Source organism: Cervus elaphus, chromosome 15 (assembly GCF_910594005.1).
Source record: "Cervus elaphus chromosome 15, mCerEla1.1, whole genome shotgun sequence".
Lineage (NCBI taxonomy): Eukaryota > Metazoa > Chordata > Mammalia > Artiodactyla > Cervidae > Cervus > Cervus elaphus.
In genome coordinates, this window is record NC_057829.1 from 58110704 (window position 1) to 58315844 (window position 205141).

At 41.7% G+C, this 205141-nt stretch overlaps 5 protein-coding genes, 2 long non-coding RNA genes and 1 pseudogene across 14 annotated transcripts; 4 read left to right on the forward strand and 4 right to left on the reverse strand.

Annotated features, from left to right (window-relative positions):
- Nucleotides 1-354: 354 nt before the first annotated feature.
- Nucleotides 355-22859, forward strand: CEP55 (centrosomal protein 55). Of its 2 annotated transcripts, none has more exons than XM_043926564.1 (9): nucleotides 355-646; nucleotides 2323-2531; nucleotides 4562-4837; nucleotides 7655-7723; nucleotides 15996-16146; nucleotides 17400-17713; nucleotides 19030-19101; nucleotides 19764-19889; nucleotides 21745-22859. In XM_043926564.1, the coding sequence occupies exons 2-9, from the start codon at nucleotides 2349-2351 to the stop codon at nucleotides 21943-21945; spliced, it is 1392 nt and encodes a 463-aa protein (XP_043782499.1). In that variant the 5' UTR covers nucleotides 355-646; nucleotides 2323-2348; the 3' UTR covers nucleotides 21946-22859. The 2 variants fall into 2 exon arrangements, with proteins under 2 accessions (XP_043782499.1, XP_043782498.1); XM_043926563.1 differs by having other exon boundaries at nucleotides 2337-2531.
- A 17755-nt stretch (nucleotides 22860-40614) lies between these two features.
- On the forward strand, nucleotides 40615-62911 carry FFAR4 (free fatty acid receptor 4). Its single transcript, XM_043926367.1, has 3 exons — nucleotides 40615-41306; nucleotides 49414-49542; nucleotides 60497-62911. The coding sequence occupies exons 1-3, from the start codon at nucleotides 40740-40742 to the stop codon at nucleotides 60884-60886; spliced, it is 1086 nt and encodes a 361-aa protein (XP_043782302.1). The 5' UTR covers nucleotides 40615-40739; the 3' UTR covers nucleotides 60887-62911.
- Nucleotides 62912-63998: 1087 nt separating this feature from the next.
- Nucleotides 63999-70282, reverse strand: RBP4 (retinol binding protein 4). The gene is made up of 6 exons (XM_043926368.1): nucleotides 70125-70282; nucleotides 69789-69917; nucleotides 69557-69693; nucleotides 69276-69382; nucleotides 65854-66066; nucleotides 63999-64326 (listed from the first exon to the last, which is right to left on the reverse strand). Exons 2-6 carry the CDS (start codon nucleotides 69897-69899, stop codon nucleotides 64289-64291), a joined length of 606 nt encoding a protein of 201 aa, XP_043782303.1. The 5' UTR covers nucleotides 69900-69917; nucleotides 70125-70282; the 3' UTR covers nucleotides 63999-64288.
- Nucleotides 70283-79210: 8928 nt separating this feature from the next.
- Nucleotides 79211-85023, reverse strand: LOC122709051. 3 transcript variants are annotated; one of them, XR_006345398.1, is made up of 3 exons: nucleotides 84764-85023; nucleotides 82626-82838; nucleotides 79211-79378 (listed from the first exon to the last, which is right to left on the reverse strand). It is a non-coding gene; the product is annotated as an uncharacterized LOC122709051 (long non-coding RNA). The 3 variants fall into 3 exon arrangements; XR_006345397.1 differs by lacking the exon at nucleotides 79211-79378 and adding an exon at nucleotides 82158-82290; XR_006345399.1 differs by lacking the exons at nucleotides 79211-79378; nucleotides 84764-85023 and adding exons at nucleotides 82158-82290; nucleotides 83303-83498.
- On the forward strand, nucleotides 79515-130340 carry PDE6C (phosphodiesterase 6C). The gene is made up of 24 exons (XM_043926110.1): nucleotides 79515-79533; nucleotides 80236-80435; nucleotides 81455-82315; nucleotides 89047-89199; nucleotides 89304-89393; nucleotides 90333-90473; nucleotides 91155-91229; nucleotides 92220-92284; nucleotides 92387-92453; nucleotides 98148-98195; nucleotides 102857-103006; nucleotides 103588-103731; nucleotides 105013-105081; nucleotides 110596-110742; nucleotides 110987-111094; nucleotides 111626-111735; nucleotides 113375-113462; nucleotides 123183-123283; nucleotides 124951-125058; nucleotides 125143-125206; nucleotides 127409-127483; nucleotides 127599-127682; nucleotides 128061-128214; nucleotides 130204-130340. The coding sequence occupies exons 3-24, from the start codon at nucleotides 81851-81853 to the stop codon at nucleotides 130263-130265; spliced, it is 2568 nt and encodes an 855-aa protein (XP_043782045.1). The 5' UTR covers nucleotides 79515-79533; nucleotides 80236-80435; nucleotides 81455-81850; the 3' UTR covers nucleotides 130266-130340.
- On the reverse strand, nucleotides 111026-130227 carry LOC122709050. The gene is made up of 5 exons (XR_006345396.1): nucleotides 128399-130227; nucleotides 119703-119752; nucleotides 117347-117510; nucleotides 115850-116109; nucleotides 111026-111149 (listed from the first exon to the last, which is right to left on the reverse strand). It is a non-coding gene; the product is annotated as an uncharacterized LOC122709050 (long non-coding RNA).
- A 3900-nt stretch (nucleotides 130341-134240) lies between the features above and the next one.
- LOC122709048 (protein FRA10AC1) lies at nucleotides 134241-168876 on the reverse strand. 5 transcript variants are annotated; one of them, XM_043926115.1, is made up of 15 exons: nucleotides 168853-168876; nucleotides 168478-168547; nucleotides 166656-166732; nucleotides 165236-165331; nucleotides 165083-165128; nucleotides 161978-162054; nucleotides 160853-160936; nucleotides 160187-160271; nucleotides 155314-155359; nucleotides 153230-153343; nucleotides 151412-151454; nucleotides 149055-149173; nucleotides 144185-144223; nucleotides 136583-136661; nucleotides 134241-134422 (listed from the first exon to the last, which is right to left on the reverse strand). In XM_043926115.1, exons 3-15 carry the CDS (start codon nucleotides 166730-166732, stop codon nucleotides 134380-134382), a joined length of 948 nt encoding a protein of 315 aa, XP_043782050.1. In that variant the 5' UTR covers nucleotides 168478-168547; nucleotides 168853-168876; the 3' UTR covers nucleotides 134241-134379. The 5 variants fall into 5 exon arrangements, with proteins under 5 accessions (XP_043782050.1, XP_043782049.1, XP_043782048.1 ...); XM_043926114.1 differs by having other exon boundaries at nucleotides 168746-168869; XM_043926113.1 differs by having other exon boundaries at nucleotides 168663-168853.
- A 19469-nt stretch (nucleotides 168877-188345) lies between these two features.
- LOC122709727 lies at nucleotides 188346-188445 on the forward strand (annotated as a pseudogene).
- The last annotated feature ends 16696 nt before the right edge of the window (nucleotides 188446-205141 follow it).

Sequence of the window (205141 nt, forward strand, 5' to 3'; positions counted from 1 at the left end):
AACGAGTTAGTCCCAGTTCTCAGTCACTGGATTTATCTCTCTCAGCATTCTAATTTGCTTCAGCCCCAAAGCAGATAAACACAAATCAGTTCTTCACAAAGAAACCTTGAGTTGAAGTCTGAGACCTCAGAAAAGCGTTGACAAAGTCCCAGAAAACGTTGCGGATCCGGGAGACGCCTTCCCGGCCTGGGGACCGTCCTCTCCCCTTCAGCCCCACCCCTCCACCCGCAGCCCAGCTACATCCCGCACTCCTTTCTCACTCAGGTTCCAGGCCCCGCCCCGGAGGTCGCAGCCAATCGGAGAGCCTCGCCCCCGCCGGCAGTGACGTGCCCCCCGCAGCCGCGGGATTCAAACTCCCGGAAGCAGCTCCCGCGCCAAAGGGTGTGACTGGGCCGACGCGAGCGCGGCGCTTCGCCTCAGGTGCTGGCTGGCTGCGGGGAGGCGACCGCGGAGGGTGGCGGAGGCGGCCAGGACCCGCAGCCTTGAGGCCGGGTGTGACCGCGGGGGAGGCGGGGTCAGTGGGAGATCGCGCTGGCTGGGATTCAATCTCTGCCTACCTTGGAGCCAGTGGCCGTTCCCTGGCACTCACTTTGTGCCTGTCCCCGGAAGACCGTCGCCGATTGGATCCCCGCTTTCAGCTCTGCCCGTGAGTATTACCATCCTCTTTCAGACAAGCGCAGGGCGTTCTGGTGACTTGGCCACGTCCTTTCCTTAGTACAGAAATTTGCGGATTAGCAAGCACTTTCATGTCTATTCTACAAACATCTTCACCTCAGAGGTGAGAAAAAGGGTGCCTGTTTTTGCAGTTTTCTTTGCCTGTCTTCCCACAGGAGATCTTATGTGAAGGTGTTTGTAGATTTGCCTCCACTTGTAGAAGACGTGGCCTGTAGTAGATGCTTTGTGCCCTTTGCTAGGTATCTTAATCTTTCACCTTAGAATGGACAAAAATCCAGGGCTAACCTTTTCTGGTGGCTTAGTGGTAAAGAATTCGCCTACCAATGCAGGAGACGAGGTTCGATCCCTGGGATGGGGAGATCCCCTGGAGAAGGAAATGGCAACCCACTCCAATATTCTTGCCTGGGAAATTCTTCATGGACAGAGGAGCATGGTGGGCTACAGTCCATGGGGTCGCAAAAGTGGCACGGGACTTAGCGACTAAACAACCATAACATACAGGGTGACCCTAAAGGTCATTTTCATAGAGAAGCCTTCCCCACCTCAGCGTCTAAGTAAGTCTCCCTTACTTTTACTTGTATCATTTATCACTGTACTTTTCTTTTACTGGATAACATTTGTTTTCCAGTTTGAGGATCTATATTTGTTTCCTTGTTATTGCCTGCCTCCTCTGCTAGATTGAAAGTTCTGTCATGTAAGGGACATGTCTCTCTTTCATTCTTGTTTTCAGCCAGTTTTTACCCAGCACCTATTATGCTGCCTGGTAAATTAGGTTCTCCAATATTTTTTGAATGCATGAATAGTATATTCCTCTGGCTTCCTTAGTTACATTATTATTATTTTATTTTGGGATCCATAGGTGGGAAAATGCTTTTTAACCTCCCTAATTAAAGCTACTTTTATTATGTGCTCAGTATAGACTTGGGTTCGATCTTTGGGTCGGGAAGAACCCCTGGAGAAGGAAATGGCAACCCACTCCAGTATTCTCGCCTGGGAAATCCCCTGCACAGAGGAGTTTGGGCAGGCTATTAGTCCATGGGGTCAGAAAAGAGTCAGACATGACAGCAACAAAACTTTTCCTTACTTCTTGTTCTTAATTCCTGCCATTCCTGAATTCTTTGAATATTGGGTCTCCTTTTCCTATAAATGCCTCATACTGAATTCTTCTCACTTCTGCCCACTGTGCTCTCTGAACATTACAGTTAAGATAGAACTGAACTAGGCATATCTTCTAAAACAGAGGATGCACCATTATGTCAGGTAATGTTGTTTCAATGTCCAGATATTCAGAATTATATTATTTGTCATTGGCTTTTTATTCTGGAGTAAAGTTTGTCTTTGTGATCTAACTTTCAGGTTTCATTTAATGGCTTAATTATTGGTTATCCCTCTATTTTTTTTTTTTAATGAAACGTTTCTATTGAAGTATGACACACATAAGAATCCTGCACAAACACAGATGTACAGGTTGACATATTGAATACCTCCATGCATCTACCACCCAGATTTAAAATATATATATATTGTTGTTAGCAAGCGAGAAGCCATACCCCACTGTATCACTTCTATTTACATAGAAAGGTTCTTCTGCTTAGTAAATAGGTTATTAGATCTTTTCAAACCTGAGATTTGACTTTGTAAACTCAGATTTCTTTTTACAGGCACTTTAAGAGATGTCTTCCAGAAATCCCAAAGATTTAATTAAAAGTAAATGGGGACCAAAGCCTAGTAACTCCAAATCAGAAACTGCATTAGAAAAATTTAGGGGAGAAATTGAAGCTTTAAAAACATCAGTGGATGAAATAACAAGTGGAAAAGGAAAGCTGATTGATAAAGACAGACACAAACTTTTGGAGGTAAGACCTTTTAAACTGTAATAAGCCTTACTATGGTAGATGAGAAAGTATATGATATAATCTAGTTTTTATGTTCACTAAATGTAAACAACAAATCTAATCATGTCACCTTTGGGATTTAGATTTTAGCATGAAGGTTTAAAAACCCATTTAATCATGTATTTTGGCTACTTTACAAGTAATTTTTGTTTTTTTTTTTTTAAGGTAAAATCATTACAGATATCAGCATTTTGTATTCTGTTAAACTATATTTCCCTAATTTACAATTTGTTATGACATAGTCTGAAAAGGAGTTAGAAATATTAGAACTGGAGGGATTTAAAATTTAATCAGTTCAATTTATTTTGCAAGAGTACTTTTATTTTTCATAGTTAGAAAACAAATGATCCGTACTAAATAATATCATTGGATTTCTTTAAATTTTACTTTATAAGGCACATCATAAAACCAAATGATTTATTATTTTTTTAAATACATATTGAGGTGAATTCTTATTCAAGCATGGAGAAATGATCTATCACCAATTCTTAGACATAAGGATTATTTTGTAATCTGGTGAAAGAATCTAGTAGCTTTCCTGAGAGCTCTCTTTCCTATTCATTTTACTTCTGACAAGCAATGGCTGTCAAAATCCCTTTATAATCAATTGAAATTAAACTACCTATAACTTCTACTAGTTTGTTCTAGCTATGTCCATTAAAGCTACACAGAACAAATCTTTTTTTTTTTTTAATCCAATTGAGAGCTTTTCAGGTGTCCAAGGCTTCCCAGATGGCGCCAGTGGTAAAGAACCCACCTGCCAATGCAGGAGATTTAAGAGACGGGGTTTCAATCCCTGGGTTGGGAAGATCCCCTGTAGAAGGGCATGGAAAGATATTCCAGTGTTCTTGCCTGGAGAATCCCATGGACAAAGGAGCCGGATGGGCTACAGTCCATAGGGTTGCCAAGAGTTGGACATGACTGAAGTGACTTAGCATGCATACATGAGCAGATATACAAGGAAATCTTGCTTCCTCTTACATATCTATAGGCCAGCCCCATATTCTTCAGCTTTACTGGCTTTTTCTCATCCTTGTCACTTTCCTGAACACTTTTCTGGTGTTCATGTCCCTCTTGAATTAATGCTTCCAGATTGCACACAGTCACAAACACAGATTGAAACAGTACTATTATTTCCCCTAATCTGGATGCTGTACTCTATGAAATCTTAGAATTGTATTGGCTTCTTTGGTAACTGTGTCATAATACTGTCTTATCTTAAGCCGGTAGGCAACTAAAAATCCCCTCATCATTTTCACACAACCATCCAACTCTATGTCCCCGTCTTTATTTGAACAACTGTTTTTCCCGCCTACCCTCAAATGTGAGTTTTTAGTTTTAAGTTTTTTTCCTTTGTCAGCATGTAAAGCCATTTTACTTACTTTTTATATCATCTCTATATTAGTGCTTTCTCCCTTTTGTCAGCAAGAGTTTAACTAACATGCCTTCTTTAACTTTCCAATCCTTGAAAATGTTGAACACTCCCTTGAAGATCACCTTCTAGATTTGATACCAAATCTTTTTTTTTTCCAAATTGTTTATTAACAAAAAGCAAGTTTATGAATGTGCTTTTATACAGCTATAACATTCTGTAATATCTGAATTCTGTTGCTTCAAGTTCATCAGTGAGCATGTATCTGTTTGTGTGACTCAACTTTTAGCCATTAAAATGACTAGAATTGGCATGATGGGAGAATGACTAGCAGATACTCAGGTGAGAGCCAGCTTTTCTTTAGCTTTCTAAGTGGTCTCTCCTTTCTGTGTCCATGTCCCGTTCATTTTATATATATCTTAACCACAGCATTTATCATACTGCATAAACGTATTGGTCTAACTCTCTATGAGCTCTCTGATCATTTTTTTGGTCCTGGTATCTGGTATAATGCTGACTTGATACATAATAAATACTTCCTACACACTTGTTGTAATGTACTGTTTATTTTTGTGTTTGACCTGGCCTTGTTCTAAGATTCTTCTTAGTTTATATCTAGAAAATTCGAGTCCTTGAGGCTGAGAGAGAGAAGAATGTTTATCGCCTCACAGAAAAGGACAAAGAAATACAGCGACTCAGAGACCAGCTAAAAGCCAAGCACAGCACTACTGCATTGCTTGAACAGCTGGAAGAGAAAACGAAGGAAGTTGAAAGAAGAGAACAGCTGTTGAAATCCTTGTCTGAAGAGACAGATGTGTTGAAGAAACAGTTGTCTGCTACAACTGCAAGGCTTGCTGAACTTGAAGGCAAGGCCAATACACTTCATTTATCACAGGTACTAATTTCTTTAAAACCTGTTTTTTTTCTTTTTTTTTTTGGTCTTTTCTGATACAGTTTGTAATTCTTAGGAGGAATGGGTTTGTTAAAACATCCTTGTCAAATGGTGAAACAGTATAGTATACTAACAGGTTTACTTTTTTTTTTTTTTATCATAGTCTGGTTCTTCTCTATAAGCAAAAATAGGTAATATGGCTCCCTCCACTGACCATACCATTGTTTTGCCCAAGGGAGTATTCAGAATACAGACACTGCTGTGTATCTACAATAGCCAGGAAGTATTTATTGAATTCTTTTTTTCTTTAGTTTGTATTGTGAGAACAATGGCTTCATTTTTGGGTTACTTTTCATATTTGAGATACCCAATTAAAATAGCAAGTATGCTTTTCTCCTGTCTTGTGTTTTAGAGTCATTAGTGTAGTAGAAAGAGCAGGGATTTATGGGTCGGCAGCTCTGAATTCAGATTCCACTTGCTAGCTGTGTGAGTCTAAACAAATTTCTTAACCTTTCTAGCCTTAGAAACAATGCTAGAATTCATTAGACCCCTCTCCTAAATCTGTTTCCACATCAGTAAAATGAGGATACGAGTACTGGAGATTAAATGTTACAATATATGTGAATAACCTAGCAGAGTGCCTGCCATGTGAAGTGAAAGTCGCTCAGTTGTGTCTGACTCTTTGTGATTCCATGGACTGTAGCCCTCCAGGCTCCTCTGTCCATGGGATTCTCCAGGCAAGAATACTGGAGTGGCTTGCCATTTCCTTCTCCAGGGGATCTTCCCAACCCAGGGATCGAACCCAAGTCATTGCAGGCAGACGCTTTACCATCTGAGCCACCATAGTGCTAAATAGTTTCTTATTGATCAGAACTTTGATTCTCTTGAAAATTTGGACATGTGAATAATACTAATACTACGGCTCTTAACACTACCTACAGAAGAAAGGGCACTTCTCTGGTAGCTTAGATGGTAAAGAATCTGCCTACAATGCAGGATACCTGGGTTTGATTCCTGGGTCAGGAAGATCCCCTGGAGATGGGAATGGCAACCCGCTCCAGTATTCTTGCCTGGAGAATCCCACGGACAGAGGAGCCTGGTGGCTATAGTCCATGGGGTTGCAAAAAGTCGGACACCACTGAGTGACCAAAACTTACTTACTTACAGAAGAAAATCTATTGCTTTCAAATAAATGCTTCAGTGATGTTAAGGGTCTTTGTACTTTATCTCCCCTTTAGAGCGGGGCTTCCTACTCTAAGAGAATTTGCCTGCCAATGCAAAAGATGTGGGCTTGAGCCTTGTGTCGGGAGGCTAGAGGAAGAAATGGCAACCCACTTCACTATTGCCTGGAAAATCCCATGGAACGGAGGAGCCTGGCAGGCTACAGTCCATATGGTTGCAAAGAGTTGGACACGACTGAACGACTTCACTTTCACTTTAACTTAAAGCTCAAGAATTAGTTTCTCTACTTTTGAAGATGGAAATATAAATCTTGGTAGAAATGATAATTTTTAAAATGTATTCATATAATTACTGTGGGATACTCACTGTTAATTTCTGTATTAGTCAGTGTATCTAATCACCTGACAACCCACCTCCAAATCTCAGAGTCTTATACAAGTGATTATCTTTCCGCTCATGTCACAGCTTATTTTAGGTTGGAGTGGAGGAGGCTTTGCTCCACAGAATCATTCAGAGATCCAGGTTCCTTCCTTCTAGTGGCTTCCCCATCTCTCAGAGTGTAGTCCTCCACCAGATCCTTTATACACAGCTGTGGGCTAGACAGCATGTGAAGAACTGGGTTAGCCTGTGGGGTCTAGGCCTAGGATTGACATATCTCATTTCTGCTTACATTCCATTGGACATAATTCAGTCTCATGACCTTACTAACCACAGGAAAGGCTGGGAAAGGTGGTTTGCAGTGTGCCCAGGATAAAAGGAAAGAAATGTGATGAACTATCTCTGTCATGGTTTCCACCTGAAGGACTAAATTGAGAGGGGGAAAGAGCACCTCTAGAGAAAAGAATATATATTTTGAGCTTTCTTGCCATCCTTAACACAAGTCTCTTTACTCAGAGCTGTTAAGAGCTTTTTATGAGCTTTGTTGGCTAGCTTTGGTACCTTACCACCTGGAAAATGAAAGTGTTGTCACTCAGTCGTGTTCGACTCTTTGCGACCCCATGGACTGTAACCTGCCAGGCTCCTCCATCCATGGAATTCTCCAGGTAAGAATACTGGAGGGGGTCTTCCCAACTCAGAGATCAAATCTGGTCAAACTGGATCTCCTGCAGGTGGATTCTTGACCGTCTGAGCCACCAACTTACTGTCTAGTTCCCCTCTTTTATTGCCTCTGAAAAAATGAAGAAAAAAGAGGAGACAAATTATATTTTGAGTTCTATATGAATGAATACTAATTAATACTATTGCTAATGTTGAATATAAATATGATTCTAGAAAACAAAATTTATCTTTTATTTGACAATTTAATATTTTTCAGATTTCATTTAAATAGGCCAGTTGCTTGGTTTTGTTTCCTGGTGAAAATCAGGGCTGTTCATATCCACTGAGGGCTAGTCTGGTGATTCTGGGGTCCAGATGACCTCAGATATCAAATTAGATATGAAATCTCAGGGTGTCCAATCTGCTTAGGAGGCCTCCAGGACTCCAGGACTAATTCTGCACTGCTACTCATCACCTGGCATGTACCAGTTCTGGGTTTTGGGATGTATGTGAAATATACTGTCTTGTTATGAAGTTAAGTATAATGAGGAAGCTTATGTTCTTAAATTATCATGTTAACTACTATTGATTTACTTACAGACTGTGGCTACAAGTTGCTTAAATTCATCAATGAGTAATGTTCATGAAATGGAAGTACAGCTGAAAGATGTAAGTTCGTTTTTATTTTATTAAGTTATGGCTAAAGAGGACTAATTCCTTTATTATTAAATTTCATGGAAATTGACAACAGTAATGCTGTAGCTTGAAAAAAATCTTTTGAGGAGACGAAGAAATGAATGGTTTCAGATCATCTCTCTGGGTTACCACATTTAAGTCTCTTTCCAGACTTTTAAGAGGGTCAGTTCCTCTAAGTATGGTCTCTTTAGGCTAGAAAACCTTGGAAATCATCCATTTCTACCAAATAACTCAAGAATGTCCTGTTTTCACTTAAATCTAATTTGCTCAACTATTTTATTATAATAATGTAATTTAATATGTATTGTTTTTTCTTTTTGTTTACCCATGCTAGATGTCCTCTTTAATTTGAAATTTTTCCCTTGAAACAGTATTTGCTTTCCTAGTTTGAAAAGGAAATACATTCTTTGTGTATTCAATATTTCTTTTTCCTAGAATTGGATATGAGGTTAGCTGTATTATTCCAAACTTATATCTTAAATGGATTGGTGGGTTGCATTGAAAATTAAATAAATTGGGGACATAGGACTAGTGGTCACAGTGTGTTTTTTCAAATTTTAAGATTAGATATGCGAAGTATGAAATTCTTGATTTAATTATTGGGTCAATAGGTAGATACTGTGTTTCCAGAAGTATTACTGGCATGTCTACCCTGATCTAAGTATGCTCTTAAGAGTCCTGTTTTAAAAAAAAAAGAGTCCTGTTTTATCTCACGTAGCAGGCATACCTTGAGGCCTATTTGATTTTCAAGAAAAGAATTTAAATCCGTTAGTGTCTGTATAACTGGGTTCTAGAGTACCCTTATCAAAGTAATTTACCTAGAGGTAACTAAAATAAAAAAGAAACACAATTCTTAAAGAACTATCAAAATAAGTTTTTTTGTTTGTCATATATTATCCCCAGCATTTAGATAATTGGAAAGAATGACTAGATGGAATCTGGTGAAGTTTCTTGAATTTTATAGTGTCTCTTTTAGCAAAGTGCCTGAAAATAGATGCTGTTTTCTTAAATCCATGTGTAATTTTTAGGCTTCTCAGTGCTAACTGCTTCAAATATCAACTAAAGTTATTTTTATGTAATGACGATTAGTCTGGGGTAGAACCTGAGAGTCTTCATTTCCAATAAGTTTCAGGTGCTGCTGCTACTGTTGGTGGTCTGAGGACCACCATGTGAGAACCATTAACTTACACTTGAGGAGTGAGAGGTGGCCAAGCTCTGGTTATCCCTTTGGGATCTCAGCAAATCTTTCAGACCAGGGGGAGAATTATAGTTGGAAGACTGAGGAGCAGGGAAAGAGAAATCTCACTCCTAAGTCTACAGGACTCAGCCATTCTAGTCCTATACCCTCTACAGAGCTCCTACAAAACTTCCTGTAGAAGTTTGCCCACCTGTTTTAAGAATCAGTGTTTGTTAGGCTAAAATAAGTCCTAAAAATCTGTTTTACTTCTCTTAGGGCCAAGCCATATCATTCCTCAGCTATCATTTAGGTCTGGCTCATATTTTGAAACAATTACATCGTGTTAATGCTGTAATCGCCTTCCTGATAGCTCAGTTGATAAAGAATCCACCTGCAATGCAGGAGACCCTGGTTGGATTCCTGGGTTGGAAAGATCCCCTGAAGAAGGGATAGGCTACCCACTCCAGTTTTCTTGGGCTTCCTTGTGGCTCAGCTGGTAAAGAATCTGCCCGCAATGCAGGAGACCAGGGTTCAATCCCTGGGTTGGGAAGATCCCCTGGAAAAGGGAAAGGCTACCTACTCCAGTATTCTGGCCTGGAGAATTGCATGGCAGTCCATGGGGTCACAAAGAGTAGGACACGACTGAGCGACATTCACTTTCAATGCTGTAATCATTATCCAGTGTCAGTAACTTTAAAACCAAATAGCTAAATGTCAGTTTTAATAGGCATTTCTTGCTCTTGATTTTAAAAATCTGATTTTTAGGGAATTCCCTGGTGGTCCAGTGGTTAGGACTCTAGGCTTCCACTGCAGGGGGTATGGTTTTGATCCACCGTCGGGGAACTATGATCCATAAAGCCACATGGTACAGCCAAAAAAAAAAAAAAAATCTGACTTTTAAACATAGAAGTACTGAAGATAAATAATAGTTATTTTTAATTTGGAAAAAAATCAAATTTACAGAAAAGTTATAAGAATGGAAAATAGTACACACATAAGTTCACATACTCTTTACCAAAATTGAACTCATTAGCATTTTATCCCATGTTATACTTTCTCTTTCAGTTCCCGCCCCTATCCACACACATACACATACACACACAAACATAATATTTTTTCTGAACCATGAAATAGTTGCATATATCTACAGCCTTTTCAGCCTGTATATTCCTAAGAATGAGGACACTGTTACATGACCACCATACAGATATCACCTTTAATAAGTTTAACATGGGCATAATACTTCTGTGTAATCTACCATCCGTATTCCAGTTTTGTCAATTGACGCACATTTTTTCTTCCTTCAATATAGGCTAACATTTCAATCTATGTTAGAGTTTTTGCCCAAGGAAATATTTAATGGATCCCTGCCAAAGCAGGAGAAAGAGCTTTCATGGCATTCCCCATGGCTTCACTTTACCTGTTTCTGTGTTTTTATTGATAACTTGGGTGAATATGATAAATGCATGTCTAACAAATGTGTAGAGACACAAAGCTGGAAGAGATAACTAATGTGAGGAGGACTCTAAAGATGCAAAACTCATAATGTCAACATCCACTGAAAGCTATCAAATCTACTTTTTGTTGATTCTATAAAGAAATGAAAGTAGATACAGTCAGTGAGATCAGGAGTAAAGAAATGTTTATTACTTTATTGAAGTAACATCGCCATCATGTGGCCCTTTAGAATAATGTCTCATCCTCGCTTTGGCAGCACGTATACTAAAATCAGGCTTCCCTGGTGGATCATATAGTAAAGAATCTGCAGTGTGGGAGACCTGGTTCTATCCCTGGGTTGGGAAGATCCCCTGGAGAAGGGAATGGCAACCCACTCCAGTATTTTTGTCTGGAGAATTCCATGGACAGAGGAGCCTGTCAGGCTACATACAGTCCATGGGGTTGCAAAGAGTTGGACACAACTGAGCAACTAACACACACACACACACACACATATATTTTACTTCAGTTGAGTTACACCAGGCAGCTTTTTTGTTAAGAACTTTGTGTTTGTGCCATCTCTTTTCTGGCAGCCCTAAAGGATAAAAAGTCATACCTCCTGGCTGCCACACTTTAATCATTGATAATAATTAATTCCCCCAGGTCAAGGATGAATTATGACACAAAGGATACATATTATACACTTGTAATACTACAGAAATAGTTATGGTAGTTCTATGACAAAATATTTTGATTACATTTTCATGCATTACTTCATTAATTAGTAATAGATTTTTGAAAGTGTTTTATTCTTTTTGAATCACTAAATGTATTGTTCTACTGTGCGTAAGGAACTTCTAGATCCCTTCCTGCCCTCTCGTCCCTCCTCTGAACACTCTCGAACTCCTGTCTAGGTCTACAAGGCTTTCTGGTTCTTGAAGGCATTTTCTCCACCCCATGTTGTCAACATCATTCACAAACATTCATCAGGCAGCTTCCAGGTACAGAAGCACAAATAAGGAACTGTGAAATAAAATATCTAAACAAGCCTGTGCCCAGCTGTCAGAGGGCTCAGGGTATAGTTAAGATAAGAAGTATCATCAGGAAGCAATCAAGAGTTCATGAGTATAAGATGCCAGGTAGACAATGGACACAAAAATCACTAGTTGCTTATGAAGGAGGGAAGTTTGATGAGGAGAGTTACGGTGAGGAGCCTTGAAAGATAAGCCTGGGCTCACTGGAACTTGCTGTAATGTGGAATTTAAGTGGGCAGATAACATAGGAAGGGATTGTAGAGCACTCTGCAAGAAGGGAAGAGGCACAGAGGGTGTGCATTATTTTGTAGACAACAAGGAAGCAGTGAAGGGGAAAGGTCAGGCTGTGATTTGAAGGGATGGGAATTGGCAGATTGTGGACAATTTTAATGTCAGCCTAAAGGACATGGAACAACAGACTGATTCCAAATAGGAAAGGGAGTACGTCAAGGCTGTATATTGTCACCCTGCTTATTTAACTTATATGCAGAGTACATCATGAGAAACGTTGGGCTGGAAGAAGCAGAGGCTGGAATCAAGATTGCCGGGAGAAATATCAATAACTTCAGATATGTCATGACAGATGACACCACCCTTATGGCAGAAAAGTGAAGAGGAACTAAAAAGCCTCTTGATGAAAATGAAAGAGGAGAGTGAAAAAGTTGGCTTAAAGCCTAACATTCAGAAAACTAAGATCATGGCATCTGGTCCCATCACTTCATGGAAAGTAGATGGGGAAACAGTGGAAACAGTGTCAGACTTTATTTTTTGGGGTTCCAAAATTTGGAAGGAAAGTTATGACCAACCTAGAGAGCATATTAAAAAGCAGAGACATTACTTTGTCAACAAAGGTCCGTCTAGTCAAGGCTATGGTTTTTCCAGTGGTCATGTATGGATGTGAGAGTTGGACTGTGAAGAAAGCTGAGCACCAAAGAATTGATGCTTTTGAACTGTGGTGTTGGAGAAGACTCTTGAGAATCCCTTGGACTGCAAGGAGATCCAACCAGTCCATCCTAAAGGAGATCAGTCCTGGGTGTTCATTGGAAGGACTGATGCTGAAGCTGAAACTCCAGTACTTTGGCCACCTCATGTGAAGAGTTGACTCATTGGAAAAGACTCTGATGCTGGGAGGGATTGAGGGCAGGAGGAGCAGGGGACGACAGAAGATGAGATGGCTGTATGACATCACCGACTCGATGGGCATGAGTTTGAGTAAACTCCGGGAGTTGGTGATGAACAGGGAGGCCTGGCGTGCTGCGATTCATGGGGTCGCAAAGAGTCGAACACGACTGAGCGACTGAACTGAATTGAAAAGAACCTAGCTTCAGTTTCAGCGAGTGTTTTCCTGAAGCTTTAAAATATTGTTATTAATATAATTAAAACAACTTAGCACTTCAGGGGATCGAGGAAGAGGTTGAATTGAACTTATTAGCTGTAGCTATTTTGCCTCAAAATATTCAGCGATCATTATATTAATTGACCTAAAGCTATGGGTCATGGCCTGTGTCTCGTCTCACTGTTCTTGATGAGGAAATCAGCCCCCAAGTGAGGACTTATAAATCCCCAAATTACCAAGATCCAACAGTGAACCACTGCTCAAGCAGGTATTTCTGTGGGGGTAGATAAGTCTTGGGCTTCCCTGGTGGCTCAGATGGTAAAGAATCCGCCTGCAATGTGGGAGACCTGGGTTCGATCCCTGGTTGGGAAGATCCCCTGGAGAAGGGAACATCTACCCACTCCAGTATTCTTGCCTGGAGAATTCCATGGACAGAGGAGCCTGGCAGGCTACAATCCATGGGGTCACAAGGAGTCAGATACGACTGAGCGAGTTTCACTTTCATGTAAGTCTTGGCTTCTCTGGGGCCTCAGATGGTAAAGAGTCTGCCTGCAGTGTGGAAAAACTGGGTTCAATCCCTGGATCAGGAAGATAGATCCCCTGGAGGAGGCAATGGCAACCCACTCCAGTATTCTTGCCTGGGGAATCCCATGGACAGAGGAGCCTGGTGGGCTACAGTCCACCGGGTCGCAGAATTGGACATGAAAAGAGTGACTCACACTTTCATGTTAAGCAAGTCAGCACAAGTGGCACAGGCAGAGGGCTCAGTACCAATGAGCTTGGCCATTGGTGAAGGGGTTTTAGCATCAGTGTGTGTACCTCCTTCTGGGGCCCTTAACATTTTACACCTGTGACCTTAGATTTAGCTGTGCATGTTCTCTTTACACAAGTAGTTGTTGAGACTTACTTCCTCAGCCTTCCAGAAACATAGAACAAAAAGGGGGCAGTCCCTGATAGCTCAGTTGGTAAAGAATCCGCCTGCAATGCAGGAGACCTCTGTTTGATTGCTGGGTCAGGAAGATCCTCTGGAGAAGGGATAGGCTACCCACTCCAGTACTCTTGGGCTTCCCTGTGGCTCAGCTGGTAAAGAATCCACCTGCAATGTGGGAGACCTGGGTTCGATCCCTGGGTTGGGAAGATCCCCTGGAGAAGGGAAAGGCTACCCACTCCAGTTTTCTGGCCAGGAGAATTCCATGGACTATATATATAGTCCCTGGGGTCACAAAGAGTCAGACATGACTGAGCGACTTTCACTTCACTTTCCATGCACTTGGATAGAAGACCTAGATTGGAAAGGAGAGAAGAGTTGTAATCTCATTGCATTTTGGTGCTAAAGTATAAGCATTTCAAGACTTTGTTTTCCCTCTACTACTCACAGGCGAATCTTCTTTGCTAGCTTTCAACTTGAATTTCTGTCCTGCTGCTACTGACAAAACAGGGGGTATGGGTGAACGGGGGGTGTTTATACAGTTGTGTACAGCCCTGGCAGGCTCCTTTGGCTTTGCCTTTGACTGAATTTCCAAGGATCCAACGGTTAAGACCAGTGAGAGTTAGAATCAGAGTAGATATCAATTTGTCCCAGTTAAAAATAAAAATATCAATAGAATTTTTCACTAAAAAATTTCATAAATCTTTGGGCTTCCCTGGTGGCCCAGGGGTTAAGAATCCACCTTGCAATGCAAGGGACATGGGTTTGATCCCTGGTCCGGGAAGATACCACATGCTGCAGACCATCTAAGCCTGTGATCCTCAACTACTAATGCCTGAGAGCGTAGAGCCCATGCTCCACAACAAAAGATGCCACTGCAGTGAGAAGCCCACACTCCACAACTAGAGAGTAGGCCCCACTCTCTGCAAGTAGAGAAAGCCCATGCACAACAATGATGACCCAGTGCAGCCAAAAATAAATAAATAAAATAAATATTACCTTTCATAAACCTATACACCCCTGTCCATATATGCTACCTTGATTTATCCACTGAAGTTAACGTAGCTTCTTCTGTGAATATTTGCTAATATCTTGCCACAGATCAGGTGGAATGAGCCACAGAAAATGTAGATGAGATTTTATAAAATTTTCCAACTTTTGCTAGGTGGCTGGTAAAGCATGGCTAGGTTCTTGTAGGAAAGATGTAACTGAAATGAAAAATTAACATGAGCAGTAATGGTAAAGTAAACCACTTTCCCTGTTACCAGCTAACTTAAATAGACATAGTTTATTTTATTAATATTGCCCATCATTCAAATAATTTCTCAACTATACATTGTATGCAAAAGCTGGGAGTCCTTTTGGAAGAGCATGGTCTGCCACTTCAAGGAACTTAATATAAAGAATCTGTCTGCAGTGCAGGAGACATAGGAGATAACAGATTCAATCCCTGGGTGAGGAAGAGCCCCTGGAGTAGGAAATGGCAACCTACTCCAGTATTCTTGCCTGGAAAATTCCATGGACAGATAAGCCTGGCGGGCTGTAGTCCATGGGGTCATGAAGAGTAGGACTCAACTGAGTGACTAAGCATGCATAATCTATTTGAAACGGCAAACACAGAAAAAAGCTAATGAGGGTTGGTAAAATAAGTTTTTAAAATATGTAGATATGTGTTTATAACAACTGAGTTCCTAAACCCCTATACAAACTAGATGAAAGTTTCCATTTGGTGATTTTTGAGCTCTAAAAGATGAAAACTGGTGATAAAGAAAGGGGGTGGTGTTTGAGTTGGTTCTCCGGGAGGCAGACGCAAGATGGAGTAGTCAGCAGCGCAGTTTATTGGGGAGCCACATCTGTGAAAGGAAGAGGAAGGCCCAGGATTGAGGCGGGGTGGGGAGGTGGCACTGTCAGAGCAGGATGCACGCCTGACAGAGCCTCTGTCCACCCCTTGGAGAGCCCCCAGGCAGAGCCCTCGGGTGGGTGGAAATACCTCTCAAAGAGTACTGAGCACTGCATCTCCACCTCTGCCACAAAGACATTCTATTAACAGGGAATGATGTGGATACCAACACGAGGCAAACTGTATAGGAGACAGCGGACAGATGAACGTAACCCTGTGTGGACATGACTTGGCCATGTTATTTGGAATTCTGAAGGTGTATGGCCTTGGAACATGTCTCTGTGTCGGAAGCTTTACAGTGATGCCTGGAATCATTCTGTGATATGAGCCATCAAGTATTTATATGCTGGAAAAGACTGCATACCATGTGGTCCCTTGTCCATTTGAAGGGTTTGGGTTTTGATTATTGATTTGCTTTCATTTTCACTTTGAGGCTCTGGAGAAAAATCAGCAGTGGCTTGTGTATGATCAGCAGCGAGAGGTCTACGTGAAAGGACTTCTAGCAAAGATCTTTGAGTTGGAACAGAAAGTGGAAACAGCCCCTCAGACACTCCCGCAGCAGACAAAAAAGACTGAATCAGAAGGTACTGGTATAAAAATGTTCTTCTGGGTTGTCCTGCCTGACATTTTCCAAAAAGAGAGATGCATCAAATTTAGATTCTTATAGATCTGTGTTATAAAGTAAAACAAGAGCAGATCTGCTAGGCCTGAAGTAAGAAATCCCATTTTAGCCAATCTTCTGAATTCATCTCCCATTGTTTTCTGACACCAGAGGGTGAGAGGCACAGGGTAAAGGGATCTTGCAGCTCTGCAGGCACGTTAGGTTTTTTCCACCTTGCAAGTCCTTTCCCTCCTTCAAAGTCCTGCTCCAGCTTCATTTCCCCTGGTGCTAGCCTTGTCAGTGACTATCTTGTTATTCTACTTCCCTTTAGCAGTTATTCATATCAACTCTAGGAGAAAGATTACATTTTTATACATGATGCTTCAATCATTTGAATCTCACCCTAGAACTGAGATTAAGTTCTTATCAGTGATGCTGTCTGTTTGCCAAAGGCTTTGCAGCTTCTTTGATCTCCATTGAGTTTCACAAGAGCCTAAGAGCAAGGGCAGAAAGAATCATTATTCTCATTTTACAAATAGATTCAGCAGTTCCAGGTGATGAGCCAGGAAAAGAAAAACCTCTGTGCAAGGCACTCATTTAAATGACTGACAGCCCTACTGGTTCTGGAGCCTTGAATTACAGAAAGAGAAGGCTCATAATCCCAGAGCTTCACATTTGAATATTTAAAATGAAGCTAATGCTAAAACAGTACGAAAGGAATGTCTCTAGAGATAATTCAAAGCTGTTTATCCCTCAGGGGACAAAGTTACTACTGTACTGCCATTATAAATTTGCTACACGTGAAAGTAGGTTTTTAATTATGGGTGAAGTGTAGCTTTTTCCTTTGGTAATATGATTTTTCTTTTCTCTCTCCCTCTCTTATTTTCTCTCTCTTACTTTCTCTCTCTCTCTGTGTTTTATCAAAGTGGTATACGCGTTAATGTCTCTATTTGTTTTTTTGTTTTCTTTAGACATTACTGACATGCCCACCCCCGGAATAATTATATTACTGTTTCTGGCTCTTCTGTCTATTCATTTTGTAACTTCAAGTAGTATACCTGAACTTCTGTTTCTTGTTCTGTCAAACATCAACCATGATCCCTGTGTCTCTTGAGTCTTCGTTTTTGAGGATGAGGAAATAATGTGATCATGGATACAGAAACATAGTTACATTCATTTCTTCAGGAAAATTACCTATTTTGTAAAGTGAGTTGTGCCATGATATATTTGTCACAGGTTATCTTCAAGAAGAAAAGCAAAAATATTACAACCATCTCTTGGCAAATGCAAAAAAAGATCTTGAAGTGGAACGACAAACCATAACTCAGCTGAATTTTGAACTGAGTGAATTTCGAAGAAAATATGAAGAAACCCAAAAAGAAGTGCAAGATTTAAATCAACTGTTGTGTTCCCAAAGAAAGGCAGATGTACAACATCTGGAAGATGACAGGCAGAAAACAGAGAAAATACAGAGGCTCAAGGAAGAGAATGATCTTGCCAGAGAAAAACTTGACGAAGAGAAGAAGAGATCTGAAGAGCTGTTATCTCAGGTGAGTCTAACCAGCATGGTTTTCCATGGTTCGTAAGCCAGAATTTCTATGGTACTTACTAAGTGTCAGGGGCTATTTTAACTACTTAGGAACCAGCATGGAACAACACAAGTTCCTACCCCCTCATAGGAGTTCATGCTAAGAAGGGAGACAGACCATAAGCAAGTACCTAAATAAAACAGGGTAGTATGATCGAGAGAAATTGAGGCCAGTGAAGGCCTCAGTGAGGAGATGGTATTTGGACAAAGCTGATGGTGAGAAGGCACCAGCGAGGTGAGTGACTGGGAATTCCCTCCTGGTGAAGGGATCACAGACATAAAGGTTCTGAGTGAGGAAGAGGTAGGCATGTGTAAGAAGCTGAAAGGGGAGAGTGAGGAGGAGGTAGGTATGTGTGGGAAGCTGAAAGAAGGGGATCCAGGTTGATTCCTAGGCTGGCACTGTGAGCTGTTCTCAAGTTAATTCACTGTATACCTTCCATGTTCTCACTATACTCATAGCCAGATCTGGAATGTCTGTCTCAGTAATGTTGGCATTACTATGTTAGATTTATTACAATTGAGTGCTATTTCAACAGAAACTTATTAAATTTTCCCCCACAGTGTGAAATAATGGAAAACACATAATTTGGGGTCCATCCCAGGTCTCTCATTGAGGATGTGTAGCCTGAGGAAAATCAGCTAACTTCTTTGACTGACAGGTTATTTGTGTGTCAAATTAATAATAATAAATCTTATAACCTCTTCTCACCTCATAGGACTTTTGTGAAGGTCAGCTGAGAGAAGGTGAAAGCACTTTGTAAATTAAAGGACTAGGTAAATGTTAGTTACTGCTACTCTTAGAATAGTGATTTCGAAAATCCTCCAAAATTTGAGAGAGAGGGAAAAAATGGCTTATAACATTTGCCTTCTCAGTCTTTACCATGCTCACTTCTGCCTAGAGGTGTGAGCAGTGATATTTACAAAAGATTAAGCAGAAATGATTGAAAATTTGGCTCCAACTCTGTGGCTGAGAAGGCCAAGCTCTGCCAGCTTTGTTATTCTACTCAGAAATATCAGTGAATGTTAAGACCTGCTTGTCTACTTTGACTTAGCGCTTTCTGTCTACATTCAGTCTGTGCCTCAGGGAACTCGGCCCGGGTGGTACTGCTCAGCTGCTTGCATAGATAGCTGTCCAACCACAGCTGGAAGGGCTCGCCCAGAAGAGCAGGTGTTGCCCTGGTTAAAGATGTGACATTTGCGAGCCTTTCATGCATCCTGGGTCAAGGTCAAGCTATAAAAAGTTGATGTGACAGTGTTGGTTCTATTTACATCCTACAGGTCCAGTTTCTTTACACATCTTTGTTGAAGCAGGAGGAGGAACAAACAAGGGTAGCTCTGTTGGAACAACAGGTACTCATGAGGGTTTCTTCTAAATTCAGTTTAACTTTTGAGAAAATGGAATTTTTCCTCATGTTTACACTGTTGTATGAAGAACCATTTGTAAGTTCTATAAAATGTTTTTTTAAAAAACTTTTAACAAAAGTATTGAAAGTGACGACTTACGCCAGCCATATGTTCCCATTACTATCTTTAGGCTAAACCAAATTCTCTAAGGTGACATGGCAATTTTCTTGACAGATAGATGTTTGCCTTAGCAAACTTTCTTCTTCCCTAAATGGCTGGTAGTCTGACAGGATGTTCCTAATAGAACTACTTGATAACTTCAAGTAGAACTCAAAGAGAGACCAGTTACTCTCAGAGACTAGAGATTTTTAGTATATTCGAAACCAGGGAACAGCCATCTCCTTCCCTTCCCCACAAAAAGGAGGATGAGGAGGACAGATTCTAACCAGCAACTTCTTAAGCTGTTCCTCACTCACTTAGACCTCACGCTTTGGCTTTGTTCCTTGGACAGAGTTTCTTCATTTATCAACATCTACCTGTGCTCAGAGGAGTTCTTACTCTGATGGCACAACACGTTTTTTTCTTGTGATCCTAAAGAAACATCCAGTCAGGAAAACTAGACAGTATACAGTAGCTGTCATTGTCTTATCTTGGGCACTTTTTTCCAGATGCAGGCATGTACTTTAGACTTTGAAAATGAAAAACTTGACCGTCAAAATATGCAACATCAATTGCATGTAATTCTTAAGGAGCTCCGCAAAGCAAGAAATCAAATAACACAGTTGGAATCCTTGGTGAGTCTGGAATGGTTAAACAAAAACTTATTTCATCTTTCTTTTTCTGCCATCTTTCTATTTATATGTCAAAGCAGTTCCCAAAATAGGAGGATACAGTTTAAGAATAGCTGTTTCTTAAATCAGTCAAATCAAATCCCTTTGCCTCATTTGAAGCATCTGCCCTTTGAGCATCAGTTCAAAGTACTAGACAGAGGGACATTACCAGCCTCTTGGTAATGATAACATTACCAGTGCCTGGGATCACCCCCACCCACTCTGGGCTCTGTGATTCTAGAGGCACTGAACAGAGCTTGGCCTGGGGGACAAAGGGAGCAAGGCAGGGCAGTTTTAGATCCTGAACTGAAGTTGTGCTTTTCTCTTAAAAAAAAAAAAAAAGAAAAAATTGTTGCTTTTAGGGCTAATGGACTTTTACTGTTAATACACTCTTGTAGGCATACTGATATAAGCATATTCTGTGGATTACCTTGAATACATAACCTTTTAAAACATTAACCTTTTTAATAACATTGCTTCTATGAGGAAATGGTTTTGATTTACCTATTATCATTCTACTAATAAGCTTTGAGGGACTTCCCTGATGGCTCAGTAATAAAGAATACACCTGCCAATGCAGGAGATCATTTGATTCCTGGGTGGGGAAGATCCCCTGGAGAAGGAAATGGCAACCCACTCTAGTATTCTTGCTTGGGAAATCCTATGGACAGAGGAGTCTCGTGGGCTACAGCCCATGGAGCTGCGAAAGAGTCAGACACAAATTAGAAGCTAAAGAACCACACAGCAAGCTCTGGACCAAACCTGTTAGGGTCTGTTCCATTAGCCCATATTTTGTATATGATCCTTGTATGGCAGAATATTTGCACAGGGTGAAAGGTCACAAATAGAATTTCTCAGTTTTCGAAAGAGAACAAAGCAGTTTTTAAAATCATTTGCAATTTCTTTATGAATAAAAGACAGAAAATAATTTTTTAGCTCTGTTTATGTCATTGATTTTTACCATAATATTTAAAATTGAAATTTAGAATCCATTCTTATTTATGACTGTTTATCAAAGAACAGGAAGCCAAACAGTGTACAAATGAATCCATAATTTTCCTGTATTTTTCTTTGTTTTCCTGCCATTCATTTTCACAGTATGCTGTAAAATGTTCATTTTTAGCTTTACTGACTGTTCTAAATTTCTCAGGGAAAAAAACATGAAAATGAGATATCACAAATGAATTATACAGTATCTTAGTCGTTCCTGTGTATAATCTGTTTGACCTGCTAAGATTTTTTGCTGCTCTTAATTCCATACAGTTCTTTATTGCTGAAGTTGCCCGTCTTTAACCTAGCAATCTTTGTCAGCATTGCCCATAGTCCTACCTTTACATGAGACTCTAAGCATTTTAATAAAACCTGCTACGTAAACGCCTGATCCTAGTACTTCCTGGGTAATTTCAGTGATTTATAACAACCTCATAAGGCTTCCCAGGTGATGCTAGTGGTAAAGAATCCACCTGCCAATGCAGGAGACATAAGAGATGTGGGTTTGATCTCTGGGTAGGGAAGATCCTCTTTAGAAGGGCATGGCAACCCACTCCAGTATTCTTGGCCTGGAGAAGAATTCCATAGACAGAGAATCCTGGTAGGCTACAGTCCGTAGGGTCACAAAGAGTTGGACACAACTCAAGGGACTTAGCATGCATGCGTAACCACTTTGTGGTAAGTTACCAGTGTAATACCAGTGACTGGAGAGATTCAGAAGAAAATCTAGCTAGAGGGCTGAAGCAACTGGAGTATCTATGGAGCAGTTACAGCTGCTGAATGGTAGACCATCTATACAAACCATGTTCATTTGACACTTATTTTTCAGAAGCAGATTCGCGAATTTGCCTTCACAGAGCCATTAGTCACTTTCCAAAAGGAGACTGAAAACAGAGGAAAAGTTGCCTCACCAAAAAGTCCCACTGCTGCATTAAATGAAAGCCTGGTGGAATGTCCTAAGTGCAATATCCAATATCCAGCCACTGAACACCGAGATCTACTCGTCCACGTTGAATACTGTTCCAAGTAGCAATGTGATTATTCTTTGTTTTTGTGTCAAAAGATTCAATACTGTATCTTATGTTAGCTAGTGGACATTTTGAATTGCTTATTTCACCTCACATCAGAAACTGCCTGTCTACCTTTAAGACGCTAGCATAGCAGTGAATCATTGTGTTTTGTTTTTGTTTTTGTTTTTTTGCCTGCTTTGCATTTCCGAGCATTGAATGCTGAGACCACCAACATTTTGCACTGTTAAACTACTTGATGAAGAAAACATAGTTCAGGTTATTGCTTGTAGGTCAAATCTATTACACCAACAAGCAAATATTTTCTGTTTTTTGGATTTTTAAAAAATCAAAAGCAATTAACCAGGGATCTTTATTGTTATTATTTTTTAATCCAAGCACTTCGTAAGCCTGCCATTCTGACTTTGATGTCCTTTGTGAAGAGATGGTGATGCTTTTTTCTTTTCATTTATATTTCCTTTCTATGATAGAGCAGTTATTAGAAAGGTTGGGCATTTTCTTCATCTTTATTGCTGCTTACTGTTGAAACTGTAGACCTAGCTGTGTTTGAAGCACAAAGCAGATTCTGTTTAAGGAATACTCCTTACTCACCACATGGTGTTTTCTGTGATGTTAACTGGCTATACCTTTAACTTGAATTTCATCAGCACATGTTAGTTAGCTAAAATTGTTAAAATGAATTTTAACAAAACCACTGAGCCCTCTCTTTTGATATGCAAATGTTTTATTTATTTATTTTTGGCACTCTTAAAAGCTGGGTGATGTAATGAGCAGATATTTGCTTATCTGAATATTTTTATACATGTGTGCATAAACCAACTTTTTTTTTTTTATTTCTTCAGGTTTTCTAAAGTGCTTAACACTGGGCTACTGTTGGTAATGTAAAGGAGAAAAGAATAAAGAGTTATTTAATAAATTTTGCTATGAGGAGAGTATATGTATATAGACAGGTATTTTAAGATTTCTGTCCCGAGAAGGGTGCCAGAGAGTTACAGATAAACATACAGTGTGAAATGATTTCCTTTAGGATTGGTTTGTTTGATCTTGCAGTCCAAGGGACCCTAAAGTCTTCTTCAACACCACAGTTCGAAAACGTCAATTCTTTGGTGCTCAGCCTTCTTTGTGGTCCAAATCATGGTTTCTGGGGGGTGGGAACCATGAAATGTACTTTATCAATGAGTTCTCTAGATGCATTTTGGTGTATCACTGAAGACAGAACTACTGAACTAGCCCAACCTTGACTCCCTGATGAAACAGAGCCCCAGAGAGGGGTGTGACTTAGCCAGGTCACTTAGCAGGTTTGTAGGAACATGAGGGAGGCCCAGACTCCCAGTGGGAGTGGTTGTTAGAGCCACTACCATTTTGGCTTGTATGAAATGATTCCTGCAAAATTACTCTTTCCAAGATCCCAGTGCTCTGCCTTCTAAGGCAAATCCAGTATTTATTGGTCTGTTTCTCTTTATTTGCCTTATTGTTTGTGCTGTGCTCTCTGCTGTGAACCTAACATCTTTTGGCTTTGGGTGGTTGAGTGGGAAACAAGAGTAAGACACTGAAGAATACAATCTATTGCGTGCTGTGCTGTACTTGGTTGCTCAGTCGTGTCTGACTCTTTGTGACCCCATGGACTATAGCCCACCAGTCTCCCCTGTCTATCAGGATTCTCCAGGCAAGAATACTGAAGTGGGTTGCCATGTCCTCCTCCAGGGGATCTTCCCAACCCAGGGATTGAACCCAGGTCTCCTGCATTGCAGGTGGATTCTTTACAAGCTGAGCTACCAGGGAAACCCCCAATCTAGTGGTGACACCCAAGGTAAAAGGTAGGTTCACCAAAGGTAAAAGGTAGGTTCAAGCTAGGGTTTTGCCCAGGATCTGAAGAGATAATGGAGAAAGGGGCAGGGAAGGCTGAACCCTAGGGTGCATCCTATGGTCCACAAGTAGACAGGAGCACTCAGATTCAGATTAAAGTTGTGTCTCTCAAACCAAGCAACAGAAAAAGGAATGACATGCCCCTGTATGACAATGAATTAACACCTGACAATAACCTTCACTTTCTTGCTTGCCAGACACACTGTATTGATTTAACCCAAGAACCAACAAATCTTCCACTATGACAGTTTAACAAATATTACAGATAAGTGTGTGTGCATGTTAGTCGCTCAGTCATGCCCGACTCTTTGCGACCCCATGGACTGTAGAATGCCAGGCTTCTCTGTCCATGGAATTCTCCAGGCAAGAATACTGGAGTTGCCATTTCCTTCTAGGAGATCTTCCTGATTGAGGGATTGAACCCCAGTCTCCTGCATTGCAGGCAGATTCTTTACTGTCTGAGCCACGAGGGAAGCCCAAAAATTGCCCTAAGGTTGTTATTTAATTGCTGAGTCATGGCCAACTCTTTGCAACCCCATGGACTATATAGCCTGTGAAGTTCCTCTGTCCATGGGATTTCCCAGGCAAGAATATTGGGGTGGGTTCCCATTTCCTCCTCCAGGGCATCCTCCCAACCCAGGGATCCAACCTGCATCTCCTGCATTGGCAGGCAGATACCGGGGAAGCCCTTGAAGGAGTCTCACCTCTTTTAGGGGATATACCAAGCACAGGTTTCCTCACTTGGTTCAGCAAATATTTAACCCATCTGCAATGGACAAGGTGTGGTGCCAGGCACTAGAGGTGGAGAGAGGGTACAGCAGGAACCACCTTAGAAGAGCCAAGACAGGTGGACATCAAGACTGACCAATGAATGATAGCACAAGTGAGGTCAGTGCCTCATTAGAGGTCACCCACGGGTGAGAGAGGAGAGGCTTTATGAAAGCGGCGATGACTAAGCCAGGTTCTAGGAAACATAATATTCAAGTTTTACCAGTGTTTATTCCTAGACTTATGTTGAGAGTGAATCATTCAACATTGCTTAAAGGAAAACATGACCTGTGATAGAGTGGTCACTTTCTGATGACAAAGAGCAGAGGTGTGGATCCAGATTGTAATAAGGTGAAAGGTGTTCCTTTGTATCTTATTAACTTGATGTTGAAAGGCATGTTGTGACAAAGATACAGAAAGTAAACTGTTTTGAATGTTAAATATCAGCGGAGATAATAAATAAAGGTTTTAATGAAGGAGAAAGAAAAAAGTCAGCTTTGCTGTGTGATTTACAGATTTTGCAGAATAGTACTTATGCCACCTTGCGTAGATTAGGAAGATGTGTATTTTCACTCAATCTTTATAAAGTGGAGATAGATGGTGGTGGGGTGGAACTGAGACGAGAGGATTAAGAAAAACCTTGAGGGCTTCCCTGGTGGCTCAGTGGTAAAGAATCCAACTGCCATGCAGGAGACGCAGGTTCGATCCCACAGGCTGTGTGGCAACTAAGCCCCTATGCCACAATTATTGAAGCCTGAGTGCCCTAGAGCCTGTGTCCTGAAACGAGAAGTCACCACAAGGAGAAGGCTGCACACCACAACAAACAGTAGCTCCCACTCACTGCAAATAAAAAGCCCATGCATGAATGAGGGCCCGGCACAGCCAAAGAGAAATAAATTAAAAAAAAAAAAGAAAAAACTTTTTGAGTATGTTATTTCCAGTACAAACTTAAAATTTTCTCACATTTGCACATAATACAGTAATAACTACAGTAATAACTCTCTTCTAAAGAAAATGATTCTGTTTATTGGAGATCAAAAAGGAAGCAGCTCAGAATTTAGATTTTATTTTGTATTGCTTCTTTGCAATTTCCAGGAGGCGCTAGTGGTAAATAATCCACCTGCCAATGTAGGAGACGCAAGAGACAGGTTCAGTCCTTGGGTCAGGAAGATCCCCTGGAGTGCGAAATGGCAACTCATTCCATTTCTGGAAAAATTCCATGGACTGAGGAGCTTGGCATGCTATAGTCCATGGGGCCACAAAGAATCAGACACGACAGCATATTTGGCAGTTTCAAGGAAACATGTTACTATGGCAAGAGCCCTGAAATGGGAATCACTGGACTTGGGATGAAAATCTGTTTCTGAACTTGAGCAAGGTTTCATTTCATTTCAACTCTTAAGACTCAGCTTCCTCCACTGTAAAATGAGAATGTTCGTGTGTGCCCCATCCATCTTTCTAGGCTATCATACAAATCAAAATCCAACCTATTTTAGGGAATCCTGTATATTAAGCATTTTTAGTGTCCCACACAATATGCTTATAAACTTCCTGTGTCGTGTCATTTTCTCCTCGCAGTGACACTACCTGTGAGTTTCCAGAACTGTTCCATCATATAGATGAGGAAACCATGGTTTAGGGAGTTTGTCGGTTGTCCAAGGTCACATATCAAAAAGACTGACAGAGCTAGTATCTGAACCCAAGTTTGTGTGCCTATAGAGACAGAACTGTTATCTCCTACATTATGCTGCCACTTGTATATCACATATGAGCCAGAAAATACACGTGAAAGCACATCACAGGCAAGGAAATACTGTCCAGGACTATTTTTATCTTTCAGCAATGATTATACTGTGAATGAGGTTGAAGACAAGAGATGGCAGTGACATTACCTACCCCCACAAACAACTGTTCATTTTATTCATCCATTATAACCACACTTCTCATTCTCTTTGTAACAAGTATGAGGGCAGGTGCATTCAGATACAAATAACAGAAAAGCCTGACACCATCAGGGCACTTATTGTTTGTTAAAAAAAGAAGTCTGGAATCAAACAATCCTAGTTTAGACCAGCAATTTCACAACCTTAAGGCTCTGTGTAACCCTCTGTTCCCTACTCATGCTCACATAATGGATATTGCAATTACCAGCATCACAATCTAATGAGACTCATTTTTTTTTTTTTTCCCCCTGCAAAACTGAGAAACCGACAGCTGGCCAGGGCAATGAATGAGTGCTCCTCATATGTTTCTCTCCTTTTCTGCAATGAAAAGAAATGTGTTGCAAGCGGAAATAGCCATGGACAGTACACTTCCCTTGGATCTCACTGACTAGAATTGGATTTCAATGTATCAGGATGAGCCAGGCTAGGATCCGGTACCAAGGAAGCCCCGAAATCTCAGTGGCTTAACAGTACAGGTTTCTTTCTTGCTCATCTCACAATTTAGGAGGGCCGGGGACCCTCCTTCATTTTATAGTTACAGTACCTGGAACACGAGGCCTCCCATGTCAAAGAAGCAGGGTAAGAGTGATGAAAGCTACCACACTATCTCATAACTGTGCCAGACCGGAAGTGACGCACTCTGCTCACATTCCTATTGGTCAGATCTTGGTTCCACTGCCCCTCCTCCTGCAAGGTGTCTGCCAAGAATGGTCCCAGCAAAGCAGATGTGAAGAACAGGTTAGAATTGTGTGCCCCTTGTGGGCCTCCCAGGTGGTTCAGTGGTGAAGAATACACCTGCCAATGCAGGAGATGCAGGAAATGCAAGTTTAATCCCTGAGTGGGGAAGATACTGTGGAGAAGGAAATGGCAACCTGCTCCAGTATTCTTACCTGGAGAATCCCATGGACAGAGGAGCCTGGCAGGCTACAGTCCATGGGGTTGCAAAGAGTTGAACACGACTGAGTGGCTGAGCACACACACAAATGTGGTGAAACTGCACACCTCCAACGGGACTTGAACCCGCAGCCTTCCAATTGAAACTATGCAACTAGTCTCAGGACTTACTGAAGCTCAGGTTCTTTATGTCTCCACATGGGAAGGAATTCAGCGAGGCAAGGTGATAGGTAAGAAGTAGCCTTGTTAATATCCTCTGTAAAGAGGTTACAGGAAAATGTGGCTGGAGAGGACGGTCATGTCTCAGGTCTTGGGTGAGTTTCTGGGACAGGTGCCAAGTGAGAGTCTTTGGTTTGGTAGAGGACAGAATTCACAAGTGAGCCAGAGTAACGGAAAAGCAGGCTGACGGAGATAAACGTTCCACAGGCAGAATGCGGCCCTCTCAGGAGGGAAGAGGGGCCCTGGGGGAACACCCGTCGTGGAGTGCAGGCCACCTGGGGGGGTGAGAGTGTGGGGGTGGGGGCTGGAGGGTGGTGGGTACTGGGGGTGGTTAGTTTTTATGTGTTGCTTAATTTCATAGGCTAATGAGTGGGAAGTTTATTCCAATTATCTTGGAGAAGGGGCAGGAATTTCCCAGAATTGGGCCACTGCCCACTTTTTCGCCTTTTCTGGTTGGCCTGGGACCTGTCATGGCACCTGTGGTACTGTTATTAGCAGATGCCAGTGTATTACAATATGCATATAATGAGGCTTAAGGGTTGTTGGAAGCCACGTCTTCTTCCATCTTGGGCCTGATTGGTTTTAACCAGTTTATGTCGTGTCCTCAATGGCTGTGTCATTTTTTTTAAAGGTTGTGCTCTGCCCCCTTCCCTCTTGTCTTACTGGCCACCCCTAGATTTTGGAGAAGAAGTGGCTGGGGAATAGCACCTGGGTGGCAGCCTGTCACTCCCTCTCACCCACCGTCTCATGCCCTCACCAGGCCAGCAACCCTGGTTAAAGATAAGGTAGGAAATGTTCTCTGAGCTTCCATGATTCCTACATCACCCTCTTCCACAGTCTTTTCCTCTCAATATTATAATAATTTTCCCTTTGCCTGTCACTCTCTCCCTTCATCCATGCCACCGCCCAATAGACTACAAGCTTCTTAAGATCCAAAGATTGTCTTCACTTTTCATCTCTGGTGCCTAGGCAGGGTCTGGCACAAAGCAGGTGCTCAACAGATGTTTTTAGAGCGATTGAATGAGGGTCCATTTGAAACAGTGATTTCAGTCATATGACTGTCTTTAAGAAATACCTGGCTCTTTAGAATTTTTAGTAGAGTCATTGAGGAACAAGAAGTATGATTCACCCTTTAAATAAACATGGGTGCAAAAAGAGACCATATAGCAAACTTCAAGAATGTGACCATAAATCAAGTAAATATTTGATCAGTGACATCAATGTGTATAAAACATTTCTTTAAGGAAACTCACTTTTGGAAATCCACTTAGAATATCTTAAGTCTGGCTTTGGCATTTTAACCAAAACTACATCTCCAAGACTGGGCATCTCCATGTCCAGAGGAGGTGTCACAGTGATAATGAATGAGGCAGGAGGTAAAAAAATTTAGGGTAGTTTGATGTATAGTTTTTAAGAACTTTAATTAAAGGAGCCAAATAAATGAGGCACTTAATCAGCAGGTATTATCAGAAAAGATTTTTCTGAGTTTGCAGGAAGTAGGCAAGAGCCACTGTGACTTCTATGCTCCCACGAGTGGATGAGCTGCCTGAAACAGAGCCAGTTCAGAGAAGAGAGTCAGGAGGCTGACAGACACCCAAATAAGTTGTTTGGGTCCCTGGATCCTGTGTGCCTAAAGCTGGATCCACCTACTGGCCTTTCTGCTTACCTGAATCAGAACGTGGCTTTTCCCTTTTCTTCCCCACCCCACGTTTAGCCTTCTTTTCCTCCTCCTTCTCTTTGTTTGTTTAATTTTGAGTTGAATTTCCAACCAAGACTCCTGACAGTATATTCTCTGGTCTCAATTCTCTTTTCTTTAAAAAATTTTTTCAATGTATTGACTTATTTTTGGCTGTGTTGGGTGGTCTTTGCTGTGTGTGGGCTTTCTCTAGTGGTGATTCATGAGTTTCTCATTGCAGTGCCTTTTCTTGTTGCAGTAGTTGCGGTACATGGGCTTAGCTGTTCCGTGGCATGTGGGATCTTTCTGGAGCAGGGATCAAACCTGTGTCCCCTGCACTGGCAGGTGGGTTCTCAACCCCTGGGCCACCGGGGAAGTCCCGGTCTCAGTTTTCTTAGCTATAAGATGGGGACACAAACAGTAAAGTGCTGCTCACCTCCCACAAGGGATTTTCTGAGATTTACATGAGTCAATCATATCAAGTGCTTGTCAGTAAAAGCTATGATTTTTTAACAATTTAGAAAAGACTGAATTCAGAAATCTCAGCTCCTCACCACCATCCCCAAAAGAAGGAAAGAGACTGCTCCATGCATAAAAGTATAGAGAATAGATTCCTAAGTTGTGAGAAAAGAGGACGCACTGTGTCAGCAACTTCAACCAGGAGCTGCTCTTTCTTAATTCTTTGGTAGCAGGCCCCACCCCCACTTCCCTCCTCATGCACTCACACACACCCTACTCCCTTCAATGCTAGGTGACACCAGGCCCTGGGAAAACTTTCTGTTGGCAATTGTTAGAAATAGCAGAAGTTTCAAGAGAGTTTCAAGAGAGGAAGAAAAAGTGGAGGTGACATGGTTGGCAGGACAGAACTGGCTGATTTTGCAACACAACTTGGAGAGGGAAAGGAAACTAGGAGAAAGTTGGCAAGGCCTTACAGCCTTGTTCTTGCAGTGGTTGTAGAAAGGAAGGACTTGGGGCCTGCACTCAGCCAATGCTCAGGTAAGGCTGAGCATTCTCCCAGAGAGCTGGGACTCTGATGAGTCCAGGTCAGAGCCAGGTCAGAGAGCTCTGAGATTAAGGAATAAACCTTAGTACAGGAGGAGCAAAATTCACATACAAACCTACTCTGTTGGATTAAACAGAAAAGGCATTAATGTAGCTCATGAGATCTCTGAAGTGGGTCCAGAGAATTGGTTTTGGAGACTGACTTCCCAGTCCAGACAGATGTCATGCTCAGCTCCCACTATTGGTGCTGGTCACTGGGTGTTGGAACCCCCACCACAGTGCCCTAAACCCTCACTCCAGAATGAATTCTCTGCAGCCTCAGTGTCCTCATGTCCTGTCCTAGAGGCCAAGTCAGTCATGGGGTGTCTGATTGGGCTCAACCTAGGATACAGTCATACTGCAAGGGAGCTGAGAAATCTGGTATCAGCCTCTGACCTTGGGGAGGCAGGACCCACAATGCAGGAAGTTTTCCAATTACAGGATGGGGTTCAAAAGGGCAGCCATCAGGTAGGTATATATCCCCCAACAGCATTTCCGTACTGTGTGTGTATATGTGCACATGCATATACATGTGTGAAATAGACATAAGTCTGTCTCATGGTCTCTTTTCCACAGTGTCTTCATCCTTAAAAATCCAAAGAACCATCATTCAAGCCCCTGCCCACAGCAGAAGCCCAGTCTCCTCATTTGACTGAATTCAGACCACAGCTGGAAGTACTGCTTGATCCCCACTTCTCCTTGTGGTTCTGTTCCTTCAGGTCGTTATTGCCCCCCATCCCCACCTCAGATGTGGACCCAGAGCTCTCTATTCCCCCCACTCTCTGAAATGAAGAGCTGATATGCTCCTCAGAGACACACCAGGCCCCTGGGGACGGCACTTTCTCCTAATGCATCTCCTGTATCATCACTGGGCTATGATTTGTCATATCCTCTCTCCTCAGGACTCAGCTCTGGTTTCCCTCTGCAGAAGCAAGGGTCCATTAAAGCAGCCTCAGAGATAAATTCAGCTACCAAAACTAAGCTGCAAAGACGGAAGTCATTATTTTAAGCATTGGATCTTATGCCAGATGGAACCCTGTTCCGGGGGAGAGAGTTGAGGAACTGCTCTAGTGAGTTTCTCCTTTAGAAAAGCCCAGAAAGCAAACTAAGGTCAACACCCCAGATCAGTCCCTGCTCCACACTCCAGGTGACCGAGTCTGTTAGGAACCCACAGTTCTGGACAAAGGGAGGTGAAATCCTGGGTGGGGACTGATTCGCATGTTCCTTGACTCTTCCGTGTCTACCTTCCCCCTTCAGTGACATTTATGTAGTTGCCTCACCCTCCACCCCAATTCATTTCTGTCCTCAGTGCTTGTCTGTTGAATGACCAATCAGCTCCTGTGTGCATGCATACTGCTTGAGTCTCTTGGGAGTGCCTGCTACTAGCCCCACCTGTCTCCATGACATTCACCCAGGGATTGGTCCCATATTTATCTATGTTTTGTGAATTCCCCACAGACTTAAGACAGGGACTGTATATCATTTGCTATGGCATCCTCAATGACTGGCAGAGTGCCTGTTATTATTTTTGAATGGAAAGAAGAAAAGATGGATTGATGGATGGATGGACACCTGAGCTTTGAGGGACCATAGTCAGATGCCATGAGGGGGCAGTGTGGAGCAGCTTTAAAAATATTCCCCAGCTCTGCCACCAGACCCTCGCTGGCAGCTAGGTTTCTAGAACTTATTTTGTTTAATATTTTCATTTGTGAGACAAGAAGCTGAGGCTATGGAAGGTGATGGCTGTGCCCGAGGGCAGGCAGCTCCTGAACTGGGCTCTTGGGTGGGTCCAGCACTTTGTCCGTTATCAGTTCAGTTGCTCAGTCATGTCCAACTGTTTGCGACCCCATGAATCACAGCACGCCAGGCCTCCCTGTCCATCACAAACTCCCGGAGTTTACTCAAACTCATGCCCATCGAGTCGGTGATGCCATCCAGCCATCTCATCCTTTGTTGTCCCCTTCTCTTCCTGCCCCCAATCCCTCCCAGCATCAGGGTCTTTTCCAATGAGTCACCTCTTCTCATGAGGAGGCCAAAGTATTGGAGTTTCAGCTTTAGCATCAGTCCTTCCAATGAACACCCAGGACTGATCTCCTTCAGGATGGACTGGTTGGATCTCCTTGCAGTCCAAGGGATATATCCGTATAGTATGCCCCATAAACCAGCTCCCTAGGCTCTGGGGAGCCCTTTTCATTACCCCCTGGAGCCCTTCCTGAAAGGCTACCCATCAGCCTCAGAACCAGCATCCAGCCTGGGAGGCTGCCACCTGTATGACCAGGCATTTCCTGACAACCTTCATTACTGGGCTTTCGGCTGCTTGTGCCTAGATTCCCCAGAGTCTGCACCTCCCCAGGAGTGGGAGAAACCCCCAGGCCTGGGTTTCTGGCCACTTAAGTGGGTTGTAACTTCGTGGTTCCTGGAGAGGAATTCCAGAAGATTGCATCAAGTTCGATACAGCAACTGCCTATCTCTACTCTGAGTGGGACCTGGTGTCACCTCAAAACTGCCATGGCTCCAAGAAGAGCCCGTCTAAGAACCCATCCAAGGTCACTGGGATGGCAGTCAGGAACCTGGGTCTGCTCTATTGGGCCTATACAACCATGGAAGCTGGACCCTCTCCCCTTGCCCTGCTGGGCCCTGGCACTGCCTCATGTGAAGAATGAGAGACTACACTAGCTGCCCTGGATAACTGTCCTTAGGAGATCAGAGCATGAACACGAGAGGGTCTTTAATGTGGAGGTCTTTTCTTGTATAAATTCATGCATCCTTATTATTGTCATGGTCTGGACTGCTGAGCCTGGACTGAGTTTTCCTGGAGGCCTGGAGCAGGAGTTCCTGGTGTTGGGACCTCACAGTCAGGATAATATTTTCTATTATAAATCTTAACCAGTCTCATAGGTTTTTTTTTTTTTTTCTCTAAAGGAAGAAGTAAGTGATTTAAAATATTTAGTCCATTTAAAAAATGTATTTATTTATGTATTTTGACTGTGCTGGGTCTTCACTGCTGTGTGCAAGCTTTCTCTAGTTGTGGTGAGTGGGGGCTACTCTAGTTGCTGTGTGCAGGCTTCATGTTGCAGTGGCTTCTCTTGTCCTGGGGCCCTGTCGGCCTCTGGAGTGTGGGCTCCATAGTTGTGGTACACAGACTTAGTTGTCCTGAGGCATGTGGAATCTTCCCCAACCAGGGCTCGAGCCCGTCGTGTCCCCTGCATAGGCAGGAGGATTCTTAACCGCTGGACCATCAGGGAAGTCCTCATAGGATTTTTACATAAGTCAATCTTTTTACATAGGATTGTTTCTTCTAAAGATGCTTTGTCCTAAAAGAAAAAGAAGCTTAGCATAAAAGTGAGCAGAACATAATTTTACAATTAAAAGTGGACATATTTAGCTTTGAGAAAAACTTGTTTAGTTGCTAAGTCGTGTCTGGCTCTTTTGCAACCCTATGGACTATAGCCTGCTAGGCTCCTCTGTCTATGGGATTTACCAGGCAAGAATACTAGAAGGGGTTGCCATTTCTTTCTCCAGGGGATTTTCCCAACCCAGGGATCGAACCTGAGTCTTCTGCATTGGCAGGTGGATTCTTTACCATTGAGCTACTAGGGAAACCCCCGATGAAAAACTACGTGGCCTATATTTTTCTTGTTTCACTTTAGACCAGTGGAAAGGGAAGCAAGGAGGGATACCTGAGAGCCATTGCTGGAGGGTATGTGTGGTTGGGTGTGTCCCCCACCTGCAGCCAAGCTCTAGGCAGGAAGAGGTGTGTCATGGGGCAGCCATGTGCATTGGGGGAACTGAAGTACAAAGCAGGAAAATAATGTTCCAGGAAATTTTAAAAATGCATATTACAAATTCATGGATGTACCCTGACCCCCAATTTGTAAAGTACTGTATGCCTACAGTCAGCCTCAGATGCACAGAAAAAACACTGGAAATCTACACAGCAAAATTTCGCAGGGTTATCTCTGTTATCTCTGAGTTATTTCTTATATTTGTTTATGTTTATTTTCTCTGAATTATTCTTATATTTTCCAGATCTTACTGTTTTATTATCAGAAACATAGAAGGAATAAAGAAGTTTTTTGTTTTTTTTTTTTAAAGTGATGCAAGAGGAATCTTGCAATATACTGTGTAAGACCTTGGCCAACAGTCTCCTTGGGATACACAGAATTTCAATAAAGCCACATCTTGGATTGCAGAAGGCTCTTTTGGGATGGTGATGGTATCATCCACCCCTCATCTTCACATTTCTAGAGCCTGGTCTGGTGCCTGGCATGTGGTAAGGATGGAACCATCAGTGTGTGTTAAGTGGAGCAGTTTCCTTCCTAGACTGGCCAGTGTGGCTCCTCAGGGAGAGGGGGCCACAGAGAAAAGCTGCCACTTATGTAGAAATGGACCTTATCTGAATTGCTTTCGTTTCTGAGTACAAAAATTTGTAGTTGTGGCTTTTCCTTGGAAGAATAGAGCCAGGTGATCACCAAATCCCTTTTGTGAGTTTAAGGTCCTATCTTAGAGGCAATCTGGTTGCCATTAAAATAAAGACCACCTTTAAACAACAAGGTTTGGGGAGAACAGATCTTCCAAGGTTAGCCGTCTTGGCGACAGCACTAAGAATTAATTTTGGCCAATTCAAGCAGGAAAGAAATGTATTGAAAAGGCTCCTGGTAACTCCCAGTTCGGACAGGAGGACTATAGCCAGCTGATAAAATGCGCAGGACCAGGAGCAGTCAATGGAGGAACCACTGCTGAGGCCACTGGGCCCCGCCTCCTGGGCAAGCTTCTGTTTTCTAGTGGTTTCAAGTCTTGGCAGGTTCACCGCAGGGTGCAGAACATGGAATCTGGAGCCAGACGGGCTGGTTTCAGACCGCACTTATGAGGACCTTAGGCAAATTCCGTTACTTCTCTAGGCTTCTGTTTCCACATCTGTAAAATGGGCTTTTAAAAGTTCCCACTTGCATGCATTATCTTTGCCATAATATGAAACAATTTTTTCCCAAAGTTAGTGGCTTCAAACAACAATGAACATGTATTATCTCTCAGTTTCTGTGGTTCATGGATTCAGTAGCAGCTTATCTGGGTAACTCCGCCACAAGGCTTCTCTAGAGCTTTGGTCAGATATGGGCCAGGGCCACAGTGACCCGAAGGCTCAGCTGGGGCTGGAAGCACTGTTTCCAAAGTGACTCTCTCACCTGGCTGACACGGTGATGCTGGATGTGGGCTGCACTTTATCCCTCAGTGGGCTGCTTGATGTCCTTACAACATGGTGGTTGCTTTCCCCCCAGAGTAAGTGATGCCAGAGAGAGAGCAAGACAGAGGTCATATGCTTTTAATGACCTCACTGGTGAAGTAGTATCACTTCTGCTACATCCATTCATTAGGCAAAAAGTTAGTCCAACTCACATGCAAGGGGAGAAAAATTAGGTTCCACTTTTTGAAGGGAGGAGTGTCAAAAAATTTGCAGCCATATTTTATAAACACCACACTACCTCACAGGGTTGTTATGAAGATTAAATGGCTTAATACAAATAAGTGCTTAAAACAGTGCCTGGGTCATGGTAGTTACCATGTGTACATATGTGTTGATTGCTCTTAATATCGTTACTGCTTCTGTTATTATTATTCTCCCCGGTCCTCCCCCGACCCCCAGCTCCGCCCCGTGCTCCTCACTGTCCTTTCTCCTCAAAGTCACCTCAGAGGTGAGGCTGACCCCTCCTGGAGTTGTTGGCTCCTAAGACGCCCTCAGGAAGCAGTGGCTTCCTCAGGACTGGCCTCACCCTCTTCGTTTGCCTCAGGAAACCACGTGTCGTCACACTAGGTCTCCAACAACAGAGGTCAGGCCGGCGCCAGCCCCTCGTTATCCGTCTCAGTCCTCACAGTTGCTACAAGGCTGGCCCCTACTCTCCTCTCTTCCTCTGCTCAGGCGAGATTCCTGCAACCGGTGAGCTCGAGCACAGCCCCCAGGCAAGTGGTGGGCTTGATGGGACACACTCTTGTCCAGTCAGCGCCCCCAGTGTGATAGGTGTGGGGGGGCAGCTCTGAGGGCCGAAGCAGAGATCACCAACAAGTGGAAGAGTCAGGGAGAAGAGCCCTTGCAGCACAAGCCCGCAAACCACAGGCTGTTCCCTGCCGAGGACACCCCCCGAGGGGTATATATGGTGGCCGAAACCCAGCCAGGCCCTCCTCCCCGAGCTCCCAGCCTTGGCTGCATCCACCTTGCCTCTTCCTAGTGTCTGCTCACTTTTCTAATTTTGCTACAGCATGGCATGCATTAGTTGTGGTTGGGCCACCAGGTCTGGTTGACAGATGCCTGCCCTGGGCCTTTAGTATGCAAATACTTCATGACCAGGTGCCGATCACTTGTCTCACTTGGACTTAGCTTTTTGTCTTCCACGTTCTACTTGGGTTTCTCTGTTTTGGCCAATAGGTATGACATGGACAGGGGTGATTACAGGCCCGAGGCATGTGAAAGCTCTTGATATATACTTGGAATGGTGTGGCTGTCACGTCCTCCACTTTGCATGTACCCAAAGGCCACTTGATGCCCTGTCTGCTTGGGAACTCATGGGCCTCCTTGAAGAAGGAGCATGAGGTGGCCTTCCCTGCACCCTACCTGCCTGGCTGGGGTGGTTACTCAGCTATGAACGCTCAGGGCAATGGGGCCTGCAGTCTAAACACCTTGGTAAGATGGGAGGAGCAGAGGCAGGAGGTAGACTTTAAATCTCTACACAGGAATAAGTGCCCTTTGCCTTCTGCTCCAGAATAGATCCTAATTGTGTAAGGAGATATTCTGGACTTTGCAAGAACTTATGTTTCAAACCTGATAGACATAGGTCTATAGATAAAGAGATGATACACAGACTGGCTACGGAGAAGTTTGGGGAGGAAACTGCAGCCAGAAAGCATTTTCATACAAACCTTATAAAGTTTTTCCAGAGGAAAATTAAGAAAACCCCCACACATAAAAAGTCCCCTCCTCTTGTCTGGTTAAAAATATAAATAGGCACAGGAGTTACCCCTCAATTTGACCTTCCATTTATTTCAGAAACTAGACCACCCATATTTATATTTGGTGGATCCTCATCTCCATTTCTACCATTTTATCTAAGAGAGGAAGAGGGAAAGAAACACGATGCTAACAGTGACCCTGAGCAGTGAATACAGCTGTCACAACCAGGGCTCACCTCTGTGGTTTCCTACCGTCTTGTCTGTGAGGAACAGGTGATGTCAGTGCACCAGGGGGACTCTGTACCTGGCCCCCCGGAACAAGGGGGTTTTGCAGCTGTGGACACCTGGGGCCATAGCACGAAGTTGAGCCTCACCAGTGGGTGGGTGAAAGGGGTTACAGAGTTCATGATGAAGCTCCTACCAGGAAAAGAATCACATTTCTGGCTTTTGCCGCAAGGTGGGATTTCACAACGGAAGCCAACAGTAAGCAGTAGAGTGTGCCATGGCTTCAAGAGGACGCAGCCGCTGGCCCAGGGTTTCTCAGCCTCAGCGCCGTCGGTACTTGGGGCTAGACAGGTCTTTGCTGCAGGGCTGTCCTGTGCCCTGCAGGATGTTTGGCAGCAGCCCTGGCCTCTCCCCTACCCACTAGACGCCACAACAACCCCCTAGGGTGACAAGCAAAAAATGTCTCCAGACGTTACCAAATGTCTCTGTGGCCATGTGCTTGCACGCACATAAAACCTACCTCCCGCCCTCGCCCCAGTTAAGAAGCACTGCTCTAGTGGTTAAGAGCAGGGGCCCTGGAACCAGACAACCAGACTGCTTAGATTCAAATACCAGTGCCTGGAACCCGTAGGAGCACTAAATGAGTTAAAAAATGTAACAGTGGGCTGCCACATAATCTTACAAATCAGAGCAATTTGATATTGGAAGAGGGTTCTAATAATAATCTCATGACCCGAGGCTGTCCCAGCAAACAGGGATGTGTGGTCAGCCCATAAGTCCACACACAGTGTTGAGCAGAGCCTGACCCAGTGTCCCCTGAACATCCACTGTGCTAAGTGCATTACAGGTGGGAACTGCACTTGATTCCCCCAAAACTTATAAGATGGTACTTTTATTCTGCCCTTTGGAATAAAGCTAAAATAATTTGCCCAAGGTCACACAGTGAGTAGTAGAGTCAGGATTCTGGTTCCAGCAAGCAAGTTTTCAAGCCTGTGTTCTTAACCACTGCCCATGTGTGCTTGGGGAGTCCCGGAAACACAGTAATACTCAACATTCACTGAACTCCACATGGACTGCTCCCCTGGGTTATTCAGTTTCAACAAACTCATGGACAAATCTGGGTCTTCAGGGATTACTGTGATGGAAAGCAGATAGATTCAGATCAATGTGGAGCAGGAGATGGGAGTGGCAGCCTTCCATCTGATTCCCAGCTTTATAGAACTCAATAGGGTCACCCATTCTGTTAGGAAGTCATTATTTGAGAAAGAAAAGAAAACTTTTATTTTTTTAATTCATGTTTATTATTTTCCCAGACAGCTACTAAGTTGTTAGGACATAAAGTCTTATTAATTCACTTGGACCCAGCTCCTTAATAAACGAAACTGTTGGGTTTTTCTTTTGGCCAATGAATGCCGTGAAGATGATGTGAAAGTCTGGGAACCTCTGTGCTGGCAAGATGCATTTTGCCACTGAAAGAACTCAGGAGGGTAAAAGATGGAGAAGGCTTACTAGTGCAGAGACTGCACTCTAGTTGGCCACTCTGGGAAAATCTCTTCCTGTCTCCATGCTGTGCGTTGAGAATGTGCTCACACACACACACACACACACAGAGTTCTCCTTTCCCTTCCACAGAAACTAATACACTGTGGCCCCAATCAGACAGTTACCAAATCCCACTCGAGTTCCCTTTACTTCAATCTCTTGCCCTTTTTGGTCTGTGTCAGAAAGCAAACTGCTTCCCTTTTACTACCTGAATTTAGTCCAGGTTCAAGTTGAACATTCCCACTGACATGCAATCTGCCCTTCAGTTCAGAGGCCACATTGTCAACTCAGACCCCAAATGCCACAGTGATAAGCAAACACAGATATGACCACCCTCTCCCCCTCCTCCCCACCAGAGAGCACTTTATGCTAGTGTACCAAATACTTAATAAATACACAGATGATTACAAGATGGATGGGCCTGGTAGTATGGCAAAGGGGAAGACAGTGAGGATGTGGGTGGTGGGACGGTGTCTGGCAGGGAAGTGGTCACTGGGTCTAGGGCCACAAGCACACTTTCATTCTCTGTCTAATTTACTATAACAGAAAACTAGACAACAGGGGTGTGACAGAAACATCTGGGTCAGGGGCTTTATTACTAACCAGGCGCCACTCTGGACAAGTCACTTTTTTTTTTGGTGGCTGCACCACATGGCCTGTAGGATCTTAGTTCCCCAACCAGGGATTGAACCTGTGCCCCCTGCTTTAGGAGCTCGGGGTCTTAACAACTAGACCACTGGGGAAGTCCCTGGACAAGTCACTTTGTGCTGTTCCTCAGTTTCTTCATCTGTAAGGAGACTGGTTTGTTCAGTGTTTGTCAAATTGGGGTGCTAGAGGCACATTCACCACCTGTATGTGCACTTGGAGTGACTGTCTTTCCTGGGAGCCAAGTTTATTCAATATATTTTTGGGCCCCACTCTTTTTACATGAAAGTATTTTATCTCTTTGTTCAGAATGCAGAACTTACCTGGATTTTAATTATGGGAATTGATAATTGATAATGTTTCAGGAGCAATTACTGTGTGCCAAGTATAAATCTCTTTCTATGATACTCACAATTACCTAATGGGATATTATTATCTCCATTTGTAGATTTTAAAAAACTAAGGCAGAGAGATGAACTAATCTACCCAGTCACATGTTACTTAGCAATGATAAATGACTCCTCCTCACCCCCACAAAAAGATCTGGACTCATTGCAAGCTGCTTTGGGATTTATTCCCAGACCCGTGAGACTTCTCTGGCGAAGCCTGAAAAGCACAGGACAGAATGGTCTCCAGAGTCCAGCTCAAGCACTCCTAAATCAATTTTAACTAGATCAGTAGATTAAGGTTGTCCTCCGAGTGCCCCTGGCGGATAAAAGGGGGCTTTGTGGGGTTTCTGGGGGGTTCACTAGGTGGGGCTTCCGGACCACTCAGGTGCTCCTACTTCGGCCGAGGGCGTCCTCTACCTAGACTCCCGCCTCCCTCACAGCCTGGTATTTCCAGCCGGCGTCGCTGGCACTTCCTCGTTCCCGCGCGCCCCAGGCTTAGCTTGCAACGCCCAGCTCCGGCGCTGCTCAGGCGGGAGGGGGCCAGAGGGGAGATGTCGCAACTCTCTCCCTCCCTCTTTCCCCGCCTTGGCATTCAGTCACCTCCCAGATGAGCCCGCTCGCAGAAGGCTGCGGGCCGCGGGGTGCCCGGCATGTCCCCTGAGTGCGCGCAGGCGGCGGGCACTGCGCCCGTGCGCAGTCTGGAGCGGGCCAACCGCACCCGTTTCCCGTTCTTCTCCGATGTCAAGGGCGACCACCGGCTAGTGCTGAACGCCGTGGAGACCGTGGTGCTGGCACTCATCTTTGTGGTGTCGCTGCTGGGCAACGTGAGCGCCTTGGTGCCGGTAGCGCGCCGACGGCGCCGCGGCACCACCGCCAGCCTGGTGCTCAATCTTTTCTGCGCGGACCTGCTCTTCACCAGCTCCATCCCGCTCGTGCTGGTGGTGCGCTGGACGGAGGCCTGGCTCCTGGGCCCGGCTGCCTGCCACCTGCTCTTTTACATGATGACCCTGAGCGGCAGCGTCACCATCTTCACGCTGGCGGCAGTCAGCTTGGAGCGCGTGGTGTGCATCCTGCGCGTGCAGCGCGGCGCGCGGGGCCCGGGGTGGCGGGCGCGGGCCGCGCTGCTTGCTTTGATCTGGGGCTACTCGGCGATCGCGGCGCTGCCCCTCTGCATCTTCTTCCGCGTCCTCCCGCAGCGGTTACCCGGCGCTGACCAGGTGAGCGCCGCGGTGTGCGTGCCGGGCAGGTGTCCTGGGAGGGCTGGCAGGCGGGATGCCACGGAGACGGTGATGTGGGATGATCATTAACAAAAACAACAAAACAATAACAGGCCATTTGTTGCATTTAATAGTTGTGTCACCGTGCTCGGTACTGTTGAGTTTTATCTGTTAAATTTCACTATGACCCTACGGTGTAAATTACATTAAACGCCCTCCAAAACGTTGTGAGTGGAGTCCCCAAAATGCTTGTAAAGTGCACTATTGCAAGGTTAATTGGAGTAACGGGGGCTTAACGGTTAGACAGGCGGAACTTGGGAGACCTGGAATGACTGATCACGTTATAGTAAATTCTGCTTTCTCTCAGTACTTATTATCACACGTAATTACAGATGAGGAAGCCAAGGTACGCAGAGAGTGAATTGCTCATAGTATCTCACCCTTAGTGCGAGGAGGAGCTGAGATCGTGCTCAGCAGATTCCGTGCGAGGTGAATGAGGGTCTTGCTTTGAGAATCGCGGGCATGTGTGTGTGGATGGGCCAGAGAGAAAGGGCCTTGGAGACCCAGAGACCCCAGACCTACTGCTGCCTTTACAGGGGTTGTCACTTCCGCTCTGAAGCCTCACTTTTTCTAACTGCAAGACGGAAGGCTTCAACTAGACCGTGGGATCTTACCCTGGGAGCTTTGGATGAAGAGAGACTTCAGAGTATTCTGGGCGTCCGAAATATTCCGAAGATTCTCGAGGCTGAGCTCCTGAGCTTTCCTCTGGGCCGTGCACCCAGAGATGCCATTAGGATCTTTGTGGGATCGAACAAAGCTTTTGCTTTGTTCACGACATTGGCTCGAACCTGCTCCAGTCCCACGGTCCGGAATTGCGGGCGCAGGTCTGTTCTCCTTGCTGTCCTGCGGCGCGACGGCAGGCAGGGCTTGCGCGCGCGGAGATTTCAGCCGGGACACCAGACCTGGACAGAGGCCCGCGATTCTGGCTGTTATCCCGGTGTTAGTTTCTGTGCGCCTCTCGGGGAGGGCCAGGGACAGAGGTCTGTGAGCCCCACGGGAAGGTGCCTGGGGGGCGGGGGTGGAGGGGGAGTACTATTTCAGGTACACTCCTACTTGACCGGCAAATGACACTAAAAAACGAGGCACTTGTCACCTCCCAACCAGCAACCCAGACTAAAGCTGCTTGCTGACCTGGACACAGGGGTTGTTTGAGTCAGAAGGCCTTCACACAGAAGCAGGACCTTCCGTGCCTTGCCAGTCTGTATTTTACCCCAGGTATGGCACCTGTGGAGGCTGGACCCTCCACAACCCTTCTGGAATGGCGGGGGTTTTACCATAAGATGCCTCTGTGGAGATTCGTGTTGGGGTGACCTTCCTTCAGTCCCTTTTGGGGCTGGGCACACAGACCCCTCTTATTATTTTAATGCGGAAACACCACTTTGGTCTTAATAGCCTGGAGAGGGAGAGAGTGGGCCAGGTTCCCCAAGGTGGAACTTGTGGAACTTGTGATGAAAACCTGAGACAGTCCTTTCCAGCCCTCCATCCTCTGTTGTTTTCCCTACCTACTCCACACCCCAGCACACACATACCCACACCTCCCAACAAACGGAAAACTCCTAGTTCCTCAAGGGCTATGACCTGAACATGTAGGAAACGTCTTTTTTTATAGGTGGGTCGACTGAGGCTCTGCAGTTAAAGGAATAAGTTGAGAAGAATGAGAATTGGGGTGGGGTGGAGGGAGGGGGGCAGTTAAAAAAAAAGAGACAGAGAAGGATCTAGTCTAGACTGAACTGAGACTCAAATTTAAAATTAGCAAAGACTTGTTTTCTCAATCCTTTACTCCCAACTTCCTGGCTCTGCCTGCCCGCCCCCCCCCCCCCCACTTGGACACTAAATATGGAGGTTTTGGATGGGGGACATTTTCCTACCCAAACCACCAGCTTAGAAAACTAACTAAACCCAGGCGCAGACTGGCTCCCTCCCCTCCAGGAGAACAGGCCAGGGAGACAGTGTCTCTCAGAGTTTTCTGCTTATCTGAGCTCCACCCCTGGTCAAACCCACTCCCAAGGAACCTCTGTCCATTTGGGCAGTGGGTGCCCAGCAGTCAAGGTGATTAGACTCTCGCAAATGGTAGACATTCTAGAAAATGATAGATAATTTGGTATTAGGAATGCAGATTTTAGAGTCAGATGATCTGAGTTTGAATCCCATCCCTGCCGTTCAGGAGCTGCGAGACAGAGGCAAGTGGTCTCATCTCTCTTATACCTCACTTTCCTCATTTGCAAAATGGGCACAGTAGCAATATTACCCTTATTAACATTGTGGGGACTATGTTTAGTAAATGAACTAACGCTTGGCACACACACACAGTTAAGCGCTCAAGAGTTGCCAGCTATTATTAGTTTCCTTATCTTTGGTTATAAATATTTTAAACATTTTTCAAACAGTATAATTCTTCTGATTGCTATAAAATAAAAGACTGACATTTAAAAAACAAAAAAAGAAAAAACACTGCCATTTTAGGAGAGTGGACACATCCTAGCAACTTAGCCATCTCAGCCAGGTCATCCCAGCCTATTCCAATAGGATTCTGTATGTGCTATGGTCCCAGTGGGGCATGACCTTCATTGGCAGGTAGGGAGGACTGTCCACCCTGGTCAGAGTGTGCTGCCCATTTATTCTGCAAACATTTACTGAGCACCCCTCCCTCCTGCCCCCACCATGAGTCACATGACCAAGACACTGTCCTTCTCTTCAAGGAGGTGCATGTAGGTCACCCAGCTTCTGGTCTCAGACCCTGGCACAGTTCAGTAACCTCACAGTAACCCCACGAGTTGGTGTTCTCATGTTTATTTTCTGAGGGAGAAGATGCCTAAAGTCACTGGATGAACAAAGGATGGAACTGGAAGTTAGCTGGGGTCTGTCTGTCCCTCCAGGACCCTCTCCCATGAGTTCATGCTTCTGGAGGAGTGCTTGGTCGCACTGCTCTCTGCCCTGTCCCGATTTCATTTCAGGCCAATAATGCTATTGTGTCTCTACTGCGTGTGGATTGACTGGGGAGACAAGTTTGCTTACGTTTGCTAATATTAAAGGATACTTTTAAGATACAGGAAAGTAAGTCCATTTCTTGCATGGGTATGTTCTTTCTTAGCTGGGAAGCTGAGAGGAGTGGAGATATATAACTAGGATGCCTAGTTTCTTAAAACAATCTTGAGGTCTTCCATCTTGTTTGACGAGGTGGGGCAGGGAGAATTATTTCCAAAGGGGTCCCCAAGGGTGTTCCAGGAAGAGTCATTAGAGAGGCTGACAGGAAACAGCTGCAATCAGGTGGCCTTTGCAGATGACTCAGCTGGTGGGGGGAGGGGTCGGCGCTTGAGACGTGCTTGTAGATAGATGTCCCCCACTCTCAGGGGAGTCTTCCTGGAAAGCCATGAGTTGACGCAGGGGACTGGAGGGACTGAAGGGGTGTTATAGGCAGAAGAAACATCCCGCATGTTTGCATGAGATGGAGCTGGAAAGGTTGGTGGAAGCCAACTAGAGAAGGGCCAGGTACACACCCTTTAGGGCATTGGGACTTACAAGGTGAGAGATGACTGTGTCTTGGGGGACAGTGAGAAAGAGCTTGTGGTGAGTTGGATAGCTGTTAAGGCAGAACCTAAGAGTTCCCTCTGAGTGGAGAGAGAAGAAGGTGGAAGGGCAGCTCTCAGGTATCTGACAGCTTGGAAAATGGAGGCTCTGTGCCTGGGGTCTATGAGGCAGGAGGTGGAATCGTTGGGGTGTGACACTGGATGCTAGGTGTGCCTGTGAAGCATCCTATAGAGATGCTCTTGGGGTGGGGAGGCCAGTCTGGGGTTCAGCAGAAGACTGGGCTGGAAAGAGTAGATGGCAGCAGCATCTGCAAAAAGCCACCATGGAAGTGGATGAGACTGCCAGGGGGAAATGGAGATTGGGATGGCAATACAGGTCACCCCCAAGCAGACTTCACACCATTGTACCTGGCCTCCCATCTACATCCTTTCTGGTTGGGACATGGAGCTCCAGCCTCCTCGTTCTCTTGGCCAATGCCCCATCCTCACAGGCCCAGTTGACACTACCCTTCCCGGATGCCGCTTTCTCGGTCACGCCACAATCCCATCACCTGTAGCTCTCTGGGTACTTCTAGTTCACTGCTCTGTACTGAAGTTTCCTGGTGCTTTTCTCCCTCCCTGCCTGCACTGCAGCCTCCTGGCCCATTCCCACTGTGGCCTCGCAGTGGCTCAGACACGGTGGCTTGAGTCAGTGAGTGGTTGGACAAATAGATTCCAGGACACTGTCACCAGCTGAGCCAGCTTTGCTTGTGTAGCTCAGTAGGAAAGTAGACCTAGCGCTTTTTTTTTTTTCAAATTTCCTTCTTAAAATCAGAAAACATTTTAAATGTACAGAAAAATTACAGAGAATATTCTAATACTCACACCCCAACCTTCCAGATTTGACTGACTGCCAAACTCCTTCTACAAGTTACAGCCTATGAGAATACCTAGAAGCAAAATGACTTATGTCAAATGGACTTTCCCACAGAAACAAACTTATAACACCATGTTAGGTCTTGGACTGTGGGCCTGGTGCCTGTTCTTTTTTTTTTTTTTGAAATGATGATAAATACTGCATTTAACCAATGATACCATATAGAGCTTTCTAGAGAACATGTAATTAGTCATTTAGTTCATGCAAGCCACCCTCACTGTCTCTTAAGTCATGGATGAGGGTGCCTGGCAGAGTTCTTATCTTACTTCCTTACACACTCCTATCTGGAGTGAGAGCCACAAATCAAAAAGTCAAAGAGCATCTTCATCAGTGTCATGGAATTTGAGTCTTCCTGGCTTCACTGTGTTTGTTGAAAAAAATAGCTGTTTAGGTTTCTCAACTATCATGGTAATTTTTATTTCATATTTGCTCATCATTTCCCTTAAAAATAAACTTTTACTGCCATTTTTTTCCCTCTTATAAGAGTCACATAAACATATTATAGAAAATTTAGAAAATTCACGTAAGTCAAAAGAGTAAATATAACTTGAGTCCCACCTAGAAATAGACACTGTTAATTTTCTGGAGTGTATCTTTCCAGTCTTTTTTTTTTTTCCCCTACATGCTTTTTTTAATGAGCACAAGAAAATGACAGAAGCATCATTGTGCTACAAATGCCCACTGAGTCACTCAGTGATGGGAAGCCTTTATCTGTCTTTTCTGAGCATTTCTTAAGATCTTTCACCTTCTAATCACTGAGCATCATTATTAGCAAAATATTAAAATTTACCTGGTACTCATTTGTGCAAGAAAATTTCTCAATATTTAGAATCATGGGGCTTTACATACTTGACATATACCAGACCTGTATCAAGTGTCTGTGTACTTGGCTTTTTTTGGTTTTTTTTTTATTTTTAATTGGATTTCCAGTCTTTTCTATGCTTCTTTGTGTGGGCGTGTGGGTAGATACCTGTACATTCACACCTATACGTTTTCCTCAACAACATGAGGCTGATACAGGCATATTATTTAAAGATCTATATTTTCCCCCTAATTTAGAGGGAACACCTTGTTCTATCATTACACATTTTTCTACAAAATCTTTTTAAGCCTGGAGAAAGTAGGGCAGACATTCTGGAGAGGGTTACTGGAAAGAGTTTGGGGTCTCTTGGGGGTTTTAAGAAATGGTTCTGGGGTCATCTGTTTCTCTGTACGTTTTCCCATCACAAGCATAAGAGTTAAAGATTAAGTCCCACTCGGGGTTGTAATCTGTTTCTCCTGATTGCCGCTTCAACATATGTGATATGTTGATATGTGTTGATATGTGTTGCCCACCAATGTACCCGGGATGTGGGGTCCCTGGTGGGTGGAGGTCTGAGTACAAGCAAAAGCTGTGTGGATTTCCCAAAGAACCATGGTCACTGCACTGCCAATATTCAGAAGATCCGTGAGAGATACAGATTTCTTTCCAACTACCAAAATGTAGACAGCTCTAATAAACTTTCTTCCATCAGGTGTGCACAGTGGGGTGAGGATAGAATAACAAGTTTCTAGAATATCCAGTGCATTTGCGAGCCATCTGAATCAAATAGGAAAAGGAAGCAACATTCTCACCCCAAATGCACCCCCATCTCAAGGTACGAATTGCTAGTCACTCAGTCATGTCTGACTATTTGCAACCCCATGGACTGTAGCCCTCCAGGCTCCTCTGTCCATGGGATTTCCCAGGCAAGAATATTGGAGTAAGTTGCCATTTCCTTCTCCAGGGGATCTTCCCAACCCAGGTGTCAAACCCTGGTCTCCTGCATGGCAGGCAGATTCTTTACCATCTGAGCCACCAGGGAAGCCCACCTTAAGGCATAAATATAACTAAATCATTCTTCCCTGCCTGACTTGCCTTAGAGTTTTCTTGGTAGATCCTTATAACCACCCAGCTCTTTGGAGATGATTAAAAAGGACTATATCTTTAGTGTTTTAGACTAATATTTTAGGAGAATGTTTCTAAGCCTTAGTTCCCTCCTCTGTTTGGGGAAAATAACTATGCACTTCAAAAAAGGCTGTATTGAACATTTAATAAGATAATGTGTGTAAAGTGTTTCCTGGCCAAGAATAAATGCTCAGTGAATTTCAGATGTTACTATTTTTTGTGAATATCGAACAGGAAAAGGGGTGATTATTTGATTGTATTTTGAGTTCAACCACTCAATTTTTATACACATTAGAAAATGATAAAAATTCTGTGCCTTAGTTTAGTCTTCGTTGTTGCTCCTTAGTCACTAAATCATGTCTAACTCTTTGTGATCCCTTAGACTGTAGCCTTCCAGGCTCCTCTGTCCATGGGATTTCCCAGGCAAGAACACTGGAGTGGGCTGCCATTTCCTTCTTCAGGGGATCTTCCTGACTCGAGGACCAGTGTCTCCTGCATTGCAGGCAGCTTCTTTACCACCGAGCCACCAGGGAAACCCTTTTCTTAGAATAGCATTCAATTAATATTGGTCAAATGAGTGAATGATGGTGTGGTTGATGATACTGCTTTTGGACAGTGGTTAAGATGCCCTGTCCACCAAAAATCAATAATGTGGTCTTTTTACAGAGAATGTGTTCTTCAAAATCTGTTCTATGTGTTTGAAAGTGTGTAGGGCTCTTGTTTTCTAAATAGTTTTGTCCTATAGTCAAGCAGATGCTGGAGATTTGTGTTTGGGAGGATAGATAGATAGAAGTCTTTTCCTTAACCTATTTATTTGTTGGAAGAAATTATTGTAGCAGCTCTTAGTAACTATCCAGTGAGTTCCCAACAGGTTTTGGGGTTTGTAATTAGTGTCAAACATTTGAATTCAACACAACATAGTGATAGCAATAGCAGTGAGGTCACAAACACTCTTCCGTCCCATCTCAGTGGTTTTACGTCTTTAACTGATGGCTGCAGCTGCACCTTCGCTGTAAGCCTGTTGGGTGCTTCCCTGCAGAGTTCCCGAGTCTGGGCTCCAGCACTGTTCTGGAGTAAACCATGGCTGCCTTGATGCAGCTTGACACAGTTCGGACATTTGAACACCCCCCAAACGAACACTTAATGCCCTAATGGAGACCGTGTTGCCTTCAGCAGTGTGACTATTCTGAAACCTCACTCCTGGTTTTATATGTTTGCGTGTAGCACATCTCTTTCAATCTATGTGAACTTTCAGGGGTCAGATTTTTCTCCTGTAAAATGAAGGATTTGGAAGAAAAGCCTCAATGGCTCTTTGCAACTCAGTCCAAGGAAGTAGAAAGAGCACTGAATCCGGGATCATGCCTTTGGACATGATGCGTGTGATGGAGCCATGATCCAAAATCATGCCTAGGTCTCCCCAGCTTTTGGACCCTGAGGCCCATGTGCCTCCACTGGAGAATGGGAATAATAATCATGGTGATTCTGAGGGTTTGAGGCAAATGACTTGTAAGTGGGGTTGTGTGGGCAGTGGAAGGGATTCTAGGGTTTCTTGTCACACCAGTTGTGTGCCATCAAAACACAACAGTGTAGCAGTGCCAGATAACCTCAACTGGGCTTGAGCTAAAGGCCAAATAAGAATCCCTCGTTAAGTGACCTTCTCTTCCTTTTTGTATGTAGGAAATTCCGATTTGCACACTGGTTTGGCCCAGTATTGGCGGAGAAATCACCTGGGATGTGTCATTTGCTATTTTCAACTTCTTGGTACCAGGACTGCTTATTGTGATCAGTTACTCCAAAATTTTACAGGTACGTTTGCTTCAAGCCCAGTGGCTGAACTTCATTTGGGTTCAGATGGAATCTTAGCATTTCCAGGTCAGAAGTTACCTTAGAATTCACACCAGCCCAATCCTGGTTCACTCCCCAGATCCGTCCCTTTAAGGGACAAAAGTTTGGTATTTTTAAAAAGTTTTATCTTTGTGATTGTTATAATTATTGTTTTTGCTGATCACTAAGGTAATATAACTCATTATAAAAAATTAAAGACATAGAAGTATGTAACATAGATACTAAAAATCTTGTCTACCCCCTTTGTTGGCAGTTTAAAAATATTTTTTTCAGGTTATATTTTATACATTTATATATATACATACTTATCTGCAATTTGAATATGTGTATGTACATGTATGTACATATAAACATACACACACATATATATGTGTGTGTATATATATATATATATATACTGAACCATATAAAATGGTCAGCTATTAAGTATCAACTATTTCCATGGTTCAACCATTTTATTTTCCAATTTGAGATAATACTTTCTACTTTGTAACTTCCTTTTTTTGATTAGGACTATATCGTGACATCTTTCTGTATCAGTTCCTGTATCTCTGCCTCATTATTTGCAATGACTTCATGGTCCTCCATCATACAGATGTGACATAATTTGTTTTATGAGCTTTTGGGTTGGGTTGGGTTGTGTCCATTGTTTCCCCATCACAAACAGCGATGTGGCAATAAAGAATGTACACTTTTTAAAACTTTTATTGAAGTACAATATAAATACAGAAAGCATACACAGACAGCTCACAAGCTGACCACACTCCCAGAAGCAGCTCCCAGAAGCGGAACATCACCAGAAACCCCTCCTGTCTCCGTCCATTGCTACCCCCTCACTCCCAGGGCTTGTGCCTTTCATAAGTGCTCTGAAACAGGAAATGATCTTCTCCTTCAAGTGTGACTGTGCACAGGAACATAAAAAAGACCTGCCAGCCTGCTTCTTTCTTACCCCTTAAGGCAGCATATTTGCATATGAGATGCTGGCCCAGGCAAAGGCGGCATCTGCCTGTGTTCACGCTCGCTTTAGAAGGTTTAATACAAAACCTTTGAGTCCTCTCCAATGTTTACAGTTGCTGAATCTTGGTTTTATAGCATATAGTGGGTCTTATGGTAAACGAGCATATTGAAGTGGGGCCCTTAGGTCCTGCTTGCTGTCTGGCCACTTTTACGGCCCTTTCTTTGTAGCTAAAGATCTGTGACCTGCTTAGAAGTTTAGAACCCCAAACCAAGCCATCCTCCATCTGAATCTTGTAGTCCTTGGATTCTGTGTGAGATGACCACCATGTTCATCCCAAGGCTCTTCACCACCAGGTGACTTGTGACCCATTTAAGTGACGCCCCACCTGCGGCTTGCTCAAGGGTGTGAGGCAGATTCAAGCCTGGCATTGAGGTCTATAACGTGCTTACAGTGGGAGTCTGGCATGTGTAAATGCTCTGTAAGCTTTAGTTACTATCATTATGTTAAAAGAAAAAAGCGAGGGAAAAAAGAGAAATGTAGGTTGAAGTTTTTTTTAAAGATTTATTTATTTACTTATTTTTGGCTGCTCTGGGTCTTTGTTGCTGCGCTCCGACTTTCTCTAGTTATGGTGAGTGGGGGCTACTCTTCGTTGTGGTGTGTGGGCGTCTCACGGAGGCAGCTTCTCTTGTTACAAAGCATGGGCTCTAGGCTTGTGGCTCCATAGTTGTGGAGCTTGGGCTTAGTTGCTCTATGGCACGTTGAATCTTCTGGGTCCAGGGGTCAAACTTGTGTCCCCTGCATTGGCAGGTGGACTCTTAACCACTAGACCACCAGGGAAGCAGTGTAGAATGAATTTATTTTAAAAAAAATGTTTTTTAACAAGTGGTGTTTACATGTGTCAGGAACTCATCTAGTCCTAACAGGAATTACTGATGAGGAAACGTAAGCACAGAGAAGTTAAGCAATTTATGAAAGCTCACACAGCTCATAAGCAGCCGTGTCATGACATAAACCTAGGCAGTCTGGTTCCAGAGTTCCAACACTTTAATTCTTCAGACATTTGTCAAGAATCTGCTGTGTGAAGTGTTGGTGGAGGGGTAGAGATTGGTCAAGAGCAGGTCACAATCTAGAAGGAGCTTTAACACAAGAAAAGGAAGGGGGAGACACAAGAAAAGGTGTGTCCCCCTTTTCACTGCTATTCAATGCAGTGAAACCCATGGTGAGGCTTTGTGTGAAAACACTTTGCCAATTGTTAAAAGAGAAAAAACAGGGGGAAAAAAAGGAGAAAAGCAAAGGGCTATAAAAGACAAAAGGATGTAAAAGAAGGAGACCTGAAAGTGTTGTTTTAGTAACCAGTCCTGAATGTGTCCCTTACTTGCTGTGTGATCTCAGCAAGTTACTTACCTTCTCCAAACCTCAGTTCCCTCGTCTGCAAAATAATGGTCAAAAGCCCAATAGTTTAAGATTTTTGTGAGATACATAGGAGTTACTCACGGTGCAACTGTGGTGGTGTCACACCTGCCTGTAGCAGGGGATGAAGGAATTAATGCTGCTGTTAATTGTTAGGCAGGGCTGCTCCTCTCATCCTCTCACAGCATGCTGGGAGGAGGTACTGCTGAGATTTTTGAGAGAATGAACAGCAGAGCCCAGATTTGGGGCAAGGCAGGAACTAGGATCTGGCTCTGGAGCAGGGCTGGTTGGTTGGCTAGGGGAGGGCTGGGCAGACGCTGGCAGGGGCATCCACGTCTCCTGCTTGGGCGGTCCCACCCCTGAGCCCCGAAGAGGGTGAGAGGGCTCCAATCTGCCTCTTTTCACTTGTGCCTCACACTTCTCAGCCGCCTTCTGCAGAAGGATGACTTCTTCTCTGGAAAGGTTTCCCACCCCCTCCATCGTCTCCTCATGCCAGGGCTCACCTGGAAACATCCTTGAGCCCTGAGGAGTTGGGGGAGGGGTCCTGTTATCCATCCACATGTAACTGCAATTCCAGACATTGTGTGTAGAAACCCATGGCCGGCCTTCCGTTCTTCCCATCACAGATCCCAGGACGGCTCCTGGATGAATCAGATTGCCCGGTGTGACTCACAGTTATGAAACAGAGTCCCGAGCAATGAGTCAAAGATGTGATTTAGATCCCATAGCTTCCTTCACATACGCTGGAAAAGCTAAAACTCTCTGCTCAAGGCCCTTTGTGATCTGGCCCTTGCCTGCCCCTCTCACCTGTCTTCTCCCCCCATCTCCCTTGTGTCCTTAGGGCTGTTCCTCACATATGCCAACACACTCTGCCTCAGGGCCTTTGCACCTGCCATTTCCTCTCCTGGATCTCTATCCCCAGGCTTCTGTATGGGCCACTCTCCTACTTCATTTAGGTTTCTGCTCAAGAGATTCTTCTCCAGAAAGTCCCCATCATTCTCTAATCCCTCACCCTGTTTCTTTTCAAAGCACTTCCAACCATGTCATATTCCATATGTGCATTTTTACTTGCTTGTCATCTGTCTTGCCCACTAGAATGCAAGCTCTCCAAAGGCAGAGACTTCATTTTGTTTACTGCCATAGTCCTGTGCTTAAAACAGAGCCTGGAAAAAAAATAAAAAAACAGAGCCTGGATTATTCATTGTAGGGGATCAATAAACCCTTACTGAATGAATAAGAAACAAACTTGGATCACCCTGAAAGGGTCAACAGCACCTTCTTCTTTGGGGCAGTGGGAAAACCACAGGACAAAGAGTCATAAGATACCGATTCTAGTCCAAGTTTTGTTACTGCGTGACCTTAGAAAAGTCACTTGATGAATGTGGGCCTCAGTTTCCTCTGGAGCCAAATGGGTCCCAGTGCATTGTTTAACACAATAAAATGAGAGTGCAGATATTATATTTTGAATAGACTGCTAGACTTTAATATGAAAGAGGTAAAATGTGGTTTTGAAAATCACAAATGCAAATATAAGACTTTCAGAAAATTACTTTCCACTCCACTGGTAAAACTGACTATTGCCCCTTTCCCAGGAGGACTGTGACATTTGTCCTCATTTTGCACCTGTGGGTAACTTGGAAGCAGGTGAGCTTCCAGGTGGAGAACCTAGACAGAGCCTCCTAGCTTGCATCTCTCTCCCTCTGAAGATATTCATAACTCAGAGACACTGAATCAGCCTTTTTGCCGAGCTTTTTCTGTCAAGAGTGTAACTCTGTAAAATCATTTGAACATCAATGTTAATTAGCTATATTTAAGAGACACAATTAGCATGTCATTTGGAGTGACAGGACAGGTAACTTTCCCAGCAGCCCCACCTCACACCTGTCACTGCTTCTAATTCTTAACTCTAACTCAAGCACCGTCTCGAGCCTGAGAGGTGTTGCTCTTTTTTTTTTTAAATTAATTAATTTGGTTGTGCTGGTCTTCATTGCTGTGTGGGCCTTTCTCGAGTTTCAGACAGTGGGGGCTATTCTCCAGTTGCAGTGCACAGGCTTCTCATTATGGTGGCTTCTCTTGTTGTGAGTTCTAGGATGTGTGGGCTTCAGTAGTTGTGGCTCCCAGGTTCTAGAGCAGAGGCTCAATAGCTGCAGCACATCGGCTTGGTTGCTCTGCAGCATGGGGCATCTTCCTGGATCAGGATTGCATCTCCTGCATTGGCAAGCGGATTCTTCCCCAGTGAGCCACCAAGGAAGCCCAAGGTGTCTTTCAAATCACCCTGACTTCTATTCCTCACAAGCAGTGAGAAGTGTTCTAAAATGTTCTCTAGAACTCCATGCGATGTTAAATGTTAGAAAGGATTCCATGATCTTAGAAAATGCTAGATTAATCAAGGTTAAGTGGGCTACTTTGCTGCAGGCCTTTTCAGAGCCTTTATTATGCTAACAAACTTTGAGAATCTCCAACTCCAGACCAGAGTAGGCAGCACTGCTGAATCTGACTGCAGACCGCCTTTTCCCCACAGAGCTCCCTCTGGGCTGGTGCTCCCCAGACTCTCTTTTGAGAACAGCTGCTTTCAAGTCCTGCCTTGGGTTGCTGGCTTGCCCTGGCTGAGCGTTGAGAGCAAGCTTCATCCAGGTTCTTCCTTTCCGGGGCTGCTCGCACTGCTCGGGGCAATGGCCTTTTCCACCCTCTGCCTCCCTAGATTCCTCTTTCCTCCTGACTCAGGCGTGCTCTACACCTCCAGTGGCTTTTTCCAATCCACAGTTTCCCAGGGTAATAGTCTCCAGGCCACTCCCCAGTGCCTTTGATCAAGCTGACCTTGCTCACGGGTGGGGCTTGGTTTATACCGTCACCCAGTAACCATCACCATGGCAAGATGAGACACTTCCAGGATTTGTGGGACAGCTTGTAGGTTTGTTGGTCCCCCTCCCTTCCCTCCTACACTCGTTTCACCGAACACTAGAGTGGAAGTGCAGAATGGGCCGGGCTCCCTTGCTCCTTCTGTGCATCCAGCACCTATAAGAGGGCTGGCCACAGAGTAGGGGCTTAATAAAATATATGTTGAAGAGAGAGTGAGTGTCTGGCCTGAAGTTGGAAAACCTTTACCTAGGTCAGGGCTTAGAAGAGAAAGGAAATCCCTTGCAGCTACAGGTGAAGGTGTTAGGTAGTGAGCACACGGCCCTTCCTTTCCCCATGCCTGGCCCTCCTTCCCTAGCTGGGGGGCGCCTGCTGGCCTGTGATGGAAGAAGAGGTGGGCCCTCTGGAAAGATGGAGTCTGTTGTCTAATGATCAGAAGGGTGTGGTTTGACCAAGCAACCCTCAGAGGAGACCCAATGGACTGGAGCTGGGTCATTGGGAGTGACCGCCCCCACACTCACCTGTCTGCAGCCGTGGTCTGGTGGGGAGAAGCTTCGCTCACTCATGGCCTTCAGATGCTCAGTGAATGCGAAGGCAGCAAGTTTCAGACAATTTAAAAGTGACTCTTCAAAGGACTGGGGGAAAACCCCAAGCCTCTTGTCCTAGATGTGTAGTTCTCATATTTTAGAGATGGAGAAGCACCTGGGGAGTTAATGAACAATGCGCATTCCTGAGGCCACTCAGACCCACAGAATCAGTGTCTGAAGGGGGGCCCATGTATGTGCATTGTATTAAGCGCCAGTGACCCTGATGGGGGCGGCTGTGGGTCAGGTTCCTGGGAGCTCTGTCCTCTGTTCTGGAAGCTGCAGGGTGTCCCGGGCAATGAAGAGCATCCCCCTGAGGTGTGCTTCTCCACCTTGACCGTGAGGCCCTGAGCAAGTCACTTCACCTCTCAGAGTCCTGTCTGTCTCCCCAAAATAACAGAACATACATGATAGGCTTGTTTTAAGTATTAAAGTTAATCCTCAGAAGTTAATAGAGCATTTAATTTGATCTAAAAGTACATCAGGCATTTAGTGCATGCCAGAGACACTTTAAACCCTGAATGAAAGTTGGTTAGTCATGTCACCTAAGTAGGGAAGGGAGCGGGGGAGGAGCCACATTTGTTTATAATGGGCCCATTTTTCTTCTCGCTCCCTCAAAGCTGTGGGAACTGTGGATGGAAGGAAATGGGAGCATCAGTCGGTGCTAAAAAAAGAGCCAACCACATATTCACTTGGCTCATGACTCAGTCTGTTTCGCTGTCTGCTCATAGTCATTGTCAGGCCCTTGCCAGAGCCCTGGACCACAGAAGCCACAGGGCTACCCAACCCCCAGGGAGCTGCAGCCTGTGGGACTCAGAGGTAAGAACGATACTTCAACATCTACCTGAGAGTATGTGGCAAGTGCCACGTGAGCACCTGAAACAAAGCGCTGCAGGGTGCCAACGGGAGGTGAACCAGGATGTCCCCAGCATTAGAGCTTGGAGTTACAGGCTGGACAAAAGGAGTGCTACTGTTGGAGATATTAGAGGGTGGGAAGGAATTAGTTTAAGCATGGACAGACTGCCAAGGTTTGAAGTCCAGCTCTGCAGCTGCTTAGCTGGGTACTGTTGGGCAATCTCCTTAACCTCTTTGAGCCTCAGTTTCCTCCTCTGTAAAATGGGGATCATCAAAGTACATAAGTCACAGAATCATTGGGAGAATTTAAAGAGATAAGCCAAGTGATATGCACAGAGGCTTGGCGCATAAGAAGTGCTCAATAAAGATGAACTTTCATTTACATCATTCACTCAAAAAACTTTTAGGGAATTCCCTGCTGGTCCAGTGGTTCCTCTGTGCTTTCACTGCCAAGGGCCCGGGTTCAATCCCTGGTCAGGGAACTAAGATCCCACAAGCCACGTGGTTTGGCAAAAAAAAAAAAAAAGAAATCTAAAAGCCACTGTACCAAGGACTCCATCCTACTTGGCAGAGCAATGTGGACAGCACTAGCAATGAGGCTGCTGCTGGAATCATCCGTGTGTGCCCACCAGGCTGCACTTAGGCTATTCAGAAGTGGTACCATTTTGCCTGCAGCCCTTCCACCTGCCCTTGGGCAGCTGTTACCCTCCCAGGTCTACCATCCAGGATCTCAGATTACCCAGCTTTCACCTGAACACATATTCTAATTTTGATTCTACACAGCACCTTCCAGCTTGGATGTGCCATCATGACTTCTAGCATGTGGGTCTGAGATGGTGGGTCACATCTCCTGAGCAACAGCCCCACTGAGCACAAGAGCCAGGAGGAAGCAGCCCCGTTGGAGCCATTTATGATATCACTAATGATATCGCTAATCTTCAGGTCACCTGAGCTGGATTTTCCCAGATGGTGGCTTTAGCCATTTAGCATCAGTGGAGTGAACTTCAACAAGCTACTCAAATTTCTTGAGATTCAGTTTCCTCATCTCTGAAGATAATAATAATAGTAGTACAAATCCAAAGAGAAGTTGTGAAGATGAAATGTGATAATTTATAACATAAATGCATAGTATCTACCTGGCACACAGGGGGCCTTCCATAAAGCTTGGTGATTACAATTCCTGTTATTCATGGTGGGAAGGAAGGGGTTCTATCCATTCAGTGTCTGTTACCCAGACCAAAACTACTGCACAGAAGCAATTGCATGTAACCATAAGACAATTAAAATGGCTATCCTTTAGCTGAGGAGGGCGCCACAATCCACTCCACTGTTCTTGCCTAGAGAATCCCATGGACAGAGGAGACTGGCGGGCTATAGTCCACAGTGTTTCACAGAGTCAGACACGACCTAAGTGACTTAGCATGGCACAGCATGTCCTTCAGCTAGTTAGAAGCATTCTAAAGAGACTTCTTAAAGCCATTCAGATCTTAGAGTTAATCTGGCCCCAAATTTGAATGAATCTAATTACTTTCTAATTGTTTTACTTCTTGAGAGTCACGAATCTTAGGGCAATGGTCCTAGGAAGGCCAGGGCAGAGCTAACGATAAGACTTTTGGCTATTAAAATGTCCAGACATGTAAGCACTCTTTGTGCGGCCAGAAGACGGCTCCTGCAGGAAAAGCAGAAGGACACAGGGCCAGACTAAGCAAAGGAAAGTTAGCAAGCACCACAAATGTGGTAAGACATTCAGGGTTGGATCTCTTCCCTAGGACAGAGGTCGTAGGCTAGAACAGAGCATGTCAGGCTAGTAGGTCCAGGGCTCCACTGGGCTGACTGTGTACCAGCCTACCCCTCACTCCCACCCCCAGCCTCTGTTCTCAACCCCCACCTCTTGGCACCCCTAAAGCTGAGCAAGTGATAGGGGAGGGCAGGCCTCCTGCTTTCTGGCTGTACTTAGAGGACAACTAGAAGTAGGTGGAGGGGCAGGACACTGTGAGTATGCCCAGGGCAGCCTGAGCCAGAGCACTGGGCTCTTTAGAACCTCTGGGGAGGTCAGGCCAGCCCACCACCCTGTGCCTGGAAGACACAGTTAAACAGCGGCCCCACCTCCTCTCTCAGGGACTCGGCTTCTGTAGGGTTTTTGCTTCCTGACATGAATACTTCCACAGCTCCTGTTTTCAAAGTACTTTGGCTAAATCCTCTCCCTGGGGGCCTGTTGCCCCACCTGTAGAAAGAAGGGTTGGGTAGGCCTTGGCTACTCAGAGTGTGGTCCTTGCAAAGTCAGAATCTACATTTAACATAGTAGTGCTGAAGGCCTCACAGGCAGAGTGAAGTCTGAGCAGTGCTACTCCAACTTTGCACAGGCCCATCTAGCTCCAATACTCTGGTTCTGAGATGTTATGAAACATTTGTCTGTTCCAAAAATACTACTTTTACATGGGACAGTGGGGTGAAAAGACATGCAGGGCTTTATTTTAATATGGTCAGCTTGCCTTAGTTGATGGACCATTTCCACATGCAAGGCTGCTCACTGTCAACCAGTAACCAGCCTCTCTGACCGACACTGAAGCAAAACCCTCTAACTGAACAGAAAAGACTGGACAGAAAACCCAGACAGCAGTGCCTGCAAGGGCTCATGACAGAAGAGTCCAGAGCGCCCTTCTGAACCCATATCACCGGAGTAGCCTGCTTGCCTGCAATCCCTCTGCTCTAAAGCTGACCCTGCCCGTTAGTACAAAATATTAGAGATCCTTGCAGTTCCACTCTTGGGAATTTATTCTACTGATATGTGCATCTAGGTGTGCAAAGATATGTACAAAGATATTAATCCTACCTGTTGTCATCTCTCACCTGGGGGTACAAACAGGAAATGGTTTCAGTTTTTCAACACATGTCACTAGCAGTGATCTGACCAGTTCCTCTTTCTTACTGGGAGCAGGAATCTTTAAGGACACCTCAATCTGACTTCAGATCTTTCTAGTCACTTTTTTGGATATGCCTGCTTATTTCAAACAATGTATCTGAGGGCCAGTTTAAAGCTTCCCCATCTCTAGAGCACAGAACGGGAATTGGGGGCTGGGTGTATGGAAGGGGAAAGGAAGGGCTGTTCTCTCAGTGACTCCCATCTCCCTCACAGACAAGGAACCTGCCTGCTTGCCCGTGTGAGGGGATTGTCTCTCTCTGCTGGCGGTTTCCTCTAGTCTCCATATAGCTGCTGGTGGTGCCAACAGACCTTCATGATTGGGAGATGGTTCCCAAACAACTTGTACCTTTGGGTACATACTGATTTTATATAATCAATTATTTAACACTTTCAAAAAAAGAAATAACGGGAGAGATGTTTATCTTTATCTGTTTGGGCTGACATAACAAAATACCACAGACTGGGTGGCTTATAAACAATACCCCCCAAACCCCCCACCAAACGTATTTCTCCATTTCTGGAGGTTGGAAGTCCAAGATCAGGATCCAACATGGTGGGATCCTGATGATAGCACTCTTCTGGGTTCCAGACTGAGTTCTCTCTGTCTTCACAGGGTTGAAGGGCCAAAGGAGCACTCTGGGGCCTCTCATAAGGTCACTAATCCCCTTGATGAGGGCTTCTTCCCTTAACCTAATTGGGGCAGCTCCTAATAACAGCTCCTCAAAACATATCCTTGGGGGTTAGGTTTCAACACATGGACTCGGTGGGGACACATTCAGACCACAGTAGTGTGCTTTTGTTTCACACATCTCTCTTCCAGACCCTCCCATTCTGGCTTTCCTAGGTGAGGCTAGTGGTGAAGAACCTGCTTGCCAGTGCAGGAGATGTAAAAGACATAGGTTTCATCCCTGGATTGGAAAATTCCCTGGAGAAGGGCATGGCAACCCACTCCAGTATTCTTGCCTGGAGAATCTCCGTGGACAGAGGAGCCTGGCGGGCTATAGTCCACGGGGTCGCAAAGTGTCGGACATGACAGAAGCGATTTAGCACAGCTCACACAGTACATCAACACTATTTAAAACATGGATTTAGTTCGGCCTTATTCTCAGGAGGCCAGCTGCCCCATTTCTCCAGTGCATCCTTAGTGTGGGAGGAGAGTCAGGCCTCTGAGGAGGGAGCCCTCTGTGCACAAAGCTCCAAAGCCAAACAGTCCCAATGCAGCAAGGATGGCAGATTCCAGCTCCTGGGGCTTCTCTGGTCCTCCTAGAGCAACACCCGCTGATGTCCTGCCATAAACCGTGGCTCTGGCTCTGTTTTGTGTTCCTGCAGATCACGAAGGCATCCAGGAAGAGGCTAACGATGAGCCTGGCTTACTCAGAGAGCCACCAGCTGCGCGTGTCCCAGCAGGACGTCCGGCTCTTCCGCACCCTCTTCCTGCTCATGATATCCTTCTTCATCATGTGGAGCCCTATCATCATCACCATCCTCCTCATCCTGATCCAGAACTTCAAGCAGAACCTGGTCATCTGGCCGTCCCTCTTCTTCTGGGTGATGGCCTTCACCTTTGCCAACGCGGCCGTCAACCCCATTCTCTACAACATGTCCCTGTTTAGGAACGAGTGGAGGAGGTTTTTCCACTGCTGCTTCTTGTCGGAAAAGGGAGCCATGTTGACAGACACGTCTGTCAGGAGAAATGATCTGTCTGTTATTTCCAGCTAGTTCATTTTTCTCTACAGGCATCTATGTGATCCCCCTCTGGCCAGCCATGGTGTGTTTTCAAACGGAGATCGTTTCCATGACCCTCGGCACCAGGGTACCTGCTCTCAGAAAATGTAACCTATGCCCATTTTCAGCACTGATAAATTAAGAGGTGATCATTCAGTATAACAGTTTTATCCTGTATAGAAGGATTTGCTGTGGGTTCCTTTTCAATGTGAACTTCGGTGTGGAATATAATTAATTGTACTAATTTTTGTTTGTGACTATTCAGCAATCTCATCTCCTATATGTAAAGCCGCGCTATGCAGATTTCTGAAGTGAGGCTTGGATTCATGACTCAGTCTTCTCCTCCAAAGAGTCACAGCCACCCTTGCTCCCCACCCTGGACTTGCAAGGCTGCAGGGTCATTCATCAGTGTGAAGAGTGCTTGAGGAATTTCCAAGGAACAAGAATTTAATTTCCGAGGACTTAAAGGTGACTTTGTTCATCACTGATAATAGGAGAAGCTTTGTCATAAAGTCACAGAGGAGGTCGGATGACCTCAAACATTCGAAAGTCAGAGCAGGAGTGACTCCCTTCCTTGATCCACCTGTCAGATGCCTCTTAAGCACGTGCTGAGGCTTAAGCCTGACCAATGACGTGGTCAGTGTTCTTGGTGGTGGGAATACAGCAGTGAACCAGACATCCATGGACCGTGTCCTCAAGGAGCTCACTTACCTTCCAGACGGGGCAGAGAAACACCAAACATGTCAATAGATCTTATAGTGTTTCAGAGTGAATTAACATTGTGAAGAAAATGGGACAGTGATGACAATTTAGATGGAGTGTTGAAGGGCCTGGGAAGACCTTTCTGAGGGTTGATATTTGACCCAAAAGGGCAAACCACAAGAAGGAACCAGTCATGTGAGTCCGGGGAATGAGGCTTTGCAGATGGAGCAGACCCTGGTGCTGGTGCAAAGAGGCTTGTGTGCTTGTGGGACAGAAAGACCGGCGTGAACAAAGCGAACTATTGGCTGAGCCTCCTCTAGGCCAGGCCCTGTCCTTGAAACCAGAACAGAGGGATGCTCTGCTGGAGGCCATCAATGGAGATGAGAGGGGTTACAGAGCTGGCTTATACCGGGCTAGGGAGGTTACTATCGGAATTTGTTCTGTGTTCAGTGGGCAGCCACTAGAGATTTGCATTTGGATGCGGATATGACCTGCTATTTGTTTTTAAATATTACTGTGGTTGCCCTGTTCAGGAACTGCTTTGTGGAGCAAGAATGAAAATGGACACCAGTTAGGCAGCTGCCAAAGTAAAGAAGGAAGATGGGGAAGTTGGAGGCGGATGACATCGCTGTTGTTTAGTCATGTTCAACTCTGCACGACCCCATGGACTACAGCATACCAGGCTACCCTGTCCCTCACCATCTTCCAGACATCAGTGGGGGATTGTGAGAAATGATCTTGGGCATACTTTGGGAAGGCAGAGCAAACATGATTTATTGATTGACAAGATACAGAATGTGAGGGAAAGAGAGGATTCAACAGAGACTCCTGACAGCCATAGGATGGAGGGCAGGCAGCAAAAATGGAGAAGGCTAGGAGGATGAGAGGTAGAAGAACCAAGAGTTTCATTTGGGGCATCTGCATGTGAAACCCCAGTGAGAACCAAATGGAGAGCCGGTAGGTGGATGCAGGGCTGTGGGATACAGGCCTGAAGAGCAGTGTTGGGAGTCATCAGACAGTGTTTGCAGATCTATGGTTTTATGAAATAAAGAGAGAAGAAACCAGAGCCAGAGAGAACCCAGGGACACGCCAGCACCTGGAAGCTGGGAGAATGGCTGGAACAGTAGCTCAGGGCCTGGTGCATAGTACAAGCGCAACCAATCTTTGCACCGAGGAAGCTGGAGCCAGTAGCTGTCTCTGTTGGTGGAATTTCTTGAGCAGCTCACTTTCGAAGTAAGATTTATCACAGGCTTGAGGACAAGAGGACAGGGATCCTTTGTTCATCTTTAGTTAATAAATTTGGTCAATTAAAGTTGCCTTTTGAAGCGATGTGCGACTGTCTTACAGGTCTCTGGGGTGACAGCCACTGCTGAAGAGTCTAGCTCTGGCAGCCCCTTTCTGATGAATGACAGGCAGAGCTCTCCTGTGTGTGTTCCCCCGCCTCCTCCCCCTTTGGTGGAAGAACAAAGAACAGTGATTCAGGGCCCTGGGAACCTCATGGCCCCTTGAAATGGCAGCACCCCGGCAGAGGTCTCTGCACACATGGGAGGCTCCCTGCCTCCGGACACACCTCATCGACGTCAGCCTGGCACCCGCCAGTGTTTGCACAGCTCCTAAGTGCTCTAACTGAACCCTCACTGCAGCCCAGCAGGTGGACACTGCTTCCCCATATTTCACAAGAGGAGAGGGAGGCTCAGAGAAATCATACAATCAGCCCCCAGTCATACAGCTAATTATAGCTGAGCTGGATTTTGATGCAAAACCAAGACTCTGGTACCAAAGCCTTGATGCCTTTTCAAGATGATAAAAGGCTCCTAGGAGCTCCTGGGAAATTGAGGCATACGACTTTGCACGCAGTTATATTATAGATTAGTGTTTACAAGTGCTGCTGATGGTATTAGACACTGGTGTCCTTCGCCAGGCCTGGCTACTTCCACCCCCATCACCCGGACACTCCAGGTAGGGGGTGCCATGATCTTCCAACACACCTGGTTTCAGAGTCCCATCTCTTAATTCCCCCAGGGAAGCAGGTGCTGGACAATAAGGCCTGGGGACCTTTCCTAGAGCTCCCCCAGACCCAGGCCTCTCAGACCAGCTGAGGCTGAGCCACCATCCACCCACTTCACGGGCCTCGGGCTGACTGAGGCTGGGGCTGCTGGCCTGGCCCACATTCACCTCTTTAGGCCTCAATCATCAAGGCTGTCCTGGGTTAATGGGGAAATCCCTTTTTCAGGAAGCTGAGTGAAGACATGGTCATTAATAATGGAGATTAGGTGCTAGAACAGGCCAAAGGTCAGAGCTGGAAGAGAGGAACCCCTCCCAGTACATAAAAGCACGCCTACCCCACCACCAGCAGGACTTTTCACTCTTACACAGACGTGGACACAAATAAAAACCCAAATCATTGGAAATGGGTAACTATACATATTTTAATAAGTCAAAGTCTGGAATCCTAAACCTCAAACGATTCCTTAGAAAACTCCAGAGAAGACATACATTTGAGTACAAGCAGATTCACTGATCCCCATGTATGTTTTTTACGTATACTGAAGGGGTTTTTCTTGTTTACAGAGGGGAGGGGAAGGGTGGGAGGGGTAGGTAAGGGAGGTGCAGCAAACTAAACTCCTAAGGTAGAGTTGGAGGCTGAATAAGGTTAATGGGAAGTTTCCTAATGAAAGGACACTTTCCATGTTGCTACAAAGTGTTTCTTTCTGACTTGCCATCACAGTAACCTGAAATATAGAAAACAAAGCTATTAATGACAGAAAGATGGACCCCGTATTCAATATAGATAGTCGATGTTAGGATGGCCGTAGGACTTGGCATTGTTCAAATGCCTCTTGTCAGGGGACAGCTAGATATAGTTGTAATACATAAACATCTTCGAGGTTTTCTGAAACCCTGATTTCTCTGGGGGCGATGGGGTACGGGCTGAGAGCAAAGGATCTGCCGTATAAAGTAGTGTTCTTTCTGTCTTAAATTTGCCTCATTGCATTTCAAAGAGATGAGGGTACCTCCTCCTGATTCAGGAAGTGAGGGCTACTCTTTTAGCAGTTTTATAGAATGTTCACTGTGCCCTGTCATATGTCACCAGGTGGTTACACAAGGGGCTTCAGAGTCACACAACAACCTTGGCTTGCATCCGACTCAGTTATCTACTAAATATCTTGGGCAACCTTCGTAATTTTTTCTTAGCCTCTGTTTTCTTATCTGTAGAAGGCGGATCATGAGAAAACCTACTTCATAAGGTATATCCAGGATTAGGTGAGATGAGGCAGGCAAAGGACTTGGTGGGGAGCCCAGCTGGAGTGCAATCCTTTGCCTGCCCTATATTTAGGCTACCCCCAGGTGAAGCATCAAAATCTTATTTATGTGTTTGGTCTGGGTTCTTATCTGTTTGGTGTAGCGTGGGTTAGCTAGTTAGATGACCAACAGAGAAGTTCAGTTTTGTTCTCTGTTTTCTCTTACAATTATTCTATTTGGATTCTGAAATGCAGATTCCCATGGGAATGTCTATTCAAAATAAAATGTGCAGTCTCCTCCAGAATGCTACTGGTTTTTAAATCAAGATTGGCCAAGGGTGATATTCATAAAAAGATTCAATGGGGCTTCCCTGGTGGCTCAGACAATAAAGAATCATCTAGCAATGCAGGAGACATCGGTTCGATCCCTGGGTTGGGAAGATCCCATGGAAAAGGGAACAGCTACCCACTCTGGTATTCTTGCCTGGAGAATCCCATGGACAGTGGAGCCTGGTAGGCACAGTCCATGGGGTCGCAAAGAGTCAGACATCACTGAGCCACTAACGCTCTGGTCTGGTCAGGGAATCTCAAAAAACATGAGAAAACCAGCTAGTCAACTTGCCTCTCTTTAAGTGTTTACACCAATGGCCACATTCGATGCCCAGCTCTTCACTGGGGCCACTCAATCCCCAAACAATATTAATTTGGTCAAAATGGTTTTTTGGGCAGCGTAGCCAGGAGCAAAATCATGTGACTACACAGTGGGCCTGAGGTAGCAGATAAAAAAGGAAAAGACTGTCCCCTTTACTTAACTAAAAGGGCCAGGGTTTGGATTAAAAGGTTTTTGCCCACTCCTTCTGCATCAGCCTCATGAAAAGGCCAGTGAAAGACCTGGTTATGAAGGACGAAGACTTGGACTCAGATGGGCACCCAGGCTCCCCTGTTTTCTTCTGCATGCAGATGTAACGCATCTCAGGGCCTGCAGACCCAGGGAACCTGCTCCCACCCGCCACTCACCGTTGTGAGGGATCAGCCGGTACTGCCTGGCCAGGCACAGCTCCTCCTGCCTCTGCCGCACGATTTTCTGCACTTCCGGGGAAAAGCCGCTGGGGTCTCGGGCGAACACGAAAGAGTAGCTGTCAGCGCAGGTGCCATCGAGGTTCAGGAGGCGGCAGGAGTACTGCAAGGCATAGGTCTCATAGTCCGTGTCAATGATCCAGTGGTCATCGTCTGCAGGGCAGAAAGCCACGGGGCCTCTGTATCTCCTTCAGACACTCAGATGCCAGGGAAACTTAGCTCCGGGCCCCAGAAACCAGCCACTTCCCCAAACTGGGTTCAGAAGTTAGAAAGCAGGAGACCACAGGGAATTCTGACGGCAATTAGAAAATTGGGACCATGAGAGAGGAGCTTGGCCTTCACAGGAAAAAATCCCCTCCCTGGCAGGGGCGGGAGGGACCACATTTGCTTTAATGACTGTTTCTCTCCCTGATGATAAATGTGATGGTATCTTTCATAAGAAGAGCCGAGAATGTGGACCCATCAAAACCAGTCTAGACCTGGCTACTGTTGTCTTCTCCATCTACCCTCTGACAGCATCTCGTGCCTCTGTGGCTGACGTTGATGGCCACCAACATGTGCTATCCGCAACATAAGCATGCGTCCGTTGCACTGATCTGTATCAGCCAGTTCCCAGCCCTCTCGCTACCCACACGGCCCTCCTGCCTCAGTCCACTGGGTGATCTGGTTCATGGCCTTTCTGGCTCCATCCTAATTCTGGCTCGGTGACCTGACTCACTTCTCTCTCCAGGCTGGCAAGAGGGTAGAATCTGCCTTAGGGGCATAAGATGCCCACCTTTTGACATCAGATATTCTTCTTAGAGAACTGCTCAGAGCTCTCTTGACAGAGGCAGAGTTGAGCCCTTGAAGAATTTAGATTATATTTCTTCCTAAGACTGGGATGTAAGCCATGCAGAGTAAGTGTAAACAAAAGTGGTAATAAGGTCAACAAAGGCAGGATGGGAAACCACGTTCATAAGAATGCAGGTGAGAGGTTTGCCATGGAGAAAAACAATGGGGATAACACCTTTGTTATCCAAACACCTCACATTTGGTAAAACGTGTCACATCTCTACTTAACATTCTTGTTGATATATAACCATGACCAGGATTTTCTGAGCACTTAGTGTCAGCTACCATGCTTTCTCAATTATTTTTCACGGCTACTGAAAGTGCACTCTATCATCCTCATTTTCCAGATAAGAAAACTGAGGCACAGAAAAACTAAATAATTCACCCAGGGTCACAAAGAGCAGGACAGAATTGAGCTCCGATCTGACTCTGGAGCCCCCATGCCTAACCTCTACAGCACACTGTCTCCAGGCATTAAGTAAACTGGGGGCCACAGGGGATAAGAAACAGGAGACGCTAAGCCTCTGTGTCTTCATTCCACACCCAGGTCATGAAGCAAGTGATGATCTCTGCTCTATTTCATGTCCTGTGCTGGAGGAATGCAGAGGAACCCTCAGCTCCCAGCACTGAGGGTGTAAGGGAGATCTCTAATGCTTGCCTAAGTCACTTCTGGGTGTGCCTCTTGGCTCTGAAAACCCCAGGAGTCCCTGCCAAGGAGGGGCTCAGCCTGAGACCAGGCCTTGCAGGAGAGCTGCACCAGAGTGGGTGGTGAACCCTCTTTTCATCTCACTGCAGACCCTCCAGGAGGAGGACTGAGCCACTCCTGAATCCCCCACGCTTTCCCACAGGGCGGGTGTCAGAGGCTGTGGTGGGAAGGGCCAGACATGACCACTCAGGGGTGGCCACGTTCATCTGTTTGATAAGATGCAGATTCTAAAAATTACTAATCTTGTGCCCAGCCTGGTATCGATTTTTATAGTCCATTATCAGAAGTTTATCTTTTATCCTAAATAGATCACTTTAGGAAGTTTTGCTGAGTTATTTGAAAAAACTTTTATTATCTCTAAGGATAAAAGCTTTCCCCCTTGTTGAATAGTAAGTCCTTTTATATAGTGTACATCAATACTGGATGAGCAGTTTGATAAAAGATAAAATTTCATCTAACACAACTGTAGGGGAAGTCGAGGAGTGTGTGCCCTGAGTACATGGGCTACATGAAAGGACATTTTGCCCTGGCTCACCAAGCTAAGCGTCCCCCTGAACAGGCCCTGGGGCCTATTTCCCAGGAGAGCTCCAACAATATTTTGTAAAATTGTAAAAGTTGATTGTATTAGGGCCCTGCTGTTCAGGACCACCTAATTTTGACCCGGGAGCTAGAACCTCCGGCTTCTGACACTGTCTCTCACAAACTTGTTTACATGACCTTGGACAAAGCACTATCTTTTCCCCTCTCCCCACCCCCTTTTTTTTGGTCACGAGGCACGTGATATGCACGTGATATCTTAGTTCCTGGGCCAGGGATCAAATCTTCACCCCCCTGCAGTGGAAGTGAGGAGTTTTAACCACTGGATCACCAGGGAAGTCCTACCACTGCATTCTCTTGATTTCAATTTATTCATCTGCATGTTGAACCCCCTTTAGAGTGGTAACTCTCCATCTTTAAGATTCCATGATGGAACTTCCCTGGTGTCTTCGGGGGGAATTAAACAAATTAAACCCTCAGGTTTAATCCCTGCTGGGTGATCTAAGATCTCGTGTGCCATGTAGCATGGTCAAAAAAAAAGAAGTAAGATTCCATGATATGCCCCTCTGTCCTGCATTATTCTCTAGATACCAAGTAGACTCTGGATTTGAAGCTTAGGAGAAATGAGTAGAAAGAGCATGTACATGCATGTTCCCATAAATTTGTATCAGGTTAAATTTTAGGATGCTCTTCTGAGAGCCCTTAACACTCTGCTCCCCATATGAGTTTCAGGGCTTGGGAGAAAGGGAAGAGGTCACTGTCACCCAGAACACTGTGCCTGGCTCAGACTCTCAGCACCCAGCATGGGCAGGTAGGTACCTGGGAGTGAGCCAACCTTGTGTCCTTTGATGAGAGTCTCTGAGCCTCTGCTGGGGCGTCTAGCATTCAAGCTGTTTCAGGGATTCAGCCCAAAGAAATGGAGGAAATGCAGCAGCCGCAGCACCAGGCTGAGCGGTGATGTGAGCTGGGTCTTGAGGAGGTGGGAGGTCTAAGCAAGGGGAAGGCCACACACGCTGGCGGGATGGGTAATCGGCAGGAGGTGGTCAGGTGACAAACCCAAGGTCCTTTTGAGCTTGGGCCAGGTTTCTGAGCTGGGAGAGGGGAATGGGAGGTGGTGAAGGGGCCTAGCTACTTCCAGCCTCACCCCTCCAGCCTCCAGCCGAGCTGAGAGTTCTGGCTACTTACAGACCATTCTTCCCTAAGGTGCCCCTGGAGAAGAAACCCAGCCAATTGGCTATGTATGTCTTCGATCCCCCCTCAAGACAGTCCTACCGAACTGACTACTCACTTCCTTTCTGGAGAAAGGACGCTACGCCCCAGTACTTCATCTTGAACTTGGCAGGGTCCTCAGTGTCTGTGAAGGTGCCCACCATGTCTGCACACACGTCCCAGTTACTGCAAAAGCCAAGGGGATTCTGAGCCAGGCCGGGCAAAGGGCTTCCTCCCCCCATCCCACCCCAGGCGCTCCCTTCCCGCCCCAGTCGGGGTTTGGCGCTCAGCCTGTGGACCCTGCCGCGCAAAGAGCGCAGCCTCCGCCCTCCCCCACCCCCGCCCCCAGAGGTCACTGACTTTAAAAGACGGACTCGGCCCTTGGCCGTGGCGCTCATGTGGCCATTCTCGTCCACGGAGAACTCGGCGACGATGTTGTCTTGCAGAAAGAGGCCCTCGGGGTCCTTCTTGGCCATGGCGTACCAGGTGCCGGCGAACTGGGGAAGAGAGGAGAGCCGGGTTCGGTGTCCGGGAGCGCATGGCGGGCGTCTGGGAAAGGGGAACGCGGGGCACCCGGGACACCGGTACCTACGCGAGCCTTGTCGAAGTTCTCCTTGACTCGGAAGCTGCTCACTCGGCAGTCGCGCTCCGCCCGGGCGCTGCCCAGCGCCGCCAGTAGCACTAGCGCCCACACCCACTCCATCTCGCTCGGGAGTCCGCCCTGCGGGAACCGCGCGCCCTGAGAGCCTGGCGGCTGGACCACTTGGCCCTCCACCACCGGTCCCCAGGCTCCATCTTGCCCGCGAGGGGCCCTCCTCCCGCCAGCCCCCCGGGTTCCCATCCCGCCCGCCCCCAGACCCTCATCACACCCATCCCGGGCCCCCATCCCTCCCGCGCCGGCCCCCCATCCCGCCGGGCCGCCGCTCACAGTCGGGAGCTGCGCGCAAGCCTGGCCGCGGGTCCGAGCGCGCGTGGAGCCAGCAAGGCTAGCGCGCCGCGGGGGCCGCCGGGCGGCTTTATAGCTCCGGGGGGAGGGGGTCGCGCTTTCGTAACGGCGCAGGGTGAAAGACCGAGGGGGAGGCGCCGGGGCCGGCGGGCCAGCACTTGCATAACGCGCCCTGACTCACCGCCGCCCGGGCGCAGGGAGGGCGTCCTGGGGCGAGAGCCTCCCCTCCAGCGCCGCCCGGGGCTGGAGCAGCTGCCGCGCGGGGTGGCCTCGGCGGAGCCTCCGGCGGCGGCGAGCCGCGGGCACCAGCCCTGGCCTAGTTACCCGGCGCCCGTGCCAGCGGCCGCCAGCTGCGGCCTGGGGTGGCCTCGGGGCCCTGTTGCTCTGGCTGGAGGCTCGGGTAGGTCTGGCGGGAAGACCAGACCGTGGCCTCCCAGAACGAGGGACATCTGCGATGCTGCCCGGGCGCGTTAGTGCTCGGGCCTGACCGTGCCAAATTGGCCCCTCGGTCTTCTGAGGACTAGCTATGCAGGAGTTTGGGACTGTTTCCGCCACATAGTTTTTCATTTTATAAAGGATGTCTTTTACTCTCTTTCAGGGGAGTTGTGGTGCCCTTGGATCAATATTTGTTCTTTAGTTTCAACATCTTTAGAAGTATGCAAACCCTCCCTGTTAAATATTCTCCAGAAACGCAACCCTGGTCAGGACAGGAAATATTTTAGCAACCTCGGTGGTCGCCTACTTAGTCTGTGGCACTTCGCTCAAACCACTTTGAAACACACCTACCAATTGTTTATTCTGCAATCTGATTTCAAAGCCAGAGTGGCATCTTGTTTTGTTTCCAAACCAGCTAAGGTGGATTGACTGTGAGCGGAGGAGAGGGGGAGGGGAACAAACGTCTGTGACGTCAATGGTCAATTAAGTCGAAATGCTGTGACTGGTTGTGTGATTTTGCCCAGTGGCACAATTCAGGGCCATGTTTTTCTCTTTCCATTCAGAGTTCAGTTCAGTTCAGTTCAGTCGCTCAGTCTGTCGGACTCTGCGACCCCATGAATCGCAGCACGCCAGGCCTCCCTGTCCATCACCAGCTCCCAGAGTTTACTCAAACTCATGCCCATCAGAGTTAGAGCTCCTCTAATCTGATCCAAGCAGTCAGAAGACGCAGCTTTGGACTGAAAGAGAATTAGGGATAGGGCAAGGAGGTATCACCTTTTTGTAAGATCCTTTCCATCAGTTGTGTCCCAAATTGAAAAAGACCAAGATGAATTTGGTCCATTTTGCTACTGCCAGACCTGAAATAAGAGAGGGTGGAGGTGCAGGAGGGTGGCAGCCATACAGAGAAATAAAGAGTTGATGGTCTTTACAGGGCACGGCACTGGGATTACTTCTGAGCCTCCTGAAAAAAAAAAAAATACCTGTGGCTCCTGCCACCTTCCTGTGACCCCTTGGGCCTCTCCCTGTCTGATGTCTGCTTTCATTTTCCACCTTCCCCTCCACTCCTGTTCTCCATTTGAGTCTGGAGGTGTCTCTGGAGTGCCAACCTTGATGCAATTAACTCCTTGCTGCCTCCTCCTTTCTGCTAAGAAAGCCCTGTTTCAGGCCTACCAGCTAACTAGCTCTTCTGGTGAGGTCAGTTTTATCACAGGATGTATAATCCCAAACAGAACTGCACATGGAACAACGGACTGGTTCAAAATTGGGAGATGAGTATGTCAAGGCTGTGTATTGTCACCCTGCTTATTTAACTTATATGCAGAGTACATCATGAGAACTGCTAGGCTGGATGAAGCACAAGCTGGAATCAAGATTGCCAGGAGAAATACCAATAACCTCAGATATGCAGATGACACCACCCTTATGGCAGAAAGTGAAGAGGAACTAAAGAGCCTCTTGATGAAGGTGAAAGAGGAGAGTGAAAAAGCTGGCTTAAAACTCAACATTCAGAAAATTAACATCACAGCATCCGGTCCCATCACTTCATGGCAAATAGATGGGGAAACAATGGAAACAGTGACAGACTTTATTTTTCTTGGGCTCCAAAATCACTGTAGACAGTGACTGTAGCCATGAAATTACAAGATGCTTGCTCCTTGGAAGAAAAGCTATGACAAATCTAGACAGTATATTAAAAAGCAGAGGCATTACTTTGCCAGCAAAGGTCTGTGTAGTCAAAGCTTTGGTTTTTCCAGTAGTCATGTATGGATGTGAGAGTTGAACCATAAAGAAGGCTGAGTGCCGAAGAATTGATGCTTTTGAACTGTGGTGCTGGGGAAGACTTGAGAGTCCCTTGGACTGCAAGGAGATCCAACCAGTCCATCATAAAGGAAATCAACTCTGAATATTCATTGAAAGGACTGATGCTGAAGCAGAAGCTATAATACTTTGGCTACCTGATGCAAAGAGTGACTCATTGGAAAAGACCTTGATGCTGGGAACCGTAGAAGGTAGGAGGAGAAGGGGACAAAAGAGGACGAGATGGTTGAATGGCATCACTGACTCAATGGACATGAGTTTGAGCAAGCTGTGGGAGATAGTGAAGGACAGGAAAACCTGGCGTGCTGCAGTCCATGGGGCTGCAAAGAGTCGGACATGACTGAGCAACTGAACAACAACAACAGCAACGTAATCCCAAACAGCTCCAATAAGGTCTGCTTCAGAGCCACTCCTGCAGGGACGCTGTGTGTGGCCACACATGTAGTCATTACTTATGCTCCCTAGTTATAGGTAGGGTCCTTTTCTATCTCCTGTCCAAAGTGTGGTTCCCCTCCTTGACATCCCAAAATAGAGGTCTATCCACCTCTCCTCCAGTACCTCCAGTGATGGAGAGCTCCTGGCTGAGCCAAGTTGCCTTTGGACTGTTAGGACTGCCAGAAAAGTTCTCCTAATACTCCCAGCCCTTGACAACTGTTTCTCCCAGAATGATTCTTGTGATTCTTGCTTATGCTTATGAAAAATAAATGTAGGGGATTTCAATGCATTTTTACAGAGATTTTTTTGCATGTTTTAATGTATTTGTTAAATGCTTAAAAGTTGATATAACTGTTCTTCCTCCCCCACCTCTCTCTCTTTTAATGATATATTGTAACCCTCGGTGTCCCAGATACCAGCAAAGAAAAACAGTTTATTTTGGCATTCTGTCTCAAATTTCTTCATGATTACAAACATGTGAGTAGAGGTCAACTGGTGTTTTTTAACTTTGGTGCTTTGAAAGCTCTCCTCATAAAATATTTTTTTTCAAATATGCTTATATGTGTGTATAATATCCACAGGAAAACTGTTCATAGTGATTACATGTGTGATAGGATTAGGGATATTTGAAAATTTATTGTTGATTTCTACCTTTTTAAAAACTTTCCAAATTTTCTTACAGTGAAAATATTTAATCAAACAAATACTCTGCAGACTTTTTTCTTCTAGAAGTAAAATTATGGTCTAAATTACATCTTGTGGACTGTATATAATATACACAAAAGTTCATTTCCTTGTCTACATCATGGAAGGACAAATCATATTTCCCTCACCTTGGTATGCATCTCACTCCCAGCTTTTCCACAGGATTTATCAAGAGACTTACACAGAGTAGATGCTTGATCAGTAGATATTGACTTAATTTGTTTTACTTAAATCAGTCACTTTAAGTAAGCTTTATAAAATATTTATTTAAAAAGACCCAGTCAAAAAAAATAAATAAATAAAAATAAAAATAAAAAGACCCAGTCATAGGTCAGTCTTTCTAAAAAATAATTTCCAGGATTTATTAATTGTAGCAGGGAGGGCTAGCTGTCCTTTCACCAAGAAAGTTTTCACTCCCCTTCCGTGAGGGCTGGAGTTGTTGCAAAGAGACCACCCTGCTAGAAGACAACCTCCACACCCCACCACCACCCAACTTCCTACAGTTCTATAAGGCCACATGCCTATGTTCTGGTCGGTGGAATATAGATGAAAGTGCTGTGAGTCATTCCCAGATGGGGCTTTTAAAAGCTGCCTGTCTAATAATTAGTCTTTGATGTCTGTCTTCCTTCATCTGCAGTCTGGTGAAGCCTCTCTCAGCCTGGGGACCCCACCCATGATTAACTTTATGTGAATGAGAAATAAACTTCCATTCGATTTAAGCTGCTGAAATTGGGAGTTACTGTAATAGGAGCTGGTGTTACCTTAACTAATACAGCAGCAAGTCATTAGCTCCTAGGAAATATTGAAAATCTTTTGCTGTAGTTGAAAAAAAGGATGAATGTGAGAAATTTGTGTCCTTAGCCTCATAAGAATTAAGCATGTCCAACCAGCTCCATTTTGTGCAAACTAATGTTTACATCCACATCTTGACAGAGAAGCCAAGAGAAGTTACAAACAAGGAAGTCAGGTAGCATTTATCTTCTGACTGCATTTAAAATATTCCAAAATAATTGGTGGGAAAAAGGAAAGATTAGTTATTCAGCCAATGTTTTCAGGTACAAAGAGTCAAACTAATTTTTTTTAATAAGGACTTTTCCCCGGTGGTTACAAAGCCATCAGTCAGTTTCATCAATTTAGTTGAAAGTAACATGGATTCCATCATATAAATTATCTGTGAGATACCTGATCATACCCATCAATTAGGTGCAGGCAGAAACTGTCATGAGAGCAAATGTGCCAGGTGAAAGGGCCCTTTGCAGGTTGACTACTGGGATGTGCCTGAAATCACTGCTAGTAGGGGGTGTCTTTGAGTGATGAATAATGGCAGGAGTAGGGAATCTGGCTAAAGTGGAGCTGAAGAGTGGGTCCAGTATAATCATTCAAAATGCACTTGGTTAATCCAGCATATTATTGTTAGTTTTATGACAGTGCTTCAACATTATATGCATGTTATTAATATTTTGGCTGTTAAATAAGCGTTACCTCCTGCAGAAATGGTTAAGTGTAGTGGAAAATTTTAGCGATGATGCAATTAAATATTGCATGTGTTCGTGAATGTAGTATACTATTGAAAAATGTAAATTTGTTAAGTGGAATTTTCATTTAATTCTTGTATTGGTGTTTAACATTTTATGATATAGGTATGATATAGGTCTAGATTTTAAATTCCTTAAAGAATAAGTCTTGTGTATTCCCCTATAGCAGCTATGGTACACTTCATGGGTGCATTTTAAAATTCATTCCTATTTGAATTCTTAGTTTGGGGTAGGTCACCATCACTAGCTATGTGAACTTGAGCAACTTTATTTCTTTATGCTTCAATTTGTCACCTGTAAAATATTATAATAATAGTATCCTCTTCATAAGATTATTGTTGTGAAGATATCCTCTTCATAAGGTTATTCTCTGCATAAGGCTATTGTTATCCTCTTCATAAGATTATTGTTAGAATGAAATGAGATATGAATATAAGGGTCTTAGAAAGGTATCTGGCACAGATTATTTATTATAGTGTTAGTTATTTTTATGGTCACTTTCTTATTATTACCTGTGGCTTATCTTTCTAAAAATATTCTGTGTAAATGGAATAGAGTTTCCATACCAACCTAGTTACTGTGTCAGAGATGCTTTATTTAAACACATAATTGTCAATGTCTGTACTGTCTCAGATATTGGCCTTTTTTCCTTCATTCTTCCCACCAGTTAATGTTCTAGTTTTTTTTTAAACTTATGTTTTAAACAAACTGGAAATAGTGACACAAATGGTGAAGTTTAACAAAATCGGCAATTACTTTGTAACATTAAAAATTTATTCTAAGTGCTCTGCTTGGTCATTTAAAACTATTACATTTTCTTAAATTTTATTTTTTTGGTGCCTAGGACAGATACTCAAAAGTCTTGTCAGCACAGGCCAGAGACTATATAGGGACCAGCCCCAGAAAAAGAGCAGCAGTAATGACAGGATTCAGTCAAGGACATGGAGGAGGAGAAGGATATTTGTGTGTCTACTAAAAGGTCAGCTTCCAATATTTCCTTAAAAAAAACTTTATCAAATGTCATCCACTACTCAAAGTAGTCAGCAGGGATCCCTCTTTCTCACTTGCCTTTTCTAACTAACCCATTCCCTCATCCTGTCAATTGTTGCCTGAAATTGTCTCACATTTGTCCTTTCCTTCATTCCCAAGCACCCTCACCTGTAGCCTGTGAGAATAGCCTTAAAAGCTTTGTTTATGAATGAATTAATTTCTTTAATATCATTGTAGATACTTTAGAAAAATCAGGTAAGCAAAAGAGAAGAAAAAAAAATATTATATTGAATTCCACCACTTTGGAATAATTACTGTTAACATTTCTTATGTACACCTCCATATATTTTTATGTGTATGTGGAATCATACTGCAATAGGATCTTGCAATTTACTGCGCATCATAAATATCTGTCCATATCAGTAAATAGAGCTTTACAATAGGATTACTCATTAATGTATGGTTTCCTATTTTATGACTATAATGCCATTTATTTACTCAACCTCATATTACTGAATATCTAAGCTATTTCTAATCTTTTCCTTTTATAATTGTGCTTTTGGTGAACGCCCCTATAACTACATTAATCGTATACATCCCTAATTACTTTTGTAAGATAAATTCATAAAAGCTGAATTGCAGGGTCAAAGCTTGTACACATTTTTAGGTTACTTGATAATGAGCAAATGCAGTATAGCTTCTTAATCTGTATCCTAATGTCCAGTATTCCTTTTCTCCAATTCACCTTTTTCAGTCCAGTTCAGTCGCTCAGTTGTGTCTGACTCTTTGTGACCCCATGGACTGCAGCATGCCAGGCTTCCCTGTCCATCACAAACACCTGGCACTTACTCAGACTCATGTCCATCAAGTCAGTGATGCCATCCAACCATCTCATCCTCTGTCATCCCTTTCTCCTCCTGCCCTCAATCTTTCCCAGCATCAGGGTCTTTTCCAATGAGTCAGTTCTTGGCATCAGGTGGCCAAAGTATTGAAGTTTCAGCTTCAGCATCAGTCCTTCCAATGAATATTCAGGACTGATTTCCTTTAGGATGGACTGGTTGGATCTCCTTGCAGTCCAAGGGACTCTCAAGAGTCTTCTCCAACACCACAGTTCAAAAGCATCAATTCTTCGGCACTCAGCTTTCTTTATAGTCTAACTCTCATATCCATACATAACTACTGGAAAAACCATAGCTTTGACTAGATGGACCTTTGTTGGCAAAGTAATGTCTCTGATTTTTAATATGCTGTCTAGGTTTGTCATAGCTTTTCTTCCAAGGAGCAAGCATCTTTTAATTTCATGGCTGCAGTCACTATCTGCAGTGATTATGGAGCCCCCCAAAATAAAATCTGTCACTGTTTCCATTGTTTCCCCATCTATTTGCCATGAAGTGATGGGACCAGATGCCATGACCTTAGTTTTCTGAATGTTGAGTTTTAAGCCAACTTTTTCACTCTCGTCTTTCACTTTCATCAAGAGGCTCTTAATTCTTCACTTTCTGCCATAAGGGTGGTGTCATCTGCATATCTGAGGTTATTGGTATTTTTCCCAGCAATCTTGATTCCAGCTTGTGCTTCATCCAGCCTAGCAGTTCTCATGATGTACTCTGCATATAAGTTAAATAAGCAGGGTGACAATATACAGCCTTGACATACTCTTTTCCCGATTTGGAACCAGTCTGTTGTTCCATGTCCAGTTCTAACAGTTGCTTCTTGACCTGCATACAGATTTCTTAGGAGGCAGGTCAGGTGGTCTGGTATTCCCATCTCTTTAAGAATTTTCCACAGTTTTTTGTGACCCACACAGTCAAAGGCTTTGGCATAGTCAATAAAGCAGAAGTAGATTTTTTTCTGGAATTCTCTTGCTTTTACGATAATCCAATGGGGGTTGGCAATTTGATCTCTGGTTCCTCTGCCTTTTCTAAATCCAGCTTGAACATCTGGAAGTTCACGGTTTACATATTGTTAAGCCTGGCTTGGAGAATTTTGAGCGTTACTTTGCTAGCGTGTGAGATGAGTGCAATTGTGTGGTAGTTTGAACATTCTTTGGCATTGCCTTTCTTAGGGACTGGAATGAAAACTGACCTTTTCCAGTCCTGTGGCCACTGCTGAGTTTTCCAAATTTGCTGGCATGTTGAGTGCAGCACTTTCACAGCATCACCTTTTAGGATTTGAAATAGCTCAACTGGAATTCCATCACCTCCACTAGCTTTGTTCATAGTGATGCTTCATAAGGCCCACTTGACTTTGCATTCCAGGATGTCTGGCTCTGGGTGAGTGATCACACCATCATGGTTATCTGGGTCATGAATACCTGGGTCAAGAACTTTTTTGTATAGTTGTTCTGTATATTCTTGCTACCTCTTCTTAATATCTTCTGCTTCTGTTAGGTTCATACCATTTCTGTTCTTTATTGTGCTCATCTTTGCATGAAATGTTCCCTTGGTATCTCTAATTTTCTTGAAGAGATCTTGTAGAGATTAACTTTAATGTCATTTCTTACCACTAAGAGTTTCCAGGGTTCAGAATCCCCAGCTAGACTTTGAGGCCCCAGTAATCTGGGCCCACTCATACCTTTCTAGTTTCTCTCTCATTAGTCCCCCTGTTACTCTGCACTATATGCTATTACTGCTTCTGCCATTACCACCCCTGGCTCACACTTGGATTTCTTCTCTATTTCCATCTACTCTAAATATGATTCCATATCCATATCACATAAAGTCTCATAGTCATATGTATGTACTTCACTTCTGGCTTTTAATTCTATTATGCTCTGTGCTTCATGGTTTTCTTAAAAAATTTATTTCGTTGCACCAGGTCTTAGTTTGGGCACAAGGCATCTTTGTTGCTGCATATGGAATCCTTGTTGTGGCATGCAGAATCATTTTTAGTTGTGGTATGCGGGGGGTCTAGTTTCCTGACCAGGGGTCGAACCTGGGCCCCCTGCATCAGGAGCCACTGGACCACTAGGAAAGTCCCACATCATAACTTTTTATGTTCTAGTTTTATCTCCTTTACTGCACCACAAGTTCTTGTAAAACTGGAACCAAGGCTTATTTATCCCCTATATTCCCTGACGTAGAAGTGTAACAGGATTGATTCGGTTATGCCGTGGTAACAAACAACATTCACGTCTCAAAGGCTGAACACAAGAAAGATTTATTTCTCACTCATGCTACATGTCCATCTCAGGTCAGCAGGGGGCTCTGTTCCATGACATCCTCACTGGGATCCATGAGGCCCCTCCAGCTGGAACTGGAAGGGAGCAGGGAGAAGCGGGAGCTCCTGAGCCTCACTGTGGCAATTGATTGCTCCTGCCTGGAAGAGAGGTTTAAGCTCACAACCCATAGGCCAAAATTAGTCACATGGCTCTACTGGGGGTGGAGGGCAAAGAGGAATAATCTTCCCATACAACTAGCAGGGGAGAAGAATCAGAAAAAGAGGAACATGGAGTCTCTACCACAGGAGCTAGTGTATGTCTTGCTTATAATGGGCCACCAATAGACATGTGTTGGAAGAATAAGCAAATGAATGAACCTAGATGTAGTCATCAAAACATAAGAATGCTGACTGTGATAGAATATGCTTCATTTTAAATTCATTTTCATTTTTTACAAGTAGGGCAATGTAAACATATGTGAGCATTTTGTTTTTCCCATACACAGATTTATGCCTCTGAAGTATAAATCTGTTTATGGGATATGGATATGTGTTTTCTCTGTGTGTGCATGTAAAGAGGGAAGGATGGTATCAGGGAATTGTAAGCACACACATGCTTTCAAGAGAAGTAGGAACTGCACAGTCATCTCATGGAACAACCAGGGAGAAAGAGTGCCCTCACCTGTGTTAGAGGAAAATGGATGGTAGTCCCATAGGAGTGACTCAGCTGACCCAACTCCTTTCTCTTAGGAAATAAACCTCTGCATTATTCTCTTTTTTAAAAAGTATATATATATGTGTGTGTGTGTGTATATATATATATATCTCTCTTACAAAAATTTTTTGGCCTCACTGTGTAGCATGCGGAATCTTAGTTCCCCAACCAGGGATTGAACCCATGCTCCTTGCATTGGGAGCTCAGAGTCTTAACCATTGGACCACCAGGGGATTCCTCTATGTTGCTCTAATTATAATGAGATGCTAATAGGATATTATGAAATAAATAATATTTTTAGGAGGACCATCCTGAGACTGGACTTGGGCCTGATGGAGGGAGATGCAAGAAAGTGCTTGACAAGACCCGTTGAGGGAGCAAGTGGACTCAACCACAGGAAGTGACATGGCTCAACAAATGCCAGTGTGGATTCTGTTTGCCTGAGAAAACCATGTTCCCATCAACAGTCTCTCAGTTCATGACCTAGAAACTGCAGCCTCGGTGAATCTCTTCTTCTTTTCTATCTAATATGACCATTATCACCCTAGCAAGGTAAACTTTAAGTCTAGAAAAATAAATGAAACCCATAGCCGTGCTGTTTTTGAAGTGGATTTAAATGTGGGTGTAACTAACTTTTAGAGTCACTGTAACTCTTAGATATGTTTTCATTCAAGAGAATTCTCCATATAAAGTTTGCAGTGTTATTGAAATGCTTAAAAGACCTTTGACTAAATTTGAAGTCAGCCTGTAGATAGCCAAGGAAACTGGTTCATGAAATGTGTAGTTTGGCTTATTAGTTGCATAATAGTATTTAAATATTTGGGAAAATGTGCTTAATCAATGTAAAAGCTTAGTAACCTGAACATTAAACAAAAGTAAGTAGTGGTTAAGTGTTTTTTCTATGCCAAAAGGCCCTGAGGTGTGAAAGATCCTAGCAACAGACAAGACATGTATTATCCAGTAGATTTAACTGACTGTACCTTGGAGCAAAAAGGCATGAGATCTGGTTATTACTATTGAAAACAAAATCCAAACTAATATGCTTAGCAGGAAAACCCAGTTGGCAGCTGCAGGGGTTGCCTTTTATGATCGTGTCTTTTGACAAGGATTATTGTATTAATATAAGTTGTGGCTTGATCAGGCTTAAATTGTGGGCAAATATTTTTCCATGTTCACTTCTCTAGAATAAGCCCAAGGTCTGTTCCCATAAACCATTTCTGAGGTCAGGTTTTTAAATGAGGGGAACAGAGAGGTGAGGATTTTTAGAAAAAGAGTAGGCCAAGCAAGCTGGCTGAGTACAGGACTTTTAGGGAAAGGAAAGATTAACATTTGATTTTATGTTGTGTTATGCTAAACTCTTCGATCTCCCCTAAATGTTCCTTAACGTTGCCATATAAACAAACAGACATTTCTAAGGTCTAAACAGTTTCATTTCATAGAGCTATCATGAAAGAACAAGTATTGTCGATGCCTATGTAATGTAATTAATGGATATCCCCCATTCTTCTTATTGCCAACAGCCACCAAGGTTCAGCTATTTTCTGGAATAGTCAGTTTGACTTGTCACTTGGCTGGCTGATCTAAGATGCTCTGCGGATTCTCTGAGGACTTATGAGCTAATAATGCTTAGGGATTTCGTGTCCTGAAGAACTCTTTAATCCCGTGCTTCCTGAATCCCACTCTAATCCAGGGCCTTCTGTCACATCTCAAGAGTTACAGGCCAGTTTGAAAGCTCTGCTAAACAACCTTTCTCCTCGGCCTCTGGGGAGGAGGGGGGGAGGGGTGTCCTGCGAGGTGCCCCTCAGGGCTTTCCTGGTTTCTTTGGCCAGGATGTATCTCCTTCTTGGCACTCTGCCTCTGGTGGTGTTCTGAGGGTCTCTTCCTTTCTAGACCAGAGCAGCACAGCACGCCACGCCATGGGTGAGATCAGCCAAGAGACAGTGGAGAAATACCTGGAGGACAACCCTCAGTTCGCCAAGGAGTATTTCAACAGGAAGTTGCAGGCGGAGGCGCCCAGCGGCGGGGCACAGGCCCCAGCCAGCGCCTCCTTCCCCGGCCGGACGCTGGCGGAGGAGGCGGCCCTGTACCTGGAGCTACTGGAGGTCTTGCTGGAGGAGGCGGGCAGCGTGGAGCTGGCGGTGCACAGGGCCCTGGGGAGGCTGGCGCAGCTGCTGCAGGCCGACCGCTGCAGCATGTTCTTGTGTCGGGCCCGCAATGGTACGCCGGAGGTGGCCTCCAAGCTGCTTGACGTCACCCCCACCTCCAAGTTTGAGGACAACCTGGTGGTCCCCGACAGAGAAGCTGTGTTTCCGTTGGACGTCGGGATAGTGGGTTGGGTTGCTCATACGAAGAAAACCTTTAATGTTCCAGATGTGAAAAAGGTGAGTGGTCTGATGGTGACCGTAGAGTGGAGAGGAGGTCTTGGTGGCCTCAGGGAGGAACATGGGAAAGAGGGGGGTGAGAGGGTGGAGGTGGGTCCAGGGGCCATCCTTGTGGCTGTGGTTTGGCTATAACCTGGGGAGTGGGTGGTGGAGAAGAGGAACCCCCAGGCCAAGAGTGGCTAGATTTAACAAATAAAATGACTAGATGCCCAGTTCAATCTGAATTTCAGATAAACAGTGGATAACAGTAGATAATAGTAGATAATAACAGTTTTAGCGTTATGTCTCCTGTAATGTCGGGCAAGCTTACCTGGGCGTGGGGCGGTCCACACCTACTCCCTCATACCTCTTCTGTCCTCTGGACACTGTCCTGACCAACAGGGCAAAGCAGGCCACTCACTGGGGAGATCAGCCAACAGGCCAGATGCCAAGGCCCCTGAACTGCTCCCCACGTCTATCACCCACAATCCTTTGAAGACTGTCAGCTCTTTGGGGTGAACTGGCTCAGGAATGATTCTCTCACCTATAGATCAAGTGTGAAAAAAGAAAAATGACATGAAATTTCAAATGTTCCCATCTGGATCATAAAAAATACATGAATTTAGATGATGATTAAATGCAGTTGGCCATCTCAACCCCTCCTAATTCAGATCTACCAAGAATTTCCAATCCTGTAAATGGGACATTTGAACCCTCCCGAAGACCAGTTGAACACTACATAAATTATTGTGTTTTAAAAAGAATGTTCTCCTTCCAACTAAATTGCTTGTTCATCTAAGAAAAATTAGAACATACAAATAAAGAGGGAGGAAATGTGAATCACCCATAATCCCTGCACTCAGTAGTACCATAGGTCCCAGCCTGGAGTTTCTCCTGCCAGCCCTTTTCCTACACATGCGTCCTGTCATTTTGCTTTGCTATTAACAAAGGGGAAAGCTAGCAGATGATGGAACAGAACTGACTGGGAGCAGCCCCTGAAACGCTTACTGTGTAGAGGTTTACTTATGGAGAGGGCAGCTGGCGGCTGGAGGATAATCCCCTGCCGTGCCTCCCGAAGCTGATTACAGGAGGGGGACTGTGCGGATCCACAGGAGGTGCAGAGGTTTTCAAACATTAGCAACACTCAGCAAATAGCCCCAGGGGCAAGGGTTGCTGTTAGGCACCCGAGGGTCCTCCGTCTTTACCACCCCTCCCTGCAGTGCATTCCGTCTGGTTTCAGTTGGATTCTGGGTCTGCTGCAGCTGCTTCTAGTGTATCAAAGGCCTTAAGGCAAAGTTCTTGGACCCCAGGGAGGAGGCTCTGCCTGTACATCCTGAAGTTTTCTCATGGGAATACGCTTCCTGCAAGTCTCTGACTGAGGCCATTTCCAAAATGACACGGACAGCAAACTTAAGAAAGTGACATGCGAGACTTTTTTTCAGAAGAACTTTTTTTTTTTTAAAGGAGAGATGGATGAAATGACTTCTGGTGTGTGTGTGTTTGTGTGAGCGTGTGTGTGTGCTCAGTCTTGTCCAACTCTTTGAGACCCCCTGGACTGTAGCTCGCCAGGCTCCTCGGTCCATGGAATTTTCCAGGCAAGAATACTGGAGGGGTTGCCATGTCCTCCTCCAGGGGCTGCACTGGCAGGCAGATGCTTTACCACTGCGCCACCTGGCAAGCCCTAATTTCTGCTGTGCTCCTTTATTACTGAGCCCAGTCCTGTTGAGGACAGAATGATAGAAAGGAGCTGCTTAAGAGATCAGGTGGCCTGGGTCTGCTGCTGTCCATGCTGGGCACCCCATAGTGGTCATAAAGTGGGGGCAGGGTCACTGTGTTCTCCCTTTTACTGAGTATGTGTGAAGACAGATGCCCTCCTGCCCTCCTGAGCTCCCTCCTGAAAAGGGACAAAGACCTCATTTGCCCTCCATTTCTACTGTTTCTGAGCATTTTTTCCCTCCGAGAATGGTGCTTTTCAACTCTGGAAGCACATTAAAATCAAACTGGGAGCTCTTTTAAAAATACAGATGTGTGAGACTCTCACTAGACCAATTACATCAGGCTCTCAGAGACTGGGATGCAGCCAGGAGTATGGTTTAAAAGCTACCGTGGTGATTCTAATAGGCAGCCAACATTGAGAACCACTGGTCTTTTGGGTGAAGAGATGCAAGAGGAGGAACTGCATTTCAAATCAACTGTAAAAGATTAGATGGAAGGGCTCCTGGACTTGTTAGTTTAAGTCTTCCCTTGAGCAGACAGGAAGTTGAGTCGTGGGGGTTGTGTCTCTCCCGGGGTCCAGAGTCTGATCGGTGATGAGAGGGTCTGGAGCAGATGCAGCCTCCTTGCTATGTTCCCACCCTCATCCCACCCTGCAGCCCTGCAGGCTCACCACACTTAAGTTGCTGTGGTAAAATCTGCAGAGAAAGGAGTTAGAAACCCCTGTTTTAAGTGACACTTCTATCACCACTTCACCTTTTCATTGCACTTGACTCTTGATGAAGATTCCTCTTGTTCTTGATCTCACTTGATTCTGGCAAAGACCTTGTGCAGAAGGCCAGGACTGTATTTTTATTTCCATCCCGTGCATGTGAGAATCTTCTCCAGGTCAGTTAGGCACAATGTGGTGGATCTAGGCTCATAATCTGGGTCTTGCAAGGCCGCCCTTTTTCTCTGCCACAGCCCTGACCACACACAACTCCTGCCTGGTGGGCAGTGTGGGCACAGGGAGGGAAGGACTACCTGCACACAGACGGAGAGGCAGAACTGGATACTCCCAGCCTTGGCGGCAGAGAAGCCACATGGTGCCAGGTGAGAGCTTTGGCATCAGATGACCTGGGTACAGATCCAGGCCTGAGACTAGGTCACTGCATGAGGGACTGTGTTTCTCCACGGAGAGAAACAGAGGAAACCAAATCATAAAGTGCCTGACTCCCAGGAGGTGCTCAATAAATGACAGCTATGATCATATCATATCAATGTCCGAAGAGTTTGGGGGCTGGATGTAGGTGGCCAAAACTGGGTCAGTGATCACTGCCTGTTTTTAAAACAGGTTAAAGGCAGGGAAACTTAACAGGAAACTCTGACATATCCTCATCAAGTTAATCATTTCCTATTCTATTGGGAAAGCTGATGATTAACTGTATGGGTGGTTCTCCTGGCAGTGGTTTAAAAGAAAGCCATGTGAGAATCCTAAGTTTTCAATAATTAACAGGGTGCTTATAGCTTGCACTTATAGCTTTCCATCCTTGTCTCCTTCTGACTCTGGATCTCCAGATGTTTGATCAGAATTTAACAGGACTAAGATTGGATGAGGATCCAGGCAGCCCTCTGCTCTAAACATTCCCAGTTGCCTTCATTGACTTCTTTGAAGAAAAATCATTGAGGGGAGTTTGTGAATCCAAAAGATACAGAATTTACTCAAAGAAACTTTACCAAGGATTGTTTGAAGCAATGAAAACACAAAACTAGAAAACTTCACCTTACCTACCCTGAAATTTGATGGATGGTTTTATCCAAGATTTTCAGATATGATGATAAGCAAGTATTAAGTTTTGAAACCTGTAAGTCATTTTTTCAAAACATTCAGTTGAATGTAAGAACATCTTCTTGTGTTTAGAATCTAAAATAAAATGGCATCAAGTTTTGAAGCTGCAGAGTAAAATGTGTTAGCCAAGAAATGCTGCCCAACTCCATCCCATGGTGCATGTTTTGGGCATTTTGGTTGTTCCTTCAGTGCCCAGCATCACTGTGTAAATGAAAGTGATCACCTTCTATAATGGATAATAGGTTAGGAGGAAAATGGACAGCAAGCCAGCCTGGGCTATAGCAGTGGATTAAGAGAAAGAAGCTTTCAAAGTCTGGAGGTGTTCCAGACTGAGTGAAGACGCTGCATGAGGCAGAGAAAGTCACAGATACAGCAGTTAGGAAAAAACATGCCTCTTGTTGGCATAGGGCAGAGAGCTAGCCCTCAGGAGCAAGCATGCTTCTAGGCATAGGAGGCCTGCATCAGCTAAGAGCATCTAATTTCTTCAGTGATTGGCATTGATTAGAAAAGCTAGAAGTAGAAGCCAAATGATGGGGCTTTCCTGGTAGCTCAGACGGTAAAGAATCTGCCTACAATGCAGGAGACCCGAGTTTGATCTCTGGGTCAGTGAAGAACCCCTGGAGAAGGGAATGGCAACCCATTCCAGTGTTCTTGCCTGGAGAATTCCATGGACAGAGGAACCTGGTGGGCTGCTAGTCCGTGAAGTCACAAAGAGTCAGACACAACTGAGCAACTAACATCACATCATCATCGGAAGCCAAATGGTAATGCAAAACCTGAAGGACTTCTCATCCAGTGAAAGTAAAAGAAATGAAAGTGAAAGTCACTTAGTCATGTCTGATTCTTTGTGACCTCATGGACTATACAGTTCATGGAATTCTCTAGGCCAGAATACTGGAGCCTTTCCCTTCTCCAGGCGATCTTCCCAACCCAGGGATTGAACCCGGATCTCCCGCATTGCGGGTGGATTCTTTACCAGCTGAGCCACAAGGGAAGCCCTGTCATCCAGAGAGGCCCCCAGAGTCCCAGGTTTGGCTTCCTAGTATTTATTGAGCACCTACTATGTGTCAGACTCTTTTCTAAGTGCTCTACCCACACTATATTATACTCTTTTCACATCAGGTATGATAGACAGTAGATAATATCCATTGTTCCCATTTTCAGGTTAAAAAATGAGGTTGCAGAGGGTAAGTAGCATGCCCAGGGGCTCACAGCTAGTGAATCCGGAGCTGGTTTCAGCCAAGGACATCTGACTCGAGAATCTTCTTCACCATTATGCGATGCTGCCTCCTACATAAGTAGCTGGTTTCAGGGGTTCCACTTTGGGAGGGTATAGAAGAAGTCTGGGGTCAAGGGCTGCATCTGACTTCCTTAGCATCTCACATTTCTAAGGATCCTCTATGGAATCAATTCATCCACTAAAAGTGTAGATTCCTGGGGAAGACGGTTTCTACTTTAGGAGATTAGAATTTAGTAGGTCTGCCATGAGGTCTGCAAATCTGCATCAGTCTGCAGGTCTTTCTGAGGTTCAGCCCAGGTCTCCTGCTCTGAGCAGGGCTGTGATTCTGTTGCCCAAGCAATCATTGTGCCCTGGTGGAGATTCTGGCCCCAAAGTCACACACCAGTGGACTCTTCCATTTTTACTTTGGGAAACTGAACAGTTTATAGAAGTGTGTTATAGAAGTCGAGATACTTATAGAAGCACCATCCACATGGGGAAATGGACATAATACAACTTGTGAAAGGAAGACCACATTGATTTTTGGCCATTGAATCTCAAAGTAAGGTGGAAATTTCAGTTGAAGTTTCAAATGAAGAAGACTTAAAGAGGAGCTAGTCATGACCCCAGAGCGAGCAGAGTCTATACCCGACCACAGTTACTCTCAATTACAGCTAATAAGATAACTGCCATCCTTGACCTTCTTCCCAAGCCCTTTCATTTGTGTGCCTCTCCAAACTCATCACTCTGCCCTCTACATGGTTAGTGTATTAGAGTCGTCCCTCGCGTCTTCTACTTGAAGCTTGTATCTAGGATGATCCATTTCATTTTCCCCAAGGAAAGAAATAAAAATTACAAATCAGAGATATTGACTTGATAGAAAATGCCTTCCCTAGCGGTTCAGTGGTTAGGACTCTGCACTTCCACTGCAGGAGGCACAGTTTCGATCCCTGGTCTGGGAACTAAGATCCACATGCCATGCAGTGAGACCTACCTAAATAAATAAAATAAAAATACTTAAAAAAAAAAAAGAAAGAAAATGACTTTGAAAAACTGTTAAATATCTGGTGCTGTCAAGAGGGTGGTAAGAATTTCAACATTTTGTAAAAGTAGCTGGTGTAAATTAAAACTTCATGTACCTGTTGATACTGCAAAAGACATTTCCATTTGAGGACGCCATCACATAAAAATGAAAGCAAGGGTGATTAGTGCAGTATTGTTTGCAATGGGGAAAACTCTAAACAGACTAAATCAGTAGATATTGGTTGAGCAGAACTGGAGCCCCCACACTGTGGAATAGCATGCAAGAATCTGGAAAACTAGTTCACATCCATATGCACCAGTCTGGAGGGAAGTCCATAAGATAGTGTTAAGTGATGAATTGCATAAAATTAGGAGAGAAAATTTTATTAAAAAATAAGAAGATGCTTCATACAAGCATAGAGAAAGGAATAGAAGGAGACACACTAAGCATTGTAATACAGATTTCTTCAGGTAGGTGAGATTAGGAGGAGTTTGGGGCAGTTAATAATTTTTTCCTTATGTTATGATGGTTGTGAGATTTCAAGGGCAAATTTTACTTTTGCAATTAAAAAGAAGAGCCCAATGGAATCCCAGCTGTGCTCTCCTTCGAGCACACACTTCCTCCCTGTTATAATCCTGCATCCTTCCCTCCCTTCCCCTTAGAACCTTGCTTTCCACTTGGTCACAACATCACCTCTTTCCTCCCGGCCCAACCCTAGCCTAACCCGGATAGGCCACACCTCAGGTGGGAAAGCTCATTTGGAAATGGGCCATTTCATTCTATGCTTCATTCATTCTGTCTGCTGCAGATGGTGGGGTGGGTGGGGAATGTTGGCTTGGGACCATTGTCCTGCAGCCCTGGTCATCTGTTGGTAGGACTTGAACTAGAGAGGATGATCTGTTGCCTTTCCTAGACCTACACTCCATGGTTTTGTGCTGCTTTGGCAAATGTGTGAATGTATCTTTCAGAACAGCCATTTTTCTGACTTCATGGACAAACAAACCGGGTATGTCACTAGGAACCTGCTGGCAACCCCCATCGTGATGGGCAAGGAGGTTCTTGCTGTGTTTATGGCAGTTAACAAAGTAGATGCATCTGAATTTTCCAAACAGGATGAAGAGGTAATGCTAACCCTGGGCATCCCTTCAGAGGCTCAGGAAATTTATTTGTTGTGTAACTGAAAGAAAGATGTCACACCTAATTTGTTTTTCTCCATCATCTATAGGTCTTTTCCAAATACCTCAACTTTGTCTCTATCATCCTAAAGTTTCATCATACCAACTACCTGTACAATATTGAATCCCGAAGAAGTCAGGTAAAGAGAAGGTGACAGTGGCTACTTCAGGCTGACTTATTTGACAAAGGGACCCCCCAGAGGCAACAAGTGCAGATCCTTCCTAACCACGCCCCCTGGGTCAGATCCCCAAGCTTCCATTCCCAGTGTCCTCTTATGGTCCCCTCCCCTGTCACCTTCCTGCCCCTCTATCTGTAGGTACTACTGGCTTGCTTTCTTCAGTCTCTGTCTTGGATAGCTGTGGTTTCTTCCTCTTTGAGGTGGCGATGATAATTACAGTACTTACCCCACCTGGTTGCTCTGACTATTAAATGGTCATTAGGTGAATTCGTTCACATAAAGCTCTTAGCAGAGCTGCGTATTCCTGGTACGTAGTAAAGATGCTACATTGAGAAGCAAATCGCTCCTCTGTTGCCTCCTTGAGCCAGAGGGATAAAGAACAACTTTGGTAGCCAGGATACCTGAGTTGAACTACTCTGTGGACCTCGGTTTCTTCATCAGTACAATGGTGGGAGGGTGGTTGGGATAGAAGACTGCCAAGGCCCTGTCCCATAACTGTCCAGGGCAGGTAACCTTTGACTAGCTCAAGATACATGGAAGGAGTCAGCTGGCTTTCTTCCCACAAGGGCCAGCAGTAACCAGTGGGCCCCCAATGCTGGACCCTCTGCCCAGGAACTGTCTCTGCATTTGTGTTAGATTACTTGCTCTTTGGAGCCAAAACATTTTGGACATGGGGATCAGTCATGGCTTTCAAAAACACATGGCTTTGCAAAAGGTCTGCTCATCATCCCACTCTGAGACTCTCAGTAGTTCGTTAGACACGTACATATGCAAAAATGGAATTGCATTGTGTGCTGACACGTGTTCCTTTTATTTGATGCACCCCGTTTTCTTCTGACTAATGCTCCTCTTCATGCTGTATTTTGTTCTGATTGTTTTCTTTGTAATACCTACTTTCAGATTCTTATGTGGTCAGCCAACAAAATATTTGAAGAGCTCACAGATGTTGAGCGACAGTTTCACAAAGCGCTCTACACTGTTAGAACATACCTGAACTGCGAACGATACTCCATTGGGCTGCTGGACATGACCAAGGAGAAGGTCACTCTTCCGTACATTTTGTCTCCCCTACCACCACCTATAAGATGCACATCACATGAAATGCAATCCATTAGAAAATGGCTACACTATGTGAACTACCAGTCATGATAGATCATAAGAATCAGTGCCAAGAAAGTATGGTACTTTCATCTTTTATATAAAGTCAACTTAAAAATCATCAGTTACAGTTTACATGGAAAAGAAGAAGGGAAAGTGTACTTTTTGGAGTAAAAAATATCTAGACTTGGTTTTTCCACTTCCTAGCTATATGTGTCTTCAACAAGTCTTTTTTCTTTTTAAAAAATTAATTAATAGACCATATTCTTTTAGAGTATTTTTAGGTTTATAGAAAAAAATGAGTGGGAAGAGCAGAGTTCCCATACATGTTCTTTTCCTTCCTCTTGCCCTCCCTCCTTCTATGTGTCAGGGTAGGTGCTCTGTAATATTCATTTAATCCACATAATGACTCTGTAATATGCATTTTGTTATTGTCTCCGTTTTACAGATTAAAAAGATTGGCTTGTTTACAGTCACAAGTTCATAAACAGCATTACTGAAAAAGAGCTTTAAAATTCCAGAATTATAAATTAACATAAAATATGCAAACCAATGGCACTCATGTAAGATATGGTAGGTAACAGGACAGTTTGCTTAATAGTGTTTAAATATATTTGCCTCCAGGAATTCTATGATGAGTGGCCAGTCAAGCTTGGAGAAGTCGAGCCTTACAAAGGGCCAAAGACGCCAGATGGCAGAGTGAGTGCAGACATCTTTGCTGATGATATCTGTGCCTGGTTTTAGCTACCAGGAGCTAAAACCAGAGGAGGCTGTGTGTAAAGGAAAGAGCGTTGGCCCAAGAAGGACTGGGCTCTAGTCCTGGGACTTCCTGGAGGACCTTGGAGAAGTAGAAAGCATTGGACAAGGAGTTTGAGGTTCAAGTTTCAGCTCTGCCCCAAACCAGCCGGGTTGCCCTTGTCTTCACTCGTTTAACTTCTCAGTTGTCTTTTCTGTGAAGCTAGGGTTTGGTGGATCAGTGCTTCTTCATAAGGAGGGAGCATTAGAGCCTCCTGCATAGTTTTTAAAACACACTCTGCCCAGGCCCTTCTTCTGACATTCTGGACTGGGATCTCCAGGCAAAGGTTGGCTTAGATTTACTTTCCCCCTTGATAGGTTTCATAGGAAGTTTCATAGGAAGCTTGTTCCACCACCGTATCCCCAGCATACAGGAAAGGGAAGGCAGGGGATGGAATTTGGTTCTTCATTTGCCCACAGAAGCAGAGAGACTAGTTCTCAAGTCCCTTCCAGCTTTGACAACGTATTCACCGAATCCTGCTTCTTAGGCACCCATTCAGAGTGCTGGAAGGGGTAAGTGCACTGTACAGCTGGGTAGGGAAAACATTGACTGAGGTTGAGAAATTCCATGATTTGTTCTATGGAAGTAAGCAGTCAGATATGTCTGGACAATAGAAATGAAAAGAAAACCGAAGATTCTCCTAGAAGTTATTAGGGTGTATTCAACTTTCTAAGATTAGTTCCGCAGTCTTGTTCATATGATAAGTGGCCAATGATATTTCTAGTTTTATCACAAGCTTGTAAATTAGGACATGAGTAGTTTGGTAATTTACGTTATGTGAAGAAATGTGATTGGCAAATAAAATATTTAAGTCTCAAAATAAAAGTTCATTAAGGAAAAATGTTTTCTCTGGGAGGTGAGATTTTTCTCATATTCTCTCTCTTTCCTCTTAGGAAGTCATCTTTTATAAAATCATCGATTACATTTTACATGGAAAAGAAGAGATCAAAGTCATTCCGTGAGTATTGCCATGAAGCAGCTGCGGGAGTTGCCCTTTTATATTTGTATCCAGTGCATTTCTTTGCATAGCAATGATTTTTTTCTTCTCATCTTCCTCAAGGACACCTCCCACGGACCACTGGACCCTCGTTAGTGGGTTGCCAACATACGTTGCTGAAAATGGATTTGTAAGTTATTGAACAAATTTGAATCTTAAATAATATTGGATGAAACTCTCATTAGCTAAGAGATAGGAACAATTGTGAAGGCAAGAATGCACCAGGTAGGGGTGAGATGGCTGCTTTGGCACAGGACACAGGAAAGAAGAATCTTGGCAGTCGGAATGTATGTGAACTAGAAACTCCTTGACTCCACAAGAAAGACAGATCCATCTCCCAGTCTCTTATTCTGCAGCCACACAAATTTCAGACATCCTGGTAGTTCATGACTATGATTCGTGCTGGGTTTAATTTGACCTTAAATATAGTTCCCCTTGGTCACGACTTTTGAAACTCGGAAAATTACTGACAAAAAGAAAAAATATATAAGGAAAAGACTTTGCCATTGATTGCAATGCAAAATGCATTGAATTGATAGTGGAAGTGAAGATTTTTGCCCTAGTCTCTCATGTGGGGCGGGGGTGTGGTGGGAGGGTAGGCCAGGTTTGGCTGAGAAAGGTCAGGGGTAGGAAGACAACAAACAAGAGGTCTCTGGTGGGTCCCATAGGCCTTAAGGCCCACGGACCAGTAGCTTTCCCACTTGACCTTAACCATACTCTCCTTCCTTTTCATGGCTGACTTCTCTCCCTAGTTGGGCTTCTCCACCATCTGTGTCATTTTTTTTGGCCTCAAGATACCTCCCTGCAAGAATGTTCCCTGTTTTTTACATTTCTTTATGTTGGCATCTTTCCTTTTCTCCCTTCAAACTCAAGTTTCCAAAAAAATATTTTTATAGCATGTATTTGCATAGTTGTTTTTTCTTTAGTGTTGTCATTGTGTTCATGCATCTTCATTATTTAGTAAATGAGCATGTGAATTACAGTGACTCAGGGCTCACAGGGGAAGTAAAACAAAATTTAGATTGTTTAATGTTTTTTTTTTTTTACTGTCACAAATTTGCCTCTGCTTAGTGTGAATATTTCTGGATTCGGAATGGTGACAGAGTAAGGAAAATTCTGTTGTGACTGCAAGGTAATCTTTCTATGTAGTGATACTTTACCCTAGGGTTTCAGGGAGGATGCCTAACTCTGGGCTTAGTTGGTTACAGGACAAAGTGGCCTCACCAAGTGACATGATCTCTTAGTGTAGAGACATTCAAAGGGGAAGAAAAGAAAAAGGAGAGACAGTCTTATGTCTTTTAAGAGTAAACAGCGATATATACTAACAAATGTTACGAAATAATTGAAATTTTTTTTTTTTTGCCAAACCACACAGCTTGCCTGGATCTTAGTTCCTGACCATAAACTGAACCTGATCCAAAACAGTGAAAGTGTGGAGTCCTAATCACTGGACCTCCAGGGAATTCCCTTTTTTTTATTATATAATTGAAATATTTTTAAATGTCATTCCTGACCTGGTGGTATTGACCAAACTATTCCAATTCATTCCTAACTGAATCCACAGATACCACAATTTTTCAGCCTCACTGAAATAGCCAAGTAGCTTGGCCCTTGGCCTCTGTCCTTTGGTTTCCTGGCAGCCCATCTATCAAACTCCATTTAGGGTTTTTATCAAGTTTGGTACTCCCAAAGTTGCCACAGCTGGTTTAAAGGAATTTATGCACCACTTAAAATTTTTTTTATTGGCGTATAATTGATTTACAATGTCTCTGCCAGACAGCAAAATGAATCAGTTATACTTGTACATACATCCATTCTTTTTTGGATTCTTTTCCCATATAGGTCATTACAGAGTACTTGAGTAGCATTCTCTGTGCTATATAGAGGGTCCCTGTTACCTGTTTTATGTATGTGTGCTCAGTTGCTGTGTCGTGTCTGACTCTTTGCCATCCCATAGACTGTAGCCAGCCAGGCTCCTCTGTCCATGGAATTTTCCAGGCAAGAATACTAGGATGGGTTGCCATCCCTCCTCCAGGGGATCTTCCCAATCCAGGGATGGGACCCATATCTCTTGCAATTCCTGCATTAGTAGGCATTCTTTACCACAGTGCCACCCAGAAAGCCCTATTTTATACATCGTAGAGTGTATATGTTAATCCCAACCCATCAATTTACCTCCACCCTGTAACCATAAGTTTGTGTTCTACATCTGTGACTCTCTTTCTATTTTGTAAATAAGTTCATTTGTACCATTTAGATTCCACATATCAGCAGTATCATATGATATTTGTCTTTCTCTCTCTTATTTCACTTAGTATTATAATTTCCTGGTCCATCCATGTTGCTGCAAATGGCACTTTTATTTTGCCCCACTTTTTAAACATCTCTTCTCTCCTAGATGTTTCCCAGGTAAAGATTTTATTGTCCAAAAATCAATTTGCAGGAAACTAATGCACCAAAAATCAATTCATTGAATGGTTCCTTTGCCAAATCATCAGTTTGCCATGTAACCAACTTGCCAGAATCGATTCCCAAAGCTGCGGAGGATTTTTCCCTCCAGATTTTGTTTCTATCACAGATTCACTGCATTTGCTTTCCTGCTCCCTTTCACCTCTCAGCTCCTGCCCTCGGCCCCACCCCTGATATTATCCTTTCTGCTGGCAGCCCAAGACTGACGGCAAAATGGAGTAAATCTAGTGTAAGGCATTTCTCATCAAGTCCCTCATTAGACAAGTTAGCATTCCCAAAATGATTTTCAGAGAACTGACCTTGAGCCATTTTGGGAGACTCCAGAATTGGAGTGAACATACATCCTAGTTTGTATGGGACAACCTCCCTTTACACTGCTGTCCTTGTGAGTTTTTAAGTCTTCCCTTTCACTCCCAGATGTCGCCCTGTACTATATATTTCAAAAGGCAGGATCTGTTAAAAGTATAATTTCTATGTATAGAACAGGATTTCTCAAACTTGTGGACTCTACTGACATTGTGGGCTAGTTCTTTGTAGTGAGGAGCTGTCCTCTGCATTGTAGGGTTTTTAGCAGCCTCCCTGCCCTCTACCCGTTAGATGCTAGAAGCACCACTCTACTTGTGAGAATCCAGACGTCTCAGAAGTTGCTAAATGTCCTCAGGAGGATAATATACCCCTGACTGAGAAGCACTGATCTAGAGGATGATATCAAACATTTCAGCAGACCCAGCCAGAGCAGTGCTATTCCTGAGGGCCTCCTGTGATATGCTGGTGGGTTCTAGTAAAGAGAGCAAACAGCCATGACTCAGGATCCCTGAATGCCATGACTCAGTCCTGCTTTGGGCAAATCCCATGGCAAATCCTTGACCTTGGGCAAATCCCTTGACCTGTCTGGGTCTTAACATCATCATCTGTAAAATGAGATTATTGACTTATTTAAAAAATGAAATACTGAAAAATCTTTCAATTCTATTTTCTGGATAATAAAATAAAAATGATCTGGAGTTTTAATTGTAATTATGATGTTCCTCCAAATTGCTTGAAACTTTCCCATTTAGCTTTTCAAACTTTTCCTTTGATATTTTTTCACAAACCCCGTGTAATAAAGGCAGGCTTTTGGATGAGCTGTCCCAGAGGCCCGTCTGTTGGACCTCGCTGAATTTAGGGAACACGTGCCCAGAGGTCTCATTAAACCAGTAAATCCCAGCTCTGAATGAGAAACATTAGACTTCATTTGAGTGACTTTTTAGAGTTAAAAACATTAGAAAATGAAAATTAGTTTCTAGAATTAACATTTGTAGAATTAAAGCAAGAAATGCAGGATCAAACCAAGCTAGAATCAAAATGATCTGTAAACTTAGAGAAATGGGGAGGGTAGAGAAGATTTTTGAATGTTTGAATACTGAGTTAAAAAAAAGCTTGGCCTCAAGGGCCTTGATCCATCTATAGATATTCTCTAAAGGCCGAAAAGCCTGGACCAAAATAGATACTGCTGATGGTAAGCTCAGAAAAGAGAATTAAGCTGCTTTTTGTCTCTTTGACACACACCTGAAGGATGCTCAGCCAATCAATTCATGTTTTTTATTCAGATTGGATCATAAAATTAATGGATAGTGATTCCTCAAATTCTTAGGCTGATATACTAACAAAAGCTTTGAAAGATGGTCACATTTGCTTTGCAAGAGTCGTCGGGTAAAGAATCCTCCTGCAATGCAGGAGACACAGGAGATGAAGGTTCAGTCCTTGGGTCGGGAAGGTTCCCTGGAGAAGGAAATGACAGCCTAGTATTCTTGCCTGGAAGATTCTATGGACAGAAGAGGTTGGAGGACTACAGTCCATGGAGTCGCAGAGTTGGACATGACTGAGTGACTAAGCACAGCACATTAGCTTTTTAAGAGTAAGGGGGAAAAATGGTTGACATGGCTCAGTCACTCCCAGACAGCACTTACTTCCCTTAGGCAGAGGGGCCGGTAGAGTTAGTACCATAGATGGAGAAGCTGGCTCCTACTTTCCATTTTCAGGAATTTGGTGAGCAACCTGTTAATCCCAGGTCAGTTTGAAACCTCCCATGGTGGGTGTATTTACAACATGGAAATTGGTGAATGATACAAATTAGGGCTCCCCACCCCCAACACCAGGAGAGGTAATTCCAACAGCACCCTCACTGGAAAGCTCAGTTCTCCTGTTATCCCATTAAAAAAAATCACTTAACCTCTTTGGGCTTCTGTTTCCCACCTTTGGAAAGAAAAGCTTCAACAATTATTAAAGTGCCTTCTAACTTTAAAATGCTATGATTTAAAGTATCTAATTTAATTTTGGTGAGAAGAAAGATGCTGTGTTTTATTAAGACCCATTTGTGGGTCTGACCTGATAGAAGAATAATTCAAAATGAACAAAAATGGAATGACTCCTTGTCCTTATGGATATGAGCAATCGTCTCTGAATTTAGTACTTAAAGCCATGTCTCATAGTGAATATTTACTCTGGTGTACCTAAAAGGCTGTCTGGTTTTTTCCTCCAGCCCTTAACCACCACCTTCCAACCTGGATCCCACATCAGAAAAGAAAAAAAAAAAAAGGAAAGAAAATAGAGTCTTCCCAGAATTGCTGCCACACCTGCCAGGCCTTTCTGCTTAGCTTCCTCCTCTCCTTGGTCTGAACAGCTAGTCGCTTTGAATTTGGAAGTAGATTCCTTAGAGGCAGAAAGAGTAGGGAGGGTCAGAGATGGGGCTAAACATCATCCAATGGCTTACTTAGTAGAAGAGGAGCCAAGGGTTACCCACCCAGGTCCTCCGGCTCTTTAATCAATCGCAGTTGGTCAGAGGCCAGAGGAGGACTTCAGGCAAGGCTTTATTGGCACTCTTACTGCGGGCAGGAGGGAGCAAAAACAAGAAACAGGTTGCTCCCTGGGTGGGGCGAGCTGGTGCCTTAACTGGGGAGAGGTTGGGGGCAGGTTGGTGGGGTGGGCCAGCGGGTCCGCATGCCCCCTTGGTTGTGCTGTATGCCCAGGTCAGTGCTTTTGCTCCCCACACCTCAGAAATGGCCACTGGTTTGTGACGTTTTTTTGTATCTTATTGTTTACATTTTGCCCCATCTGGGTGTGCATGCAGTTATTTTTAGTCCCTTAGAGTTTCTCTGTATCCTGTTGCTGGAGGAGACGTTTTCTCAGACGTAAGCACTCTGGTTAAGGGCCGGTGCCCATCTGTCTCAACTTCAGTGTGTTGTTAGCTCACTTAGTCTCGCCAGGCCCAGAGTGAATAATGTGCTTGCGAGCGCTGGAGGCCTAGGGAGGAATCTCTTGCTCCCACGTCCTTTCTCCTTCTGGTCTGGGTTTAATGGCTCTGTTTGCTTTCCAGATCTGCAACATGCTGAACGCCCCGGCCGATGAATACTTCACGTTTCAGGTAACCGCCCTTTGCTGCGCCTCTCCCCACCCCCGTCAGTGCAGGGAGCTGGGGTGGCCCTGCCCCCCACCCCCGCCCCAGAGTCTGCCTGGTGCTCAGGGGGGACCAAGAAGCACGCACAGGGCTTATGTCCTGCTCACCCTGGCTGGCCACCACGTAGCCCATTCCTCAGGTGAAAAAGAAGAAGGGGGAGAAGAGAAAGGGGGATGAGAGAAGCAGGTAGGGTGTTTGTCACTCTGGCATTGGCGGGGGGCTGGGGTGGGGGGAATGTCACGTCTCGGTTCTCTCCCATCCCTGGTCATCTCGTGCCTAAAACAGTCTGGGCACAACACAGGCGCTCAGTCAATGGTCTCTGCCTGAGTGATTGGCTGAAAACATCGTACCACCTGGATTCAGCCTTCCACAGGTTTCTTAGACCCTTTCCAGCGGCTTATCACGGCTGTTAGGGGGAAAAGAAGCTTCCTGTTGGGTTCTTGGGGGCTCCCCATGCTATCAGACTCTTGGTTTTAATTTTTCCTCCTTCAGCATCCAGAGATGCCCATCCCTACCTGTCCCCTCTCTCACCCCCTCCCCACCTGACCATTGGGACAACCTGGCTTTTGGCCCTGCAGCCTCTCCTATTCTGTCTTTTAGCCCCTGCTGTTCTGTGTCCTGTTTTAACAAGCGTGTCTGATTGGAGACCTGTCTAGTCAGGAATAGAGACAGCCTTCCCAGTGGGGACCACTAGCGGCTGCCTTCCTATCTACACAGACATGCCCACAGAGCCCCCTCTCTGCCCACACCAGGGTGAAGGTGGCCTGGGGTGGAGGGCAGAGGGTGAGGGGTGTTTCCTCAGCAGCAGAAGTGTCTAGGCCAGAAGAACCTGCGGCCACTTGCTCAGTTTCAGGGCAGGTTTCCCTCTGTTCTCCCCACTCGTTCTTTTGCTTGATGACATGGAAACACACAGACACCGTACGCAGGCCACCATGCAGCTGTGAAAGAGTTAACAGGGCCGAAGAGGATTCCTAGGACCCATGGTGCTGGTTGGAGGAGTCTGGCGCCTCCCAGGAACTGGCCTGTGTTAGCATCCCAGGGCCAGAAATGGAGTCTCCGGCCTAACAGTGGATTTCTGAGCCCAGCAGCCATTGGACGATTATCCTTCCCACAATCAGAGGCCTGAGAAGTGTGTTTTTACAGGCACTCCACTGATGTTTCTTGTGGAAGCTGGGAAATTCCTATGGGCTGGAGGTTTACCCTAGGTGAGTGCCCAGCCTCCTCTGAACCATCAGAGCCCTTGTTCCAGCTCCTTCCTCCTTGTAGTTGAAGGCCTGAGTGTGACCACACCGTGCCCACCCCTGGCCCCTCTTATGGTAATTGCATGCCAGGAAAGGGTGCACAGGCAGGAAGAAGGGGACATGGACTCTGTAAGGCACCTGAACCTTAAGCAGTCTTTGTCTGGACAGGGAGGGCAGGAGCTGGCCCAGAAGAACCAAGCTGCACTCTGAGGTTTGAGGGCCTGTGCTTTCTGGTGGGCCTCATGTGGCTTCCATGGGAGCAGCCATGCAAGGGCTTGGATGGTTCAGAGGAAGTTGGGCACTCACCTGGGGTAAACCTCCAGCCCATAGGAATTTCCCAGCTTCCACAAGAAACATCTCAGGCCTTTGACTGTGGGAAGGATGACCGTCCAATGGCTGCTGGGCTCAGAAATCCACTGTTAGGCCGGAGGCTCCACTTCCAGGCCCTGGGATACTAACACAGGCCAGTTCTGGGAGACACCAGAGTTCTCCGACCAGCACCATGGGTCCTAGGAATCCCCTTCAGCCCTGCAAACTCTTTCAGAACTGCACTGTGGCCTAAGACACCCCCGCCCAGCCCTCCATCCATCCCTCTGTCCTTGGACTGGGATCAGAACTACATCTTGGAGGGCTCTCAACCTCCCTCTCCATTTCCCCATTTTTGGATCATCCCAAAGGGCAGACTCAGGATAGGGTGCCCCTCCTCCCCAAGCCTCCACCCAGCCCGGCCTCCCCTTCTCTCTCCATCTGCTCACACCCACCTCCATTCTCAGTGGTCCCTCTTGCACCTGAGAAGTGTAATGGAAAAACCAATGATTCAGAGTGAACTATGGTCAGAGCAAACCTGCAAATGCAGTGGTTCTCAAACTATGTTCGTTGGTGGCATGAGGTTAATACCTGTTGCTGCCATAACAATGACTGCTCAGTGACTTAAAGTGACGCAACTGAGTTATCTTACAGTTCTGGAGTCAGAGGTCTAATATGGGTCACACTGGGCAAAATTCAAGGTATTGTCAGGAATGACTTCCTTTCTAAGGATGCGGGGGAGAACCTGCCTCCTTGTCTTTCCCAGCTGCTAGAGGCAGCCTTGGAGAAGGAAATGGCAACCCACTGCAATATTCTTGCCTGGAGAGTTCCGTAGACGGAGGAGCCTGGTGGGCTGCTGTCTATGGGGTCGCACAGAGTCGGACACGACTGAAGGGACTTAGCAGCAGAGGCAGTCTTGGCCCCGTGGTGTCCTTCCACCTTTAAAACCAGCATCGCATTGCCCTGACCTTGCTTGCCACTACTGTCATATGTCCTTCTCTGATTTTTGACCCTGACTCTCTTTTCTACTTGTAAGGATCCTTGTGATTACATTGTGTCCATTTTGTATCCTGGAAAATCCAGGATAATTTCCCTGTTTTAAGATCAGCTGACTAATAACCTTAATTCCATCTGCTAGTTTAATACTCCTTCCACATAAAGTAACTTGTTCACAGATTCCAGGCATTGGCAAGTAGACATCTTTGAGGTGTTCCTTGAAGTGAAGTAGGGGCTTCTTCCTTTAACATCAATTAAAGTGATCCCAATTCATAGAAGAAAAAGTACATAGAATTTTCTCAGTCTTAAGTTTTTGTCCTACTTTTCTCAAGTGTTAAGTTCCTCCAATCACTTTTCTGTGAACAAGCTCTAACTTAATAGCAAAACACATGAACGTGAACAGGTAATGAATAAGTACTGAAAAACAGAGGCAGTCAGTAAAGCTTATTTTGGAAGCTTTTCAAAATATATGTACACCCAGGTGCTTATGGTTGTGAGGTTATTTTGTACACAGGTAATACTCTCTGTTATTGATTTTGTCTCTCATCCATGTGAAGGTATAAGTATATAAATGTTTCATAGTATTTTCCAAAACTTAGGACTTTGAGAATGACAGTGCACTACTTTTTTCCCCCAGAACTTCGACCATTAGGAAGCATCAATTGAGGCTTGGTTTCTTTGCTTTTCATTCCAAGTATAAGAGGAGCTCTTCAACTAATAAGCAGTTGTTTGTTGAGCATCCCTTATATGCCTAGCACTGTCCCATTACTTAGGTAAAATTCAACAGTTTATGAAACTGCTGTTTGGTAAGATTAGAAAACAGCCTCAGAGACAAAAACCAACAGTTCAAAGCATTTGGAAAGTACCTACATTGTATGATCCAGGCTACAGGTGCTGATGGAATTCTGAAAAAGGAAAGTTCCACGTGGGTGAAAAGCTAGAGAAGCCTTTCTGGGAGAGGCGAGACTTAACCTGCATCTCCGAGGATGAGTAAAGAAGCTGAGAGCAGGCAGAAGAAGGAGCAGTGTGGTGTGTTGGGGACTTGGCTGTCTTTGCCTTGTTGCGTACTGTGCAGGTGCCACACGATGGTTTTCAGATTTTGGAGGACTTCAGGATCACCTGGGGAGCTTATTTAAGACATGCTCCAGGAGATTTATGAAACAGGCTAAAAAAGAAAAGTCTGTTGCCCTTGATTCTTGGCCGACACTTTGAGCAGCACTCCTGAACTTCTGTGTGTGTGCATCCCCTACCAAACTGTTATCTCGAGGTTGGCAACTGTGACTTCTTCTTCTCTGCACCTCAGCAGCTAACCCAGGTCCTGAAACATCACGGGACTTGACAGACGTTTACTAAATGGAACCACACTACAGAACAAAGGATGATCTTGGTGGATCAGTCAGGAAAACAGAAACCACATTAGCTGTTTCAACAGAATTTAAGGAATTAGCTAGATAGGTATTGGAGGACAGAAAAAGTGAACAGGGAACACTGAGGTAATAGAGGTAAATGCTTCCCATCCTAGGGCTGGGAAGGGGATCAAAGAGAAGAGGGTAGGGTTGTTATAATACAGACATTTGGTTCTAGGATACTTAGTCAAATGTACAAGAGTGCTTTTATGACTGTATACTTCTAGCCATGTTCTGTCACAGCATAGGAATTGTGCATCTAACACCCCCAAATTATTCTTTGTCTAAATTGAAGGCAACCTAAGTGGGGGATAGCAAGGGTATGGCTATAATGGGGTAGCGCAAGTGATCCCAGTAATGATGGATTAATTCTCTCAGTTCCAGGGATGTTGTACATAGCTACATATGTGATGAATTTGCATAAAAACAGTCCTCCACACCCCCACACATGCACAAATGCATATAAATCTAGTTAAACCTGAATAAGCTCCATTTATCATACCAATATGTATTCCCTGGTTTTTCTAGTGTACCTTAGTGACACAAGATGATACCATGAAGAAAACTGGGTAAAGGGCACATGGGATTTCTCTGTACATTTCTCTTTCTACATCCTGTGGATATATAGTAATTTAAAAATAAAAAGTTGAAAAATAACCTGTGTCTTTTTTATTTGTAGAAAGGACCTGTAGATGAAACTGGTTGGGTCATTAAAAATGTCTTGTCCCTGCCTATTGTCAACAAAAAAGAAGACATCGTGGGTGTAGCTACATTTTACAACAGGAAGGATGGAAAGCCTTTTGATGAATATGATGAGCACATCGCTGAGGTGAGTGCAATTATAAAATAATGGATGGAGATGAAATTCATGAATAGAGGATGCATAATTGTTATTCTGGAAAGATGTTTCCAAAGGGTAATTAAGACGTGAGTCACACACGGTTGCTGTTAATATGTTGTTATTGTGTCATTTCTGTTTCCTGATTTCCATAAAACTGCACTGTTTTCTACCAAAGTGTGAATGTTTGACTTAATCAAAATTCTTTCCAGTACTAGGAAATTGGGGAAAAGGTTTCTCTCTCTTTTTCTCCACTCCCCCCTTCCCCCCCCCCTCTCCTCCTTGCTGTCACCCCCAGCCCTCTCTGATTCAAGTCATGCTTTATCTGATTGGATATTGGTCATCCCCTCCTCTAATAAAGTATTCATGGTGCTTGAAGCACTTTGAAAACAAGGGCTTAGCCAATTTTATTGTCTGGGGCTGACTATTAGTATTTTTTTTTCTTAGATTAAAACAGCTGGGTTTTTTTATGGGGGAAGAGAGATCGATGGATAGGAAAGCATGCAGACTGTTGCCTCCAAATCAATTTTCCTTTAATTTTAGAGAATTGAATCATGTTTTATCAATTTCAGACTCTCACACAGTTTCTTGGATGGTCTCTTTTAAATACTGACACCTATGAGAAAATGAATAAGCTGGAGAACAGAAAGGACATAGCCCAGGAAATGCTCATGAACCACACCAAGGCTACGCCTGATGAAATCAAGTCTATTTTGGTAAGTGAGGAATTCAGTCCTATGGGCATTAGATACTGTTTAACCATGGCTTCTGGAATTCACCTAAGTACCCAGAGGTCTGACAAAGGAGAATAAGTTTAGTCCTGGACTGAGGACGGTGATTCAGAGAAGGAGGGGTCAGGGAGAATTTGGGTGGTTCACAGTACACAGACCCTTACTGAATGTCCAGGCTGCTTGGTTGGAACAGCTCTTTGTTAAAAATAACTCTGTAGGAGCTGAAATAGTTAGGTCTAGATTGGAATATTAGCACAGAAAAAAATATTTCCAGGGAGGGAAATGTCAGCTGTTGGCCATGTAATACTGTGTAACAACCATAGCCTCTCAGCTGTATATGACAATAAGCGTCTATTTCTCATGCATTTGTGGGTTGACCAGGCTTCAAATGATCTTGGTTGGGCTGTAAGCTGTGCATTTGATTGGCTCTCTGCATCTGTCATCCTTGATCAGCAGCTACCTGATAGATGTTCTTCTCATGGTGATGACAAGTGCCAGACTGCAAGCCCAGCTGTGCAAGCTCATTTCAAGTCTTCCCTCATATCACACTCACTAAAATTTTCAGTGTACAAACATGACCAAATCAACATCATGGATGATTGGGGAACCAGTAGATACTTGCTGCTGCTGCTAAGTCGCTTCAGTCGTGTCCGACTCTGTGCGACCCCATAGATGGCAGCCCACCAGGCTCCGCCATCCCTGGGATTCTCCGGGCAAGAACACTGGAGTGGGTTGCCATTTCCTTCTCCAAGATACTTGCTAGAAGTGTACTAATCACCACCAAACGAAGGGGAAATATCACACACCCATGATCTCCATTCCTTTATTTCCCTAGCTTTCAGAGTATGTGTGGTATAGATTTCCTGGGGTGTTTTTGTTTGTTTTTGCTGGGTTGTTTGAGATGTAAAAGAAATTTGATTTGAGAATTCGATATGTTGAAGATGAAAATGTCTGGGGAAATACAGAGAAATTGCTATAAACTAATAGAAAAGCAGATGTAAGCCACTCATTTTTCTCATCTACGTGTGAACTATCAATGTCTCCCTCCCTCTCTCTCTTTGAGACAGCTTCTATTACATTTTGGAGGATAAGAAACATTGTTTTTTAGAGAAAATTCTACATAATCAAGTGCCATAGACCTTTGTATGGCACTTTGTCATGGAACTCATTACAGCATGCTTTATTTTAACTGATTTTAAGAGTAAAGTAATCACATAGACATCGACTTTATAGGAATTTCACACTTCCTTTGCTTTTACATTTTAGAAATTTAAAGAGAAGTTAAATATAGATGTAATTGAAGACTGTGAAGAAAAACAGCTTGTCACAATTTTGGTAAGTGTTTTACTTCTATCCTTAATGCCTTTTAAATAAAATATGGTTCCCTGCTTTTCTTCCTCTTTGTCCCCCACAGTGCAATCCACAAAGGTAAATTAGAATCACAGCTAATCTAGACCACACTGCACAAGAGAGTTCAGGCACAGACTCTAGGGAATAGCACGGCCTGGTTTATTTTAATAGCTTTGGATTACACCGTGGCCATCCTTGAAGACATGGCAGAATTACAGATAGACCCTTAAAGGCACCATTATTATTTCTGCCATCTTGAGCTTCTCTTCTGGATCCTGGAGGAATTATTTCTTTCCTATTGTTGCCATTGGGTCACCCCTATTATATCTAGTTGAAAAACTTCTCTTCCAGTCACTAATCCTGTATTTTGTATCTACTATTTAAACTCACCCAAATTTTCTTCAGTCAACTGTTAAACCCATGAGGTTAAGTTTTTAATTTCAGAGCTTCTCTTGTTCAGTTCTAGGATGTATATTTAACTTTTTTTTTTTTTTAAAGATTTCAACTCTATGCTGAAACTTTGTCATTTTATCTACTTTCTCTCTCTTTTCATCAATCTTCTTAAATTTATTCATCATAGTGATTTTAAATTCTCAATACCTGAATCACCTATATATCTGGTTCTATTGTCTATTTTTACTCTTGAGTTTTCAGTTCAGTCACTCAGTCGTGCCCGACTCTTTGCAACCCCATGAACCGCAGCACGCCAGGCCTCCCTGTCCATCACCAACTCCCGGAATTTACTCAGACTCATGTCCATTGAGTCGGTGATGCCATCCAGCCATCTCATCCTCTGTCATCCCCTTCTCCTCCTGCCCTCAATCTTTCCCAGCATCAGGGTCTTTTCAAGTGAGTCAGCTCTTCGCATCAGGTGACCAAAGTATTGGAGTTTCAGCTTCAACATCAGTCCTTCCAATGAACACCCAGGAGTGATCTCCTTTAGGATGGACTGGTTGGATCTCCTTGCAGTCCAAGGGACTCTCAAGAGTCTTCTCCAACACCACAGTTCAAAACCATCAATTCTTCAGCACTGAGCTTTCTTTATAGTCCAACTCTCACATCCATACATGATTACTGGAAAAACCATAGCCTTGAGTTTTAGTCATTTGATCATTTTAAGGCATACTTCATAATTTTTTCATTGAGAACCAGACATTGTGGATAAAAACTTGGAGGGGCCCTGGGTGATGTTATCTTTCTCTTCAGAGGGTTAAGTTTTCTTCTGGCAGGTAAAAGAGCTGGCTTTAGAGTTTGTTAGGGATGGTCTGTCTTAGGTTTGCCCTTGCTACTCGGGTAGAATCTATATTTCTAGAGAGTGGCCCTCTGGGATCCCAACTAAAAGCCTGGGATATTTACCAAGGCCCCTATACCTTTGAATTTCAGAGGCTTGAATACAATCTTTTTGAAACTGAAGTAATGTCACATTTGTTTGCTTCCCTAACTACCCTTTCCTGTTTTCCACGGCCCCTTTCTGATCTGTGTTCTTTTTTTCTGAGCTAAGATAAACTGAATATCTCGCCTTCCCCATCTCCATCTTTTATGAGCTCTGTCTTCCCATCCTGGCCCTTGGCTGTACCAGCACAGAGCCAGTGGCCTTTGACCTCTATGTTTTGACACCTTGCATATTTTCGTGTCACCTGAGGCTCTTCCTCCTTCTCTCACTCTCTTTGACTTAACTTCTGAGCACTTTCCTCTCACATGTAGTCCAGAAGATGACCTTTCCTTCTGCTGACAAAACTCATCTTCTTTGTAAAACAAAGCCTTAATTGATATTCATGACATGTTAGAAATTTTCTAGTTCTCTGTTTAGAGGAGGGAAGGGCCTTATGATGGAAAAGCAATAAAATGGGCAAAGAATCAATAGCTTTACAACAAAATGGCTTATTTTGAATATAAGATATGTTCTAAGGCTCATCCTAAATCATTGCTGCCTATAACAAGAAACAAACACATATTTCAGAGGGATTCTCTGAAACTATCTTGGCATACTTTCCAAGTGGCATAAATATATATATATATGTATCTTTGCGACCCCATGGACTATATAGTCCATGGAATTCTCCAGGCCAGAATATTGGATTGGGTAGCCTTTCCCTTCTCCAGGGTATCCTCTCAACCCAGGGATCAAAACCAGGTCTCCCGCATTGCAGGCAGATTCTTTACCAGCTGAGCCACAAGGGAAGCCCAAAGAATACTGGAGTGGGTATCCTATCCCTTCTCCAGCAGATCCTCCCAACCCAGGAATTTATCTGGGGTCTCCTGCATTGCAGGTGGATTCTTTACCTGCTGAACTATCAGGGAAGCCCCACTTGAGAAACAAACATGTATTTCAGAGGGGTACTCTGAAACTATCTTGGCATAATTTCCAAGCGGCATAAATATATATGCATCTTCACTTACCATGATTTTCTCCAGGGATGCACTTTAATTCTTGGTTCAGGGAAGGCGTGGCCCTCTTTTATAGGTGTAACAGCAGGTGCGTGTGCCTGTGCTGGTGACTGAGGAAGCAGCAGTGCTACTTGGGCAGAAGAAGTGGGGAAAGTTGTCCCCCTTCTTCCCCCTGCTTCCTGAGACTTTTCAGGTCACTCACAGCTGCCCTGCTGCTCCTGTTTACCAGACCGTAGAAGATGTAGAGAGAACATCCCACTTCATTGAGGTTTTTTTTTTTTCATTCATTCACTAATTATTGAGATGCACTATGATACAAGAAACTGTTAAGTCCCAGGGCAAAAGATAATGTGGTCTGGTTCCTACCTGGCTCAAGAAACCCCTTGTTTATTAGAGAGACAAAAAGTACAAGCAATGGCACTGCCTTGAATGGACGGGTTCACAGGGCGTGAGCACCAAGGGCCCTGGGGAGGCCAAGGGCCTGATTCTCCTCACGGAAGATGATAGAGTGTGAGATGAAGGCCATGGCGTGCAGGCCTGAAGGGGAAGCGGGAGCGGCTGGGCAGAGAGTGATGATGGCGGCTTGGAGATGAGAAGGGAAAGCGGCACAGTCCAGGCCAGGGTAGGGGGACACAGCACATTAGGGAGACCAAAGCCAGCTGGTATGGCCAGAGCCCCAGCGAGTGGAGAGGGGAGCAGCCCGTGAGGCCTGGCAGGGAGATGGGGCAAGACCACGCAAGGCAGCCTGGCACACTGGGACCCGGGACGTGGCCCGATCAGGTGGTCAGGGGTCTCTCTGGAGCAGAGGGAGCAAGCTAGCCTGGATGCAGGAGGCCGGCGGGGCCGTGTTACACACATACAGTTACAGAGAGGGTGGCTTCCCTCAGTCTCTTGTGCTCTCTGCCTCTCATGCTCAATCTCAGCTGTGGGTTCCATCAAAGAGGAGAAAACCAGCCTTTGGTGCTTGAGGTCCTACTTCTCAGACTAAGCAAAAGCCTTTATTTCTATCAACCTCTCTGTATCACTGTTGTATGACTGCTGTTCTTCAAACCCTGTGATTTCTGTATTATAGTATTATTATATTGGTTTGCCTATAACTGCAAATTGGGCCTGGGAGTCATAATTCTGAGAATGTCTTTGTTTCCTGCTAAAAATGCACACTTACACGTTAGTGTGACTGACCCTGTAATGCTTTAAAAAATGTTTTCACATTTTATCTTTACATAATACTCAGAACAGCAGGGCAGAGGTGACATCCAGCAGGGAGGTTCTGTGGCATGGGGCACCCCTCACCGCACCCCATAATGGTCTGATTTTTACGTGTACTTATTTTCCATTTCTCCCCACAAGAATGTGCATTTCAGTGAGTAGTGACATTGTTTTATCTGTAATGCCTACAACACAAATAGGAACCAATAAATGTCTGTTGAATGATTAAAAATGAACAAAAGGCATAAAGAGCCTCCATGGGCAAGGAATCTGGGAGTTCTGGACGGAGAGAAAGTGATGAGAAGAAGGAACAGTGGAGGACGTGAGAAGCCCTGTGAGGAAGGAGCTTTGGGAAGTGTTACTAGGGGCTTCCCTTGTGGCTCAGCTGGTAAAGAATCTGCTTGCAATGCAGGAGACCTGGGTTCAATCCCTGGGTTGGGAAGATCCCCTTGCGAAGGGAAAGGCTACCCACTCCAGTATTCTGGCCTGGAGAATTCCATGGACTATATAGTCCATGGGCTCACTAAGAGTCAGACATGACTGAGCGACTTTCACTTTCCTTAGGGGTCCTGTGATGAATCCCCTCTAATTGTCTTTGACACATGAGAATAAAATTGGTACTGCTTTTTCATTAAAACAGCAGACAAAAATGTTACTATTGTTATCCGCATTTCACAGATGAGAACACTGGTGTAGCTAACCCCAACCCAGAACTGAACACTAGTTTCCTGGCTCAAAACCATTGTTTTGCAGGAGAGAGATCTCTGCCCAAAGTGACCACCTAAGAGTGGCCTTGGGGAGAGGGGGTTCTTCTTCCTTGAGAATCAGGAAGATCCTGCAAAGAAAGGGTGTGAGGGCCAGCTCTGACTTGGGGGTTAGGTGAACAGATACCATAATTGTATTTAAAAGAGCCATATTCCATTATGTGTTGAAATTTGTACAAATAGAACATGACTCATCCTCTGGCCAAACCTGAACTTTCTGAGGGATGTGACCTTAGCACAGTATTAAGGGTTTACTATGGGCTCAGTGAACACACTGAACTGAACTGCTCCTGCATGTCTGTCTGCTGGGCCACACAGCTGATTGTGTGATGCTTGCTTGCTTTCTTCTTTCCTCGCCTGCTTCTTTCTTCCTGTGGGGTTGTCTCTGCCCTGCCGTCTATCACATCAGCCCTCCAGAATCTCACCTTTCACTGTCTGTATTTTTAACCATTTCAACAAGTTAAGTCCTTAAAGGCAAGATCCACATTTTTGTTTCCCAAGCCATGTCCATGTGACTAGTTCAACTGTTTTTTCACCTAGACCTAAATCCTGACAAGGAGTGGGTTAAATGAGATGTCTGCGTGTGTACCAGGACACTGGGGGGCATTCATTCATTCATTCAATGAACATTAACCAAGCACTTCTGTGGGACAAGCTCTCAGGTTCTGTTACCACAGCAGGTAACAGACCATGATTCCATCCTTAGGGAACCCGCAGACTAGTGGGAAAGCATCACTGAACAGGTAAAGAAAATACGATAGAACTGAGTCAAGCCATCATTTACTGTTTACCAAATATTTCTAGAAGAGGAAAAAAGAGAAGTTGGGTATTGAAAATGGGTTAGGCTGCTGTAATTCAACATTTTATTTTGCATCGGAGAAAGAAAGTAGCCTCTGGGGTCTGCTTTGGAATTGAATGCCGTCACTTAGAAAGCTTCTCAGGATAACTGAGCCTCAGTTTAACCATCTGGAAACTGAGGGTCATTGTGCAGGTTTGTTGTGAGGATAATAGGGGCATAACTCAGTACTGGGTATGTAGAGGCTCAGGGGAGTGCATGTGGCATTGCGTTGTAATTTTGTGTATGACTAAAGGGATAAAAAAGAATATAAACTGGAACCTTTGGTCCCTGTTTCAACAGAAAGAGGACCTGCCGGACCCACGGACCGCAGACCTGTATGAATTCCGCTTCAGCGACTTGCCCATCACAGAGCACGAACTGATTAAGTGTGGACTTCGGCTGTTTTTTGAAATAAACGTGGTGGAGAAATTCAAAGTACCCGTGGAGGTTAGATGGTATTTCATTTAAAATATGGTGTGATTCTGTGGCAGTTCTCCACTGCGTAAAATTACCTGTGGTTCAAAAAGATTCCCTGCAGTGTGGATCTTAAATTATCATTAACTTTGTCAATATATCCGCTTAAACCCTGTAAACAAGGCCATCCTATCTTTTCAGATAAGGTTGTCACAGACCTTCTAACCTTTAGAATTCTGTTCCAAAGTCTGAGTGGTGTTGTCTTCTTTGGTGGCAGGTTCTCACCAGATGGATGTACACGGTGAGGAAGGGGTACCGGGCCGTCACGTACCACAACTGGAGACATGGGTTTAATGTGGGGCAGACCATGTTCACTTTGCTGATGGTAGGTATGGAGCGCAGCAATTGGTGAAAACCTGCGTGCCTCCCTCCTGAACGTGCTGAGAATAGATACAGGCTATCACTTTAGATCTGTAATTTTGTAATTCATGGATACAATCCCATAAATCCCCAAATCCTCTAGAGATGATGCTAGGGCATGTGGGTATCCCTGGGCCCTTGACTGGATTATAACTCTGACACTCACGTACTTAGGTCTTTAAAGGAAAAAAATTCAGTTCCCTGCTAGGTTTGTAACTGCCCAGAATGAGCTACAAGAAATAAAACCAGTTTGGGACTTCCCTGGTGGTTCAGTGGTAAAGACTCCATGCTTCCAATGCAAAGGGTCAAGGTTTGATCCCTGATCAGGGAACTAAGATCCCATATGCCATGTGGTGTGACCAAAAAGGAAAGAAAGTCAGCTTGCTCTAAAAACACAGCAGACCCCCTTCTCCATCAGAGGCAAGCCTCACTGCACATGCTGCATAATGTATTAATGTAAGTGTATTAATGTAAGTGAATATATGTCTTCTTTTAGACAGGAAGACTGAAGAAATACTACACAGACCTTGAAGCCTTTGCCATGCTTGCTGCTGCCTTCTGCCATGACATTGACCACAGAGGCACCAATAATTTGTATCAGATGAAGTAAGTGAACATATGCTGCCACATCGATAGTTCTGGTGCCCCTGCCTTATTTGTAAATGCCTTCACTCTTTTTTCAACTTCTTTTCATCAAAGTATTGAATTCATACCTTTAGGTGCATTGATCTTCGATTGCAGTTGTACGCCCTTGGGTGACACCCCCAACTCAAGCTAGAGAACATTTCTTCCTGGGTTCGCTACCTCTCATGTCCCTCGTCCTTGTGCCTCCACCAGCTGACCTTGCATCTTAACATCATCACCACCTTCCCCTCTTGGCTAAGAAAAGCAGTGCAGCCTTTCAGCTCAGACAGATTTGTATTCACTGAGTTCACAAATTATTTAAACTTTCTGAGCTTTGAGTTCCTCATTGGGAAAATAAGAATTGTAATAATGCTACCTAACACTTAAGGTCATTGTGAAGATTAAATAAGGCTATGCATACAAAGCAGTCAGCTCACGGTTGGTGCTTGGTGGTTAATAATTATCAGGTATTATTATTATTACTGTTATTATGTCATTGGCACTTTGAAAATTTGTCAGCAGTGCCATGGCCAACCTAGCTCCTTGATAGGACATTTAAGAAGCTCTACCTGCCTTGGCCACACTATATCCTCATCTACACATAACCCACTACCCTACAAGGTACCAGAGGAAGTGAGACATTTTAGAGAGAATGAGCTTTGGGATCTGGGTTTGTGGGATCCAAACACTTCCTGGTTGAGTGATCTTGGGTAAATCACTTAATGTATTTGAGATTCACTTTCTTAACTGTTAAATGGGTACAATTTTGACCTCTCAAAGACTGCTGTGAGAATCACGTGAAATTGTATGTCTGAAATTACATAGTAGATGCTCAAGAAATTTACTCAATGAAGTAAACAGGGACTTTTCACCTTCAGCAACTCTACCAATCAGGCTTTGCTCTGAAGAGGGGATTCCCAGTCTGCGTTCAGGCAAGCCACATCTTCCTCTAAGAGCTCCAGCCCGTGCTGGCTGTTCCGCATTCCTGAATGGAGGTTTCCTGACAATGACTGAGCTCTCTTCCGCTCAGTTTCAAAGGAATGAATGTTTATTGAGCACTTGCGTACTGGGAGACCCGCTGAGAACTTGATACCTATGGCCTTTTTGAATCCTTATAGCCCTCCCACGTGGGAGGTACTATTGTTCCCCTCTTTTACTGATGAAGAAACAAGTCCCAAACAGTCAAATCTAACTTGCCCTAGATGAAAAGAGAGTAGCCAAATGGGATGTGGCATCTCGTCTCTGGTTTGCAGAAAACATGAGACCACATCCCAGACTTCTGCTTTGGCCTGGTGTTGGGAGTCTGGTTGAGTCCCATCAGCGATGGGCGAGCTGACCTTCTTCCTTTTCTGTGAGAGAAACTTTGTAGTTCAAGCAATTAAATCATTTTATGCATTTTACAAATTAGGGTTTTTCTTAAAAAAGATTTTTTTTTAAAGAGCATATTTTTCTGTTCTAAATCTAAAAATTCTTTTCCAATATGTTAGTTTCAACTGTTTCACAGTCATTAGGGGAGAGGGAAGACATGAAAAAAAAAAAAAATCCTCAGATTGCAAAGATTCTGTATTGTGTGATCTTATGTGTCATCTTTAAATAGCTGAAATGACCCCTTTCCTCCTAGGTCCACTTCTCCGCTAGCAAGGCTTCACGGCTCTTCCATCTTGGAGAGGCACCACCTGGAGTACAGTAAGACGCTGCTGCAGGATGAGGTACATGGGTCTCTCTCTAGGGCAGCTCACAAGCTCTGGATCAAAGCGCTAACCCACAGAGAATGCTTAGAAAGAGGATGATCCTGAATGCTGGTGGCTGACAGTGTATATACCCTTATTGAAGTCAACTGATAGAAATTGATATATTGCGATAGTTTTTGAACAATCAAAATGGAAGTAGCTGAGATAGAGGAGGAAAGAGCTATGAAAAGTCACAGAATCTCTGTGGGTCTGTAGAGTAAGAAGAAAAAGTTTATGATGAATATGAGAGGGCTCTGTGTACCTTCGGTATGTATGAATGTAAAAAGAGGAGGCTACACAGCCGCTGCTTTTCTTATTCATAGGGTATGTAGTGTTAAGGTATTGTCTGTATCTTTGAGAGAGTCAGGTGTTGGTAGTTTGGGGGTAGGCATGAAAATTAGGCTGTAAGATCAGACAGCTGCCATCAGAGGCACTGAGTGAATGAGGGACTTGTCCCATTCAGGAGTGGGTGGGCATAGGAGAGAAGAGGGGTGGGATCAGGGAACTTTTCACAGGAAGTGGCTTAAGCTTGGTCCTGAATTCATTGTGATTTATACAATATCATGTACTACTAACTTTCAATAAAAAGATTTTTCTTTTTATCGATTTTATTTAAAGAGTATATAGGCTTGTTGGGAAAGTTTTGAATATAACCTAGTTATGCTTGAGAACAAATCTGAGAAGATTCTAACCCAGAATGAATCATTGTTAGATAGAAGGGAACATTCTTCTGTCTGCACAGAGAAATTGTCTAGAATTACACAAACTCATTAGGATAAATAAGCCCTCGGGAGAGTGGAGCTTTTTTCACTTTTGATAATAATCATTTATTAAAGGCTCAGGGGAAGGGGTACAAGGAAACATGTCCAAGTTTCGAGATAATATTACATTCTTCTAGGTAATCAAAAGCCAAGTGGGAAAATTTGTAAGGGCAATTAGGCAGAAAAGTAGAAAAAGAAAACGGACATATGATTTAAATGTTTTTAATAGCCTGTGATTGATGCAGCATCCAGACAGGGAGACACAGACCAACTGCACTGAATTATCGATTTCACAGGGCAGAGGTGGGCAGGCGGTTAAAAACACATCCTGGGCTTCATCTCCCACTTACCAGGCTCCCTGGGGATTGGACCTAGGAATCTGATTTTTAATAAGAATTTTCATAACTCTCATGTGTAGCTAGGACCTGTTCCTGCAGTAGTATCATAAAAAGAATGAAGATATCTATTCTATGAGAGTTGGAAAAAATAGAATTGAAAGTAGTTCATGAATATAATAGTGACTTGTTACCCACCCAATTTGTTAAGGGTCTTGCTTTACTGGTTGGGATGGTTTTATATTTTTGAGTAAGGATCTTCCATATATCCAGCTGATTACATATACCACAGGCAGGTAGTATCAAAAATAATTTATTTAATTTTACATTTACCTACTAATGCAAAATATATTCTAAAACCTTTATAGCCAAATGTTTAAATGCTTAAGTTTGGAAGGGCTCCTAGTAGCTCATATGCTTTTACTTTCTGGGATTTGAGAGTTTAAAATAGAGTTGTTGTTTCCCATCTTAATTTTTTAATGTTATTTACTCTGCAGTCTGAACTGGTTTTCATGGCTAGATAAAGGCTTATTCTTTTTAAAAAGTAATAGTGCATCCTAGTAATCCATGCCACCTTGGCAAGGACCTATCTACAATGCTATTTGACCTGCTAATTGCAGACTTTTAGGGTTGTAAATAGAGTCACTAGGCAATAAATGCAATCACAGAGCTTTTTATGAGCAGGCAAACTGAATGCTGAAAAAATGAAATTTTAACATCAGATGTTGTTTTCACATTTTTGAAAGACAGTACAGTTCTTCTATTTATTTATTGTATGGAGGAAATATTTATATTTAAAACTTTAATTTTTTTACATAAGGCAAATCCTTATCTAGCAATTTTGCCATGTTGTAGGCATTACTCATTGTGTTTTGTATATTATCAAGTTTTATGTCCAGTAGAGTTGGATTCCCTGCTTTGAGGACAGAACTGTCTGTATTCTAAACTAGTCAGAAATCCACCCTTTAACATAATGAATAGGGGTTAAAACCCTTGTTAGCCAAATTTCTCAGAATATAAACTTTAATACAACAATGTACTATCAGAATGACAAAATGCATTATTTAGCATAAATAACAGAATACTTTCATTATTCAGAACTTCTTCATAAAATTTATAACTTTATGCTTTTTCATACTGACTTCATGTTATACAAAGAAGGAATGAAGAAGAAATTAAGTGTCTTGTGTATGATCACCAGCCAGCCACAAACATGTTGCAGTCTTCCCTTTTGGGTGTAACATGTACCACATTGAAGACTAGAACTCACCTCCCTGAGAGTCCTCATCAGGATGAATTGGAGCCGTTTCTATTTTGGTGTGCTACACCAAATTTAGACGTGTAGTGCCATTTTCATAGCAATAAGAGAACAAAAATGGCCTGTTAATGGTAGAGAGCAACGTTAAACTCTATGGGCAGGTGAGCCCTGCTGAACAGGTGGGGGCCCAGTTGGAGTGGGGCTGGCTGGGATGGAGGCCTCCTCTCTTGTTCTGTGTGCCTGTCTCTATATCACGTTTCCAGCACAATTCCCTGGAAGCACAAATGGAATATTATAGACTCATCTATAGATATCTTAAATTAATGACAGTAGTGGTTGTAAAAATTACATGCATATACCTGCTATGAAAATTCAAGCAATAGGAAACATTCTAAAGATAAATATTTAAAAATTGCTTAAATCCTACCACTCAGAAATAGGACATTTCATTAACATTTAATGAACTTCATTGTAGCCCATTGTGACTATATATAGGCAAGATGGTTAAAAACAATGTTAGAAAAATGGGATCTCACTATCCGAACTATTTTTGTTGTTGTTGTTAGAGTTATCTATTTAATTGAGTTTATTGAAGTGTAATGTTTGAACAATAAGCAGCATCCCTTTAATGTGTTATTCATACAAATTCTATGAATTCTATCCCTACACTTGGATAGATTTTACCCCACCACACTCAGGATACACAACACTTCAGTCATCTCCTTTGGGATGACAAAGGAGACTGCTCCCTGGTAGTCTATCACTGGATACAGAACACTTCAGTTCTGTAGTAGTCTATGCTAGCAGTCCCCCAGTAGTCTATGCCTCTCTCCCCTCCCAGCCCAAAGCAAGCAAAGAAATGTTTTTAGTCACTACAGATTAGTTTGAACCTTTTAGAATTTTATATAAATGCAGTCATCCAATAATTACTCTTTTGTGACGATGACTTTCATTCAGAACAATAATTTTGTGATTTGTTCCTTTTGAGCGAATGAGTCAGCAGTGATTCATTACTTTTCACTGCTGAGTGGCCTTGCATTTGTCTTAAATGAAGATTTTAATTTTACTTCAGTTTAATGGAAGAAACATTTTTTAAGGGAAGGAATTACAGAACTTCAGAGAACTGTGTCCTTAATCACAAGAAATATTAGTTCTTAGAGAACACTAAAATCAATAACCAGTGGTTATGTGTTACCTTTTCACCATCTCTGAACTCCCTGATATAAAACATGAGAAATTTGAATACTTACACTGCTTCCCACATCTCTACTTCTGTTTTGTAAGCTATTTATTTTCAGTATTTTTTTTATTGTTATCAGGATTTATACAATTAACTTATAATTTCCTTAAGTGTCTATATTTTTTTTAAACCAGAGCATTTATTGCATGACTAATGGTCGAAATCCTTAAGATGAACTGGATGCTGCCCCAGCGGCTCTCTTGGGTTAGGTGTTCTCCCAGAATCCACACCTGAATCTTCAGTATACCATTTGTAGGTGCCTCACTCACCTGGCCTAGGTGGTGTTCCATCTGTAGCCTTGGCAACTCCAGTCACATTTCCTCTTCTGCCTGGCGGTGTTGCCACAGTGGTCATAGGTCTGCTTCTGAAGGTCAGAGGCCTTGGAACCACAGTCTTACTTCCAGATGACAGTGTTCCCTTTGTCATCTCTCTTCTGTGGTTGAGACCAAAGAGGCATAATTATTTACTCCAACTTCTACTTTTCTATGGGCCTGATACGTAGCCTCAGACTTTTTATCTTGGCTTGTCCATTTCTGTGTATTTTATTTTGACTCATATCTTGATTAGTTAGATTTTTGTCATCTGGTAGTTTTTCACAGTCTCTAAGCTAAGTGCACACCTACGAAGATCTGTTTGTTACATTTTTGAAAGTCACTTTGGAAGAATATAAAAGTTGTTGGGTCATTACTTTCTCCTCAGAAACTGGAGGACATTGCCTCAGTGTTTTTTGGTGTTAAAGAAGTATAAATGGCTGATTTGATTTTCTCCCTTGCAGGTGACTTTGTTTTTCTGCATAGATGTTCATATAATTCTTAATTCTTCATATTTTAGTAACTTTGAATGTCTGGGTGATTCTGCATCTATTTTTTCCTTGATATAGGTTACACATATCCACAGAATCCATTTTTTTTTTTTTTAAATTTCAGGAAAGCTTTTTTTCCATTGTATCTTTGAACACTTTTCTAATACATTGGGAATACCAATTATGTGTATGTCGAATCTCTTTGTCATTTATATTATGTTCTTTATATTTTTAATAGATTTATTCTTTTTCCTTTTTGCTTTAATTTCCTCAAGACTGTGGACTGTCCCTTGCTTATTCTATTTGAGTAGCTTTACTGTGGATTATATTGCTTTTATATTCAATTCCATTCTTCTCATTCTACTACTAGTTTTGCTAGTTTATTTTTAATTTTACTGTTGTCTTACAATCTCCTTTGAATTCTTATGGTTTTCAAACTATAGATATTATTAGCATGAAGTTTTCATGTTCCATTGGGTATTTCCTTTGATGTATTTTTCATTTGCCTTTTGTGTTCCTTTCTTCCATTGTTATTTTCTTAGTTCGGTGTGTACGCATGTGCAGTCACGCACTGTATTTACATATTCAGTCAACTACTACAAGACCTTTGTGTGACTTCTGATTCAGAGTTGTTACATGTGGTGTGCTGTGACTCTCTAGTGCGTCTTTTTGTGAACACATGGGTGTATTTCTGTTTGGTATGTACCTGGAAATAGAATTGCTTGGCCGTAGGGTGAGCATATGCTCAACCTCAGTGGATGCTGACAAGCTGTTTTCCAAAATAGTTGTATTAATATACATTTTCACCAACAGTTCCAGTGGCTCTCCATCATCTCCAACACTTGACACTTTCCATCTTTCTCATTTTAGTCACTTGGGGGATGCACTGATTTGTGTCAAATTAAATAGCATCGATTAACACACATAAACTACAATTTTTTATATTAACCTTTTGAAATTCTGTTTTGGGACTACCTTTGTTCTCAACTTGATTTGTAGGAATTCTTTATTCTGGTTTATGTATCTTTCATCAGAAATATGTATTACAAATATTTTCTCCCTGTGAATTGCCTTTTTATTCTCAGTATTGGATTTGGGTGAAAATAAGCTCTTAATTTTAATGTAGTCCATTTGATCAATTTTTTAAAGATTAATTCTTTAGTTGTATAGTATTGTCTTTTGCCTATTCAAGGTTATGAAGGTATTTTATTGTTATACGTTTCTCATTTAGATCCACAATCATTTTACAACTTACCTTTATATATGGTTTGATGTAGAGATCAAGATACTTTTTCTGTCCATGTGAAAATCCAGTTGACTCAGCACCACTTATTGACCCACTTCATTTCAGTGATACCTTGGTCCTAAACCAGGTAACTGATTATAATGGACTGGTTCTGCATTCTCTATTCTATTCCACTAGTCAGTTTGTGTCTCTTTTGTCAATATGTCATCTTAGTTACTATAGTTTTGTAATAAAGTCTTCCTTCCAGTATAAATTCTCCAGTTTTGTTCTATTTGAAGACTGCTTTGGCTTTTATTAAGCCTTTGTATTTTCATAGAAATTTTGTCAAATTTACATACACACATCCACAAACTTGGTATTTTGGTTAGAATCGCATTGAATCCATAGGCTATTTTGTGTTCTTGTGGTCTTTATGCAGAGGTTTTACACTTGTTTTCCTCTGAAAACGATTCATTCCTTAGTGGAACTTGCCATCTGCTGTGAGGGGAGGGGCAGGAATGCACTGAGGACAGCCTCAGCTTTCTATTTATTCAAACTCTGTCTCACCAATTCTATCTCTTTGGTCTGGAGAACTCACCTCTTTGATTTGGGTTTTCCAGAAGTTGAGAAGGCTTATGTTAAGCAAGCCTGTGAAGATACAGGGTCTGTGTTAGGATCTGATCATTGCTGCCAACCTCCCTGCCTTCACTCCTTTTTACCCAAAGCATTCTCTTTGGCACAGATGACTAATAGAAGTCAGTGCAAATGTATGTCAGAATAGTTTCCCCTCAGCAGTTCATCCTCTGCTGCTGTTGTGTGTGTCAGATTGGATTTTTGAGGGACATCCTTCCTTCTTCTGTGCCCTGTCTACATTCTACGACCTCTTGCTCCAATTAAAAGATTACTGGCTCTGTCTTTGCTTACTTAAAAACAACTACATGCATGTATATATGTTTAATCCTCAACTTGTTCCAAAAAGTTTTTAATGGAGCTCCCCAAAATACATGTAACATTAAAGAAAAAATGAAGGCTAATGGGAAGATAAAAATAAGACGAAGTATGGGACAGGCCCACAATGTGTACAGTGGGAGGTATAAATATTTATTAGACATGGGCCACAGATTTGGTCAAGGGATTTCTAGTAACTAACATAAAACAGAAACAGGATCTTTTATGTGAATCTATATCCATGGCTGAAAAAGAAACTACTTAGAAGCTCTTCTTTTAAGAACATTTGCTAGGAGAGAAGGAAAGGAGAAAATAAAAAAATGATACTGAATTAAGAAAGGGTTTTTCAATTAGAGACTTGTACAGTAAAAATGAGGGAAAAAAGGTGAAAATCAGGAATATTGTGCTATCAACAAAGGAAGCAGTACTGGATAGTCGAATGTACACCCTTTTTTCTTAAGTATACTAATTTTAAAAGTGTGTCATCTTTTTAAAAAATGCAACACTGATTTACTTTGTGAAGTCAAAGAATGTTTGCCATTCTGTCTGCTTTAATAGAGCTGTTTTATTGTTCTGGGTTAGAAAAAGGTATGACTTAAATGGAGTACAGCAGTATTATTTTCCTCTATATATACAGCTTTTTTCTCACACACATATATTTAGCAAATAGCAAAGTATCCAGGTTTAAAAATAAAATCAACATGTATTAAAAGTAATTGGTGCATAAAAAATATTGATAATTTTGGTTGATGGTTGTGTCGTCTGTACAGTCTGGCACTTGGTAGAGACAAAGACTATCGTAAGGGATTGTTTATTTCAATTTGGCAGCCTGCCTTGTGTGTCCCCTCTCCCCATTCTATGTTTTTATTTGGCTGTTTTTTTCTGACTTTTTTAGTTTAAAAAAATTACATGTTTAATGTGTACATGATGTTTTGATGTATGGATATACAGTAAAATCATTACTACAGTCAAGTGAATCAACATAGTATCTTCTTGTGTGTGGTGAGAACACCTGAGATCCACTATTTTAGCAGATTTTTTCAGTATGTAATAAGGATTAAAATGACTTATATAAAGTGATTAAAGTGTGCTACTAATAATTTGCCTAAAAACTTGGGGCATTTCCACACATGATCCCCTTTTTTCTCCTGAGTACAGCAGTCAAGAATGACTTTAAGTGCTACTGGATCTACAAAGTATGGGTTGGAATTACATACTACACGTTACTTTGGGAAACATATAACATGTATCAGTGAACAGATAAGGGCAATGACTCTGATGTAAATATGCCACAGGGTCACCACCAATCCAAAGGCAGGCCACCAGTGTACCCAAATCAGGGAAGGTTAAGTGGGATTTAAATGCCAAATGGCCCACTTACTTTGCCCTCTTCCTGGTCAATCCAGACCAGTTAAAAATAACCTATATCCCGAAGATTTGGAGCAGAGATTACGCCCAAGGTGCTGCTGAGGACTTTCTCTTTCAAGCAAGACATGGATTTTTATCTAGATAAGTTTTCTTTTATTATAGTTTGTAGTAGTCAATTGCCATGTCTTCTATCAATTTAAAGTCTAGCTGTAGTTGCTATTATGAACTCATTATTACTGCTGTGTAAAATGCCATTTTTCTTGACTTGGAAGTTATAAAAAGATAACCTAAGTGGAGGCTGTATTATGCACACATAATTCTAGTCCATTTCTTGCTTTCTAGTATTTCAGTCTCCTGGAATGACAGAGCTATATTTGGTCTTGGGTTTTGCAATTCTATTTTAAACTGGGGATAACCTCAAAACTTACCAGTAATAATGATATAGCAATAATTAAATTCTGTAGCAATTTACTGTTCTTAAATGCATTCCCAGTTATCTAATCTGCATCAACATTCCACAAATATTTACTGATCACAGGTTGAGTGCCAGGCAGTTAGCAGGGCAGCTGATAGTATCCCCATTTGAGAAAACAAATACTTAGAGATGTTAAATGAGGTGTCCAGGACACTGCAACTACCACGTGGGGAAGCTGGGAACTGAACCCGGGCTGCTTACTGAGCCGGTGTACTGCCCTGCTGTCCTGGCTCTACTGTGTGCTAGCTGTTGACCCTTGAGCAAGTTTCCTAACCTCTATATGCTGTCGTTTGTTGCGAGACTAAGAGTCTTCATAGAGCACTTAGGACAGTGCCTGGGGAGTGGGAGGCATTAGGTGTCTGCTGTTGTTATTTGGTGCTTGACCCAGTGTTCTTTTCTACATTATGCTGCCTCTGTCTCTATACAGGTGAACAGACTATTTCCTCCTTTCCAGTGGGATTTTCCTGTATTTAACTGTTGACTTCATTTGTCACTGCACATCTGTCTTTGGCCTGTATTACTAAAAATGTTCTTTTTGGAATATCTTATCTTTTAAAAACCACTCCCAGATTTACACTCTTGTTTTCTGGAACACTAAAAATTGAGGGTGATCCATGTATGAGGGGACTGTTAGCGGGAAACTCTTTGAAGAAAGGTAGAAATAAGTCATTGTAAAATAGAATTGCAAGACTTCATTTTAAAAACAACTTGGAAGATTTACTTTTTTCTATGTGTGAGTACTGTTGTAATCTGCAGCTTCTGAAAGCTCTCCCATAGTTTCTATAATCACTCTGAAATTATCTGGTAAGTAATTCAACATGTCTAACAATTGGACAAATGCCAGATATTCTTTTATTTTTTGTGGCTTGGAGAATAAATTTTATTTATTTATTTTTATTAGTTGGGGAATACATGTAAATCCATGGCTGATTCATGTCAATGTATGGCAAAAACCACTACAAAAACCAGATATTCTTTATTAAACTTTCTCAATTACTACAGAAAAATTTAAATCTATTGTTTTTATTGAAGTGGTCCTGGAAGAAAACTTATATTGATTACATGAATATTTGCTAATAATCTATTTTAAGAGTTTAAATTATCTTACTCAAAGTATAAGTAGAGAGGTAACTTAACTCTAGAGAGAAAACTGAAAGCAAGAAAAGTAAGACTTAGTTTATCTTCTTTCTATAATAAGATGCTCTTATTAAGCATCATAGGGTGGTTTGTTTGTTGAATCAAAGGCAAATTAATGACGGCACTTTATTTTGAATTTTCATCTTACAGAGTTTAAACATCTTCCAGAACCTAAATAAACGCCAGTATGAAACAGTTATTCATTTGTTTGAAGTTGCAATAATAGCAACTGACCTGGCTTTATATTTCAAGTAAGTACAGAACTCCCTTATACTCAGTGTGGTGCTGCCTTCCATGGTCCACTGCCTTAAAGTTAAAAGACATTTATTTAGAGACACATTTCTTCATTTTCTTTTTGGATTACCAATAAATACCCTTAAGATGCCTGATGGTGGATTTACTGGACATTTGGAACATATTTTAAAAAGCTAAGCCCCTAATATTAGTTTGTTATCTGAAGAAATTGCATCAAGGTAGATGACTGCCACAACAGTGATGCTATAAAACCTTACATGGTGCCTTTTGATCTGGGGAATTCATCATAGTTCACAGTCTGGTATTTAGGGTTGCAGGCTCAGACATTTGATTCTGCCAGAGTCCGAGAGCTGAAAAATCTTAGTGATACTGATGCACATTAACAAACTAAAAAAATTTCTGAGTTACATACAGCAGAGGCATTAGCCTATTTATAATGATGATGATTACCTAGGAGACCAGATACTCCAAGCTTCTGTACATTTTCCTGTCAGTGAACTATAAAGTTTAAAATGCATTAGGACAAAGTGAACTAGTTACAGGGTCTAAATAGTTAACAACTTGGGCAGTATTAAATTGTGCCTCTCCAATCCTTCATTGAAAATTCAGTTATTAAATAGTTCAAACGTGAAAGCAGATACTTAAGAGTGATATCCAAATAGCGATGGCCCAGATTCAACAAATGCTAAGATTTTCTTAGATCTCTTTTTTCAAGCAAAGTGGTATAATCGAGGCATTCTGTACTCACTCCATCATGAACGCCACCCCCCCACCCCACTTCTCCTTCACAAATACCAGTGTCTTGGTATTGTTATGTATTCATCCTTACCATTCATGTTTTCTATGGCATTATTGTTTAAAAATTTTCCATAAATGGTTATCATACTGTATATACCTTTCTGCAACTTGTTTTCAAACAATACTTTGAAGATTTAGCTTGGTGGTAAATTGAGATCCAGGTCATTCTTTTTAAATGTATATTCAACTGTGTAATTTTTATCATAATTAATTTAGCCATTCTTCTATTCATGGACATTTAGATTATTTCCAATTTTTCATCACTGCCAACATTGTATATGTTTGTGTATATAAGTTTCTGTAAAGTACATATGGGAATTGCTGGAAGGTTTGCATATCTTCAATTTTATACCACATGGCAAAACTCCTACACTCCTTAGTAGGTACGCCAATTTAAACTCCTCCCAGCAGTGTTACAAGAGTTCCTATTATTCCATATCTGTTCTCTTCTTGATCTGGGCATATTTAAATATATTTGTTAGAGCGTGAGACAGATTATTATTATTCACACTTATAATTTTATACCTTTTCATATATTTTAGGTTCTAATATTTGGTTAGTTTTATACTTTACAATGTCTCATCATAGCCTGTGGCCTTTGTTATGATCTCTTTTTGTCACATATAGCTCTTAGTTTTAATGTATTTGAATTTACTAATTTTTTTTTCCTTTCTGACTTGTGATATTTCTGTCTTAAACCCTTTCTGTATCAAGGTTACACAGCCATTCCCTGTTCTCCTCCCTAGGTCCACAATGTGGACAACTGATGCAAAGTGGAAACATGAAACCTGAAAGGACATATTAAAGACACTTTAAACCTCTGGTCTTATATGCTAAAATTGTTGCACAGTTGTCTCTTTTTTAGGAAGAGAACCATGTTTCAAAAAATTGTTGATGCCTGTGAAAAAATGGAAACTGAAGAAGAGGCCATCAAATATGTGACCATTGATCCAACCAAAAAAGAGATTATCATGTGAGAAATCAAATTTTATTTTGCTTTTGGCAAAAATAACTTGTTTTATATTTCTATTTAAACATGTTTTGTTTTCTTTCACAGGGCGATGATGATGACTGCATGTGATCTGTCAGCTATAACCAAGCCCTGGGAGGTACAAAGTCAGGTGAGTGGTTCCCATTTTCTGTCAGGCCCTCGGGCTTTGCCTAGGCGCCATGAGACAGTGAATGTGAAGGTATCTGGCAACCTCAGAATTTAATTATAACCAATTATATGACTCTATATTTTAAAAGCAATTACCTTCATTACCCTGGACCTGTCCTCTGAGACCATCAGTTTATAATTTACAAAGAAGAAAAAGGAAGTTAAGAAGTTAAGACAAAAAAGTACAATGTTCCCTGTTGGGTTTCTGTTAGAGAAGAAAAGCAAACAGCTTTCAAGAGCTCACAAATGTCAGTAGGTCATCTGGTTAGGCCCAGGACAAGGGAAACAGAAGGAACCTAGAAAGAAAATGCTTTCTGGAAGGAATTCCTGTTATCACTGGACAGGCTGTAAGAAGTTTACATAAAATTATTCATGGAGTGTCTGGGTTTTTAGTAGAGGAGATAAAGCATGATAGGCAAGGATGAATCACTAGTGCCTTCATCCCTCAAGGGTGGTTTTGCTCCTAGTCTCTTCGGTGTGCTGTCAGTCATGAGACAGCACCATCTGCAGGTTCAGTTTAAGGGCGTCTTCTAAGGAAGGTCTTCCTCACCCTTGGGGAGTGTGGGGAATGAGTGGGGGCCATCTGCTTACCACTTGGTTTCTTACTAATCGATGAAAGAATTCTCCCTCAGTTAATTCATAGGGAAAACCCTAAGCAGAAGAGGCCAGAATTCCCTGGGTTCAACTGTAAATGTGGATTGTATCTGTTAAGATAGAATAGCTGGGCTTCAAACCAGATACCTGTGCTCCCTCCTCACCGACTGCCTGCTCTTCCTCCTCAATTCTTTTATCTACATAGTCACCCAAGCCAAAAACCTGGGCTCATGCTTGAGTCCATCTCCCTCATTTCAAAACCATTTCTGTCCATCACTCTTGCCACCCTCTTAGTTCTTACTTCCCTCTGTCATCAGAACTATGGTGGCAGCCTCCTAAGTGATCCTCTCTTAGGATGAACTCTCCAACTTTTCTCTGAGTTGCTGCTGGAATGGTTATAAATAGAGCTCTGCTTCGCTACTGCTTTGCTTAAGAAGCCTTCTAAACTCCCCACTGCTGGAGATTTTCAACCTTTTTTTAAAGAAAAAAGCAATGTCTATTTTCCTTGCACAAAAAGTTGTACATAGATCACTTTTTATAAAAGGAAAAAGCAAAGTTACTGTACTTTATAATCTCTCTTGGCATCCACTTTTGTACCACTTGTGCACTTTGGAGGGACCGTACGGCTTAAAGAAAAAGAACTACTGGCCCAGAGAATCAAGTTAAACTTCCCAGTGAAGCATACATGGTTTGTTGCTACCTGTCCTTAACTCACACTCCCCAATTTATTTCTCTTATTTCCCATGTTACTGCCTCACACTCTTAAGCTCCTACTCACACAAGCCCTAAACATTCAACTTTATCTGCACAAAGTCTTCCCTTTCTTCTTTACTGGTAAACTACTAGTCTTCTTTGATGATACAGCATAAATGCAACCTCCCTTATCTTTCTCCTTGATCCACAGCAGTTGATAGTGTTGATATGATAGAACTTTCCACATTCTTTACATGACTGACTTCATTAGACTGTAAGCATCTTAAAGATCAAGGTCACATCTTAACTCCTCTTGGTAAGCCTGGATCATGTCAATGTAAGGCAGCTAGAAGGTGTTCAACAAACTTGATAAATATGGTTTTTAAAAAACCATATAAATTAACTCTCAATATCCCCACAACATAATCAGGTGAAGTCGTGTTCTAAGCTGTGCATGTATGTGCATAAACACACAGGCAGATACACGCTAGATGCTGGCAGATGATAAGCAGGACAAGAGGAGGATCTGGGAAGCTTTGGAGCTTGAATCATAATGAAATGGAATTAGACATCCTCCCTTCTCCCCTTTTTATTGTTGAGAGGTGGTGACAATAGCAGCTAGGAGATTGGCACACCCAGAATGAGTCTATCACACTGAAGTAGGAAGAGAAATCCCCCTTGCACATTTCAATATAATCTGTAAATAATATCATTTTAAAGCCAAAGAACATATGGTATGACAATATCTCAAGCATTAATTATAAATTCTGTTCTTAAATGTTACTCATTTAAGGATAAAATGTTATGATAAAATGCAAATTCTCTGTTAATAAGTCTGAACCATGACTTTCATGAATCATGTCCTCCTTCTTTGCAGGTAGCACTCCTGGTTGCAAATGAATTTTGGGAACAAGGAGATCTGGAGAGAACAGTGCTGCAGCAACAACCCATTGTAAAACCCTTGACATAAAAATGCACTACTGATTAAAAATTATCGATACAAATCAGTCTGTTTTGTCCACTGGATCTTAGAAAATTATCTTTAAAGAATTTATTTCTCTTTCTAGCCTATGATGGACAGAAACAAAAAAGATGAACTACCTAAACTTCAAGTTGGATTTATTGACTTTGTCTGTACTTTTGTATATAAGGTAAGTAAATAGATTACTTGAGTGAAATATATCATTTTCTGGATGAGAATTTTTCTTTCAAACTGTAACTAAAATCAAAGTCACTCTCATCCCTCATGGAAAGTCACTAAGGGTGTCGTCATTTCTCCAAGGTAGTTTGAGGTATTACCCTTATCTTTCCTTCAAGGATGCAATGAAAGGTGAGAGAACTAAGAATAAACTTACTTAGGTGAGCAGGAAAGACAAGAGCTACATTTCCCACTTTCAAGGTACTGAATTAATCTCATCCTAACAGCTCTGAGCACTGTAATAATTCCTTAGGGCTCCTTCTCTGCATATGAAAGGTACTGAAAATGAACCAAATGATTTAAGTAGTTTCTGACCCAAATTTCTCCCTAGGAGTTCTCACGGTTTCACAAAGAAATCACACCTATGCTGAATGGTCTTCAAAACAACAGAGTGGAATGGAAATCCCTAGCTGATGAGTATGATGAAAAGATGAAGGTAATTGAAGAGATGAAAAAGCAGGAAGAAGGAAATATGACTGAAAAAGGTTAGATGGAATCTGTTTTGGCTTCTTCTAAAGTAGCTGTAAGTCCAGCAGAGCTTAATCTCACATGACAAAAGCATAAAAAGTAAATGCAAACAGGAAATTTGCTTTACTGCCCACAGACTGAGAATTATTAGAAGCTGATTAGTGGTTTTCAGGGTTTTTATCCCCTTGAACAAGATCTTACTTTATAATTCCCAGTGGAATTGCTTGGTCCAGTTGAAGTTGGGGTTAGGACTAGGTTTCTTCATCCACTCAATAAAGTGGCTCCTGAGGTACCTCTGCAGAATACTGAATTTTAAGAAATAATATGAAAACCATAGGATTAGTTTGATCAATCAGGTTTAGGTGAGAAAATAATTTTAGTCCTAACATTCTGTATTAGCTGTAAGACTTTGGGCATCTTGCTTAGCCTCTCTGAGCTTAATGTCCCTCTCCTTATAATGAGAAAGCTTTACAGATCTCCAGCCTCATTTCCAGATCTAAGGAAGCCCTAGAAGTAAAGCTGGCCAGCAGAGTGGGGTGACTTGAAGGTACCCTAAGACTCTGTGCCTCAGATGTTTCTCTGTAGTGCTGTTTATCCTGATGAAATTTCTACTCCTGAAGTCACTCAGTTAGGTTTAACATAATCTTCAGAAAGCCTCTGTTAAGATGCTTACATCACCTATTAGTTCATCAGATGACTCAAATGTCATCTTGAAAGTGGAATATTAATGTCATCATTTCGTATTTTGTCTCAAGAGCTCCAGACTTAAAAGGTTTTCTAAGAAATTCTTATTGTTTAATAAACCATCTCTGTCTGGAAAGGCCTTGTTAAAAGAAAAAAAAGCAACATTCTTTTTAGATGGTTCGTGCGTTTAGTGATATTTTAAAGAATTCAGAGGGAGAAAGCATTTTGCTTAAAGGGTTAAGGATATCCTTCAACAGAATAAAAACAGGAGTTCCTGACTCTGGGATATACATTCACTTAAATGTTTAGTGGCTGTGTATTCTGTACAAGGCCCTGTGTTAGGCAGGCCCTGGGGAAAGATGGGGTCCTTATCTCATAGAGCTTACCACCTGGTAGGGGAGCACCAAGTGAAAAATCGATTATTTAACTATAATTATCAGAAGCAGCATACCTGGGGCATCAGGGAAGTCGTTCCTGAAGGATGTTTATGCTACACTGAAGACAGGCTTTTTCTAAGCAAAGAAAGGAGGAAGAGTTTTAAAGGAAAGGAGAGGAAAGAATAGAATATGCACAAAGGCCGTAAAGTGGAAATAAGCTTGGTGCACTTGAAGAACTTGAAAACTGGTGTAGCTGGAGTCTAGAGAGCAAACAGAGTAAAATACCAGATGAAGCCAGGAATGCAGGCAGCTCTGCCAGATGGGTGTGTTACCCTGAAGGCCTCCTTATGGATCTGTCCTCTAGACAGCAACAGGAAGTCCTTAGAGGGATGGATTTCAACATGAAAGCAGTAAGATCTGAGCTGAGCTTCAAAAAGATAACAAAAATGGTTATTTTTACTGAGCAAGTGAAAAGCAAAAAGTTATTTCTCAGTACAGTTAATCTTTATCCCAATTTTACAATGAGCAGTATATCATTCCTGACTTTTTTTTAGATTTAGTATTTGGTATATTGGATATGCATCTCTATACTTTATTTGCATAAAAAATTACTTCTGAATTTTCTTCCTACTACACTGAGAAGTCTCTGTAAACTAAGAATATTACTTTATCTCCAGGCAACACAAAGCAACAACTCAGATTCCCAGACTGGATAGTTCAGTGGTTCTTTTGAGAACTGAGACATTAACTGGTTAGTCATTTATTAGATTTAATTTTCTAAATGGACTAATTCTGAATATGAAGTCAAGTTTTAAAATGGTCAAACTCTTAGTACTTGATATAGGTTAAAACTATGAATTAGGCTACATAGTTATTCTAATATTAGGAAAAAACTACTATATATCCACTGACTCCCAATAATATTGCTTTTCTCCTTTTTACTAGCTGTAGAAGATTCAGGAGGTGGTGGTGATGACAAGAAGTCCAAAACATGTCTAATGTTGTAAGACAATCCAACTGGTCTAAATTACAAATATTGTTTCTACATTTGAAGAAAACATTAAAAAAGAACATCAGCAAATTTCATTCATCAAACCATCAAGTAACAGAGACTCTTCAGGAAAGCTATCCTGTGACTAGCATAAGAAAATACACTGCTAGCCTGAAAGCCATGAGGGTATAATAAAGTTCAAAAAAAGTGCAAAATAAGACAAAGATAAGTGCATTTTTGGTGCCAATTTGTTTGAAATTAAAAATAATATAATCCTGAAACTAGTCACCAATTCTTTTTTTAAAAGTTCTTATTAATTGTATTCATTTACTAGGGTTACTATAACAAAAAACCTTCCCCATACTGGGTGTCTTAAACAAAAGAAATTTATTCTCTTGCAGTTCTGGAGACCAGAAGGCCAAGATTAAGGTGTTGGCAGGGCTGGTTTCTCGAGAGGCCTCTCTCCTTGACTTGTCAATGGCCGTCTTCACCTGGTCTTCCATCTTCTCTCTTATGTGTCTGTGTCCTTTTCTCCTCTTTTAAAGACACCAGTCATACTGGATTAGGACCTACTCATATGACCTCATTTTACCTTATTAGCTTCAGATACAGCCACATTCCAAGGTACTGGGAATCGGGATTTCAACAGGAATTCAGGTGAGACACAATTCAACCCATAACATGATTCATACCTCACATCCTTTTCTGAACCAGAAATCTTTCCTCAACATGTCTTAATGTAAGAGCAAATACAGTACAGAATGTATAATGTATGTAAGTACTATATAAGAAACAAAGAAAAAGGATATTAAATGTCATTCCACCTGAAATGCTTATCTCTTTCCTCCACTTTTTACTCTTGATAATGGAACAGTAAAGACCACTTCACTTTCAGCAGCTTAAAAGTATGTCATCCTATGCCCATCCTTTCTCCCAAGTCTGAAATCAATTATTTTATGTGTAACTAATATATTATTACATTCAGAACTATTCTTTTCATTGATAGAATTATCACTTTATAAGACATGACCTATATAAATCCTAATGAAAGTTAAATCAGCTAATAAATGTTATCCATTATTAAGCAGCATGTGATTTGACTATATAAAAGCTTTACTATGAAAAACAGTTTAAAGGGACTTCAACAGAGGTGACTTTAAAAAAAGTGATTACTAGAAGTATCTATTAGGCATTCTAAATATTGATTGTCAAGAAAACTAAACAGAACTTCCCTGGTGGTCCAGTAATAAAGAATCTGCCTTGCAATGCAGGGGATGTGGGTTCAATCCCTGGTCAGGGAACTAAGATCCCACATGTTTTGGAGCAACTAAGCCTGTGCCACAACTACTGAACCTGCATGCTCTGGAGCCTGTGCTCCACAACTAGAGAGTCTGCACCACATACAAAGATCCCACATGCCACAGCTAGGACCCAATGCAGTCAAATAAATTTTTAAAAAAAAGAAACTAAAGACAATCAACTACTTCTACCACATGTACACACCTGTACATAAGGGAAGATTTCTTTCTTATCTATAATGACATACCAAATTATAAAATAGACCAAATATTAATCATACCATTGACTTTTTTTGGTAAAACATCTAAATTATAATGAATTGCTCTGTCAACCTCAAATGTTCTGTTATAAAGCAGATAATGTTAAATTTTAAGCGGCTGAGATATCACCATTTGTTATATTTTTACAAGTTAGGTACTTAGAATCATAAGACTCTTCCTCTCACATTAGAATGTAAGGTCCATGAGAGGAAATATTTTTGTCTATTTTGTTTGCAGCTCTGCTCACACTTAGAGAAGTGCTTGACACAAGGCAGGCACTCAGTAAACATGAATGAATGATATTTTGCATAAATATCATGACAAACAGGTATAAATGAACAGTGCCTGGAAGTTAATATTTTTACGGAGAAAAAAATATATATATACCCAAATGAGTGTTGTCTATATTAAGTCATGTTGGGTGATAGATGTACATCTTATTTTCACTGCTTAAAATAATCCTGAAACTCCATTTAGGATTATTTTAGAAACTGTGTAAGAAACCCTCTTCCTTTAGCCTTATAAAATATCAGTCAGCTCAAACTATTTCCTCATTCACTAGAAACTCAGGCACAGAGATGAGCCACCACTGAAGGTCTGCAAAAACAGGCACTTTGCTTAAGATCAAGCATAAGAAAGCACAATTTATCTCAAGCCAATGGTGTGCTGAACTCCCCTGACTATATACTACAGCAAAGTTTAAAATAGGTCTGTTGGAGAATTATCTTTAAAATCTAGATAATAGATAATCAATAAGGACCTACTGTATAACACAAAGAAATCTACTTAATATTTTGTAACAACCTATATGTGAAAAGCATCTGATAAAAGAGTGGATATATTATAACTGAATCATTTAGCTGTATACCTGAAACTAACAATGCTATAAATCAACTATGCTCCAATAAAAGATAAAAATTCAATTAAAAAAATTTAAAACATCATCTTGAGGCCTTCTCAAAGACTCCTTTAAATATGACTCCAATTATCTGTCACTGTGTATGAATGGATTAAACACCATGATTACATTTAATGATTTAAATTTATAAATGAACTTGATGTCCATAAACCATACTTGCAATACCAAATATATGAATCCATTTTAAAAGGGCCTTTGAATATTCTTCCCAGTCATTGTTTAGTTTTGCAGGAGTTTTATATTCTGATGACTACTAATTTTTATCATAAAAATGTTTTGGCTTCATATATTCTATTAATAACATCAGTTTTCCTGCTGGATATTTCAATACTTTTTCCTCCAAAATCAAGATTCTTTTTCACTAAAAGTAGTGTGAAGAAAAAGACACAACAAACTATTTATTTGTTGGTTATCAACACTGATTTACTGTTTTCTGATGCTTTAGAAATGACCACTTCCTAGCTACTTCCTTGGTAGCAAAGTCTAGCACAGTGTCTCATGTATAACACCTATCTAATAATGAATAATAACTTTAATAAAAGGAAAATCTGATACTATTTAAAAATAAGATACTATAATTACCTGTTGTATAGTTTAATGCCAATAATTCCATGTTTAAATGTCATTTAATTTTCAACAAAATACCTATTTTCTATAGGTCCTCTCTTACTCACCAAATCAGGCATCTTTTCCACTCTTCACCTCTTTGCTGTTTATAAAAATGGGTCTGACCTTTCGGAAAAAAATCAATAAATCCTTTTGAAAATTTGATGAAATCTATGGATCCTTTCCTCTTAAAACACACACAATCACGAAAGTTTGCACATCGATTGTAGGCGTGTTTAGATCTCTGGAAGCACATCCATTGACTCCTGGGCATATGAACCCCAAATTAAGTTACATTTTATAATATATCTCTGCATATATCCATTATGTATGACTGTATCTGAGACAAGCTCTATGCACACAGCATTGTTCAGTTAAATTATATTACTGCATAATCTTTACTAGAGAGTCAACTTTCATGAACACATATGCTGCTTTAGACTACTGGGATCTCATTTGGCCTCCTGTGCTATTAATTTATTTTATAATAAATTACCCATACACTGGGGAATTAAATCAGATTATAACAAACTCCCTTATGTGGCAGAGGCAAGAAGGAAGAGAAATGTAAGGAAAAAAAGAAAAGGTAGCTAATGAAAAAACAGGTTCAGAAGAGGGGTGCCTGTGTGTCAAAGGAAAGTAAAGAAGTTGAAGACATAATAATCTACCTTATAATTTTGTAAGACCCCAATAACCCTAAAAGTTTAAATAAACTAATTGAGGCAAGGGAAAATAAATGTGAAATCAGTGGGGAAGAAATAAAAACCCATAAAAATAGGAACAATGGATCTCTGTGAAGTGTACTAGGTCCATCCTTGAGCTACAGATGGAACACAGCTGTAAGTAAGAAACTGAAAAAATATATGAGATAGGGAAAAGTATCTCCAAAAGAACTGAAAATACTTCCAAAGCATCTGACAATCCATCCTAGATGGATTTTTTATTTCCAAAGACAAACCACTGAAGTTGCAACTTGTAGACAAAACTTTTGTGAAGAATTTCAAAGTACACTTTGCATTAAGGAATGTAGGCATCCCTCTTTCATCTCACAAAAATAAATCTTGAAAATATTCATCAAATTCTTCTTCCCTATTTAAAAGAAAAAGTATACATATTGATTAAAATCAACAGAGAAAAAAATTACTAGGTGACACATTATATGAAATTAAGGTAATTCAAACCAGCATACTTGCTGGTTCTTTTATATATATATATATATATATTTCATGATTCAGCTATCAAGTAATTCTTGGCTTCTAAAATAATCGTGACTATGCTCAGACTGATTAAAGTGTTGTATATGGTGGCATGTATCCCTACACATATTTATACTTAAGATTTTACTCTGAAGTACTTCGTATTACATCATTGCCTCTCTTTATGTTTTTGGTTGACTTTATTACTCTGTTCTTGGTTGACTTTATTACTCTGTTCATTCTCATTTCAAATTAATGAAAAAACTATTTTAAGGAAAAATACAAGTCCTAAGAATAGGGACGATCTGCTTAGGCTGCAGGTTTTATTACTCTGAGAAGAGTAAGTATGTATTTGTAGCAGTGAAGATTATATCTAAAAGAATAGAACTCTGAAAGGAGATACTAAACTATAATATATTAAAATATGAAAATTAAAGTACTAAATAAATATTAGTGGTAAGAGCCCAGAGCAGTACAATGAAAATAGCACAGGTTTTCGAGTCAAGACGGTATTTAAGTCCTAGCTCTGTCAGCTACTAGCTAGGTAAGCAAGTTATTTAACTTCTCTGGGCTCAGTTTCTTTATCTATATAATAAAGAACATTACATTTCCTCAAAGAGCTGTTGTGAAGATTAAGTGTATGTACAGTTGCTTTTCTTCCTTCTGGGAACAGAGAATCAAGCTACACAAATTCTGCCTACCAATCTCTTTAGAAAATGTTCTTTTAGATTAGAAATTCACAATGAGACTCCATCATTTTAAGTGACTGTGATGGGGGGGAGAAAAAAAAAGTGACTGTGATGGATAAAACCCCCACAACCATGTTCAAATTTAAAAAAAAATTAACTACAGAATCAGATACAGTTGATTTAAGAATTACCTACAAGTTGGTATTCTCCATACTACTGTCCCTTTTCCCAAGCATGACAGCAAAATGCAGCTGAATTTTTAAAACTGTAATAAGAACTTAGACGTATGAAATTAGCTGAACCTCTGTGTGTACTCAGATGTTAGTACATGATGTCAAGTTTTTATAAGGTCACAAAGAGCTCTGGATTATGGAACCCCTCTTAGGCTTTACTTATGGATCTTTACTGCCATAAAGGTGAGTGGACTCTGAGACCTATTCTTTCATTTTCAGCTCTTCAAGGGGAAATTCTATGGTCAAAAGTTCAGTTAATAGTTTGACTAGGATAGCAATACCTTTTTAGTAATCTGATCTATAATGACCACTCATATTGGAATTCTTATTTGGCAAGAAAGAAAAAAAGATCATAGAAAACAATCTTTTTTTTTTAAAAAGGCCTCTTTCCAACATACTTGAATTCTATTACACTGAGAACATATTATACAATTAGCAAGATGTTTTATCATCAACTTAAGTTTGCGAATTATGATTGATTCAAATCTCTTATTATGAACTAATAAGACTGGATTAACAAAATGGGACTAAAATTTATTGAGCACTTATTATATTCACAGGTATTGTACCAGGTGCTTTATATTCTTAATTATATTAGATTTTCACAATAAACTATGTAGTCGGTATTATTTTATCCTCTTTCAACAGATAAAGCTCAAGTGGTGAACATCCCAGTATATATGAGCTGATAATATTCCAGCCTATATTCCAACAGCTCTTCCAACCAATAACAGAGAACAATGTATGTGTTGAGTTGTCTGTCTTTGGGGGCAAGAAAACTCTGACACCTGTATATATCTTTGAGGAATTCTCCTGTACAGGTTTATGATAATCAGAACATCATGGATAGGCTCTAGAAGCTAGTAAACAGAACCTAAGCGAAGTCTAGGGGGTCATCTGTTAAGGGGAAATGAGGAAAGAATTACTCACCAAGAGGGAGCTGGGTAAGTTGGCTATATGTGGCCATAAACAATCACTGGGAATAAACTCTGATCTCATGGTCCTTGGCTTTAAATCAACATTCATGATGCTAAATTTTTCATTAAGTTATCAAAAATGGCAGTGGTCATAACCTTCTAGACTGATTGTAGAAGGTATGCAATATTGTTTTCTATTAACATCAGGACTTACTGTGATTTTTCATCTGTCTCTGGTAGTGGGCCCTTCCAAAGTTCAGACTCTGAAGCACTTTCTTCCTCATCAGAGTTTCCTGTTTATTTAAAAGAGATTTTTAAAAAATGTGCATATGAAATTTAAAACACATTTTGAACTATCCACCAATAATGCAATTAACTTTGGATTTAACTGTGGTTTAGCTTCAATTTTTACGGCTCTCTGAAAATTTAATTCACTTTTCCAGAGTAATAAATTCTTTTGAAAAAGAGTAAGCTGAGATATACCAAAGAGCCTCAGCAAATAGACCAAGGATTTAAAGTCTCATGGGAAACTTCTCTAAGTTATAGTGAGTTAAAGTAACAATTCCAATATTAACTCTATGTTGTAAAGGGATATAGAGTTAAGTTATATTACCTCTTGCACATCAGTTGTCTTTAAGTTAGTTTTTTCCTTTTCTTAATCATACAAAAGACATACAGGTTAAGATTTTTGTAGAGATATATTTACATTAGGATCAAGACCTCAAGAACTGAACTAGTAGTATACAGGACTAGCTAGTAAAATTATGAAAAAAAAATTTGTCAGATTTAAAAAAAATTACTGCTGATTACATTAACTAGAAGTCCAATTCAATGAAGAAACAGATGTTCTCATACACTGTTAGGAGTAAATATCCTTTCCTTGAAGAAAATCTGGAAATATAGATCACTTTAAACCCTTGACTGGCAATGCTGCTTTAAGAAATTTATTAGAATAAACAAGCTCCTCAAAAAAATATATATGTATATATGAAGATGTTCACTGTATAACAGCAACAACAAAAGACAACAACTTAAATCCCCACCAATTAGAGATTATGGATTTGGTTAAATAAATACTATAAGGCTGTTTAAAAAAAAAAAACCCTTAAAAAAACCCAAAACCATTAGCATATCTGTGATAGAGCAATATGTATGTTATATCAAAATTTGTAAGTTATAGAAAGCATGTATAGTATAATACAATATGTATTAAAACATTATATCTACATACATATATATATTATATATATAATATAATATATATAAATAATAAGTTTGTAAGGAATAACCAAACTTAACAGTGATTATACTACATGTGGACCTGGGATATTTTTACTCTCTAGGCACTTCCAAATTTTTTTATTATTATTTTAAACAATAACCATGTATTACCTTTAAAGATCAGTAAAAACAATAAAGATACTTGTATTTTTTAAATACAAAACAGATGTTTCAAATGAACCACCCTATACTAATCAACTAAAAATTATCAAATACTGCAACACATATCATGAGACAATAAAATTATATGCCACAAAGTAATTATGCTAGTAAATAATTCCTCTCCAATAATGACCATGAGTCTGGAAAAGAACTGACACCAATTTGTCTTGTCAAGATACAATGTCCCTTAGTTAAACTCAACACAAAAATAAAGCAACATTGATTTGCCATGGTGATTCTAGCCCTTTACCTGTTAGACTTTGATCCTTGAATCAACATGTGTGTCTGAACTTTGGTCCTAACTGATTCTAGCACAAATTCTAACAAAAACAGGGGGAAAAAAAAAAAGGTAGGGGGAGGGGTCATACTTCTAATGATCTACACACAAAGATGATAAAATTATAAAGCTTTGGGAGTAACCTTTGTCATTTCCTACTCCAGGAGATCTTCCCGACCCAGGGATCGAACCCTAGTCTCTGGCTTCTCCTGCACTGGCAGGAGGATTCTTTACCACTAGGTGCAATCTATTAGTTAGATATTATAGATTCATGTCTCTTGCATTGGCAGGCAGTTTCTTTAACACTAGCACCACCAACTCAATGACAGCCAGCACTGGAACTGCCAATGTCCCAAAACAATATTTGAAAAAGACAAAAGTCTCCAGCTCTTTATTTTTACGAAAATTCACTAACTGAACTAACAAAAAAGATCTTCACAACCCAGATAATCACGATGGTGTGATCACTCACCTAGAGCCAGACATCCTGGAATGTGAAGTCAAGTGGGCCTTAGAAAGCATCACTACAAACAAAGCTAGTGGAGGTGATGGAATTCCAGTTGAGCTATTTCAAACCCTAAAAGATGATTCTGTGAAAGTGCTGCACTCAATATGCCAGCAAATTTGGAAAACTCAGCAGTGGCCACAGGACTGGAAAAGGTAAATTTTCATTCCATTCCCAAAGAAAGGCAATGCCAAAGAATGCTCAAACTACCGCACATTTGCACTCATCTCACACGCTAGTAAAGTGATGCTTAAAATTCACCAAGCCAGGCTTCAGTAATACGTGAACCGAGAACTTCCAGATGTTCAAGCTGGTTTCAGAAAAGGCAGAGGAACCAGAGATCAAAGTGCCAACATCCGCTGGATCATCGAAAAAGCAAGAGAGTTCCAGAAAAACATCTGCTTTATTGACTATGCCAAAGCCTTTGACTGTGTGGATCACAATAAACTGTGGAAAATTCTGAAAGAGATGGGAATACCAGACCACCTGACCTGCCTCTTGAGAAACCTGCATGCAGGTCAGGAAGCAACAGTTAGAACTGGACATGGAACAACAGACTGGTTCCAAATAGGAAAAGGAGTACGTCGAGGCTCTATTGTCACCCAGCTTATTTAACTTATATGCAGAGTACATCATGAGAAACGCTGAGCTGGAGGAAGCACAAGCTGGAATCAAGATTGCCGAGAGAAATATCAATAACCTCAGCCTTATGGCAGAAAGAAAAGAAGAACTAAAGAGCCTCTTGATGAAAGTGAAAGAGCGTGAAAAAGTTGGCTTACAGCTCAATATTCAGAAAACGAAGATCATGGCATCCAGTCCCATCACTTCATGGCAAATAGATGGGGAAATAGTGGAAACAGTGACTGACTTTATTTTTCTAGGCTCCAAAATCTCTGCAGATGGTGACTGTAGCCATGAAATTAAAAGACACTTACTCCTTGGAAGGAAACTTATGACCAACCTAGACAGCATATTAAAAAGCAGAGACATTACTTTGTCAACAAAGGTCCATCTAGTCAAGGCTATGGTTTTTCCAGTGGTCATGTACAGATATGAGAGTTGGACTATAAAGAAAGCTGAGCATCGAAGACTTGATGCTTCTGAACTGTGGTATTGGAGAAGACTCTTGAGAGTCCCTTGGACTGCAAGGAGATCCAACCAGTCCATCCTAAAGGAGATCACTTCTGGGTGTACACTGGAAGGACTGATGTTGAAGCTGAAACTCCAATACTTTGGCCACTTGATGCGAAGAGCTGACTCATTTGAAAAGACCTTGATGCTGGGAAAGATTGAGGGCAGGAGGAGAAGGGGACGACAGAGGATAAGATGGCTGGATGGCATCACCAACTCAATGGACATGGGTTTGGATGGACTCTGGGAGTTGGTGATGGACGGGGAGGCCTGGCGTGCTGCGGTTCATGGGGTCGCAGATAGTCGGACATGACTGAGCAATTGAACTGAAACTGAAACTGAGCTAACAAAAGCACAGAAAAACTAATTGGGTTATCACCATGGTGTTATCCTGTTAATGATGTCAGAGAACAAACCTACCAGGCTTTTGAAAGTGGACAGCTAATTTCAAAAGGCCTTACCACCAGCTGTTCTCTTGTTTCCTCTTAAGGGTACTTATCATATGCAAGCTTTCCTACACTTGCTTTCTGCTATCAGACAATCCAGTTTTACTAAAAAAATACAATCGGTTTAGAATAACATTATAAAATAACTCCCTTTGATAGAGGACATGCTGAAAAGTGATCTAAGAAATATTCTTAGAGAATCAAATTCTACAAGACTGACGGTCCCTTTTAGCCCTATGAGCGCTTCCCAGGTGGTGCTAGTGGTAAAGAAACTGCCTGCCAATGCAGGAAACATACGAATCTATAATAATCTAACTGCTAGGTTGCGCTAGTGGTAAAGAATCCTCCTGCCAGTGCAGGAGAAGCAAAAGACTCGGGTTTGATCCCTGGGTCAGGAAGATACCCTCGAGTAGGAAATGGCAACCGACTCCAGTATTTTTGCCTAGAAAATTCCAGGGACAGAGGAACCTTGAGGGCTACAGCCCATGGGGTTGCAAAGAGTTGGACATGATTGAGCACGTGTGCATGTACACACACACACACACACACACACACACACACACACATGAATCTAAAATACCTAGTTCCCTGAGGGTGACAGAAACTACAAATCACTTCTTTGATAACTGCTACAACCTGCCAGAGGTGGGAATGATATTGATAAGGAAATAACAATTAGAAGACTGGGCAACATAAAACATATGCTTGCATTTGCATCAGCATCAAATCTACACAGTAATTATTGGCAACTGGCGATCAGAATTTAAGTCACTGATTCTGTGTTGGAAGGGGAGCTTGGAGGTCCACCTCTTAACCAATGAATGAACATCTTACTGTAATGACTGCAGTAACAGGTGGCTGTTTAATCTACACTTAAACACCTCACTGCTTCCTGATGCAGCCCATTCCTCCATTCTTCAGATAATTCTAATTGACAAGTTTTTCCTTAAATTAAGGCAAAAATCTGTCCATAGGCTATTTTTATCCAGACTCTAGTTCTGCCAAGCAGCCACCAAAAATAAGTCTCCTACATAGTAGCAGTCTTGCAAATATCTACAGTTTCTATGTCTACCTCCTTACCCCTTTCCTCTTCACTTTTTTCTAAGCTAAACATCTAAGGCTCCTTCAACCTTCTTCCGATAAAAACATTTCAAGTTCTGGCAACACTGGTTGTTCTATTCTTGACCTGCTTTAAGTTTTCAATGTTCCTTTTAGAATGTAATGTAAACTGCATATAATTTTCCCTACATGCTTTGAATAATAAAAGCAGGTCTATCATCTTGGTTTTTCTGGATATTATATGATACCTAAATAACTTAGCCTACTGAAGAAGTGTCAAGTCTCTAACTATGAAAACAATAGACAGGTCAGACTTTTTACAGACTTTTGATCCAACCTATTGCAGAAAACAAACACAAAATCTAATGCCCAGTATTTTCTTTTTCTCTGATATAACAATAACTACAAGTTATCAAAGACTTACTTCATATTAGAACATGCTTTACATGTCTATTATTTCACTTGACTCTGATAATAATCCAGTGACATCAAGCTTCTTTACATCCATTTTACAGACAGAACTGAGACACAGACCAAATCTTTTAATGTGAATTTGTATAATATATGTGTCAAAACTGGGTATAAAGAGTGGACTTACTTCACTGATGAAAGTTACTGATGATATAGCTAAAAGGACATACACTTTGGTGTTACAAACCTGTGTTTAATCATAGCTCTGCCATTAATCAGCTATCTGACCTTAGGCAATTTATGTAAATTCTCTGGGTCTTGCTTTTATCTACAAAATGGGATATTATGTGTCCATTACTAAAATTAAATGTGGTACACAACTAAACTACTTGTGATTAAGACAATTAACAAAAGCAAGTTAAAATTCTTTTTCCCCATAGAAACTGGGCTTTTCTTTTTAGACTTGGTTTTAACAATCAATATGTTACAAGGGGATAAAAGGGTAACTGAATATTACCCAAATGGAAATGAAATACAGAAACAGCAAAATTTGAGTTCTAAAATTGACAAGACCACCTAAGACAGGTCACTGACAACCTGAGAAGATATCTGGGTTTGACAAACCCTAACAAGGTAACTGTCTCCTACTTGAAATGGTACTACTTCAAGAACCAAGATAATGCAGATATTGTTCAGATTGACTACAGTATTCTCCCCTCCTTACAACAGAAATCTGACCTAGCTAAGGAGAGTTAACAGACTTATGGCTATTCCTGGGAAATGAGGGAGGATTGAGAGAGCTGGGCAGCAGGGGGAGGACAGTGGGAGGGAGAAGGAATTAAGACAAAGTGAAAGAATGAATATAAATGGCAAGTAAAGACCTTTCCCCCAAAGATTATTTTAATAATGAAAAACTGGAATTGGAAAAGGACAATCTTTTTTTCTACATTAAATTGGACTTCACACCTCTAACTGCAATGTATAGTTGGAAATAGGCAAAAACTATAAATTTTCCCATTTTAACTTGTTATGCTTTCTAAAAATATATATACTTACTACTCCATCCTCAGATAGCTTAACATGCCTGGTTATGTTCTGTACATTGTCAGGAAACTTAACCTAATTTAGAAGAAGCAGCTATTGATACGTTAGGATTGACATGAGAAGGGAAGTATCATTGCTTTATGACACTTCAAAAATGTTGAAAACAAAATGGTGTGAGGAAAATAATTTATAAAGAATATGTTGTATTCCTAAACTAGAGCAATGCCTCCACTGATATCTCCCTCTTCAGTAAATTTTTAAACAATGAATATCTTAAAAATTTTATTTTAAAAAAATTTCTGATTACTGAACACTTAAAAATTCCCATTAAGAATTATATACTAAAATGCTAATACTTAATTTGAAAGGTGGGATTTAGAGTAATTACTTCCTGAGTTTGCCACATAGACATATTCCTTGAAAATGAGAAAAAAAAATTCTTAAGTTTAAAAATTTACAAGTAAGCTGAGAAGTCTCAAATCTCTGAATTTCTATACGTCTAGATACTATCAAATAGATTAAATATTCTATTAAAGTACATTTTACTTTTAGACCCTAAGCCTATTTACTGTAAGGTCTTAAAGAAATTTGAGATTGTATTACTGTTGAGATGCAAGATTACTGTTTGTTTTATCACAAATGGATGCCCCCCTTTTATGAACCCATAGGAGATTCTGCTCTCAAAACTGCCTGGAAAAAGCTGAACACCCTGTGAGTTCTCTTTAATATTTTATGGGTACAATTAATCATTGTACTGTCCTTTCTTTGGTTTGGTTGTTAGGAAGAACAGTGACAAATTTGTGATCTACCTTTGCAATTATGCAAGACTTTTTGGTAAACACTTCTCTGTATTAAATTTACCTCTAGCTTTACTTTCCTACGCTACCTTATTTTCCCATTATTTTGATTTCACCTTTAAAAAAAATCTTATTTTATTGTAAACCATTGTGAATACTTTTTGGAATGCTGCAGGGAAAAAAACAATAATAAGATTTGTAGCAAATATTCAATGAAATCCAATCTGGTGAAAACTGTAGGACTCATTAAAAAGTTGACCAGTAATAACCAGTTGCTAACATTCTGCTTTCTATGCACAAAACAGAGATATTTAATTTGATTAATCAAAATCACCAAATGACAGATCACTCATTCTTGTACAATATAAGCAACATTTCTTAAATGTGAATCCATCTCCCCAATTCTTTTTCTATCCCAATCTTATCCCTTTGGTTCTCTTCCTTCACACTCTATAATGTGAAATCAAAATGTGTATCCATCCACTCTACTTACTGAAAAAAAAAAAATTGTGCTCTTCTATACTTGAAATCAGAAACTTTTAAATGCTCTAATTTGGGGAAGAAATACACTTTTGTTTTTTTTCCTATGATTTTTCTCACACAGTAGAAAAAAAATTACAGGACAAGTCACAATTTATGGGAAACACAAATTGCAAATAACTTGAATCTATATATTTTTATTAAATAAAAACCTGATACTTACTGTTGACAGAACTTTCTGATTTCACTGAGGATGAATGCGCTGGGGAAAACAAAAAATGAATGTGATTAAAACAAAAAAAAAAAACAGCACTGTTTCGTCAAGAATCACTGTGCAGTGGTATAACAGCCATAGCTATAACCAGAATTCTTCCAAGTAGTCTAGTTTACTTTCTAGTCAACTTTATAGTCTAGTAAACTTTACTTTATATCTTGCAGGAAAGCACTTCAAAGTCTTCTAATCTTCCCTGTTCCTTTGACTTATCTCCCTAATTAAAATGTTAGGTCCTTTTAGGCAGGGGTATTTTATGCTCTTGTACAGGCTGGAATACCTAGCACAAAACTTAAAAAATAATAAACACCTATAAAAAATATCTCATGCTGCTAGCGGGGAAAAAAGCTCATAGATTACCTACAACATAACCAACATTTTATCTACAGATTTTCAACATTCAAGAGCAGTTTACAAATAAATAGTTTTTCTTAATACTTTTTTGAAGATCATATACAGGTAAGAATTCACAGTAACTGAAAATCACAGAAAAAATTATGTCATAAAACATTTGAGTTCCACAATGGTTACCCAGTGAGAGAAACAGAAAAGTACTGAAGACGTATTACTTAAAAAAAAAAATTATTATATATACAGTGTCCTGCTGGAAGACCTCAGGGGAAATATTTCTGAAGCCTGCTAAGTCAGAAAAGAACATAACAGATGAAGTACCAGTTCCTCCAACCTCTCTGGATGAAAGTGAAAGTCATTCAGCCGTGTCTGATTCTTTGCAACCCCATGTCCTATACAGTCCATGGAATTCTTCAGGCCAGAATATTGGAGGGGGTAATCTTTCCCTTCTCCAGGGGATCTTCCCATCCCAGGGATCGAACCCAGGTCTCCTGCATTGAGGGTGCATTCTTTACCAGCTGACCCACAAGGGAAGCCCAAGAATACTGGAGTGGGTAGTCCATCCCTTCTCCAGCAGATCTTCCTGACTGAGGAATTGAACTGGGGTCTCCTGAATTGCAGGTGGATTCTTTATCAACTGAGCTTTCAGGGAAGCCCACCTCTCTGGGTAGATCTCATAATTAGTCCAAGTTGTCACACGAATGATCCCTTAAGGCCAGACAAGAGGGTGTGAGAGGCACAGGATAAAGATTCCAAAGAAAAGCAAGACCTGGACTGCCACCAAGTGCTTTATGTTATTGTTTCTTTACTCCTACTTATTTCCCAGCCATCAGAGAGCAAATAAAACATGGTTAGCCCTCCTGTAGCAAAAGAAACATGCTCTTCTCTGTCATGTAAGGAACATGATACCTGCTTCCAAGTGTCTATTATCTTAAAAAAGGCACACAGTTGTAACTAAAAGGAAGAAGTTGTAGGTTTGGATTAAATATTAAGAAAAACCTGCTAGCAATTACAACTATCTGAAATGTAAAGGAATATTTTGGATAATGGGTTCTTTTTCTCTGGAGGTGTTAAAGCTAAGGCAGAACAAGTACATGATAAAGAGCAGAGCATCTCAGACTTTATTGTGCATATGAGTCATCCTGGGAACCTGAAGTCAACTGTAATTCAGGAGATCTGCAAGGGTCTGAGGTTATACATTTCTAACAAGCTCCCAAGTGATGATAATGCAGAGGACCATATTTTGAAAGGCTAAACCATAGAATATCTTTTCAATCATGATTTCCAGGGCTCATTTCTGATGTTCCTTGCAACACAGAAATTGGCTGACTTCACTGACTCACTCACCTAAGATTTACTGAATACTTACTATTGGGAGCAAGCACTGTGCTTACGAACTGGGGATAAAGAATTAAACAAGTCACACAGTCCTTTCCTTAACAGAAAATAAATTATTCCAAGAGTGGTATGTATTTCTAAAGTAGAGTGCAGGGTGCTATCAGAATGTGCTAACAGGGAACTAGCCTTGCCTGGAAAAGTAGAGTGAAAGGAATTAGACAAGGCCTATTCAAGGAGCTGATCTTGGGGGCAGGATGGAGGTGGAGAAATAAGATCTTGAACTTTCTGCCAAGACAGTTTACCTAAATATCCCTTTGTGTTCATACCTGCCAAAGGAGACTGGTCCCCAAGTCCAGTTATTGATCTTTCTTACATTTTCTCTATCTGTTGGTTCAGCTATCTAGCCATCCAATTATCTACCCATCTACCTATTTAACATTCTGTATAATGGTAACCTGAGTGATGGGAGTTGACAGGATCACACAGGGAGAACAGAGAGAAAAAAGGTCTGTAAGAGCCCTGAGCAATTCCAACACCTAAGGGTAAGACTGAGGAGAAACTATAGTCTAAAACGGCTGGGGAGAGATCAAAAAGATAGGAAGAAAAGTCAAGAAAGTAGGTTGCTTTGAGGAATGTCAGCAGTCCAAAGGCAGCTGAGATATTAAGCATTTATTAATTACTATTCAAGTTTGGGACACATTAAGGTGGCCCGGCAGGAAAGTATCACATCAAGATGAACCTAGTTACAGATGATCAATCACAAATATCAATAAAAAGATATTAAACAGGTTTATATGGTCCTCCTAAAGTCTGATAAAATGTTGTCATTTTCTGCTTCATACCAAAGCTGAAAAAGAAAGAACTATATCTGATACTCTCTACCAAAGATACTCCAAATAAAGAGTAAATAAGAAAGATGTCTCAATTCCACTTTGCTTGGGTTTTCTGTCTCTGAAATTTTCTTATTCTTTATTATTTATGCCTAACATGTGCTAGTGGGGTGCTGGGGACAGAGCAATGAACACAGCAGACAGAACTCCTGCTCTCTTTGTGCTTTTATGTAACTGTCATATGTGTAATGAGGGAAAAGTTCTAGAGTTGTGACAGCATTATAAACGGGAGTCCTAATTTAGATTCGTGGTCAGAGAAGGATCCCTGAGGAAGTGACATTTAAGCTTAGAACTGAAGGATCAGTTAGGATGGGCCTGGAGGTTTTAGAGAGAGAAAGCAGCATCTATGCAGTCCTTAAATGTACAGAAGTTTGGCATTTTCTAGAAATTGAAAGGCTATGTGGGTGGAGTGTGAAAGTAACATGAAGAGTAGTGAGAAACAAGCCTTGTATGCTGGATCATTTAGACCCTTTGGGCTTTGTCCAGACATTGGTTACATATTAAGAACAACAGGAAATCACTGCTAGATGGAGAATGGATTAAGAGAAGGGAGGTGGGATGACAAGACAGTGGTGGAAACACTAAGGATAATATAGTAGTAGCCTAGATGAGAACACATAGTTAGTTTGAACGAGAGCAGAAAAAACTTGAGAAATACATAACCCGGGATAAAACTGATGGGATTTACATAAACATGGAAAGAGGAGTCTGGCAGGCTAGAGTCTGTGGGGTCGCAAATAGTTGGACACAACTGAGCAACTGACACACACAAGGATAATTTCCAGACTTCTGATGTTAGCTTTTAGGCTGACAGACGTATCAGCTACTGAAATACAGAACACTAAAGGAAAAACATCTTCTAAGGAAGATCACATGAATATATAACTTGAGGGATGCAACCTCATCCTTAGTCACGAGTATCCAGCTACCTAATTACCTATTTTGGAGGTCCTGTATAAACTTTACATTGTAGGGATTAACTCTTTAATTTGGAATATGCAATGACTAACATGATGTCATATTATGACATAAATATGTAACGGTGAATGTTACAAAATCTTCAAATACAATACATTAAATATTTTACTGGCACATGAGAATAAAAAACTTTTAAATCTCAAATGAGATTCTCACATTTATTAATTAAAATTTATTTTGAAGTTTAGAACATGATTTATAGACAAAAAAGACATTCTGTTTCAATACCATTTCTCAATAAACAGTAAAATACCAGTATTTTTCTTCTCATTATCTATCAATTTTACCAAGTCTAAAACTTGGCAATACTGTATGTTTGAATGTATCATGACATGCTGGAAGGAAAAAATGTACATAATATAACATGTCTAATGATCATAGCTGGAGCAAGGGAGCCCTCTCCTGTTCAAGTATTATGTTAACACTAGCCAGAATCTAATTCAATCTACCATTACCTACCTAATTTAGTCCAATTCACTCTAAGTTACAGTTAATTTGACTCTAATACGGACTGAAAAAAACAACCCACAGCAACCTTCATTAAAACTATGTACCAAGTACTATGCAAATGGCTTACATACATTATCTGAGCTAAGGTACAATTATCATGACCACTGTCTAAACTAAGGCACAGCTTAAGGACTGCTGAGGAACAAGTAAGCAGTTGACCTGGATTTGAATTTAACAATTACTTGCTAACTGTATGTGCACAATACCATGTTAGGTTCTGAGGATACATACATATCAATCTCTATCATTTCAAGAAGCCCATTAGCTAGGGAGAAAAATCAAACAGACCATGATCATTGAAATCACAATGCTATAATTTTATACTGACTTATAGATTATGTACTGACGTACAGTGTTCAAAGTGCCTTTCACGTTCTTATTTGATTCTCCACCATAAGCACCAGCAATACAGAAACCAGGTAGTCACGTCATTACTGTGTAGGTGTATGGGGAAAGTAAAACTCAAGAAATTCAGTGACTTGCTTAATGTAACATGTCTATAACAAACAAATCCAGAAATCAGAGTGCTGTTACAATACTACACCATTTGCAAAAATGAATCAAAACTGACCTTGTTCTTGAAACTTCTATAAGTTACTATAAATTTGTCTCTAAATTCTCCAGTTTCCTTTCAAATACTATAGAACAGAATTGTAAATGCATTTACTAATTAAACTCTTAAATTTGAGACATATGGCAGACTATCCTTTATGTTCAGAAATATGAGTAAATATTATATTTTAATTCCCATTTACCTTTATCCTTTTTCTTAGAGGTCTCTTTTACAGAAGATAATTTGGGTTTTTTATGTGTTGACTCTTCAGAATCTTTTTTGGCTTTATCCTTTCTTTTTTTTGACTTGACTTCTTTTCTCCTTTATGTTGAACAATATAAAATTAAAAATAACTTTTTCAACTAAGCTTTACAAAAAATAAAAATCAATGGGCAAAAAAAGTTAAATTAGTTGAAGTATTCATTTAAAACGTAATTACATAACAAGAAATGCTTAAATGAGTGTAAATATTGCAGGTTAGTATATTACTTTAGCCACTTCTATAAGATTACAAAGTCTGAGACAAAAGTAAGGTAATTAGCACTTGGAGACAAAATTATTTTTTGTAAGTTTTATATAAAACCTTAGTAAATGTAATCATTGTTTTACTCATTTCCTTTTTAGATTCTATCATTTTGTTGTTGTTCAGTCACCCAGTCGTGTCTGACTCTGTGACCCTATCATTTAGCCATTCTAAAAAATTACAAAAACAAATCTCATTTCCCTCCACATAATTCATTATCTATCTACACTTTGAAAAAACACATAGAACAAAAGAAGCCACTGTACAGCTCTAAACCAGTAAATAGAAAATCATTCTCTTAATAATAAAGGAGAATAAAATAGAGGTATAATGGAATGAGAATGGAAGGGCTTATTGTTAACTCACACGTCTACTTTATACCACTTATCTTTTCACTGCTACAGCTTTACCTTTTGTTGTTGTTGTTCACTAAGTTGTGTCCCACTCTTTTGTGACTTCATGGGCTGTAGCCTACCAGGCTCCTTGGTCCATGAGATTTCCCAGGCAAGAATACCGGAGTGGGTTGCCATTTCTCACTCCAGAGGATCTTCCAGACCCAGGGATCAACCCCGTGTCTCCTGCACTGGAAGGTGGGTTCTTGACCACTGAACCACCTTGGAAACCCCTTATTTTTTTTAGGCCAGGTTTATAAGGCTGTCAGTACCATAGTTGGCAAGTGATTGATTTTAATTGCGCGGATAAGGCAGTTGGATGGCATCACCGACTCAAAGGATGTGAGTTTGAGCAAACACTGGGAGATGGTGAATGACAGGGAAGCCTGGCGTGCTGCAGTCCACGGGGTCACAAAGAATTGGACATGACTGAGAGACTGAACAACAAAGAAAAGAAACATGAAATAGGAAAAGGTGATAAGGCTGAAACTGAGACTGGGAAAAAGGATGAAGAGACAACAGAGAGGATTACTTTCAAGAAAGCTGTTATCAAAACTTTCAAATTAAGATACTTATACGAAGTACTACAATACTGTTTAAGACAGTAATAACTTTTTGTCTCTTATAAGAATAATTCAATTTTGAAATAAAGTTCAAAACTCAAGGTCAAAAGTACATCTTTGGTATCTTTCAGAATCATTGATGGAGAAGAGAAATCATGTAATCTGAAAAAAACTGCTAATTTTAAGAATTTAAAAAATTTTAATTATTTTTAATAGCTAAATATTAGATAAGGGTCATTCACAACACAGCTGATTATAAATATATATACATTTTATAAAGTTGTAGAATCTTATGTTAAGACTTTCAAGCATTATTCAGAACATGAAACCCAACTGCCACAATCATGCCAGGTCATACAGATTTTGCTTGAGCATCTTCAATGCCTGGGATTTCATTAGGCTCTGTTTACCATATGCCAGACACTGTGTCAAGCATTTTATATGCATTTTCATTTAATCCCCACAATAAGCTTAGTATCCTCATTTTTAGAAATAATAAATTTGAGTCTTATAAAGGTTAAGTAGTTTGCCCAAGGATATGACTAGGAAGTGGAGCAGCTGAGAGGAATATACAGGGGTGTGATTTCAAAGCCCATGATCTATATATGCTGCACGTTGCAGAGCACTGATTCTCCTCCCCTACTCAATATGGCAGACGATCTAGCTCATTCAGTAGGAGCCTGACTTTAAAAACTGAAATGATTATAGAGGTATAATCCTTTTTAAGAATGATAAACTCTAAAACACTGTTTAAAGGAGATGTAGGAATCACATTATAAAGACCTGATTTACAATATAGTTTCTAAGAGTATTTCAGTATCTGAACACCGATTTCAAAACAAAAGCTCTAGCATCTGCCTGCTACTCTGCATAGGCCTTCACATTTAACACTGCTTGGCTAGAGTTAGGTATGACGAACATTCAGTACCCTGGTTTATGTGGTCATATGGCAATGCTGGATGGTGTATGCACTCAAGTAATGAACATCAACCACTCAAGTTTACTTTAGACAGCTAGTGCAGGGAATGACTACATCCAAGACTACTAAAATTAACAACCACATTTTAAAAGATCATATTACCTGTGATGAAAATTTAACTTAAAGGAACATTCTTGGCATAATCCTAAAAAAAAAGGAAAAAAAAGTAACACCACTGGACTGCTAAATTTTTTATCACTGCACTGCTACTTTACTTTTAATATCATAAACTGTCATGTTTCTTTACATTCTTTCATTGTAACGGGAAAAAAATAAACTGAAGAAAACAATCTGATTCTCTTCCACCTCAAAAAAAAAAAAAAAATATATATATATAAAATAAAAACTGTATTAGGATGCTTGAGAAATTGAAAATATTCTGCCACTGCTTTAGAAAACTATGCCATCAATTTATTCTAAAAGCAAACTGTTGTGCTCGCTTCGGCAGCACATATACTAAAAGCAAACTATTTCATTCATAGGCAGCATTAATGTGTATCTCAAATCAAAGACATCCAGTAACAGTAGTGTGGGTATAGTCGTCTCCTCTGAAGTACTCTAAGAGTTTTCAAATGGAAAAGAGCTTTTGAAAAAGTTCCACAATTGTTGTTTCTTTTTTACTTTAATCTCAATTCATACTAGGTGACTCTTCCTCATAAAACAGGAGGAACTCGGAAACCAGTCTTCATTGGAGTGTACTAAGTAGCATATGAAATTAAAAGATACTTAACTCCTTGGAAGGAAAGTTATGACCAACTTAGACAGCATATATAAAAAGCAGAGACGTACTTTGCCAACAAAAGTCCGTCTAGTCAAGGCTATGGTTTTTCCAGTAGTCATGTATGGATGTGAGAGTTGGACTATAAAGAAAGCTCAGCACCGAAGAATTGATGCTTTTGAACTGTGGTGTTGGAGAAGACTCTTGAGAGTCCCTTGGACTGCAAGGAGATCCAACCAGTCCATCCTAAAGGAGATCAGTCCTGAACATTCATTGGAAGGACTGATGCTGAAGCTGAATTCCAATACTCTGGCCACCTGATGAGGAGAACTGACTCATTTGAAAAGACCCTGATGCTGGGAAAGATTGAAGGTGGGAGGAGAAGGGAACGACAGACGATGAGATGGTTGGATGGCACCACCGACTCAATGGGCATGAGTTTGGGTAAACTCTGGAAGTTGGTGATGGACAGGGAGGGAGGCCTGCCTGGCGTGCTGCAGTCCATGGGGTCACAAAGTCGGACACGACTGAGTGACTGAACTGAACTGAAGTAGCATATGGGGAAAACCTTGATCTCTACCTGGAGGGAGCAGAACACTCTTATAGCACATTTATTTAGGAACCAGAGAAAGTTGTTAACATGATGCAGAGAAGACGCTGACACAAAAGACTAGCTCAGGAAAAAAAAAAGGATGAACAACAGAGTCTAAAATATGCATGTTAAGAGAAAATGCTGTATTCTGGGTTATAATCTTAAGCATTTAAGACAGATATTGAGAACAATTTGCCCTCTTAAATTTTTTTCTTTATTGCCACAAAGAGAGCAGATTTATTATCTACACCATAACAATATGGCTATTAACTAATGTGAGATTTTACAGTGCCTTTTCTGATATCACTCTGACTCCCACTTGGCATCTCAGTCTACACTGACATTCTCAAATTAACAGACAGAGGTCTTCACTTTACAAATTACTGGTTTACATTTGGCATTAGAACTATTTCATCTAAATGTCACAGAAATGCTGAGAAAAAAGTTTCAGGCTCAAAAGTTCTTTGCAACTTTAGCAAGCTCTGAGAAAAAGAGTTTCCAAGAAGATACCTTAAGCATTTTAAATTGAATATTAAATTGCTTATATACTTTCAAACTAAATTACTAAACTTTGAAGGAATCAATCACAACCCATCTGAAGTCAACTTACTTAATTTAACAAGTGCATTTCTTTTTTCACCATGCTCAGTATAACCAAAATTAACTTCCCAACTCTTTAAGCCTTCTTTTTCATCACAACATTTATTTCCACAGCAAAACTGGCCTGCAAATAAAGGAAGGAATATTAGCTATGGTGGTTGGTGACAATATTTATTTACAATCAGGCATTATCTCTGAAATTCACTCAACATACATAACATACACAACATAAATTCTTAGTTTATAAAGTCAGCGTCAAAAAACGGACCACAATAATTACGGTATGTTCAACAATCAAATCAAGTTGCTGAATGCACTGTTTAAAAAAAAAAATCAGTTCTGAATTCTTACTTGATAAATAGTTTACTATCAAGCTGACTGTTTACATTTAAATACAGAGTCTTAGTGACTCCGAGTGAAGGAATCTTACACTTTGGAAAATGGAAGCACTAAAAAAGTGTACTCACTAATACCTTAAAAGAAAAAAATGTCTTTTCCAAAGTACATGCACTACACCTGGGGCAACCTTTTTCAATATTATTAAAATTGATACTTTAAGGTATTAACATATGGTACTTTAAGCACCAGCATAAAATGACATTTAAAGCACATTTTAAAGTGCTATAGCATTTTGAGATTAAGTAGAATAAGTAATCAAACTCGATGTTCTAAACTTTAGAATCACGTGACACTAAAATCAACATTATCATACTCACTGTATATTAAAAGATCTGTAAAAAAGGACTAGTATTGATGATCCAAGAGGGAAAAAAAAAAAAACTACTCAATAATTATTGACTTTTTAACAGAAAAAGACAAGATCAAACTTATTTGTACAACCTGAAAAAAAAGCACTTATATCTTAATAAATTATACCAATAGGAACAAGTGTGAACTTTTCATAAAGAGATTAACAAAATGAATTTTGAAAATTATCAGTTCAAAGGCTGATAACTTTTCTAAACTGGCATTGTCTTACTCATTCCAAATGAATACTTCATTAAATCTGTATCATTCCAAATGAATACTTCATTAAATCTGTACACGTTGAGCAACTAGTCTATCGTTAAAACACAAGATTATAACTTCATGAATCACAGCAAATGGCTTTCTTTACCATTCTCAATTAAAACTTTTTTCAATTATATGAATTTAGAGAATGTCCATCAATTTTTTTTAAAAGGCAGCATTACTTACCATCATTTAAAAATTCCACTTAATAAAACTACAAAAATTTAAAATTGTGATAGACATTTCAATTAGGTAAAAGCACAAACTAAAATGTAATGCTAAGAAAAGTTAAAAAATAGCTTTAAAATTATTCTTTTTCCTTCTCCTCTAGAGTACCTTTCGGGCTGATTATAATTTATGGGAAATGTATATAAACCACACTGATGGCATAAATGTTTATCATTTAAAAATGAAACGTTTATTTTCAGTTTAAGAGATTTTAAAGTTACTAGCTTATTTTCTTAATCAATGTTCCTATATAGTTTTCAGAAGCATTAACAGTTAAAATGCAATGCCCAATAAAGACTTAATTTTATAACATGAGACAGTATAGAGATACTACATTTTCAGAAAAATTTCATGAATAGATTACAAGGCATAGAAAATGTTACTGATTGTCTACAAAATGTTTGTTCTTTTGTTCTAAGACTAAATATTTAGACTCAAATTCAGTGACTCCTCAAAATAAACTAGCCTGTCTAAAAATTCTATAAGGGTCAAAGTAATATTTAATTTCTACTTGCGAAATATAGATTTGACTAGAATACAGTAATACCAACTCATTACTCCAAAAATTAATAAAGATGTTCATCTATTGACACTTTCCTTGCTATGAAGCTTTTAACTTTTAAACATTTTCTACTTATCTGCAACTTAATATCCTAAAAGCAAAAATTCTAAAGGTAAAAACCACTAAAGGATTATATTTTGACCTTTGTCAGCAATATATCTTTAATACACCTTCTCTACTTTTACTTTGTATTTTGCAGACAATCACATTAGGAATAACCTTACCCAATGACTTCGATTCAGTAACAAAATAACTGTATCCTATTAAAAACTGAAATTTTAAAAAAAAATTACCTTTTCCTGAAATTACTTCTTTTTCTATTCGCCACCTAAATCCAAACTGATGAGGAAAAAAAAAATACATGTATGCTAGAGTAAACTTAAACATTGTTTAAACCACATGTAAATCTTAACGTGGAGCCAACAACTGACAATATTTTACTTAGTAATCTAAAAACTAAACCTAATTCCCATCACAATAGTTTTTTCTTTCCTTATAGGATTCCAGGTACTTAAAAATACATCTGAATAATTATCAACCTGTTAAGAAACAATCTTCTTTACTTTTAAACTTCCCATTGAAAGTTATAGGTGCTAGGCACAAGGTATGTAAATGAATAAAAAATAGATACTGTTTTATAACACTGATAGGAAAAAAAGAATTACAGTACAATAAAGAAACAGTATACTAAAATACAAGAGAGTACAGTCTTTGGAGTCAGATTGTTTGGGTTTCTGTCTTAGTTCTACCACTTGGGATTCCCTTGTGGCTCAGAGGATAAAGAGTCTGCCCACAATGCGGGAGACCTGAGTCCCTGGGTCAGGAAGATCCCAAGGGGAAGAAAATGGTAGCCCACTCCAGTATTCTTGCCTGGAAAATCCCATGGATGGAGAAGCCTGGCAGGCTACAGTCCATAGAGTCACAAAGAGTTGGACATGACTCAGTGACTTCATTTTCTTTTCTTTCTTTCTTTCTACCACTTGGACTCGATTTGGCTGTTTGGAGAAGCCTGAAGGGCCTGGAGTGTGACCCAGGCCAAAACTGGGGGTGTGCACATAAAAGAGCATGGTTCTGCCATGATTACATGCAGGGACTTCCCTGGTGGTCCAGAGGTTAAGAATTCACGTTCCAGTAGAGGAGACATGGGCTTGATCCCTGGTCTGGGAAGATTCCACATGCCACAGGGCAACTTAGGCCTGTGCATCACAACTTCTGAGTCTGTGTACCAAAGCCCATAAGCTGCAACTGCTGAGCTCATGCCCAACTCCTGAAGCCCATGTACCCTAGAGCCCATGCTGTGCAATAAGACAGGTCACTGCAATTAAGAAGCCCATGCACTCCAACCAGAAAAGCCACTGAAATGAGAAGCCTGGGCACAACTAGAGAAAGCCTGTGTGTACAACAAAAGACCCATCAGAATCAAGATTAAAATGAATAAATTAAAAAACGCCTGCAGTGTAATTTTAAAAAAATGATTACATGGAGACTAAACAACATGCTACTAAAAACCAATGGATCAACAACGAAATTAAAGAGGAAATTAAAAAAATATTGAGATTAACAACAATGAAAATATAGCCATACAAAATCTATGGGATGCAACAAAGGCAATTCTTAGAGGGAAGTTCACAGTGATACAGACTTTCCTCAAAAAACAAGAAAAATTTCAATTTTTTTTTTTTTTGAAATCTCTATTTTTTAAAAATTATTTTCTTCCTAAAGTCAGCAGAAGGAAGGAAATAATAAAGATCAGAGAGGAAATAAAATAGAGATTAAAAAACAGCAGGAAAAATCAGGAAAACCAAGACCTGGTTTTTGAAAGGATAAACAATATCGACAAACCTCTGGCCAGGCTCACCAAGAAGACAGAGGACCCAGATAAATAAAATAAGAAATGAAAAAGGAGAAATAATAACTGATACCATAGAAATAAAGAAAAATCAAGTAAGATATAATGAACAACTACATACAAACAAAATGGACTTCCTAGAAGAAATGGACAAGTTTCTAGAAATAGACTGCAAAAACTGAATCAAGAAGAAATAGGCCAATCACTACAAGTGAAATATAATCTGTAATTTAAAAAACTCTTTGCAAACAAAAGTCCAGGACTGGATGGCTTCTTTGGGGAATTTCACCAAACATATAGAGAAGAACTTAAACCAATCCTTCTCAAACTCTTCCAAAAGACTGAAGAGGTGGGAATGCTCCCAAAGCCATCCTATGAAGCCACCGTCACCCTGACACCAAAACCAGACAAAGACACTAACAAAAAAGAAAATTACAGGACAGTATCTTTTATGAGCATATATATATGTATGTGCAAAATTCCTCAACAAAGTATTAGCAAACTGAATCCAACTACACATAAAAAGGATCATGCACCATAATCAAGTTGGATTCATTTCAGGGTCACAAGGACAGTTCAACATATGTGAACTGATCAAGCTGATACATCAACAAAAAAGACAAAAACCACATGATCATCTCAACAGATGCAAAAAAAGTATCTGATACAGTTTAACATCAATTCATGATAAAAATTCACCAAAGTGGGTATAGTGGGAAGATACAGCAACATAATAAAAGTCATTTGTGACAAACCCACAGCCAATGTAATACTAAATGGTGAAAAGCTGAAAGCTTTATTGCTAAAGCTGGAACAAGACAAGGATGTACACACTCATCACTTCTACTGAACACAGAACTGGAACTCCTAGTCACAGCAATCAGACAAGGAAAAGAAATAAAACATATCCAAATCAGAAGGGAAGAGGTAAAATTGTCATTCTGTGCAGATAACATGATACTCTATACAGAAAACCCTAGACTATACAAAAACTATTAAAACTGATATATGAATTCAACAAGGCAGCAGGATACAAGATTAACATACATAATTCTGCTGTATTTCTTCATACGAATAATGAAATAACAGAAACAGAAAGTAAAAAACAATTTCACTTAAAATCACATCCAAAAACAAACTATGAATAAACAATCAAGAAAGTGAACAGATTTATATGCTGAGAACTATACATTAACAAAAAAAATAGAAGATGATTCAATAAAAATGGAAAAATATCCCCCACTTTTGGATTGGAAGAATTAATATAGATAAAATGGCCATACTAACCAAAGCAACATACAGATTAATGCAGTGCCTATCAAATTACCCACATTTTTCACAGAACTACAACAAATAATCCTAAATCTTATATGGAATCACAAAAGACTCAGAATTGACAAAGTAATCCTGAGAAAACAAACCCACACACCTGTGGTCAATTAATCTTTGACAAAGGAGGCAAGAATATACAATGGAGAAAAGACAGTCTCTTCAGCAAAAAGTATTGGGAAAACTGGATAGCTGCATGTAAATCAATGAGGGTAGAACAGTCCTTCATACCACCCACAAAAACCAAATTCAAAATGGCTTAAAGACTTAAATACAGACGATATACCAAAAAAATTCCTAGAAGAGAACATAGGCAAAACATTCTTTGAAATTAATTGTAACAAATTTTTCTTAGGTTAGTCTTACAAGGAAAAAGAAAAACAAAAATAAACAAATGAAACCTAATTAAACTTAAAAATTTTACAAAGTAAAGGAATCCATAATCAAATGAAAAGACAATCTACGGAATGGGAGAAAATATTTGCAACGATGACACCAACAAGAGCTTAAGTTCCAAAACATACAAACAGCTCATATAGCTCAGTAACAAAAACTAAAAAACCCAATCAAAAAATTGGCAGAAGACCTAAACAGACACTTCTCCAAAGATATACAGATGGCCAGCAGGCACATGAATCAACATCACTAATTATCAGAGAAATGCAAATCAAAACTACAATTAGGTATCACTTCACATCAGTCAGGAAGGCTATAATCAAAAAATATACAAATTATAAATGCTGGAGAGGCTGCGGAGAAAGGGGAACTCTCCTACACTGTTGGCAGGAATGCCAATTGGTGCAGTCACTATGGAAAAAATACAGAAGTTCCTTAAAAATCTAAAAATTGAGCTACTACATGATCCAGCAATCTCACTCGGGCATTATCCAGAAAAAACAAAAACTCTAATTCAAAAAAATACATGCACCCCAATGTTCGTAGCAGCACTATTTACAACAGCTAAGACACGGAAGCAACGTAAGTGTCAACAATTGAATGGATAAAAAAGATGTGGTGTGTACACATACACATACACACACAGAATGGAATACTAGTCAGCCATTAAAAGAATGAAGAAATGTCATTTGCAGCAACAGAGATGGATACTATCCAACTATTAACCTAGATATTATCATACTAAGTAAAATAGACAAATATATCATTTTCATGTGAAATCTAAAAAATAGTACACATGAATTTATTTACAATACAGAAACAGACTCATACAGAAGAACAAATTTATGGTTACCAAAGGGGAATGTGGGGAAGGGATAGATTAGTAGTATAAAATTATAGATACACACCATCATATATAAAATAAACAAAGATTTATTGTATAGCACAGGGAACTATATTCAATATATTATAATAACCTATCACACAAAAGAATTAAAATATATATATATAACCAAGTCAATTTGCTATATATCAGAAATACAGTATTGTAGATCAAATGTACTTCAATTTTTAAAAAACTACTTTAATATTAAACTAAAATAAAATATAAAGCAGGAAGGGCAATTTGTCATTACTGACAATGATGAGAGCTAGTTTTACTAGAATAGACAAAGACATGTTAATATAAAAGAATATGTGCTTCTGCTGCTTTATAAATGGTGATCAGTTTGAAAAATAAAGCCTACCAATTTCAAACATCATTTGTGAAACAAGACAATACTGTGCACTGTCAAATCATTCATTATAATCACTAAAGGCTCTGGATTAGAGTCAGGATAAAACAAGATCCAGTAGCCACTTGTGTTTAATTTTAGACTTTTCATGTTTCAGCTCACACAGAGGCGCCCTTGACTTAGAGGCCCTTTGTAAATTCCATAGGTATACAGGTTAAATGGTCCAACTGATATTTCATAGACGCAGAACAACCTAGACTTGAATTAGCATCTTAAAATAAGAATATGGGGCATAACAGTATATTAAAAAATAATACTGTATATGAATAAAAACCGATAAATACGTGGAAGGCATACCTTATTTTCTTTGTATCTGCTGAGATCTGCTATGCAGTATTCCTTGAATAATTTATCATAGTATTTCTTTGCAAGTCTCTTCTCCCTAGATTCATTAAAAAAATATAAATCTTATATATTTAGAAATTCAACCACTGCTCACTACTTGGAAGCAATGTCAAAAAAGGCATATGATAAAAACATTAATGTCTTAAAAGAGGTCTATATTTACATGTGCATAGAGTATCTGAATATTAACTATTAGTAGTGAGTCACTAGGGAGGGCAACTGGAAGGCTGATAGTCAAAGATGAAAAGGAAACTTAATCTTTATTTTTTTATCCTCTGTAATGTTTGAATTTTTAAAACCATTTTTAGGTTTTACAGTTTCCCAAAATATTTTTAAAATTTTAAAAGAAGCATATTACAACAAATAATATTGTACAAGTGTTATAAATTACTTTTTAAATACAAAGTCAAGCAATGAGAAGCTAAAATTGTTAACAATTACCCAAACAATCAAACCAAATTCAATAACTGGAGTCATGGTTTTATGTCCTCGATTCAAAACTGTTCCATTCAGGGGCCAAATGTTTTGCACAGGTGGACAAAGTAAGAAAACACTCAGGGAGCAGGAGAGACAGGACTATAGCATTTGATGTATTATGTCTCACATGGCTACAATTACCAATTCATGTCCATTTCATCCTCCTCATTCCATAGGAATCTATGATTTTCTCGTATAACATCCATGTCTGTCTTGTCATTTTCCCTGAAAAACCAATTTCAATGTGAACACAAAATTAGTCAAATTTAAGTTAAACAGTTGTGTAAAGTTTTGAGCACCTGAGTAAAAATAAGATACATAAAGATAGTTTTATATGAAGCATATATATGTATATATTTACTAAAAGTATTTCAGTATTTTCAAAAGGCAGTTATAAAAAATGTGCTGCTACACAAACAACTTGAATGGATAAGGAACCCACCCATTTCGAGTGCTGGTTCAATTATACGAAGGGTGGTAAATTACCAAAGCTAGAATGAAAAATCTGAATAAACACTAAATGGACAAGGAAAATGAATGAAAATTTAAGTTTCAAAATCTGAAATCAGTCAGCAACACCATCCTATTGGGATCTAATGTTTAAAATACATGAAGAACTTTGGCACACCTCATTTTACTACAGCTTCTAAGAAAGACTGAGTAAAGAAGGAAGAGATCTGAAGATGATTTTTTAAGATGACAGCAGTTTAGGGGTAGCAAAAGGGACTGCTGGAGAACATAGCCTAAATTGAGAGAAAAGTTTGGGATAGATGAGATGGTATTGGAGTTTTTTAGGGCTTTACCAACTCAGAAAATCATTAAACCAAGAGAGTAAAATCCACACAAAACTAAGTGGCTCTGATAGAAGAGCCTCAGATATAAGAAGGAATTTCATGTGTAGGAAATATAAGAGTGAGGTCTCTTGTTTGCCTTACCTTTTAAAAAGCAATCCAAGCCTGAGGTTTAAAAAGTTCGTTATTTCAAAAATCCTTGCGGAAAACAAAAACCACTGAAAATCAGGCACATGAGTATTCCTCACATGCTGTTATTGCCCGATCAGATCTGGCTCAGCAGGCCAGACCTGGCCCAAGGCCTGTTGCCAGAGAAATTAGTTCTCACGGAGCTGGTTGGCTAGAAGCTACGTACGGCCTCTCCACTGATGATATAACAACAAAACCAGAATGGAAAGCAGGAGAAAATGAGAAGACACAGCAGCTGAGTCTTCATACCCATCTCCCATTGTAAAATACACTTCATGACACTTACCCCAATCGTCTGAAGTCTTCTTTTTTGCCACCATAATATAAAATATAGTCATTTACAAACTTTGTATGCCTTTGATACTGAAATGCAAAAAATTAAGGATTTTATTTGCTCAAGAGTAGTTCTGTGTCAATGACATATTAGTGAGTAGGGGGAAAAAGCATAATGAGTCCACTTAGTTTTTTTAAAATATGCATACTATAGATGGTTATAAATAAAAAAATCTAAAAGGGTAAATATTAAATTGCTAAGAGTGAACACTAGAGTAGAGGGACTTTCACTTTCTATTGAATACTCTTTATATTGCTTTGAACGTTTTCAGGCAATAACTCTAGGGAGGAGGACAGTTTCCTGTTCTATTGCTGAACTGCATACAGCCTCACACCACCATTCATTTTAATCATCATGATATGAAAAATAAATTATAGTTTCTAAAGTTAAAGGCCAAGGAGTAGAATTTAACTTCCATTATTATAAAATATAATTTAGCTATTTTGGTAACAATAAAGACTCCAAAATAGAAAATATAACTTTTATAATATTAAGTCCTGAGGCTTTCAAAAAGAATATAAGAAATTAGATGTTATTTTTTATGCTCTCTTTTAATATCCAATAAGCTACAGTCATGTTTGTTTTCAATGCAATATAATAAGATATATGAGCATTTTACTTCTTGTTTTAAAAAGCTCAATGGTATTCTCTCTAGAGCTGAACACACACACAACAGAACTGACATAATATTGTCTGTGACTACATCCTATTATGTTTGCTTTCCTAGTAGCTCAGCAGTAAAGAATCCACCTGTATTGCAGGAGATGTGGGTTCCATCCCTGGATCAGGAAGATCCCCTGGAGAAGGAAATGGCAACTCATTCCAGTATTCTTGTTTGGGAAATTCCAGGGACAGAGGGCCCTGGCAGGCTACAGTCCATGGGGTCACGAAAGAATAAGGTGAGTGAGTGACTGAGTGACTAACATTTTCACTTTCACACCCAATTATACTAAAGATAAACAGTGATTTAACTGATCACAATGTGTTCTAATAGAATAGCGAATCAAAACGTAATTCCAAAATGGGCAACAAAGCAATTAACATTTCAGAAGAGAAAAAAAGAAAAACCAGATACCCAGAGATCTGGGTTCTAGTTCTCAGTTTAATCACTAACTGGTCATGTGACACTGGCAAGTCACTAAATCATTCAGGACTCGGGTCAGCAAACTTTTTCTGTAAATAGTAAAATATGCAGGCCATATGGTCTCTTGTCAAAACTACTCAGCTCTGCCATTTTAGCATGAAAGCAAGCACAGATAATATCTAAATGAATGAACATAGCTGTGTTCCAAAAAAAATTTTATTTACAAGAACAAGTGGTAGGTGGGATTTTGCTTCCAGGAAGATGGAGCAAAGATGTATAATTAACCCTTAAACAGGACAGATAGAGGTATCTACCTCTGCTAGGTCCGAAATCTGCATATAATGTACAGCCAGCCTTCTGCATTTGTAGATTCAACTAACTGCAGATGGTTAGTATCACAGTAAAATAAATACCCTTACTTACACAAGTAACACAGTAAAACAAAAATCCTTATACAAGTGGACCCACACAGTTCAAACCCTGTGTTGTTCAAGGGTAATTGCACTTCTTCCTATTCCTCTGAGAACTAAATACCTTGGAAATTATATATAAAACAAACATAAGAAGACTCTGAAAGGTAAAGAGAAGGCAGACCAGCTAAGAATCTCAGGATTCATGGTATGACATGGTAGTGAGTTCCCCAGGTTTTCTTTTGGCTTAGTAAATCCTAGACCTGGAGGCAAAGAAGCTGGCAACACGGAAATAGCAAAAAAAAAAAAGAAAAGAAAAAAAAATTCCAACAAAAGGCTGTTGCCTCTAACAAAATAACCAGGAGAGAGGCAGCCTAACAAGATAATTTGTAGGCAATAACTACTCTACTCTAGCAAACATTTCAGAAAATGTATAACCCCCAACCTCCACCTACTCCAAAAAAGGGGATCTGGACTTTCACACTATCAGACAGTAACTAGATGCCCCAACACCTCCAACTGAATGGTGTGTAATAGAAGGCACAGCAGATGTTGAAAGTTAAAGGAACAAGGGGCAGATGGCATCCATGGGAAAGCTAACTTACTGGGTTAGGAGATAAGTGGAATAAATAAATTGGTGACAAGAACTTCTATAACTTAAACAATCAGGAAAAATAAAGTGAAACTGGTTATCTACAGAATAGCAAGTATATCTAATTGCCACCTTCTCCTTATCTCTATGCTGACCATAGTTATAAATACCCCCAAATATTTTCATTCTCTAATATTTCCAAAGGTAATATGGATGTCTAGTGGTAGAAGCTAGTGTAACTAAGCCCACAGCCTTACCAAAAAGTTAGGCTAAGACATGGCTATAACAGGGAAACAAGGTATAGCTTAAAGACAGCCCTAAGTTATGCCTGAAACTTGAGGCCACAACAGGCCTGAGATAGTTCACAAACAGATCTATTTTTAAATACCAGTTTTATAAGAACTTAAAGAGCTAAGAACCAGGTCAGAAAAGAGTAACAGTTAAGATGAGACTAAAGATAATAGTAAAAAAAGAGAAATGTCGATAGCTTGGCAAAAACAGGTTGGAAAAATATACGCAAATTCATGGACTTTGTAAACCTATTTATAGGAAATTAGTAATATATTTGATTATTTTTTGTTTCTAAATCTTTTTTACATATTAGTAAAAAGAGAACTGTACTCAAAAGTATAAAAGGCAAAATTCCACATCAATAAACACTTATCTTATAAAATTTACATCTAACTTCACAAGATTTTATGAAATAAGTGAAGTATTAGGTGCTCAGTCATGTCCAACTCTTTGCAACCCTGTGGGCTGTAGCCCGAAAGGCTTCTCTGTCCAAGAGATCCTTCAGGCAAGAATACTGGAGTGGGCAGCCATTTCCTTCTCCAGAGGATCTTCCTGACCCAGCGATCGAACCCAGGTCTCTCCTACATTGCAGGCAGATTCTTTACCATCTGAGACACCTGGAAGGCAGCAGACTTTAAAAACTGTATTAGTCATAAAATCTAGGAATATAAAAAGGATACAGCATCCATAGCTATGAGATGAAACCTTCTATTTCTTGCTTCTTCCCTGTTAAGAAAAATTTTAAACAAATTCAAATGTCTGTATTTAATTAATATAATCAAACAACCAACATCTTAAAGAAAAAAAAAGTAATTTAATTTGAAGTATCATACCTATCCAGCAATTCTGCTGCAACTTGTTTATGAACCACCTTTCCATGTTTCTCTTTCTGAAATGGCTTTTTGAGTAGTAAATCATCTTCAACTGTCCTGATTTGTTAAGAAGAAATATTATTAGAAAAGTTCATTCTTTGCAAAGGGTGTTTCCTGTTTCTTTATTATTTTCCTAATTGGAACATGTTTTAAAGAATTCAACTCTTATTAAAGATTCATTGATCTTTAATGAGACATTTTATGTCTTCTTCAACAGTTTAATTAATATCTTAACTTAAATATTTAATACCTATAAAATGGAGAAGATGAGACTAACAAATGCATGTGCTCTGGTGCCATACCATCTAGAGTCCTTGGTTCAAATTTTGGCTCTGTCATTTACTATCTTAAATTACTTAAATCTCTGTGTGCCACAATTTCCTTGTTTGCAAAGTAGAGATAATAAAGCTTTCAATAATTGATAACATGAAAAAAGAAGGGCTAACTATAGATGATATACATTATAGGTGTTCAGCCGTAGTTAGAGAAACAGGTATAATCCTAGAGTACACAAGACTATCCAATTAATTTGCTCAAATTCTATTCTAACGAAACAATATTTCTCAATAAAAAATGTTGGAAATGCAAAGCATTTTCATTACATAAATATGTAATTTATCACATAATTATTTCTATTCTTTTGGTTATCCATGAAGACTGAGTACCCAACAAAAGTGTCCAGTCCCAATTAGCTGCTTAATATATTGCTTGAGTGTGAAATAATAAACCAATTTTTGTTAAGTTTGGTTAACATGAATCAGTCAACCACTCCTAAGTTAACAGATAAAATTACTATCCATTAAGCACTGAAAGCTGAACACAATACCCCTAAACACAGCTACTCCACCAAGACATAGCCTCCTTTTAAGGCTCAGGCTTTATCCGCTATCAGTTTTTATCCCTTTCATTCAATAAAAACTTCCATGCACTCCTTCTTCTGGCCACTTAGTCTGCTCATTCACAGAATCTTAAGAATCGCACTGCATCACAATCTCATCCTCCACACTAAACTCATTTTGAAGTCAAGTACTAAAAAAGGGACCACCAACCAAGCACCTTCTTAGCTATGACAGTCACAAGTAGAGGCCTTGACAGTTGAATGAAAAATACATGCAATAGAGAAATTTTAAAGCTTTAATTGATTTCCTTTGTTTCCCTTTCCACAAATCCCTTCACAACATAAATATTATTTTATCTTTCACACAACTGTTCTCAAATTTTGGAGTCAATTCATTATAGTTTAATGAACAAAAATTCATTCAGTAGACAGCACTGTTGTCTTCACATATAAACATAATCCAAAAACTTTAAATATTATTTATTTATATCCCATCTCAATCTAGAAAGGATGAGCAATATAGATCAATAAAAAATTACTTACCTTTTTTTCCTTTTGCTAGATTCTCCACAGTGTTCATCATCACTAAAATCAGAGTCATAGCCTCCGTGACCATGCATCTATAAAGAAGTACAGTCAGTTACTTAGAACTTAAGTTATCCATAGTTTTGGAAACAGAAAAGTTCAAATATGTTATCCTTAAAAGCCACAACAGTTTTAAAGGATTGTGGTAGGTGTATCAGGGGCTATCTAGCCATCTAAAACTCTCATTCACTTTGAAATAACAGCTTACCCTTCAGAAAATGAATCAATATTTTTCACCTTAATACTAACAAGGGAAGCTACTCTTTTACCTTTCCATTTAAAACCAGGACTAGAAGCTGCCAAGTTACTACATAAAAGGTTCAGCAATGCGTTACTTCTATTTGATTCAGAGTTAACAGTTGCTGTGCATTTATCATCAACTTTGTTCCAGACATTATACTAGTTTCTTTACAAACACTGCTACTAATTCTGCAAGTTAGGAACTATACCCTCCATTTTACAGATGAAGAAATCAAGGACAAAGTTAAGCAAATCAATTATACAGAGGAAATATATGGCATGGCTAAGGTAATCTACTTGATTCTTAAGCCTATGATCTCAACTATTACAAACTGCCTGTCTGGAATTTTCTAACATTTTGATTACTACATTCCATTAGACTTACTGGATTTGTGAACAGTACATGAGCAACTGATAAAAAAATTCCCCAACTTCTTTCATGAATTCCTTTTTCTTTTAAACCTAGTTTCTTAAAGGTAAACCACCTTGTCCTTTGCTCTAGACAACTTTCTCTTGTTTCTATTCATTTTTAAATAAAAATTCTTAGGAATACTAAAAGATCTCAATTGTCACTCAGATATGTTAGAATCAGCTCCTGGTCTCAGCATTACACTGAATTTGCAACGTAAATTAACAGGGGAGGAACGGATTATTTGACTATTTGTCATAAATACCAATTCATACAGATATGAGGAACCAGTCCAGATAAAATGATATGTCAAATTTAAAAATTCTAATATTCACTACAGCAAGTACAGTAGAAAAAGGAAAGAACTTCCTAAACTTCATTGCACTAGATCCAAGACAAAAAGTATGTTTCTAGTTATAGCTTCCTTAAATAAATTACTGCATCTCTTTGGGCTTCATCTGCTAAATAAGGTGGCTGCATCAAACAATCTTTAAATCCTTCCAGTGTGATCTTTATTATTCCATTTTCAAACTTACGTGTATGGGTGTATATTTCTCTTCCCTGTCCCACAGAACTCTAGAGAGGAAGGCCCTAGCCAAGGTTGAGATGGTTTAGGGCAGTTTCCACTTTACTCTTGCTTACATATAAGACACATCTAGATCTCACACACCTTTTATCATGCAAACTACTTGCTTCAGCTGTTTGATCACATAGACTCAAACCATACCAGCCTCTCACTCCTTATGTCCTCACTTTCTTCACAGGGGTAGAAATTTCGTCGGGAGCTTAGAGGTTAAGTTCTAGGGTCAGCCTGCCAGAACGCAAATCCTGTCTTTGCACTTTTCATATCTTTCTTTGGGCATGCTCCTTAACCTCTGGGAACCTGTTTCCTCCTCTATAAAGTGAGGCTAGTAAAAGTACCAGTCTCACAGGGCTAGTCAATAAGTGAGCTACCATATAAAACGAGTTTTAGAACAGTGTCAGGTACAGTAAAACCCTATTAATGTTAATTACTATTACCATCATCACCTTGTTCCCACACCCTCCTACCCTTGCACCCCGTCTCGTCTTTTATTCTCATCCATCGCACACCCATCTGAATTCATTGACTGCATTAAAAAGCTCACTCACTTTAGGCTACGAGTCAACTGACAAGGACCGAGAGAAATTCGAGAAGGGAGACGCGGGGTGTCTCCAAAATCTGCCATTAAAGAAAAAAAAACAACAAAAACAACAATCAACTAGTAGCATATGAGGCACAAGTTTCGAAGTCCTTCTCCCCGATCCCAAATACACTCAAGGCCCGCCTCACACACCCCTTCCCCTCCTCCCTGCTCTGCCAAGTGCGCTCGCTGAGTCGTCGTTCCCTCTTTTGCCCACGTCTGCAGCGACAACCCACGGCCTGAGCGAGCCGCTGCAGCACCAGCCGCGTCGCCCCTGCCGTGAAGCCTCTCCACAACAGCCACCACGGTTAGCGCCACTGCCGCCGCCGCTCCCCGCCTCTACCTACGGGTCCCGACTGGTCGCTGCTTCCGGTTCGGCGCGGCTGCGTGTTTCACTTAAATGACACCGTACCCGGGCGCCCAGACCTTGTGCTACAGTTAGGACAGCCCCGGGAAACAAAGGCACCGGAAGAACAGGGCCGGGAGGGAAGGCAGAGGCTTCCGGCTTCCCCGAAGTCGCAGAATTCGTTTTTTTTCTCCTGGGCCTCCTTTCGTTTCCCTCTCGGGAGCCCGGCATCTAAAATCGCGTGGCACTGCTCATACTAAGCCCCCGCCCCTCGTTTAAAAATTTGTTTCGTTGTAGGAAAAAACTCTTCCTGAATATCACCTGCCGTCCTCTTTCTAGTAACCTTAGTAACGCCTCCTCTCGGCAAGCTCGCTGAGCTTCTTAGTCTCCGATCTGCCGCCTCCGCCACCCCCGCCCCCCACAAAACAGTTCTCATAATTAGAACAAAAATAGCTTTTCATCGCTTCACCACCCACACAGTAGATACCATTCCAAATGTAGTCCTGATGGCAGAGGAGCTCATCGAATATGCCAGGAGAGGAAGAAGAAAGAGTGGGTAGGGCCGACTTAACAGACTCGCAAATTCTCTTTAGAGAAGTGACTTGGCACAGGTGAAAAGGGATCTAAATAATTACTTTAAAAAGAAAGAAAAGAAAAATGCAGACGGGAAACATTTTAAGCTCTGCCGTGTTTTCCCTTTTCTAAATTATGATGCCCCATTCTGTTTTGCAGCTTAGTTACTGAGTTCGTGTCTTATCCCCGCTCCGGCTCATGTTATTATTCATCTTTGCTTCCTCCTTGGTACCCAGCGCAGTTCCTTGGAAATTACGCGCGTCAATTAGCTATTTGTTGAAAACTGAACTGGCACGCCGCTGACTTTCACGAGAGGCTCATTATAGCAAAAACCTTAGCACGTAACACTCACCACTTTACATCTTTTAACTAAATGGTGGATAACAATATCTATCCGTTCAAGCCACATCTATCCCTGACAGTAAATTACAGATTCATCCTGCTTTACACATGCAATGAATATGATCTTAAAAAATCTGTAAGATAAATTATTGTAAATTCAATTTCAAAATGCAATCGGATTAAACTTCAATAAAACGTTTATTAAAATATTTAAAGCAGTACGGCAGAAACCAATAAATGTAAAGCAATTATCCTCCAATTAAAAATAAATTTTAAAATATTTGAAGCAGCAGGAAGCTTCATGATTTAACATTATATTGAATTATTTTGTCAAGAAGTTCCTTTTTTAGTAAATATCTGAAATATCTACTCAGTTCTTTTGTTTATTATTGATAAAACCAAACACACCTGTGTGAGCTTGCTAAGTTGCTTCAGTGGGGTTGGTCTCTGTGCAACCCTATGGATTGTAGACCCCCGGGCTCCTCTGTCCATGGGCTTCTACAGGCAAGAATACTGGAGTGGGTTGCATGCCCTCCTCCAGGAGATCTTCCAGACCCAGAAATGTGGAACCCATATTTCTTATGTCTCCTGCATTGGCAGGTAGGTTTTTTACCACTAGCACCACCTGGTATTCAATTTACTTTCTACCAATATTTGATCTTTAATAGCATTTTTTACCATTCTTAGTATTTTTTTGTCTGTTGCTTCATTTTACTCTTACAACAACCTGTGCTGCATGCAGTATTATTAGCCCCATTTTGCACCTAAGAAACAGAATCACAAAACTCAGAGCCACAGGCCTGGTGAGGGGTTAGAATTGGGAATACTTATTTCTCTACAAGACTCAGTTTTCTCCTTGTCTCTCTCTCAAAATTCTTTCTCTCTCTTTCTTTTTTAACTCACTAATTGTATGAGAAATAGCTTCTGGTTCTAACATTTGAAGAATTTCAGATCTGTTGTTACCAGATCATTCAGCCAAAGATTTGTATTTGTCTGTTTGAGGCAGCAGTTATTGAAAGAGAGAAAATAGAAAATGTATGCTAGGGATAGATCACATAATCTGAACTAAAACCAATTAATACAGGAGAAATAACCTACCTGATCAGGAAATCTCAAGTTAGCAATTACAACTCAACAACTAAAAAAATAATATTTATCAGGTGTCTGCTTTGGACAGAGTACTGTCCTAGTCATCAGGGTTACAAATATGTAAAAGTCACTCCTTACTCTCCAAGTATGACTAATGACAAAGAAAGAATATATAGAAAAATAACAACAAAATAGTCTATCAATATGAGGTGCCTGGTAAACGGCATGAACCTATGGTTTCCAATCTATAAAATGTGCTGTTTTAATGAATATGAAAATTTATATGGACACCAATGTTGTATAACTCAAAGCAAAAAATACTACAATAGGTATGTGGTGGGGGTGAGGGAAGTTGGTCCCCACTCCACTCTGTCACCCTTCTCCCCTACACACACACCCTTATTCCCTGCCACTCCCAATGCCTGATGGCGGGGTGGGGTGGGGGAATGTTGCTTTGAGAAACAGTATAGTAAAGAACTCCACTTCAAAGTCAGCCAGACCCACAATCAAGTCAGGCTTCTGTCACTTACTAGCTAGGAAATCTTGGTTGTTGCTGTTGTTTAGTTGCTCAGTCGTGTCCGACTCTTTTGTGACAACATGGACTGTAGCCCTCCAGGCTCCTATGTTCATGGGATTTCCCAGGCAAGAATACTGGAGTGGGTTGCCATTTCCTTCTTCAGGGGATCTTCCCAACTCAAGAATCAAACAAGCATCTCCTGCATTTGCAGGCGGATTCTTTTACCACTTGTCCACCAGGGAGGCCCAGGAGATCTTGGGCAAGTTTTTAATTAAGTCTTAATTTCCTCACCTATAAAATGGAAATACGAGTACTCATAGTGGGTTATGAGGTTTGAAACAAAACAATGCAGCTAAAATACCTAGAATGATGCATACTTCATATTAAGAATATAATATATGCTTTACTTGAGGAAAGTAGCATTTATTGAGGAAATTATTATTTTTTTTAACTTATTGGCTGCATGTGGGATCTTAGTTCCCTGAAGTGAAGTGAAAGTCGCTCAGTCGTATCCTACTCTTTGCGACCCCATGGACTATATAGTCCATGGAATTCTCCAGGCCAGAATACTGGAAAGGGTAGCCATTCCCTTCTCCAGTGGATCTTCCCAACCCAGGGATCAAACCCAGGTCTCCCACACTGCAGTTGTATTCTTTACCAGCTGTGCTATCAGGAAAGCCGGCGATCAAATTCACCCCCTGCATTGGAAGCATGTAGTCTTAACCACTGGACCACCAGGGAAGTTCCTGAGGAAATTCTTGTGATTTAACAATTAACTGCTTCTTGAGTATGGCCTAGAAACAGATCCACATTTATATAATATCATGATTAATGGCATAGGTTTAAGTATGGACTTCTTAGTAAATAGTTCTGAGCAAATTTAATATTATGGTTAAAAAAAAAGCCCTCATTCCTAGCTTGATTCACACCACACATATTAGTCACCTTCAAAAATAACATGAAAACCTCTTCATGATATTCCAGGATCTCTTCCTTAGGGCAGGAGAAATTTTCTTACATAAGATATACAAAGGGCTAACCACAAAGTACAAAAATAAAGTGCAGGTTTCTATTCATTTAAAACACTTTATTAAAAAGTGAAAAGTTATGTCACAGAGTGGGAGAATATATTGCAGTAGACAAACTGTCAGATTATATGAAGGACTTTAAAAATAAGGGGAAAAAAGCAATAGAAAAGCTAGCTGAAGGCTTGAACAGACAGTTCAAGATGTCTGAATTGCCAATGCACATAAAATGAAGTTCTCGTTCTCACTAGTGATCAGAGAAATGAAAATTAAGAACACAATGCACATCGTTACACACCTAAGAGAATAACTAACTGGAGAAGACATATCTAGTACTGATGGAGATATAGTATGACTATAATAATTTTATGCTGTTGTGGGAATGTAAATTGGTACAATCACCTTGGAAAATATGTTCAATAGTACCTACTAATGCCAAATATATATGTCTTATGTCTCATATGTTCTATCCTCAGTGTACTTTCAACAGAAAAGTGTATATATATTCATCAAAGCACCTGACTTAGAAAGCACTAGCACTATTTATAAGTAAAAAACTGCAAGCAACCCAAACGGTCAGCAGGATTAGAATAATTAAATAAATTGCGACTTATTCACAGCTTGGAATACTATACAGCAATAAAAACAAGTAAACGACAACTGTATGCAGCAGCATAGATGAATCTCATCAATGTGATGCTGAACAAAAGAAGCTTTGTGTATGCAAAAGAAAACATATCACACAATCCTATTCATATAAAAAATAAGAACAAAAGTAATCTATCTGTTCCAAGTTAGGATAGTGATTCCCCTGGTGGGCATACAGGAGGTGACTGGAAGCAGGCACAAGGCAGTAGTTGGAGGGGACTTTTGGGAAATGGCAATATTAATATTCTGTTTCTTGACCCTGGCATTCACTGCATGAGTGGTTCATTTCTACCTATGACTTGTGTACTTTCATGTTTGCATGTTATGCTTTAGTAAAGAGTTTATATTTACAAAATTTAACTGTTCTTAGAGGTTTGTAAAACTTTAATTGGTCAATGGAAGTTTTGTCAATTAAAGTGATTTTAGGCATGGCAGAACAGGCTGGGGAGTAGATAGATGGGATTTCCTGGGGTCTCAGAATTCACACCACGTAAATGCTTGCGTAGTCAGAGATGAATTTCCTGTAGGCACAGAGATGGAGACAGACAGGGGGCTCTGTAAGTGCTGAGAAAGACTCTAGTCAGCACCCAAAGGACTGAGAGTGCCCAGGCCTTGAACGCTTGGCACAGTCAGCTGTACTTCCTGTACATTTATAAGCCAGGATCTGGCAGAAGGCAACTCTGCAGCCTCCAACGTACAGCTCAGCCCATGAACTGAGACCCAATCTAATACTTACCTTTCGCAATACAGTCAAAGGTCAGCCACTCACTTGTGAAAGTGCCTGGAAGAGGCAACCGGAGCACGAATACTGTGGCTGGATGGACAATGGGAAGCAGAGTGGAGAGGCAGCAACATACCGCTTAGCCAAATGAATTGATTGTCATTTTTAGGCCTGCTCCCAGGAGGCAAGAACAGAGACAGGATGTCTGTAAAACCCCTCTCCGAGGTAGTGGTGGATAAGGAGCCTTCTGATTAAGAGATAGGGAGACACTTACCAAGTCAATGAGATGAGAAGCAGAGACCAGAAATATTAATGTCACTGGAAAACTGATGCATTTATGTTTTGTCATATAATATCTGTTGGTATCAAGATTTCAGGTCTCATTCAGGAAATTGCAAAGTGGGGAGACTCATTATAATAATGAAAGTTGATGGCTGCTGTAACTCTGGATCCTTCTTCAAGGGCTGACTGGGCCTACAATCATGGGAAACATAATCCCACCACCCACTGAGGCTATAGAGAGGGAAAGAAAACCTCTACCCTTGTAAGTTCTTCTGGCTGGCATAAACATTAAATTGATGAGATAGATTACCAGGAAAAAGTTATATTTAAGTACATATGTACAGGGTTTCATAAGAATACATATCACATGATTTCACAATTCATGAACACAAGTTAAATGTGTACAGAGCATGTTGTATAGTCAAGTGAAACATCCAGGAAAGTACATCTGTTGTGTATTTAAGGATACACACTATTATTATTATGTGGTCAGGCAACTGGATGTAAATAGTAAGCAATTTTCCTAAATAATGCTTTAATTAACATATTTTCTGAAAGTAAATCCCCTTTTACTTTTAGATGTCCTGATACTGAAGGTGATAATTGGTTGTAGAAATGGAAATACTGATAGACAGAGAGATAACCTAAATGACTGAATAGGTTCTGAAAAACAGTGGTAAACAGGAGATGGGGGGGCTCATGCCTCTCCTTATTTGGGCCATATAAAAAGCAAGAGCACTCAAAGTAATGTGGGGATCTATAAATAGAACTTTCTCAATGGCACACTTTACTGTTAGGAATTTTGCTCAGTAGTATAGGAAACATAAAATAGAAATGTAGGCCAGAAATGCTAGAGCAATCCATTTTTCTAGAGAAGTTAGCAAGCTGAATTTTTAGATTCAGTATTCTGAGTTTTAACACTGGCATCTAACTCATGTTTAAAAATCAAAGCAAACACACTTTGGACCAAAGCACTTCTGTGAGCTGAATGCAGCCCATGGGATGCAGATTTCCAAGGACTAATCCATAGACCTGAGGACTGCATTTTGGAGGTGGTAGTTTGGAAGCAGAGGTTCTGAGTCTGTCTTGGATGAATCTCTTGGTAACAAAACAGGCTCCTGGTAAGTCATGCATGGACACTCCTTCAAGAAAGGAATCAAAAGCCTTTGGAACACTTTGGAAAGGACGCTCACAGCCTAGTCACACCAAGGGGTGATCTATATATCCCTGGGCAGAAACACATACACCAACTGAGAGGCCCTGGGTGTCACCCAGACTGGGCATGTGGAACTCACATCCCCGTGCTTAGTGATGATGCTGAATTTTGCCTGAGCACTTTGCTCCTGGAAAACAGTGCCAGTTAAAGGAATCCCCCAGTTTTTGTGATATGGAAAACAACTTGCTGCACAGAACCACTCTTTCCCATATGACTTAGATAAGGCTTAGGTGCCCCCTGTTTAACCTATGACAAAGCTACACACAGACACTCCAAATATCCATTCTTTGTCTCATAAATGATGAGTTGAACTGCTCATCCCCACTGATCAATTGGATCAAGATGCTTGTTAATCAAACTTCGGTTCAGCTTCTTTCCTTCCTCCAAGCCCCTGAACTTTGGCCCACCCTCAGTCTGAGGCAGCACACAGAGAACAGACTGGCTTCAGCATAAAATTTTCTCTGATCTAATGTCTGATCATGGCACCCTTCCACTCCAGTTTCCCACATTTGCTTCTTTCTGGCCCTGTTCATGCCCCTCTATTAAAACAAGACCAACTGCTTCCCTGTCACAATAGTCCCTTTCCTGCCTGGCAAAATTTTTTTTGAATAAAAGTTTCTCCCACCTAAGTCCAGATTTGTTTTTGTTTGACCATGTCATTATGCATCCTATGTTATCTTGCACAATTTTTTTTTTTGCATTTTTCTTTTTTTCATTTATCTTCACTAGTTGGAGGCTAATCTATCTTGCACAATTTTTGACAATAAAGTGTGCTGTTGAAAATGTTGTTTATGAACAGAAGTACTATCTAGTGCATGATGTCCTCTCACAGGACAAGAATTAAGCAGTCACTGAAGTGACCCCAAGTCACTGGACAGTGAGCTGCTAGACGTCAGGAGTAAGGCTGCTATCTGTCTTGGTTTCCATGATACCACACTCAAGTTTTCCTTCTTTCTCATTCTATGTTTTCTCAGGATCTGATTTTCTGCAGGGTTGGGGCTGGGTGTTCTTTTCTCCTTGTGCTATCAGTTATTTCCATGGCTCAGAGGACCATCTACATGCCCATGTGCCCCAGTTTATAGCTTTTTAATGGCTTAATAATATTCATCATTATCTATCGATCTATATCACATTTTGTTTATCCATTCATCTGTTGGCAGGCACACACTTTGGCTATTGTGAATAATGCTATAAACACTGGAATACAAATATTTGTTTGAGTCCCTGTTTGAATTCTTTTGATATATATCTAAGAGCAGAATTGTTGGGTCACATGGGAATTCTATGTTTAATCTTTGAGAAATCACCATCTGTTTTCCACAATAGCTACCATTTAATATTCCTACCTTCTCCACATCCTCACCAACACTTGTTATTTCCCCCTTTCCTTCTTTTCTTTTTTATTTATAGCCATCCTAGTAGGTGTGAAGTGGTATCTCATTATAGTTCTGATTTGATCTCCCTAATGACTAATAATATTGAGCATCGTTTCATGTGCATTCATCATTCTATGTCTTCTTTGGAGAACTGTCTATTCAAGTGCATTGTCTATGTTTGAATTGGGTTTTTTGTTGTTGTTGTTGTTGTTATTGTTGAGTTTCAGTTCTTTATAGATTCTAGATATTCATCTTTTTTCAGATAAATGATATGAAAATATTTTCGCCCATCATATAGATTGTTTTTCACTTTCTTGATAGCATTTTTGATGCCTGATAGTTCTTGCTTTTCATAAAATTCAATTGAAAAAATATTTTTAAAGGCTAAAATCATGACTCTTGTACAAATATAAAATGAACACACATCAGAGATTTTACTTACCTAAGTAATAAGGCAATAAGCAAAATGTTACTCCCCAGATCAAAGGAGAATGCAAAGAACATGTATATAGGCAATCAGGAAAATTAATATAAATTTACACACAGATGCAAACCTGATCAGTATCCACAGGGCAATAATCAATTGTATCTCCACCAGACAAAATTCATTTGCATCACTACTGACAGGAATCATTTGTACTGATATCAGTTTTGTATGACTTTAAAAGTTGTATAAAATAGCTCAAAGACATTGAAAGTCTCATAACTTGATTGGGTGCTAGACAGGATACCTAGTAATTCATTTTGCCTTTTTCAAAGTCTGTCATAAATTTTCCTAATGCCACCTCCAGGCCACCCCGTATTGTTATCCCAGCGGTGAGGTGAACCAGCTGTTCTCCAACGGTCTCAAGTCTTTCAGCGCTGGGATAGCTACTGGGGGCAGTTAGCTCAGGTAAAGAACTAATCACTAAGAGCCAGGTGGTGGAGGTGTAGTCATCCAGCCACTCTGGCTACAAACACTGAATATTTACTGTGAGCCTGCATTATGCTACAAGCGTAGTGAGGAACAAGGCCAACTGGTCTCTATCCTCTTGAGGTTTACTGTCCAAATGGGGACAGAAAGAGCAAGTGAATAAATAAGCACAATAATTACAAACTGTGATAAATGCAATGAAAGGAAACAGCTGGCAACACAGAGAATCACCCAGAAGGGCCCATGTAAGTAAGGAGGGAGTCAGGACTAGTTTCTCAGAAGAGAACATTTAAGCTGAGACTTGAAAGATGAAGAGAAGTCAGCCATTCCGAGTGTGGAGCATGGCCGGAAGCCAGCCACATACCCTCCACTCTTCTAGGGACAGGTCTGCAGCAGCTGCAATTACTCTTCACCCCTTGGGCTTCCCTTGTGGCTCTGCTGGCGAAGAATCTGCCTGCAACGCGGGAGACCTGGGTTCGATCCCTGGGTTGGAAAGATCCCCTGGCGAAGGGAAAGGCTACCCACTCCATTTTTTCTGGCCTAGAGAATTCCATGGACTATGGGGTCACAAAGAGTCGGACACGACTGAGTGACTTTCACTTTCACTTTCACCTGCCCAGGTACACAGGAGGCAAGAAGGACAAGGCTTGCCATTCCAGTGGCGTTTTCAGCTGCCTTTGAGTCTCAGGTTCAAACAATTTCAAGGGAAAGAGAAGCGGCCCTCCTCCCTTCCTCTTAGGTCCCAGTTTCTGTCTAAATCCCCCCTATCTGTTAAGTGAAGCTTGAAATGTCTTCAACATGTGAACAACAGTTAAACCCAAGTTAAACAAAAAGAGGAAAAAAAAGGCTTTAAAAATGCAAATGAGTGGGAGAATTAAAACATTAGTGTAACTGTGTAAAGTAATCAGCTGTTTTGCTGAACTGGTTTGATTAGAAAGCTATAAAGGATAGGGATCTTCGAGGCCAGAAGAAAGACCAAGGGTGATGTGGGGTGATGCGGCACCATAGTCAATGTCACCTGCCTCATCCGTTTGTCCACGGTCTGTGCAACAGTTCATCATGTTCCAAAATCATGTCCTGCTGCTCTATGACTCTCTCCAGGATGCTGGCACGAGAAGGGCAAGGCTGGGAACCATCTGCCTGAGTTGAGTGCTGCGAGTGGACGGGCTCATAGGAACAGTCAGGAGAGGGAGGAGAAGGCGGAGGGCAGAGCTGGGGCATTGATCTGGGCAGGAGAGGAAGCAGGAGACAGAGAAATCCAGACTCAAGAGCCCACAGAGCCAGAGAAAAATGTTGTATCATAGCAACTGAGGGAAGTGTTTAAAGAAAGGAAGTGGCCAATTATGTCAATACAGAGGGACTGCATCTCAAAATGTATCTGTCACTGGGAACACCCACCTCAGAACCATGTGGGGTGGGTGTGTGTCGGGGGGTGTTATTGCAAATTCAGATTCCTAGGCCTCAGCCATACCTGGTTTGGAACCTCTGTCACTGGAGCTAGTAATTGTCATTTTTTTAGGTGCTCAGAGATTCTGATGTATTTTCCAGGGTCATGTTTAAGCACGTCGGATGTTGGAATTAGAGCTGGGTCTGATTCTGGTTCTTTCGCTTAAACTGTTGGGCAAATTATTTAACTTCTGTGAGCTGTAACTTTTTAAAATCTCTAATAATACCTTCTACATAGAATTGATATAAGGATAATCTTCACATGAGATTATATACCTGTATATACATATGTGTATATATATATGTGTGTGTGTATATATATATATATATATATATAGATAGATAGATAGATAGATAGATAGATATAGATGCAGTGCTTAGTACAATGCCTGGAACACAGGTGGAAGTTAATGAACGTTAACTGCTACTATTACTTAATAAAGAAAGGTCACTTGATTTGGGAAGAAGGGTAATTTTTAAATTTCCAGATAGCTTCTGTAGAGCAGCTTGGGAAATTTCTGGGAATTAGAAAGGAAATATACAGATAAGAAGTAGAAGCAATGAATGAAGATCAAGTTCAAGCTCAGGAAAAATTTGCAACAGGAGGAAAGACATCTGGGCTGCTAGTTAGAACTGGGTAATGGTAAGAGAAAGGTATTACTAAAATAGCAGTGATGGGAGGGTTCTTAAAGGATGGAGTAAGGGAAGTTTCAATGGTGCAGATTGAAAGCACTAGAAGAAAACAGATTGAGAGTAGGAGCTAGTCCGGGAGAAGATGGGAAGATGGTTCAGAGAGCAGGTAGATGGTGGGGTGGGGTGGGAGGCAGGGAATACAAGTTAGGGAAACTAACCCATTTCCCCTGAAACATGAGGAAAGAATCCAAGCAGGAGTTTACTGAGTGTGGACCATGGTCCAGCAGCATCAGGACCACCACAGTGTATTAGAAATGCAACTTTCCCTCTCCCTCCACACAGACCTATTGTGTCAGAAACTCAGGGGGAGGGGGGCAGCAATCTGTGTCTTTATAAGTCTTCTAGGCAATTCAGTGCACCTGGAGTTTGAGAACCACTGAATCAGGGAATAGCTGAAAAGTCAGAGATGTCCGAGACAGAACTTAGGCAAGACCACTTGCTGAGCGGTAAGGGTGGCGGGGGGAGTAAGTGGAGGTGAAGGCACAGAGAAGGAGGTCTGGGACATCTGATGTAGGTGAATGCACAAGAGTCAGACATACACACAAGGACTGCAGAACTACAAGACGCCACAAAGAAGCTTATGTTTTACAATGACAATGCATCTGAGTGGACTAGGAAAATAAGGCAAAGTATTCAAAAATCAGGACATATGGACAGAGGAGCCTGGCAGGCTACAGTCCATAGGGTTGCAAAGAGTTGGGCACGACCGAAGCACACACGCACGCACATACTGAGATATTTATGATATTGAAAGACTAAGCATTTAATTGCCCAACAATAATAGGGGAAAAGTTAGCAGGATCCCAAGGCATTCATTAACACCTTGTGAAGACTATGAGACAAGGGGAGAAAAGATCTATGATACCATGCTGAATGGCTGCACGACGACAATTATGTTTGAAAACAGGCACTCTTGGGGGAATGACTGGAAGTTTTAAATCCACAGATTATCAAAGGCCACTGAGGCCATGGCTATGGCTATCAGACTTGCCCTCATGGAAAGGAGGGGCTGTTGTTGTTAGATGTAGGTACCCGTGAGGGGTATCTGGATTAGCTGGGCTTTAATCTGGAAATTGACTGCTGTGAGTTAATGTAGGGGACCACAAGCAGCTTTCTGGCGGTGGCAGCGGCACAGAGCCAGAGCAGACAGGATGGAAACATTTGGGCTTATTCAGAGCTCCTGAGACCACAGACTTGTTTGGAGCAGAGAAATGCTATGGAGAATACCAGAAGATGGCCTTGAAAACCAGCATGATGACATCTCCCAAACCAAAACCTGGGACCCAAGACCTGCCAAGATTATAGATGCCCCTAGGACTGTGGGCCAACATATTAGAATCTGGGCACTCCAAGGCAGTGTGAGACCAGGGCCGTCATGTTAGATCAACAGTTCCAAGAGTTCATTTACAGTTGGAGACCTCAGTCCCCAGTCATCTTAGAGATAAGGAAAATAAAGGCAAGGGAAGTTTAACATTTTGTGAAAAGTCAGGGCTTCCCTGGTGGCTCAGTGGTAAAGAATTCACCTACCAATGCAGAAGACACAGGTTTGATCCCTGGGTCAGGAAGATTCCCTGGAGAAGGAAATGGCAACCCACTCCAGTATTCTTGCCTGGGAAATCCCATGGACAGAGGAGCCTGGTGGGCTGTAGTCTATAGGGTCACAAGAGAGTTGGACACAACTTAGAGATTAAACCACAACAATAATTGCACAGCTTTAATGCTGCAAAGGCTAAGGCGAGGTAACCTGTTTTAATAATACCATGCTTCCTGGATGAAGGATCCAGAACCCCAGGCTAAGATGAGATGCTACAGGTAACAGGGACTCGTAATAAATCACCATACAGGGTGAGTGGAGTGTTTGAGGGAGGACAGTGATGTGTGAACTGGACAGGAAGAGTCTGAAGGGAGAGGGTTGTTGGGGGGCCGGCAGCAACCTCTGTGCGTGGGGCCGATTAGGGCCTGGGCCCAATTCCTGGCTGTGAAATGAAACAGGAGAGAACCACGGAGAGATGTGCCGTCCCCCATGCCACACTTTCCTCAGTTTCCTTCTGTCTGCTCCTCAGAACTCACTTCATTGCCTTCAAGGCTTATCTGTGGACCTCACTCAGCACAGACTTCGGCCAGCGTGTCGGTCTTTTAGACATGTTTATGCTCGGCCATGCTCTACACTCTTCAGGGCCAGTGCTATACCCATTGGAAACTAACCACGTCCCCTGTAAACAGTGAGTGGCTCTGAATTTAACGGCTTTCTACAAATGATGTGGCATTTAAATAGGAAGCTGAGAGGCCGAGGTGTCTCACCCAAATACCACTCTTTCTGTCTCAATTCCAGCACCTCTGATACACCCTCAGGCCTCCAGTATCCTTTGCTCCCATCAGCATGGGGTGGGAGGCATCACATGTAGACCATTTAGACTGAAAGGGACCTTGGGGGTCACCTGGGCTAAGCCCCCAGGGACCTGGGAATACAGGTGAGCCAGGTGGAAACAAGACCGGAACCCAGGGGTCCTGATGCCCTCCCTGAACTACGGCTTTTCTCTCCTCTTTCATTCCTACTTCCTGAAACACAATCTGAAATAAAGTTCCAAAAATTAAAAAAAATTTCAGTTCAAAATTGTACTATATATCTTTCTGTATATATACACACACACAAATACATGTGTCTGCGTGCATGCTAAGTCACTTTAGTCATGTCTGACTCTTTGTGACCCTATAAACTAGGAGTAACCCGCCAGGATCCTCTGTCCATGGGATTCTCCAGGCAAGAATACTGGAGGAGGTTGCCATGCCCTCCTCCAGGGGATCTTCCTGACCCGTGTTTCCTGCATCTCCTGCATTGGCAGGCAGGTCCTTTATCACTAGCGCCACCTGGGAAGCCTCCAAAGTAAGGAGGTAAAGTCGCTCAGTTGTGTCCAACTCTTTGCGACCCCATGGACTATAGCCTACCAGGCTCCTCTGTCCATGGGATTTTCCAGTCAAGAGTACTGGAGTGGGTTGCCATTTCCTTCTCCAGGGGATCTTCCCGACCCAGGGATCAAACCCAGCTCCAGCATTGCAGATAGACTCTTTACCGTCTGAGCCACCAGGAAGCCTCCAAGTGTGCCGGGAGCCGTTATGGGAGGTCCCACCCGTGACGAGGTCATGAAGAAAATACCGGGCAGGCAAGGGTGTCCGGGTCCCCATCCATGACGAGGTCACGAGGAAAAAACCTGACAGGCAAGGCCGTCTAGGATAAGGGACCCTCCAGGTTGGCCTCGGCCTCTACCCCACCCTGTATCCTCCCCCCTTTCCTGCTGTTGTTCTTGTTTGCCCTGCTGCGGATTCTTGTGTTGCCTGCCGAGAGCTCTCCTGCTCCTCTTTCACTGAATGAGGACCAACTTAAAACCCTAATTAATAAATCTCCTGGACGCTGGTACCCTATGAAGGGGCCAGGGATGAAGAAAATGCTTCAATTCAAACCCTTTTGCTGGCATTCTGACTTGTTTGATAAATATGTGCTCTCATTGCAAAAAATGCTCTTGATTGTTCTAAACATCCTAAGCACAGTATGCTAACAAAAGAAACTATTAAGCATAGGTCCCTCCGCAGGGTGAGAAAAGCTCCACAAATATGATAGCCACAAATGTGCCTACTAGAAAATACTTTAGATAGAGATTAGCTGGCGACTTCTTGCAGGTAGTTAACTTTTAGACTAAGAGCCTGTTTTGTAGCATATCTGCTGTTTTTGCAGTCCTTCGCATTTCTGTTCTGTAAAAATGTAATCCTATCTAGTTCCCATAGAGATGACGCTTATTAGAAAGAAAATAGATTAATTATAAGAAAAACAGGGTCGGCTACTGAAGTTGCTTAAGTCACACCCGGTGCAAGCCATAAAATGTTAACAGGCCTGAAGGCCAAATGATAAGAAAGACTCTTGTGAACGAAAAGTATGTGGGTGACATCCAGTTTCTGTTGAAGGTCAAGTTGCTGTAATGTTTTGAGATGATCTGTGTGTAAGCAATATGCACTTCCCCCAAAGATGTTGTTAAGGGTAGAAAGGGGCCGTGCAAAAATAAACTTCAGACTTAGCCCCGAGCTTTGTCTCACTCTCTCTCTCATTTGCCGACACCGTTCATCCTGAGGGTTCCCCTGGATCCTGCTGGGGCTGGACCCCGGCACAAGTGATCTCTTAATCTAGTGCTATTTTGTGCGCTAAATGGCTGTAGTCGCGATAGACTCTTTGTGACACCTGGACTGTAGCCTGCCAGGCATATCTGTCCATGGAATTCTCCAGGCAAGAATATTGGAGTAGGTCACCATGCTCACCCCCAGGGGATCTTCCTGACCCAGGGATCAAAATTGTGTCTCTTATGTCTCTTGCATTGGCAGGTGGGTTCTTGACCACTAGCACCACTTGGGAAGCCATGTATATATATATATATATTCACACACAGATTAGAATCAATAGAAGGAGATAAAGGGTAAAGGTCAGGTAAATGCATAGAAATCAAATATCACCTTAAATACAGTAATCGAACCACATCCATTAAGTTAAATTACCTTAAGGCGCATGAATGAAGACCTTTTTCCTTTATGCTATATCTGCCGTCAGAAGTGATAGATCCCTGTGCTTTTCTTAATTGTATTGCTGTTCCTCCCCTCAGAGCTGCATTGTGTTGCTCCTTGTTCTTGTCTCGCTTCTCTTAGGGACCAAAACTGCTGAAAGGAAAAGACCTTAGAGTATTTATCTTTGCATGCCTCATGGTTCTTGGCATTGTTTGGGGCAACAATTGTTTGTTCTTCATAAGGTTCTGACACAGTGCTCACTTTTCATAAATATTTTTTCTAATTTATTATTTAGTGTGGTTGTGCTTGGTCTTTGTTGCTGCGAGAGCTTTTCTCAAGTTGTGGCGAGCAGGGGCTAGTTTCGGTGCATGGGCTTCTCATTGAGGTGGCTTCATGTATTGCAGAACCCAGGCTCTAGGGCATACAGGCTTCAGCACCGGCAGCATGTGGGCTCAGCAGTTGCGGCTCAAGGGCTCTAGGGCACAGGCTCAGTAGTTGTGGCGCACAGTCATAGTTGCATGTGGGATCTTCCCGGACCAGGGATCAAACCCATGTCTCTTGCATTGGCAAGTGGATTCTTTCCCACTCAGTCTCCAGGGAGGCCCTTTCATAAACATTTGTGGAATGACAGGGCATCAACTAACTTGCATCTAATATTTTTGCAGTATTTCCCTTCATCACCTAAAGAAGAAAAGTCCAATAGTAAAAGGGGTGTGCCACCTCAACTGGTGAATTTAACAACCTACTTTTGAAAAGAAAACACCTAAGGAAGCTATGGGCTCAGACCTACAATTCTGAAATCTAAGTCACACAGATGAGTCTGAAAGGTTGAGTCAAGTCTTGGGAAACAAATTAAAAATTCAACCCATGGCAATTTGGGCAGAATCAAATAACACGTTAACTTGCCCAATCTCTCTTTCCATAATCCACGAGTCATTTTGAGGCAAAAACAAAACAAACAAAAACACCTCAGGATTGTGTTCACTTAGAATATTTGTCAGAAAACTGCCTGTACATGTAAGAGAGGCAGAGCAGTCCCTAGACTCTTCTCAGATGCTTCAGCTAAAAAGTAAAGTAAGCACCAGTGCCAATAATTGGAAATGAGGAGAAAAATTATGCCAAATACTTGGCACCAGCTGCAGCAATTAAGTAAGCACCTGCTTTATGCTTCATCTGCTGTCACTCCCTCCCTGCTTTATTTAGGCTGGATTCTGGATTTTTTTAGAATAAATGCACCTCATTGCACAAGCACACAAACCTCTTTTTTCCTTCTTCTTTTTCTTTCTTTCTTTCTTTTTGGCTGTCACTAACTGGGGCAAACTGGAAGGAAGATCCCAACAAGGACAGGGTAGTAAAGACACTTAAATTTCTAAAATCTAGGGGGCATATGTAACCAGGGCAATCAGCTCTGGTAGGTGAGGACCAATGTGCATTGCTGTACCGATCACACCCTCCCAGGGAGACCCTGTAAATGAAAATGTGGATTCGATTTCTGAAAGCAAGATTTCTATTGGCTTCATCCTGAACCTTAGCTATGGCAACCAAAGCAAGCTGCTCTGCAGAGATTTAGGCTAAAAAAAAAAAAGATGCCATCAAATAGTTCTCGACCATTATCAGTACAGGATAGCATGAGCATCAGTTGACATGTGAACGAGATGACAGTGCTTTGAAAAGTTGAAAGGATTATGCAAATGTGAAGTAGGTATTAATATTAAAGAAATTTATTGAACGCCATCAAATAGAAACTAGACAGTAAGTGTATTCATCCCCTGGAGGTGATTTAGCACTTTCAGAGCCCTGAGTGAACATTTCCTTGTTCCCTTTTATCCTGTCTGAAAACGCTGGCTAATGATGCCACATCAGAGGCAACTGAGAGGCTTACATGAGACTAAATGAGATAATGCATGTGAAGCACCTTGTTCCATGCCACTTTCATAAAAGACACTTAATAAACATGAACTGATCTCAAGGGGAAAAATCAAGCACATTATCCTGAGAAGTCTTTGTACTATCAGCCCACCAATAGATGCTTCACATTAAATTACAGGTTTCCGAGACAGAAAAATAGAAAGGTCATCCTCAACAGTACATAATCAGTGAAGCTGACTGCTTCTCACATGTGAAAAATAGATGTGAAACAAAGATAGCCATCCCTCCATTTGTAGGTTTCAAAGCAGCAATTTCCTTCTTTCCGTACTGATTTCTGCTGTTCTGTTCAGGGAGAAATGTTAAACTGCTTTTGAATTCCCTCTAACACAGCCAGATACCCACAAAGGAGAGATTCTGAGACCGGAATAAGAAGAACAAGAGCTCCAGGAGAACAGAGTCCAAAGTGCTTAACCTATTAACTGTTAATTAGTTAATGTTGCCTGGCAGGAGAAGAAACCAGAAAGTCGGGTCAGCGTACCAAGGGGCTCTGCTGTCTGCACTGCTTTACATTAATGCAGAGGAAGTAAAGGTCAGTTGTCTAGAGCGAGCATCTGTTCTTTTTGGATATTGATACAACACCAAAACAGACAACTACTGACATCCCTAAGAGATGCTTAGGGAGCGTCGAGAGATGGTGCCTCTTTCTCTGGGTCCATGCCCACCCTTGCAACCTCTGCACCAAACAGACCTGTGCTTCTGGTGTTACAGCACGCATGTGATACAGAGCTTTCAGTTTACACACACTCATACACACAGAGCAACCTTGTCCCTAAGGCATGTCCACAGTACCTGGTGATTGGATCAGCAGGACCAGCATCAGCTTTATACTTTTTCCAGAACGCTTTCCTGAGTCTCTTCTCCCTGGAGAGACTAAAATCTCCAAGCTTGAGTTCAAGGAGATAACATTGGAACAGAACCCCAAGGATGGGGAGGAGGAAGTGGAGATGGACATACTAGGAAAACAAATAGTATCACTAAAGACAGACTAGGTTTGTGTCCCCAGGTTTCTGCCATGTTGAATGCACAGGTCTCAAAAAACAATGGCAAGGGAAAGGTGAATAAAATAAAAATGGGGTCAGGGAAGAGGGTTATGGGTACACATAGGGAGGGGCTGATGGAGTGTCAGAACCCGGGGCAGGGGTGTGTCCTTCCTTGGGCATCACATCTTATCCAACTCATAGTCCTCCACAGGGAAGTCTCCTTCTGTCACAATGAATGCTTGACAAAGATGCCATACTTGGCCTGCCATTCAAAGTATTATTTCCCATTCTGTCATCATTTTCCTCTAGTGGCTCCTCATGGTGGACACCAATCCAGCAGCCCGCCCTGAAATCTGTGAGTCCAACAGACATGATGATTCCCCAATGAGGGGGCTGCCCAGGCATCTACCCCTCACATTGCTGCCCATTAGCACATCACCAGCCTGAGCCTTCTCCTCAGTGAGACACTGGGTAATCTCAGCCTCAAGCAACCATCATTCAGCTGGACATTTCATGAAGCAAACTTCATTCAACTAAGAAATTTCCATGGAATTTATTCAGGAGCAGGGAGCTGGGGATGTCATAGAAAGGCAAGGCCATTTTGGGTGGGTCTAAAATTGATGAACATAGGGGAATACAGAGGGGTCAACATTTTTAAAAGTAGCCATTCTTTCTTTGGGATATAAAGATACCCTGGAAAGATGCCATTTGTACCACATTTTAGACTTGGGGCAAGAAATCAAAACTTATCACCACCACTTCTGTGGTCTTGCAGAGCAGCAGTCATGTTCTTGGGATCTACCAAGGATGTATCATACCAAGAACTTATCCAGGTTCTACCACTCACTTGCTATGTGCTATTAGGCAAGTTACTTCACTTGTCCAAAACTCAATTTCATCTGTAAAATGGGAGCAATGAATTGTTACAGAAGAGACTATGTGTTCACCAAGCCTTGTTTCCTTTTCCTCTTGGTTGGATGCCTAGGGGACATTTCCCAGCCTCCCTTGCAGTTAGGTAGGGCCATCTGACTGAGCTCTGGTTGATAGAATGCAGGCAGAAGTGGTACATTCTACATCCAGGCCTTGACTGTAAGAACCTTCCCATGGGACCCTCCCCTTGTACACCCTCTCCCTCTCTCCTCACCTGCTGGAGGATACAGAACTCCACGTGCAAGTGAGCACATGATGCAACAAAGTGATGGCAGCACATATACTAACACGGGAATGATACAGAGAAGATGAGCGTGGCCCTGCACAATGATGGTATGTAAATCCAGGAAACATTCCATATTTTTAAGAATACAATTTGCTTTCTTGAAGACTGTTCTTTCCTTTTTTTCTTATATAAAAACTGATTAAAAAAACCCCCATCTTGATCGAAATGCATCTGTCTAAAGAGATCTGCTAATATTTGCTTTTTAAAAGCTGTGCTCTATTTATTTAGGGGGGAAGTGAAGCCAGTAACTGAACTATATGTAAAAATAAAATTTTAGACCTGCGGATTGGGAATTATTTTCAAAAATTAGCTATCAATCTGGTATCAGAAAATGGTGGTTTTTCTCTCAGTATGTTGTTGCTGTTCAGTTGCCAGGTTGTGTCCGACTTTTTGTGACTCCATGGACTGCAGCACACCAGGCTTCTTTGTCCTTCACCATCTCTCTGAGTTTGTTCAAATTCAGGTCCATTGAGTCAGCCATGCTATCTAACCATGTCATCCTCTGCTGCCCTCTTCTCCTTTTGCCGTCTCTTAGTACATAAGTAAATAAGACGCAAAGTAAGAATGTAAGCAGTTGTGATTCATTACAAGCAGTTGGAGATAACTAAATCCTAGGGATAATCATTTGTATCCTATTCCAAAGTCTTATTTTATAGTTTGAAAAGCACTTTGCACACAGTTCTTGTATATACAAGTAAAGATGTAATTATAGGATGTAGTGTTACTGCTTTGTTTAACAAGAACCTCATTTAAAATTTAAGATCGACAGCTATGGTATTTTTTTAATGATTTATTTCTTTTCTGTTTCTTTACTATAAAGCTAAGTTAAAAATAAGAGGTTAACGAGGTAAAAAAAGGACTCCAAGGTCCTGGGGAGGATGAGGACAAGAGTTACCAATTTGCCTTTATCTTATTAAGTCACTGAGATTTGGAGATTATTTGCTGTGGCAGTTAGCCTACCCTGACTAATAGGGCAATTGTGAGGATCAAACTAGATAATTTATTTATAAGCACAGTGTCAGGAACATAGTAATGTTTAGCAAGTAACAGCTATTTATTATTGTGTGATATCAGTCCCACTTTAGGTACATAGACTTTTCCTTTCCCATCTTTCTGATGGTACTTTTTCCCTTTCATCCAGTGACCAAGGCATCTCTAGATGTCCATCTCTGCTTTTTTTGTCTTTAAGCCTGATCGCAGTGTTAATGGGCTGCTTCTCTCTGGACCTTGCTCTACTAATAGCATTCCCTTATAAAAAATATGGGGATAAAGGGGATGCTTCTATTGACATGATGATGGTTCTGAAATGAGTCAGAAGTACAAGGCAGTCCAGTTGGCACCATTCATCACAGCTCCATTTTTGCTTTCCCTGTCTTCCTGTACGAAGGCTACAGGGCTGAGAGTTAAATTTGTTTGAGAACTGACTCGGATGAGCAGCACAATCTGCTCCACTGGAGGAAACATTTCATAAAAACTGCTCCTGTCGAGTTTTCATGAAACTTCCAAATTTCAATTAGAAACTGGAGAATCAGATGGGTGCAAAAGAAATTTAAGGTAATGAAGAAGAAAGTGCTCATACACTAAAGTTAAAACCAATAACCATATGACTAAGCGGCCACCTATTATAATTAGCATGATTTGAGGAGTTCTAGGGGCTCCTCCTGTGATCCCCAAACATTTCTGTTGCATGTTGGCAATGCTTGAAAGCTGTTCATAGCAACCCTTCACAATCACACATCACTTTATGTGATCTCTCTTATCACACAATTCTCTTGCAAGGTAGGTTTATAAAAATGAACCTCAAGACTCTGTGAAATCATCTGTACAAGATTATACAGGTGGTAAAGGGCAAAGCAAAGACTTATCATGTGTCCTGGCTTCAGGACTCTTTCCACAACACCATGATTGCCTCTGCCATTATTAACACTTCATTTTTTGGATTAAATACATCTCCTAAGAAATTGACCATTCAAATGAAACCTTACCTGAATCTCAGCGTATAAATGGAGTTGTTCTGGCTGAAGGGTGTTTATGGGGAGGAGAAGCAGGGAGAGGCAGAGTTTAGAGAAGTCCATGATAAGCCTAAGAACTACAGTCCAAAATCTACTAGGTTAAAGCTCTATCGCCTATTTCTAAACAATTGGTCTTGGAAGAATCTCTTGCTATCATTCATACTTTGTATCCTATCAGACATTTCCTACCATCTGAAACAAAGAGCTGGAATAATAAATTCAGATTAAAGGGCTCTGTCAGTCAGTTATGACAAGGCAGGAAGGTGAGAAGGAGTAAATAAAAGGTGAAAACCAACCTGACATTTGGCTTCAGGTTTGTTCTGCCCAATGAGGGAATCAAATTCTTCTGTAACTAACAGATTAGTGTGCTTCTTGAACCTTTGGGCTTTAAAACTGCTAATATGGAAACAGATAAAACCTATAAATAAAAAAGCAAATTACAATCCAAGAAGGCCTTATATACCTTAAAGTATGATCTTTATATTCTAGAAATACTAGAATTCTTTGTACTTGTCAAAGTATACTCTTCTATAAGTCAAAAATATGACTCTTAAACATAGAATGAACACATGTTGGAGATTTACTAAATTCACTAGTGAAGGGTAGTAAAACTGATTCCAAAAAGAATGAGAGGAATTGCAATTATATAGCATTGAAGAAAGACTGTTGACATAAGATGGTTGGATTAGATACAAAATTGCTTGCCCTACAAGCAATAGAACCATAATTTGAGGATTATCCTTTCTACCTTTCAGAATTCATTTATATCTCTGCTGGGTACAACTTTATAGATTCTGTTGTAACTTCAAAGTGGCCTTTGGCTAATGGTAAACAGAAACTCAAGCAAAGGTCCACTCTTCAGCCTAGATCATTCAATAATTCTTGGTAGGCCTGGCAGAGTGTTTCATTCTGACACTGAGAAGACAGACTGCCCTCCCTTTGCCTTCTTTCCAAGTTTTGAGTCCTAGTGGCTCAAGTTGGGCTCAAGTAGGTCAAGCAGGGATGGGAAGAATTAGGAGATTCGGGCTGACACATATACACTATTGATACTAAGTATAAAATAGATAGTATCTATAGGGCTTCCTGGGTAGCTCAAATGGTAAACAATCTGTGGGCCATGCAGGAGACCCTGGTTCGATCCCTGGGTCAGGAAGATCCCCTGGAGAAATGCACGGCAACCCGCTCCAGTATTCTTACCTGGAGAATGCCATGGACAGAGGAGCCTGGTGGTCTACAGTCCATGGGGTCACAAAGAGTCGGACATGACCAAGCAACTAACACACACACATAAAATAGATGCCTAATAAGAACCTACTGTGTAGTCCAGGGAACTCTACTCAATGTACTGTGATGGCTTGAAGGGGAAGGGAGCCCCAAATGGAGGGGATGTATGTATATGTGTGGCTGATTCATTTTGCTGTAGAGTAGAAACTAACACAACAGTGTAAAGCAACTATACTCCAATAAAAATTAATTTAAAAAAATAAAAAACAAAGAGTTCCGTCATTCCCTTCTCATTTTCTGGGGTCAAATTCCAACCTTCTTGGGTCATCATTTCTACTGAAACAAATGAGTATAATATAGGCCACAAGTCACAGGCAGCAATGTAAAGCTCTTAGTTCTTCCAGAATGAGAGTATAAAGCCAAGTAAAACTGAGCCTTTCAAAAGGGATAAGACAAAACCAACAAGTCTGAAATCCAACATCATGAAGTTTAAGTTTCCAGCATGAGCAGCTGAGTTACATGCTTTTTCTCTTAATTTCAGAATCATAAAGCAAAACAAACAAAAAAAGCAGTCAATCGTCTTGAAAGAATGAAGGAGTGTCTCTTTTAAGAAAAAAAATAACTACTAATAAGTATTTGGGGAATAATTCAGGTATAAAGTAGAAGAAGAAGGAAGAAGAATAATCATATTTTCAACTTTACATTCTAATAAACAAGTCCCTTTTTGGGCAAAACCTCTCAGACTCACTGCCTTCTGGCCCAATTATATTCACCTTGCCTGAAACATAGAATTAGGCTTGTTTCATGTCCTAACATCCTTTTTTTTTTTAAAGCCAGTAGGAAGGGTGCCCTACCACGGTTTTGTATGCACTTTTGTTGTTTGGTTCTGAAAAATTCAAATATATCTCCAGAGAACATGCTAAATAGTTAAAATCATACTTTATCAAAAATCTTCTGAGATCACTTGCTTCTATATACTCTTTTTTAATTGAGAAATAATTGACATATAAAGTTGTATGGTTTCAGGTGTATAACATGATTCCATATTTGTATATACTGCAAAATGACCACCACAAGAAGCCTAGTTAACATCTGTCACTATACATAGTTACAAAAATGTTTTTCCTGTGATAAGAACTTAAAAGGTCTACTCTCTTAGAACCTTCCAAATGCACAACATAGTGTTATTAACTATAGTTGGTACAGTCAATAAAGTATGCAACTGCATATTTCATATTTAAACTTTGCCATATGCATTTTGGTTAATCGCAGTATGGTATCTACCATACACAAAATGGGAAAAACAAAGGCTTTCCAAACCTTGATTTTTACAAGGTGTTTCTCCTTTCTGATGAGAGGAATTAGGAATTTATAGAAAGTTAGTGCTATAAGGATGGAGAAAATGAGGACCGAGGAAATGAAATGCCTTGTCCAAGGCCAAGCAGCGTCTCCAGAATTCTTACCAGAGGCTATCTGTCAGTTGTTCTGGATTCTGTGTGAAGAGCATTCAGCTTCCCTGAGTTAATGGATTATTGATTAATGTTCAGAAAAATGCACAAAGAAGTTTTTTATGTTCCCCACTCTGAGAACTTCTTTTATTCTTCCTCAGTGGGAACGCTCCAAGCATTCTGGCCTGGACAATTCTTCCTTGTGTGTGTGGTGGAGGTCCCAAGAGTTTCAGGATGTTAGTGTTTCCAGTCCAACAACCGCAGCCAGGGTGAGAGCAGAAATGCCCTTCTCCATTTCCAAACACTTCCTAAGAGGGCAGTACTGTCTTTAGATGATATCCACTGTCGTATTCTCAGACCAAAACAATGGAAAGTCCTCCCCCTTTACCCCACTCTCCCCAGTGTCTCCTGTAATATTTTTCTCATTAAATACTTATTCCTTTCTTCTTTTCAGGTTTTCTGAGCATCTACGAATAACTGTGAGTGATGTTATCCATTCGCCAGCTGCAGGCATATGGCGCAACATAAAGCAGGAGGCAACTAAGCGCTAGGTTCCTCAGGGCACCCAACTAGGGCTTCCCAAGTGGCCCAGTGTAAAGAATATGCCTGCCAATCCAGGAGACGCAGGAGATGCAGGTTTGATCCTTGGGTCAGGGAGATCCCCTGGCAATCCACTCCAGTATTCTTGCCGGGGAAATCCCATGGACAGAGGAGCCTGGTAGGCTACAGCCCATGTGGTCACAGAGAATCGGACATGACTGAGCCACTGAGCAGGCAAGCAGGGCACCCAAACAGCTATTATCTACTCATGTTTGGATGTTCAAGAACCTGCTCAACACTCTCTTTGCCTTTCCAATAATCTACCCTCCAATAGCATTTCTGGCAGAGGCAGTTGACATGGATGGGATCCTTAAAGATCATCATACCCAACAGCTTCCTTTGAAAACAAGAAGATGTCAAGAGCTGTGCCCAAGGACACACAACTCACCCATGGCAGACCAGATCTTAGCCCATTTTTCTTCCTTCCATGCCCCAGAGACAAACTTTCCATATGCCACAGCTCTTCCAAGGATCAACCCCGGTTACACACCCAGGCTAGCACAAAGGCTCAATACACATCACCCCACTGGGATTCTGTACTTACACAGCTCTTGCCTGCAATGGTGTGAATAAGCTTAGATCATCTTTGTTTGAAGCAACCACTCTGAAGGAAGGAGACAGTGCTGTGGAGTGATTAAGAGCATGGAATGCCTCAGTTTAGAGTCAGATTAATCTCTTAATCTTGGAGGTTGGCTGCTTAGCCTCTGTGCCTTAGGTAACTCATTTATAAACTGGGAGTCAATAATAGCCAAACTATGTATGTTAATGATTAAATGGAGTAATGGTTCTAAAGCACCTACAACAGAGACTGGCACATTATAAATGTGTGAAGTCATCATCAGTGTTAATTATCATCATCATCACCTTCACATCAATTACACTTTTTTGCCTCTCCTGAAAATTTAACCAGGGAAAGAAAGCATGGCTGGTTCAATTTCTTCCACCAGCATGAGCCAGAAGGGGCTCTTCATTTGGGGACATAAGTAATGGTCTCCAATCCACAGCTAATTCTGTTTCTACTAAAAACTTAAGACTATTATGAAAATGTGTAAATTCAGTATACTGAACTTTGGGAATAAAAATTGAGCAAAATAAAGTTGTTGTTGTTGTTTTTTTTAAGAAGTAAAGAAAAGTACCAGTCCACAGTTCTCTTTTCTCTTTCATAAGGCCATTTTAGCTGCTTTTCCTATTGAATGATTATTCAACCAAGGAAATAAAAAAATAAATCGTGGGTCCTGCCTTCAAGGAGGTTTTCATAAGCAGTATAGTTTGCTGCCTTTCATCCTGTTTACTTAGGTTTCACTCTGTGATGGGCTTGAAATCTTGGTAAACTAGGTAGTGCCTGGGCTGAAATTCCACTGGGTTCACTGACCCTCCTTCTCTCTTCCTTGCAGACTACCACTGCTAATGGGGTGGTTACCCAGCAGCTTCCATGCTGCTCCCGGTTCTCTTAGAGCCCAGTCAGTTGCTTCCTATTGAGGAGTGGCTAGAAAGGGGTATTAAGTATGTCTTTTTATTTTCTTTATTCTGATAGTTTGACATTTGGGCCCTCGATGACTTTGGAGAGACTGCCCCTCCCAGGGTTAGCCAATTCCTAGAGATAATAAATGACTCACCTGTGAACAAATCTTTCACATGCAAACCAATCAATGCATATTTCCAACAACCTCCTCTACTGGGCTCTCACATCCCGGACCACTACTCAACTCAGGGGCAGGTGCCAGATTATTAGAGACAGCTCTGATGTCCCAAAGCCCACTGAGATTATTCAAACTAGTGCAGTAAAGCTCTTGTCCACATTTTTCTTCACCTCTTTTGCCTCCTGACTGACCCGAGTGCTTCCCCATCCGGCCCCTCTGCATGGTGCGCTGTGCCTCCTGTTTTATACTTCAGGAAACTGAGTATCACAACTTCCTTTATGATGGTCATTTCCATGTCTGCATATCTTTTTCTTTTAATTGGAGAATAATTGCTTTCAGTCACAGTTTTATATATATATATATCCTTCCATCTTGAGTTGCCTCCCCCTCCCATGTGCCTGCATGTCTTACCACACCCAATTAAAACAAATTTTGGGTATCCTTACAACAAAGGGAAAGAAAACAGGGAGGAAGAATCAGAGACAAGAGCCAGCTGGGGGGAGGGGGGAAGGTAGAATTCAACTCAGTAAATAACATCACAACCCCTCATACTTATTTGATAACTTACTCATCTCAAATGCTTTCATTGACAGAATTTCACCCAGCCTTTGACAAAAGCCTGTGAGGTCAGCATTATTAATCTCATTTTACATAGAAAAAAATTGAGACCCAGAGAAAGTAAGTGATTTGACCAAGACCCACAGCCAGGAGTGGCAATGTTGGGGTTGGAACTCAGATCTATCAGATTCCACAATCCTATGGCAGCCTGCCAAATAAACAGAGAAAGAATAAGAAGGGACTATGGCTGTCTGCGGAGAAGGCAATGGCACCCCACTCCAGTACTCTTGCCTGGAAAATCCCATGGATGGAGGAGCCTGGTAGGCTGCAGTCCATGGGGTCGCTAATAGTCGGACACGACTGAGCGACTTCACTTTCACTTTTCACTTTCATGCATTGGAGAAGGAAATGGCAACCCACTCCAGTGTTCTTGCCTGGAGAATCCCAGGGATGGGGGAGCCTGGTGGGCTGCCATCTATGGGGCCACAGAGTCAGACACGACTGAAGTGACTTAGCAGCAGCAGCATCAGTGGCTGTCTGTGATCTTTAAAAATTTTTTTAAAACATTTACTTATTTATTTGGCTGTGCCAGGTTTTAGTTGTGGCATGCAGAATCTTTGTTGCAGCATGTGGGATCGAGTTCCCTGATCAGGGAACCAATCCAGGCGCCCCACATTGGGAGCACAGAGTCTTAGTAAGTCGCTCAGTCGTGTCTGACTCTTCTCGACCCCGTGGACTGTAGCTCATCAAGCTCCTCTGTCCATGGGATTCTCCAGGCAAGAATACTGGAGTGGGTTGCCATGCCCCACTCCAGGGGATCTTCCTGACCCAGAGATTGAACCTGGATCTCTTATGTCTCCTGCAACGGCAGGTAGATTCTTTACCACTAGTGCCACCTGGGAAGTTCCTTTGACAGTGGACCATCAGGGAAGTTCCTGTCTGCGATCTTGTAATCCAAGTATTCATTCCATTTGCTTCTAGCTCATGGGTTTACAGAACTCTCTGAAGACAGAGACTTTGTCTTGTGTTACCTGGCCTTCCCCACTGCGTGGTGCATAGTACTGTATTCACAAGTACACGCTCAACTAAGGAATGAATGAAGAGAAATCAAAAGGGGGCAGGTAAATAATTCCAAGCCCCCTAGGAGCCCACTGACTTCCCCTCCCTTGTACTTGGCTCTGATGCACCAAGGAAGCATTGGCACATTGAATTGATAAAGGAAATTGTGAGATGCTTCCCACAGAAGACACTGAAGCTTATGTCAGAACAATTTTAGAAGAAGTGGTCAAAAAAAACCTTTCTGTAGTCTTGAAGAGCTTCAGGCCAGAAAAGCTCTTCTGGTCTGGCTTGCATCTGGCCTGTCTTTTCTTAACTCTGCTTAAGTAGCGCACTTTGGGATTGAGAATTTGGGGCTAAGTTTCTCAGAATGCCTAAGTATCTAACTACTCTTCATTACAGATGGCTGGGCCTAAGATTAACTACTAGTTTCCTTTGTTTTACCAAATAGATGTGATCTACCATCACATTTACATTTAGCTGTAATATGCAGTCTATTTTTTCATTGACCTCTATCCTAAAATTGGAGATGCATTCCTGTGCTAAAAAGAACACATTTTATTTGCAATCAATGGCAGGTAGTAACTCTTCTCTGTCATCACCTTTCAAAACTGAGCTTCTCACAGTTTTTCTGAATAGGTTGGCCCTACTGTGGGCTTAAAAGCTTAAATTTGGGAATCAGACAAACATGGGTTGAGTCAGAATTAATAGTAGTTATATGACTTTCATTTCCTAACCTGTAAAATGGGATGATAATAATACTTACCATACAAACTTGTTAAGAAGAAGCAAAATATTATTCAAATACATAATTACATAATACAATATTATATGTCATTTATATATTATGATATATAATATCATATTGTTATATTATATATAATATTGTTAGTGAACACTAAGATAGGGAAAATGCTTTATCTACATGCCCGGCACATAATCAGTATTCAATATGTGGTAGCTAGAGTTAACACCTTTGGGAAACCTCTTACATTGTTGGTGGGATTGGTGCAGCACTATAGAGGTTCCTCAAAAAACTAAAAATAGAGTTGCCATATGATCCTGCAATCCCTCTCCTGAGCATATATCCAGAGAAAACTGTAATTTGAAAAGATACATGCATCCCAGTGATCACAGTGGCATTATTCACAACAGCCAAGACGTGGAAACCACCTGAATGTCCGCTGACAGATAAATGGATAAAGAAGACGTGGTTCTTACATATAATGGGATATTACTCAGTCATAGAAAGAATGAATGAAATTATGCCATTTACAGCAACATGGATGGACCTAGAGATTATCGTACTAAGTGAAGTAATTCAGAAAGAGTAAAGCAAATACCATTTGATATCACTTACATATGGAATCTAAAGTATGGCACAGATGAATTTATCTATGAAACAGAAACATACTTATAGACCTAGAGAACAGATTCGTGGTTGCCAGTGGGGAAGAGGCTTGGGGGAATGGATGGATTGGGAGTTTAGGATTAGAAGATCCAAACCATTACATATAGGATGGATAAACAACAAGGTCCTTCTGTATAGAAGAGGGAACTCTATTAAATGTCTTGTGGTAACATAAAATGGCAAAGAATCTGAAAAAGAATATATATTTTTTAAAATTTATGTACGTGGTAACTGAATCACTTTGTTTTACACCTGAAGCTAACACAATATTGTAAATTAATGATACTTCAATAAAATACAATTTTTAAAAGAGAGTGAGTACCTGTAATTGTTCTATTCTTGGCTGGGCGTTTTGAACGTTTGCTGTCTGGGCGTGAGGACAGCATCATCGGCATCTAGTCAAAATTCCCTTCTTAGCCACCCTCTTCATCAGCTGGATAGTATATTCCTTCTTTCTCCCCAGCTCCTGTTTTTCCTCCTTTGATAAAGGAGAGCTAGGTTCTAGCTCCATGTCCCTATAGCACTTTCACACATTAGTTCAGCAACTATTTACTGAGCAGTGTTTCTTTTCTTTCTTTTTTTTTTCTGTTGCTGCATTAACAAACCACCCCAGACTTACTGGTTTCAAACAGCAATCATTTTATTTGCTCACAGTTCTTCAATCCCGTCTGAGCTCAGTTGGAAGTTTCTTCTGGTCTTGCCAGCGGTCACTCACTCAGTGGCTGCATTTACCTGGTGGATCTATTTGGGGCTGAACTCAGCCCGGAGGCGAAGGAGACAGGATCTCTCTTTACAGACGCAGGATTTCTACCTCTCTATATGGCCTTTTCACAAGGAGCCCGACATCTTACATCGAATCTCAGGGTTCCTAAAACCCCCAAAGCAGGAGCTGTTGTGTCTTCTTAGAACTCTGGCCTGGCACTGGAACAGTGTCACTTCTGCCACATTTTGTTGGTTAAGGAGAACCAGCCTGGCTTCCAGGGGAGGGGGCACAGCGCATGGACACTGGAGGTGTAGTTCATTGAGCGCCATTAACCTAACAGACTGGAAAAGCACATCCTAACACTTTGCTAGACTTGCTGGTGAGCATGTCAAACCAGGTTCTGGCCTGGAGTCTACCCAAGGCAGGGGTTCTCAAAACTTGAAAGTGTATCAGAATCACCCAGAAGCCTTGTGAAAACACAGATTGCTGGGCCCCACCCCAGAAACCCAAGAATTTGTATCTCTAACCAGTTTCTGGGTGATGCTGGTGCTGCTGATCTGAGAACACACTTTGAGAACCACTGTTCTGGGGCTACTTCAGCACTACAATAAGTCCCCAGAGATTTTAATTCAATTGGTCTGGGGTTAGATATCTGTATTAAAAAACAAAAAACAAAAAACAACCATTTCCTAAGTGATCCTAATGTACAGCCAGGGCTGAGAACCACCGCTTTTAGAGTCTAGTCTGTCTCCCTCATTTTTCTTAAAGCTTCCTTGAGCTAGTCACAATTTGATTCATCTTTATGACCACATCTGAATATTTCCCTTCGAAAACAGTTCTCAAATTTTGCTGTACTTTAGAATTTAATGCGATTTTTAAAGTCTCAAGGTCCAGGTTACATTTCAGGCTAATCATATCAGAACCTCTAGGAATGTAACCTAAGCATTAAGTATCTTTTTTAACTCTCTAGGTGATTCCAAAGTGCAGCCGAGTTTGAGAATGGGTGCTTTAAGCACCCTTATTGCCATTTTCCCGGTACACATTTCTAAATTAAAAGCAGCCCTTCCCATGATAATCTCCAATGTTTTCCTTCAAACACTAAAAACTGTAGAGGATATTTTAATCTAGAATCTTACCCTCTCCTCTATCAATTCCCACTGATTTCTGCATTCATGCTTCCATTGCATAATCATGATTTAGGGAAACCGGATTTCACCACATTTGCCATTAAAAAACTTTTTACCCAAGACTGTGAGGAACTTTCAGTGAGGAAAGGGTTAAGAAGGTAGACCTGTTGCATGCTGGGAACTGTAGTTCAATAGCACTGCCCGGTCAGTGAGGCAGCTGTGGGCTTGAGTGCTTAGTCCCTTCAGTCGAGTCTGACTCTTTGCGACCCCATGGACTGTAGCCCACCAGGCTCCTCTGTCCATGGGATTCTCCAGGCAAGAATATTGGAGTGGGTTGCCATGCCTTTCTCCAGGTGATCTTCCTGACCCAGGGATCGAATCCGTGTCTCCTATGTCTCCTGCATGGGCAGGCAGGTTCTTTACCACTGGTGCCACCAGTGAGGTGCTAGAATTTGCTAAAGCAACACCCAGTAACCCACATGTCCTTTAGAGAGGCAGTGTCCAGGAGTGACCAATACCTTGGGCATCAGAGTCAGAATGCCTGGGTTAGATTCTATTGTCCCTCCTCACCACCGCCAGTGGTAAAGAACTCACCTGCCAATGCAGGAAATGTAAACGAAGTGGGTTCCATCCCTGGGTTGGGAAGATCCCCTGGAGGAGAGCATGGAAACCCGCACCAGTCTTCTTGCCTGGAGAATCCCATGGGCAGAGGAGCCTGGTGGGCTGCAGTCCATGGAGTCAAAAAGAGTTCGACACAACTGAAGTGGCTTAGCACACATGCACACAGAGGAAATAGATCCCACAGGACTTGTGGCATGGCCAAAAAAAATAAAATAAAACAGATAAGCAACACAAATTTACTGCAAAAAAAAAAAAAGTCTTACTTTCATTTTATCAGTGTGGAAAATGAGGCACAGAGAAGTTAAGCAACTTGCCCAAGGTCACACAGCTAGTAAATAACAGAGATGATGATGCAATAGGCCTGATTGCTGCCCTCAATAGGTAAGTGAAATTTACTGGAATTGAGATCAACCTTTCTCTGCCATTTCACAGACTCCTGGAATGGGTGAAGATCTTTAACATCCTGTACGGTAGTATTTTCTTTTTTCTCTCTTCTGTTTTTTAGAGAGGGAGGTCATAAACCAAGTATACGAAATATCTTTTACATTACAGCCTTGTGTACACACACACACACACACACACACACACACACACATACACACGCGTGCGCACACACACGCACACATATACATACCCAAAGAATGGAAACTAAAACTTCACAAGGTAATAGCTACTCTTTTTTTTTTCTTAATTGATGTGCACCAGGTCTTAGTTGCAGAATGGGGATCTAGTTCCCTAACCAGGGATCGAATCCAGGCCCCCTGCATTGGGAGCACAGACTCTCAGCCCACTGAACCACCAGCGAAATCCCAACAGCTACTCTTATAGGTGTAATAAAGTCCAATTTTAGATTCAAAACTATTTTATTCTTTAAAATTCTGTTTTCACCTACTAGACTGATTTTGCAACCCACTAATGCAGCTGACTTGCCGCTTCAAAAACCCTGCTCTATTGAGAAAGCCGCTTAAACTGACACCAGTTTGCAAGTCTGAGTGTAAAGGGAGGCAGGGCCAAGCTGGATCTTTCAAGGCTCATAATAATGATTTGTTTACTTGCACAATGTGTGTTTCCTAGGTCACACCAGCCTGAGGGGAAAGCTGGGATCAGAACCACGGCACAGGCTGTTCTCGCTCTCTCTGCTTTCATCAGCTCTCTCCGAATTGCCAGCCCCTCCTCAAAGACCCTTTCCAGTTTCTGAGGATGCCAGGGAACATTGCACATGCGCTCTCAAACATCCTCATTTTCCTTTCTTTGGCTAAGGCTCCTTGCTGGGATCATTTGCCATTTCCTATGTCTGTGGGCCTCTCAGTACTGTGGGACGCCAAGCATGAGCTGCTCCTGGTGGAAAATCCAATGACTTGGGTGATGTCTGAGCCATGGGCCTGGATGGGGACACGGTTGGTCTCATTTCTCTATAGCAGCTCTGGGTGCCAGAACACAGTGTTTAGTCTCATAGCGCCCATAAGCAACGCCATGATACCCACCAAACTAGAGAAAACGCCCTCTGTTACAGGATCCCAGGGTAGGTTCTTCTTGTACATGTATGCTCAGGCGTGTCTGACTCTTTGTGACCCTATGGACTGCAGCCCACCAGGCATCTCTGTCCATGGAATTTTCCAGGCAAGAATACTGGAGTGGGTTGCTATTTCCTACTCCAGGGGATCTTCCTCGAACATACATCTCTTGTGCCTCCTGCACTGGCAGGTGAATTCTTTACCACTGCTCCACCTGGGAAGCCCAGATTCTTCTTACACCCTCAAAATTACACATGTTCAAGGGCAATGGGTTAAAGAAAAAAAAAAAAAAACTCCATCCAACGTTCATTCATAACCACCTTCTTTTTGTCCAGCCCTGGCTCTTACCCTTGGACCAAGCTTGATGCTCCCAAGCTGGAAGAGAGTTCTTTCTTCCCGAGGAGGCTTCTTGGTTCCCTCACGTGTAGAAGCTCTTGGCAAGACCACAGTCTGTCATCCTGCCCAGAAATGCCTGCTTCCTAGAGTGAACATATACTTAAGATAAACTCATTTCATTTGAGAGCTTGGCTTTCCACATATCGGAAGTCACAGGTTCAGAATTCAAGTCCCACTGCAACGATGACAGTGATGATGGTGATGACAGTGATGATGGCGATGACAGATCATCCCCATAAATCAGACCCCATGCTGAGCACTTTAAATACATTATTGTCTCTCATTCTCTCCACAACTTTACCTGTGGGACTTCCCTGGTGGTCTAGTGGCTCTACGCTCCCAGTGCAGAGGACCTGGGTTCCATCATTGGTCAGAGAACTAGATCCTGCATGCTACAACTAAAGATCCCGAGGGCCACAACTAAGACCTGGTGCAGCCAAATAAATAAATTAAATGTATTTTTTAAAAAACCAACTTTATATGATATGCAGTATTAAATACACCCCCCCCCCCCTTTTACCAGGGAGTAAAACTGGCCTAGAAAGCTGAAATAGCTAGCCCATGGTCACATGGCTGGTCAAGTGCAGAGCCAGCCCTGGAGTCCCTCAGCTACTGCTCCAGAGCTGGGACTGGGCAGGGAGCCGGCCTTGGCCAGGCCTCCCCCACCTTCCTGGGCCTCCTTCCAGCTCTGCTTTCATCCTTTCTAGGCACCTCTCCCAAGGCGCCCCCGTCATGCACAGGTGGGCTGCCAAAACTTATATAAACTTCCAAGCTGGAGGAAACCCCTCTTGGGGAGGGAAGCATCTACCCTCTCACTTCCCATCCCCTCTCAGTGTCCTACCATGGCTTCCCGGAGGAGGGCAGGGAAGCTTGGTCAGCAGAAGGAGCTCCCCCCCAGGCCCCTCAAGACATCACTCTTGCAACAAGCTGCCCTCCTCTCACTACTTCCCTCTAAGGAGGGAACCAATTCTGGCGCCCGGAATGGTTCCTCCTCCCCAAAAGAATACCAGTTATCTGTATTACACAGTTCAATTGGTGCCTCATCTCGGTGGGTGTTTTAATTGAATGGGGAATTCAAGTCTGAGCTTTAAATGCCATACAAAAAGAAAAAGTTACTGTCTTTTCAGAACGCCCATTGTCATTTGTCCTTAGAACACCCCCCTCACCCCCCGCTATGGTCCTTTTTCCACTTGAACTGACAAACTGAACTGCCAGATAAATACAGCTGTGAAGTGAAGTTATGGCAATGCCTTCTTTCCCTCATTCATTTGCCCTCCCGGCTTAACCAAGTCAGACATGAAAGACTGCTCATCCTTTCACATCTACAGAGTACAGAGCCAGGGACTGATCAAGCCATCTTGATAGTTTGATACATTTGAAAGTGAAACGGAGGGAGGGAAGCATCCTGTTTCGCCACAAAAAAAAGAAAGAAAGTTCAGTCGTGTCTGACTCTTTGTGACCCTATGGACTTTAGCCTGCCAGGCTCCTTTATCCATGGAATTCTCCAGGCAAGAATACTGGAGTGGTTTCCCATTTCCTTCTACAGGGGATTTCTCCCAACCTAGGGATCGAACCTGGGTCTCCTGCATTGCAGGCAGATTCTTTACCATCTGAGCCATGCCTACAGGGATCAGTTTAACTAAATATCTGCCAGAGGGTCACCCCACACAGAGTGGTGGCCCTGCCACTCATCATCCTTGTGACCCCTCAGGACCTTAGTCTCCCCATGCAGGGATTGGAGCTGAGAACTCTGAGGTCCCGGAAAGTTCTCAGGGTCTTTACTTTATTGCTACCAAATGCATCACTTACAAGTCAGAGAACTTAGGGTGTAGGTGATTGTTTGAGTAAAAACCATCTTCTATAACAATTTTTGCCACATAATTATTCCACGGAGCAAGTTTCCACTGTGCACTTGAAGCAGGATTCAGTCTACAAAAATCTGACTTGCAGCCAACTTTTCAGTGACACTTTTACTGTTTCAAGTGGGGCTTGTCCCCTGGGTCACCGTTTTTAAAATCACTGTGATAAACTCCCCCTCTCCATGGAGCCTAGACAGGGAAGCAAGAGTAAGATGCATTCCAAAATCATTACTTCTAATTGACTTGGTTCTTTCTTTTTTTGTTTTGTGAAAAGAAAAAAACCAAAAAACCATATTTACATGTGCCCCTCCACCACCCCCACCCCCCACCCCAAACTGGTTTAATGAAAGCAACCTACAGGTCCTTTAGAAACACAAACCAGATTCTATCCCTTGTCTGCCTAGAACTCTGCAGAGGCATCCGTGGTCCTCTGGGTGGTGGCCAGGCCTTCACAGATGCTGCCTGCTCACCTGGGATGCTCCTGCCAACCCTCTCCATCATCCCCCTTACCCTGCAACTCAGCTACATCATTGCCTTGGGAATTGTCCCTGACCTCCTTCATGATATCTCTGAGGAGCCATTTGGAATTTCTTGGGATGAGCATGT

Coding starts and splice junctions, on each gene's coding strand:
- CEP55 (XM_043926564.1), top strand. CDS start 2,349: ATGTCTTCCAGAAATCCCAAAGATTTAATTAAAAGTAAATGGGGACCA. Junction 2,532..4,561: donor ACAGACACAAACTTTTGGAG/GTAAGACCTTTT, acceptor GTTTATATCTAG/AAAATTCGAGTCCTTGAGGC. Junction 19,890..21,744: donor TAACACAGTTGGAATCCTTG/GTGAGTCTGGAA, acceptor CTTATTTTTCAG/AAGCAGATTCGCGAATTTGC.
- FFAR4 (XM_043926367.1), top strand. CDS start 40,740: ATGTCCCCTGAGTGCGCGCAGGCGGCGGGCACTGCGCCCGTGCGCAGT. Junction 41,307..49,413: donor GGTTACCCGGCGCTGACCAG/GTGAGCGCCGCG, acceptor TTTTGTATGTAG/GAAATTCCGATTTGCACACT. Junction 49,543..60,496: donor GTTACTCCAAAATTTTACAG/GTACGTTTGCTT, acceptor GTGTTCCTGCAG/ATCACGAAGGCATCCAGGAA.
- RBP4 (XM_043926368.1), bottom strand. CDS start 69,899: ATGGAGTGGGTGTGGGCGCTAGTGCTACTGGCGGCGCTGGGCAGCGCC. Junction 69,383..69,556: donor GGCCGAGTCCGTCTTTTAAA/GTCAGTGACCTC, acceptor TGGCTTTTGCAG/TAACTGGGACGTGTGTGCAG. Junction 66,067..69,275: donor GTCCTTTCTCCAGAAAGGAA/GTGAGTAGTCAG, acceptor TCTGCCCTGCAG/ACGATGACCACTGGATCATT.
- PDE6C (XM_043926110.1), top strand. CDS start 81,851: ATGGGTGAGATCAGCCAAGAGACAGTGGAGAAATACCTGGAGGACAAC. Junction 103,732..105,012: donor ATGAAATCAAGTCTATTTTG/GTAAGTGAGGAA, acceptor TTTACATTTTAG/AAATTTAAAGAGAAGTTAAA. Junction 125,059..125,142: donor ACCAAAAAAGAGATTATCAT/GTGAGAAATCAA, acceptor TTTCTTTCACAG/GGCGATGATGATGACTGCAT.
- LOC122709048 (XM_043926115.1), bottom strand. CDS start 166,732: ATGCATGGTCACGGAGGCTATGACTCTGATTTTAGTGATGATGAACAC. Junction 165,129..165,235: donor GCAGCAGAATTGCTGGATAG/GTATGATACTTC, acceptor TTTTCTTAACAG/GGAAGAAGCAAGAAATAGAA. Junction 144,224..149,054: donor CTCTAAGAAAAAGGATAAAG/GTAAATGGGAAT, acceptor TGTTTTCCCCAG/CGCATTCATCCTCAGTGAAA.